The sequence below is a fragment of the Felis catus genome, chromosome F1 (assembly GCF_018350175.1).
Source record: "Felis catus isolate Fca126 chromosome F1, F.catus_Fca126_mat1.0, whole genome shotgun sequence".
NCBI lineage: Eukaryota > Metazoa > Chordata > Mammalia > Carnivora > Felidae > Felis > Felis catus.
The window spans coordinates 23,881,622-24,129,287 of NC_058384.1; the positions used below are offsets into that span (position 1 = coordinate 23,881,622).

A 247,666-nucleotide genomic window follows, 5' to 3' on the forward strand; every position below is an offset into this window, starting at 1 on the left:
CAGCTTCAAAAAACATCACTTTCCCTATCCAGATCACTACTGTCTTTAGAAATTCCAGAGCTGTCATTTTTTTTTTCTTAATTTTGGAAAGAGAGAGAGAGACAGAGCATGAATCAGGGAGACGGGTGAGGGAGAAAGAGAATCTTAAGCAGGCTCCACATTCGGCACAGAATCTGACACAGGGCTTGATCCCTCGACCCTGGGACCATGCACTGAGCTGAAATCAAGTGTTGGACGGTCAACTGACTGAGCCACCCAGGCACCCCCAGTACCATCATTTTTTTTTAACGTTTATTTATTTTTGAGACAGAGAGAGACAGAGCATGAATGGGGGAGGGTCAGAGAGAGGGAGACACAGAATCTGAAACAGGCTCCAGGCTCTGAGCTGTCAGCATATAGCCTGACGCGGGGCTCGAACTCACGGACCGCGAGATCATGACCTGAGCCGAAGTCGGCCGCTCAACCGACTGAGCCACCCAGGCGCCCCAGTACCATCATTTTTAAATCAATAAGATCAGTATCCACAAGGGTGCCATGAAAAGAGAATCTGGGGTCCCCAAGACCTCCTGCAAAATGGCAAAGAATTGGATGTCTAGGACTGCTAGAAACCTTCCCAGAGAGATCCGTGGGACTTGTGTGTGTTTCCTTCATCTGGTCTTAAAGTGGCTTTGGATCTAGTCACCTGATTAGCCAGAGAAAGAAGCAAAAGGAGCAGATTTCATCAGGGACCCCAGAAATCATTTCCATAGTAAATACCAGTAGAGGAATATTTCATCTGCTTGCAACTTCTTTTTAACCTCATTTATTTCTTTTAGACTGTGTAAGAAGGACTTGGAACATGACCCCTTCCGAAGAAATCCTTAAAGAAAGCAACCCCCGCCTCTGCTGTCCAGCAATTGTAAAATGCATAGTAACATTGCTCTTAGAAGGATATTGTTTTAGCACGTGAAATGATAGAGATATATCACAACAATTGTATCGTTTATTGAGAAAATTACCGTCTAATTTTGGGAGATAGACGAGCTAGATAATATTCTAAAATGTGTAGTCAGGGTTTAAATGGCTGAAAAATTGAAGTCTAATGAGGATTTGTTACTGGAGGAAAGGAGGAGCTTGGACAGGGCACACAGAGCTGCTAACGGCCAGTGTCAAAACAAGCATTCACAAGGGCTGATTGAGAATCCGCAGAATAAAACAAGCAGACACAGGCCTTTGTGAGTTCCTGTGATTAAACAGCTATAGGGGAGTCGGGTCTGCCTGCCTAAGAAGGCGAAAATGAGTGGCTTACAGCAGGAATTTCCAAATAAAATTCCTGCCAAATAGCCATTTTTGATTATTTTCCCAAACATGAAAAATGTTGCATGTTTTTATTTATGCCATGTGGGAAAATAAATCCCAATTCCTTTGCCTTCTACTCTGTAATGAATGATCAGTTTGCTTTTGCTTCTTTTTGGTAAAATGGACGAGTCCTAAAATGCTCTGAACTCCATTCTCATTCAAACTCTGTTCTCAAGCAAGATAAACTCGTTCCCTCTTTGTCCTCCAATAACCCGACCAGTGTTCTATTTTTACCTCTTAGCCCTAGAATGAATTCAGCTCTCAATCTGAATTTTCCTCACCTTGCCCATGTTCTAAGGAAACTCGGAGACTTACGTGTTTCGTTCACTAGACGCAGTACATTTCCCACTAACTGGTCACTGCTTTGAGCTTCACCTCGGGTTTCCATTATTCATACATCAAATTGCTTCTAGGGGTATGACACTTTGGACGTGATTGGAAGGCCAAGTGAAAAATATTTAGCAGTGTCACATGACAAGGCCACTTGGACAAAAGGACTTTGTACATGTGACTTCACACAATGGAAAATCATGAACTTTTTCTCACCCTGTGAGTGGCGTTGTGCCAGAATAAACTTAGAAGCTACCCTCTGGCATGATTCTGGAAATCTTTGCAGTTCTGATATGTGGAGTTTTTATACTAAAATATAAATTAACATTGGGAAGAACTTAATTATTTTCTATGGATTAAAACTATATAAGCTCCTAAATCTTGCTCAAGAACACTACCCTCTTATAGGCTAGAAATTTTATTCATTACTAACATTTTATTTATGTGGTATTTTTTTCACATTTGGGAATATATGTAAAAGATAAGAGCATAATATAGCAATAAGAATGGAAAAAACAAAACAGCAGATTTTATAAATTTTAATTTCTCTCTCTCTCTCTTTTTCTTCTCTCCTCTGGTTGTTTTTCTAATCAGGTTTTTTTTACTATATTCTTTTTGCACTTTTTCTGTATCTCCTTCTTTATCTTCCTCTCTCTCTTTCTGGATTAAGCCCTATAAATTCTTTGATTCTCTGCCTGGTCTTTCTAACCACCCCTATCGTTTTCCCTCTTAGTTTGGGATAAGGTTTCCTCCCCTCCCCTCTCCTTTCCAGGATTACTTTAAGGAACAAATCAAAGCACACCTGGCGGGCAGTCCAATCCACCACCACAAGTAGTGAGATAAAGCAGCCGGGACGCAACAACAGAGTGCACGCAACACCCTCCAAAAACATTTTCTGAAGTGCCAGGCCCTGGACAGTGTGTGACCCCTTTTTAATATAGTAGTGCTGGCAGGGGCAGGACACATAAGAAGATATTAAAACATGTGCAGGACAGAAAACTGGCCAAAATGAGGAGATGGAAGAATTCTCCTAAAAAGACATTCCAGGAAGAAATGACAGCCAGAGAACTGCTCAAAACAGATATAAACTATATTTCTGATCAAGAATTTAGAATAATAGTCATAAGACGAATAGGTGGGCTTGAAGAAAGCATAGAAGACAGCAGAGACTCTATTGCTGCAGAGATCAAGGAACTAAAAAGTAGTCACAATGGATTAAGAAATGCTGTAGGGACGCCTGTGAGGCTCAGTTGGTTAAGTGTCCGACTTTGGCTCAGGTCATGATCTCATGATTCGTAAGTTTGAGCCCCGCATCGGTCTCTGTGCTGACAGCTGGGAGCCTGGAGCCTACTTCAGATTCTGTGACACCCTCTCTCTCTGCCCCTCCCCTGCTCATGTTCTCTCTCTCTCTCTCTCTCTCTCTCTGTCTCTCAAAGATAAATAAACATTAAATTTTTTTAAAAAGAAATGCTGTAAATGAGGTACAAAATAAACTAGATGCAGTGACATCAAGGATGAGAGAAACAGAGGAGAAAATAGGTGAAATAGAAGATAAAATTATGGAAAATGATGAAGCTGAGAAAAGGAGAGAAAGAAAATTACCAGACCACAAGGGGAGAATCAGAGACCTAAGTGATTCAATGAAACAAAATAATATTCGTATCATAGGAGTTCCAGAAGAGGAAGAGAGGGAGAAAGGGGCAGAAGGTTTATTTGAACAAATTATAGCTGAGAACTTCCCCGGTCTGGGGAAGGAAACAGGCATCTAAGTCCAGCAGGCACAGAGAACTCCTGTCAGAATCAATAAAAACAGATCAACACCTCGACATATCATAGTGAAACTGGCAAAATACAAAGATTTTTTTTTATTTTAGTTTTTAAAAACTGTTTATTTATTTTTGAGAGAGAGTGAGCATGAGCTGGGAGGGGGCAGACAGAGATGGGGACAGAGGATCCAAAGCAGGATCTGCACCCATGCGGGGTTTGAACTCATGAACTGTGAGATCGTGACCTGAACTGAAATTGGAGGCTCAACTGACTGAGCCACCCAGGTGCCCCACGAGAGTAGATTTAAATTCACTGTTCATTTAAATGAATGTTGTCTTTTCAGAAAACAACCTTCTTCAGTTAAAGATGTATTTCTGGAGCCCCCACTGTATGCTCTGAACTGGGTTGGGTATTATGGAGAATACAGGGGATTAAAACAACCTAGATCCTACTTTCAAGATTAGTTTTGTAGAAAGAGGCATGCAATAAAATTAAGGAAAAAAACAGGAAACCTACAGTTAAATTTAGTACATGCCAGATACTTTATATACTTTGTGTTTTATCTTCACAGCAATCGTGCAAAGATATTATCCTTCTCAATTTATAAGTAAGAAACATGGTTTAGGAAAGTGAAGTAGCTTCCCTGAGGTCACTCAGCTGATAAGTTGCTAAAGCAGGATTCATATTCAGATGTTTCTAACTTCAGAGAACCAAGTGCTTTTCACTATACCCAACCACCCCTATTTCGAACATACCAGTTTGCTTCCTGGAAAGAGTCACTCTATCATTCCATGTATTAATTTCTTAGACTATAAAATGAAGAGGTTTCTTTCCTGGAGTGGAAATAGATTCTATTGTCTTTAGACTAACCCATGAAGCACCAAGAGACCAATATCAGACGGGATGTCTGGGTGGGGTCCCCAACCTCCACACTCAGGACCAGGGCCATTAGTAAAGGGAACACACAAATTCTTGGTAAGTGAATTAGTAATATCTGAGAGGCATGTAGATTCACTCAATATTCCAGGAGGGTTAATGAATTTGTCCTGAGCTACCCACTAGCCCCTGTTTCTCTTAGGAAAGCTCTTTTGCGCTTCTACCTGTGAGAGAGGGTCCTGACTGAGGGTACCATGTTGGATTGTGAATGTCATTCCTCTGAGAGGGTGGAATGACTGGCCTCATTCAGGGGCTCAGCCTGGTGCAGGCCTGATGATGGCCATGCTCTAGCCAGCTGAGCTGAAGGATATGTGTGCGAGCATAACCACTCAGTAGCATAAAGTACCACTGTTCAAGCTATCACAAGAACCATCGTCTACTAATGGTGGAGGAACTAGGTGTAAGACATTTTGTCCTTTGGGATTACTGCAATGCAAAGGAAGCCACAAACCCTCAAAAACAAAAGCAAATTAGGTTGATGAACTGTAATATAAATGAATAGTAGTTATCCAAGGCAACATTTACATACAGCTGTGAAGGAAACAGATCCAAGCCCTGCGCTCATGGAGCTTACATTATAGTGGTAAAAGACAAATAACAAGTAAACATCAACAAAAAAAGAATCTTTTTTCAAAAGATAAGGTCAGTTATCTCAGTATATTACTGACTTTGCCCAAGGTTTTATTTTTTTTTTTTTATTTTTTTTTTTAATTTTTTTTTTTTTTCAACGTTTATTTATTTTTGGGACAGAGAGAGACAGAGCATGAACGGGGGAGGGGCAGAGAGAGAGGGAGACACAGAATTGGAAACAGGCTCCAGGCTCTGAGCCATCAGCCCAGAGCCCGACGTGGGGCTCGAACTCACGGACCGCGAGATCGTGACCTGGCTGAAGTCGGACGCTTAACCGACTGCGCCACCCAGGCGCCCCATGCCCAAGGTTTTAAAAGCCTCCTCTGCCATTATCAAGTTTCCATATATATGCAGGTCTACAAATGAAATATCTATTCTGTTCCCAGTTCTATTTACCCATCTCTGCTTACACTCTTGATTACTCTCTAGCTTTGGAGTAAAATTTGATGTATGTTATAGCAAGACTCCAAAATCATTTTTCTACAAAAGTGGCTTAGCTGTCTTTATTCCATATTCCTCAATATAAATTTCAGAGTCAACTCCCTGTTGGGTTTTGATCAGAACTGCATCGCATTTATAGAGCATTTGGCAAGAAATGCTTTCTCAATGATAATGAGTCTTCTCACAGGATAATGGTGAATCTTTCTGTTGTTAGGTTTTATCTAACATCTTTCATTACGTTTTTGTTATTTTCTTCATAAGTTCTTGCACACCTTTTATTAAATTTATTCTAATTTTTATTGCTATTGTTGATGTTCTTTGTTCTAAAACTACTTTCTCTAAGTGTTTATACTGTATATGGTATTCCCACTACATAGGAATGTAATTTTTTAAAATACTGATTTTGTATGTATCAATTAAACCTGGTGAACTCAAATACTAATTCTGATACTTTTGGAGCAGATTCTCTGAGATTTTCTATGTGGATAATCATATTATCTTAGAGCAGTAGTTCATTCCTGGGGGTGATTTTGTTCACGAGGGGACAGTTGGGCATGTCTGGAGACATTTTTGGTTGTCACAACAGGGGTGTCAAAATTTTATAATCATTGACTCCATAATTATTTAGTGAAGTCCTATTGTGTGTCAGGCCCTATTTGAGGAGTTGAGTATTCAAAACAAGTATGTTCCTAGCCACAGCAAATTTAGTGTTTAGTTTATAGCTTGCAAGCAGAAAACGTAACTTTCTTCAAAGCACTCATGGAAATATAGAAAGTACAGAAAGTAATCGTATAATAGACCAAAAGAAAAACTGACAATGTTCTGAAGGGCAGAAGTTATATAAAATACATTCTTTTACCACTATTAATAATAAATGTTTAAGAAAGCAAACAACCCCTTGACAATCAGAGATCATGTGTCCTTAAACACTGTATGTATTTTTTTAAAAAGAATAAAAAGATGTAAACCTAGGATATAACTGAATAAATTAGAAAAAGAATAAGAAAGGAACCACAAACATGACAGAAAAAAATCCATTAAGATTAAAGCAGACATTAACTACTTATTAAGCAACAGAACAAAGCAAAGCAAACAAAACCAGTGGAATGAACAAATTTTAAAAGCTCCTTATTTGAAAAACACCAGACAAAGGAAGGAAATGGAGTATCTTTATGGTGGAGAAACTGGCAAACATGACCTCAGCTAGGTGACCAAGGTCAATATCAATCAAACATGTCAACATGATAAGTCATGTTGACAATATGCATCTTTGACATGATGCGATCAAGATGGTACTTTATCCTTGTGGTCCTCATCCCCCAAACCCATGATCCCAGCCTGGTCATGAGAAATCCCAACTGTGGAACATTCTAAACAATGTCTGGTCAGTATTCTTCAAATTGTCAAGGTCATCAAAACATGTGAGAAACTGTCACAGCTGTGAGGTGCCTAAGGAGACATGACTACTAATTGTGATGTGATATCTTGGATCCAAATCTAAAACAGAAAAAAGACATTTGTAAAACTAAGACAATATGAGTAAAGTATGGATTTAGTTAACAGTAACCTATCAGTATTGGCTCATTAATTGTGACAAATGTATCATACTCATGCAAGATAGTAACAATAGAGGGAACTGGGTATGGAGTAAATGGAAATTCTGTACTATCTTTGCAACTCTTCTGTCCATCTAAAACTATCTGCACCAGTTTCCCATTGCTGCGGTAACAAATTACCACAGATTTATTGGTTTAAAATAACAACTGATTCTCTTACAGTTCTGGAGGTCAGAAGTCCAAAATGAGTCTTAGGGACTAAAGTCCAGGTGCTGACAGGGCTGGTTCCTTCTGGAGGCTCCAGAGGAAATTCCATCCCTTGTGTTTTCTAGTTTCTAGAGGCTGCCCACAGGCCTTTACTTGTGGCTACATCTCTCTAATCTGTCTTTCTGGGATCATAATGCTTTGTCCTCTGTCTGACCTTCCCATGTCCCTCTTATAAGGAGCCTGGGGTCACAGAGGACCCACCTGGATAATCCAGAATAACCTCCCCAACATAAAATCCCTAATTTAATCACATCTGCAGATAATCTATTGCCATACAAGATAACATTTACCAGTTCTGGAGATTAGGACATGGACACTTTGGGGACCATTGTTCAGCTTGTTCTAAAAGAAATGGACTATTCTAAAAGAAAAAGGTTATTAAAAGAAAACATTAGACAAATGTTTAGAAAATCGAGTTGAGACAAAAGGGGGCACACAATTAAATACCAAAGACCAGGGGCGCCTGGGTGGCGCAGTCGGTTAAGCGTCCGACTTCAGCCAGGTCACGATCTCACAGTCCGTGAGTTCGAGCCCCGCGTCAGGCTCTGGGCTGATGGCTCAGAGCCTGGAGCCTGTTTCCGATTCTGTGTCTCCCTCTCTCTCTGCCCCTCCCCTGTTCACGCTCTGTCTCTCTCTGTCCCAAAAATAAATAAATGTTGAAAAAAAAATACCAAAGACCAAGGAGGATATAAAAACAAACATAGAGATTTTAAGACTATCAGAGAATAATACATATGACTGAAATAATACATTTCATCGTCTACATGAAATGCTTGCCTTCCTGGGGCAATAGGGTGTTATGGAAAAACATTAGAAAAAGACCCAGGTGTAAGTGGAAAATGTTGTCAAAGAAGGCTTGGGGACAAGACTTTTTATAGTGACCATAATTCCTATTTATTGAGTGGTACTAAGTAATGGACAGAGCTGGAATTCAAACCAGCATTTTTCTGGTTTCAAAGCCCATGTATTTTCACAGCATGATTTTGCCTCCTGTATGCATACGGATCAGTCTTTTCATTATTTCAAGGAACAGATTTTTCCTATTGTGTGTATTCTCTTTCAGAGCATGGAAAACTACCCAACTCATATTTAACTCTCCAGAACTATGCAGTACAAGCTGTAGAGACAGGCTTCTCTCTCCAGCTGTGTGATCCTAGCCTCAGTTAAGAACCTCTTTGGGCTTTAGTTCCTTATCTGTAAAATATAGATAATGCTATATCTAATTTTTAAATGTTGTAAAAATCATAACGACAAAATGCAGTGTTTGGAATGTGGTAAGCACTTGCAAAATGATCACAACTGCCATTATTATTACCAGCAGGAAAGCCTAACAAAGATAGGATAAAAAGAAATGAACTAATTTTTTAAAAATTGTATTGATATTTATTGATATTTTTTATTTTTGTTTTTTTGAAAGAGAGAGGGCAAAAGTGAGTGAGTGGCAGAAAGAGAGGGAGAGAGAGAATCCCACGAGGGGCAGAAAGAAAGAGAGAGAGAGGGAGAAGGAGAGAAGCGGGGCTCACCTGTCGCGGGGCTCAAACTCAGGAACCAACCGTGAGATCATGACCTGAGCCGAAGCAGGACACTTAACTGACTAAGCCACCCAGGCACCCCTGAACTAATATATTTTAAAATTCTAAATGATTTAACAACCAACTGAAGTATAAAAAAAATATTTGAAAAAAATAATCCACCACAACCAAATAGAAAATGTCAGTTTAGTTTAATATTAAGAAATGTATTGTTATAACATATTGATAGGTCACAAAGAAAACCCATATGATCATTAAATTTTGAAAGACATTGGTAAAGTCATTTCTGATGGAAAAAAATCTCTTTGTTACCTATAAATAGAAGAATCATTCCTTAAAACATTAAAGAATATTTTACACTGGTAGCTCATATCATTATTTATGTGAAAACAGCAATAGAGACATTTCCATTAACGTCAGGAATAAAGCAAGAATGTCTTCTGTCTTCCCTATTGTTTAATAGTAGAAAGCAGAAATAAGAAGTGTGATTACTGGAAAGGAGGAAACAAAGTTACCATTATTTGCAGATGATATGATCATATATCTAGAAAAACCCTAGAGAATCAGCTACAAAATAATTAGAAGTGAGTTCAGCAAGATGAATGAATATAAGTATCAATGGCTGTCAAACACATCAGCCACAGTCAGAAAATATAATGAGAAAAAAAAATCTCTTTCACAATAGTAGCAGAAATATAAAACACCTAGAAATATAAGCTTAATAAGAAATGTGTCAGACCTTTGTGGAAAATATCGCAGTACAACTTCAAGAAACAGAAAATAAGGCTTGAGCGAAGAAAGGCATACAGCGTGTCTGTGTGGACTGTTAGAAATGTATCAGTTTTTCTCACATTAATTTTTAGGTTTAATGCACTCCAATACACTTTCGATGGAGTTTTTCTTTGGGAGATTTGCTGGAAGAATAAACAGATGAGAACAGCAAAAGAAAATTTGGAATGGAAAGCAAATGAGGAGGGGTGAATTTGTTCTACCAGACAGTTGATACACGTGGTAAGCAGTGGTATCGTCACAAGCAGGGATCAAGAAAAGAGAATAGCCCTCAAAAAAAGAAATCACCCTGTTAGAATGATTTGAGACACTGTAGAGGTGACATTACAAAGCAAGAGCAGGGAAGGATTACTCAACAAATGGATTATGGGAAATATCTAGCTGGATCCTTACCTTGCGCCGTATGTCACACGTGGTGATCGGTTCCAGCCACGTCCCTGTAACACAGCGTATGTCACAAATAAAACAACACAAAGAGTGGAGGAAAGTAAGGATTGCTCTCAGAAGAAGGATTTTTTGAACAAGGAAAAGATGAATAGATTTGATGAAAGAAAGTTTTTAACACTGTATATCAAAACTATCACTCCTTAAACTAAAAAGAAAATGTCACAGAAAACATTAAGTGACAACCTTGGAGAAATGCTTGCCACTGATGGCAGGCAAAGAGTTGGCAACATTTTTTGCTCAGTTTTTATGAATCTGTAAGAAAAATACTAGCACTTCAGGAAAAAAAATGTAGAAGAGGGCAGAGGCAATTTATGGAGGAATTATAAATAGTTTGAAAAAAGGAGAGAAAGTTAAATGTCCCTAATACTCTCACAAATCCAAACATCACCTCTCACCGAATTGTCAAGTCAGGGATAGAGAGGGTCAGCAGGTGGATAGTGTCAGGTAACCCTGGGGCAGGGAGTGTCCCATGGTGCCATTCTCCTGGGGAGATATTCAGCAGTGTGTTTTAGGAGCCTCAAAAACCCCTGGTCCTTTGGCCCAAGGATTCTTCGACAATTCTGTCATTAGAAATGAATAAGAGGGGTGCCTGGCTGGCTTCGTCGGTAAAGTGCGCGACTCTTGATCTCTGGTTGTGAGTTGGACCCCCATGTTGGTGTCGAGTTTACATAAAAATAAAATCATTTAAAAAAAATAAATGAAAAAAGAAATGTGGACAATCCTTTTTGCAGAGGAATGTTCTTTATATTCTACTTATAATATCAAAAACTGGAAAGAAATTAAGTGAGAAATTGTATTGGCGTGGTTAGGCTATGGTCCATTGATGGTTCTGAAAAAAAAATCCGATTTTGAAGAACTTAAATGATATGATAGTGTTTGCAACATAATTTTTAAGTAAAAGTGTAGAACTCAAAATTACATCCTACAGAAGTTATCTTTAGAATTTAGGGTAGGGCATTTTTTGCTGGAGTCTTTATTTGCATTTTTAATACTGGAATGTTTCTAGAAGAAGATGCATTGCTTCCAGAATTGAAGAAATAGTGTATGTGGGTCTATGTGTACTTAAGATGCAGTGTGTATACTCAGTCAGGATGCTCTTCAAGGAATTAATTGAACTTCGAAAATTGGATGTGGATTTCATCGACATTTCAGGATGTTTTCCGTTTTATTTTGAAATATACACTCTTCTCTCTTTCCAGGCTTATTCTGCTTTCTCTAAGAAACATGGTCCTATATGCAGCCCTTTATACTTATCCCCGCACTTTTTTCTTTAAGAGAAAGGAATATATTTAAGTTTGGATTTTCTTTTACAAGTTTATTAAAAGATTTTGAGATTTCACTTTGCTAAAAATGAAAAAATGTTAGAGAAAAAAAACGCATACTTTGTTGCCTAGGTAGCGGAAATGCTAATGCCATCAAATGTAAGATTTCTAAATAAACCTATGCCTAAGTTAAAGTGATATTTCCAGATGGTTAAAGAGTTAAAAGGACATGGAGAACACTGGAGAGTAGAATCAGGTAGTGACTTGGAATGAAGAGGAAGAACTGAATCAATATCCACATGAAAGCAGTTCACTGGAGACGGCAAACACGGGGATAATCCTCACTAGAGCATCTGGGAAACGTATTCTGTTAACTTTTAGACTTTTACAAATTTCCATAATAAACGGAAAAAACTGAAAGGTACAGGAAAATACAAACATAAAAACTCATCACCAACAACCCTATCGTCTGTTTAGGTGGAGTTACTTCCGATTTCTCTTCTCTTTCTCTTTCCACATCCTCCCCCGACACATTATTTTAAAATTATTTACTTGTAACTCTGAATAAAATTTTGTTATCTGAATTGTTTTTCAGAATGAACTCTTTGGGGAGAAGTTGGGTGTAAATTCTTTAATCTCTCATCTGAGAGGCCCCGGTTTAATGGCCAGCTCTCCTCATGTCCAGCTGCCTTAACTCAATCACCCAGTCTGAAGTGAAATCTGACAGTTGACAAGCCCTACACATGCAGAGGGAGTTTTTATTGCCTCTTCCTTGCATATGAAACAAAGATTTATTGAACAAAGATTTATTAAGTACCTGCTAGGACCCAGATAGTGTTCTGGGCACACAATGGTGAAGAAAAAAGATCAAACTCCCTGTCCTCTTTCATTCTAGTGATGGAAGAGGAAAAAAAAGTAAGTGAATTATTTTGTTTTATTTTTTATTTTATTTTAGAAAGAAAGAGAGAGAGAGAGAGAGAGAGAGAGAGCATAGTGGGGAGGGGCAGAGGGAGGGGAAGAGAAAGAATTCAGAGCAGACCCCACACTCAGCCTGGAACCTGATGTGGAGTTCGATCCCATGACCCTGGGATCACGACCTGAGCTGAAATCAAGAGTCCAATGCTTAGTCGACTAAACCACCTGGACAGACCAATTATGCAGTGGTTTAGAGACTGGTGTGTGCTCTGAATAAAAATCAAGCAAGGAAGGAAGAGAGATTGAGCACTGGGCATTTCTACAACTTTATCTGGGTGGTCAAGGAAGATCTCACTCTGATGTTGGCATTTGTCACTAGAGAATCACTATAAATTAAGTAGTGAAATATATAAATTCCTACAAAAAAAGAACCTCCCTGATGACAAGAAGGCTTAGTGAATGTTTGTACACACCTAGACATAACAGCATGGAATTTGGGTTGTGGGAAAATAGCATTTCCAGACATAGGGGCAGGATTGGAAGGTGGGGGAAGGGTCAAATGGATGAGATCCAGATTGGCGGCAAATTTTTCAACAGTAACAGCGAATGATAAAAGAAAATGGATGAATATCTTTGAAGTATGAAAGAAAATGTCTTTGATTCAAAATATAATGCTCAGCCACATGATCAATCCAATAATGAAACATTCGGATATACAAGTGCTTTAAAAATCTACCTTCCCATGTAGATTTTTAGGAAGTTACCTGATGATGTGCTCCTCAACAAATTGAGGGTATAAGCTAAGAAAGAGTACTGATGGAAAAGGAAGTTTAGGTAGATTCACCAGAGGAAATAAAAGTAAGTACTGTGTTAGTCAGAGTCCTCCAGAGAAACAGACCCAATGAAATGTGTCTATATAGCTAGAGACTTATTATGTGGTATTGGTTCACCCAGTTACGGAGGAGTCCCACCATCTGACGCGTGTGAGCTGGAGAGCTGGGCCAGCTGGTGGTGTCATCTGAAGGCCTGAGAACCAGGAGATAAAGGGCAGGATAGATGTCCTATACCAAGCAGTCAGGCAGAAGGAAGGCAGTCCCAACTTCCTTTGCCTTTTTGTTCTATTATAGGCCCTCTGTGTCTTGGATTATACCACCCCAAAGGGGGAAGACTGTCTACTTTTCTCAATTCACTAGTTCAGATGCTAATCTCTTCTAGAAACACCCTCATAAATACACCCAGAAGTAATGTTTAATCAGATATCTGGATATCCCATGGCCCAGTTGACACATAAAACTAACCATCATAAGTTCATAGGGAAAAAGAGGGGTCAGAGGTAATTTTTTTTAAGTTTATTTATTTTGAAAGAGAGACAGCATGAGCTGGGGAGGGGCAGAGAGAGAGGGAGAGAGAAATCTCAAGCAGGCCCCACACCATCAGCACAGAGCCTGACATGGGGCTCGATCTCATGAACCGTGAGATCATGACCTGAGCTGAAATCAAGAGTCAGACGCTTAACTGACTGAGCCACCCAGGTGCCCCAAGGGATAAGAGGTAAATTATGGACTTGCTTCAGCAGAAAGCCAATAACTAATCTAATGCTAATGTTGATCAGCCAAGAAATAATGGAAATAAACTGAGAGATCATGGTTACTATCTCCATCTACGACGGTGATGATGTTCTGGTCAATGGAAACTGTAGAGAAATACTTCACCATCCACCTGGCAGTCAACAGTGAGGAGCTAGGTGAAGAAGGAGAACACAGCATAGGGATAAAGCAGAAATTGTGGAAGTGATACCAGGGCTAGATGGTTTGAAATTTAGTAGAGCTGAGAGTATTTCCTGAACTAAAAGGGCAAGTACTTACAAAAACCATCCATAGAGAGTGGGGGGCCTAGGCAAGGAAAGCGGGCTTGAGGGCATTTTCCCTGCCAGCCTATCATGCTGACGCAAATATAGACAAGATAAAATACACTCACACAGTTTTCTTTTGCTTGTAGTTTAAATTTACACAATACTGTGAAAGCTAATTTATCAGCATTTCACTCATTAATTCAGGGGTTTTTATGCCCACTATATATCAGGTGCTATTGAATTGACGGAACAATAAAGATAAAAAGTCTCTTCCAGCAAAGATAAAAGTAATCATGTTAGGGACTCTGGTGAGGGGAGATAGGCATGTAATGATTAAATTGTATAAAATGTTATAGATGCTGGGACAAAATATGTTCAGGGTCCAAAACAGACACTAAGATAGAAATGGTTCCATTCTGTTTGTGGGGAGAGAAGTTCACGAACTGCCTGATAGATGTGAGAATTGTGCTGCCTTGAAAAAGAGCCACCTTCATGTCTTTGCAAATATAATTATTCTTTTATGACTCTAGCCTAAGGATGTAATCTTAAATAAAGAAAAAGAATTAGGCAAAAACAAAGCCAAGCAAAACAAACAAAAACCTTTCTTGGTGAGTCAGCTTTAAAAATATCCTATAGCACTTACTCTAAGATTAATACTCACTATTAAAATTTTTTTAATGCTTATTTATTTTTGAGAGAGAGAGAAACTGGGAGAGTACCACTTGGGGGAGGAGCAGAGAGAGAGGGAGACACAGAATCCAAGGCAGGCTCCAGGTTCTGAAATGTCAGCACAGAGTCTGACGCAGGACTTGAACCCACAAACTGAGAGATCATGACCTGAGCTGAAGTTGGACACTCAACCAACTGAACCACCCAGTTGCCCCAATTAATCCCCCCTATTGAATAACATTTGAGCTAGTGCGGTTTCTTCATCAGTATATTGGAGAGAACAATGCCTATTCTAAGGATTATGGTGAAAAGTAGAAACAATATACAGATAGTTCTTAGCATATAACCGATACTCTGAAAGTTTCTGGGATGATGATGATGACAAAAATTTGTCTATAAATCTTCAGTGGTGCATAAATGTCAGGTGAACTCAGCATTCCACATAAGAACCCTTCAGGGAATCACAGAAGCTGGGAAGGCTGGAGCTGGCACGTGACTTAAAGACCAGTCAGTGTTTCTAATTGTGTGTGTGTGTGCGTGTGTGTGTGCATGTGTAGGAAACTGAGAGACACAGAAGTTTAATAGTTTGCCAGAGAAATCTTCATGGAGCCTCAGAATGTTACATTCAAGACCTTGAAAAAAGACTTCTGTGTTTTGAAGCAAGAGACGCTGGTGAATTTGAGAGCCCTTCACTTTTTCCAAATTATTCAAATAATGTGTCAGTAAAGTCCTGTTTGCAAATCACAGACACAATGTATTTCAGGAATCTTTTATTTTCCTTTGAAATCAGTTGTTGACCCATCAGTCATGTTCCAATTGTTCTAGGAGCTGAAATGAGAATACTCAAAGCTCACATCTTGGGATAGAAGCACTGCTTGGATCAAAGTGATGTTTTCCTCCTCTTTAGCATTACATCCTCGTTCTAGGCCGTTTCCTACTGTGTCTGCAACTGACTATGTCCTGCAGTTGGTAAGGGGTTAAAGGAGACATTAGTGGTATAAAAGAACTTATAGAAAGGAAAACATTATAAATTCTACTATTTTCTTTTGTCATATCTGACAAATAAGGAAGAAATTGACCTCAGTCACTATTAACCAGGGTCTATGTAACTCGTGGGCAGAGCTGTGATCTCTTCCCTGTAGTACTGTAGTCAAGGGTACAAGCATTTAATACACTTCAGCCTATCACATACATCCTTTTTGCCCTGGGTCCCCCTCAAGAGGAATTCTGCCTCTCTTATTTACACCTCCTTTCTCCAATGTGCTAAAAACACAGGAGTTCGCATTCTTTGAACTTCAGTTTCTTCAACTCTATATATGGGATATTAATATTTGCATTGGTATTTTGTTGAGATAATTTAATTAACCTGAATAGTAAAAACTATTGGATATATGTATATATGTGAGAGAGAGAGAGATAGATGGAGAGATAGATAGATAGATAGATAGGACAAATACACCTTACTTTCCTGTCCCTCCTTCTCTGCTTCTTTCCTCCCTCCTTAATCCCCTCTGCTCTCCCCCCTTTCCTCCTCCCTCTTTCGCTTTCTTTCCTCCACCTTCATGCTGCCCAAATGCATTGATTCCACTACCCAGCATCCTGCAATGATCACACCAGCCATAGTCCCCACACTTGTGGGGCTATGTCTCCCACTTTGTAAACTGGAAGAGAAGCATCTGTTTAGAGGCTTGGACCAAGACCCTTCCATCTCTAAACTTCTACAATTCTTTTTTTAAGGCACCAAGCAATCCACTGTTAATGGTGGGAACGTTACCAGGGACACTTTGGTTATGAACATTTTTGCTTTGGGATTTGGGCTTTAAACAGCTTCTGCTTAGAATCATTCATTCCATTTTTTAAAAAGAGAATTAGAAACCTGCCTAGGTGGGAAAGAGCATACATTTCCAATGGTGATTTTTCACATTGTTCTGAAGGCAAGAAACTAAGATTGATTTGTATTTTTTTCATTTTCTAAAAAGAAGGGTGGACGTTCCATGTGCTTTTTTTATCTACAGTGGATTTGGGGTTGAAACAACTCTTCAAAAAGATAATATCTTGAGAACTAACCCGGAAGTTTGGTGTAAGTGGATTGTATTTGTACTAGACTTTTCATTATTTCAAATTCCCATTAAACTATGCAACATTGCTCTGTGGTATTTAGTGTTTCACTATTCTTTTCCTCCTAAGATTTGGGGACCTGGATTTACAAAACAAAATGAACAAAAAAAGGGAGCATTTCTTGGGAATATTTTTGAAGTAGAAAGTTATTTACTTAGGTGAATACTGTGTTTCATTGCACCTATTTCAGGGAAAGAATATAGACTCAAACATATCATGACAGCAAAAGAGCTATCATGAGTATGGGAAATGAAAATGGGGTGTTAAGGAGAAAAAATTTTCCTTTACGCTCCAAGCTTGCCTAGGAATTAAATCCACATGAGACAGATTAACACAAGAAAATCAAATTTAATTATGTACATATGGGGAATTCACATAACCATGAAAGATTCCAAAGACGGGCAAAATGAAATATATATGTCACTCTGAACTAAGGAGAAGGGAGTAGGGTCCTGGGGTTTCAAAACGAAGGAAGACAATTCACACGGAAAATGGAAAGAGTAAATATTTGGTAATCAAGTGTTTGTTGGGCCATCCAGAGACAATGGGACACAGAGGAATTTTAGCAAACCGTCTTTGCTAGGTTCCTCCCTGTCTACCACACCTAATTCAGGGTATCCTATGGTTATCTGTGGTGATAGCTTCCTTCCTGGAACAGGTACTCTCTCTAAATTCTTTTAGGCAGTTAGGGGGAGAGGAAGGTCAAAAAGAAAAACTTCTCGAGTCTTCTGTTTCTTAAAAATAATCAGCCTCAAATAATGCCCATGCCAAAGAGACACATTTTGGGGCGGCAAGTTTTGTTCTCCTGCAGGGGCAAGGGAGAAGACAGAGAGGGAGGCGAGCAGGGAAATAAAAGACAGTGATGAATGAAAACAGATTCTTTCCTAACCTCACAGGCGTGGCAACCCTCAACCTTCCATATCCAAGTTTTGCCTAAGGAAGATTTTAAAATTCACAGTAGATATTATTTACCTTCTCCTCACACTGGGTGGTTGCCTGACTTAATGTCAGGATGAAAGCTTGGGTTTAAGGTTTGGGCCAGGCCCTTGCTACTTGAGTGATACAGAAGGAAAAGTGCTGGATCACAGAGAGGAAGAAGTGAGAAGGTGATGAGTACAATAAAGCTTTGTCCACCCAGCGCTAAGTTTTCCTGGGGGGTCCTCTGTTCCTCAACCTCAAACCCCGGAAGGAGCTTCTGAAGGAAGATGGTCTCAGTTATATTTTTGCCCAGGCATCTACACAATCAAAATGATCTGCCCAGATGAATATATAAGCAAAATGTGCTTTGCACATGTGACAGAACAGTATTCAGCCTTTAAAAGGAAGGAGATGATGGCACGCGCTACCACATGGATGAACCTTGAGGACATTACGCCGAGTAAGATAAACCAGTGACAGAAGGACACAGATTGTATGATTCCACTTCTATGAGGTACCCAGAGTAATCCAAATCATAGACACAGAGAATAGGATGGGGGTTGTCAGGGGCTGGGGGAGGAGGAAATGGGGAGTTATTGTTTAATGGGTACAGAGGTCTAGTTTGGGAAGATGAAAAAGTTCCCGAGACAGACGGTGGTGATGATTGCATAACAGTGTGAATATGCTTGGAACTGCTGAACTGTTCACTTAAGAGTATTACAATAGTAAATTTTATGTTTTGTGAGTTTTACCACAATGGAAACAGCAACAACAACAACACCAATAATAAATAATTACTTTTTCAGGACAGAAAAAGTAGCAATGGAGAAAAGTTCTTTACAGAAATAAGTTGCCTCCAGATGAACTAATGCAAGGAAGTGAAGAGAAAGAGAATGATTTTTACTGTAAAAGTCTCCTGCTATTTCAAATATTATGTTCATGTTATCACACTCAGCAAAAACTCTGTAGGACAAATATCATCAGGAAACCGAGGCTCAGAGGTTACTAGCCTGCCTATTCTTACAGTGTGGGGGTGGGCCACGTAAGGAATTCGATGCCAAGCCTGCCTGTGATAAAGCCCACACTTTTCTTGTGCACTGCACTTTCTTTTTTTTTTTTAATTTTTTTTTCAACGTTTATTTATTTTGGGGACAGAGAGAGACAGAGCATGAACGGGGGAGGGGCAGAGAGAGAGGGAGACACAGAATCGGAAACAGGCTCCAGGCTCTGAGCCATCAGCCCAGAGCCCGACGCGGGAGTCGAACTCACGGACCGCGAGATCGTGACCTGGCTGCAGTCGGACGCTTAACCGACTGCGCCACCCAGGCGCCCCAGCACTGCACTTTCTTTAAAGGGCTAGTTTTCGTCGAGTTTGAAATACTGAAGATCGTAACTCCATATGTAGGAACATTTAAGAAGATGCAGACATTGCTGGGATATGGAAAGCAAGGCAAGAAGAAAGAACCCCTCACAAAATGAGAGAGATGCCTAGTCTATGGCAGCATAAGAAAGTCCCTGGTAACTTCTAGAGATCGTTTTGGGTTTTTTACCTCTCTTGACTTCTTTTTCTTTATAATTTTTTTTTCTTAGCATTTTACTTTATTTTTGAGAGACAGAGTGCAAGTGGGGGAGGGGCAGAGAGAGAGGGAGACACAGAATCTGAAGCAGGCTCCAGCCTCTGAGCTGCCAGCACAGAGCCCCACACAGGGCTCGAACTCACCATGACCTGAGCTGAAGTCGGACGCTTAACCGACTGAGCCACCCAGGTGCCCCATCTTACCTCTCTTGACTTCTGAATTTGAAAGCTCCATAGCACATACGTCTACTTTTTTCCCCTAATCTGACAAAAGGTGAGCTGGCCTTTTCTGGATGTTTTAATGATAATGGGGGGTTTGGCATTAGTTTTGATTTTGAGAGAAGAGAGGACCAATTCAAACAAAAGACAGCACAGCTCAGAACTGAATTAAAAACTTAGGGATAAGGCCTTATCTTAATATCAGCTATCTTCCCACTGGTCTTCATAAAATGAGTAAATTGGTCGGTGACAGAGCGCTGGCACTGGAATCACAGAAGGATTTGTCTGTCATTAGATGCTCTCCAGTTGTGTCACTTTGAACTCTTCTCTTAACCTCTGTGAGCCCCAGTTTCCTAATACATAAAATGGGAATAATTCTGCCTGATTTGCAAGATTGTCGAAGGACTGAATCACGTGAAGGAAGATGGTGTATGTTGAAGGGCTTGGCACATTTTGATTTAATGTAAAGTGGTTGATAATTCAGCAGGCAAAAGATAATTTATTTTTCAAGCCAGTGGTCTTCTGGGTATTAGAATAAGGGTAGGCAAGCTCAGCCCTCCCTAGATCTCAGATAAAGTTACTGATGTGAAAGGGAAAGTTTATTTGTTTGTTTATTTATTTATTTATTTATTTATTTATTTCTAATGTCTACACCCCCAGTGGGGCTCAATCTCATAAACCTGAGATCAAGAGTCACATGCTCTCCTGATTGAACCAGCCAGGAGCCCCGGGGAGATGTTTACTAAAAAAAAAATTAAGCCTTTTTGTATTCTGAAGCAAAAAGGTAACCTGAAGAATATTAACACCAAATACAGATCCAACAGACAAAATTAGATGGTGTCCTGCCACCATATTGTACTTTAGGCTGGTTATCTTTTTTAAATGTTTATTTATTTTTGAGGGGGGGGGGACAGTGGAGGGGCAGAGAGAGAGGGGAACAGAGGACCTGAAGCAGGCTTTGCAGTGACAGCAGAGGGCCCCATGTGGGGCTTGAACTCACAAACCGGGAGATCATGACCTGAGCCCAGAAAGAGTCAGATGCTTAACTGGCTGAGTCACCCAGGTTGGTTATTTTAAAAAATCTCCCCATCTTTTTTTTATGTTTATTTATTTATTTTGAGAGAGAAAGAGAGAGCATGAGCAGGGGAGGGGCAGAGAGAGAGAGGAGAGAGAGAGAGAGAGAGAATCCCAAGCAGGCTCCATACTGCTAATGCAGAGCCAGGTGCAAAGCTCCATCCCAGAAACCATGAGATCATGATCTGCGCCTAAATCAAAGTCAGATGCTCAACTGACTGAGCCACCTGGGCACCCCTAAAAATCTCCCCACCTTAAATCTTTAGGAAAACTGAGGAATACTTTATAGCACAAATATTATATTTATTAGCGTTTCACATGCTAATATTCACAAAAGGAATAGTTCACTTGACTTGAGCCAACAAGTAGCTGGGCAGATTTAGAACCCATCTGTTCAAAGTGAGATTAATCATTAAAATATAAAGCCACCACTTCTTTTTAAGGTACAATCATTGGCTTCAGCAGAGTGAAAATTCTCCAAGCAACTGGGCTTTACAGTCTCTCATCAATTGCTTTGCAGTAAATGAGGGTGGTTTAAAAAACTAGTTTTGCACTCCTGGTCAGAGCTAGTTGGTCAGTGTCAATTGCCTGAAATGAGCCAGGAAATGGAAAGGTTGATGCGTTTGGTTTTTTTTTTTTTAATTTCTGTTAAAGTGTTCTGTATCTGTATTCTTAATTTGTACATGAGCATTAAGAGAGGCAGAACTGCAGACTCCATCCAGCATGACAGAGATCTTCCACATCACTAATTGCCCATCCTACTTCATGGAGGGGGAGTCACGGCCGGCTAGGAAAATCCTAACAAACCTGTAGAGAAACGAGAAAATGGACACCAGCTCCTTAAGTGCACAGCTGTTAGCATGCTTATGATCATGGAAATCATTAGCTCTTTACTGGCAATGTGTTTTGTTTTATTGCTCTCTTGGAAGACAGTAATGTTACAGAATATTGTAAGTGTGGGGCAAAGCCGGCTTGCCAGCCTTTTTAAGAAAGAAGAAGCAGGACTGTGTCCTGCTTATTCATATGAAAATTCAGCCACATTGGACTTCTGGGTTAGCCCGTTAACATTCCTAAAAGACAAAAGAGCAGAAGATTTTATTTTTTCCTCTTTCATCAATGAATATTTAGAATGGTGCCAATTATAGGGATAAATGTAGAGGTGGCAAATGTGCCTCTCTATGGAGTATGGTGAAATTGTGATTTATTTGTTTATTGATAACAGCAGTTGAGATCAACTGGAAATCTGGTAACATAGCACCAGCTATTTTTTATGAAAATATCTTCGTTATTCTCAGTTTTGACAGTCATACTTTTAGGAGTCACAGGGAGGGAAGAATGCAAGCCAAAAATCAAGATTATAGGCATCCCCCTCCCCCCCACCCATGTCAAAATGTTCCTGATAAAATCAGGTCCCTCTCTTTTTCCCTCACCCCCTCCCTGCTTCATGCCCAGAGGTGGGTGATAATAGTTCAGGACCTGAGCTGAATTTGACATCTTAATTTGATCACCCAAGTCATTTGGAATCTGCTGAGTGCCAAAATTCCAGTGATGATTTGGCATGTGTTAAAAAGTCACTAAATAAGGAAATAATTTCATCTCACTTCCTATCCTCTCTTTTTGCTCAAGCGGATACTCCACTGCTGGTTGCTCATCTGTTCCATTCTAAGACCCAAGAGCCACACCTTGAGCCCACCTCCCTGGGATCTCCTTCTCTTCTCTGGTTCACTTTACATTTAAACAGACTTCAATGATCCCCTTCTACATCTCTGAAAGAGTTTGTGTTTTTAACTAGATGCCAAATGATGGAACTTAATGGCACCAGCTTTTTTTTTCCCCCTACTGTTAACTGCTCATTCCTTATTGTAGTTTGATATTGTTATTCAACTACTGTAAATAAATGCTAATTAACAAAATGTCAATTGACTTTCAAAGCAGCTGCAGATGGCTTTTACTTTTCAAGAAACAGTTTCATCTTTATCAGCAACAGATGAAGACCCGCCATATCTGACAACGCAGTGATCCATTATGGCTCCAACATATGCATTTTAAATTAGGCTCAATACAATGTCTACTGAATGATATATTTTAATTGATTGATAATGCCTAATGCGATTTTAATAAATGGGCCTCATTGGGTGGATTCTAAATATAGTTAAAAGATATTTTTTGAAGGCGTTACCAAGAAAAGGGAGGGATAGCAATGAGCGTGAGAACAGACTTACATAGAGTTGTCTCATAGTTTCTTCATTTTGAAAAAAGGATGGACTCAAAAAGGAAAGGGCCAAGAAGTTATTGGGGCCAAGTAAATGTTTGCAGAATAAATAAGGAAACTCCACTTCTGAAAAGCAGGAAGAGCCTCACTAAATTTGAGAAATTTAGAAATTTGCAGACTAACCTAAAACTTGAAAACACAGATTAAGGAAATGTGTCTTCCCAGACACTGGACTAGAAGCTTACACCACAGGCAACATGCAACAGCCAGGTTCTCTTACTTGAAGGTCCAGACATATTCAGAAGTGTGATCTGGGTAGGCTTAGCCCTAAAGTAATGAAGCCTGAAGACCTTTAAGTAGTGTTGGAAGAAGATTCTCACGCATCTGAGCAGGGATCTAGAATGAAAATTTTTCTTGTTCCTGACAAAAGAAGAAAGAGGAGAGCAGAAAGATAAACATTTTGTGTTTCTATTTTAGGAAGCTCACCCTACTTCTCGTTATAAGGGAGTATCTCATAGGCCACGTCTCCTGTTGAAAACACCCAGGAAATCCGTATAAAATACAAAATACACATTTTTCTAAGACATCGAAGAGCAGCCAAGGTATCTAGGACTTGAAGGGTGTGAAGATCCATGAAAGGGAGAGGTGAATTAAGGTGAGTCCAACACTCCCTGTGCCACATTCAGGAAATGTGACAATTTTCGGCCTGAAAGGAAAGGCAGTGATGCTAAGAGGCAGAGAACTTAGCAGAGATTTCAGTGGTCTTGTGCAGCTAGAGGGACACAAACTGGAGTTCACAGCTGCTGAGGCCGACAGGACCTGAGGAGCCAAGGTTGTCTGACAGGAGAGGAGGAGAACCTTTCACCTGGAGGCATTTGTTAAACTCTTAAGTTGTGCAGGCACGAAGCCAAAGAGGAAAGCAGGCAGAAAGCAAAAAGGAGTTTGAGGCAGTGTCGTGAGGGTGAGGAGATAAAAATTGGAGCTCAGGAATTTGCCAAGGAGGAGGAGCTCTAGCAAATACCGCAGGCTCTCGGTTGATATGCCACAGGTATACAAAACCTTAGTAAGATTATAAGTTACTTGAATCATCTCACTTTTGGGGGTTTACTGTAGCTGTCCATCAGAGGATAAGATAAATCCCCCGGAGAAACATGACATTGTCCTGAACATCTACAGTTTTCCATAAACAGTGTTGTATATTCCATAAAATATTACTAGAAATACCAAGAAACAGAATTAAAAACAAAACTGACAATTGAAGCAGAGCCACAGTTAACCTAGGTATAGGATTAGGAGACATGGACTTAAAAAAAACTGATTAATGTGTTCAAGAGACATAGATGTCAAGAGGGAGAATTTTATCAGAAAACTGAATTCTGTAAAAGAATCAAATGGAACTTCTACAACTAAAGAATGTAATAACTGAAATTAGGATCTTAATAAAGGGTTTAACTGCATATTGGACATAACAAAAAAGAGGATGTGTTAACTGGTTGATAGGTCAGTTAGAATATTCAGACTGAAGTACACAGCAGAAAAGGATGAAGAACACAGAAAGTCACAGAAGTGATACGTGGACCTTGGAGGAAAGATCCAACATACATACAATTGGAGTCACAGAAACCCTGGGGAGAGATAATAGTTCAGAAGCAGTAGCTCAAAAAATAACAGCTGGGATCTTTTCCAAAATTAATGAAATATATCAAAGAAGTGTTACAAACTCCAAGCTGTATAAATACAAAGCAAATCACCATGATTAAGCTCATAACTGTAAAACTTCTGCAAACCAAAGTCTTAAAAGCATTCAGAGAAAATAGACACATTACCTTTAAAGGACCATTAATCAGACTGATAGCTATTTTCTCAAAAGAGAAATAAAAGCCAGAAAGCAATGTGATGATATCTTCAAAGTGCCAAAAGAAAAAACAAAAATGTCATGCTGGAATTGTTTATCCAGTAAAAATACCTTTCAAATATATTTTCAAATACATTTCTAGACAAATTCAAGCAGAGAATTCCACACCAGGAGATCTGCACTAAGAGGAATGCTAAAGGGAATTCTTTTCTGGGAAAGTTATCCCAGAAATCCAAGAAGGAATGAAGACCAGTAGAAAGACTAGATGGTAAATGTAATGTGTACTGATTGTCTTATGGGACTTAAAATATAGACAGAATTAACATTCATGAAAAGCGTAACAGAAAACTAGGACAGGGGTTTCAATTGGACTATAGTCTATTATAGGAAGCAAAAAAAAAAAAAAAAAAGAATCCTATTGAATTGGTCAAGTCCTGAGGGTCCGTGTGAAAGCATCTGGACAGAGTTCAATCACTGTGAAGTTAGTTACTAAAGCGGTTGGGGGACCTTGGGAGCGTCAAGCTAAGGGCAGCGTATGGGGCTGTTTGAGGAGCACGATTGTGCAGCCCTCTCTCTGAGCAGTGGGACTACCAGGGGAGCTAATATCCTCATGTACAGACTTTTCAATAGTTTTAGATGAAGAAATATAATTATTAGCACTTCTTTCATTGTTTTTTCCTCTACTCTCAACTTTGTTCCTGTTTGGTTATTAACCACAAGGACTCTTTGATCAAAGTAGCAGGCTGTTCTTTCTTCATTTCATTATCTAGAGCAAACTGAAACTCAAGGGAAGAATTGGAATTCCACTGCGGCAGATCAAGTGGATGTGGTCATAGATCAAAATTCCTGGACAGGACAAAGACATCAGTGTCCTAGTGGCGTGGTGAGGAATATGTAGTCAGGGGGCAGAACGTGGCATCAAAACTGGGTTAGAAATTGTCAGTTTGATGTGGAGACGGGGTGAATTTTCCTCTTTCCCTTAGCAATACAAACACCTATGACCACCAAGTTGGCCACAGATTGAAAAGTTTGTGGGACTTTAGGTTCCAAAGAAATAAATTTTCTTTTTGGGTACCTACTACCAGTGGAATATTGGCCACCTTTCCCCCCCCAAATATGGGGCTTCTAATATCTAATTATCTCCTTTGGTGTGTCTAGTCTGCTGTTAAAAACTTGTATTAAGTTTAAACTTTTGGTTATTTAATTTTCCCTTCTTATAAATTCATTGGTTCTTTAAAGAAAAATTTACACTGTCATTTTTTTATGGCTTTCTGCTATCACGCCTGTTCTTTTTTTTTTTCCCCTTTAAGAATAGTAAACACTCTTGCTCTGTAACCTGTATCTGATAACTCTACCAGCTAAATATTTGCAAATCTGTTTTAGTTGACTTCACGGTGCTTTGTTTAATTGTAACCTTACGTTTTTGACTATATGCTAAGTCCTTGTGCTTGGAAAATCATTAATAGGAGTAATTTGAGGCCCAGGATGAATTATATATACCTTCCTCCAAAAAGAATTTATTATTTGTTTCTGAAAGATGTCTGGAGGAACTACCGCCTTAAACCAAATTTCAAGGCTTGAGGGTCCTTGACCTACCTGGGGATATGAAATCCCCCTGTTTCTTTGCAGGAAGGCTGCTTCACTTCTGGCTCTTTTACCCCAGGGGTTATTTCTTTGAGGTTCAACTTTATCATAGGGGTGATTTATTGGTAGACGTGGTAGCTCATACAGTCTCTAGGCTTTGATTTCTGTCCTGATCACTCCATAAAGTCACCGAAAGTTCCATTTTGCCAGGATCAGCAGATCGTATCAAGGCAAAAGTTGCGTCTGTGCTTTCTTAATAATTTCCCTCCATTTAGGTCTGCTAGGCCCTTTATAATGTGTTAGTTTTGGGGTGCTTTTAAGTAGGTGCTTTTTGTATTGTATTTAGCATTTTTGGTTGTTTTTATTGGGATGGCTGGTCTGGATAACTCACCTGCTTATTCCCAGAAACTTAAAGCCCATGATAAAAAATAATCTGCAATATGAAGATATTATCCCACAGAATTTGCAGTTCAAGTAGTTAATATGCACTTTGTAAGCTGACAATAGCTGTTAAATTCAGTTATTATTGCTAGAAAGTGGAAGACAGGGACCCAGTTATTATGTGCTGGCGACCATGTGGGGGCGTGTCATCCCCTCGGAATGACTTTGGTTTTGCAAGCTCCCACTCACTATTTGGCCAAAGAAGAAAACTTACTATGGCTTTACTACAAAGCAGAGATCGCCAAACTATGACCGATGAGCCAAATCTGGTCTGTGGCCTGTTTTTATAAATAAAGTTTTGTTGGAACCCGGACACCCTCATCCATTTGCATGTCGGCTGTATCAGTGTTTGTGTTATAAGGACACAATTGAAGAGTCGAAGCAAAGCCTGCATGGCCCACAAAACATACAATACTTATTCTTTGGCCCTCTGCAGGAAAAGCTTGCTGGAAGTAGTAAGTTTTGCTGCGAAGCATTATTCCTCAGAAGTCTGCCTGACCAGTTTACGTGCTGGGAGCAGGTCAACACTACCCACTTATTTTCTGCATTATCTCCCTGCAATTTTAATTCCGGGAAGCTCGGACTCGATATAATAGAGCGTTCAGTCATACTGAGAAATTTAAATAGAAAAGCACAATAAGAGCAAAATATAAAGTATATATCTTCAAATAAGTAACACAGAAATGAAATCATTACTCTTTAAAAAAATTTTTTTAACGTTTTATTTATTTTAGAGAGACAGAGAGAGACAGAGCGCAAGCGGGGGAAGGGCGGAAAGCAAGGGAGACACAGAATCGGAAGCAGCCTGCAGGCCCCGAACCCGTGAGATCCTGACCTGAGCCCACGTCGGATGGTGCTTTGTTCAACTGTAACCTTCAGTTTTTAACCCACTGAGCCACCCAGGCGCCCCTGAAATCATTACTCTTAAGCAGCTCAGAAGAACTTTCTTTTCCTCGCACAGGTATTAGTTCACTTAGTTTTTTAGCATTTGTTTTTAGAAAATGCATTTCCCTCTTCATTTAGAAGTTGGATTCTTTGCTTTTTCATGGCTCTACTTCTCTGGGCTGTGTGGAATAGAGAAGGCTTAGAGGAGACGGGAATTCACAAGCAGCAAGGAAAGACAAAGGCAGGCCCCGATCGTTTGTGATGGCATGGATTTTACAGCTCTTTGTGGGGCAGGGGAGCCAGCAGGCATTTACAGCAAAGAGCAGTGTACTCTCTGAGACAGTTCCTGCCTCTCAGGAGTAACAGGAGAGACCTTAGCAGAAACATCAAAGAAAGAGAAACTGGAAGAGGAAGTTATAATCAAAGCCCAGCACTGCGTTTCTCTTTTCCTCAGCACCAGCTCCAATGAACAGATTCGCTGATCCCGTGTATGATGTCAATTAAGCTACCGCTTCGGCTCCCAATTGCGCATAGGCTTTCTATACATAGACAGTGGTGATGTCATCCGTGCTACCGATGTTAAGACGCAGAACTGTCTTTCTGCGGAATCTTGGTTTAACAGTGACTGCCACCGAGTCAAGAAGATGACCGGGTTGAGATGCATCTTTCTGAACTGAATCAGGAGTCTCGGAAAATGCACTACCCCACGGGGAAAGTGTTTGTGTTGCTAGATCAAAAATAAGGAACGTGATAATTTCGCCCAACCCAGGGGCCTGTTGGCCAGACGCCTTCCAAGACGTGGAGAAGAGTGGATCCTAGGCAGTGGATCCAGAAGTGAGGAATAAAGAAAAAAAAAAAAAAAAGAAATCATTTCTTTATAGAGAATCGGCTGCCTTACATGCTTGCCACTTTGTTTATTAATCCATCCGAAATTCCCTGGGGATTTGGAGCTGGCTCTTTGCCTGCTGATGAGTCTGTAACTCTGCGACAATTAACTGTAATGGCTTGGAGACAGACCCTTCTAAATCACCGCCTGGTCCTGGGCTGCCAAAAGCCGTCTGCACCTGGGTGGCTGGCTAACAGCACCCCCATTTTATTCCATTTTCCATGTGGAATTTACTGTCCTCCGTCTTCGCTGGAGAGCCAAGACTGCTCTAAATTCCCTTCTGTGATGTGGAGGGGCAGGAAAGGGGAGGCTGCAGCCCGAGAGGGGTGGGAGGGGGTGGCTATGTGGGAAAAGCTAAGGGGCTCTCTTCTCTAGGACCAGGACACAAAAAGCCCCTCTGTTCCCGACCACCTGGGCTCACCAGGCTCGTTATGTGGGAATCCGAGGCTGGCCCAGGCAGTCAGAGGACCCAGGAGCGTCAGAGAAGGGAGTTCCTATGCCGCCAATTCCCGGTGGTGCCGGTGCCGGGTGGGAACTGCGTGAGGCCGCTGGTAATTTTCCGGGCACTCAGCATGCCCCGCGGTGCCCCGCACAGGAGCGCGAACACAATGGCCACGTGGCCGGGAAGCCAGATGGGCCCTATTCTAGGCAAAGGCAGAGAAGGGACCGCAGGGTCTGGATTTGCTTAGCTCCTTAGCCTTGCTGCTCTCCCTCTGTCTTCCCACGCTGGGTTTACCTTTCAGTGATCCCCAAAGGGAGGGCACATCCCAGCAGGTCCCCTGGAAGCTGTAGATGTGCTGATTTGCACCCTACTTGTGCATATTTTTATGTGGGCTGGGAAAACAGATGGCTCCATCCAAGTCGCTGAAAACCCAGCTGGTTACTGCTGCACTAGAATGACCTGAGTTTGGGGATCTGAGTTTTCCCTGCCAGAGCCCTGGGCAAGCTGGGAAATGTGTCTTTCTGAATTGAGCACAGATAAGGTCTGAATCACTGTGTCCCACCCTCTCCCGTGTGCTCTGGGGAGCACAGGCACGGTGACATTAAGCACAGCACATTACACCCAGCATCCCTGCTCCCTTACATCCTTTTTTTGAATTAGGTGGGTTAAAAATTAATTTTAAAATAACAAACCAACAACAGTTATGTTCCTTTCTTTCCTATTTCTTCTTTTTTCTTTTTATTATTTTTAAAATGTTTTATTTATTTACTTTGAGAGAGAGCATGAGCGGGGGCAGGACAGAGAGACAGAGAGAGAGAGACACAGACAGAGAGGGAGAGAGAATCCCAAACAGGTTCCATGCTCCCAGCGCAGAGCCCAACACGGGGCTCGATCTCAAGAACCACAAGATCATGACCTGAGCTGAAATCGAGAGTTGACCGCTCAACCCACTAGGTCACCCAGCTGCCCCTCTTTCCCACTTTTTGAACCAAACCTGCACCCCATCCCCCTTTCTAGGTAATGACATAGACTTCCATAAGAGAAATTCAGAAATCATTTCAACCCAACATTTACTGAGCTCCTACTTTATTCCAGGAATTATGGTAGGCACTGGAAATACAAACTTGAATAATACATGGCCTCTGTAATGGGAAAGCTGCAAGTCTAGCTGGAAGAGATATGTGTGAAAAGAAGACAGCTTTTAAATAAGATATAAGTGCTCTCATAGAAATAGGTAGAGAGTGGCATGGGAACATAAAGAAGGACAGATTTTTTTTCCCCTTGGGACGAGTAGAACGAGCCCTGGACGCGTGACGGGTGAGGGAAAGTAAGACTTTGTCTGCGGCAGTCACGCCTGTGAATATGCACTCCTGCTTAGACCCTACTGGCTGTCACAGCATCGGTGCCCCAGCTCTTCCTATCTAACCTCCATGTCTTCTGGTGGTGACCTCTGTTAACATGATCCTGGGGAAGCTGACCCCATCTCTGCTTCAAGGGCAGATCCCAATAAGTCTAAGACAGTCATGGCAGCCATGTTCCCATGAAGGTTGGATTTAGAAAGGGGTACAGGACCAAACTCTGATCAATGACACATGACATCTCCTGTGGGGTATCTAGGAAAGCTTCCTCTCTCCTAAGAAAACAACATGGCCCCCCTCTCTTCCCACAGATGTTGCCTTGCTTCAGCTAAGCAAAGGGAGGGTGTTCGACAAATCAAATCAATATAGTTTGTGGGTTCAAGTGTAGCCAGAGCAGGAAGCCCCACCACGAGGTGGCTGGAAATACCTGCTGAAGGGCCTTGGATGCATCAGGGGTTCTACTTCCCAGGGGGCAATGGGGTCATCTCTGCAGCGATGGCCATGGCATAGCAACAAGGAAATGTCTTAACTCAGGCTGATCTTGTGCTGGGGTAAAAAAATGGTGCAGGCAGGTGAGATAGTGCAGCTCTAAAAACACAGGTGGCTCCTTGTTAGCAAAGATTGTGGCCAAATGACACCCTCCATGGAAATCCTGAGGCTTCACACTAGCCTTTTTTAAAACAGTGTATTTATTAATTTTGATAGAGAGAGATAGAGAATGAGCAGGGGAGCGGCAGAGAGAGAGAGAGGGAGTGAGAGAGTCCCAAGCAGGGTCCACTGCTGTCAGTGCAGAGCCCGACTCAGGGATCATGAAATCATGAGATCATGACCTGAGCCGAAATCAGGAGTCAGATACTCAACCAACTGAGCCACCTAGGTGCCCCTGCACACTAGCCTTTTCAGCCACTTTTGTTATCATCATCCACCATTAAAATAATATATGTAAGGTGCTTGGTAGAATTTCACAAACATGGCAAGCGCTCAGTACGTGTTAGCTGCCAGCGTTATCACAGATAGCAAAGGATCCTTTCTGGATGCCAAGGACAGCAGAATAATTTACAAAAATAATCCTGGGGGTTCTGTCTCCCCTTCTCTGCCAGTTGGGAAGTCGGTTTGCCTTGTTGCATTGTTGCTTCATTTACAACGTTTGTCTTCTGTGAGTTCTTCCCCCTACCGTTGGGCCAACTGGAGTGGTGTCACCGCATGCGGGGCCCCGGCTGCCGGCTGCATTTGGCCTTTATTGGTCCAAATCCACAAATTTAGGTTGCCGATCACACAAGTGCGAACCTCTTGGCTCTGTGTCTGGGCCTCTCTGCTTTCGGTTAGACAGGAAACCAGCGCTGGGCAAACCTCCAAGGTTTCAGATGGGCCTTCTGTTCAGATAAGCTTCCAAGGATGTTTCTGCTTGGGAACAGTAACAGCTCAAGTTCTTTCCTGGGTTTTGTGCCTCTGTGACATACCAACAGATTTAGAACTGACGTTATAATCGGAGTGAAAATGCCCACATGTGACTTGAATTAAACAGACCTCTGTGGATCAGAGACGCAAGGCTAACTAATCTCAGGGTGTTAAGCTAAAATTCTCTGAGAGGCACCAAGCATCTACCCTGTCAGAGATAAGTCCTTGGCCTATGTGCTTATTTTTAACTGAGTTCAGTTTCACTTTGGGATACAGAGAGCAGTTTCCTTAGTGCCTTTGAGAAGCAGGGTAGGGAAATACGTTTTGGGTCCCTCTGCCCTGAGTTCAGATCCTTGCTCCAGCCCTTATTTGGTGTGGCCAAGTTATTTAATTTCTTTGATCCTCAGTTTCTAGTACCTTTCTCATAGGATTATTATGAGGACGAAATTAACTATGTGTCAAATGCCCAGAAAATGATAGACGTTCAACGAGTGGTAGGTATTGTTTCTAGGTCCCAAAGGAGAGGAGATTGTGGTTGTACAAATTTATTTTACAGGTTCAGAAAAAAATCATGCGAATAAAAGTAATGGGATCTGGAATTGAGAACTTGCTACACGCTAGGCTTTCTTCTACACATTTACATGTTATCACTCATTGAATCCTTATAACACTCTTTATTATCCCTGTTTCATAGATGGAGAAGCTCAGGCAGTGAGAGTTATAGATTGTGCCTCTGTGATGATTATTCAAAATAGGTTATTAGTGCTTTTGATGGGCCAATTTGCTCAAGAGAACACATTTTTTTCAGACATTCTCATCATACTTGGTTCTTTCTGGGTCTTTCTTATTGGTTACCCAGTTTTAAGAATTTCCCATTGTCCCCTAGAAGCAATATATTAGGGACAAGTTCTTTCAAGCATTGCTAAAGCTAATAATAGTGATTTTCGCTCAGTTTGGAAGAATGAACATACCCACCCTTGAGGAAAGGAAGTTCCTACTCTACCTTTGCAATAGATTTGGTTTTATCCAAAGCACAAGAAAACAAACTGACATTAAAAAACAAACAGAAATCAACAAAGAGAGAATCTCTGCCAGCGTCCAACGCTTGCCCCTTTTAGAAACAGCCCTGACTAGGTGTGACCAAGTTATTTAATTTCTCTGATCCTCAGTTTCTAGTACCTTCCCCATAGGATGATTATGAGGACCAAATTAACTATGTGACAAATGCCCAGAAAATGATAGATGCTCAATAAGTGGCAGGTACCCTAGGCAGACAATGAGATCTTTTCATCCAGGTTCAGATTCACTGAAATATGTGAAGTTGCAGTATCTGTGAGGATACTGTGGATGCTCTTTTTTTTTAAATTTTTTTTAATGTTTATTTATTTTTGAGAGAGACAGAGACAGAATGCGATTGGGTTAGGGGCAGAGAGAGAGGGAGACATAGAAGCAGAAGCAGGCTCCAGGCTCTGAGCCGTCAGCACAGAGCCCAACGTGGGGCTCCAACTCATGAGCCATGAGATCATGACCTGAGCCGAAGCCAGACGCTCAGCCGACTGAGCCACCCAGGCGCCCCGCTCAGGGGATGCTCTTTGAACACCTACTATGTGCTCAGTTTGAAGGGTTCAGAGATTGTAGACAGAGAGCATGTGTCTTTGGTCAGATTTGAACTTGAAGGATTCTAAAGTGAGGCCTTTCCAGCCAAGAATCTGAAAATTGAGATTCAAGAATGCCCAATTCCAAGAAGCACCATGCAACTGGACTCCAGAACATGACCTTGAGCCATCAAGAGGGCGACTTCTCATCCATTCTTTCGCTTCTCCTCGCCCTGGTGGAGTCCTTCAATTTTGTTTTCACTTATCAATTATCTGAAAAATGGCTCTCAAAATATAATTCATGGGACTCCAGTTGGTAAGACCAGTTTCTTAAAGTGTTTATGCTTAAAATCGAACAATAACAATACACTTCTCCACATATAATTGCTTATTTTGTCCTATGCTTTCAAATCCCATGCAATTGGCTCCTTTTAGCATTATTATTCTTACCCCACCTTTTTCTTCATTACCCAATACTCTACAAGGTCCTACCTCTTCCTGTCAAAGTTCTGTATCTTATATCAAGGCCCTGATACCAGGAGCATTTCCATAAACCATAGCTGAAATAAATTAAAAAATTTTTTACCATTATAATATTATTGTATTCACCCCACCAAAGTAGTTGAGGTGCTGAAATGCTTTTGAGGGCGAGTAGTTGATTGATAGCATCCCTTCTCTGTCAAATCTGCCTGAGGATGGAAACCACTAAGAACAAGTGGTCTAATGACCTCCACCTGCCAGGACTGTCTTGGGTCACTGCCATCCAGTGCGTTTCTGTGAAATGCCACAATGGAGCTGTGATGCCATTATTGCTAAACCTGTTGCCCTAGTTGATATCTGGGAATGGCTGGCATTGTTTATGCCTCAGATGACCACATTTTAATGATCCAAGAAAATGAGCACAAGTTGCCACTTCCAGTAAATACTAATTTTAATAACTAAGTGCAAATGGAATTGTCGGTGAAAATGAACTCCTTTTGATTGCAGCCTCCCTGATTTACTTTTGCTGCAGTGGGAACTCTTGCTAAAGGCTGAAAGAACAGCTCATGTTACAGACGACAGCCACCTTTCACCTCCCATCAACTCTGGAAGGTGCGAGCGTATCCTGGTCAGGGCTCTGGACTTCCAGCCTCCCAAATGAAAGTACAGTCTGTACTAGCCAGGAAACACCAGAGATCTGCATCCTCAAAAACATGCCATTTGTTTCTATGACAACACTGGAAACATGCAAATATTATGCATTTAGCAAAATCCCACATGTTAGAGAGCAAACTCCTGGCTGTCTGAGATGTTTGACAGGATTCAGTTTTACTTGTCATATTTCTTTCAAGTCTAGCATTTCAAGCAAAAAGGATATTGGTTGCCTTAGGTCAAGCTTTGACTTCTCCAACATCCTAAAGGGAATTATGTCACAAAGTTCTCCAAGAATTTGCTACCAGGACTTTGTTCAAAAACTCTCAATGGCTTCTTTTTTCTTTTTCTTTCTTTCTTTTTTTTTTTTTTTTTTTTTTTTTACATGCAAAGTCCAAACCCTTGAGGACTGTGCAACCTGGGATGAGGAACCTTTCTACCCTTCTGTATGTTCACCATTCCTGCCCTTTTCTCAATACCTAACACTCCAACTAAATGGTGTATAACTGACTTTTCTCTAAAAAACTTTTGTACTTTTGAATCCCATGCAGTTTGCTCCTCTTAGCACTATTACTCTATTCTACACTTCCCCTAACCCCTCAATTCCCTCCCTCCCTGATTCTACCCTCTCCTGTTAAAATTCCTGCATCCTGAATCAAGGCTCTGATTCTATGAGTCCTTCCACAAGCCAAAATACATTTAAAAAATTTACCACTATTATAATAAGAACTTGGTGTTGTTATCGCCTGCTTACAGTGTATTCACTTTTGAAATCTTTTGAACTTCTTCATCCTGGAGCTGGCACATAGTATATACTCATTAAATGCTCTAATGTGTGCTGGGTTGAATTAAAATAATGGTTCTGGTTTACTATGACTATCATTATTAGCATCACCAAAGTAAGTGTTCTAACAAGTATCTTAATTCTATCCAAAATAGATGTACACATGACCCTTTTGCATGGACCAATTTTATTTTTCCTAGATGAATCCAGAGCTTGTTTCTTGGCATTTTCTACTTTTTCAATCCAGCATCCCATAACATTCCTATCAGTCACAGTGAGTAAGGCGTATCTTTCTTCTTAAGAGATATCAACAAGTTTCTTGGATGCACTGCAGTAGGCAAGGTGAGAAGCACAAAAGAAATATTATACATTGTCTCAGGAGCTCACAGTCAAGTTGGGGAAAAGATACTAAAACATATGCATTGTTTAGGGAATATCGAGCGGTCACGGTACCAGCTAATAATGTAAAAGGAAACCAGGGAAAGAAGAGTTAAGTGGGGACAGCGGTGGTGGGGTTAGACGTTCTCGAGAGATGATATTGACATGAGCCTTGACAATAGGTAGGATACGAGGCATACAGTGGAGGTGAAGGCATTGTCTGCTGACAGAGAAACCGTACAGAGCCACACAGCTGGAGGGAGTGGGGTGGGAGGGCTGTGGGTATGTTGATGGCATAGGAAAGGACACATCCCACTGAACTGGAGTGGAAAATCTTTGTTGACTGGGTGGAACAAGGAGGGTAGGAAACAGATTTAGGATAAGTAGTTGAGATGAGTCAGATAATGAATAAAATAAGGATTTTAGGGGAAAAAAGAAACACAAATAGGGAGCCATTATAGATTCTTGAACAAGTGCTAGGAAAAAGCAAGTCTTTCCCTTTATGGACATTAGTGTGGAAGCAGATTGCAGAATTGGTTGGAGGTGAGAGAGACTACCAAAGGGGAAGCAGGTGAGGAGGCCAATACTGCCTTGTAAGAGGGAGGTGAGGAGGTCAAGGCCTAGGATGGCAGGGGACCGCATGCAGAGTTGAGAAGGACCACAAGAGATTCCAGAAGAAGAAAGGACTCACTCTTGGAAGGGAAGGAGTCAAAGAGGAACCACCATTCTGGCTTGGCAGCTTTTGTAGCCAAGGGTAGTGATTTGCTTTTTTCTTTAGGGAATACTGAGAAATTCTGTCTCAAAACAATATTTTTGGATGATGGTTGCACAATTATATATTAAGTATTGATCAAAACTTATCAAGTGTCTATAACCTTCTAAGTTCTGTGAATGCAGAGGCAATTGAGCATAAATTTCTGTCCTCAAGGAGTCCAAACTTAGTGGTAGCTGTGGTCATAGGAAGGAACAGTGGATATTATCAGGATACCTATCAGAAGGCTTTCTGAAAGAGGTTCCTTGAAGAATGACCAGGATATGATGAGGCAAACAGGGTGGTTATGAATGGAGCCTCCAAGTTGAGATAGAAGCTTGAGCAAAGATGAATAGAGCTGAGAAACAGGGGTTCTACAAGGGTACCGATGATTGACATAATAGGTTTTGCAATCCGCATGCCAGCATGATGCTTTGATGGATCGGACTCTTGCCCCATCCATCATCCCGCACCTACCAGGAGAACAGCAAAGGAATGTCGAACAACAGCAGCAGCAACAAGAACACCAGCAACAACAACAACTCAGGTATAGGTGGAAGCAAAGAATCCACCTCTGAAATTTGCCATAAACAGTGAAAGAGATGGCTGTTTATCCCTGCTGCAACTGATCTTGAGCTATTTAATGATGCATCTACAGACAAGGGGAAAACATTCTGCAGTGAGAATACAAATGTGAGCCCTTTGTCTGACAGATGAGGTAGGGCAGGAAAACTGTAGTTGGAAGTGAAATTCTGTAAATCTATACTACAGCCAGTAGCCCCTATGGATATGGAAATTGATTTAGTGCTACTAACCTTCTTGGTTCTGAATACATTACCCAAATACCATCTAAGCATCTAGTGGGCTAAGTGAATGTTAAGACTGATCTGCAAACAATTTTTTTTTTTTTTGCAGACAACTCATTGAGGGCAGATGTTCCTTGGTTACGTCAGATAATCAAAGCTAATGAAAGGACATTGCATAAAAGCATGCTTATCATAGGCGTGAACAAACACATCATCTCGGCAAGAAGACGGCTTTTCAAGGAGTGTTATCTATGTTAGGGACATGGTATTATAAGCTGGAGTTTTCCTATTCCCTTGTGATTCTTCTGATGTTTTGTGCGTTTTAAGTTGATTTGCTACTGGAAGCATATAGTGGTTCATGGTATGGTCTGTAGTGTAGGGAAGTTCCTCCTGAAATCCCAGAGATCCTGATGATGTGATTCATCTCAGACAAGGTCTGGACATCAGTATTTTTTTTTTAAGCCTGAACTTCTTTTTTTAAATGTTTATTTATTTTTTAGAGACAGAGAGGGACAGAGCACTAGGCAGGGAGGGGCAGAGAGAGAGGGAGACACAGAATCTGAAGCAGGCTTCAGGCTCTGAGCTGTCAGCACAGAGCCTGATGCGGGGCTCGAACTCACGAACTGTGAGATCATGATCTGAGCCAATTCAACTGCTTCACCAACTGAGCCACCCAGGCTCAGTATTTTTTTAAAAAGTATTTTTAAAATACTGGACATCAGTACTTTTTTAAAAAGCTCCCCAGCTGACTGCAAAGTGCAGCCAGGGTGGAGAGCCGGTTCTGACCAAGAGGACCCCTGGAAGGTGGACATTTGGACCTAGGGTGTTAGCCTAGCCTACAGGTGAAATCTGCACAGCTGTTCCTGGGCTCCCACACTCCATGCAACACGACACTGTGCCCCTAAACCCGGCTGAGCCACTCCCACCCAGGCAGTGACGAATGGGAGCCGCAGGCTCGCGAGTTCCTTTTTCCAGTTATTATCTCCTACTCTTGCTCCCGATCTGTGACTCCTACAGAGAAAAGGTGCAGGATGGAGAGATGGGGGGCTGGGGGGGCGGCAGTGTGGGGGTGATGAGGGTGGGGGTTGGGTGGAACTCTGAGGCTAGTAGCCTCAGGGGTGAGTCAGTCATTGGAGCTTTTTGGAGACAGGCTGACTACAGCTGGCAGGGAGCCTCTGAGGAAGCACCATTGCTGGGAGGGGGAGCTTTTTTGGTGAGTACTTCTCCCCTTCCCATTTTGTACATGGATCTCCTGCCCTAAGGTGACTTGTGGCCAGTGCATATAGGGACAGACTGCTGACATCTCCTCAGGAGAAGATGAATTATCATTCCTATCTCACCTGATCCCAGTGGAAGAAACAAGTGTGCAGGACAGCACGGGTGGGGCGAAGGGGAAAGGGCTCCAGGTGGGAGAGTGGGCTTGTAATTTATGAAGATAGAGACCTGAAATATCATTTTAAACAGAAACTTTGGAGGTTCGCTTCATTTGCTTTTCTGAATTCTGCTCTGCTTGGGAAAAGCTTTCTAGTGCATTCCTTTTGCTTCAGCAAAATATCTTAATCTTCAGTCTCAGCCTTTTTTTCTCTTATTCTGTCTCCCTTAAGGAAGACAGAGATTCGTAACAGATAGGCGTACAATTAAAATGAATGACACAGTTACTGCCTGGCTTCCTCTCCTTCTGGATTATAAAAATACTGTGAGACCTGGGAGGACCCGAGGGCTCAGCCAGGCCTCCGTCCTCAGTTTACAGACCAGGGAACGGAGCTCCTCAGAGCTGAGGTTACTTGTCTCAAGTCGCAGAGCTAGTTGGTGCCAGACATGTCTCCTTTAACCTCCCCTCATAGGTATTCTTTTCCATCCCTTCAATCATCTTGACAACTTTCCTCTGAAAGTTGCCCTCCTCAGCTGAAGCTCCTGGAATTAGACACACGATCCCAGAGGGGCTGATTTTATCTGAGCAGAAAGAGAAGATTGCTCTGGTGTTCCTACATTCAAGTCTGCATTCCAATACCACACCAGCCCCAGCGGTTATTTCTGACAATGACCCTCTGGTCTATTTCTGACGTGCTCAAACACACTTTCCCCTCTCACGTGTCCCGGGTCTGGTTTTTCTGCCCCAAGTATAACGTTGCCCTTATTGAGTCACGTTGTGCGAGGGATGAAGCCTCAGATGTTCAAAACTGCTTTCTTTCTGGAAACACAAAGCACCTTTCCGAACTACCAGCCTCCTCGATGCTTCGGTAGGGGAGGGTAGGCTGCCAAATTCCAGCTTGGTGGACAGACAGATTGAAGCCTAAGGTTGAATTGATTTAGCCTGAATCACGCATGGAGATGGCTGAAAATTACTCTGGAAAGCAGTGAGATGTCTTAATCTCTCATCAGCACTGAGCCCACGAGTCCACACTTAGGGCGACCCTCCCCCTCCCTCCCTGCCCTCAATTCTAGCAAATGCCTCTTGCTTTATTATTACAGTGGCTCTCCTGTATTCAGTGTACACATGTTTTCCATTCCATGGCAGATATGACACAAAGCAAATCAAAGATGCTGAAGCCTCGCCCTTGCAGGAGTTTACAACTCAGGAATTTTTAAATAATTGGGGGACCTGTTAATTTTAGATCCCATCAAGCTACATTCCTATACATAGGATGGTGTGCCACCTCCACGGTGCTCCCTGAGCATTTTGTACATTATTTTCTGTCCCTGCACGTATCCCATTGTCTTGGACCTGCTTACCAGTCTCTCCCGCTGCCATCCGCACCCCCCCCCCCCGGAAAGCCTGGGAGCTACAGCCGGCAGGGTTTGCCTGCAGGGATGGTCCGTGCATGTTTGTGGAATGGGTGTATGCCCCAGAAAGGTGCCTCTGCAGGCCCTTGCCCTCATCTCTGGGTGCCACAGTTCTGCTCTCTTGGCTGTGTCCCACGATGACAGAAAAGCACTCCCCATATTGAGCTTGTGGGTTCTGCTGAGGAGTTTGGATTCTGCTTCATCCTCAAGCCCACGAACCGGTGGCTGACTTCCAGGGAGTGGCTGTCTCTGACACTTAGGGCTGATACCTGTCCCTGTTGTCTCATGTCAAAGCGTCACAGGATGGATATTAAGCAACTATGACCCGGAGTAGAGCAAGGAGTAAATGACTGCCAAGCTGACTCCATGAGTTGGATGATTTTGGTACCCAGCAAAACTGCCTTGGAGAGAAGACATATCCAATCAGTGTTCCTTGACAATTGTGATTATAATCTCCTCATTGTCTCCCTAGAAGTCTCCTGAGGAAGTCTCCTGTCTTCTGCAGTTTCTTTTGCTTCATAAAGTCTAAACCAGACCGCTGAGGACACAGCATGCTAAACACTGAGCTCTCTTGGGATGGTGCCCAGAGCAAGGTTCTGGGAACACAAAATATTTCCCTAATCCCTAGGGTGAGGCTACTGATGGCAGCAGCCGAGGTGAAATCTCAGCATGGGGCTGTGATTACCCTCTTCTGTCCTCTTTCTTCCAGCAGGGTTGTAAGTAAAGCCAGTGGCCAGCCCTCTGCAGCTCCTCCCCAGAGGGACAAGTGGCCATTACTGTTGGCCAAAGCCATGCCCCGGTGCTCAGAACTGCTGCACATGGACGTGTGAGAAGATGACGTCACTGAACTAATCCTACAACTAGCTGGCATTCATCGAGCAATTTTTTTGTTTTGTTTTTTAAGAGAGAGAGAGATTGCATGCAAGTGGGGCAGAGGGAGAGGGAGAGAGAGAATCTTAAGCAGACTCCACAGCCAGCACCCAGCCTGATGCAGGGCTCGATCCCATGACTGTAAGAAATCAAGAGAAATCAAGACTTCTGAGCCAAAATCAAGAGTTGGACGCTCAACCGACTGAGCCACCCAGGAGCCCCAAGCAGTTGTTATGAGCGGGGCTCCTCGGATGGGTTATCTGATTTAATGCAACCCTCTGAAATGGGTACTTTTTTGTCTGAGTCACAGATGAGGAGGGTACGTGGATTTCCCACTGTCACACAGTTGAATACACTGCAGAATTGGGAATTCTAGCCAGTATAGGCGAGGTGCTCACGGGCCATCCTGTTTCCATCTCATGGCACTGCTTCTCCGATGGTTGGCAAGGTAGCCTTGGGAGGATCAGGTCTAGAGAATTACCAAGGCAGCAGGATGGAAAAGGAGCAGAGTCAAGAGTTCATCTGGGGAAAACTGGAAAGGTAGCATGCATGCTTTATCCAACAGGTAAAGCTCCCACACGGTGACTCGATACTGACTAAGGTTCTTAAACAAAAAGTTCTGTCGGGGAGGCCCAGGGATGGGGTGCACGGCCTGGCAGCCTTTCTAGGAATCTCAGATGCATGAGTGTGTGCCTGTGTGTGCATAGACACACATTCAACATGAAACAGTTCACGAACATCAAAGGCACAGACAGCCTTCTGTTCCCTCCGGTTTTCTGGATTTCTGACGATCTGCGGTGTATCCAGACAGAATTCAACAGACTGAAATTGCAGATGGGAAGTCAGTGGCAAGACGCAGAGAGGAAGCTTCAGGTGACAAACTCTTTGCCTTTTATCTGGAAAGTACCTCAAGAGAAACACAGAGCCTTTTCTTTCAAGCCATGTGAACCAAACTGAGAGCCAGTGAGCCACTAGGCAACATGGAACACTGGATGTGAGAAAGGATTTGCCAGCTATAAGGAGCCACACCACAACTTACTCCCTCCATCTTAGAGCTGACCACTGCTTCCTTGGCCCCCGTTGCAGCTTATACATTCCTTTTAAGCGACTCCTATAATACTTTATTGCATCTACTTGTTAATATTCCATCTCCCCTTTTAAACTGCAAGCTACTTAAGGGGTGAGTTTTTGCCTCACCCCTTGGTGACTATGAAACATGGAAACTCAGTAGTTATTTGAGGACCTTGTATTTTGGGGTGTTGTTTTCGTTTTTGTTTTTGTTTCATCTTGGTCTTTTGTCAACCAAGCCAGACAGAACATTCTGCTTCTTCCTATACCTGAGATCTGTATTTCAGTCATCGTGAACTTGAACTGATGTGAACCGAGAAGGTCTTCTTTCAAGGTGGTCAGAAAATGAGCCCAGGCTTGGAAGTCAGACAACACTCGGTTTGGGCTTAATTCCTGGCTCTGCTACTCATTTAAAGGTTACTTGATTTTTCCACCCTTCAGCTTCTTGTTTGTAAAATGGAATTTCCAGGAACCTCAGAGAACTATTGCAAGGTGAAGTATTATTAACACAATCATAGGGATTCTTTAAAATTTTTTTTAATGTTTATTTATTTTTGAGAAAGACAGAGACAGAACGTGAGTGGGTTAGGGGGAGAGAGAGAGAGAGAGGGAGACACAGGAGCAGAATCGGGCTCCAGGCTCTGAGCTGTCAGCACAGAGCCCGACGCGGGGCTCGAACTCATGAGCTGTGAGATCATGACCTGAGCCGAAGTCGGACGCTCCATCGACTGAGCCACCCAGGCGCTCCTGGGATTCTTTAAAAATGTACATTAGACCATGCCACCTGTCTGCTCAAATCTGTGCAATGATTTATTATTTCACTCAGAGTAAACTCTTTCCATTGACCTGCAAGGCCGTGCAGGAACTGGCCCCCATTACTGTTCTCCTCTTCTCAGCCATGCTGGCCTCCATTTTCCAGCGAACACTCCAAGGACACATTTCCTTATGGCCTTGTCATCGGCTGTTCCTTCTGCATGGAGCCCTCTTCTGCAAGATACCCATGTGGCCAATATCTTCAGCTGTGTCAAGTGTCACCTTCTTCTCAGTGAGGCCTCCCACCATCATCACCTGATTTCACATTGCAACCTGACCCTCATCCCCCAATCCTGATCCGCTGTGCTCTGATCTATTATTTTTCCAAAGGACTTACCCCTTCGAACATCGTCCCCACTTCCCTATGTGGGTGCGTGTTGTCCAGTGCCACTCTCACCCCCAAATATGGTTTCACGGGGGCCAGGATTTGTGTGGGCTTTGTACATGGATATGTCCCAAGTTCCTAGAACGGTTTCCGGCACACAGTGTGGGCATTCGGTAAATGACTTTTGAATGAATAATAGTTGAGTGAAGATAGTATAGAGCCTGGCGCATAGAAAATCTCCATAACCGAAGTCGTCATTCCCACCGCCTCCGTGGTCATTGTGATCATGCTCATCCTCATCTTCATCATCACTGAAACCGCAGTGACTTTCTTAAAGGGCCCTGAAGAGAATGAAAGAGTGAGGGCGTCTGGCACCAGGCTGATATACAACAAGTACTTGGTAAATGTTACTTCCTTTCCTCTTCTCTTTTGTAGCTTGTTATGTTGCTGCTTTTTTATGGAGGACCCCCAGGACAGAGTTGTAAAGCAAAATCAACTACCCAGTCCACAAAGAAGTGTCATGTAGGGCCATTTACAGAGTAGTTGGGAACTTTTTTATCGCTATGATTAGCTGAGCATCAAAATTGACTTTATGTGACTTTGCATTCTCTTGATCATGATTCTCTATATTAAGCACACTTAATAACTGCTCCTTTTTCTAGAAGTGACAAAGAAGGAGGAGGAGGAGAAAGAGAAGGAAACACTACATTTTTGTTTTCATAATGTCTGGGATTACACATATACCGGGGGGAAATATGCCTGTAGAACAAGAAAATTAAATTATCAGTTTAAGGTTGAGCATTCTCGGGGCGCCTGGTTGGCCCAGTCAGTTGAGCATCCAACTTTGGCTCAGGTCATGATCTCGTGGTTCGTGAGTTCGAGCCCCGCATCAGGCTCTGTGCTGACAGCCCAGAGCCTGGAGCCTACTTCGGATTCTGTGTCCCCCTCTCTCTCTGCCCCACCCCTGCTTGTGCTCTGTCTCTCTCTGTCTTTCAAAAATGAATAAACATAAAAAATTTTTTTTAAATAAATAAATAAATAAATAAAGTTGAGCATTCTCTAGAAAATTCTAGAAGCATAAAAATCATACTGAGGAATACAAAATTTTCATCCAAGTAGCTAGAAATATCAGGCTACAGATGTTTCTGAGCCAGCGAGATAGTCACTTTTTGTTTTACATTGTTTGTTTTTTTTTCCTTCTCTTTCCTATGTCAGTGTGGGGGGAATTATTTCGAATGTTAAACACGTGCTGATGTGCAAATTCTGCCCATTGATAGTTAACATAAAATCCAGTAATGACATCTCCGTCTCTTGGAAGTTGCCGAGGATGCACTGAAAATGCAGAGATCTTGGGCAGGACAGGCATCAGCAAGACGACCTCCCTCCGGCTGTCAAATCCAATGTTCACTTTAGGCTGGAAATGCACCCCCACTGCCCTTCTTTCCTTAAAACTCCAGACAGTAGTGTATGGCTCGTTCATCCTTACACTTTCGTATAACTTATTTTCTTTCTTTCTTTCTTTTCTTTCTTTCTTTTTCTTTCTTTCTTCTTTCTTTCTTTCTTTCTTTCTTTCTTTCTTTCTTTCTTTCTTTCTTTCTTTCTTTCTTTCTTTCTTTCTTCTTTCTTTCTTTCCAAATCAAGCAACCTCAAATGCTGCATGGAACAGCTCCAGCAGTTGTTCACAGAATTGTCTTTGCTGTCAGCCTGGTGTTGTGCCATTTTGTTTTTCTGTAAAATGCTTTTACAAGAAGGCATGCTTATCATGTCACATTAGAAAATCAAATGGCTCTTTTATAAATTTGATACTTCTCTGGTTGAAAATCATGCCCAGATGCTGAGTCTTTTATCATGTCAGTAAATATATCTTCTGCACAACATGTGAATTATCTTAATTTCCTACCTGCCAACCTTTCTCCAGTTTAGGGGCTATCCAGATATCCAAGGTTGATATCCAAGTGATAGCCAAGTGTATTTTGTTAGGGGTGGTTTCCTGGCGACAAAGCTAGGGTGGGATTCATACCCACATTTAAGTACAAAATTCAAATGGTAAACAGATGCAAACATTAGTCCTAAAGGTCAGAGGCTGGGCTGAAGTTAGAATCCTAAAGCCAGGAGTGAGACTTATATAGAACTACAGCAAACCAAGAACAAAGGTGTGGCCTGGAGGGATAATTATCTCAGAAGCCAGAGAATGCAAAAGCTAGTAAATGAGTGGGTTAGGTTATCCTAAAGGGCAAGAAGCAAGGCAGAGGTGAAGGCAAAACCCATTGGGCAGTGTTTAAGACTGAAAATAGTTTTTAGTTTGTTTTTGTTTTTGTTTTTAAATAGAGCTTATTGAACACCATACAAAATGGATTAAAGACTTAAATGTAAGAATGAAACTCCTGGAAGAAAACATAAGGGGGAAACTTCAAGACATTGGTCTTGGCAATGATTTCTTGGATATGATGCCAAAAGCACAGACAACAAACGCAAAAACAAACAAGGGGAACTAAGTCAAACTAAAAAGTTTCTGCACAGCAAAGCAAACAATACAACAGAGTAAAAAGACAATTTATGGAATGGGAGAAAATATTTGCAAGCCATATAGCTGATAAGAGGTTAACATCCAGAATACATAAGGAACTCCTTTAATTCAAAAGCAGAAAACAAATGACATGATTTAAAAATGAGCAAAGGACTTGAACAGACGTTTTTCCAAAGAAGATATAAATGGCCAACAGGTAAGTGAAAGACATTTAACACACTAATCTTCAGGGAAATGTAAATCAATACCTCAATGAGATATCACCTGATACCTACCAGGGGGGCTAGTATCAAAAAAACAAAAGGTAACAAGTTTATGAGGATGCAGAGAAAAGGGAACCTTTGTACATTGTTGGTGGGAATATGAAACAGTGCAACCACTATGGAACACAGGTGTCCCTAAAAAAAATTAAAGTAGCAGTAGCATTATGATCCAGCAATTCCATTTCTGAGTATTTATCCATAAGAATTGAAATCAGGATGTAAAGAGATATTTGCATTCCCATATTCATTGCAGCATTATTCTCAATAGCCAAGATACGGAAACAATCTAAGTGTCCCACCAACAGATGAATGCACAAAGAAAATGTGGTGTATACACACATACAAAGGAATATTATTCAGCCTTAAAAATGAAGGCAATTCTGCTCATGGGGAACAACAAGGATGTATCTTAAGGACATTATGGTAAGTGAAATGAACCAATCACAGAAGGACAAACACTATATCTAAAATAGTCAAGCATGTAGAAACAAAGAATAGAATGCTGGTTGCCAAAGTTGCTGGGGGAGAGGTAAGAGAGGGCACTTGCTACTCATTGCATATACAGTTTCAGCCATGTAAGATTATGAAGGGATCTGTTGTACATCATGATGCCTATAGATAACAATACTGTATTGTGCCCTTACAATTTTGTCAAGAGGGTAGATCTCATGTTAAGTGTTCTTGCCACTTACAAAAAAAAAAACCGTACTGATTTTCTCAATATACCTGCATGATCTTTATAGAATATTTGCAAGACATTTTAAGCACGATAAAGAAAATACAAATCATCCTTAATCCTACCAATAATTCCAATCACCAGAAAAACCCACACATGCCATTTTAAAAATTGTATGTTTCTAGACAGCAGCATGACACTGATTATTGCCATGATTTATTGAACACTTACTATGTGGTGGACACTGATTTAATGGCTTTGCATGTAATTATTTCACTTAATTCTCAAAACGCTCCTGTGAGGTAGGAACTACTATTAACCGCACTTTGTGCATGAGGAAACACAGGCACTGAGTTTAGAAACCTTATAAGACTACCCAGCTAATAAATGGTGGAGTCCGGGATCAGAATGAGATTGATTCTACTGTACTCACATCAAAGAATTCAATTTTAGATAAACATATTTCATAAATCAAAAAAAATGTTAAAAAGTATATAGTAAAAGTATCACTCCTATCTTTGTCTCCATGTGCCCCATGTCCCCACTGTCACAGGTAACCACTTTTATCAGTTTTTGGAATAGTATTTAAAAGTTTCTTATGCACATACAACCAAATACAAATACATTGTTTATTTTGTTTATTTTTGCTTTGCTTTTTAAAAATAAACTTTATTTTATTTTATTTATTTGAACCTTATTTTATTTTATTTTATTTTAAGTTTATTTATCTATTTTGAGAGGGTTGGGGAGGGGCAGAGAGAGAGAGGGAAAGAGAGAATCCCAAGCAGGTTCTGCGCTGACAGTGTGGAGCCCAACGGGGGGGCTCGATCTCACAAACCATGATCCTGAGATTCTGGAATAGCCTTCAAGAGTCAGATGCTTAATGCACCGAGCCACCGGGTGCCCCAAAATAGACTTTATTTTTTAGAGTTTTAGGTTCACAGCAAAATTGAATGGAGAGTACAGACAGTTCCCATATACTGCCTGTTCTCTCATATGAACAGCCTCTCCCATTGTCAACAACCCCTACCACTGTGGTACATTTGTTGCAATTGATGAATCAACATTGACACATCATTATCAACCAAAGTCCATAGTTGACCTTAGGGTTCACTCTTGGTGTTGCATGTTCTATGGGTTTGGATGAATTTATAATGACATATATCCATTACAATGGTACCACACAGAATAGTTTCACTGTCCCCCAAATTCCCTGTGCCCTGCATAGTCGTTCCTCCCTTCCCCCAACCCTGATATTTTTATTGTCACCATGGATACCCCTTTTCTAGAATGTCATATAGTTAGGATCATACAGTATGCAGCTTTTTGAGATTGATTTCTTTCACTTAGTAATACGCATTCAAGTTTCTTCCATGTCTTTTCATGGCTTGACGCCTCATTTATTTTTGGTGCTGAAAAATATTCCATTGTCTAGATATACCACAGTTTACTTATCCATTCATCTACTGAAAGATATCTTGGTTGCTTCCAGGTTTTGGCAATTAAGAATAAAGTTGTTATAAACATTGTGTGCAGGTTTTTGTGTGGACATAAGTTTTCAACTTGTTTGGGTAAATGCCAAGGAGGGAAATTGCTGGATGATATATATGGTAAGAGTGTGTTTCATTTTATAAGAAACTGACAAAATTTCTTCCAATGTAGCTGTCCTGTTTTACATCCTGACCAGCAACGAACAAGAGTTCGTTTGCTCTACATCCTTATCAGCATTAGGTGTTGTCAGAGGTTTGTATTTTAGCCATTATAATGTGTAGTGGTATCTTACTATTTAATTTACCTACTTATTTTTTCAAGTAGTCAGACACTGAGGGAGGACAGCAAAGGGAAAGGATTCTCATAGGAAATACATTCACAGCATACCTCATTTTTAAAATATGGTGTTAACTACAAACTCTTGTTAAAATATTTTTGTGGAAATCTACTTCTTGTGTTTTAAGCATTCTAATTTGTTATACGACTCTGTTAATTATTGTTTTAATTTGCAATTCCCTAATGACATATGATATTGAAAATGTTTTCATATGCTTACTTGGCACTTACATATCTGTGTCAGTGATGTGTTTGTTCAGGTCTCTTGCCCATTTTTTAATTGGATTGCTCATTTTCTTATTGTTGAGTTTTTAAAGTCCTATGTATATTTTGGATAACAGTTCTCTATCAGATATGTCATTTGCAAATATTTTCTCCCAGTCTGTGACTTGTCTTCTCATTTTCTGACTGTTCTTTACTTTTTTTTTCTTTTTAATTATAAGTTCTAGCACAGGGTACACATTTTTCTGGATCTTACTTCTTCACTTAATATTATATGTTGGGGGCGCCTGGGTGGCTCAGTCAATTGAGTGTCTGACTTCAGCTCAGGTCATGATCTCACGGTTTGTGGGTTCAAGCCCCACATCGGGCTCTGTGCTGACAGTTTGGGGCCTGGAGCCTGCTTTGGATTCTGCGTCTCCCCCTCTCTGCTCCTCCCCTGCTCACCCTCTCTCTGTCTCTCAAAATAAATAAAGATTAGAAAAAAAAATTTTTAAATATTGTATGTTGGAGATTTTTTCATTTGAGAATGTAAGGAACTCATCCATTCTTTTTTCAGAGGCATTCTATTCCATCATATGGCGTTATCTTGACCAGCCTCTTACTGAGAAACACTGGGTTTTTTCTAATCTTTGGTTAAGGCAATGTTGCCATGAATAATCTTGTATGCACATCATCTGGTATGAGTGCAGGTGTGTCTGTAGGAGGCAGCTTACATTTCTTCACCGTGTTGAGCTGTGTATGCTGATGGCACTTTGGCAAATCATTTACTGCACGCCCAATATTGTGTGGTTTGCAGGTGTTTCGTAACTGAGGTTGAGCTCTCTGTGGTCATAGAAGTCTCTACTCTTCAGAGATTACCTGGGGCTCCAAAAGCACTTCACACTCTGCTCTGAAGTCACACCGACTTTCTGGTTCCTTCTCACCTCTGCACTTTCACACAGGCTGGACTGCTTGTCCACACTCTTCCCCTGCCAACTCCAGCTCGTCTCAGCCCTAAATGCCACCTTCTCAAAGAAGATTTCCTTGTCTCCCCTAAGTGATATTGCTTCCCTCTCTTGCTCATCCTCATAGTTCTCTAGATCGTCACAGCTCTCTAGATCTTGCCTTTGTATGACCTACAATAACCCTAATTCGTGTATATTTAAATGGTGATCTGTCTGCCATTGCTCCATGATGGCAGTGACCTTATTAGTGACGTTTGTCTTATTCCATCATATCACTGACATCCACCCCAGAGGTTTAAAACAGTACCTTCATAGAATGAATGAACTTCAGATCATTAAGCAACTGTCTTCTCATTCTTCAGGTCAATTCCATCTTTCAAAAAAATGTTTTTTAAAAAACGTTTTAACGTTTTATTTATTTTTGAGAGAGAGAGAGAGAGAGACAGAGTATGAGCAGGGGAGGGGCAGGGAGAGAGAGATAGACACAGAACCTGAAGCAGGCTCCGGGCTCTGACCTGTCGGCACAGAGCCTGACATGGGGCTCGGACCCACGAACCGTGAGATCATGACCTGAGCTGAGGTCGGATGCTTAACCCACTGAGCCACCCAGGCGCCCCCAAAAATGTTTTAAAATTTTAAAGTTTTGCTTGCGTTAAGTCAGGTTTGAGAAAAAGCAAACACTTCAGCTGGCTCCGGGTCGGGGGACATGACACTTTCAAAGAGACAAGCCAAGCAGTAGCCACTGAAGTCAAGAGAGCATCAGCTTATATGTTTTCCAGAGACTCTTAGATTGGCCATCAACTGAAACAGTACCTGGGAACTAGCCAGCCTTAGTTTCCAAACATCTTTTGCATACCAGTCCCTTGTACATGTCACAGCTCAGTTCTAACGACTGGCGTTGCCATCTTATATTCTGGGATTCTGATTGCTAACCTCTGGTAACTTCTGAATGGGTACGTTAAGAGAAGTGAAAACACGTGTTATGGCCATACGGACTGGTGACTAGAAAATATTAGGAGGAAAAACAAATAGAATTTTGCCTCCAAATACCTATATTCTTCTCAGGAGAGGGAAGGGAGTCACATATCCAATTCTTGGGTGAATCCTAACCTTCTAATAAACAGCTGAATGCAATGTTGTAATTGTCATGACACGCAATCCCTCATGAGCTACGTGCAACGCATAAAGGGATTCCAAGAACAGAAAGGATGACATTTGTTGTTATGAAAGTTCATGTTTCTGAATATTAGGGAAAAAAATAGGCCCCAAAAGATGCTGCCAAGTCTCCTGTGCATATTTTCTGTATAAACTTACTTATTCTGATTCTGAACCAATGGCATTTTCTTTTTCCAAACACCTTTTCTTTCACTTAGCAAAAAATGACTCATAAGCTGCTCCAGAAGAGGTCAATGATTTGGTTTAATTACTTGTCCAGGGACATGAGGAGAAGCTCAGGTAAATAAAGAGTTGGTTTTCTGTAAGAGAGTAAGCATGCATATGTTAACATGATCTTCCCTCCCACAGAGGCCCTAAACGACAGAAGAGGGAAAAAAAAAAAAAAAAAAAAACTCTGCTGATCAGCATTTGTATTTCAAAGATTAACAAGCTACTTCTTATTAGAGCTCCAGAGAGTCTGGGAACTTCAAACGAGGTAAGATTTGATATTGACAAATGGTGTGCTTCTTCCCAGGAAGATCATTTCAAAATGTACACGACTTCCTTGGCTCTGCACATTCATTCCCCATCACAAGGCTATAGAATGCATATTACAGGGCACTAAATGACGTTTTTATAACCCACTTTATATGTAACCGAAACTACTGCGGGTCCTGTATGTGTTCCGCGTCGGTGGAGGCAGTGTCTGGCTGGGTGCGACGGAGAGTGTCCATTCCGGGGGCAGGCAGGTGTGTGCCTCCTTCTAGCCTCCTAAGGTGGGACCGTGGGCCGCTTTCACCGCCTCTTGGAGATTCAGTGTTTCCATCTGTAAAACTGGATTGTTTGCATGGATTAAAGAAAACAATGCACATAAAGTGTTTACCAGCTTATCTGGCATATAGTTAGCATACAATAATCAGCACCTGTTCTTACTGTTATTATTACCAGGCACTTCTTCAGTGCCTGATATGGCCCCTTGCCCTCAACAATCCAAAAATCCAGTAGCAAGACAAGGCTGGACAAGTATGAGGATAACTAGAAGTACAAGGCCCTGCGTGATCCCTGCCACTGATTATTTGAATGAGGTAATAGCATATCTTGCCACAAAGTCTGAAATTTTTATATAATAGCAGGTGGAACAGGATCATGCTTTCATATATTTTGCTATGTTATTTCAACTATTAGAATTATTAAACATTTTGCCTCCTCTGGAAACTTGGTGGGGGAGGGGTGCATCTAGCTTCCTTCCTTCCTTTTTTTGATGTGTTGATGGCATTTTTTTTTCCCTAATGAATTTCAGTTTACTGCAATGTGATTTGACCTTACCAGGTCACTATATGCGGTAAAGTGCATCTTGTTACATGTGTTGGGTGTTATAAGAATAAGCTAAATATGTTGAAAGAGGTGTGAGAAGATAGTATATTCATAAAGAAAGGATGGGATGCTCTGTCAGTTCTAGTCTTCTGGGAAGCAAAAGCCAAGATAAAGTAACCAGTATGAGAGATATATGGGGGTTAACGGCTGTGAAAGATAAAGGCCCGAGGGGACAGGAGGAGTGGGGAGCCTTCAGTCTGTGATGCAGGTCTAACAGCTTTCAAAGGAGAGGGGAAGAGCTTCAGACTGCGGGCCATCTGAGAATGTCTCAGCCAGCCCCCTGGGTTATTGGTGGAAAGGCTCTGGGGTCCCCACCATGCTCAGTCATTGCCTGCGAGCTTCCAGTGAGTGAAGGCTCAGGGTGGATGCTGCGGTGGATTCCAGAGATCTGCACCTGTAGGCGCTCAGTCAGCCACACCACTTCTAGCAGGTTCTTCCCAGAGGGAGATTTGAAAGGTACACCTCCACAGCTGCCACCCGTGGGCTCCAAAATGGAACAATCGCAGAAGAATAAAGAGCTCCCTGGGGCTGAATGATGACTGAAACTAGACATTCAATTGAAAGATTGAAAATTAAGGTTGAGAAAACCTCTCAAAATGTAGAATAGGTCAAACAGATTGAAAATATAAAATACATAAAATTGTAAAATGAGGCATTCAAATAGTAATCCAGGAAAGCCATTTTTTTTATTAATTAAGGCTTCAGAAAAAAGGGAGGGAGATAAGAAAGAAAATTATATTACAAAGAGAAGTTCCTAGAACTGAAAACTAGGTAGAGCCTTCCCCACAATGAATTTAAAAAAGATCCACACCTGGATACATCTTCATAAAATCACCGAACACTAAAAAGAGAATATTCCTCAAAGCTTTCAGAGAGATACAACAGTTCACATGCAAGGGAAGGGGAATCAGATTGTCACCAGACTTCTAAAGAGTAAGTCTGGAAGCCTGAAAACAAAAGATACAGTACTTTAAAGATGCTAAAGAAAATTATTTATATCCCCAGACTGGCCAATAATGATTTCAGCATGAAAGCACAGAAAATGTAATTTGCAAACAATTTGTCTTAATTCCTGAGGATGTACTACTCCACATAATTGGGATAAAAAAGAAAAAGGAGAGGTGCCTCGGTTGAGCATTTGACTCTTGGTTTCAGCTCAGGTCATGATCTCATGGTTTGTGAGTTTGAAGCTTGCATCGGGCTCTGGGCTCACAGCACGGAGCTTGCCTGGGATTCTCAGTTTCCTTCTCTCTGTCTCTTTCTGCCCCTCCCATGCACGCTCACTCTGTCTCTCAAACAAATAAAACTTAAAAAAAAAAAAAAAAAAAAAGGAAGACATAGGATTTGAGAAACAGTGTATCCAACCAAGTTAAAACAATGAGAATTTTCAGGGTGACGTTTGCAGCAACTCTAGAGCTCCAGTCCCCACTGGAGCAAGACGCCAGATGGGACCAGGAGGGAAATCTCTGTGGAATAAAATATGTGATTAAAAATGGCATTAATTGAGAATATTAATAAAAGTTTGAAATGCCAACCTCTAATCAAATAAGTAAGGGCAAAGAAGACTCAGAAAAACAAAGACTATAAGAAAAGTGCTGTGCAATAAGAGGCAATCCAAAATGTGGTGTCAATTTAGGCAAATGACATAATGGAAAAAGGGAAATCTATTTGGCTTTGACGCTAGAAAGAGCTTCTTTAAAGTGGCCCAACCCTGGCACTATAAAGCCTAGAGAAAATGAAAAGTAACCCTAATACACTGCTTTGCCAAGCAGTAGACAGTAGTTACATTGTTATACTAACGCAAACACTGTTTATTCATTTTTAAATTTCAGAGTCAATCCACAAACAAAGCAGGAATATTGGTGAAATCTCAGGACAAAATGTAATTATGAATAAATATTGGATGATGTAAAATAATATAGAGCTGATAGATGGCCGTGGGGGTAGGGGAGATATGGAAAGGAAGGGTAAGGCAGTTTTCCAAGTTGGAATGACTCAGTAGAAAATCAATGGAAACAAATAGTTTAATCATATTATTTCATGTTACAAAAGTAACCAATGGAAGAATTAAAAGTCGTATGAATACTAAATATTGGGAAGAGGATGCAAAAGAGGATGTTAATGCAAGGTAAATTTTCATTTCTTATGCATTAATTGATCATAATTATAAATGATAATAAGACTACAGTGTTATAATTATAGTACCTACACTTGTGGAAATAACTAAAGAGTTGAAAAGAGAAACAATGAAAAGAGATGAAAATATATCAAGAGGTAGTTGGGGAAATACCAAGCTTTATGAATTCTTTATTATTTGATTTTTACCACACACAATCATTATTTTGATAAAAACTGAAATTAAAAACAAAACACTTAAATCTTAGATTTTTTAAATTTATTTTCAATTAATTAATTTTATTTATTTATTTTTTATTTATTTTTTTATTTATTTTATTTTTTGTTTATTTATTTTTGGGACAGAGAGAGACAGAGCATGAGCTGGGGAGGGGCAGAGAGAGAGGGAGACACAGAATCTGAAGCAGGCTCCAGGCTCCGAGTTGTCAGCACAGAGCCCGACACAGGGCTCGAACCCATGAACTGTGAGATCATGACCTGAGCCAAAGTCGGAGGCTTAACCGACTGAGCCACCCAGGCGCCCCAACACTTAAATCTTACCTTGTTTAAGGCAATAGTGGTTGCCATAGCAATATTGTATCATGTAGATTTTAAACCCTTTAGGTTTTTTGTCCCTTCAGTGGGCAGAAGATTATGTAGCTCATATGTCCACTTCTTCCCCTCCCTCTGTCTGTCCCTCTGCCCCACCTTCCCCCACCCCCAACAATATTCCAGAATGAATAAGAAATCGGCATATTTCTTAAGGAGACACAAATAGTCACCATTTTGAATTGCCTGCCGTAATTAAATTATTATATCATGTCATAAATAAAAATGTGCAGGCATTGGCATATTGCGGGCATTAAATTTGTAGTGACAAAACAATTAGAAGAATATCCTATAGCCACTGACCTGGATATCATCCAGATCTCAAGCCTGTTTCTTATTTAGTTCTCTCTTTGGGCTTTTCAGGGCTCAGGAAAAAAAATGTGTAGTTTTTAATCTCATTTTTGGGTCAGTAGTCAACTTGGTTAGGGAAATGGCTGTCATTGCTAACATCATCATCATAGCACATGAGAACAGCTTCTCTGTTATTCAGAAGGTCACCTTGCCTCCAACATCCTTCTACAGCATAAAGGGTTAGATCCCAGAACATCTAGAGTATAAGCTTCCCTCTGGGGCATTTGAGCCACTTGAAGTATGACTAGCACGACGACAGAGAGCCTTTCCTTATATGTTGGCTTTTACAACTTTGTTAAGAGCCAGAAAGAGAATCTTTTGCCACACCTGCTACCAAGATTTAATCCGTGAGAAGGACACTGGTCATTCTCTTTTAGTCGCTGTTGAGGGGCATGTCTATGTGCCTCCTGCCATGTTAGGAAATTTGCATGTATTATCATTTAATTTTCACAATGATCCTGGGAGGCAAGGACCATTATTACAGCTGTTTTTCAAACATAAAACTGAGCCTTAGGGGAATCAAATAGGTGTTAAGTAATGGGACCAGGATTTAAAGCCTTTGTGCCAGTTCCGGATTCTAGATGGTGGTCTACTGTAAGCTTATGGTTTGAGTTTCTCTTCATTAATCTAAAAGCTCTTTACCTCAGTGATACTTTAACAAATACACTATTCTTCTCTGTTTATATCATCTTGTTTTATCCCTATAGGCTCATCCTTTAATTTTTTTTTTTTTTTTTTTTTTACTGGGGCTCCTGGGTGGCTCAGTTGGTTAAGTGTCTGACCCTTGATTTTGGCTCTGGTCATGACCTCATGGTTCATGAGTTTGAGCCCCACATTAGGCTCTGTGCTGACAGTGTGGAGCCTGCTTGGGATTCTGTCTCCCCCTCTCTCTCTGCCCCTACCCCACTCATGCTGTCTCTCTCTCTCTCTCTCTCTCTCTCTCTCTTTCAAAATAAATAAATAAACTTAAAACAATATTTTAAAAATGTATGTAGTAAAATTGACCAAAATAACTTCACAGGCTTGATTGCTACTATTGTTTTGTGCACTGAGAGTATATCCCTTCTGCTTTTTTCTAGCATTTTACATCACACAACCTCAACTAGAATCTGTCTTCATTTACAATTAAAACATTTCTTTGGAAGGGAAGGACTAATTCTGAATAATCAGATCCATTAAGTAATTTAAAGCATTTTACTCCCATAGAAACCTAAAATCTGTCTGTATTGGATAAAATTCTCAGAACACTTTTAAAACATAAGTTGAAATTTTGCATCACTTCCAAAATATTGAAGTTTTAATTTTTTAAATAATTAAGCAAGAAATTAAATGGCAAATTATAAACACAACATGTTGGTTTTAACAGCACTTTCATATTCATTTATAATGTATGAATATTTAAACAGCGAAAGTTTGGATAATCTACATTTTAACATATAGTAACAGTAATATGTAGTATCCAATGAGTAGATGCAAAAACAGTGCTATTCTATTAAGAGATTAAATATCGGGACGCCTGGGTGGCTCAGTAGGTTAAGTGTCCGACTTTGGCTCAGGTCACCATCTCATGGTTTGTGAGTTTGAGCCCCGCGTCGGGCTCTGTGCTGACAGCTCAGAGCCTGGAGCCTGCTTCAGATTCTGTGTGTCCCTCTCTCTGCCCCTCCCCTGCTTGTGCTCTGTCTCTCTCTCTCCTTCAAAAATAAATAAGCATTAAAAAATTTTTTTAAAGAGATTAAATGTTGAGTGGAAGAAGATGTGTAGTTGGGTTTTTTCTTTATTTATTTTGAAAGAGAGAGAGAGCAAGTGAGCATGAGCAGTGGAGGGGGAGAGAGAGGGGGAGACAGAGAATCCCAAGCAGGCTCCACACTGTCAGCACAGAGCCCTGTGTGGGGCTCAAACTCAGCAACCATGAGATCATGACCTGAGTTGAAACCAAGAGTAGGACACTTAATGGACTGACCCTCCCAGGCGCCCCTGTAGTTGGGTATATTTTGTGTAAGTGAATTTGATTAGGCAGAAGTCTGTTATTAAGCGGGGAAAAAGGCAAACAACGTGTCATTTGTGTTTAAAATTTTCACTTGTGGGCCAGTTTATTCTTTTGCAGGAAGGAACAAAAATCAGATTTCTCTGAATAAAAATAGACTAATGGCACGAAAATAAGACAGAAAATAAATCCGGATGTTTGAAGTGTTATCTTGACTAAGTATTACCTCTAGTTTTTTAACCCAACTTTATTTAGAAATAATTTGCATACAATAAGATGTACATACTTTCAGAATACAGCATGATGATTTTTCACAAACGCTTACAGCCATCAGCCAGCCACCTTCATGGTCAATGCATAGAACATCATTCCAAAAGTTCTCTGATGGTTCCTTCTAGTCAACCTCTTCCTTCCACTCCCAGACCCAGGGAAGCACTGGTCTGTTGTCTGACACTATACATTAGATTCATCTTTTCACACATCAAACCCAGTAGTTTGACTGTGTGTCTACATGTGGTTTTCTTACCTGCTTAGTAATCAGAATCCTGCTTGGAACAGACTATGCTTCTGGGATTTGTAAGTCAGTTAATCATCAAATCTAAGAAAATGTGAACCATTACTTTTACAGAAATTTTTTATGTACCTTCTTCACTTTCTTTTCTTTCTGGCATTTCAATTACATAGATGTCAGACTGTTTTCTATTATCCTACACATCCCTGAGATCCCATTTTTAGAAATATTTTTATTTAATGTTCTTAAGTGATAATTTCTATTAATTTGTCTTCAAGTTCACTGATTAAATCTCCTGTCATCTCCATTCAGGTACGAATCCTTTCCAGTGAACTTTTCATTTAAGTTGTTGTACATTGCAGTTCTAGAATTCTTATGTTTTTTAAAAAATAGTTTTCACTCCTCTGTTGAGATTCCCTATCTGATAGCTCACTGAGACCACACTGTATTTGAAATCTTTAAAAATATTTATGGTTGCTGCATTAAATCTTTGTTTGCAAATCAAATCTTTGGACCATCTTGTAGTCAATTTTTATTTTCTACAATCTTCCTCTGTTTTTTGTTCCAGGAGGCAATTCAATTGCTTGCTGAGCACCTTAAATCTACATAAACATGGTTTATGCTTTCTTATGGTAGATATGTGGAAGGTGCTGGTGTTTTCTAAGACTCTGTAAACTGGGTAGAGTCAGCTTCCAACCTGATGGCTCTACCAATCAGAAGTCTTGTTTTTAGGTCTTGTTACTGAGTCTATTGTAGGCCTTGCTAGATCATGATCCTTAGTACTAAAGCATGGTGTTTCTGGTGTCTCGGCTGGATACCCAGGGTGTTAATGAGGTCTCTACTCTCTGGCTGGGCTGGCACACCAACATTTCCCAGCTTCATCTCTCAGATCCCTTTGTCCCACTCACATAGAAGCCACTCTCTGGTAAACTTAGAACATGCACAGCCTAGTCCTTAGCCAAGGTCAAGATTTTTGAGTCTCACTTCTGTGTAACTCCTCCCTACCTAGTGTCTTGCTTTGTCTTAAAGATCCTAACTAGTTCAGCATCTCCAAACTCTGAAGTTGTCTCCAGGCAGAGAGAGATGGCAATCATAGGGATCACCTTGTGAATTTTTCCTGGTCTCAAGGACTACAGACTTGTGCTGCCTGTTGCTCAAAGCTTGACAACAGTTGCCTTATACATTTGGTACAGTTTTAGTTGTTTGTGGAAGGAGGGCTAATCCCACACCGGCTATTCTGTCATGGCTCAAGTCTTATCTACAGTTTTAAGGAGCTACCTGATGAAATCTGAGATCCATTAATAACAACATCTGAGATTTTTATGGTGATATTGAGGTGACTGAGAAAGGAAGATATAATAACTAAATTCAAAAAAAGAAATGAGAGGGGTGCCTGGGTGGTGAAATCGGTTAAATGTTGGACTCTTGCTTTCGGCTCAGGTCATGATCTCACTATACTAAGATCAAGCCCCTCATCAGGCTCTGTACTGGGTGTGGATCCTGCTTAAGATTAGATTAAAATTTTTTTAATGTGTATTTATTTTTGAGAGAGACAGAGACAGAATATGAGTGGGTTAGGGGCAGAGAGAGAGGGAGACACAGAATCCGAAGCAGGCTCCAGGCTCTGAGCTGTCAGCACAGAGCCCGACGCGGGGCTCGAACTCACAAGCTGTGAGATCATGACCTGAGCCAAAGTTGGACGCTCAACCAGCTGAGCCACCCAGGTGCCCCCCTGCTTACGATTATCTTGCCCTCTCCCTCTGCCCCTCTTCCCCATTCTTGCTCTCTCTCTCTCTAATAAATAAATACAATCTTTAACATAAAGAAATGAGAGTCAAATTATGGACCAAATGATCACAAGACCTCCTAAAATGTACATTATGTTTCTATCTTCAGTGTATCTTCCTTGGAACAACCATCTTCTACTCGCTTCCTGGGTTATGAGTGGTTTTCAATTGTGGTGCCTACCTAACCACTCCCAGTCACAGATGTGGGCATGCTTGTCCAAGCTGAGCCTATCAAAATATTCCACTCCAAGGACTCCAGTGGCTGGTGCAGGAATGAGCACCCAAACAGTGTCAGAATATTTCCTGAGTTTAACACATGGCTATCGTAAGAGAGATGTTCTCTTTCTTTTGGGGTTGCTGCCTGGGAAGATTTGAGCTGAATCTCTTGACAGACAACCTGCCCACTAAAAGGCCAGGGTCTGTATAATAGGGGTTTGTCTGTCTTGGGCTGCTCAGCATCCAAACTTTCTTCCAATTTGAGATTTCTACTGTGTGACTCTTGGCAGGTGGCACCTTCCTGCCACGCACCCTAGTTAACCAAACATTCTCTATCCTTACCCTCTGGAAGCTGTGCTTCAGCCAATCGGATTGAGTCTCGCCAACCCAACTCTCTTACCCGAGACTGCAGACAGGAAGGTTGTGATGTGAAGATGGAGGGAGAGTGGTGACCATTTGTACAACAGTAGAGGACTGGAAAATGCAATGAGAGCAGTGCCGTGTCCCGTGATGGCCCCTCCAGACGTATTTGCAACACGCACCGGGGTGGCGCTGACAGTACATGGGCCCTTTCTGGACTTGGTTGTGCCCACAGCTGTCTGGGAACCCTTAGGTGTTTGCCTGCTTTTCTGTTCCTGGTTTTCCTGTGAGCTACCCAATAGCCTGTGAGCTACCCAATAGCCTTCTGATAATCCTGTGAGCTACCCAATAGCCTTCTGTAAATTCCTTCTTTGTTAAAGTGTGTTTGACAGACTGCTAGCTGTCCCCCAAAATGTGTGTATAAGTGGCTGGAGAAAGACAGATGGATACACACACACACACACACACACACACACACACACATCTTGAGATCTCAAGATCTCGAGGTGGAGGGGAGAAAGGGAAAGAAGGAGGAAAGTCAAGAGAGGGAGAAAGAAAGGGAAAACTTTTGCTTTTCATTTTATATTATTCTGTACTGCTTAAATGTTTCAGAATAAGAAGCATGTATTGTTCTCAACCTTTTAAAAAAAAAATCAAGTGAAGAAGATTACCTTGACCTCAATTATCCAGACTTCAGCTGCTGTCTGTCTAAATGCCCTCACTATTTCTTTACCAATGAAATTATTCCATAGACAATGTAATGCAGGGCCTTGGATGTGCCGTTCTTCCTGAACTTCACTTTGAAAAAGAGAGCAACTGCTCTCTGTGAGGTCCTTTCCTTCCAGACATTTTGGAGGCAGGAATTTATATATAGCCCTCTGTGTTTTGAGGAAGGAAAAAGAACTTCTTCTGCATTGAGTTTTCCTTGGAAGATTTTCCCATTTGCTAAAATGTACTTTCCTCTACAACTGTGTCTCTCTCCTTCACTAGAAATTTCTCCACCGCGAGGAAAACTCTTTCCCCCGAGCCAGTATTCAGCCAAGCTGGTGGTTTTTATTTGTTTAGTTTGTAATTTTTTTCATGAACATGGCATGTGAGTGACTGACACACATATAATGGTTTCTTTGCTTTCCCTACTTTTGGACCTATACCTTCATTGGAGTTATTGCAAAAATGGCATCTGGGTAACCACTGGCAAGATGAAAAGCGATCTATAAACCACATACCCTGCCACACTAACATTTTGTCCGGGATGTGATGACGACCACCTCTATGTTTACCCATAAAGTCCTGATGAAACAATAGGAAAGTTATGATTCCTTCATGGCTAAACCCTTTGGATCAGTGCTTCATCACTGTGACCCAATGAAATCCTCCCTGTTCCATATAGTTCTGTGTATATATGGTACCTCTTTATTTTTATTAGTTGTATAATATATACGTCCTATAGTGCAATTTCACACATAGGACTTCCTTTAGGCCTTGCAGCTCAAAAAAATTTCCCCATAAATTCCACTTGGGATTTGGGATTAATTTGGGCTAAACTGGCTACTTTAAAATACGAATGTCCTGGAGAAGCAGCAAGATGGCGGCTTAGGAGGACGCTGGGCTCACCGCGCGTCCTGCTGATCACTTAGATTCCACCTACACCTGCCTAAATAACCCAGAAAACCGCCAGAGGATTAGCAGAACGGAGTCGCCGGAGCCAAACGCAGACGAGAGGCCCACGGAAGAGGGGCCCCTCCTGAAGAGGATCACCTAAGGAGAAGCGATCTAAGCCTGCCCCTCCTACCCCCGTGCACCTTGCCTACCCACCCCAGCTAATACGCCAGATCCCCAGCATCACAAGCCTGGCAGTGTGCAAGTAGCCCAGACGGGCCACACCACCCCACAGTGAATCCCGCCCCTAGGAGAGGGGAAGAGAAGGCACACACCAGTCTGACTGTGGCCCCAGCGGTGGGCTGGGGGCAGACATCAGGTCTGACTGCGGCCCCGCCCACCAACTCCAGTTATACACCACAGCACAGGGGAAGTGCCCTGCAGGTCCTCACCACGCCAGGGACTATCCAAAATGACCAAGCGGAAGAATTCCCCTCAGAAGAATCTCCAGGAAATAACAACAGCTAATGAACTGATCAAAAAGGATTTAAATAATTTAACAGAAAGTGAATTTAGAATAATAGTCATAAAATTAATCGCTGGGCTTGAAAACAGTATACAGGACAGCAGAGAATCTCTTGCTACAGAGATCAAGGGACTAAGGAACAGTCACGAGGAACTGAAAAACGCTTTAAACGAAATGCATAACAAAATGGAAACCACCACAGCTCGGCTTGAAGAGGCAGAGGAGAGAATAGGTGAACTAGAGGATAAAGTTATGGAAAAAGAGGAAGCTGAGAAAAAGAGAGATAAAAAAATCCAGGAGTATGAGGGGAAAATTAGAGAACTAAGTGATACACTAAAAAGAAATAATATACGCATAATTGGTATCCCAGAGGAGGAAGAGAGAGGGAAAGGTGCTGAAGGGGTACTTGAAGAAATAATAGCTGAGAACTTCCCTGAACTGGGGAAGGAAAAAGGCATTGAAATCCAAGAGGCACAGAGAACTCCCTTCAGACGTAACTTGAATCGATCTTCTGCACGACATATCATAGTGAAACTGGCAAAATACAAGGATAAAGAGAAAATTCTGAAAGCAGCAAGGGGTAAACGTGCCCTCACATACAAAGGGAGACCTATAAGACTCGTGACTGATCTCTCTTTTGAAACTTGGCAGGCCAGAAAGAATTGGCACGAGATTTTCAGGGTGCTAGACAGAAAAAATATGCAGCCGAGAATCCTTTACCCAGCAAGTCTGTCATTTAGAATAGAAGGAGAGATAAAGGTTTTCCCAAACAAACAAAAACTGAAGGAATTTGTCACCACTAAACCAGCCCTACAAGAGATCCTAAGGGGGACCCTGTGAGACAAAGTCCCAGAGACATCACTACAAGCATAAATCATACAGACATCACAATGACTCTCAACCCGTATCTTTCTATAATAACACTGAATGTAAATGGATTAAATGCACCAACCAAAAGACATAGGGTATCAGAATGGATAAAAAAACAAGACCCATCTATTTGCTGTCTACAAGAGACTCATTTTAGACCTGAGGACACCTTTAGATTGAGAGTGAGGGGATGGAGAACTATTTATCATGCGACTGGAAGCCAAAAGAAAGCTGGAGTAGCCATACTTATATCAGACAAACTAGACTTTAAATTAAAGGCTGTAGCAAGAGATGAAGAAGGACATTATATAATAGTTACAGGGTCTATCCATCAGGAAGAGCTAACAATTATAAATGTCTATGCGCCGAATACCGGAGCCCCCAAATATATAAAACAATTACTCATAAACATAAGCAATCTTATTGATAAGAATGTGGTAATTGCAGGGGACTTTAACACCCCACTTACAGAAATGGACAGATCATCTAGACACACGATCAATAAAGAAACAAGGGCCCTGAATGAGACATTGGATCAGATGGACTTGACAGATATATTTAGAACGCTGCATCCCAAAGCAACAGAATATACTTTCTTCTCGAGTGCACATGGAACATTCTCCAAGATAGATCACATACTGGGTCACAAAACAGCCCTTCATAAGTTTACAAGAATTGAAATTATACCATGCATACTTTCAGACCACAATGCTATGAAGCTTGAAATCAACCACAGGAAAAAGTCTGGAAAACCTCCAAAGGCATGGAGGTTAAAGAACACCCTACTAACGAATGAGTGGGTCAACCAGGCAATTAGAGAAGAAATTAAAAAATATATGGAAACAAACGAAAATGAAAATACAACAATCCAAACGCTTTGGGACGCAGCGAAGGCAGTCCTGAGAGGAAAATACATTGCAATCCAGGCCTATCTCAAGAAACAAGAAAAATCCCAAATACAAAATCTAACAGCACACCTAAAGGAACTAGAAGCAGAACAGCAAAGGCAGCCTAAACCCAGCAGAAGAAGAGAAATAATAAAGATCAGAGCAGAAATAAACAATATAGAATCTAAAAAAACTGTAGAGCAGATCAACGAAACCAAGAGTTGGTTTTTTGAAAAAATAAACAAAATTGACAAACCTCTAGCCAGGCTTCTCAAAAAGAAAAGGGAGATGACCCAAATAGATAAAATCATGAATGAAAATGGAATGATTACAACCAATCCCTCAGAGATACAAACAATTATCAGGGAATACTATGAAAAATTATATGCCAACAAACTGGACAACCTGGAAGAAATGGACAAATTCCTGAACACCCACACTCTTCCAAAACTCAATCAGGAGGAAATAGAAAGCTTGAACAGACCCATAACCAGGGAAGAAATTGAATCGGTTATCAAAAATCTCCCAACAAATAAGAGTCCAGGACCAGATGGCTTCCCAGGGGAGTTCTACCAGACGTTTAAAGCAGAGATAATACCTATCCTTCTCAAGCTATTCCAAGAAATAGAAAGGGAAGGAAAACTTCCAGACTCATTCTATGAAGCCAGTATTACTTTGATTCCTAAACCTGACAGAGACCCAGTAAAAAAAGAGAACTACAGGCCAATATCCCTGATGAATATGGATGCAAAAATTCTCAATAAGATACTAGCAAATCGAATTCAACGGCATATAAAAAGAATTATTCACCATGATCAAGTGGGATTCATTCCTGGGATGCAGGGCTGGTTCAACATTCGCAAATCAATCAACGTGATACATCACATTAACAAAAAAAAAGAGAAGAACCATATGATCCTGTCAATCGATGCAGAAAAGGCCTTTGACAAAATCCAGCACCCTTTCTTAATAAAAACCCTTGAGAAAGTCGGGATAGAAGGAACATACTTAAAGATCATAAAAGCCATCTATGAAAAGCCCACAGCTAACATCATCCTCAACGGGGAAAAACTGAGAGCTTTTTCCCTGAGATCAGGAACACGACAAGGATGCCCACTCTCACCGCTGCTGTTTAACATAGTGCTGGAAGTTCTAGCATCAGCAATCAGACAACAAAAGGAAATCAAAGGCATCAAAATTGGCAAAGACGAAGTCAAGCTTTCGCTTTTTGCAGATGACATGATATTATACATGGAAAATCCGATAGACTCCACCAAAAGTCTACTAGAACTGATACAGGAATTCAGCAAAGTTGCAGGATACAAAATCAATGTACAGAAATCAGTTGCATTCTTATACACTAACAATGAAGCAACAGAAAGACAAATAAAGAAGCTGATCCCATTCACAATTGCACCAAGAAGCATAAAATACCTAGGAATAAATCTAACCAAAGATGTAAAGGATCTGTATACTGAAAACTATAGAAAGCTTATGAAGGAAATTGAAGAAGATTTAAAGAAATGGAAAGACATTCCCTGCTCATGGATTGGAAAAATAAATATTGTCAAAATGTCAATACTACCCAAAGCTATCTACACATTCAATGCAATCCCAATCAAAATTGCACCAGCATTCTTCTCGAAACTAGAACAAGCAATCCTAAAATTCATATGGAACCACAAAAGGCCCCGAATAGCCAAAGGAATTTTGAAGAAGAAGACCAAAGCAGGAGGCATCACAATCCCAGACTTTAGCCTCTACTACAAAGCTGTCATCATCAAGACAGCATGGTATTGGCACAGAAACAGACACATAGACCAATGGAATAGAATAGAAACCCCAGAACTAGACCCACAAACGTATGGCCAACTCATCTTTGACAAAGCAGGAAAGAACATCCAATGGAAAAAAGACAGCCTCTTTAACAAATGGTGCTGGGAGAACTGGACAGCAACATGCAGAAGGTTGAAACTAGACCACTTTCTCACACCATTCACAAAAATAAACTCAAAATGGATAAAGGACCTAAATGTGAGACAGGAAACCATCAAAACCTTAGAGGAGAAAGCAGGAAAAGACCTCTCTGACCTCAGCCGTAGCAATCTCTTACTCGACACATCCCCAAAGGCAAGGGAATTAAAAGCAAAAGTGAATTACTGGGACCTTATGAAGATAAAAAGCTTCTGCACAGCAAAGGAAACAACCAACAAAACTAAAAGGCAACCAACGGAATGGGAAAAGATATTCGCAAATGACATATCGGACAAAGGGCTAGTATCCAAAATCTATAAAGAGCTCACCAAACTCCACACCCGAAAAACAAATAACCCAGTGAAGAAATGGGCAGAAAACATGAATAGACACTTCTCTAAAGAAGACATCCGGATGGCCAACAGGCACATGAAAAGATGTTCAGCGTCGCTCCTTATCAGGGAAATACAAATCAAAACCACACTCAGGTATCACCTCACGCCAGTCAGAGTGGCCAAAATGAACAAATCAGGAGACTCTAGATGCTGGAGAGGATGTGGAGAAACGGGAACCCTCTTGCACTGTTGGTGGGAATGCAAATTGGTGCAGCCGCTCTGGAAAGCAGTGTGGAGGTTCCTCAGAAAATTAAAAATAGACCTACCCTATGACCCAGCAATAGCACTGCTAGGAATTTATCCAAGGGATACAGGAGTACTGATGCATAGGGCCACTTGTACCCCAATGTTCATAGCAGCACTCTCAACAATAGCCAAATTATGGAAAGAGCCTAAATGTCCATCAACTGATGAATGGATAAAGAAATTGTGGTTTATATACACAATGGAATATTACGTGGCAATGAGAAAAAATGAAATATGGCCTTTTGTAGCAACGTGGATGGAACTGGAGAGTGTGATGCTAAGTGAAATAAGCCATACAGAGAAAGACAGATACCATATGGTTTCACTCTTATGTGGACCCTGAGAATTTAACAGGAACCCATGGGGGAGGGGAAGGAAAAAAAAAAACAGGTTAGAGTGGGAGAGAGCCAAAGTATAAGAGACTCTTAAAAACTGAGAACAAACTGAGGGTTGATGGGGGGTGGGAGGGAGGAGAGGGTGGGTGATGGGTATTGAGGAGGGCACCTTTTGGGATGAGCACTGGGTGTTGTATGGAAACTAATTTGTCAATAAATTTCATATTAAAAAAAAAATAAAAATAAAAATAAAAAAAAAAAAAAAAAAAAAAAAGAAAAGAGAAAAGAAATAAAAAAAAAAAAAAAAATACGAATGTCCTGCTGGGTGGTAGATTCCACTTCTCCTCCAGTAAGAATTATTTAACTAAATAGTATGTGTGTAGAGTCTGCCCCAACAGACCAGTCCTTTACCTTTCTCCACCTGCTTTGTGTCCTGAGTTACTGATTTTTATTGGCCACATAGCCTCGCTCCCTTGCCTTCCGGATTGGGCAGGTTTAGTCCATGGACAGTTCTGGGAGGAGATCAAAGGGTGGAAGCAAAGAGAGATTAGGGTATTTATTCCCCTGGCTCCTTCCCTCCTGGGCCATGACTTGGCACTGGCTGTGTTTTTCTACCTAAGACCATAGCCCTTACCTGGCTTTGGTAACTGCTTCCTCCAATCTTTGTCCCTTTCTGCTATTATTGTACTTAGGGAGCTTTATTATCCCTTGTTGATTTCCTTTAACCTTGCCCACATCTTTGCAAATTGCCTCTTCATTAACTATTTTCCAATCATGGCTTTTGGTTTTTTTTTTAATTTTTTAATGTTTATTTATTTTTGAGAGAGAGAGAGAGAGAAAGAGGGAGAGAGAGAAAGAGACAGAGCATGAGTGGGAGAGTGGCAGAGAGAGAGGGAGAGACAGAATTGGAAGCAGGCTCCAGGCTCCTAGCTGTCAGCACAGAACCTGACGTGTGGCTCGAACACACACACTGTGAGATCATGACCTGAACATGTTTAACTGACTGAGCCACCCCGGTGCCTCCAATCATCACTTTTAAATGTGCTATTTCTTTTCTGACAGGACCCAGACTGATGCAGTGATCCCACTATGAATGGCCTCAAGAAATAGATCTCCCAAACTGTACATTGGGATTGTATCGTGTGGAAGACAGAAGGACGCCCTCCCCAAAATGTCCACATCTTAATCCCTGGGATCTGTGAACATGTTAGGTGGTAAAGGACAGTTAAGGTGGCAGATAGAATTAAGGTTGCCTATCAGTTGACCTCAAGATAGGAAGATTATCCTGGGTGGGCCCAATGTAATCACAAGGATCCCGAAAGTGGAAGAGGAAGGCAGAAAAGGAATCAGTGCCAGACTGGTGTGAGGTAAGAAAGACTGACCAGCTGTTTCTGACTTTGGACATGGAAGGGCGTCATGAGCCATGAAATGCAGCCAGTCCCTAGAAATGGAAAAGTCATGGAAAGAGATGTTTCCCTAGAGTCTTCAGCAAGAATACAGTCCTGCTGATACCTTGATTTTAGCCCAGTGAGACCCGTCTCAGAGTTTTGACCTACAGAGTTGTAAGATAATAAATATGTGTTGTTTCAAGTCAATAAGTTCATGGTAATTTATTATAGTAGCAATAGGAAACTGATACAGGTTGCTAACACATTCGATGAGAACATAGAACTTTCTTCTTTTTTTTTAAGTTTATTTATTTATTTTGAGAGAGACAGAGACAGTGCAAGTGAGGGGGGGGGGCACAGAGAAGAGAGAGAAAGAGAGAGAGAATCCCAAGCAGGTTCCATGCTGTCAGCTGTAGAACCAGATGTGGGGCTCGAACCCACAGACCATGAATTCATGACCTGAGTAGAAACCAAGAGTCTGAGACTTAACCTACTGAGCCACCCAGGTACCCCAGAACATAGAACTTTCTTGATGTAAGAAAATGGAATATGTATAATCCATAGTATATTATTAAAATTATTACTAGTAACAGAGACTAGGATGCCATGCAGGTGAAGGGCAAGGTATTAAAAAATCATTTAGCTGTGGTCCTTAGGTGCTATGATGACAATGGTAACTTTCAAGACAGTGGGGTGAGTTGGCTTTTTCTGTCAGTCCTAAATAATGTACACAGATAAAAGTACTGATTTAAAGCTTTGGAGATACAGTCAGGGTATAAGTAGAAAGTTAAAAAACCTCTCTGGCAGCTTTAAACAATGCCTAGGGGCACCTGGGTGGCTCTGTTGGCATCCGACTTTGGCTGAGTTCATGATCTCACCGTTCATGAGTTCAAGCCCTGCGTCAGGCTCTGTGCTGACAGCTCAGAGCCTGGAGCCCAATTCAAATTATGTGTCTCCCTCTCTTTTTGCCCCTCCTCTGCTCACACACTCTCTCTCTCCTTCAAAAATAAATAAAAATTAAAAAAAATAATGCCTACCTTTGAGACATGGGCTGGAAGTATTTGGGCAGATGCAGAAAAGACAAAGAACTCTGAACCCCCAAATTGTCTTAAAACTTTCTTGCATATAAGCACCCCAATCCAGTTTAGGGGTTGGAGAACAGAGAATTGGTGGTAGATGAAAGAAGCCATGCCTCTCAACTTAGTCCTCACATTAGCCTCAGAAACAGCACTGTGCAACTGTTTTATGTTAGTCATTTTTTCCCCTTTATTTCTCTGAAACCTTATATAAAAGGCACTGGTAATGGCTGACATCTGACATTTAGGTGGGATTTTGGCTGAATTCATATCTCCTACAATGAATGGTAGCTGTGGGTCCTCTGTATTGAGGATGTAAGGTTTTTTTTTTTTTTTTTTACTCAGATGAAAGGATGCTGAGGCAAAGTGTGGCTTAAGGTGAAAGTGTGTTTCCATTTTTCTCCACCCTGCTTTGTGTCCTGAGAAGCTGATCTTTATAGACAGCATCAACCAGGCTTCCTTGTCCTCTGGCTTCTGGCTAGGTTTGGCCAATTTAAGGCACTGGCAGAAGATTAGAGGATGAGCTGGGAGAGAAAGGGCAGGGGATTTACTTTCCTGCCTCCCTCCTTGCAGGGCTACAGTTGACTACATTTGCCACAGCCACTATTTTCGAAACATAGCTAGAGATCCCAGCCCATGCTGGGCAGCCTGGGTCTACAGCTTGCTGTTGTTTCTACAGTTTCCTGGGGTCCTTCACCTAACCCTTTCTGGGTCTCCTTAACCTTGCCTTTACTTTTCTAAGTAGTCCCTTTATTAATCTCTTCAAATATCCCCTTTTTCTTGCTGGAACTCTCACTGATAACCATCATCATCATTGCCATCATCATCAGAGCAACTAACATTTACTAATCACTTATTATGTTCCAGGCACTGTGCCCAAACTTCTCACACAAATTACTTATTTTACCCTTACCATAACTTTATGGTATGCATGACTATTGTTACTCTGTTTTGGAGATCAGGAAATTGGCATTTAGAAATTGGTACACAGCTTTCCCAAACTTACCTAGCTAGACAAGATTTGAATCCAGTCTGCAGCATTTGAGAAAGCGTGGTAGAATAAGTATAGAAGACAGGTTTTGAAATCAAAGAGACTTGGTGACAAATATCAAATGATGATCCGAGCCAAAACACTTAATCCCTCTGAGCTTAGGTTTCCTTATTTCTGAAATGGGAACTGCCTTGCCTCAGCTAGCTAGAGCTCTTTTTTGCAAGCAACAGAAGCAACACGAGCCAATCAAAATGACTGGATTCCAGGGAGTTGTGGAGATAGTAACAACTAATGAATGCATTCTTCAAGGCTTCCATGTTGTCAGTTCCAACCATCTTCCATCCGTGGCTGACTGCTCAAGACTCAGATTCCCAGGAGAGGGTGCCTACCTGGTCTGGCTCATGTTGCTTTCCACACCTTTAATTCAGTAGGGTAGGTCATCAAGTATTCATTCAGTGATGGAGAGTTCATCTCCCAAGGAAAACTGGTGTGATTTTACCTGAAAATGGGGTAAGGGATGCTGTAAAGGCAAAAAGGAAACAAACACTATAAAATGTGGTTTCATGAATGCTACAAAAAGTAAAGGAGATAGTTTAGGCAAAGCACTTGACATAGGAGTCAGGGCTTTCTCTTCCCTTTTGTTGAAACATTCAGAAAAGGGGCATTTAATAGTAGTATAAGAAATGATATTGAATAGAATTTATCCTCCACTGGCTGTTTCTATTGTCTACCTCCTGATAGTAGACAGGAACTATCTGATGTTAACCTCCCTCTTATTCTGCCCAGTGACTGCCAACCTTTCCCCATAATGCCTGTGTTTATATAGATTTCTCCCCATTGCTTATAGGCATCTTTCTATGGTCTGTCCATACTAATGTGCTAATCTGAATCATCTCATTGGCGAGCATCCTGTTTTTTCTCCATCGTGACATTTTTTAAAATTTCAAACATATAGAAAAATTAAAAGAATCAGACAGTGAGCACCCATAAACACACCACCTAGATTCTACCATTAATATTTTAGGTTATTTGCTTTATGGCATGTCCATCCAACTGTCTGTCCATTCATACATCCATTCAAGCCCCTGTTTGACAACATTGTATCTTAATGGCTTAATAAAGATTTTTTTTTACAATGAACCAAAATCTTTCATATCAATGTTAGCAAAGAACCAAATGACAGAGGTCCCAGCAACAACTAGGGGTTGGGCCAGTATCTGTTGGTTAATGCTTTGAATAGAAGAAGTTTTTAAAACATTTGTTTCTCACAGAATGTAACCATCTGTTCTTTCTAACAGGTTCTTGACTTCTATCATTTCTAACTGTCTCTAAAATAGATTTTTCAGAGAACTGCTTTTGGAATGATTGGGAAAGTGTTCTTGGGAAGAATTCACTGACTGAAGTGAGCCAAAATCAGAAAAGTATACGGATGGAGCATTTCCTATGTAATAATAATAATGATAAGTTTTGAAAAATGTCTGGTCACCAAAAATGTCTGTCAGGAGTCAAAGACTCTGAGAGGGATGGTCCCAATCTTGAGAATCAGATAAACAACTCAACTCCTCAGGGCTACTGGAATACCAAGATAATTTACACACCTCACATTGCATTCTATTCTTACTGACTAGGTTTCACTGTGAGACTTGCGGTTTCATTCAAGCTCCTGAATTCAAAATTCAAACATCTGGGTTTTTGTTGATTTGCATACTTGTTGAAAAGAGATGTTGAGCCAGTGCTGGTCAAATTTTAGGTGCAAAGGTAATAAAGTGGAAGAAACATAACATAGCCATTTTTGAAGTGTAAACACAGTTCACATTTAAGTCTACAATACGGAATGTCTAGTCTTGGTGCCATTTGTCTGTGTTCTGGCATGAGATTTTTATATCTTGATGGGTAAGTAGAGGTGGATGAGTGTGTTTTGGGAGTACTAAGGTGGAATTAGCAGGTGGCTGAGGAAAACTTGCTGAGAAAAAAAGGAGATGGAGGAATAATTCTGCCAGCAGGAGAGAGAAGGTCTAATCTGTACTGGAAAGAATAGTGAAATGTAAATAGAATCTCAGGACATGTCAACGAAGAAGAATAAAGATGAAAAGGGGATAACATAGAAGAGAAATGCAAACAACACCTAAATAAGTGAATATAGACTGAATGGAGAAGAGACATCTCTGAGTTTAGGTGAGAAATTCTCAAGTAACCAGGCATGCTATGATAAAGACTGGCCTGGGGTTACAGGATATAATAAAAAAGAAATGAGTACTATAGACAGGTAAAATACCAGGGAGAGGTTCTTATGTGCTTAGGCCAATCAGCACAGCCCATCAGCCTAACCCCAGTCAGCTCAGACGTGGCCACAGAGCCTTTTTAAAAATGCTTGGATAGAAAAGTACTCTCTTCTGGTTGGTGTGCTGTGTGGACCTGAAGCTTGGAACTGCTGCAGCCATGTTGACACCATGAGGGAAGACAGCCTTATGATGATGCTTCCCCTTGAAAGACAGAAAAATCAGGTCATCCAGGACAACACCGAGCCACTGATCAACCTTCTCTGAAATTCAAACCACCCCGGGATTTAACAAATTCAACCTCATCATTGAATAGCTACAAATTGATAATGGTGTCGGTGTAGCCCAGAAGGCATCACTAACATAGTTAATGGTGCCATCCTTATTGGAAAATAATCTGCTACCACATCCTCTGGCACATAGACAATGTTCAGTTAAAATATAAGTGGAGGGGGAAAAATCTAGCTAAAAGCCAAGGTTCGAAGCAAAGGTAAGATACCATGTTTGTGACAGCAAAGTGGTGTTGAGTAGGGGGTTTGTGGCCATGCCAATGTAAGGAAGAATTAGCAAAAAATTCTATTTTTCCCATTCACCATTCTGTAACAGAGATAAAGCACCTGAGGATATAGAAATAGTGATCAGAAAACAGGTTTTCTCACATTTTCTCAGCTGCTTTTTCAAATTCTTTCCATTCTTGACAGTCAGCAACTCACAAGATAGGGAGGATAGTACACTTCTCTTCTAATTTTTCAGGGCAGAGGGAACTACCTAAAAAGGAAAATAATGTTCAATAGTGTAGTATGGGAGCTCAGTTCTGATGGTGACTTTTTTAAGGAACCACTATGTCCCCAAATAGTCTCTACCATCGGTAATTGTGCCCCCTTCTCCAAAGCAGGGGTGATAAACTAATACAGTCTTTCTGAGAGGCTTGGAAAATCTGCAAATGCAAACTACTTTAGAAACAGTCAGATACTAACTGAGTAGAGAGTAGAAATTACACCCTAGAGGAAATAAAAACAGCATTTTTCTTAGTCTTTATTTCCAAGGTTTGTGTACAAGGCTAGCGTTTTTCAGTGAGTGACACTCTGGAGTCCTTTCCTAATGACCCTAAACAAATTTCAGAGATCAAGCAAAGCATCATTTTGGTTAATAAACAAGGTCATAAAGTGAATATGCCAATTTCAAAGCTACCGTTGTGTGGGGGAAGATTTTTTCGTTATGAACTAAACATATTAACTTTTATGGCAGCTCGTTGCCTTCTGAGAGCACTCATGTATCCCATTTATCAAGGCTGTGTGTAGCCTTGAGATGTGCGTGCTGTATCACTGGGAGACAGAGAGTTAATAAATATGGTGCAAATTAAAAAGAGTCTCACCTATGGGGAGAAATAAATGAGATGAACAGAGTGATTAAAGAAAGCATCTTACTCAAGCTGAGTACTGAGGCAAGGTTCTCTAAGAGCTACAAGGAAGCATGAGTATAAATAGTGGGAAGGACAGAAATTACCTATGAAGTAAATATCTGATGACTTCTAGGGCTTAGCCTGGAATAACAGAGAGGTCAAGGTTATCATTAAAGCAATGTATGCACTAAATACATAAAGAGGTAAATGAGAAAGTCTCTGTCCTCCTAAGATTTATACTCTACTTAGGAAGACAGGTTATGCACATGGAAAGGTGCTATAGCATGCCCAATATTGACACTTAAGGGTTAAAGGAATTATAGTCCTAATGGTGTGGGAGCTTAGAGGATTGCTGTGGGCTTGGGTAGCTGGGGAGAAAGAGGTGATTCTGAGCTGGGCTTCGCAGAGAGAGTAGTCCCAAATGGGTGAGTGGATGAAAATGTATGTGAAGGGAAGTCAGAAAGGAAGAGGGAAAAGACAGATGAGATGGCCCCCCTGGTGCTTCTGGGACATCTACAGACCCCATGAATTTCCTCATCTCTCCCTTTCAAGCAATAATACTGCATTGAAAGGAAGAGAATTTGAATGAATAAAAGGAGGTCTTCTACAGATCCTCCAAAAGAGCAATTCTATTGTAGTGCTAGCTTTCTATGATATTTATGTGTATATTTGCTATATCAACACAGAAGTTATGGAAAAAAGAAAAATATAGGCTCTAATCATAATCATGACGGTAACTGACTAAAACCCAACAGGTATTCTTTCCAACAATTTAAAAATAGCAACAACATCATCACCTGAGATTTGAATTCACTTCAGGCACAAAGTAAAATATTACAAAAATAATTTCCCGGACACCTACTTAAGGGGAGATTTCAGGTCAGAAATCACATTAAGGAATTAGTTACTAAGCACCAGGACAAATCCATTAACATCGCAATCTTTGTGGTCATCTGCCATATCGCCAACACAGGTCTCAACATCATCACGTGGACAGGAGGGAAAACATTTTAATATGGGAAATGATGAGCACATCTTCTGTAAGTATCAAAGATCTCGGAGATCTTTCCTGGAATTACTGAACTATTTCCATCTTTTTAGTGAGAAATACCTCTTTAGGAAGGCAGCAGTTGATGTCATCTGGACTGTCGAGTCCTATTAAAGATGAGTTCAACTCAACTACCTTGTAAATAACAATATTCTCATCACTTGAAATATTAAAGCCATGTGTACAGAGCTTACATCATGACATTATCTTTTTAATTTCTTCCCTCACCTGTAGCAATCTCTTTAGCCTCCCATCTTGGAGGATGACACCACCATCTATCCAGTGACCTAATCCAATAACCCAGATGCCCATGTTTTTTCCTCACTGCAATTCCTGCTTCTTTCATTTTCACTCCCTTAGTATTCTCCCTGTCTGTGTCCACCACCCTATCCCTACTACTGCCATTAATCAGGTTCTCACCATTGCACAACTGGAATATTACAGTCTCCTAACTGGCCTCCTTTGCTCTCCTGTAGCCTATTTTCCCTAATGAATCAAGAGTAACCAATTCTGATAAGCACGATTCTGTTAATGGTACTGGCATAGGTTAAATCTTTCACTGCTTCTAGAAGAAGGCTCAAATAATTCGGCTGGGATAGAAAAATCTTCATGATCTGACCCATCTACTTCATGAACCTTATCTCTTATCACACCCCCCATTTCTTATCTCACAGTCCAGCCAGGATGAATTGTTTTCGTGATCTCTGAATGCATCCCATTCCTTTGTTCAGGCTGCTCTCGTGTGGAATGTTCTTTTCAGTGACCATGTCTACCTGGCCAACAAAGCCCACCTTTGAAGGCTCAGCCGAAGAATTATCTAGGAAGTCCTTCCTGTCCACTCCTTTAAGTAGAATTATTCCTAATCAGTGCTCCCGTTAAACCTGCACAGTCTTCTGGTATCACACATACTCATTGTGCTTCCTGGTTTCCAGGTCTGTTTTCCTTTTTAGGCTGAAGATAAGGGATGACGATGCCATATTCATCCCCGTATTGTATTCATATTTGTGTTGCCAGTTGGTTCCCTGTTAGGCTTTGCCAAAGAGAGCACTAGAAAGAAGTTGCAAGACGGGAGGAGGAAGAAGGGACTTGCTCCTTCCTGTCTGCTACTTTCTGGCTTCTTGTCTGCTTCCTGTTCCTGTGAGCAACGCTCCAGCAACACTTCCTTGCCTTCCTGAAGTAGCAGCTGAATCCCGTTTGCAATTTTTCCAACCCTGGCAGAACAAGCCTCATTGTTTCCCTCAAAGGGACGCCAGTATGAACCAGCTGCCCCCGCTCAGAGGGCTGGGTCCCAGTCTCCAGGGAATCCTCAAAGCCTCAAAGTTTTAATAATTCCAATTTCTTTCCCTGTTCTCCCAGGTTTGGAGGTGGGAGCTGCTTCCTGCAGTTGCTACTTCAATGGAACTGTAGAATTCTCTTTTTATACTTTCAGTGATCTAGTTAACAACCACATCTGGTTAACAACTCTTTTTTTTTTATTTAAAAAAAATTTTTTTAATGTTTATTTTTGAGAGACAGCACGAATGGGGGAGGGGCAGAGAGCGAGGGAGACACAGAATCCGAAGCAGGCTCCAGGCTCTAAGCTGTCAGCACAGAGCTTGATGGGGGGCTCGAACTCATGAACCACGAGATCATGGCCTGAGCTGAAGTCGGACGCTTAACTGACTGAGTTGCCCAGGCACCCCTAAAAAAACAAAATCTTAAAAAAAAAGTTTACCTCCAAAACATGCACTGAATTAGTAATGTTTTTGCAGGGAGCTTTATTCAGTATACCTTTATTCTCTAGGTCTTAAATTTGACATCATTGTTTCAGAGAATTGACATCATCATTCAGAGAATGCGCAATGTTGGCCACTTCGCACGGGGCCTACACTAGACTGTTTGTGACCAGTCCCACTCTGGACCAAGAATGCTCTTCTCATTCCAGCCCCGTTATGACTAAGCCCACCATCTTGATCATCCGAGCAGATTCTCAACTGGTTTGTCATCTGTATATGTTTTCTGCTCTTTTCCTCCCCCAGCCTGAGAGCAAGATTATTTCACTGTTTCTGTGAATCCCCCACAGCTCAGCAAATATTATGCAAACAAACACATGAAGGAATTAGGTGAATAATCAGGCAAAGAGAAAATTCACTTGCACTGACTTACCACTGTTTATTGATTGGAAGACTTTGGGCACGATAGCGCTTGATAAAGATTGTTAATTAATCATTCACCAGTACAATGTATGATCCCCATTTCTCGTGAGTGATCCTGACTGCCTTACTATTGTTTTTGGACCTATATCTCTCAGAGGAAACATTAATTTCTATTAATAGTGACAGAGGCGGCCACAGAAGGAAGAGCATGAGGTTGGAGTCAGAAAAAACTAGGTATAGATTCTGAAATTGCCACCTGTATGACCTTGGGGGCAAGTTACTTAAGCTCTTGGAGCCTCAATATCCTTTTCTGTAAATTGGAATAATAATAATAATAATAACAAACACCTATTAATTGTTTTATACCAGATATGTTCTAAGATCCATACATTTATTAACTAATTTAATCCTTACAACAACCCTGTGAGGTATTTACTATCACTACCCCCATTTTAGAGACAATCTCAGACAGGTTGAATAGCTTGTCTAAGATAACCCTGCTAGGAATTCTTTGGGTCCAGATGTAGAGCCAAGCAGTCTGGCTCCAGAGCCCAGCTTCCTGACCATCTGCTGGCTCTTTCCTGATTACCAAGAATCTCATTCAATGAGCTAATACATGTTGAGGGCATGGCCCATATAAGTGCCGCATAAATGGTGCTATTCTGGCACCCTGGAAGGGAATTCAGAAAGAGCTTGGATTCAGTAGCATAAGTTCAGATTAGATTTACCATTGAAATGACCTGACTGGTATGAACCGTTAGTTTCGTTATGAACATTTTGGCAAAAGCGTCGGCCTCAAATAGTAGCAGAACATTTTCCTCCCATCCTTAATGGTCAACGTGGTGAAAGGTATTTAGTTCTGTAGTGTTTATTCTGTGTTCCGTTGCTAAGGAAAAGGTGATGTAGCCAGATAATGCAGCGACAGGCGACAGCTGAGCCATGTAAAGGCAGCGTCCTGAGCCCTGAGCGAGCCTTCTCTAAGCCAGCACTCACTGCCTTTACCCAGCTCTGTTTCTTTCCAGTACCTCCCACCGCCTACCATAAGGAACTCGTGTGTTGTCTGTCCTCCCACAGAAATGAAGTCCCCATAGGGTCAGAACAGGATCGGTTTGGTTCCCTGCTGCACGGCCTTTGCTTAAAACACCATCCTACCGAGAGCGGGCTCTCGCCTCGGTACCTGCTGCACAAACAGCGGGCACTGTCTTCAGTACCGGTTTTCCAGAAAATACGGGACGAGTCTGCGTGCACTGTGGCTCATCCCCATTTCTGACGGGGACTGGGGACACGATCTTAAAACATAACTACAAGCAACAGGTCAGAGACAGTGCAGAGTCAGAGCCTGTACCTCCTTCAGCGCTTGGGTGAGGCTGCGGCTCCAGACGGGACAGCCAGGTAGGAGCCCTCCGAGGCTACAGAGAGGACAGATCTGAAGGAAATATGGAGGTGGGGTTGATGCCAGCACCTCGAATCAGGTCTGCTTTGAGAAATTCCGCTCAGAATTTAGTCAGGAAAGTGTCTCTCTCAAAAAAACCATGAGGAGTAAATAGCTCTGGGATGCACTGTTTTGCTTTGGCTGCTTGGAAGCTTAGGGCCAAACTTCATGCTCAGAAATGGTAGTAATAATTGTTTAGGCCACAGTTTTAGTATCTTTTTCTCTCTCTGATATACATATATATATATACATATATAATATGTTTATTATATTTAATATAAGAATAAATATTTATCATGTATATTTATTTTGCTTGACATAATAGATTTGATATATAAGATATATGGAATCTGATATATATGCATTTTTTTTTTAATTTTTTTAGGGTTTATTTATTATTGAGAGGCAGAGAGAACATGAGCATGGAGGGGCAGAGAGAGGGGGAGACACAGAATCCGAAGCAGCTCCAGGCTCCGAGCTGTCAGCACAGAGCCCCACGCGGGGCTCGAACTCACAAACTGTGAGATCGTGATCAGCTGAAGTCAGACGCTTCACTGACTGAGCCACCCAGGCACCCAAATCTGTTTTTATTTTAATAAATTTATTACACATATCTTTCTGTTTGGAAACCATCTCAAATTTTAAAAGTAGGATATAAATGTAGATTTCTGAATAAAAAAGAAGTCAGAGAAGTCCTGAGGGTCAGGATGGTGGCCCCGGAAGAAGCCTCTCTTTCCTAGTCCCCGGCATGGCATGCATTTCTGCCCCTCACTGTGTTACCCCCCTCCCAATCTTGGCCCCAGCTCCGGACCTACAAGGAGAGTCCACTCAGCACATTTCTCTGCGTTCACCTCTTGCTCTACATCACTGGTACCAGCCACACACCCAGCAAATCTGATCCCGTGCTCTTCCATTTAACCTTCTTCAGGATTCCTCACTGCACAGCAGAGAAAACTCCGTTGAGCCGAATAAACCCTCCAGCCACGTTCCATGTCATGTCTTTCTCCAAATTTATGTTTAGTCAGTGTGATTCTGTTTATAAAAATGTATCGGATATCTACTACATGCCTGGTTCTACGTGCCCTAGAGTTACAGAACGGTGGGGCTTAGCTCTTTCTGGGAAGTCCCGCAACACCCTTGAGGTCATTACCTCTCCATATACTCTATCTTGTCTATCCCATGCATTCTTTTATTATTTAGCTCCAATCCACACTGCTGGACATGGACTTTCTATGGCTTGTGGTTTACTTCTTCTGCTTGACTCTGCATTCATGGAAAGTAGGAGACATCGTTCATCCGTCTCCATGACTTCAGAGTCTAGGGGCTAGCACACAGCGGGTTTTGATAAACATATGTGTGTATATAATCATTTTTTAATGGCGGAAATTAAAGACGTGAGAAAGAATACCCAGGACAGTACCTTTCACACAGTATTTATTCACTAAATGTTTGTTTGTGGGAAGAGAAAATGAGGGTCAGAGACACCCCGTAACTGAGAAAGGGAAAGGGAAAAGTGGCGAATGGGTTGTCTGAGAGACAAATGTCCATGGGTGAGAATCATGTGTTTTGGAAGAACAATGACTGAACTTTCAAACATGTGTATTTAGTTTGATTCAGTAAGTATCCTTTTTTTTTTTTTTAAGTTTATTTATTTGTTCATTCTGAGAGAGAGCATGTACGCGGGGAGGGACAGAGAGAGAGGAGAGGGAGACTCTCAAGCAGGCCCTGTGCTGTACTGTTAGCGCAAAGCCCTATGTGGGGGTCGAACCCATGAACTGTGAGATCATGACCTCAACCGAAATCAAGAGTTAGACACCTAACCTACTGAGCCACCCAGGTGCCCCTCAGTAAGTATTTTCTGGGGCGCTTGGGTGGCTCAGTCAGTTGAGCGTCCGACTTTAGCTCAGGTCATGATCTCACGGTTCATGGGTTCGAGCCCCAAATCAGGCTTTCTGCTGTCAGCATGGAGCCCAGAGCCTGCTTCAGATTCTCTGTGTCCCTCTCTCTCTCTCTGCCCCTCCCTCCCTCACTCTCTCTCTCTCTCAAAAATAAACATTAAAAAAGAGAATAAGTGTTCTAAAAAATTTTTTTTAGTTTATTTATTTTGAGAGAGACAAAGTGAAGTGGGAGAGGGGCAGAGAGAGAGAGGGGGGAGACAGAGAGAGAGAGAGAGAGAGAGAGAGAGAGAGAGAATCCCAAGCAGGCTGCACACTGTCAGCACAGAGCCCGACTCACAAAACCTTGAGATCTTGAGCTGAACTGAAACCAAGGGTTGGATGCTTAACTGACTGAGCCACCCAGGCACCCCAGAATAAGTATTTCTTAAACATCAACTATAAATAGGAAAGCTGACTGGGCAGCTGGGGTTTGAGCAACACATGAGCAGACGCACACTTGTGAAGTGCTATTTCATTACAAGTGTGGACTCTGCAACCGCACGAGCCCTGGTAGAGTCTTACCAACTCCTTGCTGCGTAACTTTGAGCAAGTTACATAACCTTTTCAAACCGGATTTCCTATATAAAATAAGGATAAAAATTACCTAACTCACGGGTTGTAAGTTTGAAATGAGACAATTCATGTGGTACGTAAGGGACGTAGAAAGGATGTGGCAAATATTAGCTGTCAGTACTGGTAACCAAACGAGAGATAAAAACCATGGTCCAGATTTATCTTCTTCTTCACAGAAAGAGCCACATTAACTCCTCATGTGAGTATAAAAACGTTTATCAAACACCATGATGTTTAAGCTGAACCATATGAAATGATCAACATTCAACTGGTTTTTGACTTATTAAAATGGTAAGATCCTTTTGTGGCCCAATATTTCCTGCATGGTCCAGTTGGTCACGGGCCATTTAGAGGCACATCACTTAATTTCCTCCGTCTGCTCTGACATCTTTCCTCTCAGCCAGCTTGTTCATTTATGCTTGTTCACGATGCGTGCCCTGCTTACTTCCAGAAAGGACCCGAGGAGGCTCGACCCCTGTAGCCACGAGGCTGTCCGTGTGGTTTATTTGGCAATTAATCATGTGCCGCCCTGTGACAAATCCTCTGTTGTCTTGAACTGTTATGTAAATCTTGTACTGGATTTAGCTTTTTCAGGCCAAAAGCTGTCAATAGTGAGAGAGAACAACTTGGCCACATTGGAAGCAGACTGGAGAGTGTATCGCGTGCCTTGCAGGGCCCTGGCTTCAGGGGCTGGGAACGGGAGCCTGGGGAGGAGGAAATGCAAGAATTACAGGCCAGTGAGCTGTCACCAGCACCCAGACAATGGCCCGAGGGCAGGAAAGGACTTATTCTATTCCACTTGATGACGTAAAGAAGTAGGATCCACCAGGAATCTTGACCAAGAGGGTGGAAGTTCCCTTGACATGAAAGAAACCCCTCTCATCTCTTCTAAGAAGGAAGAAGAACCTTTTTAAAAGAGTGATATTCAGGAGCATCTGGGTGGCTCAGTAGGTTGAGCCTCTGACTTTGGCTCAGGTCATGATCTTGCAGTCAGTGAGTTCGAGCCCCGCATCGGGCTCTGTGCTGACAGCTGGGAGCCTGGAGCCTGCTTTGGATTCTGTGTCTCCCTCTCTCGCTGTCCCTCCTCAACTCACACTCTGTCTCGAAAATGAATAAACGTTAACAAAAAAAGTTTTTTTAATTAAAAAAAAAAGAGTGATATTCAGGAGACAGCACTGCAGGTCAATAAAAAAAAAATGTACTTTCTAGACATGGGGCTGCCCAAGAGGATATGGCATTTGTGAAAGGTTGAAAACTACTGGGCCAGAAGATACTTTATTTCCAACTCTTGCCTTGTTTTCTAGTTTTCAGACTGTTGATCCCAGGCCGCTCTGCACATCCCTCCCTGTTCTCCAGGTGGTGGGGGCACCTCCTTCCCCTCCCCCACCCCGCCCCATCTCAAGGGCTGCAGAACAGAGGGGCTTGGGCCGAGGAAACGGCAAAGAGCTTCGCCGAGGAGCAGGTGGGCCGGGAGGGCTGCATGGAGGCAGGCAAGACGGTCTTACTGATTCAGTCACAGCGTCTGAGCCTAGAACCCACCTCTTAAACCTTGACCGAACTTCCTTTTGGCCGCTGTTTTCATGCACAGCCCGTGGCTTAAAAATGCTCACATACGCTCCTCCTGATTACTATGCGCTGTGGCGTCTCACACTTTCGGGGCTGTGTCTCTGCAGAGTGAAAGGCAGATGACAGGGAGCTTTTTGTCTTTCATATGCCACCTAGACTGTGACATGCCCCCACGGACAATCCGGGCAGCAGTGGGGCTCTCCCTTTGGTGAGAGATGTGACATGTGTCAGAAAAGGGAGCTGGCTCCCTCTTCAGAAGATTGCTTCTTGCCGGGTGTCTGGGAGAGCTCCGAGGTGGCTCACTTTGCCGGGCGAACAAAGGTGGGGCGAACAAAGGTGAGGCGAACCCCGCCCAGCGGACCCCCAGAGCAGCGCTTCTCAGCAAGGGAACCGGATATTCACGATCTGTGCCTCCTGGTCTCAGCCTGACACCCAATTTAAACCATGACCTTAAGCAAGTTACCAAACCTCCCTATGCCTCTGCTTCCCCAACTGTAAAATAACCGTCCTGAAGTCTGTCAACAGTCCCGGGGAAGAGGTAATAAAATGAATGGTGATACACGTCAAGAAGTAGTAATCGAAGCTGACTTTTACGTATGGTTTTGCATACATAAAAGTGCCCTAGGAAGAAAAGATGGTCTGATTCTTCCGAGTGATTTCCATAATGTTAGGCTGGCTCCCAGATCATGTTATGGAACTGTAATACAAAGAAGGTGATATCTGCACCTTATCTTCTTAGCTCATCCTGCTTTGTTTGTATTTACATGGCTGTCTAAGGGGATACCATCAATATCCTGTGAGGAAAAAGCTGTCTGTATGTCAGGGTCTGTCTGTCTGCAGCATTCGTGTCGTGGTAACATCCTCACAGCATGCCAACCAGGATGTCAGAGGACTGGGCTTCATCTCACTGTGGATTACAGTGAGTGGATCATTAACAGACCAGGAGCTTCCCAGTCCCATATTCTAGTAAACTTGAGGTTGAATGCAGGGTTGTTTTTGTTTTGTTTTTTTTACTGTTTATTTATTTATTTTGAGACAGAGAGAGAGAGAAGCAAAGAGAGAATCCCAAGCAGTCTCCATGCTGTCAGAACAGAGCCTGATGCAGGGTTCGATCCCATGAACAGCGAGATCCTGACCTGAGCTGAAACCAAGAATCAGACGCTCAACCGACTGAGCCACCCAGGAGCCCCCATGAATGCTGGTTTTGACAAACTAAAGCAGAGATATGCCCCTTGAGGAAAAGCACGCCCAAGAAGTTCAAAACCATTTGTCTCTTGTTTTTTCTTTCTTTCTTTCTTTCTTTCTTTCTTTCTTTCTTTCTTTCTTTCTTTCTTTCTTTCTTTCTTTCTTTTTCTTTCTTTCTTTCTCTTTCTTTCTTTCTTTTTCTTTCTTTCTCTTTCTTTCTTTCTTTCTTTCTTTCTTTCTTTCTTTCTTTCATTTCAAGGAAGACTGCTGCTAAATTTAAATTAAAGAATTTTTTCCTAGGCTGAAGTTACTCTTGCACTCAATAATCTGCTACTGAGCATGTGCTAAGTACTGTGAGACCTTCTTCTCAGCACTGGAGATGTTAAGGATGAAAAAACCACGCTACCTGAATGCAAGGAGCTTACAGTCCAGTCAGGAGGACTGACAAAGACATCCAATCCTAGCACAGGGTGCCATGTGCTGTGGAGAGAGGAAAAGTCCAGGGTGCGTCCAGTGGGAAATGGATGAGGGGCATTCAAATGCAGTGGGAGGAATGACTTCTGGTCAAAGATGACCAGTCATCTCCACATGGTTAATTTCTCTTTCTCTCCTGAGACCAGGGAGAGAGAACTGATTACAACCATCGATTGTAATGACATCAAAATTGTAAGTATAAACCCACAACGATGTAGAAAATGGGAGAGGTAACTTCAGACAAGAGTCTTTTAACAAATCAAAGGAAGAGAGAACGCGGATATAGAAGGGATACTGAGGAATTATGGAGGAAGCAGCTGCCCAGAGCACTGAAGGCGGGTGGTGAGGGAGGGGAGCGAGGGGGGAGGACACGACTGAAAGGGGATGCTCAGAAGTTAGGACCCAGGCTCCACAGACTGAGCCGGCAGGAAACAGGAGGATTCATCAGAAGTCTTTATGAGAAAGCCTCTTTATGAGACCACTTCACTCCCTCCGGCATATTCAGCAGCCGAGCGTCAATCTCTCAAATAAATTAGGGTGTCCTTCAAATCGCTGGACGGCCCCAGAGAGCAGACCTGCACCTTCTAGCATTTAGAAGTCCATCAGAGGAAAGTGGGGGTAGAAGCCTCATGCAGGGTTCTGGGCAGTGAGCATTTTGCACCCAGGGGACATTTGGCAGTGCCTGGAGAAGATAGTTTTGGTTATCTGGGAGGACAACCAATTTGGGGGAGGTAGACCCCAGAGATGCTGCTAAAAATCCTGCAATGCACAGGAGAGAGAGCCGCACAACAAAAGAATTACCTGGCCCCAAATGTCATTAGCGCCGAGTTTGAGAAACCCTGCTCTGACATAAAGCCCTCCAGCATATAAACCCCACACAGTGCTCCATTACCATTTCAGCAACGTCCCATTTCAGACATGCGGGTCAACTTTACCAAGTGTCTGGCCGGTGCTAGACGCTGTGAGAGATGCATTATGACAGATCCATGAGACTGTCATTGGGAGCAAGGGGACATGGGGTATCTCAGTGCTGCTCGGAAAACTCTGAGTGCAGCTAAATGTTTTAAAAAGAAGGAAGAGAAAGCACGAGAATCAAGAAGGAGCAAAGAAACCGCTCCCGTTGCACACTGTGCATGACACCGTGCACCCAGAGATGGCCAGCAGTGGGGCAAAGAGCAGGAGGAGGAGACTTTCTGGCCTCCAAAGGGGCAAACCTACTGAGGAGAATCAGTATCAGAAGTCAGGAGTTCAACTGGGATTACAAGCAAGAAATAGGGAAGGCCCTTGCTCCCTGACTCCAGGACAACACAGACTTCACGTGGGTGGGAGATGAGATGCGGAAGAATCGGGAACCCAGAGATGACTGACCTGGGCAGGCATGGCGCTTGGGGCGGAAGGGACCGATGCATCGCCTGGTACTGGGCTCACAACAGAGCAAGTGCCTTCGGCGGCAACTGGGTGCTGGCGGCAACTGGGTGCTGGCAGCACCCGCCTCTTCCTCTTCTTGGCCTCCTTTGCTTCTTGTAGGTCCAGTGCCCAGTGCAGCAATCAGAGGTCATCTGAGAGGAACGACCTGCAGGCCGCGAGGTGATGCCAGTGCACCTGCAACAGGTGAATTCAGTGCTGGTGGGAAAGTGGAATCCCGGCTTTGGTTGGAAGTAGGCCATTCCGTGTGCTCTTTCCTGCCGACCAGTCCCAGGATGGCTCCGCAGACCCACCACTGCGCTCCAGGGTGTTTTGACCGCACAAACCTCCTTCAGAAGTCACCCTCTAGATGCTTCTTGTTTTGTAGAAATCAAGCAAGAAAAAAGAGTGAAGATACCTCTAGGGGAGTTCTCAGGGAAGGCCTGAAGGTATTCTGGGACAGCAAGGGTGAAATTCTGATGATCCACAAACAAAAACAGGGCCCCCGTCCGATCTCCACTGTTATCATCACTGATGAGTTACTCACTCATTCTCCAAGTTTATTTCATGGGTGTCTGAAATTGAATCAAGTATGACCATCTCAGAAATCTCCCTTATTCATGGTGTACATCTGGCCAAGCGGGTGATAAGAAAAAGGCTGAATGCCCCAAAATTTGTGCTGGAGCTGGTACAACCTCTATCACGCTTTTAGGGTACAAAACACTGACTTAACCTGGACACATAATTAAACCACAATCTTATTTGCTGCTTTAAGAAACACTTTGGGCCTGGGTAGTTTATCAGAACCAGAAATAAAAACCCTCCCATACCAAAAATGTGGGAGAAAGAACTGCATGTTATTTAAGTGCTGGGCACTGTCCTAAGGACTTTGTTCTGGCATTTTAGTCCTCACAACAGCCATCTGAGTTAATATTACTAATCTACTTTATAGATAAAGAAATCAAGGTTCTAAGATATCATTATAAAAACCTAACATGTTTTTATTAATTATTAAGCCTTCTATGTCGGGACTGAGCTATCCTCTGGTGGAAATAGATAAAATGATGCAGTCTCTCCCCTCTCTCTAGGATATGGATGTATACACTGTTAACTACATACCAGAAATATTACAATGGAAGTCAGAGCTCCTGGAATCTGCCCAAAGGAGTAAGGGACAATGTCATAGTGAGGTGACACCAACTGACTCTTGAAGGAATAGGGACCTTCCAGTTCTTCTCCCTACCTGATGCTTTACTCCTGTACTATTGAAGAGTGATATCTTCAATTTCCATAGAAACTCCCTACAGGCAGGGCACCTGGGTGGCTCAGTCAGCTAAGCATCCGACTTCAGCTCAGGTCATGATCTCACAGTTTGTGAGTTTGAGCCCTACGTCGGGCTCTGTGCTGACAGCTCAGAGCCTGAAGCCTGCTTTGGATTCTGTGTCTCCCTCTCTCTCTGTCCCTCCCCCACTCGTGCCCTGTCTCTCTCTCTCTCTCTCTCTGTCTCTCAAAAAGAAATAAAACATTAAAAAAAAAAACAAACAAACCTCCCTGCAGGCTAATTAGAGACCAGCTTATAATTTAAAATAGGTAGACCTTAATATTCTCTGATGCATGCCACTTTCTACTTCCTGTTGGTAGAGTTCTATGGACCATCAGGAACCTTTTGGGGATCCTCAGGAAAGTCTGATAAAATAGTTTACTAGCTATATGTTACCACCCTTTTTTTAAATCGTAGGAAATATTTTATTACTTAAAATTTTTTTTAAGTTTATTTTTATTTGTTTTGAGAGAGAGAAATAGAGAGCAAGAAGGGGAGGGGCAGAGAGAGACGGAGACAGAATCCCCAGCAGACTCTATGCTGTCAGCACAGAGCCCCATGTGGGGCTTGAACTCACAAACTGTGAGATCATGACCTAAGCCGAAGTCAAGAGTTGGTTGCTTAACTGACTGAGCCACCCAGGCACGCCTCCTTTTTTTTTCTTTTCTTACCACTCTTTCTTTTATGCACCAGCTATATTTACCTAAAACACCACATGGGGCAACTGAACCACCACTCTCTTCCATTTGCCCTACTATTGCTACTTTGGAGGCTACAGTGCCCTCTGTCCCTTGGCTGGTGTTCTCAGACCAGCCCTGGACAGCCTGTTAATGGCCTTGCCTGAGTTTCCTCACTGGAGTCCATTTCTGGAGGACAGTCAAGGAAATGAAGCTAATGTCAGTGGAAAACTGGGTAGTTCCATGATGGCAGGACCTCTGACCCAGAAATACTCTGATTTCTCCAGTGATCAACATTCCTTTTCTAGCTTTGGTGGAAACTGAAAGGAAGAGTCAGGGCTGGATGTGAGAAAGCAGATTTTCCTCCCAGATGTTGCTTGGTGGCAATTGCTTCCATCACAGAGCCGGCTCACGATATTTATTGTCGTGACACATATCAAGGCATCCTTTTCATACCACTGGATTGCTTTGCATAAAATGTTAATTCATAGTACGTGCTTTAACTTCTTCTAAAGACTTTAAGTTGACCATTATTGGTAGAGAAGTCAGTGCATGGGCACCAACAACGTGGCTAAGGTGGCTCGTGGACTCTAGCTCTCCAGAAATAAGAAAAAGCTGAAATTCCCTTGGCTTGCCTGGAGACCTTACCGAATACTAATGTAATGGGTTCATAATAGGCAATATAGTTCATTTTAATTAGAATCCCACAATCCTAGAAATTAAGTTGAAAAAGAACTATTAGGTCATCTGGCCTATCACCTTCCCTATTCTCTCCTCAGTGCAAGATTGTTCCCTGGGGTCTCTCAGAAATGCACGGATTGGTCTACATTTAAACGACTGCAAAACTATGAGGTTTATGTCGTTCCCCTTGGGAAACTATTACACAGTCTAATGGATTTCACTGTGATTTCTTTCCCCAGAGATTCAGCCCAAATTTCTCTTTGCTTGAGTTTGTCACCTTTTATTTCTCTTTGAATACTCAGATTCAGAAACATCACAAGTAAGAATGACCAAATCTATTTTCTACTCTTCAGCAGTAAAAGGTGGGAATCTCAGCCCAGACCACTTCCTCAGTTTCACGTTTGTAGGTGAGTTGGGACATTACTAACCCTTTCTAACCACTAAGATACTCTCCTTTCCCCATGAAAGGAATCCACAGACTCACCAGGGTGGGGTCAATTTTGAATTCTGATGGTAGTGGCACATTTGACATGATTCTTGCCACCCTGCCTTGTCCAATCTGCCATATATAAATGAGGATACATTTGCCAAGATTTGAGATGCCCTCTGCATCTTGCTGAACAAAGAAAATCATTCTGGCTTTTAGGGGATAGAACTTAAGACTCTACCTTTATTAGCACCATTACCAACCAATTAAGCTACCATATTTTATTTCCTAGGATGACACCAAAAGAATCTTAGAAGTGCACGCTGGCTAGGTCAATAAACAGGTATAAATCCCCATGTCATCTATTTCACATATGTTTGTCTGCATGTACAGAGAGAAGCAGCAGCACCGGGAGAGAGACACGAAGGAGAAACAGCAGCAGAGCCACAAAAGGAAACACCCCCTGCATTTATAAAGGACAACTGAGTCACATGTATGGTGGGACTGTGATGCATTAGAACTCCTTAATTGAAGAGAAAGGCCTCCCTGGAGATTTTACTTCCTCACGTTTGCTTTTGGTTATTATTATTACTAGAATATGACAGAGACAGCAATGCCCTAATCTGAGAGAGGATCATTCTTCTGAGTAATGCACAATGCTGCAAAAACACTAATGAATTCAGAGCACAGCCAGGACTGAATTGCAAGCAATGGTCCCTAAAGGTAATCCCCCCGAATTATTATACTAGATGGCAACTCAGACTGAGTGAGATGGATGGGAGGAAAATGACTCTCGGAGTGTGATTTAATGACAAAAAAAGGCATAGTGAACATATGACCGGGCCTCCATTTCTAAGGATAGGCCCTTTCATCCATTCATTTTTTTTTTCCATCTTCATTTACTGCAAGCCCTTCTGGAGCCATGCACTGTGGCAGGCGCTAGGGGCACCTGTCCTGGGCTGTTGGAAGGAGGTGGCAGGTCATATATTAGCACTTTAATGGCAAACAGTTATGCTTCATCTTCCTTTGTGTTGGAAGTAGGAGCCAATTTAGAATTTTTAAAAATGGACTACAAAATCCTGTAAAGGGGGACAAAGTGAGAGAAAATAACATAACGAACACTTGGGTGCCCACCACCTAACTTTATCAAACCTTAACATTTTGACCTATTTACTATTTTTTTAAATAATAAAATATTACAACTATACTTGAAGTCTCCTGTGCACGCCTTCTCTAAGCCATCCTACAGGTGGCCATCATCTGAAATCTGATGTTTGTCACCCTCCTTCATGTTCTATACTACTCCTCATGTAGGTGTCTTATGTGTCTATCTTTGTTTAATTTGTTTTACTTTTTTAATTTACATCCAAATTAGTTAGCATACAGTGCAACAATGATTTCAGGAGCCCCTTACCCATTTAGCCCATTCCACCTCCTACAACCCCTCCGGTAACCCTCCGTTTGTTCTCCATATTTAAGAGTCTCTTATGTTTTGTCCCCCTCCCAGTTTTTATACTATTTTTGCTTCCCTTCCCTTATGTTCACCTGTTCTGTGTCTTCAAGTCCTCATATGAGTGAAGTCATATGATATTTGTCTTTCTCTGATCTTTGTTTTACATGCTTTCTATAAATGTTTACATATTCAATTTTGAGGGAGAGAGAGAGAGGGAGCGAGCACAGGAGGAGTGGAGAGAGAGGGAGAGAGAGAGAATCCCAAGCTGACAGTGCAGAGCTGGACAGGGGCTCCATCTCGCGAACCATGAGACCATGACCCGAACTGAAATCAAGAGTCAGACACTGAATCCATTGAGCCACCCAGGCGCCCTGTTTTATATGCTTTTAAGTTTTACACAAATGGCATCCTATCGTCTCTATTCTTCTGTCATTTGCTTTTTGTCATTCAACATTATGTTTTGGGGATTTATCCGTGTTAATACATGTAATCCTAGTCCATTCATTTAAATTTCTGTATGATGTTCCATTGTATGGCTATACCATAAATTATTTGTCCATTCCTGATGATCATTTAAGTCATTTCCCCTTTTTTACCCGAGTACTAACAGTGTTGCAATCAACATTCTTCTATAAATCTCCCATGCTGATGTGACACTTTCATTAGGTTATATGCCTAGAAGTGGAATCTGACTGAAAGTGGTCATAACTAGGTACAAAGTAGTATGGGAGGATTTGCGTCTATTATCCTTGCTTATACTTGTTTTGATCAGACTTAAAATTTTGGTCAACATGATGAGTGAGTAATGGTATCTCATGGTTGTTTTAATTGTAGTTTGTTAGTGACTGGGGACCTTGAGCATCTCTTATGTGTTTATTGGTAATTAATGACTATTGTTTTATGTTTTGCCTACTTTCTATTTTTTTCTTGCTGAGTGGTAGTGTTTTTTTAAACTCTGGATACGAGGCTTTTATCAATGGTCGGTTTCCAATATTCCCTCCCAGTGTCTCTCTTAATCTTTGTTTATGGAGACATTCTTCAAAAAAAGTCAGTTTAAAATTTAATGTTAGTGTAGTCAAATGTGCCACCATTTTCCATTATGGTTTTTCCCTTTATACATTGTCTAAGGAATCATTCCTTAGCCCTTAAATCAGAAATGCTTTCCTATATTTCCTTATAAATGTATTACATTTTTGCTTTCATGTAGAGCTTTTTAATGCACTGACAATTGATTTTTGTGTGTGATGTGTTTTTATTCTTCTCTGTCTGGATAACCAATGGTCCATCCCTCTTCTGCTCTGTCATACCAAACTTTCACTTAAGGATGGGATATTTTAGTTGTTGTCCTCCAGTCTTTGGGTCTATTTTTCTATTCCTGCACTGGTACCACCTCTCGTCACTGCTGTAACACTCTAAGAAGTCTTGATATCGGGCAAGGCTAGTTTCCTACTTTTTTTTTTTTTTCAAAACTGCCTCTCTTTATCCTTTGTCCTTTGCTCTTCTGTATAAAACTTAAGATCAGCTTGTCAAATGCTATCAGTTAATGAATAGACTAGACCCATAACTCCATTCATCTGAGCTAGTTTAATTTTGCTCTGACTGCTATTACTGCACTAAGCAATAAAGAAATGCCAGACACGACTCTAAGTGTTTTATAAACATTGAGTCATTTAAACCTCACCCAACCCTGTGAGGTAGGTACTAATTATTATTCCCTTGTTCTAGTTGAAGGGACTGGGACTGATGATATTAGGTAATGTGGCCAAGGTCCCTGGGTTATTATGGGGCACAGCCAGAGCACACCTGCTTAAACTCCTTCTAATCACACTCCAGGCCTTATCTGGACATACAAAGCTTCAGAAAATATTTTGCACTTACTGACCATGCAAGCAAATTAAAATTAGTATTCTCTTTATTTTACCAAAGAAGAAACTAAAGCAAAGACAAGGTACATGATTTGTCTGATACCCTATACAATGTCCACCACAGAATGGAACTCAAGTCCTTTGACTTTCCCTGTGTGAAAACCCACTCCTTCCACTGCTACCCCCTGGTGTCCCACCAGCTCTTGCCACTGTGTTTTCCAGGCCAGACGCCTGGAATGCACAAGTAAGAGGCTGCAGTGAAATCCCAGTCTCCACGGAATGCTACTGAGCCCTCAGTGGGCCATGGCAATGAGCAAGTGGAAGTCAACTCTAGAGGTGAAATAGCTTCGTCAGCCGACGGTTCCTGGGATGCTCAGGGACACTTTCATTTCATTCTGAAAAACTAGCAGTGAGGTGGGAGTGGAGACTGACACAACAGAGATGTCTCCTACCTCTGACAGAGCTTGCCAAATGGCAGAGCTTGCACATTTTTAAGGAAATGCATGAAGGAGGTTGTAAATGCTGGCAATAGTGAGGCCAAGTCTGTAGGAACAGATTACTCGAGAAGTAATTGAATAAGAAAACATCGGGTAGGAACTTTGAAGGTAGCCAAGAGAAAAACATGCCATACAGAGATACTCACCGACCCAGGCTGCTGGTTGGAGGACGGACCCCGTCAGCAGCAGCTTTCCCTATAAATTTGACTCGGCCACCACACGTTCAATGACATTGAGCAAGTCATTCCAGACAGCCTGGGCATCTCCATTCCCTTCTCTGTGAGAGGAGACCCATGAGGGGCTTTTACTAAGGTGAGGAAATCCGTGTAGTCTGGAAGAAAGAATGCAAGTCCATCAATGGGCTCTTGCTCTGCAAGGGATATGGGGGACACCTAACCTTTTGAAGGCTAGAAGTGAGGAGGGCAGTGAAGAGTCACAAAATAAACAAAGTGTATGTTGGGTTCATCTAAGGACAGTTTGTATGCCTGAGAGCTTGATCTCCTCCCACGTTTTTCTTTCACTGTCTTTTACTGCAAACAAGTTTCAGCAAGATGCGTATTTTCTCCACATGTCAGTCCTTCATCTCTGCTGTTAGGATTATGGTACTGCCGGTCTTCACCGGGGACAGCACATGTGAAGGCTAACATGAGGTACTATGAAGTCAACACCTACAGCGAGTAGAGGAAGGTGAGGAAGACTGGAAGTGGGATTAGAGGGCGCTCTTGGGTGGTCTCGGCTCCTCCTTCACAGCTGCAGGGGCTGGAAAAACATTGCAAGCCAGCCCCACACCTCAGAAGAATTATAACGCTGGCCAGAGGCTCCTTCTAGAGCATTCTACGCTGGCCCAGCCCTGCCCTCTGGAATGAGTCTGTTTCCTACTGGTTTTCATATTAATGAGGTAATTATTGTGTGTGTTTACACACCTGTGCCTTATTCTCAGCCTCTCTGAATTCTTCTCCAAGCAACGTGGTTCCCTTTGCCCTTCTTCTAGCAGGAAGGGACTCAAAGGAAGCGTGAAGAAAAGAAGGTTTTCCTTTCTTTAATTTTAGCTTTAATTCCTGACTTTATCTTTGGTCATAATATTTATAGTCTCAGCCACCATAATAGTAGCCACTATTTACTGTATTTTCTGAGTATCACTCAGATCTCAGATAATCAAATGAAATTTCAAACAGTTCCCACATGTACCTTGCTCTTCCAGATAATCTATGAGCAAATGAGACCACAGCCCTATGGATTCTGTAACCAGCATGACACCCAGTGGGCAAACTTGGGGCAGTAGGCATTGGGCTGGTGTTCTTTGAGTTCTGCACATAGTAGGAGCTGTGGCCACATGATAGGTTGGCAATGAAGCAACAGCCAGAGCCAAGGTCATGAATCGTGATTTACTCAGTTACTGAGCCAGGAATTATACAGCATTAGCTATAAGGAGTTTTTACAGTAAGGAGCACTGTAAAGCAAGAAATGAAGATGTACTAGACGGGATCCCTTCCCTCAAAGACTTCCCTCACTGGCGGTGGAGATCACGCCTGTTGTGTGCACACACACGCACACATGCAAAAAAGTAACCAGACTTCCAAAGTGTGATGTCTTATAAGTGACATAAACCCAGTGCTCTAGGCCTGAAGAGGGGAGAGAAGTCAGGGACAGCACCCTGTAGAAGTGAGGACCTTTAGGCCCTAAGAGATTCAGAGTTGAAAGTGAGGGACACGAATCCAAGAAAGATGGCTAGAATACAGTATTCATAAGGAGGAGCGGTAAGAATAGAAATAGACGAGGAGAGAAGGTTTGTATGCTGGGTTAAAGATTATGCATTTATCGGGTAGGTTATAAGGAGCCACTGAAAAACCTCAAGGAAGAGAAGTCTTTGTTGAGGACTTGGGGAAGAGAGGAAGCCATCCATCAGAGAAGACTGTAAAAGAAACACAAGTTTGAAAAGATATACTGAGTAAGAGTCCAGGGTGAAGAGGGAAGACAGCTGAGGAAGGACCCTTGATGTGTCTGAAGCTAAGCTGAAGTGGAAGGGCTGCTCTGGGAACCAAGTGGGGAGAAGGGAAAATGGCACCCGGGGGCAAACAGAAGGGAATTTCCTTGTAGCATAGGAGGATCCTGCGCTTCACAGGCCCAGACGGCGGATCCCAGTAGGAGAAGACAGGACTCCAAGTGAAAGGCTGTCTCTGCTGGCTCTGCAGGTTCCTGGCAGTGTGGCTTCGTCAAGTAGTATAACCTGTGGGAGGCTTTGCCTTCTCACAGCTGAGATGGCGGTCATTGCTCCCGCCTTCAAAGCGACTGAGGTAAAGAGAAGTGTGGGTATGTGTGTCTGTGAAACATTAGGGATGGGGTTTTAATTGTCTTCTTCATGTGGGCCTGGGGGGACAAGGTGCCACATGCTGACTACGTGCTGAGGGACGTCAGGGCACACAACCTTGGTTTGCGCTAGTGCTTCTATGGAGAAGGTGACCAGAAACGCTGAGTGGAGGTTGCGTGGGCAGGAACCTCTCTAACGGGAGCACTTTGGTTCCCTGTAGATAGAAAATGGGCCACGTTACTGAACAGGGAGAAAAGCTGGGAGTCAGATGATACTTGATTGTTGGGAGGGGGGTCAGCGTACTGAATGTAGTGCTTTGAGGAGCCCCTTGCCCTCACGCCTGACCCTGAGAAAAATTTACCAAAGGTCTTGGGGCTTTAAGAAACGTTAACATTAGGGAGGTTGTGGAAAATGCAAGAGAAGCCTGGGGCTGGGGCCAGGAGGGACTGCCCTAAGGATCCGGTGCCTCCAGGTGAGGTTTCCTCTTCAGACCAGGATAACCTCCAGCCTCACTGCTTCCACCCCCAAATGGCTCTTCTGAGCTCTTCCTGACCCCTGGGAAACATCCCCAACACCTGGTGGTTGCTGACCTGCTTCTGGTCCAGTATATCCTTCTCTTTAAAAAAAACAAATTTTAAGTCAGTGGAAAGCGTATCTTTTCCCTAACGGGGTGGCATCATAAGCCTACTTTCCATGAAGCAGTTAGAAGTGAGCAAAGAACACAAGCAGTGGAAACTCTCATTCCAAACGTACAGCTGTTCCAGAGCAAGAACCACGCTACACGGCCTGCCTGCCCGCAAATCCTGAGCACCTGACATGGCATTCCCAAATCCTTGAGGACTCCGGAGGGCATGTGACCTGGGAGACCCCCAGGATTCTGACAGCAGAGGAAAGCTAACCAGTGACCCAGCTTCTGCCCCAAACCAGCGTCTCCTGAAAGGGGGATGTGCCAGCTAGCACCAGGCACTCTGTTTCAGTCCCTATCCTTGAGTGTTCTGGCCATCCATGGGACATAGATACCTTCCAGGTAACAAAATGCCCTTCATGTCCAAAAGAATGACCTAGAGTTGTAACAGACAACACAGTCCAAAGTTACTGAATGATACCAAACTGCAACTCTTGGAATTTGACTTTGCAGGCTATGGACGTTTCAAACTAATACGACACATGTGTTATTTATTTATTTATTTATTTAAGAGAGAGGCTTGATCCCATGATCCTGGCATCATGATCTAAGCCAAAATCAAGAGTTGGACGCTCAACTGAGCCACACAGGCGACCCATATGCTAATTCTTAAATAAGAATAACTACCATGCCTACCACCAGATGGCTCAGAGAATGACCAGGTTAATCAAGGATTGAAAGGGGCTGGTGAATATTGACATTATGAACTGAAAATGTAAATTAGAAGCAATGCCGTGGGCCAAAGGAGGCAGAAGGTAGATATATACGGAAGTAGATAATTAATTAGGTTTTGGCTACTATTAAGAAACCAACACAGGCCAAATCTCATTATAACTGACACCATTAGACTAGAAATCTGGGTATTAGCAAGATTATTCAAAAGTCCCTGGTTGGCCCCTTTGTGTATAAGGCAACGGACAGATTGCTGGTGCCCTAGTCTGAATGATAAATTGACTCTCTCTCAGTTCTCTCCTTAACTAGCTGACAAGTCCCTGCTTACTGACTCAGTCTGTACATCTGTCAAATGGGGACAGTAACGCCTGACCTGCCTCCTACTGGAGAAAATGAGAAAACGATGCCATATCACCACAAACCTAGTAAAAACTAGCATTTGTACTCATGTAGTACTGACAAAGCATTTTCAAATAGTTCAGCCCCTTTGATCCTCATAATAAGCAGTGGTGAAGACTCTTTCAGACGCCAGACACCCTTTACATGACAAGTATTTTGCAATGTCCTCTTTACTAATACAAAGTGAAATTAACTGAAAATAAGCTTCAGTACACATATGATTTTTTAAAAGATAAGTTTTTGATAAAAGGAAAATTATTCATTAAATATGCACTCGGGAACCCAACCCGGTTCTTCTGAGGCCACTGCCATTATCTTTCCAGAATCCTCTTAAGTTATTTTTTAAATTAAAAACAACCAAAATTAATGTTGTTTAAGAATTCCCTAAGGCCATCATGTTTCTCTTCTCCAAAAATAAGACAATATTGCTTTTTCATCATAGTACCTTGTTCTAGCAATCCTGGCCTTGCTGTATTGGTCAGTTCTACTACAGTGACAAATAATCCCCCAATTCTCAGATGCTTACAGCTGACTTACTCATATTACTGAAGGTTGTGGGTCGGCTGCTGCTCTGTCAAGGGTGTGGCTCAGCTCCAACCTGTAAGCCAGCTGCTGGTCTGCACCATGTGTCCTTGTCCTACGGGGATTCAGGCTGAAGGATCACAGGGTACATTATGCCCATGGCAGAGGAAAAGAGCCAGACAGCCGGTGATAACCCACAATGCCTCTCAGAGTGTCTGTTTCAAGAATCTGCACATAGTCACATGGCAACAGTCAGAGATGTACAATCCTCTTACAGGGAAGGGGAGGTGAACAATTGCAAAGTGCAATGCAATCTGTCATAACTGATCAGATCAATTATGGGACCCCAGGCAGTCCTGCTAACAGACTTGAGCTGGCACACAGAAACGCTTGCCATCCTTCTCGAGCCCAAGGGTCACAGATTCAGTCATTAATGGGAAGGGTAGAGACTGTGGCAAAGAAAAGAAGTCTTACCTCATTTAAAAGAGCAGCTACATGGGGCCACCTGGATGACTCAGCTGGTTAAGTGTCCTACTCTTGATTTTGACTCAGGTCATATATGATCTTGTGGTTCATGAGATCGAGCCCTGCACCGGGCTCTGTGCAGAGCTTGCTTGGGATTCTCCCTCTCCCTCTCTCTGCCCCTCTTTTCTCTCTAAATAAATAAATAAACATTAAAAAAATAAAAAATAAAGGAGCAGCCCCTGTCAGCCCTTGGAAGTGGTACAATGTGCAAATGAACACCCAAGTCCTTTGATCTCTCAAGAAAAGTCAGAAAATCTGATATTTGTGTAAAACCTCCTATTTTTAAAATTTTTGGAAACTCTTTTCATTAAAAAAAACCATGACTCTGCAGACCAAACAGAGCATCCCAAATCCAAATTTGGATCACAACTTAAAAGTTTTCATACTGTGCTTTAGGGAAGTTTTAGGGATGTGACAAACTGGACAGGGGCTGCTGTCCCAGGAAGGAGGTGAACAGATTTCTTATTCATTTCAGTGACTCAGAGAGAGTCAGTACTCACCTGGCCCAGAGTCACTCAGACTCCATTAATTGACTCAGGGCTCAGGTCATGGTGTTACTCGTGGCCTTTGGTTTTCCTGTCCTGGGTTTGGCTGTCTGAGCTGTGCCACCTCCCAAGAGACACCTTTCAGGCTGATTGACTTAAAAATTAGAGCTCAGATGGCAAAAGAAGGGGGGAATAATAGGGCGAGAGATTGCACTCATTTGCCTCTTTAAATTTTAATATGGAGCGCGATTTGTTAACAAGGGGGAGGTCCCGAGGTACTGAGGGGTATCAATAATTCAGCAGAGGCTGTCAAGCTGCAAATAGCTGCATGGTGCCCAGCTGATGCTCCTGCTGGTGACACTGGCTACCCTTTCAAGCTTTAAGAGAAAGGGCCAGGTTTCCATCATCCAGCCCATTTCAGTCCTGTCTTTCCCTAGCTCCTAGTTCCTCGTGGAACTGGAGGCGACTCTACTGGAGGCTGTGACCATGTACAGACCCCGAGGATAAGAGTCCATAATGCTAAACTGATCGCAGGTTAAACATAAAAGTTCCCTAAGGACAATGGTCGATGGAGCTCCTGTTTGGTAGGATCTGTAGTGCTAAGGCCATCTCCCAATCACATGAGTTTACTGCCCAGGACTTAATAGAGCCCTATCCCCCAGCCCCAAGATGAACATCACTCCTTCCTGTGTGCCAGATCTCATTTCTCCCCCTTCTTTAAGAAACTTAACAGAAGACCATGGGGGAAGGGAAGGAAAAATAAGTTAAAAACAGAGAGGGAGGCAAACCATAAGAGACCCTTAAATACAGAGAACCAACCAACTGAGGGTTGATGGGGGTGAAGGCTTGGGGGTGGGGGGTGAAATGGGAAATGGGCCTAGAGGAGGGCACTTGTTGGGATGAGTACTGGCTGTTGTATGTCAGTGATGAATCACAGGAATCTACTCCCGAAGCCAAGACTACACTGTATACACTGTATGTTAGCTAATGGGACAATAAATTTAAAATAAAATAAAATAAAACTCAAAACTCACCTGGACCTGGTCACTGAGTTTCTTGGATGATAGCACCCCTTGGCCAGGGCAGAGGGACATAGTGGGTCCCAGCCTAAGATACTGGAGTATGTAGCTCTAGAATCACATAAATCCATACATCCCCTCCCACCAAGATATAGCCCTTTGGGCAAATTTCTAAAGTCTTTGAGCTTCAGTTTTTTTCATTTTTTTAAAACAAGGATAAAAATACCTATCTCATTTAAGGATCAAATAAGATAGCATATATAAATTTATTATTATTATTATTACAACTTTCTGAATGTGTCTCCAGTTGTCTCTTCCTCACCCTCTACATGTTGCCACTTGAGGCCAGATGTCCCACGGGTGACACAGGGCATCTTTAGACCAGAGCACCAGTGATACAGCTTCTGTTTTTGATCAGGAGGAGTTGAAATAGAATTAATGCCAGCCAAATGGTAACAGGGGCTGCTTTGGGCCTTTGTCCTAGAAAAGCGAGTGATAATCAAACACACAGTGTCAATAAACTCAGCTTTCTTTGGAAGGCCCACCAAATGTCAGTCCCAAAGGGCATTTAGCAATGTCAAGACGGCATTCATTTCCTATCATTGTTGCTGGGCAGACACAAAGCTTTGGATCCTAGACAGTCTCTTCACATAGCAGGACAGGTCAAATAATGTGGAGAGAGCAGGAAAGGGGGCAAATGCTAACCCAGTGGGTTCTGCTTAATGTTCCACATTGGCTGGGATGGATTTCATAAAACATTAGCAGCTGATGCTATTAGCCAGCAGTAGGTCTGGGAAATGCTGTTCAATATTTTTCCCATTTCTGAGTGAAAGAGAGAGCTGAGAGAATAATACTATAATAAGGAAAGCTTTGCTCCTGGCAAAGGGCATGTCCTTCTCCCCCATGTTATTTGGTCACTTGCTTGAGAACAGGAAACAAAAGCAGGGCTGGGGATGAGGGTGAAGCAGAGGGAAGCATTTGTCCCTTAGAGTAAGGTAAAAATGTTTGTCTACAGTTTTAATAATTTGCTCTTCTATATTATAATTTTCGCCAATTTAATGCTTCAGTAAAGTGTGAAGTCCCTGTATCACTTTGAGAAGTGGTGTCATGTGGAATAAAGGGGTGGAAGAACATCAGAGAGTTTTCTTTTCCCCCATTCACACCTTTGCTGGTTCGTTAGTCAAGGAGGCAGACTCTTACCTTATCCCCTGGTCCAGGATTTCCAGGTAGTGAACGTGAATGGAGTCTAGTGCAGAGTGGCAGTGAGAAATGTCAGGAAGGACGGACGATAAGCCCTCTTGTTTCCTAAAACATACATAGGAAGATACAGAACACAAAGAATACGGGGCTGGTAGGAATAAAGGGGAGGGCAGACAGGCTGATGCTGGGGTTATGCATTCATAGTCATATAAAGAAAATCCAAATATGAAGGACAAAATCCAAATATGGTCTGAATATGCCATGATTTTTTACTTTTACTTTTCCTGGAAAGTCTTCTGTGTTCAGAAACATCTCTACTGGCCTGTCACGGTGCCTATAATTCCATCAGGAAGTTGAATGTTTTAGTTTACAGGGAACTTCCACTTGGAAAAAAACACTACATATTGTCTTTGACTTACGACAAATTAGGGTGGATTTCTCAATCTGTCCAGTGTGTCCATTCCTCTGCCACTACTTTATTTTCACTTTTGCCATTGTTGCTAGGTTAGTTTGACAGCCTTTTTCCTCACTGGCCTCCCTGCCTCTGATCAATGTCCCTTTAAGCCCCTTGTCCACAGACCAGCCCAAATGGTCTCTACTAAAGGCTAGTCCATACCTCATCCACCTGCTTCAAACTTCAAAGGCTTTTTAGCGTTTTCAGAAAACAGACTGAATTGAATGATACGGATTGCAACAGTCTCTGTTGACCTCTCCAAACTCACAACTCACCCCATCATCACTCCCATTCTGTGAACTGTTTACAGCTCCTGCTCTTGTCCCCAGCCTCTGTACCTGCAGTTCTGTCTGCCCCGCGTACCCTTCCTGCTCTGCTACCTCCCCTGGACAAGCCCTATGAAAGCTTCTGGTCTGGATATGGGGCTCCTCCGATGGATTTCCATGGGATTCTGCACAAATCTCTATCACAGCACACGTTGTTCTATTATTGTTATGGTGGTCTCATTGTCTGTATCTCCATGTAGATTGCATAGTCCTCGAATGTTGACTTTACTTATGTCTCCCTGGCATCTACCCATGGCATAAGGTGGTTCACAGTCAATGATTTTTGGATGAATAAATGCATTACTATAATAAGAAAACTAATGCTCAAAGGAGTGTCACTCAAGCTGTTCTATTACATGAGTCAGACAGGCACCTATAGTTTTTCTAGTTAAGATATTAATCTTTTCTTCCTAATCAAGACACAAAATTGTCTACATGACAGAAGATCCCATAATTGTAGTTAATGAAGTTGTGAAGGATTGGGAGGAAATATTTGTGACATATATAAAAGGCAATGGATTAGGAGCCACAATATCTAAACAGCACCTCTACTTCAATAACAAAGCATACCATCAACCTTGTATAAAAATAAGGAAAGATAAATATTCCATTTGTAAATAAGGAAGAAAGCATGTAAAAAGATTCCCAGTCTCAGCAACAAATCAATAATCACTTTCACCCAACCAAATTGCTAAAAATGAAAAAGATTGATGAACTCCAGTGATGGTGATGGCATTAGGGAATGGGCTTTCTCTTACACTAGTAATAAAATTGTAAATTGAAACACTTTATAAAAAATTTTTTATTTAATTTTTTTGAAGCCATTCTTATCAATCAAAATTTAAATACATATTCCCTAGGACCTAGTATGATAGTTTTCTGTGGCTCCTATTTCAAATTACTACCAATTTAGTTGCTTAAAACAACACAAATTTATTATCTTTCAGTTCTGTAATTCAGAACAATGAAATAAGTCTCACTGACTGAAAATCAAGGTATTGGCAGTATTATACTCCTTTCTGGAGTGTGAAATTGTAAGGGGAGAATCTGTTTTGTTCCTTCTACCTTCTAGAGAGCACCCACATTCTTTGGCTGGTGGACCTCTTCCTCCATCTTCAAAGCCAGGAACTTTGGGCATACTCCTTCTTACAGCATGATCTCTCTGGTTCTGTGTTCTACTTTGTTTTTTCCTTCCTTCCTTCCTTCCTTCCTTCCTTCCTTCCTTCCTTCCTTCCTTCTTTCCTTCCTCCCTCCCTCCCTCCCACCCTTTCTTTCTTTCTTTCTTTCTTTCTTTCTTTCTTTCTTTCTTTCTCTCTTTCATAGTGTGCGGATGGGGGCAGGGGCAGGGAGGAGCAGAGAAGGGTAGAGGGAGAGAATCTTAAGCAGGTTCTATGCACAGCACAGAGCCCAAAGCAGTGCTCAATCTCAGGATGGTGAGATCATGACCTGAGCCAAAACCAAGAGTCAGACACTTAAGCAACTAAGCCATCCAGGGTCCCCTCACTTCTTCTATTTTTAAGGACACTTGTGATTACATTAGGTCCATTTCTGACTAAGAATCTTAATTCCACCTGCAATATTAGTTTCCCTTTGCTGTGCAACCTAACATATTCACAGGCCCTAGGGATTAGGAGATTAGACATTTTGGGGGGGAAGGGCATTCATTATTCTACCTACCACTCCAAGAAGTTCCACTTTTGGCAATATACCCTATAGAAATATACATATATGTATATGTATATGTGCCCAAAACTGTATGATCAAAAAATTGGTATTGAAGTAGTGTTTTTAATAGTAAAAAAATGGAAAAAGGTAAAAAGGAAAAAAAAACCTATCCATAAAAAGGAGAATAATTATATAACCCTATGTGATGGTTAATTTCATGTGTCAATTTGACTGGCCCATGGGTACTCAGATATTTGGTCAAACAGTATTTAAAGTGTCTCTGTGAGAGTGTTTTTGAATGCAATTAACATTTAAATTGGTAGACTGAGTAAAGCAAGTGGGCTTCTCTAATGTGGGTGGTCCTCATCCATCACTTGAAGGCCTGAATAGAACAAAAACGCTAGGGGGTGCCAAGTGGCCGACTCAGGTCATGATCTCGTGGTTTCATGAGTTTAAGCCCCGAGTTGGACTGTGCACTGACAGTGTGGAGCCTGCTTGGGATTCTCTCTCTCTCTCTCTCTCTCTCTCTCTCTCTCTCTCTCTCTCTATCTCTCTCTCTCTCCCCGCCTCCCCCCGTCTCTGCCCCTCCCCTGCTGGCACTGTCTCTTTCTCAAAATAAATAAATTAACTTAAAAAGAAAAGAACAAAAAGGCTAACTTTTCCCATAGTGAAAGGGAATTTCTCTTGCCTTGTGGCCTTCTAACTAGGCCATAGGTTTTTCCCTGCCTCCAGACTCACACTGAAATATCAGCTCTTCTTTGGTCTCAAGCCTGCAGGCCTTCAGACTGGAACTAAACCACTCGCTCTCCTGGGTGTCCAGCTTGCTTAAGTCACCCTGAAGATCTTGAGACTTTCTAGCCTCCACTATCATGTGCACTACTTCCTTATAGTAAATCTCCCCCGTCTCTAACTCATACATACTATTGGTTCTGTTTCTCTGGAGAATTCTGATTAATATATCCTATAGAAAAAGCACGCAACCATAAGAAATAAGAAGGCAGAGCTTTGTGGACCAACGTAGAAGGATTTTCATGGGATAGAGTTATATGAAAAAGGGAAATGTTGAGTCTGATCTAATTTGTATAAAAATCGAAAGGGACATTTATAAATATATAAACACACCCACCTCTCTATATAAATGCGTAGAAAAAGGACTGAATGCTATATATTGGATGCATAACAATGATTATCTCTGTGATTGGGAGTTGGATGGGGGCCCGGTGGTGAAAGGGGTTTCCATCTATACTTATTTCAACTGTTTGACTCTCTTACACGAAAAAGTATATATGAATTATTTGTGTGATTTAAAAAAAACTAAGACCATCAAAACTCAAAGAAAGAATCCATTTGTCCCAACTAATCGAATTTAAAAGAAATTGGCTTACAAGCTGCAATACCCATGAATTTACAAGGAGGAAGGTTTCTTTCTAGTGACTGGAATACCCCTATCTATTATCAAGAGAATATTTTTCTAATAAAAAAAATATGTAAGAAGCCAAATCAGTGAACAGAAGGGACGTGTTAAGCATGAAATCGGAGCACATAAAGTCAGATGTCCTTGAGGGATGTTTTATCTTAGCTGAGGTTTTTAACTCCAATGAATTATCCAATTGACCCTAACACTTGGGCCTGTAGGCACAGCCTCTCTTTCTGATAATAGCTGTCTCTCTCTGCTCTGAAGAGTCACTTGAGAATTACTGGCAAACTCTCACTCTCCCACTGTCATTTTGAGAATCTCCATTAGATCCACCTTTCCTATTTGTACAAAGCACTTGCACTGTGTCCACTCTCTTTCTTAACAGATTCTATCAGACCATCTTCCATCGCTTATGCTGTTTTTAGTTTCTTGGCAGTGGAGAGAAGGTCATTTGCATTCCCCCAGTAAACACAGAATAGAATGGGTAACCTCATTTTCTGCCAAACAACCATGTCCATTCATAGTGGGGCTTTTTCTCCCCACTTGTCTCCCCAACCTTGTCCCTAAGATCTGTGCTTTTAACTTACTTTGGGAAACTGAACTTCTATTGATTCAACTGAATCATCTTCCTGGCTATAAGACCTTGGGTCATGTCATTACTCTTTGCCATAATTGTTTATTTCTTTTTATCTAAGATAAGGAAGTCATGGCAGTAAAACAGGAATACTCCTCAACTTTTGCCACCTTGCAGTGCCACTGAGAGATTAAAATGAGGAAACCCTCACCGATTCAATGAATGTTTGCCGAGGTCTTTTGCTCTGCCCAGCTCCATGCTTGGTTCTGGGGATGCATAAAAGAATAAGACAGTCCCTGCCTTCATAGTGCTCACAGTCTCATGAGAAATACATCTCATGAACAACTGCAATACAGAATAGTAAATGGTAACACAGGGTGTTATATTACACCCTGGAGGGGGTAGGGTTAAGAAAGACTTGGGAAGATAACTCTTGAGCAGAATCTTGAAGAAAGAGCAGGAAATAGGACAAGGTGAGAAAGGCATTCAAGACCAAAGGGACAGCGTGTGAAAGCCATGGAAGAAGGGACAGGATGGCAAGAGTCTGATTGGACATAGGACATGGTAGATTAAAGATAGCCCTAAATTCTTTGACACACCCCTCGAGGCAGGGTTACATTTGAATGTGGGTGGGCTCTGTGACTGCTTGACCAATGGAAGTAATGCTGTGCCACTTTTCAGGCCCAGGCCTTAAGAGACCTGCATATTCCACTTCCTGTCTCTTGGAACACTGTTGGAACCCAGCTACCACACTGTACAGTGAAGAAGCCCGAATAGAGAGGAACTGAGGCTCCCTGGTCAAATGCCCTGGGTAAGCAACCTGCTGACAACCAGCGCCAGCCTGTCAGCCACGTGGGTGAGTCGTCTTGGTAATGGATCCAGTCCAGGTAGAGCAGGTTTGGTGAGTAGAGGAGGGTGGGCGTTGGAAGGGAAATAATAGGTTCAGGCTGGGACCTATTGAGTTTGAGGGGCGATGGGTTATCCTGGTACAGACAGATGGTGTAGTGGGACTTGTAGATCTGAAGCTGAAGAGAGAGACTTGCAAAGGATTGTTGACAGGAGGAGAATGCATGATCAAGGATCCAAATACTTATGGGAAATACACACGGTGAGAAGAGAAGGCTCAAGGGAGACGATCGCAGCAAAGGGGTATACAGGAAAAAACAAGTCTATGAAGAAGCCTCTGAAGAAATAGGAGAGGGAAGTGGTGCAGAAAGTCCACTCTTTCTGCTACTAAGGAGCAGCACTTTTGATCACAAAGAGGAGGCTCTGCAGAGCAACGCAGGTTCATGCTTCACACTGAGCACGAATCGACTCCAGGCAAGTCTCCACACTAGGCAAGCCTGGGCTCCCTGGGTCCTGCTTTATTACTTACAGGGGGAAATAAACTCAGGCTGAAACTGGAAGCATTACAACCCGCACGCCAATCACACGAAATCCTTCTTCCCCTCCTCTCCCTAGCTATTCGAGCTTCCCCTTACAAAGCCATCCGGGCTTCTCCCTGTCTGGCAACACATGGGGAGTGCCCTTTGAGAAAAGGACAGGAAACCAAGAAGTGCATTGGTGTTCTGCCTCTGAGCTAAGCATGCAAAGAGGCCTCTTCCATTTTTGTGAAGCTTTTCTTCTCCAAGCTGCACACCTAAACAGATGGGGGAGCAATGGTTTATTGATGCAGGGGCGCAGTAACTGTAGGAAAGAGCGGATGAATATTTCATGGGCACCAGTAACAGTTAATAAATCATGAGGTGCTACAGCCGAGTGGGCCACTCATTCCGCCCTGGACAATGGTTGCTCAGCTCTAGTCAAGTGGAACCTCCTTTTCTGGCAAGTCCAATCTGTCCTGAGTGCTGCAGGGAAGCTTGTGTGTCATTTCTGTGGGCCTTGACTTCTCAATTCAATACATACTGAGGATGGCTAGCAGTTCTATTTTTAGCGACTGCCAACTCGATGGATATGACGTAGGGAAATTCACAGAAAATTAGCTTAGGAATCAGGAGACTGGGCTTCTGGTCCCAACTCTGCTAGCTGTGTGACACTGGACAATATACTTAATCTCTCTGAATAATATTTTCCCATCTCTAAAATGAAGAAATGGATGGATTGGTAATCCTGAAGTTTCCTATCAGTTTTGTGATTGTATGAAACAGTGGGTTTCTTGAAGTTACAGTCATTGACTCATGATGTTGGTGATTGTTTCATAAATAATTACTGGTAAAAGTGTGTGTGCTGTGTGTTTTGTTCATAGGGAGCATTGACAACCTCCCTTCTGTGTCTAGAGACAAGAAGCATTTACGCTTAACATTTTGCTTTTTAATGTTTATCATTTATTTCCAACCTACTAGGATAAAAACCCACTTTATGCAGCTGATACACCTAACTTTTGAAAAAGACAGAACACAGACCTACTCAGTCATTAGCTTTGGCAACAGTACCATTTGGCCAGGCTCAGTATCTGACGTCCATTTATTTATCTATTTATGATTTAAAACTTTATATCCAAAAGTTAATTTTATCTGAGTATACCGGTAATGAAAACAGCAACGGCTGGTCACATAAACAGAAGTTTCAGCATTGTTAAAATTGCCAGTTTTAATAACAAAAATAACACTACCACCGTTGAATGTTTACTCTGTGTTTACTCTGTAACCTTTTATAGAGTATTTTACAAACATTATTCTTGTTATTTCTCATTAGTCCCCAAATAATGGCACACTGATAAGAAAATTGGGCTGAGAAAGATGAATTTCCTTGCCCAAGGTCACCCAATTAGCGAGTGGCTGAGAAGAGATTCAAACCCTAGCCTGTCTGATTCCAAATACACTATTATTGTAACAATACATAATAGCTAAAATTTACATTGGATTTACTATGAACTAGAAAGTAAGCAGCTCACCCATTGGGATAATCTCCATCTTTCATCTTCTTTGAGCTTTTCTGCAACCTTGTAAGTTGCAGAACATGGATAATAATGCAAATGATTCTTATCTATAGAAATGCAAATAAATTGATTATCGCCCTATGGGTGGGCACATCTTGCATCTATTCGTAAATTCATTTCTGAAGTCGGGTCCCCCCTATTTCTATGTGGTTCTTGGAGTTCTTTAAGCCAGCTAGAATGACTTATTGGTTCCTTCATTTATTAAATTAAACACAATATTTGACATGTCTTCATCTTACATTTGTAGGACAGCCATGATTTTACTTTCTTTTTTTAAATATTCTTTAACAATATACAGCGCACACACACTCACAGGATTCTCAGAGAGGCGGAGAGGGACGCAGTTCTGCAACGCAGCTGCTGCTGGTGGTGCATGTGAGCACAGCAGGAGATGAGAGGCCAGGACGCCTCTTCAGGCTTTTCCACCCCTCCTGTGATATGGTGGGGCCTGTTGCTAACTAAGCTGGTGGCAATCAGTGGCTTGGCCGCTCTGCCTCTGGGCGGCCTGTCTAATGATGGCTCCTCCACCTCTCATTGCTGCAGCTGCTGCCAAAGCATCACCTAGCACTGCCTCCTACCCTGCAGGTCCTTTGTAGGGTCTTTCCATGGCCTTCCAGAGCTCTGCTCTCTCCAAGGGCACTAAGGACAAGGACAGTGGACACTAAAGGGCAGAATTAACCAGCTTTCTGGGACCACCCCTTGTCTTTTCTGTAACTGCCTTTCAGATTTAAAGATTGTAAAGCCCCACATAATGAGCATAGACCTGTGGACTGTGACAATTAAGTCACCACAACAGTGTTTCTCATACTGCATGCCACGGAACACTGGTGTTCCACACATAACCTGCAGATGTGCTGTGAGTAAATGGAAAGATACTTTCAAATCTCATGATTCATAATTATTTTATCATGATAATGAAAAATAGTGAAGGAATTTCATTCATTGCCTTACCTTTCAAGATCAAATTAGGGTTTTTTTTCTCTCTTTTCCCTCCCTTCCTCCTTTCTTTCCTTCCTTCCTTCCTTCCTTCCTTCCTTCCTTCCTTCCTTCCTTCCTTCCTTCCTTCCTTCCTTCTTCACCCAAATGTTACTTTGGGGCTTTTGTTGTTGTCCTAACAAAATAAAGAGTTTTTAAAGAAACGCTTTACAACTCTACACATAAAAATCTCATCAGTGGGTGTCCTGTGATATCAAAACATTAAGAAATCTTCTGTTACAGACCAGGAGGTGATGAGGGAGCATGAGGCAGGCTGTGGGGCAAAGCACAAGCTAGCACCCCCTCCCACCCAGGTGGGATCTGTGTGATATTCCTTGGACATTCCTAGCTACCCAAGAACAAAGGAAAGGGGTTTAAGTGCTTGCCATGGTGATGTGGGAAACTGAGGCAAATGAAAAATTAAATTTCCTTACTGCCTACAGCCCATTGACAAGTCCTTGAAACCGGCAGAGTGACCTCCCTCTAGGAGCTCAGCTGCCTCCATGATGACATTTTGCTGGGGGCAAAAGAGAACCTTGGCTTAATGGTGCCCCAACCTCGAGGATCCTGTAAGTCTATTTCCTTTATCTCAACTGCCCCAAGATATGTGCTGGCAATCATACTCCAAGCTTATGGCCCCCTGACATGCATCTGAAGGGTCTCATGACTGAGGTTTTATTAAATGGTACTAAATGGTGTTTCCCTAGCAACAGCTAGCCCCTCAAGGCCCTGGAACTTTGCTTCCAAAATTCCATAGAGACTTACTCTAGCTCTGACCCCCTCCCAATCTGAGGGTAGGTAATGAGTTACCCATCAGGACCCCAGTGCAGCTCTTCCTGACCATGGGTCCTGTCCCCATGCTTTAATAAAATCACCTTTTTGCACCAAAGAAGTCTTCAAGAAGTCTTTCTTAGGGGTGCCTGGGTGGCTCAGTCGGTTAAGTGTCCGACTTCAGCTCAGGTCATGATTTCACAGCCCGTGAGTTTGAGCCCCGCATCGGGCTCTGTGCTGACAGCTCGGAGCCTGGAGCCTGCTTCCGATTCTGTGTCTCCCTCTCTCTCTGCTCCTCCCCTGTTCACACACTGTCTCTGTCTCAAGAATAAATAAACATTAAAAAAAGAATTCTTTCTTGGACGTGACCCCACGAACCCCCATTACCCCCAAACTTCATCATGGACTATATTTTTAAGGTATAAAAGTCTTAAGTGTAAGACTTCTGAGAAGAAATGGAGATCTTTTTAGCAGCACAAAGGTTGAACATAGTTCTCTCCTTTCAGTTTGGGAACCATGAAAACATTCCTGCCCCTCTCCCTCACCACAGGACAAACTAGAGTAGGAGATACATTTGCCAGTTACCAGGAGGATGTCACATTTCACTGACAATAAGTTAACAAGAGAAAAACTATGTTCCAACCAGGTCTCTAAAGTGGTTGAAAACAGTTGTTGAAGACGCTGTTCTCAAAACCAGAGCTTCAACCAACTGTAAACAGAGAGATAGAATTCTCTGCAGTTGGCATTAAAATCCTGACCTGATAATTCTCTTTCTGATGCAAACCAGCTTAGAAACAGAAGAGAAGACACAGAAGGAATTGACTTTTGAATGTTGGTGATCTTTAAGCATCTGGAGTTAGTCCTCTGTATATACTTGTTTCCTATGATTTTAAGTCACTCCTTAGACTTCAACTACCTTCTTTATGGAACTGAATTCCACTTCCCATCTCCAGCCCAGATTTTTTGCCTCAGGGGCAATGCTGCTGGACAGCTGTTTGGATGTCATACAGACATTAATTTTTTTTTTTTTTTACTTTATCTTCTTCCTTCACCTCCCAAATGAGTTCTTCCCCTTACATTCTTTGTTTTGGAGAATGACACCATCATCCACTAAAGACATTGGAATCATTCAACCCATTACTAAATCTCTTATTCTACCTCCTAATTATGTCTCCAGTATCTCCCTTTCTCTTCACCTCCATTTGCCATTATAGCCAATCAGAGCCTCATAATGTTTCTTGGTTCCTAAAAGCTCATTTTCACTGGTTTCCCTGCCTGCTGTACACTGCCTTTTAGTCACTTCTCACCAAAGGCAGATTGACCTCTCTATGGTATAGATTTAATAATGTCACTCTCCTTGTGGCTTTCCATTGCTTTTAAGATAGTACGGGGCGCCTGGGTGGCGCAGTCGGTTAAGCGTCCGACTTCAGCCAGGTCATGATCTCGCGGTCCGTGAGTTCGAGCCCCGTGTCAGGCTCTGGGCTGATGGCTTGGAGCCTGGAGCCTGTTTCCGATTCTGTGTCTCCCTCTCTCTCTGCCCCTCCCCCGTTCACGCTCTGTCTCTCTCTGTCCCAAATATAATTAAAAAACGTTGAAAAAAAATTAAAAAAAAAGATAGTATATTTCATGATCTGAACCCAGTTTTCTAGTGTAACCTCATATTTGCCAACTTTCAATTCTACGATAAATTATATTCCAGCCACACTAAATTGCTTGTGGATCCCTAAATATGACACATTCTCTATAATGCCTATGGCCCTCTATCATGCTACCCTCTCTGCCCCCTCTACTCCTCCAACCACTCAGCTAACTTCTTCCTCCAGGAAACCTCCCCTGAACCTCCCAGTCAGCTTTTAAGTGACCCTCTCATGTATGCACAATATACCTGATGTCCCCTCTATCACATCCCTTTATACTCTACTGGAATTGCTATATGGAAGGAAAGCATTTAGGAAAAAACCTATACTTCTTTCCCTCATATTCTCTGATAACCCTGCTCTTTCCCCATTTAGAGCAGAGGGGCAGTCTATACTCACTACCCTCCAGAGTTAGGCTGTTCAATAAAAAATCCAAAGAGCAAAAAATGAGTTAATAGAGCTTTTTGAGTTTCCCCAAATAGACTCAAGTTGGCAGTTCATTGTTTATGTTCATGTTTATTCATTTTTGAGACAGAGAGAGAGACAGCACATGAGCCTGGCAGGGGCAGAGAGGGAGAGAGAGGACAGAGGATTCAAAGGGGACTCTGTGCTGACAGCAATGAGCCCAATGTGAGGCTCGAACTCATGAACTGTGAGATCATGACCTGAGTTGAAGTCAACTGATTGAGCCATCCAGGCACCCTGGAAGTTCATTGTTTAAAGAAGAATATTTTTAAGGATCAAAGGCCTAGGTCCTAAATTATTATAGCACAAAGTTTCTTTTCCCTAAACTGATTTGGAAGATCCTATGGACTGCAGCCAGAGAAAAGGGAGGCTGGAGCAAGAGATAGTAAGCCGTTGATGAATGATCTGAGGGTGGGCAAGGGTGGGCGGGGAGAGGCTATGAGAGAGGGGGCCTGAGAGGGCAAGAGAACACTGAGAGTTTCACTTCTCATATCCAAGAAGGGAACTCAAGGAGCTGGGAGTAAGTTGGTGAAAGGGCCTCTCAGTGGGAAATGGGAAGGCACCGTGTGTCCTGAGTGAATTGGTGACTGGAAACCAGACATGAGCCCACACACCACAGCAGATGCCCACATGCTAAACAATGATGTTCCTTCCACTGATGTCATGGAACTAGTGGAATCTAAATGCTGCCCCATGGAGAAGGGCATGGGGGAAACCCTGAATTATCTATTACTCTGCATTGACCAAGAGTTAATTTCTCACTACAAACATAGTGAGAGATCAAGATAGAAATTAAATATGATTATAGAAAACAAGCTAACCAATTTTTACTGTCCTGAGTTTATACCCTAGGACTCCCACTCATGGCATCTATTTAAAAGCCAGCTCTCTCCACTCATCTGGAGACTCACTGAACTCAGGGACGAGTTGTATTCATCTTTGTAACCTCAGTCTGGGAGTAGAGAGTCCGTAAATGTTCATCAGTTGAAAAAAAATGAATGAATGACCTTGATGATGAAAGATGAGGATCTGAACAGAAGAAGGCAGAGTAATTTCCCTTGATCTGATGTGATGGTCCTTAATGAAACTGGAGCTGAATATCAGAAACAAATGGTATATATCTGTTCTTTTGTCTGTTAAGGTAAGTTGGTTCAAATAACTCTTTTTTTTAATGTTTATTCTTTGAGAGGGACAGAGAGAGAGAGAGAGAGAGAGAGAATGAGCAGGGGAGGGGCAGAGAGAGGGAGTCACAAAATCTGAAGCAGGCTTCAGGCTCTGAGCTGTCAGCACAGAGCCTGACATGGGGCTCGAACTCACGAACCACGAGATCATGACCTGAGCTTAACCAACTGGGCCACCCAGGCGCCCCAGTTCAAATAACTCTTAATTAGCTGTATTTATTTTTCCATATATAATGTGAATTTAATCATTCTCATTTAATCCTCTTGTTGACAATGTTATAACTAAATTGAAGATTTGTTTTATTGTCCACTTGTTTTTTTTTTAATGTTTATTTATTTATTTTTGAGAGAGAGAGGGGGCGGGGGGGGGGCAGAGAGCGAGGAGGACAGAATCCCAAGCAGGCTCCTCACTGTCAGCTCAGAGCCCAACACAGGGCTTGAACCCACGAACCTTGAGATTGTGACCTGAGCTGAAACCAAGAGTCGGATGCTTAACTGACTGAGCTACCCAGGCACCCCTGTTGTCCACTTGTTATGTTGTCTAATTTACTTTAAAATACTTCAGCATAAGTGTGTGTGTGTGTGTGTGTGTGTGTGTGTGTGTGTGTGTGTTGGTTTTATTCTATATGCTAGGAGTACCTAATTAACATTCCTAACCTGGGATAAACTGTCCAGAGGTGCTTAGTTAAAATTTTAAGAAGCCCACTCAGGAGTCTACTCCAGAGTACTAGGAGTGCTTCAACGATGTCTATCTCTGTCTGTAGTCAAGGGTTTATTCATTAGCATAATTGGAGTTAGAAATAGTTTTTCAAAGGCAATTGGAATAGTGTTCAGTATACGTAAACTGACTCGCAAGGTACAGACACCCTCACTTGTGCATGAACCTCTCTTGTGCAGCAGCCTAATATCTCTTGGTATGATGCACCAGCCTAGAAGTCCCATTCGGTCCTGTGTCCCATCTCTTACCAAAGGACTTATTGTCTGATTCTGACTGGATGGCTAGCTGATCCTCCCTAGAGAATACTGCTGTATCTGTCACTAGTGAAACTGTCATGAAAGGGGACTGGCAGAGTGACCAAGGGAGGGAGCCAATAAGAGCATATTGCATGACTCTTCGTGTCTGTTTGCTAATAAATGTTCACATTTGTGTTGCAGGATTTGGTTTGAGATTTGCTTTTCTTGTAATGTACCACTTTGTAACAAGTTTATTGGGAATGAGACCTTGACCCTTCCTCTCTCTACCTTTAGTCATTAGAGGTCACCGTTATTTGCCAAAAGAACCCAACAGTTGTGAATGAACAAATTGGTCTAGATTAGTTGACAACACAACACTTAATACAATGCACATTATCAACACTTTTTCCGGATTAATATTTTAGTTTTCTGTAGATAGAGATATAGATACACACAGATATCACAACTAAAGAACTCCCATATTGTTTATATTTTGAATATCCTGACTCTTATGTTTTCATTGCCAGGCTGACCCTGGGATAGGTCATCCACTGAAATGTTGCTGTACTCCTCATTTGAATTTCTTTCTGTCCTAGACTTTATCTTACTTATCCCTGGTTGAACACACTATAATATCTCCCTAGAATAAAGCCCTCATCATTGTTTGCTGGCCAGAATGTCATATAACAAGATAGATGAAGGACTACGGTGGTATCAGAGTCTTCCTCATTGCAAATTCTATTAGCCACTGGGATCACAGATAATCCCTACCAGAGGGAAAGAAAAAACTCAGTATTGTCATGAGGTGGTAGACCCAGGTCCAAAGTAACTGGGGGCAAAATTACAGAACAGGTACCTTGTGAACATCAGCTGAAGACGGAGAAGGAGAAGACTCCTCTGATTGTAGGCTGCCTTCCCATCACTGGGTAGACAGCAGACTAAGGGAAGTATTGTCCAGCTTTTCTGGGAGTAAGGAGAGCACCATGGAGAGAGGATGAGTATCCCAAGAGAGCATCTTTGTAACAAGTAGGTTTTTTTTTTACCTGGTAGCCATATCTGCCGATAAAATAGGAGGTTGAAGCATTACTGTTCTACTCACCGCAGATGAAGACTTGTGCAGAAAGCATGGCACCTGTCATCCCTGGACTGCTGTTGCTGAGGAGAAGCCGGGACCCAGTGCAAGCTCTGAAAGAACTAATCTGGCTGCAGAGGCTGGCACAGAGGTCCAGAAAGACAGTAGGTAAGGCACAGCTCAGTCACAGGTCACTGAATGGCCAGCACCTGGTGCAGGGTGTTGTTTTGATGGAAGCCATTTGAGTTACAAACCTAGTCAGACCGTCTTAAAGAAAGGAGGCAATTCCTGAAAAAGGTGACAATGGGAACTTCAGCCAGGCTGTAAGAGAGAACCAGGGATGGCTGTTATGATAAGCAGCTGTTCTTTCCATTTACTCACAGCCCCACAGTTGTTCATCTGAGATTGCTGGTTCCTGCCCAGGAGCTTCACTATTCACTCTTGCATTTGCTTCATCTCCCCAAAGTAACTCGGTTTTGCTTTCTGAAACACTGTGGGAGCGGCTGGACACAGACTGGCACGCAGGGGGAGAGGCTGAAAAGCAAAGGTGATGTGGAGGGGCGCCTGGGTCGCTCAGTTACTGGTTAAGAGTTCAACTCTTGGGGCGCCTGGGTGGCTCAGTCGATTGGGCGTCTGACCTCAGCTCAGGTCATGATCTCGCAGTTTGTGAGTTCAAGCCCCACATTGGGCTCTGTGCTGACGGCTCGGAGACTGGATCCTGCTTTGGGTTCTGTGTCTCCCGCTCTCTCTGCCCCTCCCCCACTTACACTCTGTCTCTCTCTCAAGAATGAATAAACATAAAAAAAAAAAAAAAGTAAAAAGCAAAGATGAACCCTTACAGTGGGAGCTCAGCTCTTGACCTAAGTCGCTCTCTGGATCATTCAAACCACCATCCCGTCCCTGATCACTGCCCCCATCCCTTTCCTGCTACCACCACTACCACCAAAGGTGCCACTGGCCAGTCATTCTAGAGCAGCATTTCCTGCATTTGCCAGGTCATCAGAATCACCTGAGGGCACTTATTAAAAAATATCCTCTGGGCGCCTGGGTGGCTCAGTCGGTTAAGCGTCCGACTTTGCTTAGGTCATAATCTCAAGGTTTGTGGGTTCGAGCCCGGTATCTGGCTCTGTGCTGACAGCTCAGAGCCTGAAGCCCACTTAGGATTCTGTGTCTCCCTCTCTCTCTGCCCCTCCCCTACTTGAGCTCTGTCTGTCTGTCTGTCTCTCTCTCTCTCTCAAAAATAAATAAGCACTAAAAAATATTTTAAAAATACACATCCTCAGGTTCCTTCCTAGAAATTGTGGGGTGGGGCCCAGGAACCTCTATTTTTATTAAATATCCCTAGGCCCTTCCATAATCAGGCAAACTTGAGGACTGCACTGGAGCAGTTCTACAATTTTATTTGGTTAGCATCAGAATAAGCTAGGTGCTTATTACAATGAAGATTCTTACCCTAGAACCTCCACGAAAGATTCTATTTCAAAAGCTGTGAGGTAGGACCCTAGGAATCTGCAATTTAATAAACACTCCTAAGATTATGATAAAGGGGTTCACTGGCTATGCTTTGAGAAGCATTATTTTAGAGAGAAACCCATCTAATTATGCAGACTTTCAGCCTACAGGCAGTATGATATGGGAGTAGCCCTTTTTCCACCTACTTCTGTGATGGAAAGACTTTGGCCTTTGGGGAAATCCAAGGCCATAGAACCCAAACCACTGGGCAGGACAGGAAACTGGCAGAATGGTCACAGAAGTAAGTCACAGCAACAAAGGTAGATCTAACTCTTACACAAAAGATACAAAAAAAGTTGCATTTAAACCAGATGTGGGTCAACCGACCTTTATGAATACTCTAATAAGAAGACAAAGAATTGCTCACTAAAATAGGGAGCTCTTACTGTATGCTAAGTGTTCGAGCTATGCTATCTCATTTAACACTTGCAACAATTTTAATTTGTATTTTTGACAGGATAATAAATTTATTCAAACGCACAGCAAGTAAGTGTCAGAGCCTGGTCTCAAATCTAGGTCCTGTTGAAGTCAAATAACATGGTTTTGCCTGCCATGATGTACTGTAGCTGGGCACATGGATTACTTCTGAAGAAATCCACAGTGTGGTGTTATTATACGCACTAGGAGAATTAGGGATTAATCAAAGGGAACCTGAATTTGATCACAAAATCCTTTTGCGGTAAAAATAATCCATCTCCATAATTTACCAATTTTGTGAGCTCGGATTTTAATAAACGGTGTTTTATTAAAATTCCACACCTGTATGGTTTAGGAGAGCCCTAGGGCTCCCCCAAAGTGAACATAATTGAAAGACGCAGAAGTTATGTAAAAGGAAACCAGCTAAGGATCTGAGAATAAATAATTTCCCATTCCTGCGGAAACGCCACCACTGAAATAGATCAGCAGTTGATGCGGCGGTGGGTCCTGCACCGCCTCAGTGGGCATCGAATTCAAGGAGCCTGCTCCGTGCGTCTTCAGCGCAGACCCTGCGCCATCCGCACTGCACACGGGTCCTCTCACCCACACGTCACCGGCCGAAGCGGCAGGGCGCAAGGCTGTGTTCCCCTAGCTCTGCCTGGTCCGATGCGGGCTTGCAATAGTCGCTAGGCCCGCTGCATCTGTCCTGGCCGCACGAGGCCTCCGGAGCCCAAGAAGAGGCAGGGGTCTGACCTCCAGTTTTCTGCAAACTCTCCGTGTGTTGAGAGCAAACAGCCATCGTCAACATCCTCCTGCTGACTTTGCTTGGGGGAGGAGCTTACAAGTGCCCAACGTACTTTTCAAAATCCTCACCTTGAAGCAGTCCTTTAAGATACAAGCCTACAAGGAAGGGGGCGTTGGGGTTGGAAGAACAAACCGGTCAGCAAGGTGTGGTGGCTAAAGGACAAAGGAGGACTGAAAAATAGTGCTGTGGCTCCAGCTCCGACCTGCCCCGACCCCCGTCCTCCCTCAGCCGTCCACAGCAGTTCCTTTGTCACAAAGAGGGCTGTGACTCTCTGGGAAAGGCCCTTCAGTTTGCTTTTGGTCCAACCGGATCATAAGCACAGACAAGAAACCAGCGCTTCCTGGAGCAGTGTGTTCCCTTGAACTCTTTCAAAATGGATGGCAAGAATGGTAACATACAAGTCATTCCCAAACCGCAGACCACCCCGAACCTCCCTGCTGTCAGGGAGCAGCCAGAATAATTGTTTCCTAAGCAGTTGACTTCTCTAGGTCTTTCATTAGTCACTTTATTATTTATGGGCCACCGACTGTAACCCCAGCACTGAAGTGAACGAGAATCAGAAATATAAGAGTTACCCTGGGGGCCTGGGTGGTTCCGCTGGTTAACCGTCCAACTCTTGATTTCCGCTCAGGTCAGGATCTCAGAGTTTGTGAGTTCCAGCCCCGGGATTCTCTCTCTCTCCCTCCCTTTCCACACACCCCCACCCCCACCCCACAAGTGCCCACACTCTCTCTAAATATAATAAATCTCTGTAAAATAAATAAATAAAAGAAGAAATATAAGAACTGGCTGTGCCTAGAAGAATCTCTCTGTTTAGAAGAGTAGGTCATATAATAATGAGGGCACAATGAACAGCAGTAGGATTTGAGTGCTACCATGAAGAGAACAAGAGATACCCGCTTGTCCTTCAGAGAAAGAAAAGATATTAAGATGGACCAGAGACATCAAGGGAGGCTTCATGGTGGTGGCAGGCCCTGAGCCTATTAGGATTTGGAGAGCAAGAGAAAAAAGTGCCAAGGGCATTCCAGTTGTGGAGAATGGGGTGAAAGGCATCTCTTCTTTCCACTTACCAGAGTTTTCAAGGCCAGCTCAGATGTGGCTTGCTCTTTAAGCCTTCCACCACGAGGAATGTGAAGATTGATGCCTCCAAATTTCTTTAAGTCTTCAGAGAAAACAAGCCTAGTGTATGTATAGTTACATAAAAGCATCAATGGGATTATATTACATCAGTGGCAACTTAAGTATCACAGACTTTTTTAAAAAGATACTAAACAGCATAGAATTTTAAAAGCTAGCCACCAAATACCTTCCCCTTTCTCTTTGTTTGGATCCATTTAAAATGTTAACTTCTAGGGGTGCCTGGGTGGCTCAGTTGGGTAAGTATCTGACTTCAGCTCAGGTCATTATCTCACTGTTCCTGAGTTTGAGCCCACGTGTTGGGCTGTGTGTGGACAGCTCAGAGCCTGGAGCCTGCTTCAGATTCTGTGTCTCCCTCTCTCTCTGCCCCTCCTCCTCCTCTCTCTCTCTCAAAAACAAATAAACATTAAAAAAATAAAATAAATAAAATGTTAACTTCCAGAGGAAATAATTAATTGAGTTGATAAGAGCAAAAGCACCTTTCTATATTTGGTGACTTATTTCCTCTGGACTGTATAAACCAAACAGCTGCATTTAGAGCAGACACATAAGATTCCATTATAATTACAGACATTCCTAACCTGCTATTTTTCTGAACATTTGAAACATCAAAAATGGAGCTGAAACGATAGTTGGCATCCTATTTGATTACAAAGAGGCAGTATTCTATGATGTTAGGTGAAAGCTATATTGAAACCTTACACCTGCCCACAAATAGAATTTTAACTGGCAATTTGGCTTCTAGGTAGTGTATTATGACTTATAAAATAATCTTTTTCTTCTTTCACAAAGAACACAAGGCCACAATTAGTGCCAAGTCTCTTCCCCAAAATTACTTGGCAGTGTTCCCAGATGTTCCACCAGCCTTATAGCAGAAGCTTTCCAACCTATTTGCTAGGTGGTGCTTTAATTTTTTTCTTCCAGTTTAATAACTTGCAATATGTCCCCTCCTTCCTGGTATCATTGGACAAGAGTATTTTCAACTCTTCCTTACTGTCTTCTTTTCTCAGACCTGAGGTCTTTCTGAGATTGACCTTGTTAATCTAGTTTGTTATTCTCTTCAAGCCCACATGGTTATATTAATCCCTTAAACAAGCAAATCAAGCTGTAGGAGATTCACATTCAGTTTAAAAGGTATTCTCTAACCTGCAAGTTTCTCAATATATTAATAAATGTTTAATGAGCTAAAGGTTCTGATGTCAAATAAACAAAATTCTGCACACCCTCTACAGTCTATCTGGGGATTTAGAATGCCCATTAGCTGAGAAAAAACTTAGAGAAATCAAGCAGGAAATAAATCTGTTTTGGTTAAGAAAAACTGATTTGACTATAGAATCCTTTCCTTCTCTTTTTCTCCCCCCCTTCTCTTTCTTTCCTTTTTTTTTCTATAAGAACATAATAATTGCAACTATAATAACAATAATAATGATGATAAAAGTTAACATTTACAGCTATTTCTATCCTATCCCTTTAATGATTATCCTAGAAATTTTAACATGCATTAACATGTTAAATAATTTTACTCTTCTTCAGAACCATATGAGTCTTCAAATGTTTCAAGCCAATCATCACCCTCCCTAAGCAATATGCTATCCTCTCTTGATATGTAGCCTCACCAATTAGACATTAATTTTGCCATTGTACATAGTCAATATTTATGCTTTCCATTTTCATACATCACAAATCTTCCTTCTGACGTGATACACCTTCATTAGAAGTTCTTTTGTGAAGATGTGTTGATAGTAAACCATTTTGGGCTTGTGTCTGAATATATCTTTATTTTGCCTTTACTTTTGAATGATTGTATCACTGAATACAGTTGACCCTTGAAAAACACAGGAGTTAGGGGTGCTGACAGTTGCAAATCTGGGTATAACTTTTGACTCTCCCAAAACTTTACTAATAGTCTACTGTTGACCAGAAGCCTTACCGATAACATAGCTGATTAACACATATTACGTATGTTATATGCATTATACATTGTATTCTTACAATAAAGGAAGCTAGAGAGAAGAAAACATTGTAAAGAAAACCATAAGGAAGAGAAAATACATTTATAGTATTGGACTGTAAAAAATCTATATGTAAGTGGACATGTGCAGTTCAAACTCATGTTTTCTGAGGATTAACTGTATAGAATTCTAGGTTGAAAGTTATTTTCTTACAGTACTCTGAAAATGTATTTTCAGTTCTTTTGGGTTCCACTGTTGTTTCTGAGAAGTCAGCTATCAGTCACTGTAGATGTCCTCCTCTCTCTCTCTCTTTTTTTTCCTTTCTGGCTGCTTCTTTTCTCTTCTCTGTGTTTTCATTGTTTTTAATTTGTCACTCATGTGTATTTCTTTTTACTTATGGTGTTTGTTACTTTGGGGAACTTCCTTGGTTTAAGGTTTGGTGTTCTTAATCCCTTCTTGAAAACACTCAGTCATTATGTCTTTTAATATTGTGTGTCCCCCATGGTTATTTCTTTTTAGAACTCAGATTATATGTAAGTTGGATCTGTTAACTCTTCTTTCCCTGTTTCTGAATCTCTTTGCCATATTTCCCTTTGCCTTGTCTCTGTCCCACATTATGTGTAATTTCTTCAGCTTTAACTTCCAAATCACTAATTGTTTCTTTAACTGTGTTTAATATAATGTTAAGTCAATCTATCCAGATCATACTTTCAGTTATTATAATTTTCATTGCTGTAGATTCTTTTCAGAATTCTTTTTTCTAATTCTATTCTTTTATATGGATTTATACATATTTATTTTTTATTATATATTTGGTATCTGATAATTATAATATCAGTTTTTGCAGGTCTGATTCTGTGGTTTGCTATTTTTGTTGAATCTCATTTATGGTTGTGTATTTTCTCTATGTACAGTAACATTTTGGTGAGTGCATGGAACATACAACCTTAACTACGGGATTTCTTTGAGGTTTGTGTTAAAATAGAAAACCACAAGCCCAGAATGGAGTCAGTTATGCTGGACAAAGTCACCAAGTGGGGCTTAATATCTAATCCAATTGCAGTTTCAACCTCCCCAAGAAATATAGCCTTAACCAGTCAGTCAGGAATTTTCTGGTCAGCAGCAATGAGGTAATCTGTCACATGGATCCTGTTTACCTACCCCCAAAAGATGAGGTAATCCATTTAATAAAACTCCCTGTCCTACCCCCTACGAGAAGGTGACCTTGCCGGAAACAATCCTTTCTTTTCTTTTGATAATTTGTTCTGCCCCATTTCTGTCTATGAAATCCTTTCATTTGGTACAGCTCCCCAGAGCTCCCCTCTGCTTGTTAGATGGGATAATGTTCAATTCATGAATTAATTAATAACCCAATTATATCTTTAAAATTTTCTCAGTTGAATTTTTGTTCCTTAACAGTTGTAAAATTTGCTTCCTCAGAGAGGATTTGTTTATTTCTGCTGGAGAGGGACAGTTGCCCTACCAAATATAATACTTATTATTAAGCTATAGTAACTAAGAATATGTGGTGTTGGCACAGGGATAGACAAATAGATCTCAGAAACAGATGTTCACATATATGGCAAGTTCATATATAATAGAGGTAGCATTACACACAGTAGGCAAAAGATGATGTATTCAATAAATGATGCATGATAATAAAGAAAAAGAGATCCAAATGGTATAAAATTATATAATTAGAATTTAGGTATAATTAGAATTTCCCTATTTATTATTCATGTTAATCATTTTTTATGGACATTATTTTTTAATTTTTTCTAACATTTATTCATTTTTGAAAGACAGAGTGTGAGTGGGGGAGGGGCAGAGAGCTAGGCCGACACAGAATTTGAAGCAGGCTCCAGCACAGAGCAGCTGTCAGCACAGAGCCTGATGTGGGGCTCAAACCCATGGAACATGAGATCATGACCTGAGCTGAAGTCAGATGCTTAACCAACTGTGCCACCCAGGTGCCCCATTTTTTCATGCATTTATTGAGCATTCTTGTGTTGTTTGTGTTTGTGTACTGATTGATCAAGAGAGTTCTCTGTATATTCTGGAGAGTTCCTTGTATATTTTGGATATAAGTCTTATGTGAGATATGTGCACTGTAAATACTGTCTTCCCTGTTTGTGGCTTGTCTTTTTTTTTTTTTTTTTCCTGTGGCTTGTCTTTTAATTTTCTTAAAAGGGTCTTTGAAAGAGCAGAAGTTTTTTTATTTTGATAAACTCTAATTTATCATTATTTCATTTAGGGTTTATCCTTTTTTTTGAACTAAGAAATCTTTGACTATCTGAAGGCCACGAAGATGTTTGCCTATATTTCCTTCTAAAAAGTTTTTTCTTATTATCTTTTTAATATCTGAAGGATGTGCAGTGATGTCTCTTGCTATTATTGATGTTAGTAATTTGTGATTTCTCTGTTTTTTTAATCTTAATAATTCTGACTAAAGGTTTATCAATTTTATTGATTAAATAAATTGCTTTTGATCTTATTGATTTTTTAAATCATTTTTATTATTTTCTATAACATTTCAATTTACTCTTCTTTATCTAGATTTTTACATTGGAAGGTTAGATAATTAATTTTAATCCTTTTCTTTCTTTCTTTCCAGAGCATGCACACAAGTTGGGGAGGGGCAGAGAGAGAGGGAGAGACAGAATCCCAAACAGACTCCCCACTGTCAGCACAAAGCTCAACTCGGGCTAGATCTCATGAACCAAGAGATCCAGAATCAGACGCTTAACCAACTGAGCCACCCAGGCGCCCCTCCTTTCGTCTTTTTAAATATAAGCTTTTAAAGCTATGAATTTCCCTTTAAGAGTGATTTACACACTAAACAGCTAAGTGTTTTAGCTATGTGTCTCTAATTTTAACATGTTGCATTTTCATTGTTATTCAGTTCTAAATGTTTTCTAAATTCTCTTGTGATGTCTTTTCTGACCCATGGGTTCTTTAGAAATGCTTATTTAATTTCCAAATATCCAGATACTTTTTTTTTATCATTTCTGATTTAATTCTTATTATAAACAGAGACCATGATTTTTTATTTATATATTTTTAAATTTATTGAGATTTATTTTATGCCCCAGAAAATGGCTTATTTTAGTGAATGTTCCAGGAACACTAGAAAAGAATGTATATTTTGCTGTTAGGTGAAGTATTCTATTGATCTTGATTAGGCCAAGTTGGTTGACAAATTTGCTCAGGACTTTGATATCTTTGTTAATTTTTTATATAGTTTCTGTGTCAATTACTGAGAGATAAAAATTGAAATCTCCAACCATATTTATGTATTTTCTTATTTCACTTTTGGTTTGGTCAACTTTTGCTTCATATATTTGGAGGTCTATTTTTGGGTGCATTTGAGCTGTTATATCTGCATGGTAAATTGACTCCATCATCATAAAATGCTCCCCATTATCCCTGGTAATATTTTTGTTCCAAAGTCTACTTCAGCTTTTTTATTAGTTTTTTCACGGCATAACTTTTCCATCATTTTACTATTTTTATAACGGCTTTATTGAGATATAATTCGCATAACATACAATTAACTCTTTTTAAAGTGTGCAATTCAATAGTTGTTAGCATATTCATAGCTGTGCAACCATCACCACAACCAATTTTAGAACATTTTCATCACCTTAAAAAGAAACTATAGGGGCGCCTGGGTGGCTCAGTCGGTTGAGCGTCCGACTTCGGCTCAGGTCATGATCTCACAGTCCGTGAGTTCAAGCCCTGCGTCGGGCTCTGTGCTGACAGTGCAGAGCCTGGAGCCTGTTTCAGATTCTGTGTCTCCCTCTCTCTCTCTGACCCTCCCCCATTCATGCTCACTCTCTGTCTCAAAAATAAATACATGTTAAAAAAAAAAAAAAAGAAACTATACATCCTTTAGCAGGCATCCCATTTTCCCTATTCACCCACACCTTGGAACCACTAATCTACTTTTGTCTCTATAGACTTTCCTCTTCTGAACATTTCATAGAAATGGAATAATACAGGGGCACCTGGGTGGCTCAATCAGTTAAGCTCTGACTCTTGATTTCAGCTCAGGTCACGATCTCATAGTTCATGAGATCGAGCCCCATGTCAGGCTCTGTGCTGATGGTGTGGGGTCTGCTTGGGATTTCTCTGTCTCCTTCTCTCTCTGTTGCTCCCCCGCTTGTTCTCTGTATCTTTCTCAAAATAAATAAAAGTAAACTTAAAAAAAGAAATGGGATAATACAATATGTAGCCTTTTGTGTCTGCCTCCTTTAGCATAATATTTTCAAGGTTCATTCATATTGCAGGTTATATCAGTATTTTTTCCATCTAATAATTAAATAATATTCTACTATATGGATTTACCACATTTTATTTATCCATTCATTTGTTCATGGATATTTGAGTTGTTTTGGCTATTGTGTATAATATTATGAATATTTATGTACAAGTTTTTATGTGGATATACATTTTTATTTCTCTTGGATATATACATAGGAATAGAATTGCTGAGTCACACAATAATTCCATGTTTAACATTTTGAGGAATTTCCAGATTGTTTTCCAAAGTGGATGCACCATTTTACATTTCCACCAGCAGTGTATAAAGGTTCTAATTTCTCCATACTTTTATCAACTTTCTATTGTCTTTTTTATTCTAGCTATGCTAATGGGTGTGAAGTGGTATCTCACTGTGGTTTTGATTTGCACTTCACTGATGGCTAATGATGTTGAGCATCTTTTCATGTGCTTATTGACCATTTGTATATCTTCTTTGGAGAAATGTCTATTCAGATCCTTTCCCATTTTAAAACTAGGTAATCTTTTTTTTATTGAGCTGTGATGCTTTATATAGCCTAAACACAAGTCCCTTATAAGAGTCCTGATTTAAAAATATTTGTCTTATGCTGAAGATTGTCTTTTCACATTTTGGATGGTGTCTTTTGAAGCAAAAAGATTTAATTTTGCTAATATCCAATTGATCTATTTTTTTGTTGTTTGTGTTAAATCTTCCATCATATTCCTTTAAGGTATCTGTGTCTTTACATGTAAAATGGGTTTCTTATAGATAGTGTATCGTTGGATCTTGCTTTTTTATTAATCTGAGAATTTGTCTTTTAATTGAAATATGTGGGTCATTTATATTTAATGTAATGTTCAATATATTTGGATTTAAACTTATAATTTTGTTCTTTTTTTCTACTCATTCTATCTGCTATCTATCTATCTATCTATCTTCTCTCTGCCTTTTTTTTTTTTGGTTTAGTTCATTATGTTGTAGCATTCATTTTATCTCTATTTTATCAATTTTAGCCTATCAATTTTATGTTTATTTACTATTTTATTACCTATACTTAAAAGAAAAACTGGTTGCTCTAGGGTTTATAACATACATATTTAATTTATCCAAACTACCTTCAATAATATTATATCAATTGACATATAAGACATTTGCATTATGTTTCCACTTCCTCCTCTTTTCTTTTATGCCATTAATGTCATTTGCTTTATTTATACATCTGTTATAAAGCAAAGAAAACATTATTATTATTATTACTGTAAAAGGTTAATTATATTTTAAAGAAATTTTAAAATGAGAAAATAATCTTTTATATTTATCTACATATTTATTATTGCTGATTACTCTTAATTCTTTTAAATAAATCCATGTTTTCATCTTGTGTCACTGTCTCCTATTTGAGCAACTTTTTTTCTAACTTTCTTGTAATGTAGTCCGCTTGATGATGAATTGTCACAGCTGTTGTCTTAAAAAAAAATGACCATATTCTGAAGAATATTTTAGTTACATATGGATTTCTAGGTTGACAATATTTTTCCTCCTTCAGTATTTTATTTTTCATTATTTATTTATTTATTTAAATAATTTTTTAATGTGTATTTTTCAGAGAGACAGAGACAAAGTATTAGTGGGGGAAGTCAGAGAGAAAGGGAGACACAGAATCTGAAGCAGGCTTCAAGCTCTGAGCTGTCAGCACAGAGCCCAGCTCAGGGCTCGAACTCACGCAAGCTTCCATGCTCAGTGTGGAGCCTGATGCGGGGCTCCATCCCATGACCCTGGGATCATGACCTGAGCTGAAATCGAGTTGGACACTCAACCAACTGAGCCACTCCGGGCACTTCCTCTTTTAGTATTTTAAAGATTTTGGTTCATTTTTCTTTCTGGTTTACATAGTTTCTGACCACAGGTATGAATAATTCTTAACTTTGTTTCTCTGTATAGACTATCATTTTTCTTTGGCAGCTGCTAAAATATTTTTCTTTATCACTGGTTTTCAGAACTTTATAATGTGCTTTATGTCACTCCAAATGTGGGTATTACTATGTGTGTGTGAAATCTTATGTGAGGTGCTTTGAACTTCTTGGATTTGTGGGTTTATAGTCTTCATCAAATTTGGAACTGTTTCAGCCATTGATTCTTCCAACATATTTGCTTTCCCTTCCTTTCTCTCTCCTTATTCTGGGATTCAGGTTACATGTATCTTGGAATTCCCGATACTGTCTCAGAGGTCACTGAACTTTTGTTCATTTTTTAAAGTTACTGTTCTCTCTGCTTCATTTTGGATAGATGCTATTGCTATATCTTTTCAAAGTCATTAGTCTTTTCTTCTGCAGTGTGAAATTTGTTGTTCACCCTATCCAGTGGATTTTTTCATTTCAAATACTTAATTTTTCTACTCCTGAAGTTCATTCTAACTTATTTTTTATATCTTCCATCTCTTTTCTCACATGTTCATGTCTTTATATACTTGAACACAATATTAATAACGGTCATCTATCATCTGTTACTTCTAGCATTTCTGTAATTTCTGGATCTGCTTCTATTGTCCTTTTTCCTGGTTAGAGATCACATTTTCCTCCTTCTTATAACTAGCAAAAGAAAAACTTATTGGGTCTGTGAATTGTACATTGCACATTGCACAATTGTACATTGTCAATCTTATATTCTTGAGTGTCTGGATTTTGTTGTTCTTTTAAAGAGGGTTGGGTTTTATATTCATAGACACTTACATTACTCTCAAATCAAAGTAATCTTCCTGAGGACTATTTTTAAGGTTTTCTAAGTAGTGCTAAAATCGTTTTCACTCCAGGAATTGTGTCCTACTTCTAAAGTGTGACCTCTCAAGAATCCCTACTGAATGTCCCAGGTGATCTCCAAAGATTCTCCACCATGGATGATCAAGTTTGAAAACCTTCATCTCTATGCAAGCTGACCCTCCCTTCCCAGTATTCTTTGAACAGTTTGTGCAATTTCACTCTTTTCATATGTAGCCAGTACTTAACAAAGATTCAAAGGAATCTTTTATTTTTTTAAGATTTTTAAAATTTAATTTATTTTTTTTTAATTTACATCCAAGTTCTTAGCATATAGTAAGATTTTGTTTTTAAGTAATCTCCACACCCAGTGGGGGGCCTGAACTCAAAACCCCAAGTTCAAGAGTCATATGCTCTACTGACTGAGCCAGCCAGGTGCCCCTCAAAGGAATCTTTATGCAGATTTCTGGAGTGCTTTTTCCTAAAGCTTCCTCATTCCTGAATATGTTTATAAAATTCAATAGATGACCATTAATTCTTAAAAGTACCCTATAACAAACAATGAATCTGGTTATCATACAAACAATAACATGCATTACTATGTTATTCACTTTGATAATTTACATATACTTAAGTCAATAAAGTAAGTGAAGAAATGAAGCATTATTTCTTTGGTATTTACTAAGTGACAAGTAATTGTATTATTATCCAAATGATAAGATACATTACCAGTTTCAGCCTTGCCATATTGCTTCATGTTGATCAATAACAATTTCTAGGTGGCAGCAGCAGCTGCCAGAAATTCTGTACTCCAAATTCTTGCTCTCCTTAAGAGCAAATATAGGTCCAGGCCATTTGAGGTAGCAAAATATGCCCATCCCAGTTTGGATTCCCCAAAATCAGAATCTGAGAAAAGAAATTTCAGCACAAGTAATTTATTTGGGAAGTGATTCTATGAAGAACATTATGGGAATAGGAAAATTAAACACAAAAGGGGTAAAGCCAATAAACTGTGAATTAATGAATTGTGGGTGACTGGGGCTTAATACTTCTGGGGATGTTATAAGAAAATGGATGTAATACATCTGAGAACTGTCCCTGTGAGTGAATGAAAAGCTGAATTCTTCATCACCTACTCCCATCCTCATTGGTTGAGGGCAGCTCCTAGAGTGTTGGCTCTCAGCATTTTTGGTCTGCTCCAGTCTTTAGAGCATAGGAGAATATGATTAAGCTTACTCTTGAAACTAGACAATGCTCTCAGCAGGAGAGTCACAGGAATCCACCAAAGTGTGTGGGAACCACTGGCAGGTGACCTTCAGAATAGACGAAGGGGATATGGGTGGGGCATCACCAGGGTTCCCCCTTTCCTTTGAAACAGGAACTCATTCAAATCTTCTTTTCTGTTTATCTTAATCAAGCACAACCACATTAAACACCAAAAAAACAAGAAGGGTAAGATAAGTCACTGATGGACACTTGACCCTGTACTATGTTGTGGAGTAAGGACAGAAACAAAACAGTGACACCACAATTGCTGAATGGGCAAAGGTTATAAAGAATATTCTGTAAGCAAACCAAACTTTTGGCCTTTTCAGCAGATTCCTTCCTTTAACCTTCTGTTCATCTGGCATGAGGTTTGTGGTGCAGCTGGGTCTCCATGGCAGTCAGACTCATGGCTATTGCATTTATATTAGCAGTGGGTATGTGTGGTGTGTTTTTTAAAGGAAGCGACATAGCCCTTAAGTCTGTTCCCAGAGGATAGTTGTGGCCATTATTCTCCCAGTTCTTCATGCTTTGCCCCAAGGTTTGTGAAGGGGAAAGACTGCCTATAGCAAACAGGTGGCACAAAGTCTAGTCAAGCCAATGGCCATTATGATCAGCTTATTTTAAGGCCTGAAAGAGCCCTGTCCAAACTAAAGCAATATAGTCATTTTTTTATCATTAATTTTAATTTTTAAATGAATTCTTAAAGAAATAGTTATCAGGATAAATCCATAAGAAGACAGAGTCAGGGACCTCATGAAGAATAATTTCATGGATACATTCACCATCATCATATCTAAGCCTTGAAGTTCTTTGATAGGATAGATACCTTTGTTTCTCCAATGAGAGATAAATCTTAATTGTCAGTAGGCCCGCAATAGGTAACAATCTGATTTAATTAATTAATTAATTCACTCAATAGTGTCAAGCATTGTTTGAGGTGCTGGGGGTTGTGAACAAAAAAACCAAAATCTCTGAGTTCATGTGGCTCATAATTAATTGGAGAGACCAATAATAAATAACTAAACATATAATAATCAAGTATCATAATTGCTAAGGCTTAAATCAAGATATAGAGTATCAGGAATACAGAAATGCTGTCTTGTTATTTGTAGTAGATGGCTTCTCTAATAAAGTGAGTTTTGAGCACAGCAAAAATTAAATAAAGTAAGAATGATGCCAGTCATGCATATATCTGGAGAAAAGTGTTCCAGACTGAAAAACAGCACATGCAAAGACCCTGAGGTAGGCATACGGCTCAATTCAAGAACAACAAAGATACCAAAAACAAATGGCCTAAAGGAAGTTATAAGTAAGAGAGAGAGGTCAGAGAGATATCTGGGTGGGGTTAAAACACTTGCAAAGCACATAGAGCCTATGAACCAGTGAAGGAATTTGGTCATTTCCCCGAGTGACACATGAAGCTATTGGAGGATTTTTAACTTATACTTTTAAAAGAGCCCTCTAGCTACTGCAGTGGGACAGAGTTGGAAAACCTGAGCAATTGGGATACTATTAGGACAATCCAGGCAAGATGATAGAGACTTGGACCAGACCAGTGCAATAGTTATGGAGATGGCAAGAAGGCACTGAATTGTAGGTGTAGTTGATAGTAGAGCCACAGAATTTGTTCAAATGAATATGGGATAAAGAGAGGAATCAGGATGATTTCAAGATTCTTGACTTAAGCAACTGGAAGGGTCGAGCTGCCATTTATGGGTGTAGGGAAGACTGGGCAAAGCAGGTTTGATAGGGAGAAATCACACCTTTGGTTTCGGTTAGTGTTTGAAATGTCACTTAGAAATCCAAGTGGGGATGTCAAGTAGATATATGTGTCAAGTAGAATATATGTGTCTGGGCTTCTGGGACAAAGTCATGACTGAACATATACATTCAGTAATCACATTTAAAGCCATGTGACTAGAAGGAATCACCAAGGGAGTGAGTATAGTTATGGAAGAGAAGAGGTCCAATAACTAAGTCCCAGGCTTAGAGTCAGGGAAAAGAGAAGAAACCAATAAAAGAGACATTGAAGTAGCTACCACTGAGGTAGAAGGAAATTTAAGAAAGAATAGTGTACCAGAAACCAAAAGAAGAAAAGATTTCCAAGGAGGAAGGGAGAGAGAGATCAATTATGTCAATTGCTGCTGATGGGACAAATAAGAGGAAGATGGAGAACTAAACATTGGATTTGACATCAGCATCATTTGGATGGCAGTGACCTTGACAAGTATGGGGTAAATGGCTAATATAGGATTTTTTCCTGAAAATGGGTTTCTTTATTTAAAAAAAAGAGTGAACTGAGCACCTGAAATGGAGTGAAGAGGAAGAAGGTAAAGAATGATGAAGGATGTTTGAAGGAAATACAACAAACTTCAATAACTACATGCAAGTTTTCTCACTACCTTTGGCCTCAGTTTTCAGAAGTGCCCAATGAGAGAGTTGGTCTCTATCCTCAGTTTTATCTTCTGAATAATGGGAATATTTTTTAAGTTTCTTTCTTTTTTTTTTTAATGTTATTTATTTTTGAGACAGAGAGAGACAGAGCATGAACAGGGGAGGAGCAGAGAGAGAGGGAGATACAGAATCTGAAACAGGCTCCAGGCTCCGAGCTGTCAGCACAGAGCCCGACGCAGGGCTCGAACCCATGGACCGTGAGATCATGATCTGAGCCGAAGTCGGACGCTTAACCGACCAAGCCACCCAGGCGCCCCTATTTATTTATTTTAAGAGAGAGAGAGACAGACAGAGAGAGAGAGAGACAGAGACAGAGAATGAATGAATGAGTGGGGACAGGGCAGAGAGAAAAGGAGAGAGAATCCCAAGCAAGCTTCATGCAGTCAGCACAGAACTTGACGTGGGGTCAGCCCCATCAGCTGTGAGATCATGACCTGAGCCAAATGAGGAGTAAGGCTCTTAACTGATGGGGCCACCTAACCACCCCTAAATAATGGGAATATTGGTTGTACCTATCTTATAGGGGTATGCTTGGGGTTCAATGAGTTAAAACATGTGAATTATTAAATACTTCCTGGACATATTAAGTTCTTAATAAATGTTTGCTATAATCATTGTATTGTCACATCATGTTTAATATTCTTATTTTCCCTTTAGCTTGGACATTTCACGACTCTATGTCATCATTATCATCTTGCTTAGAACCAGCCACCCCCGATGGCTAGTTCTAGTTTTGTACTGATATGTAGGGTGGATTTGCTTCCTGACAAAATATTAGTCACGGCTTCCTTGTTGTCTTCGCAGTAAGAGTCAATTATAGATCAGAATGAAGTAAGTAAAAAAAAAAAATGAGTTGGGATACTTTTCCCTTGGATGAGCGGTCCTTTATTGATAACCATGGATGAGTAGATACAAGAGGCTTTAATCGTAGGGTTTTAATCTTAGGTCCACTTGGCTTGAGATAAAACATTCTCTTGGAAAACTGGTTCCTGAGTGGCTTTGGAAATGGCTGCTCTCCACAGTTTATATTTTTTTGCCTGGTTGTTTTTGTAGTGTTTACACTGTCCTCTCCAGCTAAAATTGCTGGGCTGACTTTGTTTCATCTGGACTTTATATTACACCATAATGATTAATCCACTTTGTCCGTGCCAAAAGCAGCTAGCATTTAAGTACCACTTGTAATTTCCACATCCAATGAAGTAATTCATCCTAGCCTGCAGTTTTTACTTGATAAATGTCCAATCTTTGTCTGCAGTGCACCTGGGACTGCTATAGCATCATGATGGTGAGAGATTTTTAGAGTTCATTTCTTGCTCTCTTTCACCCCCTATCCATTTTTCAAATCTGAGGAAGGGTCTTTATGGACATGGGTCTGGTATTGACCAAATTCACAGAGAAAGGAAGGGCCAAGAGAAGGTGACAACCAGTTGGTGTCTCACTGAATTTGATCTGTCTTCCCTCTCTGTGGCAAGGATGGCAACAGGGAGCTGCCTCTTTGCCATGGCGCCCAGTCAGTGAGGTGCCATGGCGCCCAGTCAGTCTCCTGCTGCAGAGGAGAGGGTGGGAACCTTTGGCTTCCCCTGCCCTGGTTCCTCAGGATACTGTCCAGACTCTTTGAGGTGTGTGTGTGTGTGTGTGTGTGTGTGTGTGTGCATGTGTGCGTGATGACTTTATTTGTATTTTCCAGATGTGGAAGTGGAGATTCAGAGAGAACTGTGTGAGAAGTCACACAACCAGTACGTAGTAAAGTCAGTAAACTCAGGTCAGGCTAGTTCCAAAGTCTATGTTCTTAAACCCTGTTCAATACTGCCTCCTGACCCAATCTTATTTTTTGAAGTATACAAGTAAGTGGCTTTTAGAGAGTTGGTGCAAATCACTGCAATCAATTTTACAATGTTTTCATTACCGAGTAGAAGCTGTGTACCCTTTTTCCATCTCCCTAAACCTACCATTCTGCCAGCCCGAGGCAATCCCTCCCCTATGTTCTGTCTGCAGATTTGCTTATTCTGAACATTTCATATCAGTGGAATCATACAATATTGGTCTTCTGAGGCTGGCTTCTTAGAATTAGCATAATTTTTAAATAAAGACAATATTTTAAGAGCAATTTTAAGTCCAGAGAGTTCCCATATACTCCCAGCCTCCACAAATATATAGCCTCCCCCATTATCTCCCACTAAAGTGATACATATGTTATAACTGATAAACCTACACTGACACAGCATAATCACCCAAAGTCCATAGTTTACATCAGGGTTCACTCTCGATGTTGTACATTCTCTGGGTCTGGACAAATGTATAATGACATACATCTATCAGAACAGTATCATACAGAGTATTTTCACTGTCGCGCCTATTCATCCCTCCCTCCCTGCCCCCAAACCCCTGACAACCACTGATCTTTTCAGGTCTTTATAACTTTGCCTTTTTCAGGATGTCATATGGTTTCCATGCAGTATATAGCCTTTCCAGATTGGCTTCTTTCACTTAGTAATATCATTTAAGTTTCCTTCGTGTCTTTTCATGGCTTGATAGGTTGTTTCTTTTTGCCACTGAGTAATATCAATTGTCTAGATGTACCACAGTTTATTTACCCATTCATCTACTGAAGAACATCTTTACTGCTTCCAAATTTTGGCACTGAATAAAGATGCTGTAAACATCTGTGCACAACATTTTTGTGTGGACATAATTTTTTAACTCCTTTGAATAAATACCGATGAGCATGATTGCTGGATCATACGGTAAGAGGATGTTTAGTTTTATAAAAGACTGCCAAACTGTCTTCTAAAGTGATTGTACCATTTTGAATTCACAAGCAGTACATGAGAGTTTCGGTTGCTCTGTATCCTCATTAGCATTTGGTATTGTTAGTGTTGTGGATTTTAGCCATTTTCATAGGTATGTTGTGGTATCTCGTTGTTTTAATTTTCATTTCCCTAATAATATATGATGTGGAGCATTTTTTTCATATACTTATTTGCTATCTGCATATCGTCTTTGGTGAGGAGTCTGTTAAAGTCTCTGGCCATTTTTTTTTTTTTTCCTCTGGCCATTTTTAAATCCAGTTGCTAGTTTTCTTATTGTTGAGTTTAAAGAGTTCCTTGCACATTTCAGATAACAATCCTTTATCAGACATGTCTTTTGCAAATATTTTCTCCTAGGCTGTGGTTTGTCTTCTCATGCCCATGATATTGTCTTTCACAGAAGTCAAGTTTTTAATTTTAACGGAGTCCAGCTTACCAATTATTTCTTTCATGGATCATGCCTTGGGTGTCATATCCAAAAAGTCCTTGCAATACCCAAGGTGATCAATGTTTTCTCCTATTATTTTCTAGTTTTTTAGTTTTGTTTTTTGCATTTAGGTCTCTGGTCTATTCTGAGTTAATTTTTGTGAATAGTATAAGGTCTGTGTCTAGATTCCTTTTTTTTTTTTTTTTTTTGGCCTGTGGATATCCAGGTGGTCCAGCACCATTTATTGGAAAGACTACATTTTACTATATTGCTTTTACTCTTTTGCCAAACATCATCTAACTATATCTACTTGCATATATTCATTGACTCTCTATTCTGTTGCATTGACCTATTTGTCTATTCTTTTACCAATACCACACTGTCTTGACTGCTGTAGCTATATAGTAAATTCTAAAGTGGGCTAGTGTGAGTCTTCTGAGTTTATTCATCTCCTTCAATATTGTGTTTGCTATTCTGAGCTTTTTGCCTCTCTATAAATTTTAGAATCAATTTATCCATTTCCACAAGATAATTTGCTGGGATTTTGATTTCGATTGTATTGAATTTACACATCAAGTTGGGAAGAAGTGACATCTTGACAATACTGAATATCTCTCCATTAGTTCAGTTTATTTAATTCTTCTCTGATTTCATTCATCAGAGTTTTGTAGTTTTCCTCATAAAGATCTTGTCCAGCTTTTGTTAGATTTATACCTAAGTATTTCATTTTGGGGAGTGCTAATAAAAATGGTATTGTTTTTAATTTCAGATTCCACTTGTTAATTGCTAGTATACTGAAAAGTGATTGACTTTTTAATATTAACTGTGTATCCTAAAACCTTATGATAAGCACTTAATTAATTCTAGGGTTTTTTTTTTTTTCTTATTGATTCCTTCTGATTTTCTACATGGACAATCATGTCCTCCGCAAACAAAGACAGTTTTATTTCTTCCTTTCCAACTTATATCTGTTATTTCTTTTTCTTGTCTTATTACCTTAATTAGGAATCCCATTACAATGTTTAAAAGCAGTGGTAAGAGGGAACTTCCTTGTATCTGATATTGAAGTTTATCACCATTAAGTATGATGTTAACTGTAAGGGTTTCTGTAGATATTCTTTATCAAGTTGAGAAAGTTCCCCTCTATTTCTAGTTTACTGAGCATTTTTTATCACAAATGGGTATTGGATTTTGCCAAATGTTTTTTCTGCATTTATTGATACGATCATGTGATTTTTATTCTTTAGCCTCTTGATATGATTACATTACTTCATTTTTAAATGTTGAACCAGCCTTACATACTTGGGATAAATCCCACTTGTTCTTGGTATATAATTCTTTTTTATACATTGTTTAATTCAATTCTCTAGTATTTTGTTGAGGATTTTTCCATCTGTATTCGTGAGGAATATTACAGTTTTCTTTTCTTATAATGTCTTTGATTTTGGAATTAGGGTTACGTTGGCCAAATAGAATGAGGTAGGTAACATTCCTTCTGCTTCTATTCTCTGAAAAAGATGGTAGAGAATTGGTATAATTTCTTCCTTAAATGTTGGGTAGAATTTACCAGTGATCCATCTCGTTAGATAAGTATCCCAAAATATAGAGCAAAAAAGCAGAGAAGTGAATTATGAGAAGAATGAAAAAAATATGGAGAAGTAATAGAAAAGGGCATAAATCTAATCAGTATGATTTTTAAAAGGTCAAGAATTTATCCCAAAATATAATAGAGGAAAATTTTCCATAGCTGAAGACAAATAAGAATCTTATGAATGTCAGCAACTTGGAGGTACCCAGCACAATTAATATAAAAAATGTTCACACTTAAATACATCCTTGTGAAATGTGTTTAAGCCAAGGTTAAAGACAAAAATATTTCATGGGGCGCCTGGGTGGCTCAGTCGGTTAAGCATCCAACTTCAGCACAGGTCATGATCTCGCGGTTCATGGGTTCGAGCCCCGTGTTGGGCTCTGCGCTGACAGCTGGGAGCCTAGAGCCTGCTTCGGATTCTGTGTCTCCTTCTGTCTCTGTTCCTCTCCCGCTTGTACTCTTTCTCTCTCTCTCTCTCAAAAATAAATATTAAACAAAATTAAAAAAAAATATTTCATGCTTATGTGGTGGTGAGTGAGCAGGACAAGTTAGCCTTGCTGGAGTGAAAATCAGATTGACATCAAACTTTTCCATTGGGATAAGAGAGAAACACATTCAGAGTTCTAATGGAAATTGATTTTGAACAAATAATTTTATACCCAGTAAAAACTATCAATGAAATGGGAGAGTAAAATGGTAAAAATAATGTCCTTATATGAAATATGATGCTTCGGGAAATAATGATTTTAGAATTTATACAGAAGGATAAAGAAAAGAGAAAGGCAAGCCATACAAATAACAATTGCCCAAGCGCAACTGCTTAATACAAAGTAAAATTGGAAAAAAAAATACAAAAATACATGCAGTAAAAAACAACAACAAAAACCCAGCAAAATGATATTGAAAACTAGGTTTCACAAATTAGCAACCCAAACTACATTAGCAAATGAGGAGGCCTTGGAAAGAATAGCTTCAAGAAGAAGTAAATTTCTTCTAAATTGCTGTAAATTTTAAATTATTATTTTAGTAAGAAAGTGAAGGCATATGATAATAATGCATTATAAAAATTCAGTGCCCTGCTTCCTCTATTTCTCCCTCCTCCTCCCAATTTACATCTGTACATTTCCTCCTTCCTTCCTTCTTCCTTCCTTCCTTCCTTCCTTCCTTCCTTCCTTCCTTCCTGTAGACTCCATGCCCAACATGGGGGCTTGAACTTACAACCCTGAGACTGAGAATCACATGCTCTACTTACTGGGCCAGCCAGGTGCCCCTGGGCATTTCTTTTTCTATCGGCACAGGTTAAATGAAATAGTTTCATCACTTTTTCTCTGAGTCCACACATATACATTAAAAGGTAAGCTCTACGAAGGCAGGTTTTTTTTTTTTTTCCTCTGTTCTGTGCATTGATGTATCTTTAGCACTTAGCACAGTGCTGGTACTGTATATGCAATCAATAAATATTTTTTTTTATTTGAATGGAATGAAATTGTATAATCAATAGTATTCATCTAATTAAAATATTATAAATTCTGGCTGTTTTTAGACTTAACACATGGCCAAAACACACCAAAATTAATTATATCAGAAATAATAAATTCTATACATTTGACCATGTAAATTAACTATATGATGAACTGACTCTGTGATACTGTGACCAAGAGAGGAGGAGGGAAAGGTAGGGCTGTTAAATCTCTCATTAACTTAGAGGGAAGTATTGACATCCTGCCTAAAATTGATGGATCAAGAAATGGAAGGTTGAATACATTGTACAAAGCTATCGACGCATCTAAAGGAATAATAAAAAAATGAAATATATCTGGCAGTGGTTGTTGAAGGAAAGTGTAAATGAGCCAAGCTCCTCATCTTTCATAAGGGGGCCCATCAGCTATACTTTGAAGCTGATACATCAAAAATAAAGGGATAATAAATTATTGTTGCGGAGGTTCGCCTCAGAAGGATTAAAAATAGGAAACTCTTAAGCTGTTACTTCTGGGGAATGCCATAGAGAAAGACCTTTACTTTTTAAAAAAAAATTACTCTCTACTACCAACTGAATTTTATTGCCATGTGCCCATACTTTAAAAGTGACATTTTTAATTTAAAAATAGTTTCTAGAAAAAGAGAAGAATTTTTAGGACAGAAAAAAAATGATCCAACTGTTTGCAATTACATACCGTCTACCAGCAAGGACCATCAAACATTTTGCAAACATTATCTGATGGCGAGTGTCAGAATTTACATTTGCCAGATGGAGAAATTCAGACAAAGATGGAGGTGACTTACCCATTTTCAGTGCATCTGTGACCAGCCAGTGATAAAACCCAGGCTTCCGGGATTCTGAGTCCAAAATAGATTTGGATTCATTTCTTCTTGGACAAACCACCACATATTAGTATGATGATAGTTAAGGAAGAAATCCAAACTAATAGATGGCACACTCTGTGTTTAGGGCTTGGAAAATGCCTGTATTTTTCCATCCGATAATCTGGTGCCAAAATGCACATTTTTGCCTGTCGAGAAAAAGGTCAGAGCTTCTCTGAAGCACCTGATAGGAATATACATCAATTGTTGTGCCTACAAAGATAAAAAATGATAACCACTGTAACAACCACAATACATTTGTAAATCTCACTATATATGTATGAATAAAGATTTCCACCATTTTGTGGCTACTTAGAAAACTATATATGGTTAATTAGCTTGATGAATAATTCTGCTTATTCGGCCGTATGCCTCTATTATTAATTCAGACCACTAGCACAGGTGGAAAGGAGGAAAAATATTTGACTCATCTGGCATTATTTTACTTATTGGTTTCCCTCTTAATGTGAATTTTAAAATATTTACTTATTTACTTATTTGCCTGGCTTCCCTATTTAGTTAAAACTCTGGAAGGGAGAGAAGGGGAGCCATTAAATGATTCTAGCAGATTTCCCTTGTTTTGTCACCACAGTTTCCTCTCCCTCTTCCATCCTACCCCTAACACCACACACAAACACTTCTGCAAAGTCGTCTGTATCAGGTGATACTGGCCCAATGGCCAAGACGAGCACTGGACCAAAGCAGCTGCAGAACTTACATGAGAATTTGCAAGACAGACTTGTGGGAGCCAGACTCAGTGTGGCTGCTTTCTTGAGAAAAGAAGAGCTGTTTTAGGTCAAGAGCTGTCAGCAGCCAGATTTTCCAGGGTGTCGAAGAGAAACAGAGAAACGAAGAAGAAAGTCAATGTACAGAGTGGAGCAGAGGTGAGAGACAAATACAGTTACCATGAATTAGCCTTTTTGTAATTGTGATAGAATATGTACAATGTAGAATTTACTATTGTAATCCTTTTTGATTGTGTAATTCAGTGGCATTCAGTACATTATATTGTTGTGCAACCTTCACCACCATCCATCCCCAGAACCTTTTCATCGTCCCAAACTGAAACTCTACCCAGTGAACAATACTTCTCCAATTCCCCCATGCTCCCAGCCTTTGGTAATTACTCTTCTACATTCTTTCTCTATGAATCTGACTATTCTGGGAATTAATCATTCGTACCAGGGTATTGTTGAGAGCTGCGTCAGTTAGCAATTTATTGTCTCTCAGATCCGAATTCACCCTTCTATACAGGTTCCACAATAACAAATGGAATTCCTTTAAAGCATTTCTCCCCTACAAAGAACACCTGTTGAGGTTTCTCAGGGGAGGGTGCTAGAGGGATAATGCAGGAGGAAGGGGCCTTCCTGCTGGTTCTGGCAGCCGCATTGTCAGTTGGTGGTACTCTATCCCAGCCATAGGCTCAGAACTCATGGTCCCTGGGTGACTTTACAGCCCCAACCTGGCCAGTGATCACCTGGCCGTCTTGACATGGACATGGTATATTCCAAGCCTCCTGTCTGCAATGGCACCCCACTCTCTCTTCAAGCTCCTGTGCCAGACCACTGGCTGCAGATTTTCTATGCCCAACCTGTGCCCCAGAGAGTTGCTTCCTGCTTGCTCACGCATTGCAGACCAGCTCTGGTCTGGGCAAATCTCTCTGCCATCCAATGGTTGCAATTCCAGCCTTGGGAAGGGGGGTCCCCTTTCATATCTGTCTCTCCTTAGGTACTCTCCCTTGGCCCTAGGATACCACATAGAGTTTCCCTATATCTTATAATTTCTCTTTTATCAAAAATTTAAAACTATTTATATTAAGCTTCCCTTATTTAAGTCACTGTGTGGTTTCTGCCTGTTTACATCTGGCAGATGTAAACCAGGATAGTTCTGTGCAAACTAGGGTGTGTGTTCACCTCCTCTAGGGACAGAAGGGAAAGTCCTGACTGCATTTGAAGCTCTGGCTGTAGTTTATTTCTCTTTTATTTAATTTTTAAAATAAGTTTATTTATTTAGTTAGAGAGAGAGAGAGCAGGGGAGGGGCAGAGACAGAGGGAGAGACAGAATCCCAAGCAGGCTCTGTGCTGACAGCTCGATGTGGGGCTCAAACCCACAAACCATGAGATCATGACCTGAGCCAAAACCAAGAGCTGGACGCTTAACCAACTGAGCCACCCATGCACTCCATAGTTTATTTATGAAGTCTACTATGTATCTGCCCTTGGGTCTTGAGACAAATTTGTTTCTTCAAAACAAATTCTAGCTTTGTCTTTAAGAGAGCTTAAATGTGTTTCTGTTACTTGAAACTAAGGGAGGCATCACTAATAAAAATGTAATTTCACATTCTTTCAAATATGGCTCAGAAAAAGGGATAGAGGGATGAAGAAAGACTACCTAAAACCAGAAAAAAAGAAAGGAAGACTATGCCAAGGGTTAACATGGCAGCAAATTCTCAGTTGAGCTTGATGTTGATGTTAGGTCTTCAGGTTCCGTGACTCACCTCTCTTGTCACCAGTGGGGGAACTCATACAAAGGGAGCTAAGTGGGGCACTGGCTGACCCAAAGATTCTGAATGCAAAGAAACAAGGCTGAGGTCGAATGAAGCCTCTTACTCCCACTGCAACCAGACCTTGAGACCTGCTCAACTCAGTGTGTATCTGAGAGTTGGGTATGCAGAGTCAACCCAAGTTCATTCACCAGGCACCTGTGAGGACCAGGGCTGCCTCACACCCTCAACTACCAGGGGGTAGAGTAGGAGCCCACTATCTAGCAGCACACTTCCAGTGAAGGGAACATTCTGGACTGGTTTTGCTCAGCAGACAGAGTAAGTCCCTGCCCATTACTAAAGCATGTCCCAGGAAATGTCAGACTCTTGCCTATCACATTTGTCTTTTTTTGTCTGAGAAGGGGTGCTCAATGGGGAGGAGACAGAGAGGAGAAAACTTCCTCCCCTGCATTTCTCTTCATATGAAGAAAATACCAAAATGTTGGTGTTCATTCCCTCCTCTATGAGCCAAGATGCGAGACCACTTCTCAACACTACTATTACTATTTTCCAGGCCAAGCCACCATTGCCTCTTGCCTGGATTGCTGTGGTATCCTCCTCACTGTCTCCTTCCCCACTTCAGTCTATTCTTAACCTTACAGCCAGAGTGATTCCATGAAAATAGAAGTTAGCCTGTATCACTCTTCTCTTGGAAACCCTCCATTTGTTTCTCATCTCAGAGCAAAAGCCAAAGGACTTACTTTGGCCTGCAAGGCCCCACACCATCTAGATTCCCATGACTTCTCTGACTTTATCTCCCACTAGTTTAATGTGGCAGACTCACGACAACAACTGGTCCTAATTCTCCATCCCTCACTATACTCACACCCTTTGCAGTGTGACTTCGACAGTCTCCCCCAAAAGAAGTGGGATTTGTTCTCCATCCCTGGAAACTAAGCTGGTCTCATGAATTTCTTTGGTCAATAGAATGTGCCATTGTTTCAGTTCTGAACCCAGACCTTAAGAGGTTTTGTGTGCGCTGTGTACTCTCCCCCCTCCCCATCTCCTCTCTCTCTCTCTCTCTCTCTCTCTCTCTCTCCCCTTCTCTTGTCCTCTTTCTCTCTTTCCTCTCTTCTTACTTTCTTTTTCCTTTCTCTCCTCCTCCTCCTCCCTCCACACTCCTGCTATGACATAAGAACAGAACATCAACCTACTGGAAGATGCGAGGCACACAGACATATGGAGCAGAGCTAAGTCAATCCAGTTGTCTTATCTAAGACTGAGATGTGTGAGGGAGCCCAGACAAGATCAGCAAAACTGTGCTGACTTGTAGCTGACTGCATAGGCATTGAGTGAGCCTTGACAAACTCAGCTCATCTCAGCAGAACCACCCCAGTGATCTTTAGACTCATGAGTAAAACTAAATGATCGTGTGCCACTGAGGTTCTGAGGTTGTTTGTTACTCACCATTCTTGTGAGATAGATGACTGATACATTCCTCTGCCCATTCTTCTCCAGCCATAATTGCCCTCTGGAAAACAGCAGTCACATTCCTACCTCAGAGGCTTTGTACTTGCTGTTCCCTCTGGCTAGAGTCCTCTTCCCTGACCCACCCCACCCCCAATAGCTGCATGCCTTGATCCCCTAACCTCCTTCAGATCATCTCTCCAACGTCACCTTCTTAGTGAGATCTTGTCTGGACATATATAATATGATCTTCTAACACATCCTTTTCTCCCTTTTGAACTTAAAAACATTGTTTTAATGTTTATTTATTTTTGAGACAGAGAGAGAGAGAGTGAGCAGGGGAGGGGCAGAGAGAGAGGGAGACACAGAATCCAAAGCAGGCTCCAGGCTCTGAGCTGTCAGCACAGCCCAACGCAGGGATCAAACTCATAAGCCGTGAGTTCACGATCTGAGCTGAAGTCTGACGCTTAACCGACTAAGCCACCCAGGCGCCCCTCCCTTTTCAACTTTAACTTTCTCCTTAGCACTTGTTGCTATCAAATATATTTTACGTATTCCTTATTTTTCTTGCTTATTATCTAACTTACTCGAAAGCTCCTTGGAAGCAGGGATTTTTGCCCTTTTTTCATTCGTTACTCCATTCCCATGCCCAGAATTATGCCTGGCACATAATAACACAATACAGAAATAAGTAAATCAAATAAGTAAATGAATGAGTGTGACTTCTCCATGGAATGATAGAGATGATTGGAAAATGTTTTCTTAATTTTTAAAAGCTGGAAAAATTAAAAATCCCTGAATTAAATTTGTTTTATCTAAGTTCTCTTCCACCGCCATGATCGTAGTCACAGCCACCCTGACCTTCTGTCTGGATTGCTACAATTGCTTCCTAACTAGTTTTTCTGCACCTGTCCCTGCTCCATATAATCCATCACAGCCACAGTGGTCTTTTTAAAGAGAAAGCCGGACTGAGACAGATATCCTTAGCATTGCCTAACAGGACCTGAAAGATTTGCTCCTCCCTACCTCTCCACCCTCAACTCTTCTTGCTAGCTCATCGGTCCTAAGGTTCCCTAAAATTGCCATGACCCTTCCTGCCTCAGGACATTTCCATGAGCTGTTCCTACCCTTAGGGAATGCTCATCACCATCACCATCATCATCATCATCATCATCATCATCATCATCCCTTTGCCCAGTCAACCCCTATTCATCCTTTTGATATCGTCTCAAGGATTATTTCCTCAGGAAAGCCTTCATAATTCAATGTTTTTTTCTTTAAGGCACACAATACGACTTCTAACGGTAAGTTTGTGTGGCTTGTATGATGTCTGCTTTTCCCAACATACTGTAAACTCACTGAGGACTTAAGCTATTCACCAGGTCATTTGGATGAGTTTGGCCTCAGATTCACCTAAGCCCTTCGTAGAGACTTGCAGTGTCAAACAGGAACCCATGAAGAAAAGAGCTTTTGCATAAGGAGTTGAGTCTTCCAGGAAAGACTCAGCCCTGATGATATTTTTGTTCCTTTCTAAAGCCACAAAGGTCTATAAACCATCCCTCCCCATGACCACCGCCAGTCCATTAGCAGTAGAAGCCAGAGAGAATATTTACATTCTAAGGGGTTTGTACTGAAGAATGACACCTCTCGTCATTCTTGCAATGTCATGATTTATGCAATCAAGTCTTGCTTTAGAGGACAGCCATTAGCCACAGGAATGGGCACAGCAAGAACCGCAGAAGCAGCGGTGATTAACTCTAGCTGGGATTTTAGTCTCCTATTGCCGTGAACAAGTTGCCACAAACTAAGCAGATTAAAGCAACGCGAATTTATTATCTTACAGTTTCGTGGATCAGGATCCAAAGCACAGCTTCAAGGGATCCCAGCTCAGGGTCTCACAAGGCTGCAGTCAGGGTCAGGCTGCAGCTCTCATCTGAGCTCATTCAAGGTGTTGGCAGAATTCAGTTCCTTGTGGCTGTAGGAATGAGTTCCCCATTTTCTTGCCAGCTGTCAGCTGGGAATCATGCTCAGCTCCCAGAGGCCAGTGGCTCTCCTTGCCACATAGGCCGTTCACCACATGGATGTTTTTAATTTTTTCCAGGCCAGCTGGGATGTACTGTTCCGACTTCTCTGTGACCAGTGGAGAATGCTCTCTGCTTTCTCCCTGCACCCTGATAAGCTCCCTTTTTGCCATTTAATATAACATAACCATGGGGGTGATATTTCACTGTATTCAGAGGTCTGAACTCAGGGGGATTAGACGGGCACCACACTGGGGGATCCTGCCTACCACAGGCAGCTAGGATCGCTGATCTTAATAACAAAAAACTCCTGAGGTTATATTCTTGCCAACACTGTGCTAATTACATTTCAGCATTTAATCTTTAAAATAACCTATGAGGTAGATTCTATTACTCTCCTTGTTTTACAGGTGAAGAAACTGAGGCTCAGAGGCCAGGTGACTTTGTCTAATTTCACACAATCAGTAAGAAGCATAGCCTACATTTTGAACTTTGGTCTTTCTGACTCCAGAACTCATTCTTTTTCACTTTACCTCATCGAAGCTGGTTCTCCTGTAACCAGCAGAATGATGATTGTCAGTATTTATGGCTGTAAATACTGGTAGTCCTGCCCACACCTCAGGAAATAGGTTCTTCATAAAAATGTTCTTAATTAACCTTTAATTAGCTAAAATGTGTTATCCATATCCTACGAAGAACTCTAGTTGATAATCACTTTAAACTCTTAGTGGAGTTATTGACTCAGGTATAAACTGGTGTTAAAAGCTTTCGGCATAAGGTTACTGGGGCACCAGACATTTGTATAGTATTGCCAAAATAACACCACCCAGTTTGCCTTCCAGTCACAAGGGTGAAAGCTTAGTGCTACAATGGAAGGGTAAGATTGCCATTTGCCTTAAGTTCAAATGCTAGGATCCCTAATGGGTTGGTCAGAACATACTTATCTTACGACAAAGTACAGTATGAATTTCACATCTCCTATGATACAATCTAGATAACAAGGTTTAACCTGAATTCATTATGACTTTGCGTTTGACTTCCATTTTATGAAAAATTAAGTGGGTTAGAGAAACAAGCTCTAGAGAAACACAGAAAAGGAACTAGTCACATTGAGAAAATGGGATGTTTTATAGATAATTGCCCAAATCCATTTAACAAGCATGATATCATGTCTTTTGTCTATGGCAAAAGAGCTTAAGAAATATCCATGTAATGACAATCATGTATATTCATGCCTGAATTGGTCCCTAACTGGACAAACCAGCTAGAGAGGACATATGGGGGATGACTGAGGAAATAAAAGGTGGACCAGGTATGAGATTAGAGGTATTGACATGGAAAGTTCCAGATTATTAACCTTAGAAAGAAAGCAATTACAAAACAGTCTGTAACAATTTAAAAAATAGTATTTTTCTCATTTTGAAAAAGATATGTAGGAATACATAAAAATTCTGGAAGGGTATACAATAAGATTACCAGTGGTAATCTCTAGTTGGTGGAAATAGTGTTTTTATTTTCTTATTTGTTATTTGTTTACCAGTACATGTGATGCTTTGCAATTATAAGATACTTTAAAAAAATATATATGTTAAAGTTTATTTATTTATTTGAGAGAGAGCAAGCGAGAGCAGGGGAGGGCAGAGAGAGAGGGAGAGAGAGAATCCCAAGCATGCTCCATGCTGTCACCACAGAGCCCAACGCAGGGCTAGATCTCATGAACCATGAGATCATGACCTGAGCCAAAACCAAGAGTCAGATGCTCAACCAACTGAGGTGCCCCAGTGATAAGAGATTTTTAATTTAATAAAAAGGAAAGAAAGTCATCAGTATATAAGTTTTAGCCTAAGCCATGGGAGTAAATGAGATTGCTCAGGGAAGGGGCTATCCAGAATAAGAGGGCTAAGACCACAGCATTCAAAAACATCAAGATTTCAGAGAGAAGACCAAGGAAAGAGAGCTAGTCAGAGACTGAGGATGAGCCATGAAAGAACAGAAGAAGCAGGAAGGCCAGGGAAGGGGAGGTTTCCAGAGGAAAGGATAGTCAGGTGTATCAAATGCTAAGGATGGGCAAGCAGGATGAAGAATAAAAGGTCACTGACTTCACGGTAGGAAGTCAACAAAGACTTTTGCACGTGGAGGGATAAGGAACGAGAGGTGGTTCTTGTAAGGAGTTGGTAGTGGGGGAAGGACACAGACAGCAAGTAGAAGTCAGTCGTGGTGCCCATCTTTGCACAAGGAGGTGAGCAGCGACAAGTTGCCACTCAGGTGTGTTCCAGGTAGAGGAAACACTGGAACACTGCTCCTTTACCCAGCGAGAGTGGCGCCTCCTGCAGGATGTAAAGGGAAGGCTCTATGAAGCCGGCAGAGCAACAAAGAGTTAAGCAACGTGTCGGTAGATTGGAGAAGGCCAGTGGGAATGGAGAAATTGAAAACCTAAGACTCGAGAAGGCAGGATCATTTATAGCACAGGATGCCCAGGCCACAGAGCAGGGAACCGGGTGGAGCACAGAGGAGGCCGGTGACCCTGTGCAGGACTGAGGCTGGCTTCCTCTGAATCAGAGTGAACGTTCAGGAGCCAGGACCAAAACCAGGCGACTCTCACCTTCTGTTCAAGTCACCAAACTGGTGATGATTAACAATGATAAGTATACTTGGAAAGCAGGTTTTCTAAGGGACAGTGTGCTGGTTTTTAAGTTCTGCAAAGCCACATTAGGAGGCACTAGACCATGTGGGCCTCGCACATTATTGGAGCAGGAGGCTGCCCACATGATGGGATTTGAGGGGTGGCCCATCACCCCAGGAGTATCTCCCATGGGTTTTTCTTAGCGATAGGTGCTGTGATGAGTGAATAGACAGTGGAAGGTTTGGGGTCAGTAGATGAGTTTATGGTCTATCCTTTCTGTCACGTATACTTTTTGAACTTCAGTTTGACTTGCTTCAGTGAACATTTATCAAATACCCACAGGGCGAAAAGGGCACTGTTCTCAGTACAGCCCATGACATTTCATTTGATCCACAAACTGGGTGAAGGGGCTGGAATAATCTGGGGCTGTACCTGCAATGAGAAATAGACAACGGTTCTTGTGTGCCCGGATCAGAGAATTGCCTCCCTGAAAAAATAAGCCTGAAGAAAGAACAAAGGTGCCATGTTCAGTCTGATCATTTCCTTTCTTTCTCTGTACTCTCTTCCCATCGCCCCATCACTCAATCAGAAAGCCCCGATGTCCTCTGGCCTCTTCTGCCCCATCCAGTCCTGCCTTGGTGCTGCTGACCACACAGCAAACTGTCCCCGGGTCAGCAGGTCTCAGATGTGCCTGCAACACTCCAAACTGGGGCCTCACAGAGACCACAGACATCTTCCGGGGGACTCAGCAGCTGCTCAGGGTCGTGCAGCTCAGAGTGCATTAATCAAATGTTATTATTCCCCACCGCTCTGTTTGCTGTGTCAGTTAGATCTGGGACAAGCTGTTGGTCAGAGGGTTTGCTCCCTGGTGCCTGTTTGTAGACACTCATCTTCCCAATTTATCCTTCAAGCAATACTTTGTAGGACAAGACCGGTATCCCCCATTTTCCTCACAGCTTTAGGAACTCTGGGGCTTTGCACAAATGTGTACAAGGTGTAGAGATTCCAGCCAAGAGAAGAGAGTGGGAAGGAACACTGCAGCGGGAGGGAGGGCTGGAAGGTGCTGGGCCATTAATTACAGCTCAGTGGGGACAGAGAAGGAAACAGCAACTCGGAGTGGAGCTCCAGAGCAAAAGCAAACAGGAAGGTTTTAATGAGAAAGTCCCTGAGAGGAAATGACTCAATGGTTTGGAAAGAGTGGGCTTCAGAGAGGCTGGAGGCAACATGTGTGGAGCCCCATCCATAGGGAGGGAGTGGAGTCAGCCGGAGGCAGGCAACTGGGGAGGGGCACGCAGGACTTTCTTTTTGGCACCCAGAGATAGCAATCAGCCTGTCCACTCGGGGCTTTGCCCCACATGTCCATGGGTGGGAGTTGGAGAAGGGAGTCTCAGGGCAGGAACAGCTGTTCCATCTGCAGCAAGGTTGAGAAAACCCTCTTGATTCTCAGTATGGCGGTACGGGGTGGGGAGGGAGGCTGAGATTGCTTGGTCAAGGATCTGTTTGGAAAAGGTGCTGGAATATCCTGGGGCTGGGCTGCAATGAGGGATGCACAACAGCATTTCCAGGGTCTGGAACACAGAACTTGCTCCCTAAAAAAAATGCCGACAGACGAGCAAAGACGATCGTGTTGCAGTCTTGGTGTCTGCATCAGAGAGAGAAGCATTTTCTGATTCAAAAGTCAGGGCATGGTATCCGAGAAATTTTTTTCCCTAGTTTCTGAATTTCTGCACATGGAATGCCTTAAGATGGTATAAAATGAGATCATACTTATCATAAATGTACCAAAATGAATTTATTAAGAATTGTAAAATTGTATGAAATTGGAAGTGCCCTGGAGAATCTGGCATGAATGAACACTGTGTGTTTTGAAACAAAGCCTATCTGAGCAGAGCTCAAGGACAAAAGTCTTCACAAATCATGAATTCATTAGTTTCTTCATGAATCAGGAGTTAGGGGAGAGGGGAAGTGGGGAGAACAAGTTCCCTTCTGCGGGGTGGGGGGTGTGGGCGGAGAAGCTAAAGTCCCTCTGGTGTGTTCAATGATGTGGATGCTGGGGCCGGGGACCTAGCCTTGAGCCCTTGCTCTTGAGCGCCCTAGCTGCGTCTCGGGCAAATCTGAGCTCCCCGATTTGCAAAGTCAGGACCGCACTGAGTCCACCAGGTGGCTGTGAGAATTCCAGCCATTCCACTGGGTACCTAGACCAGTACCCGGCATGGATGGGGCATGTCTAAGATAGCAGCTCCTTTCCTCTCTCCACCCACACTGAGTGATATAGGGAAGGATGTCCCAGCTTGGAAAGGTGTCAGTCACGGAAAACACCCTGCGGTTTAGCAGACATTTGGGAACTCGGTCCGAAACACTCCTCTCAGGCAAGTGGGTGAGGAGAGAACACGGGGCAAGTCAAGCTGTCTGCTCCCCAGCACCCACCACAAACCAATAACGGGTTGGGCTTCTCACTGGCTGGAAACCAGCACAGAGAGGAAGCAGCAAACACTATGAGAGGAAACAAAGTTTCCTGTTCAATGAGAGGTGAGCAAGAACCTGGCGATTCTGGAAGAGCAAAAGAACAAGGGCAGTAAAGGGAGGAAAACATAAACAAATGAACTGTGGAGCACCCGGGGTGCATTTTATCTGACCGGAGGAGCAGCCTCTACAGAGAGGATGTGGGAACCTTGATTGTGTTACAAACCATCACCAGGAACTTCCAGCCTTAGCTGATCCAGCAGGCGGCTCTTGCAGCAACTTAAAAGGGCATATAAAAGCCACTCACCAAGGCCCTCCTGCAAGGGGACTGGGGGAGGTCTTGTCATTTCCACCCAAACCTGGCTCTCAGCGCTGTCACTTCTGCATACCCTGGCTTTTTCTAAAAAGGTCTCTGTCTTTTCAATTTCATCATTTACACCACTTGCTTCAATGATTCTCAACTTGGCCTGCTGCTCCATGATTTTGCTACTTTCTGAGTCACATGCTTTTTACCTACATTACTAGTGGGGCTTGGGGTCCAGCCTCTGAAGGAGGTTGCCAAAGCTTCCCATTCCTTTCCCAAGGCTAGCCAGTGACGCGTGTGCGTGTTGTCAGAAACACTCTCTGCCTCAAAGTCTCTTTTTCTAATTCTAGATAATCCTTGGAGAAAGATCTCAGGCTGGGCCATGACTACCTAAGAGTTCAAGACCATTCAGATGAATACGTATTTGGGCATCTACGATGTGGCCGGCACGATGGGGGAGTCCAAGGTGAAGACTTATTTTCGACTCTCCAGGGCTTTGCTGCCTAGAGGGAAACCATATATAGGGTCTATTTGTTTTAGTACTTACTAAGCACTAAAGTAAAACGGGTTAATTCTTGGTGTTTTATTGTATAAGTTAATATGAGAAAGAATGAAATCTGGCCCTTCGTAGCAACGTGGATGGAACTGGAGAGTGTTACGCTAAGTGAATTAAGTCACACAGAGAAAGACAGATACCATATGTTTTCACTCTTAGGTGGATCCTGAGAAACTTAACAGAAACCCATGGGGGAGGGGAAGGGAAAAAAAGTTAGAGAGGGAGAGAGCCAAACCATAAGAGACTCTTAAAAACTAAGAACAAACTGAGGGTTGATGGGGGGTGGGAGGGAAGGGAGGGTGGGTGATGGGCATTGAGGAGGGCACCTGTTGGGATGAGCACTGGGTGTTGTATGGAAACCAATTTGACAATAAATTTCATATTAAAGAAATAAATAAATGGCATGCTAATAACATAAATGAAGCCTAACCTAAAGCTACACTAGGTCTCTTACAGGCAGGACACGTGCCAGGTAAAAGAGCAGGCTGCTGGTGCTCTTTCCAGGCTGTGGAGGAAGGGTTGACCAGAAGTGCCCCTTTCCCAGGTGAGGGACTATGTCCACAGATTCCTGGGAACCACAAGCAGGTTCCAGGAAGCGTTATCACAGAGGAGTTTGGGAGGGCACCAAGGAGCACGTGTTACTGAGAACAGACGCTCTTTCCCCAACTTTCTCCTGCTTACCCTGCTAATCCTGGTTCACAGAGACCTTACCTCCTATTGCTCGTCTCCACGTTAGTCACTTATTGAGGAAGCAGCAGATTTGCCGTGTGTCAGCTACTGTGCTAGGCTCCGGGGACTCAGTCCTTGCCCCCAGGGAACTTGCACTGGAGAGGACCATTGCGTTTGCGCTATATTCTCAGTTTCTCATTCTTTTCCATAGATGAAGTCTTTAGAATCCTGCATGGAATTCCCACCCTCACTTTTGCAGATAAACAATCAAGCCTCCTTTTATTTGCTCAACCACATACCTCGAAGGGGACGTGCACGAGGTGCGTCATTTTCTCCAGGATTTTTCTTGGTGCCATCTGATTCTAGGCCAGGAACCTGCAAAAAGCAAGAACTTTGGAGTGAGGGAGACATGGATTGGGACAGTGCAGTGCCTCACAGCAGTGGATGAGTCTTCCCAGGGGATTTTGGGCAAGAGCGAGTGTTAGCATTAGTAGAGGTATTGTGTAACAGGACACAATGGCTAGGATGTCGGGGATTTCCTGATAAGGCAAGCAGGTCTTATTTTCTAGGGTAAGGTAAGCTAGTTAAAGCTGAGTTGGAGGACTGTGATTGGTGTTTGTTAAGTTTCCTTGACAAGTGCTTCCCATAAATGCAGGCTGACTTAGGTTCAGATTTGTGATGTGGGCAGGTCCACTGAAGTGGCCTCCATTTTGTGGGTCCCCAGATACAAATTAACATTATCATATTTTCGGTTGGGTTCCTTGGAAGCAGAGCCTGAGGCAAAGTTTTGGGGACATGTGATTTATTGATTTATTCAGGAAAAACTTGTAAGTGACAAAGGGAAGCAGAAAAGTGAAGGAAAGAGTAGAGCAAGGATGTGGTCTCAGAAAATGCCAGACGTGATCCATAGAAAACTCTGAGGCATAAGTGATATCACAGAAATCTTCTCACCACAAGGCAAGAGGGCCAGACTTCTGTGGGTTGGGAAGGTGTGTGTGTGTGTGTGTGCGTGCGCGCGTGTATGTGTGTGGGTATGTGTGGGTGTGTGTGTTGGGGAGGCTTGACCTCACAGCTGAGTCATCTCCCATTAGCTGTAAGGGAAGCTGTGAGCTGTTAGCACATGGCTGCTGTAGGATGGGTTCACCAGCACAGTAAGAGGGACGTGGGTGGGACAGCAAATGAATCCATCACACATAGGTTCCAATGCAGCATTCACCTTCACAAGTTAGAGTGACCATTATATCAGGGGATTGTGAAAAGCCCCTGGTACAGTAACTGTCCCTCCCTCTCCCTTCAGGCATTACGAGGCAGAAGATCTTGACAGACCAGCCCAATCCAAAAGCCTACCTGATTCATACGCTGGTATGGCAAGAAAGTAAATCCATCACTGAAACCTTATTCCTCTGTACCTCCATCCCCAACCACATGGAGGAATCCAGCCTGCACCTGGTCTCCTGCTCATCCAGGGCTTTGACTGTTGTCACTGCCCCCAAAGAATTAGTGTCTTTCCTGCCAAAAAGTCGGTCCTTTTGATACCTCTAGAGCAGTATTTCTCAAACTATTAAGCTCTAGTTTATTGGGGGTTAGGGAATGGCAGGTAGAATAATGTCTCTCCTAAAGATGCCCACACCTTAATTCCTGGAACCCGTGACTGTGTTGCCTTACATGGCAAATGGAACTTTGCTGATGTGACTAAGAGTACGGACCTTGAGATGGGGAGGCTATCCTGGATTATCCAAGTGGGCCCAACCTAACACATGAGCCCTTAAGTTGAAAATCTTCCTTGGCTGTGGTCCAAGAGAGATGAGACAGAAGAAGAAGGGGGAGAGATTCAAAGTTTAAGAGGGTTTTGACATAGGAGCCAAGGAATTCGGGAAGCCTCTAGCAGAAGCTGGGAATGGCCCTCAGTCAGCAAGGAAACGGAAACCTGCGGTCCTATAACCACAAGGAATTCAATTCTACCAAGAATCAGAATGACTAAGGGAATGAATCCTCTCACTGAGCCTCAAGAAAGAAACACAGGCATACTGACACCTTGATTTTATTCTGGTGAGACCCACATCAGACTTCCAATCTACATACTGTATAATAATACACTTGTGTTGTTTACGCTGTTAAATTTTTGGTAATTTGTTACAGCAGCGATAGAAAACTAATGCAGGGGTCTTGATCAAGTTAGTTTAGGAAATGATGCTATAGATTATAGAACATACTACTCACCTTGTTATGAGAGAGTCATAGTAAAAACAAAACCAGTAACAAAACATTAATTGAATCAGATAGCAGATAACTTGTTCACTACAAAGGGAGAGGCTGACGCTATCTTGATTCATAATTCTGTGTTCTGATAGCATCACATATTTTGTGCAAATAGAGGGCCGCAGACCCACAGCATCACATTCCGTTGTCATAGTTACTCTCTGAAAAGAAAGATGCCCTGACAAAGACCAGATTGGCTGCAGTAAGGGGTGGGAAGGTACCCTGAGGGTAGCCAGATGCTTCTACATTCATGTCAGAGACATTTTTCCGAAGTTTGTATGCAGTCAGCTCTGTCCCCAAAGGAAAATGGTCATTTACATTTAGAAAACAGGAAGCCCATATTAATGATGGATACTTTCTGTTGAGAATTTGTCCTTCCATCCTAACACTTAGGAAACCAAATATCAACAGCAAAAAAAAAAAAAAATGTTTTGAAATGGATTTTGCCTCAGATTAAGCACAACTACTGGCAACTTCATGTACCTCATTTCTTACCCTTCTCCAACTCAATCCAACTCAATCTAGCTACAGCTTCCTGTATGAACACACCAAGCTTATCCCTCTGCAGGGACTTTATACCTGCTCTTCCCTCAGCCCGGATTGCCCTTTCTTCAGATGCTTGCATGCTTCACTCCCTCCCTCCTTCCCTCCGTTCATTCAGGCCTCTGTTCAAATGTTCCCACTTCAGACAGGTCTTCCCTAAGCACTTTATCTGAACTAGACACTGTCTCCAATATTGTCAATGTCCTTTCCAACTTTATAGTTCCTCATGGCATTTCTGTATTTATTTGAGTATCTGGTCATTGTTTCCCTATCAGATTGTAACCTACATGAAGGCCAGGCCCTTGTCTCTTATTCACTGCTGTATCCCTGGTTTCTGGCTTGTGGTGAGTACCTCATGAGATTCAACATGTGTTGACTGAAGGCATTTCTTGGAGTCTTGGTTCTCCACTGCCATACTAGTCACCCTACCTCACCCAATTTCTTCCAAACCCATGTTCTTCCCCTAGTCCAATGCAATTGGTATGGAAGATTGTATATTTCAAAGAGAGTCACCATAATGTATATCCCAGTTCACACGTCCCTCTTACAAACTGATGCTGATACTTCTTTGAGGAGTGTGTTCGTGTTCTCTCCTCTTGAATCTAGGCTGGTCTGTGACTATTATGGGACTATAATGGGACACCATGGGACTTCCAAGTCTTGGTTATAAAGGTGAGACAGCGTTTACCTTGTTTACCTCATTCTTAGGCCTCTCCCTCCAGGAACACGGCCCCCATCCTGTGTAAAATCTCAAGCCATGTGGAAAGGCCATGTGTAGATGTCTTGACAGCTGAGCTAAGGTCCCAGATAACAGCCTGAGGTCCCAACTTCCAGACATAGGAGGAAGCCTTTGAGATGACTCCAGCCCCAACCACTGTCTGACTACAACTGTAGGAGAGACCACAGTGAGAACCACAAGCCAGTCAGACCCCTAAAATCCATGGAGGACAATAATAAAATGATCATTCTTGTTTTAAGCCGGTAAGTTTAAGGATGCTTATTCTGTAGGAATAAGTAACTGAAACAGATGGGATATGAAATGGTCTATTAGAAGATCTGATTTCTAATCTGTCTTCTGTGCCATTCACACTTGCCAGTCCCTCTTCTTTCCAAAGACTATTTCCAACATACCAAACCACAGCAAAAGTGTAGCCATCTCTTCTAACCTTCACCCTAGGGTGATTTAGTGAAATGTGCTTATCTTCAGGAATTATGCTTAGAAAAAAAATATATATATATATATATTATAAAAAAATATATATCTCATATATATATTATATACATGATATATATCTCATATATATTTTATATTATATATTATATATATATATGAGATATATATATCTCATATATATATATATCAAGATTTTCCTATTATCACAATTCACAATTTTCCTAGATTCAGCCACTCTGAAGATTAATAAGTCACCTAGGACAGCTGGATTAATGAACTTCGCCCCATTGTTCGTCTTCTCAGGCCCAGCCCCATGCCGCTTCCTGGTGGCAGTTCCTTTTCCAGCAGCCTTATCAGATGAAAGCCAGTCAAACTCACCTCTGCAGCAGGGGCAACCCCTCCTAAAAGGGTGCTCAACTGCTTCTGCCTACCAGTACTTACTCAAGGGCAGGGGCAAATCCCAGAGCCCCATCACCTCACTTGGCTGGACCCCATCTGGGAGGGGTATTTATCTGCAGTGGGGTTGGATAACAAACTTGTGGTCAGAACCCCTCAAATGCAGTTAAGCACTGAGTCTGGAAAATAAGCTGGAGATAGAAATATATGCAAAAAAGTACAGTGTCTGTCGCTGGGGGAAGAAAACAGGGAGACTGTATGGGTAGGGGACATAGAATGGGTCAGTCTGATGATAATGGGTAAAATCATGAGGTCTGGATTTAGGTGGGCCTGAGTTCTAATTCCGACGCTGCAAAAAGTCCCTCAGCCTTTCTCAGCCTCAGTTTCCGTAGCTGTAGAGTGGAAGCAGGAATAGAACCGCCTCATAGGGGTGTCATATGGACAAAATGGATGGTGTGTGTCCAAGCCAGCACTGGGAAACGCTCAGTCAATGGGAGCTCTTGTCTTTCACTGATACAGACCAATAAGGCTGTATGGGGAGTTGGTTAAGGCTGTAAGAGTCTATACAACAATGTATGGAGCCAATGTGGGGAGCTCTGAAATGGGCAAGCCTCCCATGTTGCCCCAGGGATGCTGGACAAGAGTCTTGGGCCTTTTATATTCCTTTTCCCCTGCCAGGACTTCCACCATCTCCTCTGGAGTTGCCGCTCTTGCATAACTTTTGAGCCACTAAAAAGTGTAGGCCTCTGGGACTGACACCCTGGGAAAATCCTGCCTCCATCCTCTCCCCTATCTCATCTGAAGGTTGGCTAAGGGGCCAACTCACAACACTTAACATAAACACCAGAAAACCCACTTAATGCCCTTGGTTTCCCACGAACTAGTGGTGGGACAGTGGCATTTGCACAAAACGACATGTACTAAAATAGGCAGCTTGAAATATTCCTGGCAGATGGTGCTAAATATAGACACAGTGACAGATTGGCCCCACAGCTCTTCCCCCGAGCGTTAAGAACATGCTAGAGCCAAGAAGCTCCTCTTTTCCGGATGATTGTGGCAACAGCCCCAGGCTCTCACCATGCCAGAAAGCTGCTAAGATGTAGAGACGGGAGGTAACTCTGAGAGCGAACACCAGCACCGTGATGTGCAAGGTTCCCACATACCACGAGTGCTGGAACGAAGAAAAACGTACACATGCAAAGTTCTGAGGGACTGGAACTTGTTTATTGGACCTTCTGAAGGATCAACTACTCTTCCAAGTGGTGTCTTTCATGAGCAAAAAATCGCTGAATGAAAGTAGAAGCAGTATACGATGGTTGAGAGTGGAGGTTTGGGGGCTCAGGGTGCTTGGGTTTGAACCCTGGTTCTGCTCCTTAGTAGCTATATGAGCTTGGCCAAGTTACTTAACCTTCTGGAGCCTCCTTTTTTGTTTAATCTGCACAATGGGATAATAATAATATCTATTTTGTGTGAAGATAAATAACAATGTATGTAAAGGCCATGTACAATGCCTGGTACAGAATAACTCCTGCTTGGATGGCAGCTATTTTTTTTTAAGGCTCCAGGCTCTGAGCTGTCAGCACGGAGCCCGACATGGGGCTTGAACTCACAGACTGTGAGATCATGACCTGAGCTGAAGTTGGACGCTTAACCAACTGAGTCATCCAGGCACCCCAGATGACAGCTATTTTATTTAACAGACTAGGAAGGAGAGAGAGGTACCTAAATGGCCAAAGAGTTTTAAGGCTTAGAGGTGTTAAAAAACAAAACTCAAATGAGTAAATTTTAAAGATCTTATTGGCTTTACTCAATGATTCATGAATCAGGCAGCATCCTATCTGGCAGATAAAAAGGAGCTCCAAGGGGCTGTACAAAATGAAATACTTTTACAGGCAGAAGGGAGGAGGACAAGAAAGTTATACCAGCACAAAGCAAATTGGTAGTGGTAGAGTCACCTGTCTTTTTTTTCCTTTCTGTTGCGAAAGTTAATGTGCTTCATCAAACAGCTTCTTAAGGGGAATGATTGAAACCAGTGCTCTACAAGGGCACTTCCCTAAGTTTTTCAAAATTATAAATGGCCAAATGTTCAAAAATAATAATTAGAAGTATCATCTGCAGCTTGGTTACCATTTCACCCAATTAAAAAAAAAAATTACTTTACGGTCACCTTTCGTTAGGGGATGATAGGATCTATCAAGCAGATTAACCTACTAGTGCTGACCAGGTAATTCTAGATTGACTGGTTTAAGGTTCCATGCCAAGGAAAGGCTGAAATTATAATTAAGTTAAGTAGTAATTCTTGGTTTGGTGATTTGGGGCTTAGCATAAGTGACTCCATTTTGGGCCTATTGTCTCTTTTTAACAGAGGAATACTTTGGATAAGAATGAAGGCAAAATTAAAAATAAAGTCAAGCTTCAATATTTTCTATATCCACTGAGATTGTATTCAGAATGGGCAATACCAAAAATAGCTACCTAGTGGAAAGTGATCACTCAGTGGGTAAGGTGCTGGTGTGTGAGAGGCTGGCTTCCATGGAAGGGAGGAGATGTTTACAAAGGGCTCAGTCATCATCTTAAAAGGAGGGGCAAACCTATCTCTTCATAACTGATAAGAACTAGGACTTTGAACCCTGTGAAATTTGCTATCTGACTTTCCACACAGTAAAGCATTTAAAAACCAGGAGGACTTTCTCTTAGATTTTAATGATAGCATATGCCAGTCTGTTGCGGATGAAAGTAGGGGGTCCAGAAGATGGGCCTGTGTTCTGATTCTGTCTCTGCTGCATGTCAGGCTCTGTTGTGGCTATGCTCCGGTCTCCTTCATTCCAGTTTTGTTCACGACAAGTTCTGGAGTTAGAATTTCTCAGTATTTTTTTCTCTGTGTGCTTCTAGGACTGTGTCCCAATTCAAACTGAATTGTCCTTGCGGGACTAGAACACTCCTGACAGCCCAAGTACTGCCCTTTGGAGCCAGAGGATTCTTTTCTAGAGGATTTTCTTGGTGAGAGGTTGTGGTAAAAACAACCTCTGTAGGAGAATTATGAGACTATATTTGGGCTCTGGCTCCAGAAATAGTAGGCCAGTGCATGTTCTCATGGTACAGACTTGCCTATATCCTTACATCCTGTATTAGTTAAAGTAGGTTAGCTGCAGTTACAAACAAACCCAAACGTTTCAGGGGCTTAACAAGGTGAAAGTTTCTTTCTCTCTCAAACAAAGCCCATTGGCATTGAGATGGGGAAGAGGAGAGGTGGGGAAGAGTAGAGGTTGCATTTCTCTGCCCCATATACTTATTCAAGAACCCAGGCTAACAGAGGCCCTACAATTTTCAACATGTGGCTTTCAAGGCTGCCTGGGTGTCATTATCCAGCTAACAGACAAGGTGCACAGAGAAGCACGGTGGGGTGTTTTCATGGGTCAAGCCTAGAACAGGGGTATAATTGTGTCACTTCCACTCACATGCCATTGGGTAGAACTTAGTCACAGGACCATATAGATGGCAAAGGAAGCTGGGAAGGGCAGCTCAGCTGTGTGCCCAGGAAGGAGAGAAGATCAGGAATGTTGGTGCTCGATGAGTGCTGTGTCACACTTACTGAAGCTAATTCAAGAAGCCAAGTGACCCTTTGAAGCAACATTTTGAAGAAACTATTGAACTTGTTTTTCTAATTCTGTGTGCTGTTTCCACTCAATGTTTGAATTAGATTTGTTAAATAGTTGCTTCTAATCTTTATTTCTTCCTGGTAAGTCTTGTTGTAATCAAAGAACATCTCAGTTTCCCTACAATAAAAGTGGAGCTGATCTGTGTCTCACAGAAGTCTAAGTTTCTTTATGAATGGCATGGTGACTGAGTACCTCCTTTTAAGAAGAAAACACCAACTATTCTTTAAAAGAAAGCTTATTTTAATGTAAGACTCAGAGTTTTGCACATTACATCATTGCTGGGGTTTTAGTAGAAACTGCTAATGAATATTCCTGCAATGCTGTTTGAATCTGTTGTATCAACAGGCTGCAAAAGAGCCTAGTAGACAAAGGGAAAAAAGAAAAAGAAAGAACACTTATGAGAGGCCCAGTCCCATAATGACCATTTATTAAGCTCCCCAGTGTTTAAGTAGGAACTGCCAGATGCTTTCCTCATTCCTACTAAAGTAAGTTATAAGCACGAATATCATGATATTTGTATGTTTAGAGCATTCCCTTATCTTTATGATCATTCACAAAGACATTAAAAATTGCTCCAATATTCATGAAACTAAAATCATACTTCTAAGGCTTTAAAGCCCTGACACAAAATTCCATTATAGTTGAAAATTGTAATAATATTGCTGAATGTACAGCCTACTGTTATGCTAAGATACGAATACAATAAAATTTAATATACACTTTACCCTGAACATACTTCTATTTGACACTTCTTACACTTTATTACATTGAAGTTTTTCACTTAATTTTTTTACATGGACTAATAATCCTAAAACTTGGTTGTGCTTCATAATCACACAGAGAGCTTGTGGAAACTCCTGGAACCTACCCGGGACCTGCTGATATGACGGGTGGGATTGGGGCCTATGTATTTTTAACAAGTTTGCCGGGTGGTTCTGATGCACACAAAAGCTGGAGAACCATGCCTGGCGTGTCTTAACACTTCCAGCATCTGGCATATAGTAGGCACTTAATATATCTTTGATGAATGAATGACTGAGTGGATGAAACAAATAGAATAGTACTCTTACAAATAAATTCGTTACTGAGTCTTAAGCAAGAAAATAAGAATTCATTGAGGATTTGGGGGCGCCTGGGTGGCTTAGTCGGTTAAGCATCCAACTTTGGCTCAGGTCATGATCTCATGGTTCGTGGATTCGAGACCCATGTCAGGCTCTGTGCTGACAGCTCAGAGCCTGGAGCCTGCTTTGGATTCTGTGTCTCTGTCTCCCTCTGCCCCTCCCCCACTCACATTCTGTCTGTCTGTCTCTCTCTCTCTCTCTCTCAAAAATAAATAAACATTAAAAGAAATTAAATAATTCATTGAGGATTTACTGCCACAAACATTAAACATAAAAACGAGAAATAATTTGATTCCCGGGAATGCTGCTCTAATAATTCAACTTTGTTTGTGCAATGCTTGTTTGTCGTGCTTTACTGATATCAAGTATTCAGGTTACTACTAGAATGCCAAAAGTCATAGATTGATAGGAGGGTCATCAGGAAAGGGTATGTCATACTTAGAGGGGGACCCAAGAATTGGAGTAAAATAATTTTGATGAAAACACAGCATCTGAATAACATAAAACTCTTCATCCTTCCAGTGTTTTAGGTATCTCTAGCTGAACCATTTATCTGGTGTCAAGAACAATTTCAAGACCATCCATTTAATGAGAACTTATACTTCAATGAAGGTACTTTACTAAGAGTTAGACTCCCCCAAAGCAAGGTGTGTCATGAGAATGGTAAGTTTCCAGAAAGCTGACAAACACTTTCCTGTATGTAGTATCTTCCCAGTTTTCTTCCTACCTCCCTGGATGCTCCTTCTTTTTCTTTTCAGGCTCATCATCCTCTACTCAGCCATTTTCAATTTTTAATTGAAAAGTGAAATTTCTCAAAGTTTTTCCCGAGGCACTCTCCTCTTCCCATTCTCTAGGGCATATTATCTATTATTCCAAGAGCCTTAACTATCATATATTTATTCATGGTGCCCAAATTTGTGTTTCCAGCCCAGACCTCTACTCTGAGCTCCAGTTGGTTATACAGATCCTAGAAAAACAGTTTACAAAACTTAGGCCTAACTTCAATGAGTAAAAGAAAAAAATATTAATCTTTTATTTTTCACTGATTGAGCTTATAGATATGTAAAGTATCTAATGTGCCAGATACATATAAAACATCTTAAATTATATGCCAAGCACTCAATAAATATTACATGATGTTTTTTTTCCCCTCCTGATGTTGTTTTATAATGTAGCCCTCTGAAAGCAAGATAAACATAAAAGTTCAGATCTACCTCAGGTGTACATCCGAGTAGACAGTGTCAACCATGCTAAGGTGGGATGATATCTGGCTGGGATCCTGAACACAATCTCAGACCAGCCACCTACCTCTCTCAGGTTCAGGAAGGAAAAGCATATATGTAGGAGAAAACCATTCTGTTCATTACTCGGAAGTTTAAGTCCTACCTTGCCCTCTTCACTTGGGACTAACCCCCAATGAGATACCCAAGGCCACGTGATGTCAGTGGGGTTCCTTTGCCTGGAGAAGGAAACCAAATAGCCCCGACCAAGATCAAGCACAGTAGCCCATGTCCTCAAAACCCACCTGCAGTCCTGGTTCTCAAGCATCTGCCACTTTTATGACTAGAACGTGGAAGGAGGGATAAATCCAAAAGAAAGGCATGCAGGGAAAGGGAGAGCTTCTACTTGTGGCCAAAAGCATATGCACCCCTTATGTCTCCCACCTTTTGCCTTGAATCTATCTCAGTATTCCCACTGGTGTTGACCCATTTCAGATCTCCTCCAGATGGTGGGGGTGAGGAGTTTTGTACTGATCCAAGAGAGTAGGGGATGTCATTTGTTTTGTAATGTTTTTATTCTTCTGACAACTATATTTTGAGTGACGACTATGTGTCAGTCACTGTTAAAGGTACCAGAAATACAGCAGTGATGAAAAATGACAAAAATCCCTCCCATCATGGGGATTATACATTCTAGCATATAATAAGTAAAATATAATAGGTCAGATGATGATAAGTCCTATGGAGAAAAATAAAATAGGGAGGGTGGAAAGGGAGTGCTAAGCTATCACAATAACCTCAGCAAGAGATAATGGTGTTCAAAAATGACAGTTGGGGATTTTAATACCCCACTGAATAATTGATAGAACAATTAGAAAATCAGCAAGCAGGGCACCTGGGTGGCTCAGTCGGTTGGCGTCTGACTTCAGCTCAGGTCATGATCTCACTGTTCGTGACTTCGAGTCCCACGTCAAGCTGTATGCTGACAGCTCAGAGCCTGGAGCTTGCTTTGGATTCTGTGTCTCCCTCTTTCTCTGTCCCTCCCCACCTCTCTTTCTCCCCCCCCCCACCGTCTTCTCTCTCAGTAATAAATAAACATTAAAAAAGAAAAGAAAAGAAGCCAAGCATATAGAAAATGTGAAGAACACTTTACCTCACTGGTATTTATAAAACGTTCCACCCAATGACATCAGAATAGACATTCTTTTCAAACACACATGGAACATTCTCCAGAACAGACCATATGTTAGGTCATAAAACAAGTTTCAATAAATTTAAAAGGTATGAAATCATATAAAGTGTGTTCTCTAACTACAATGCAATTAAATTAGAAATTTGAGGAATTACCGAATACTTGGAAATTAAAGAAAATACTTCTTAATAACCCACTGTCAACCAAAAACACCAGAAGGAAATGTTTTAAATATTTTCAGCTGAATGAAATTGAAGTCAACAGATAAAGATTTATGGGATGCAGCTAAAGCAGTGATTACAGGGAAATATATAGCTATAAATGTCTACATTGTAACAGAATAAAGATCCTCAATCGATTACTTAAACATACACCATAAGAAACTAGAAATAAAGGAGTTAATTAAATCCAAAGAGTTAGAAAACAATGAAGTAGAAAACTGAAAAATAATAGAGAAAATCAATGAAACAAAAAATCTGTTCTTGGAAAAGATCAACAAAGTTGATAAATCTCTAGCTAGACTGATTAAGAAATAGAAAGAGAAGACAGGAGTTCTCAAAATCAGAAAAAAAGGGGCAATTTTTACTACCATCTCTACAAAAAAAAATAAAGGATTATGAGTAAATATTATGAACTACTTTGTATCAAGTCAGACAACTTCTGTGAAGCAGACAAATTTCTAAAAAGACACAAATTACCTAAACTAACTCAAGAAGGAATAGAAAATGTAAATAGAATATTAAGTAAAAAATTGAATGAGTAATTTTAAATCTTCCCACAATGATGAAGCCAGGCCCAAATGGATTCGTTGGTGAATTCTACCAAATATTTTTAAAAAGAAATATTTTAAAAAGAAGTAATTCTTCATAGCAGCACTCTCAACAATAGCCAAATTGTGGAAAGAGCCTAAATGTCCATCAACTGATGAATGGATAAAGAAATTGTGGTTTATATACACAATGGAGTACTACGTGGCAATGAGAAAAAATGAAATATGGCCCTTTGTAGCAACGTGGATGGAACTGGAGAGTGTGATGCTAAGTGAAATAAGCCATGCAGAGAAAGACAGATACCATATGGTTTCACTCTTATGTGGATCCTGAGAAACTTAACAGGAACCCATGGGGGAGGGGAAGGAAAAAAAAAAAAAGAGGTTAGAGTGGGAGACAGCCAAAGCGTAAGAGACTGTTAAAAACTGAGAACAAACTGAGGGTTGATGGGGGGTGGGAGGGAGGGGAGGGTGGGTGATGGGTATTGAGGAGGGCACCTTTTGGGATGAGCACTGGGTGTTGTATGGAAACCAATTTGACAATAAATTTCATATATATAAAAAAATAAAATAAAAAGAAGTAATTCTAATTATTTACAAGCACTGGAAAACAGAGGATAGGAAACACTTCCAAACTTATGCTATGAGCCCAGTTTACCCTGATATAAAAGTCAGGCAAAGATATTTTAAGAAAAGAAACCCACAGACCAGTATCCCTCAGGAAAATAGACACAAAAGTCTTTAGGATTTTGACAAAGTTAAGTCCAGGAGCATATAAAAAGAATTTTTATGCCATCACCAAGTGGAATTTTTATAAGGTTGGTTTAGCATTCAAAGAGCAATTAATGCAATACACATATTAGTAGAATAAAGGACAAACATATGATCAACCCTGTAGGTGAAGAAAAAGCAATAGGTGAACATATTGATAAAAACAATACTTGTACTTCTTTTTCCACCATGGACTGTTAACTGCAGATCATCGTTCCTTCGGAAATTCTGGGAAAATATAAGGAGAACATACACACTCATGTGCCATGAAGACCCTTGGCATGAAGGCCCCCAACTCTATTGCTGAGGTCCTTGGGCCTGAAACTGGTAAGCTATCAGTTGAAACGCAGTGAGTTCTCCTTGGACAATAATATTAGTCTCTTGGGGTACCTGGGTGGCTCAGTTGGTTAAGCGTCCAACTTCCGCTCGGGTCATGATCTTGTGGTTTGTGAGTTTGGGCCCCGTGTGGGACTCTGTGCTGATGCAGAGCCTGGAGCCTGCTGTGGATTCTAGGTCTCCCTCTCTCTCTCTGACCCTCCCTGGCTCACACGTTCTCTCTCTCTCAAAAATAAATAAGGTCAGAGGATGGCTCTAATTGGAGGATATGAAGCGGTGTTTGCAGGAGGAAGACTCCAGAGTCCTCTGAAAAAGGGAGTGAGGAAAGTCACATTACTTTTTATAAACCATTACAGTCTGTCCAAGGGCATGTTGCTCACAGCCAGTCCTTAGGTAGGCTCCCAAGTCCCTGGGGCCTTACATGATTTGCCCCCCATGATATCTCCAGCCTCATCCCTTAATACTTTCCCCCTCTCTCTGCTCCAGCCACATCCTTCTCCCAGCCCACCAGACGTGCCCCGCCTCAGGGCATCTGCACTGGCTGTTTCCCCTCCTTGGAGTGTTCTTCCCCCAAATATCCATATGATAAACTCTCTCACTTGCTTCGGGATTTTACTCACAAACCACCATTTCAGGGAGACCTTCTCCACTGACCTTTTTTTAAAATTGCACCCCTTTAACCCGGCCAATCTCCCTTCCCTGCTTTCTTTTCTCTATACTATTTATTACCACCTGACATACTATGTATGCATTTTCCCTTTTTATCTTTGTAATTGTCTGTCTTTCATTGATCATCTGTCTAGAGACTGTCTTTAGAATCCGAAAGAACATATTCCTATATTCTCAACCCTTTAGAATGTAAGTTCCATGAGGGCAGATATTTTTGGTGTTTATTCACAGCTGTTCACCCAGAGTCTGTGACAGTATCTGTCATTTAGCAGGCCAGCGATAAATATCTGTTGCACGAATGAACAGCTGACACCCAGAGAACAGGAAAAGCAGTGCAGCTCAAGCCAGGACACCCAGAGCGTAGCTCTAGAGACCCCTTAACCTGAATCCCTTTCTACACCCAGGGAGCTCTGTCCCCTCACACCGCCATGCCCACCCCGTCAGCAATACCCCACGGCTTTCACACCAGTGCGGTTCAGTAAGGGACTCCGATCCTTTGGAGCCCAGACCATATTTTCACCCTATCTTAACATCTTGCTAAAGCTCAATCTTAAAACCAGTCGGTCAAGAACGCCTCCTGGGAATCACACCATTCACTCAGCTCCTGCTATTCTAAAATTGCTTTTTTTTTTTTTTTGGTCTTTAGAATTGTGCTCTGTTCTTTTGCATTTTCGACTGAAAGAAGGGACTGTCTCTCACTTGCCGTCTTGTAAGAATCCAGCCACCAAAAGCATGACCAAAATATTTTTTAAACACATGTTTTAGTGGGAGAATGGTTTTCTTGTGTCCCTATTGCACTCGGATGCTCCACCCGACTCCCGTGGATGTGGTGTTTACAGCGGCACCCGGCCTGACAGTTCGCTGTAACAGCTCCGATTTAGATCCAAGGCCTGCTGGGGGACCACCTACAATGTCAGGCTCTTTGTCTTACCCACAGACTCCCAGACTGTGTAAAAATTTTTGGAGACTGGTTTCCCATTAATTTTTTTTTTAAGGCAAGAAAAAGAAAAATAGAACAATCCTAATGCAAAACCCGACATTTCTGTCCTAGCAGCAGCATGTAGCTTTTTATCTTCTTCACTTATCGCATATGCTGCCCACTCCACCCCCCAACCCGTTCATTTTTCTGCTTGCTTGTTTGTAGTTAGTTTCCAGTCCCAAATGTTGGAGTTGGATTCTACATTTCATTTATTAGTGTCACTGCAGAAGCCGCACGTTTTCCTGAGCTCATTCATCATGCCTCCTCCTCTCTCAGCCTCACGTTAAATATGCAAGGTCTCATTACAGTCATAGCTGTCGTGGTCTGCGGGAGGAAATAAAGGAAAGATTGCAGGAATACAACATTACGACAGTCTGCCTTGGAATTAGCCATTCATTTTCCATGCAGCCAGAAAATTTGTGGTAAGTCACTAACTAATTTGTGAAGGTCACCATGGAGGTGCTTCCAAAAATGCTGAGATACAAAACTCTCTACCTTCAAGGGATTCCTCAGCAAGCGGCGGACATCAGAGAGATATGAAAGAAATAGGTAGCAGATGACAGGTACCTGAGTGAGTTGGGGCTTCAAAAGAGTGCAAGATCACTTCAGCTGGAATAGTCAGAGGAGGTCTCATGGAGACGGTGGCTTGGTGGTGGCATTTGAACTGGGACTTGAAGGATGAGTAAGGTTTTTAAAAACAGAGAAAGGAAGGCAGAGGAGAAAGAATTTTAAGGGGAGGAAGCAGTAGGAACGAAACCATGGAAGCAGAAGAACTTAGCTTGTATTTGAGGATGATAAAGTTAATTTGTATATGGGACCTACAAAATGGAAGCCACCCTGGGAATCTGCCCACGTCCCAAATCTAAACCCAGGTCAGCCTGCTCTTATGGGAAATACCTGTCAAGGAAACCTAACATACTCCAATCACCATCCTACGACTCAGCTTTAGCTAGCTTACTTTCCCCTAGAAAATCAGACCTGGTAGCCTTATCAGGGAATTCCCCAAATCCTAGTCAATCATGCCCTATTTCTGAGTTGCTTCTTCTAAAGGTCTGTAATGCTCACTCTTGCCCACAATCCCTTGGAAAGAGTCTCCACTGCTTGTGAGGCACTGCACTGCCCCAATCTGTGGACTGTCTTCTCTTGAATAAAGGACATCAAACTCATTCCTAAATTTTCTTTTGTCATTTGACAAGGACAAGACATCTTCAAGTCCCAGAGGCTCCTTCATTTGAAGCACCCAGAAAACAGAGGAACAGCATGATTTCCGAGTCTTACCCAGAAACTCTGCAGGAATGTTCTTCCCAATTCTGTCAATAGGACTAGCTCCTTCTCATCCTTCAACTCTGAGATTCTATGTCACCTCCTCAAAAATGACCTTCTCTGACCACCACATGTACAAATTGGACTCCTTCCTGACAATGTTACCTCCTTCAGTGCCCCTTCTTTTAAGTGGTAACATGTACCATAGTTTATAGTCATTATGTTGATACATTTACTTGTCTGTCTCTAACAGTTGACTCTAAAGTTTCTTTTCTTTTTTTAAAAGTTTATTTTTTAAAGAGAGAGAGTGAGCAGGGGAGGGGCAGAGAGAAAGGGAGGACAGAGGATCTGAAAGGGGGCTCGAACTCACGAACTGCAAGATCATGACCTGAGCCAAAGTCAGACACTTAACTGACTGAGCCACCCAGGTGCCCCCGGCAACTAAAGTTTCTGATGGCAGAAACCATATCTGTTTGCTCAGTGCCTGAAAAATAGTAGGAGCTTAATTAATTTTCAGTGGTTGAATGAATGAGGAGACAAGGCTGAAAATTAAGATTTTCAAGATCCCTGGGTACTTTTGCTTTCATTGGCTCCTTCTTCCATAGGATATATTTCAAATTATGTTTTATAACTATGTTGGTATACATACGAACATAATCCAAGGTGGAAAATATTTTTTGTTCTGATTTGAAATAAATTAAACATTTTATGGACCCCAAAAGCACTGTGGGCCCTAGGCATTGTGCCTCCTGTTCCTAATGGATAAGTCAACCCTGTGAATAGCAAAACGTTTTTAAAGATTATTAGGTAGCAAGGCTAGACAAATAATATGGAATAAGATTATGGAAGGTCTTGTACATCTTACTTTGAATATTATGCATTTGAACATTAGAAGGTGTGATATTGTAATTTATAATAGGAAATATATATATTTGGTCTTCCTCCGTGTTTCTGGCACAGATTTCCTGAAACCCTTGGAATTTCCTTAGTGATGGATGTGATAATGGTGCTTTTGTTATGCTAATAAGGTAACTTTTGGAAAGCCCTAGGTATCCAAAGCATAGAAGGGGTTGCCAGAGGAGCCAACCACAAGATTAGAAGGCTGAAAGTTTCAGCCCCGTTTCGACCTCCTCCAGGGAGGGGAGAGGGGCCAGAGATTGAGTTCAACTGCCAATGGCCAATGATTTAATCAGTCAGGCCTATATAATGAAGTCTCATAAAAAATGGAAAGGATGGGGTTCAGAGATAGGTTGATGAACCAGCACACTTCCAAGCGCCAGTGGCTGGTCCCAAACTCCACAAGGACAGAGACTCCTTTGTTTGGGACCTTGCGCTTTGAATCTTTTCATCTGGCTGTTGATTGGTATCCTTTTCTAACTTTTTAATTTTTTTTTACCGTTGATTCATTTCTGAGAGACAGAGACAGAACATGAGTGGGGGAGGGGCAAAGAGAGAATTCCAAGGAGGCTCCAGGCTCCAAGCTGCAGCACAGAGCTGGATGTGGGGCTCAGACTCAAGGAACATGAGATCATGACCTGAGCGGAAGTCAGACGCTTAACCAACTGAGCCACCCAGGCGCCCCGATTGGTATCATTTAATATCCTTTGTCGTTAAAGTGGTGAACTAGTGAGTAAACTGGTTTTGTGAGTTCTATAAGCTGTTCCAGCAAATTAATCAAACCAAGTTGGGAGTCATGGGGACCTCTGATGTATAGCCAGTCTGTGAGAGGTTTAGATGACAACCTGGACTTGCAACTGTCATCTGAAGTGGGGGACAGTCTTGAGGGACTGGGTCCTCAACCTGTGGAATCTGACGCTATCTCTGGATGGACAGTGTCCGAAATGAGTTGAAGTAGAGGACACCCAGCTGGTGTCAGAGAACTGGTGGTGTGAGTAAGAACTCCGCTGCCCCCAAACACATACCCACACATACCCCCCCCACACACACACACTGGAACTGAGTGCAAAGCTTTTTAGTAGGCAATAAAAATCATGAGAGATTCTGAGCTAAAGAATAATATGGTTTCAATATCCCAGCGCCACTGTAAGAAAAAGCCATAGGACGAACAAAGGAAGAAGATGTTAGTCAGGAAGGTTCCAGAATGTGGTCCAGACACCAGGAGGTGAAAAGGGATCTGGACTGTGGTACTGATAGTGATGGCAGTATTGGAAGAATAAAAGCAGAGCTGGGAGAACCTGTGACTGTCTCTCACAGGTGGGTGGAATGTACCGCCCACTAGGGAGGGTACATTCAAAGATGGCTGTGGTTCTGGGTCTAGACTGAGAGAATGGTGTCATCCAGAGAAGAGGGACTTGGTGGGGAACATGATGGATTTGGTTTGGGACACGTTTTGGGGATGGGATGCTGGCAGAGCCACCAAATGGAACTTAACAGTCAGACAGAAATGTGGGTCTGGAACTCGGGAGCTTCAAATTTTTCAACGTTTTTATTTATTTTTGGGACAGAGAGAGACAGAGCATGAACGGGGGAGGGGCAGAGAGAGAGGGAGACACAGAATCGGAAACAGGCTCCAGGCTCCGAGCCATCAGCCCAGAGCCTGACGCGGGGCTCAAACCCACGGACTGCGAGATCGTGACCTGGCTGAAGTTGGACGCTTAACCGACTGCGCCACCCAGGCGCCCCAGGGAGCTTCAAATTTTTAAACAACCTTCAGCCAACTTCAACGTTATTAAAATCATAGTATATGAATAATGAAATCAGAAGAGAGCACTTCTAACCAACCATTCAAGTATTACCTCCTCTCTGGGCTGGCTGAATTGTCCTAGTAACTAGGGACAGTTAAGGGGGTCCCTTGAGTTCCCTGCCTCTTTGTTTTTCTTAGGCAAAGACATGAAAGAAATTCCAGTGAATTCTATTATAACAGAGCAAATCCAGTGAGTTCACCCTTACTCTAAATTGACTCTCACCAAATGAGCTAACTGTCCATAGATGGTTAGCATTATACTTTTAATTAGAAGAGGCTTAAAACTCCTATTTCTATAAACCTGATAGGCAAGTATGAGGCCTGCAGCATTTCAATTAGGAGCCTGCCAAGGAAAAAGTTGGTTGGGAGAAAGGCAACTTCTTCATGAGAGGCTGGGCCCTATGAACAAAGCTGGAACTATGGGAGCTTCCTGGTCCCCAGTCTCAAAGTTTGCATCCGGTGAAACAGATTCTAGGGCAAGCAATTTCACCCAACCTCCATTCCTACCTGGCATGAGTTTTTAAAAAAATTTTTTAATGTTGATTTATTTTTGAGAGAGACAGAGTGTGAGTGGGGGAGGGGCAGAGAGAGGGAGATCAGAATCTGAAGCAGGCTCCAGGCTCTGAGTTGTCTGCACAGAGCCTGATGTAGGGCTTGAATCCACGAACCGGTGAGATCATGACCTGAGCTGAAGTTGGCCACTTAACCGACTGATCCACCCAGGTGCCCCTGGGCTGGCATGAATTTTTAATGTTAGAATCAAGCAGTAGGAGTAATGGCTCTCCCTCTGGGTGGGATTTGAGCAATCTATCCCTTTCCTGGAAAGTTCTTCTGAGATATTAACATTTTTACATCCTACCATGAAACCGGGTGCCAGTGTCTTCTCAAGTAATCTGTGCCTCTGTCATCCTATTTGTAAAGTGGAGGAAATATTGTATATCTCAGGGGACCGTGGTGAGGGTTCACGGAGTTACTTTATGTAGCACTTTATGTCTTATGGTAATTTATGTATAGAAGACTGCCTGGTTGATAGTAAGTGGTCAATAAATGCTTTTTAACTTTTAGCACACTAGCTCTCTTCTCTTCCTCTACATTTCCCCCCTAAAAATAGAAATTGTATGTATCTGCATCAAAGTTACTTAAGAGTTTGTTTGAAGGCAGAATCCTGGCTACTACCTAAGACCAAGGAAATCCTGACCCCCTAGGAATGGATCCCAGAAATCTGCCTTTGAACAAATTTTCTAAGAGATTTTAGTCTCCCTGAAGTTTGAGACCCACTAGTCTGCTGGGTTTACAAGAAGTACAGATGAAATTTCTGCCTTGGCCTCCATGTCCTGATCAGTGACGGAACATATTCCATCATCTAGAAACCCAAGACCTGAGATGTTCTGATTGCTCAAGGCATGGAGCTTGGGTCGGAACAAGGCCAACAAGACCGCTCTGAAGAATACCCGATTCCTGCTCCACCCCTCAGTCTTGTTCTAGAACTCGACCTCATGATCTAGATCTGGTACGATCCATTCCCAACCTGCGGCCACTGGAGGAAGCCTCCCATGCCCATCAGTTTTCCAAGAAGGTCTGCTTAGAGACCCTGGTGATGCTTTGAATACATCTGTCATCACATCAGTCAAGTCATATACACAACATACATGACCCCAGCTGCCTCCTGGTTGGGTATTCTCTGATTCCCTGGCATGTCAGGGTATGAGATGATTAATTTTGAATCACAAGCTCACTGGATGTGACATTCAAATTTGACCCCACCGAGCCACCTTACCCCACAGCGGCTATTGCGTGCCTCACATTTTAAATATGAGAATCTTGCCATATCATCAGAGCAATCACAATACACATTAATAAGTCCTTCTATTTCTATAGGACTTTACGGTTGGTTATCAGAGAACTTTCACAGCCATCACCTAGCATGACCTCACATTGGGAGTTAGAAAAAAATAGGAGTCCATGCTGCTTCATTGAAAGTGGAATCGCAAGGAGGCTTGAGCGACTTACCTAATTCACCTAACAGGTGAATTTGGAGGCTAACGTGGAGGTGACACCCATTCTCCGGAACCCCTGGCATGGGTTTGTCTTGTTACCGCACACCGCTTCCAGTCACTGTAGCCCCAAGGGCAGAGAGGAGGTGAAGGGCACTAGCTTTGGGGTCACACTTTGAATCCTGAGTCCATCATTCATTAGCTGTGTGACTTTGAGAAAATCTACCTCGCGGAGGTGAGATGAGGGCAAAATGTAAAGCACCGTGCTTGGCACACAGTGAACGCTCCATAGCTGTTTTGTGTCATTATTATTAACAGTAGGTATCACTGACAGTCAGTGATGGTGGTTCTGATCAAAAAGGCTATGATTTTGTCTTCTCCTATGCACCCTTTTTGGGTAAGAGGACAAAATAGTTATTATATTCCATTTTTGTCTTTTTGTTTTGTTTTCTTTTAATAAAATAGAGAAACCTTTTGGGACTTATTCTCCAGTTTTCAAAAACTCTAGACTGAATCATTATTATGTGGTGTTATGTTTGACTCAGGGAATAGAACTTTTTCCCCAGAGGACAGAGTGCTATATTCTATCCCAAATCAAATGAGTTCAGCTACTCTGTTTTGTTCCGTTAACTTTTTGACTAATGTTAAAAGCAAATGCTTAAGAGATACACTGGATCAAATGAGTGGGTGAGCCATGATCAGGCAAGAAAAAGACGTTTGTTGTCTGAATTTCCCTGATAATGTGCTCGATTTGGTTTAGTTGGTCCCTGACCAATTTCTAAACAACATCTAGAAATTCTGAATGAAATATTAAAGAAAGAAATTAAAAGGTTGATACTCAGGGAACCATCTGCCTTAGATGATAGAATTATCACTTTGAGTGAATTACATTCAGAGAGATTTTAGGTCTCTTCTCACAATCACTTCCTGCTAACAAGTCAAGTCATTGCCATACCTTGCATTTTATTCCACATACAGCGTTCCCCAGGAACTTAACAGTCCCTTGGGGGAGACTGCAAAGTGAGAGAGGTGAATGAACTAGCCATCAGGCTAACGGCCATGGAGGTTCTGAGTGTAGAGCAAACTCCCAACACAGGTGCCATCCTAGAGGATAAAACACATTAAGGCAAGAGCTGGTACTCTCCGTCTTTCTAATGAGGATGACCCTCTTCCTGCCTGCCCCTGCCCCTCCCGTGCAACTCCCTGAGGTGGCTGGTACCCAGGGAATTTGCTCACATCCAGACAAATAAAGCATGAGAAAACAAGACCGTGAGCATCAGAGCAGCCATCTGACATGCAGAGAAGTGACCCATGAGGGAATGTAACCCAAGAAAATAACTCAGAAGAAAACAAAAAGATTCCCAGCAGCACTATTTTTAAGGATGGTGGTGGGGGGGATCTACACAGAACTAAAAACCACACCAGTGTGTGGAAGGGCCCAAAATGTCCTGATGGAAAGCGTGATGGAACACTATACAGCCATTACGCATAACAAGTTTATGGACTACAAACATGTAGAAATGTTTACGTAGAATAGTACAGAGTGGAAAGCCACAACTAACAATGTCAAAATTAATTTATGTGACTGCATCTAAGTGCTGAATACTGCTATAAAAGAAATCTCCCAACCAAGAGATTAGAATCTTTATGAGTTTATCTTATCTCAAGTTAAATGGATCACACAACTATATTACCACATTTCTCTAGTGAGTTCATTTTCCCAGTCTTGTAACTGCTCTGTCCTTTCTCCACTAGGGCTCAAACTTCGCAGCTCTCTGACAACAGAATCCTAGGAGGCATCTGCTACCCTTGCTCTGCCTGCACGAATTTGGCGACACGATCCTTCTTTCCTGGGTTCCAGCCACATGGGCCTCTCGGTCTTTGAATTTACCAAATGCTCTGCTTTCTCAAGGGCTTCCCCCATACTCTTTCTGCTACCTTGAAGTCCCTTGTCTCAAGTCAGTCAACTCAACTGAGTCTCATATTTAGGTACCTCCACTATTAGCCTCGCTCATGGCCTTACGCACTTTTTCTTCACAGCACCTAGCGCGCTTTGTAATTTTAAATGCATTTGCATAATTATTGGTTTACAGTGTCCCCCTCTCCTAAATAGACTGTAAGCTCCATGAGGAATAGTAATCTGAGCTGTTCATGATCTGATATCTACCTAGTATACACCACAGCACTGGGCCTAGATTCCTTGTCTCATAAAACTGTGCTGAATGAATGAAGAGGTGGATGAATGGATGAATGAATGAAGTGATATGAATATAATGTAATATTCAGGAGGCTTTATTTTTTTCCACAAAAATATACCATGTGGTGTAGACTACTAAATAATACCTTGCTCTCATTTGAGTAGTGCTTTCTATTTTTCAAAGCATTTTCCCATACAATAATAAGTTTTCTGATTCACATAAGCCTATGAGGTAGACATTATTCCAGTTCCACATTTGAGAACATAGAGGTTCTGAGAAATTAAGTAACTGCCCCAAGCTGAACTGTGTGGTACAAAGAGGTCTGGGATCCAGACCTGCTAGATTCAGGCCAAGGGTTTGGACCCTCTGCCTCTATGGCTCTGACTATGTCACTGTGTCTACTGGGAGGTACACTGGGAGCACTGAAGGTGCAGAGGCATTATCTTGATAGGTCCCTGCTGCTCGGGAATGATGGGAGGAGGTGACGGCCCTACGGTCTGGGCAGAGGATCCTGGCTTCACCAGGTGGGGCTGGAGCGGTGAGGCGATGGGCAGCGAGCCTCAGACATGGCTCTCAGCCACTCTTTCACAACGGCCTGCAGTTGTTCAGTGCCTCGTTGTTCACGTTACTCAGGCAGCGTATCCAACTACTGATTAGTGATAATTGCACCGGTGGCTCCAAAGTCATTAAGCTCGGACGCCACACAACAGAATGGATTGAGCGTGGGCTAGTTCCTGGGTTGAACACCAAATGACCCGGAGAAGTCAGAGAGAGCCACCACGTATATTTCCACACCGACTGTCACTCTGGCAAAGGCATGACCCTGTTTGTCGTACTGTTTGCCTTGTCTGAATATTTACAAAACTATAAGCTCACAGGGCACAGATGTGGTGCCTAATCCTGAAGGCAGAAAATCCTTCCCTGTGCCATATGCTTTTAGCGCACACTTCATCATTTCAACATTCACATCCTGTTAAAGCCCTCACTTCCGTTCAGCCTCTGTCTACAGCAGCTTTCCACAAGGAACTTGATGACAGCTGTGCCTGTCGGGAAAACCAAAGCCTCATTTTTCTGTCTTCAGAAGCATCTGAGGACTGTGATACTTGCCACCACTTAACAAGGTGGGTTGTAAGGGCGGCCGTATCGAGGCTGGTTATTTCTTCCCTTACAGAGAATTCCAGAATTTCATAATTCTTGCGCTGCCTCTAGGCAAATGGCAGGTGGTACTTGTTGTTGACTGCACAGGACCAAGGCTGAGAGTCACCCCAAACAACAACTAAAACAAATTAGGAGTTGAATGCTCATTGCCTCTCTTAACGCTTTTTGTATTATTAAATTACTAAATTTTTTGCATTATGCTTTTGTATTGCTAAAAGAATGACATAGTTCTTATTAATAACATAATTACTTGAGAGGACCCTGTAAGATTAAAGCAACTCCAGTAATGAAAATAGCTACCATTTTTAACACCTTGTCTCTGTTACATTTTTCATTTCTCGCAATAACCCTTTGCAGTAATCAGGAAAATGCTGAGATGCTAAGATAGATGCTAAGATAGACTTACCCAGTAAGTAGTGGAGTTGGAAGTCAGGAGACTGAGTCTGTTCTCAAATGTGTTATTAAGTAGCTGTGTGGCCTTAGGTAAGTCAGTTTACCTCTCTGGGCTTCTGCTGTCTTCCTAGAGAAAGGAAGAGCGAGTTAGACTTACAGATGGTGCAGGTCCCTTCTTGCTCTGAGTGTTTCATGCTGAATTTTATTGCTCTCTTTCATCAATGATTGATCTAGTTCTTATCTGGAGTCTTTGTTTTTGTTTTTCTTAAGCCGCATAACTTTCTCATTGTCCAACTCTCGACTTGTCACGCAGAGATGGTTTCCCTGACCAATCCTGCTGAAATAGCCTGTCCATTCTCCTCCCCTCATTATTACAAACTCTAAACACCTTAGCATGGTACATACAGTTGCCACAAATTGGCCCCCATTTTCTCCTCCAGAACCCAGAAAATGATCAATAAATCTTTGTTGATTGAACTAATGAATGAATATATCCAATATGTTACAAGTTCTTTTGATTCTGCCACAGAAAACTCTAGTTTTGTGCTGTTCAGTGTGACTGTTCACATGTGGCTATTTACATTTAAATTAACTAAAATTAAAAGTTCAGTTCCTGACTCTCACTAGCCACACTTCAAGTATTCAAGAGCCACATGTGGTTAGTGGCTGGTGTTATGGACAGTGCCGAACAGCAATTCCATCACTGTAGAAAGTTCTATTGGACAGTGCTGGTCTAAATACTGGCCCGTCCTCTCTAACCCTACTGTGATAGTTCACCTGGATTCTTATGTCTCAGCCTCTCAGTTGGGCTGATCGTAGTCTCCTTCCTCGCTAGTCCATTCTCCACTCCGCCTGATTCATTGAGTTCATTTAACGAAGTAGCAGATACTTAGGAAGGACCTTCTACATGCCAAGTCTTCACAGGAGACCGAGTTGCTCACGAGTCAGACCTAGTCCTGACTCAATGAACTTCCAGCCTAGAGATCCAGTGTGTGTGTGTCATTCCCATGCTTAAAAACCATTGTTGGGTCCTCTCTACCAAAGCACCTTAGAGCATTCCCAGAGTGCTGGGCTCTGGAGGGCACAACTGAGAGACTCAACTGTATTCTCAGGAGGGGGCTAACCGAAACAACAGTTCCTGTGTGTGTGTGGAGGGTGTGAGTGTGTGTGTGTGTGTGTGTGTGTGTGTGTGTGTGTGTGTGGCGGGAGGGCCTGGGCCCCGTGGGGTGCACTGGTACCTTCCGGCCCCTGAGGTGGAGGGCTTCCCCCACACCAGGGCTCCTGTTTCAGCTCGCCCTGGTCACCTCTCCCACACCTTCTGGAGGCGGGCCTCACCCCTACCCTTACTGCTGTCCCCTCTTCTCAGCGAGCCCAGTCACACCCCAGGGCTTTCACACAGACCCTTCCCTCAGTGGGGTTTCCTCCTCGTTCTTTTCTCCTGACCAATTCCCATTCGTCCTCCCAGGCCCACTTCTAACATCCCTTTCTGTGAAGCCTTTCCCAGCCACCCAAGAGGAGTCAGGGGTTCTCCTTCCTGTGCGCCCACAGTGACCTGCTGTTAGGTCTAGTGCAGCACTTACTGTGTTTACCCTACTAGCTGTTTATATACGCCTCCCTCCAGCTGAGCCGCAGTCCTCCAGATGAAGAACTTCTTGTTCATCATGGTGGCTCTGCTGCCTGAAATAGAGGAGGCCCCTCGTTAATGACTGGGGACAGATGATTAATGAACGATGCCTGGAAGAATAAATGAGTGAATACATGTATGAAAATTGTGAAAGTGCCCGGCCTGTCTGCAGTTCCCCAGTGAGACTGCACTGGTTCTAGAACTTCTAAATGGAATAAAAAGACCATAACTGTCTACTTACTCTTATCAAAGAGAAGATGTTAATTTTCTTAACATTTTTATTTTCAACCTACTCTAAATGTCTCTTTGCCCTTTTTTTCCCCATAGGCTAGATTTTTTAAAAAATTTTCTGTCCCCTTGTCTCCTCAAGGATCAAATGCTTCCTTTCTAAAGGCATGTGTCCCAGCATGTCCTTTCTTCTTTTTAATTATTATTTTTTAATTTTCTTAATGCTTATTTATTCTTGAGAGATAGAGACAGAGCAGGGGAGGGGCAAAGAGAGGGGGAGACACAGAATCTGAAGCAGGCTCCGGGCTCTGAGCTGTCAGCACAGAGCCTGACGTGGGACTCGAACTCAAAAACCATGAGGTGGTGACCTGAGCAGAAGTCGGACGCCCAACCGACTGAGCCACCCAGGAGCCCCCGCATGTTCTTTTCTTCCGATTCCGTGCTGTGCTACTTACGGGCTCCTCCTCACCCACAGGGTCAGGACTCCTGTCAAAACTGCTATACACACAATATACAATTTCTTCAATAAACATTGTTACACCACTAGGTGAGTGTTTCAGAAACTAATCAGAAACAGGCCTAACATTTCTTAATTTTTCCAAACCCTTAAAAACATAATCAAGGGGGTGCCTGGGTGGCTCAGTCGGTTAAGTGAATGACTCTTGGTTTGGGCTCAGATCATGATCTCACCGTTCGTGAGCTCAAGCCCTGCATCTGGCTCCACAGCTGGCAGCACGGAGCCTGCTTAGGATTCTCTCTCTCTCCCTCTCTCTCTGCCTCTCCCCTACTCATGCTGTCTCCATCTCTCTCAAAATGAATAAATAAACTTAAAAAAAAAACCATTGGGGCACCTGGGTGACTCAGTCGATTAAGCGTCGGACTTTGGCTCAGGTCATGATCTTGAGGTTTGTGAGCTTGAGCCCCACCCCAGGCTCTGTGCTGACCGCTCAGAGCCTGGAGCCTGCTTTAGATTCTGTGTGTCTCTCTCTGCCCCTCCCCTGCTCTCTCTTTTTCTCTTTCTCAAAAAGGAATAAACATTAAAAAAAAACAAGCATACAAACAAACAAAACTCCACAATCAAACCCAAGAGAGTTCCACAGAGGTTCCCTTCCAGGTGCCCTGGGTGTGACCCTTGATTCACCCAACCGATTTGTTATTTCTTCAGAGGAAGGGAAAAGGCGTCCCCTAAAGCCCCTCAGCAAGCCAGTTCATCAAATGAAATATTGATTAACCCATTCAACTACCTCATAGACTTTCTGAGATTCAAATAGCTTTTCCTGCTATTTCAGGATATTTTAAGTAAGCGGATTAACCTCCCTCACATCTGCTTCTCCAGATGATTCTGCAGACACATCATCCTAAGAAGGGAACTTGTCTTTACCAAAAGTATACAGACCTGGCTTTCTTGCTTTCCCCAGAGGTTTGAGCTCCATGCCTTTTATTATAGACTGGGGAAGAAAAATTAGGTTGGGATGCATCTCTAATCACCATTCCTCAGCGTTTCTTCTGTTAAATTTGCTACTGTCAATTACACAGGAAAAAAATTTCATCATTAGAAAATCCTAGTTGCTAAATTCTTTTTTAGTAACTTAATCAGCAATACTCAGAGGCTAAGCTGCATCTAGCCCTTGCTGTACCCAAGATTTTGTTACGATTCCTAGACTTGTTAGATTATTTTCTGGTAAGCTCCTGTTCTGATTTTAGAAATGATTCAGTAATGTGCATAGCTGTGACCAAGTCCACATAAAAGGTGTCAGATATGCGTGCGTGCATGTGTGCATGTGTGTGTGTGATATCCTCGGGGTTTCAGTAGATATTAAACCACAACCAGGTAAGGGAGCTTTTGTAAAAAATAAAAGCTTGCCAGAGACTCAGGACTTCCCAACTTTTGAGGTCTCTTCTTTTATGACTCCATAGTAACTGTTTGTGTGGCTCATGTGACAGCAAGCGTGAAATGATTAAATATAATCCATCCCTGGGCTGTTGCACTTTAGGTGAGTATTGAATGGCTGTGGTTCTCTTAGTCTGTTGGAATTGCTCTAACAGCATACCATAGACTGGATGGCTTATAAACAACAGAAATGTATTTTTTCACTGTTCCAGAGGCTGGGAGTCTGAGACCAGGGTGCAGGCATGGTCAGGTCCTGCTCTGGGTTGCAGATTTCTCCTCATGGTGGAAAAAGCAGAGAGAGGAAGCAAGCTCTCTCATGATTTTCAAGGGTTCCGTCCTTTTCAAGGGATCCTATCTCATTCTCATTGCCTCCAAAAGGCCTCATCTCCTAACACCATCACATTGAAGGGTAGGGTTTCAACATATGAATTTGTCTGTGACAGTGGTTGGCTACCCAAGAGCCTTTCCCCTCCTTCTTTACACACAAAGTCCACTTCCAGTAAAGAGACCAGTGACTCTCCCAGTTGCATTACAGGCAGCATACGCAGTGACCCTATCCTGACCCATAGTATTAAAGGGAAACTTGCTAGAGGTGGGGTATATATCCTGGAAAAGATTTCCCTCCATTTTATTTTTTTTTGAAAAGAGAGAACTCTAATGAGATGAGCTTTCTCCCTGTCTTTCTTTGGATTTGTAGTATGAAGACAAAGAATGACAGATAAGTCAATCTGGAATCCTGACAACCTTGTTACTGTATTAATTATGCCTAGAAACAGCTCCCTGTTTAAGCCAGTAGTTAGTTAGATATTCTGTTTACCATATCAGATGATTCGATGGATTGTGGTGTTACAAAGACAGTTGTATGTCTATGTCTTTGTAACATTGCAGGAAATCCATATTCAGTTGTAGTTTACTCTTCCCTTCACAAGCAAAGAGGTATTTATTCTTTTTTTTGTCATTACACGGAAGGCCAAAGAAAGAATATAAGAAGCAGGGCACCAAGACATAAAGAACATCAAGTGCTGAGTCTGGAAAATCACAGGACCATCAGCAAATAGGCTGGCAACTCAACAAAGTGAATAGCCAGTATTCTGCCATGCATTAGAACAAATCAAGTTCTCTTTCATGACTTAGAAAGGTTGTGTATAAAAGGAAGATCGGATAAGAGCATAAACAAAGACCAAAGACCCTGAAGATGGTAAGAGTCCAGAAGCAAGAAAGCAATTGCCCAGGGGAGAGAGACCACAGTGGGACGCTAAGTGTAGGCGAAGAAGGGGATCAATGGAATCCAGAAAAAGAGAAACTTGAAGTCTACATCAGACCACTGCCTTCTCTCAACTAAGCTCAGTAATTACTGGGTTTCGGTAATTCTCAACTAAATTTTTACTTTTCTTGTAAAGACCCAAGGTAAAGTGCTCCTCAGCATATTGCTGTAAATAGATACCGGATATGTGTGGGTCTGCTTTGATTGTTGAAATAAAGATTCTGGTGCTCTTTCGTCAGATTTTTCTATCAAGGTGAACACCTTTCTGGGGGTATTGCAATTTAGATGTTTATTAAGCACTTGTGTTAGCTGGTGGTACAATAGCTACCTCCAGAGATGATTAAACAGGCACAGCCAGGGAAGGGAAGATGGCTCCATCTGTCCACTAACGATGCCGGCAGCCCTGAGAGAGCTCCAGGCATAAGGCAATATGCCACATCCCAGTTATGAGTATCCCGTGGTGGTTTTAACAGGAACCAAGGTGCTATACTAGTCAGCTGGCCTCTAAGAATGGGACTCCTTGACCTGAGGCAACTAGAATTAAACCACTTCTCCAGAAAAGAAGAAGTGGATTCTTCGATATGGCCTACCCCCTTTCCTCACATTCATATGCCAGTTTTTTTTTTTTTTGAAGAGAACCTCGAGTTCCTAAATGGAAATGGATCCAATGCTTTGTAAAAATTCATGTGAAAACAAAACAAAACAAAACAAAACAAAACAGACGGAAAAAAAAAAAAACCCTCAGAGCTGTGAATGAATGCGTACAAATGTCCTCATAAACTGAAGCCCATGTGAAATATGGCTGATCCAACCCATCGGGGAATAGTGAGTCTTCCCACAAGGCCCAGCTTGCTTTCGAGCTAAAGATGGAACTAGAAACTCCAATTTAAATCATCTGATTCTGATCAAGGGCAGAGTCTTTTGGCCATTCTCTCAGCATTCAAAGACTGTGGTATTATTCCCCCGATAGCACACAAATGCTCCATGAGTCGCAGAGTCCCAGTGGGGATGTAAGCCTCTGGTGAAAATGGGAATTTCCATGGAAAATGTGACACAAACACTACCTTTTGGATCTCGAATGAATCAGGTTTTACACCAGAAAGACTTTTCCCATTAAAACTGTACTTTGGGGAAGTGGCTTTCAAAGGGCTTCTGGGCTTCCCTGGGGCCCCATGAGCTGTTCTTTTCTGTTCTGTTCTGTTCAAGTTTAAAAAGGGGAGCAATGCAGAACAGTGGGAAGAGTGTGGGCTGCGGAGTCCGATCTGGGTTGAAATTGGAGGCTGCTGCTTCCTCATTGTATGATATTGGACAAATTAACCAGTTTCTCTGAGCACCTACCATATACAGTTGATATGAGACAATATACGTAATGTATCTAAGGCAACACAAAGGATCAGAGTGTTAAAGCAGACTCTTAAAAATAGAGACCTTGACCAGCATCAAGCTTTACTAATAATTTCAATGAAGTAAACAATCACAAAGCCCAGGTAAAGCAGCCAGGGGTCCAGGACTCATGCAAATCTTCAGGCCTTTCAAGCCACATCAAGACACTCTCTTACCCAGATCAACAGAAAACCTTTAAGCCATGTACGTGGCCACATCACCTACACAGAAAAGAGCCATCATCAAGTATCTTCACATTATATTCAGATAGTTGCATAACTCACGTTACCTTTTCCCAGGACCCATGCTCGCTACATCCATAGATTCCAGGTTTGCCACAGATGAGCAACCCAGGCAGGACAGGTACCTCCTTCCAAAAGCATTTCATAGATAAGAACCTGCGCTAGCCATACATCATTAGTGTGTTTACATGAAGATTTGACTGTTACCTTCCTTCTTCCTTTCCCATAGGCCTCCCCCCGCTAAAGAGAGAGGAAGGATCGCAGGCTTATTGCTAAACATTTCCTGCCCAGCACCTAACCCCAGACTGGGACGTGAAAGGTAGTAGCTTTTATCATATTATTTAAAATAATAACTATAATATGGTTATGTCTCTACTTCCATTTCTGCCTGACTTTCCAGGTCCTGCATAATTCAGCCTATTTCCTGCTACCACGCATCTTAGGCTTCCCTTCCCCAGCTGGTGCAATTCTCATCTCAGGCTTTTTTCCTCTTGTTCTATTCCACTGTCCTCCCCATTTCTCAAGGACAGTCATGGGCCCCTCCCTCCTGGAAAACCTCCATGCCCACTTCTGTCCTCTGGTTTTGCCCTTTCTACCATCTATAATCCATGTTCTAACACTGAACCTGCAGCATCTTATATCACACTGTTCCTTACTTTTGCATGTGTGACAGTGTTCCTTCTCCAAATAGATTATAAATCCCATTAGGGCTGAGAACTCTGACTAACTTCATCTGAGTCACTTATCCCAGGAAGCATTCCTTGATCTACCTTCCCAGCAGACATGGTCTCCCTGGCACTGACCTCATCAGCACCCCACTTACCATATTATGATGTTATCATAACTTCTTATAATTTCTGATTTCATTGTTGCCTCTCTTTATGAGCAACAAGCTCCAGGAAGACAGGGTCATGCCTCTCCTGCTCACACTTATATCCCTAGTGCTTTATGTAATACCTGCCAAGGAGTAGATAATTAGTAAATATTTTTTAGAGAAACAGATTTTCCAGTAGTACAACTAATAGAGCAAGGAGCCTGTTAATTTAGACACTGAACATATTGAACATCTATGTTGGGTACTCGGAATGCACAGGTGAACATGATTTCCATCACCTGATCTCTGGACTGAGCAAGTTTGAGTGAACTTCTTTACTACCACTATCTGGGGTGTCCACATATGTACAAAATAGCTATGCAGATAGAATCAAAACCAGATCCCACCAGTTAAGCCTGATGAGTGAGTGGGATGAAAGGAAGAAACCAAAGACATGTATTTCTGAAGGGGTACAGGTGCTTTCCTGAAGTCTTCCTGCTCCTGCTGGCCCTTCTTCCTCCCCAAATGGCCTTTAAATAAGATTCACCATTGACCCCAGTCCATTTGAAAATCCCATAGCAATCCTTAAATTCAGCTTTAATTAGTAGCTAGTAGATCTCTCTCTTGCCCCTCACTTCCCTGTTCCTTATGAGCGGTACTACATTTGTGTAGGCATATGCTAGGGCTCCTTTCTGGAAACTTATTTTTGACACAATCTGAGCAGCATTCCAACTTGTTTATAACAGATTTTGGCCACGAGCATAACAAATTCAAAGCTACATGCTAATTTACTACAATGTTCAAACCACATCATAATATATATTTAATTTTATCCATCTTTATATCACCCTATGTAATAAAAGATATCATACTGTCATTGCTTTTTTTAAAAAATTTTTTAACGTTTATTCATCTTTGAGAGACAGAGCATGAGTGGGGAAGGGGCAGAGAGAGAGGGAGACACAGAATCCAAAGGAGCCTCCAGGCTCTGAGCTGTCAGCACAGAGCCTGACGCGGGGCTCGAACTCATGAACTGTGAGATCATGACCTGAGCCTAAGTCGGACGTTCAACCGACTGAGCCACCCAGGTGCCCCGTTGCTTTTCTTAAGATAGTGCACTTCTCATGGGTTTGAGGCAAGGTGAGCCCATTCCCCAATCTTCTGAGAAACCAGGCAAACAATGAATTTGGTGTTTATTAGTTGTATCTTATAAGTTTCTCTTAAAGAGAAACTCTGGTGGGCCAATCTCTCAACTCTTTCTGGGAAGGGGGGGTTGGAATTATGGAATGGAGGCAGACAGATTCATATATGATTTTTTACCAAGCATATAAGGTGATTTCCTTTCCTCCCTCCCTCCCTTCTTCCCTCCCTCCTTTCCATCCTTCTTCCCTTCCTTCCTTCCTTCCTTCCACCCTTCCACCCTTCCTTCCTTCCTTCCTTCCTTCCTTCCTTCCTTCCTTCCACCCTTCCATCCTTCCTTCCTTCCTTCCTTCCTTCCTTCCTTCCTTCCTTCCACCCTTCCTTCTTTCCACCCTTCCTTCCTTTGCTAAATTACTATTTAGTGCAGCTCAAGATGAGAAAGATTGTTCCATTCAGGCTTTCACCTACTGAGGCTACCTTCCTGGTGTTCAAACTAAACTTGTCTGCAATATACACTGACATCACCAGCTGCCTTCATCCATACATCAGAATGACTGATTCTCTCGAAAACAACCTGCATATTGCTTCTTTGTCCTCATTTCATCTTTCTTCCCACTAATGCTCCTCTCTTTTTCTTCCCTCATGGAAGGTCACTGCCAAATCCTTTGGTACTCTCTTCAAAGACTTTCTCCATGCTCTGTCCTCCTCTGTGGTCATGTGTTAGGAATGAATTCTCTGCTCTCCCATTAAACAGGAGCTCTTTGAAGGCAAGATCTGTGTCTCATTTCCCTTAGCATCCCCACTGCCTTTAAAAGGGCCTGGAACCTGGTGAGTGTTGAGTAAATGTTTGGGTTTAATGAATATGTTGAATCAACATTGAATCAAAGAATACTTAGTGTCTGGGAGATACAAAAAGAAGTGAGTTTAATGAACCATATTTTAGCACTTCATTCATCTGCAAGAGAGGAATAAATGGCAAGAAATCCTATAGGCCACAACATCATACCCTGTGAAGCCAGGTTGATGGAGAGGCAGTAACAGCAAAGGACAATAGAAGTTTCAACTGTGCCTTATGTCGTCTCTGAGGACAATTGGACAACATTGATTTAAAGAAAAACTTAAGGGGAAAAAAACAGACAAAAGAATCCTTTCAACTGCTTTCAATTAAGCCAAGGCAACCCCCTTCCCATTTATGAGAAGTCACATTTTTTTCCTTCTTTCTACACCATTTAGAACTCTGACCAATGAGCCCAGATGGTTCTGTTTTCCCAAATAGATTTATGGATTTTAGTACCATATCCAACGCATGAATTTGGATTGAAAATACAAACAAAAAGAACTGTAGTTGCTTGAGAGGCCTCTTCTTCCCCCTCCCCCACCTGCTCACAGGAGGTCCGTAGCCCAGAAGTCCACGTGGAGGGGCCAACAGAGGTGTCCTGAGGAATGTAAACAACATTAAGAAACCAGAACCTCAGAGTTTTAGTGAAAGAATAGAGTTTTGGGAGGTCCCTCACCCTGATGTGCCCATGAGTCACAGCTAGCTGTACTTCTAAAAGGCCATTATTAGTTAAGGCCTGCTTGAAGTAAAACCTGTCTTATACTGTAAACTCAATGCTGCAATTCCTAAAACAGACCAGCCTGGCCTGCTTCCAGACTGCACAGCCTAAACTACAGAGAGAGTGAAGAAACACAATTATTTTATTAGCGCCCCTCTGCGCACGGTCCTGGCCTCAGGCACCGGGCCATTCAGACATTCCCTTAGCTCATCCTCAGGACACAGACGTTTGCCTGATGTATAAGTTGTTGGCATGAGCACGTAAAATTCCTCAGAGGAAAGATGCAGGCATATTATTTGACACAAATCATTATGCCTTATACGCAGAAATAGGATTGGAAAACTTCAGTGAGTGTGGTTTGCCTTCTTTCTGATGTCCTCAATTTCTCATCAGGAGCTTAAAGGGGATTTTCAAACTGTTTGGTATCAGCATTTCCAGATTCTCTTTCTCTTCTAGAAAGGTATTCTTATTGGATGCAATAAGTAATGACAACAGCTGCACTTAATGAATCCCCAGCTTGTGTCAGGCTCTGTAGCAAAGCCCTTTAGATGAGTTACCTCCATATTAGTCTGTTAGGGTTTCCATAACAAAAGCCACAGCCTGGGTGGCTTAAGCAACAGAAATCAATTTTCTGACAGTTTTGGCAGCTAGAAGTCTAAGACCAAGGTGCCAGAAAATCTGGTTTGTTTTGAGGCCTCTCTTCCTGGTTTGCAGACGGCCACCTTCTCACTGGGTCCCCACAGGGCTTTTCCTCTGTGCACCCAAGGAGACAGAAAGAGATCTCTAGAGTTTCTTCCTCTTTTTATAAAGACACAGGTCCTATTGGGTTAAGGCCTAACCCTACAACCTCATTTTAACTTGATTACCTCCTTATAGGCCCTGACTTCAAATAGTCAAAAATGGGGTTAGAGTTTCACCATACGAATTTGCTGGGGGGGTGGGGGGGGCACAATTCTGTTCATAACAACCCCAGTGAGTCCACACTATGAGCTCAGGAAGTCAGGGCCATTCTCTCCTTTTTATTGTCTAGTAAACTGAAGGTTAAGTAATTTGTCCAAGGTCTCACTGCCAATAAATAAGTTGTTGGTGGTGGTGTTGCTTTTTTCACGGAAGGCGAAATGGTGATATGGAAAGTTCATTGGTATGAATGTAGGGTTGCTTATAGAAACATCTGAAAGGAACAAGCAGGTGAAACGAGAGCAGGGAAGTGAATTCGTGGCAGGTCTGCTCAGTGAGGTAAGTCACTGTGCTGAGCTCTGGGGACACAGACAAGAAGACACGGTCACTGTCTTTCCGGAGCTCACTGTCACAGCAGCAGTGAAGGGAGTCTTCCTTCCCAGGCCCTGACCTGGGTAAAACTGGGGAACAAGAAAATGTCCCTTTGGGCCCCTTCCTTGTCTGAGAGACCCTTCTGGTCCCCCTTTGGTCCCACTGTCCTTAGAGGCTCCCCTTTGTGTCCATCTGTGACCTGGTAGCTAGCACCACAGATTACGTAAGGTCTTCAATGGTGGTGACTCGTTTCTTAATGTTCTTCCTTTACTCCCACCCCTATCCAGAACTTTTTTTTTTTAATATTTCTTCCATTAAAACCTCTTTGCTCCAAGTCCCATTCTCTAGAGGCAGGTCTCTTAGCTAGGAAAGGAAAGGTCATAGCTCATTTGTTAATTCTCCTGGGTAGTGTACCGACTATTTATTGGTGACCTCTAGAGAACTAGGAACTTGTGACACAAATTTCAGGCACCATGGCAGGCAGCATAGTGGGAATTTTTGTGAGGGTAGGTAGGTCTGTCTGTGGATATCAAACTCACAGTGAGTGAGACATCATCCACCCTGGGCTTTTCACAAATAAAGCTATTCCTGCTACTGCACAGAACTGTGCTAAAGGGTGTGTCACAGACCCTGTCAATGCTTCACTCACATCGCTTAGACCTCACATTTCAGAATGAGCAAGGCCACGCTGTTTCTGGTTGCCTGCCAAGGACATCCCTGGGAGTCGCCCTCAATCAAGGACTCTCCAGAGATGGAGTATAAATACCTCAGTTCTCTCATCCCCTGGGTGGGATCATTCTGAGACATGTGTTTTACTCTGTGACTCACATTTCCCTGTGGAGTTTCAGTCGCTCACTGTGAGAAATAGCATAATAACATACCTACTACTGGCTGCCTTCCCTTCTCTGGATCACTTCTCCACTGCCGAATGGCAAATGATACTTCCTGTGTTTCACAAATCAGCTGTTAGCACTAAAGTCCTTTTCTTATTGTCAGCTTCTGGAGAGACCCAAGTTGACATAGAAGCGCAGCTGGCCAGCGTGTGCAGGGCTGGCTCTCTCATGACGCCGTGTGGTTGGCAGCTCTCTACTCCTCCCTCCTCTGTATGGCTGTGGAAAGGGGGCGGAGATCCCACAAGAGCGCTGGTCTGCCCGTGGAGGTGTCTGGAGAGGGCAGGCCCGGTTTATGGTGTTTCCTTAACCATAGACCCTAATTCTCTGAGTGGGATCTTAACTAGGGTTGGCTCTGTGGGGGCATGTACAGGGCCCTGGGAATTGATCTGTTTCAATAGAATGCCTGGAGTTTGGAGTCAGAAAGGCCTTGTTTGGATTCCAGCTCTACCACATATGAGCCATGCAGCTAAACTTCTCTGTATCTTAGTTTCCTCATCTATAAAATGGGATAATAATTACTCTCTCAAAGGATTGTTCCAAGGATGACAGTAATAGCTAATCAGGCTCCAAGGGGCTTACATGAAGTTAATGTAACTCAAAATAATCTTAGGAGGGTATATCACAGTTCTCTTATCCAAAACCCTTGGAACCAGATGAGTTTTGGAATTCAGAATTCAAATTTCATAAAGATAACAGGATGCACGTAACATATATGGCAGAAGCCCCATCAGGGTCTAAGGGAGTCCTCTAGACTCAGTCACAATTTTTCTGCACCAAAAATAGGAAGATCTATACTGTGTGGTAATGCACATGAAAGTATCATTTTTGAATTGCAGATAAAGGATTATGTCCCAGAGAAGTTAAGCCACTTGCTCAAGATCACACACTAGGATTCGAGCCCCAAAGACTAGTGCCAGAGTCCCTGCTCTAACCACTATACGGCACTGCCTCCAGTAATGAAACCCTCTCATCAGAATGAAGGGAATAAGAGACTTGTATCTGATTCATAAGGTAGGCGAGAGCTGCTTTTTATTAATATCATAAATAAATTTATATAGATTATTTCTCCCAGAAACAAAATTAAAGATATGGTCTCATTTGAAACATTAATGCTATAAAATATCAGGCTACAAAACATAATAGCTACCATTTCTTGAAAATCTACTGAATAATTTACATATATCCATCTCATTTAACCCCCATAAGAACTCTAGAGATAGGTTTCATTAGGATCACCAATTTTATAGATGGGGTTGACTAGCTTACCCAAGGTCCCACTGAAATAAGTGGCCAGGCAAGAGATCCAGTCTGGGACTGTTGATGCCTGTGCCCCTTCCACACATTGCCCCAGTGGGCAGGTATGTGCTGCTGACCATCATTGTGTGGTTTGCCTAAGGTCACAGGAGAGCCAGCATCCAGAGCATTGACCACTCTGGACTTCCTACCTTGGAAGGTCTTGGAGTGATTGACTTCTGGGGTGGAAAGTGCCACAGCTCAATATAATTTCTTTTTGCTGCCCACTCTTGCCACTCGGAGAAAAGAACAGTACCTACTGTTCACTAGAAAATGCAAGGGAATTGATTGGAAAGAATTTTATCTTATTCCAATCCTGTCCATAGTGTTGTACCGTTCTATATTTAGATAAATGCCTTGCAGAGCCAAAGAGACAATGAAAACAAGCTAACAAGGTACTAGACTCATGCCGGGAAACAATAAGAAGCTGCAAATTCCCTTTGCCCAGAGAATGACTATTAGAAAACAAGAGACAATAAAAACAAGCAATCTGTGTGCTTTAAAGTCTGGGGCATCTCATACTCTTAGGGCGGTTGAAAAAGGATGAGGCAAACAGAGTCCTCTTCTGCCTTTACGGAAATGAGACTTGAAGAGGGGGAACCTTTTCAAGTTTTAGTCCAAATGACTTGTAAAGTCAGGAAAGAACATCAGTGGAGAAGTCATGGGCTTGCCGGAGGCATCGCCTCAATGCTACTACCCCACAGACCAAATCTGAACCCTCACATTTCAAAAAGATGAAAATGAGCTTGAAAGATAACTGAGGTTCATTCATTCATGGGTCTGAAGGTTTGATATCTTACCAAGGTCCAAGCTCCTCATTCCCCATGAGAACCCTACTCTGGGCTCTTCCAGAAGGTTGTAATTCTTCCATTATTTAAAGCAGCATGTTGTGATAATTAACTGTCTCCCACCACAGTTATTTGCACATGTCTTTTTTAAAAATTTTTTAGTAAATTATAAACTCTTTGAGGGTAGAGAACAATCCCTAGTTATTTTATAACCTTTCTGGAGGCTAACATGGCATCTACTAAACTGCGATTTTTAAGTGGACCTCTGTTGCTCAAAGCCTTTTTCAGGCATATCTTTGACTAGTTGGGGTCAATAAGTATTTTCTTTTCCAGTCCCAGAAAAGCATCACATTTTTGGACTGTATCTAATCTCTTTTCATTTCATTCCCAAACACACCAAATCTTGCCTGAGCATATCTATCTCACTAAGCACAGTAAGTGACAACCAGGATCTGGAGACAAAAAGCTGGTCTGGCACCTGGCCTACCTTATAAATTATCACCAGCAACAGATTTACCAAATTCTTTGCCCTCTCTTCCATGGGTCTCCATCTTCCCAGCCTTCCATATCAGTGTCTGAGCCACCCACCATCCAACTACAGTCAACACAATGTATTTTAGGTTTCTCTGCCATTAACCCCTCACCTCAAAGTACCAATTTCTAAATTCACTGGAGTAATTAACACTAGCTTGATATAATAAATAAACCCTAGGATGTCAGGGACCTAACATAAAATAACCTTGTTCCTTGCAAAGTAGGTGTTGCTGGTGACAGAGATGGTGGAGAAGGTACATACCCTCTCCTAAAATTCTCACTCCAGGAGTGACACACAGCAGTCATATTCTATTGTTTCCATGTCACATGTCCACACCTATATGCAAGAACAGCCTTATAGGTGTTATTGCCACCAGAGTCTAATAATCATCATAGCTAGAATATATTACGCATCTTCATTTTACAAATTATATACTTTAATTATCTCATCTAATATGTACAACAATGCTAAAAAGTAGAAATTATCATCATTATTTTAGAGATAAAAAATACATAAATATATCACTAAGCCTTAGTGCCTATACACACACACACACACACACACACACACACACACACACACACACACATAATACTGGGGCTCAAAGGGGATAAATAACTTGTTCAAAGTCACATAGCAAGTGGCAGGTCAAGATGTGAACCCAGACTTGTATGACACTCAAGCCCTTTTCCCTTCTTTTGTATCATGTAGCAAGAAATACATAGATCTGCTTTGAGACTGGTCACTGGAAAGGATTAGGGACAATGGCTCAAGCTGGACCTTGAAAAGTAAGCATTTGGCCAGCCAGAGAGTATGGCAGACTGGTGGAAGCCATAATATGTGCAAAGGTACTGAGGCCTGAATGAGCATGGTAGGTCTATGGAAGACTTATCTTAGAAATAATTATGATGTTTAGATGGTATTTACCCAAGTTCCTAGGAATACCCAAATCATGTCCTCAACCTTAGCTACCCCTCTTCAAAATTCCACTGAGGGAGTTATCTACCTATAGAACAACTGTAAAGAAAAGCAAAGTAAGTCCTGTTTGCAGCTGAAGTTGGGCTCCTACACCATTTATCCACACACCTATTGATGCAGAGCCTTTGTAGGTTGGGCCAGGGCAAGCACCTGAGTAAGCCTGAATGCTCAGAGCAGAAACACCTTTTCTCCCCATAAGCCCAAACCCAACTTCAGGATTTCACATCTCATCTGCCATCAATGGAGATAGAAAACCAAACAGGTAAAAATGCTTGATGATGCAAGGTGAGACCCACAGGTTAGCTGGACATGTCCCAAGCAGAAAGGCCCTGGCTTTCTCCCCATTTATGCCATTTGGAAGCAGAAAGGAGAGCTAGATCTAATAACTGCTTCTTTAGCACAGATGAGAAAGGTACCGGAGAGCAGCAGAGAGAGCTATACCTTTGTACACGACCTTTTTGTTTAAATCAACTGTACTGAGGTATAATTCACATAGAACAATATATACTTACTTTAAGTGTAAGTTTGAGGAGTTTTGAAACATATAACCACACATGTAACCTCCACGATCAAGATACAGATAATTTCTATCACCCAACCCCACCAAAAATTCCTTCATGCTTTTTTTTTATTCCATGGCCCCCACCCCAAGCCCCAAGCAATCATAGATATATTTTCTGTTACCATAGATTAGATTTGCCTGGGTTTAAGGGTTTCATATAAATTGAGTCACATAGGGGGTGCCTGGATGGCTCAGTCGATTAATTAACCCTCGATTTTGGTTCAAATCACGATCTCATGGTTGTGAAATTGAGCCAGGCATTGGGCTCCATGCCCTCTCTCCCTCTCTTTCTGCCCCTCCCCCACTCTCCTCTCTAAATAAATAAGTAAACAAACAAACAAAAACAAACATTAAAAAATGTTTTTAATTGAATCATATAGTACGAACTCTTTGGGCTCTGACTTCTGTTCAACAGAATGTTTCATGAGTCATTCATCTTGTTGTGTGTATCATAATTTTTGTTCCTTCTTATTCCTGAGTAGTATTCCATTGTATGGATACACTACAGTTCATCTATCCATTCACCTACTGATAGACATTCAAGTTATTTCCAGGTTTTGGCTATTATGAATAAAACTGCTATGAGCACTTGTGTATAAGTCTTTGTGTGGACATTGTGCACGAACTTTTAATGAACAGCCCATGATCTTTTAATGGACTTACTGGGAAACATGGTCCAGTGTCCTAGAATGTCACTGATCTATAGCAACTCTGCCCATAGGTAGGAAAGAAGGAGGAGGGATAAGAAGCATGATGAAAGAGCATCCCCTCTCTTCTACAAACTTAAAGCACATAGCTCGATAACATCCATGGGTAATGCATAGCACATCCATTTTATCTTACATATTTCTCTCCCATTTTCCCTCACTTGTTTTCTTCTTGTGCTTTCATTTCATTCTTCCTTCAATTTTTAAAAATAAATGTTTAGTTTTGAGCCCTGGAAAATGTAACATTTTCTCATCACAAGACCTACTACCCTCATAAATGACTTTGATGTTCATTTTGTTATTAAAAATGGATCTACTTTAAATAATCTTCAGTTTATTAGAAGAGTCATCACCAAAACATGGCCAACTGCGTCTTTAGCTACTCCTCTCCTACCCCAGTTGTGAGGCCTGAATCTGCCAGGGGAATATGTCATTTTCCATACAGTCTGCTGTTTTAGGTCCTAAAAGAGTGAAGGGTCTTAGCACCTCACGTAGCTCTGTCCACCTTCCAAATACAAAATAAATCAACAAATAGGGTCTGACCCATTATAGAAGGGGAATAAAAACAAATGAGCAAGCAAAGCAAACAGAAACAACCCATATGAACAATGGTGGTTACAGTAGGAAACATAAGTAGAAAAATACAAACAAGCATGATATATAATGGCATAAATAGATTGATGTCAAAAACTGGTGGATTGTGGGCCAATTAGAGCCCACAGACATATTTTGCTTGGTTTGCAATGCTTAAATACAATTCATTCAATATTTAAAAGTCTGAAAAGTTCACAAAAAAAATCTGCATGCACAAAAAATCAAAATATCTGGCAACTAGGCTCCTGCTGCCGCTTCACGAAAATCTCCGGGAGCTGAGCCTCAGCTGCTCCCGTTGGCCGAGCACACTGTGCGCCCTCTGCATTCACTTCACTCCTACAGGTGCCCCGCTTGGCCCTTGTAGGCATTTCAGTCTGCAACCCCTGAGTTAAGGCACCATCTCTAGTCACGAAGAGGAAGAGGTTACGAGTCACACTTCACTCACAGGACAGGTACTATCAGAGGTGGAGACAACATATGAGGTAAACGACCACATTCCAGGACAGGAATTCTTAACTTCTGATGCCTTATCAGACACTTTCGCTTCCTCCATTCCTCCTCAATGACACAACACAATGTTTAGGCCCAGGGGCTCCTGCCTCCCTCTGAGATGACCACTCGGCGTGGCTCCCATAGCATCTCTCCTGCTCCCAAGCAACCATGTCACTGGGCTAGGAAAGCAGGACCCCCAGCCTGGTGCCCACTGCTCAGAGGCCTATACGTGAGGCGGCTCTGCTTCTTCCTCTCAGCTAAGTCTGCCTCCACAACAAGAAACTGAGAGCCTGGAACTTCCCAAACTGCTCTGTAATTTCATAGTAATTTTACATAGAAGGTTCTAATAAGTTCTGTAATGATTCTACTTGAAGCTGAGTTTTGTTTTCTTTTTTTTTCTGCTAAGCTCCAGATTTATCCATCCAGTTGTCTGTGAGATATCTCTACCTCTCGCCTGCACAATTATTTCAACCAAAACTTTTCCAAATCTACGTTTGTAATCTTCCTTTGCCACCTTCCCAGGACAAAATATGTTGTGTCCTGTGTTTCCTTTTTATATCCTGTCAACCACTCAAACCTTGGAATCATTCTAGGCTTCTCTCTCCTCTGACCACCTACTTCCCTCCATCCAAGAAATCACTGAACCAATTAGAAACCACCTCCTTGCTATCTATATCTTTTCTTCCTCATCTTCATTGTAACCAGCCTCATCCAAACTCTCACACAGAATATTCCAGTAGTTAGTCTCTTTTAAAAATTTTTTGTAATGTTTATTTATTTTTGAGACAGAGAGAGACAGAGCATGAGCGGAGGAGGGGTAGAGACAGAGGGAGACACAGAATCCGAAGCAGGCTCCAGGCTCTGAGCTGTCAGCACAGAGCCTGACATGGGGCTCAAACTCATGAGCCGTGAGATCATGACCTGATACGAGGTCGGACGCCCAACCTACTGAGCCACCCAGGCGCCCCAGAATATTCTAATAGTCTCTTAGGCCAGTCATGCCTACTCTATCCCACCAGGTCCTAAACATAGGCAGTCAGAGTGATTTCTAAAACAGAAGGAAGTCTGATCATATTACTCTTCAGCTTAAGTCCTTTATTGGGCCCGCTATTTGCATGATGGATTCTGCCCAAAGTACTTTCTCAGTGACTGGTTTCTGGACTAGCTCTCAAGACTTAAATTGTCCAATATGGTGACCATTAACCACATGTTGCTATTGAGCACTTGAAACAGTGCTAATCCAAATTGAGGGGGGGCTATAAGTATAAAATATAAAATACATATCAGATTTCAAAGGGCTAGTAAGACAAAAAAGAATGTAAAATATCTTATTAATAACTTTTATATCGAGTACATGTAAAAGAATATTTTGCATATACTGGGCTAGCAACATATTATTAAAATTAATTGTATCTGTTTCTTTTGATATCTTCCAATGTGGCTACTAGAAAACTTAAAATTACATTGTGGTTCACATTATCTTCTAGATGTTTTCCTCACCACGTCTTTCTACCCTTCATCTTTTCCACCTGGTACTCTGCTAACATCAGGCATGCCAAATGACTAACAAAGCAGACCACCATGTTCTATAATCTTATACAGTTCATTTTAAATGAAAATTAGAATGCCCTTGAACTATCACAGCCCATTCCACCTGTGGTGGTTTAAAAATATATGCACAGTCTCCTTTCAAAAGGTAAACTCTAATTTTTCTCCCCTGCATTTTGGACTGTACTTAGTGACATGCTTCTATGAATGAATAGAATAAAGCCAAAGTGTCACATGTGTTATAAAAGGCAATCTCTTTCCTCCAGTCCCTCTCTCTCACATCATTCACCCTGAGTGCAGCCAGCTGCCACATCTCTTTCTAGAGAATCACACAGGCCTATGGAGAGTTCCACATGACGAAGTACTGAGGCATCCTGCCAAGCATCTTGGATCCCCTGGCCAGCCCTAGTCAAGCCTTCAGAGGACGACAGTTCCAGCCAATGTCTTCATGACAATTTCATGAGAGATCCTGAGCCAAAGCCACCCAGTTAAGCAGGTCCCAAATTTCTAAATCACAGAAACTGTAAGGTAATTAATGTTAGCTGTCTTCAGCAGATGAGTTTTGGAATAATTTGTTACACAGCAAGAAATAACTAATACACTACTCGCACCCCACATACCCTCCCCACTCCCACATTAGGAAAGGAAAATAAGAAAGGAAGTTGTTAAGAGCTCACACTTAGGTTTCACTTACTTAGATATCAAGATTTGGTTCAAAATCATCCCCTCTGTGAAGACTTTCCTAACAAACCCCAGCCAATTCTCATATGTCTATACTAATATTTTTAATTTAGAAAATTTTGTGTACATTTTGAAATCAGAGTTTTAACTAAAGACATATGTCCTGTTTTTAATTTAAAAATAAAATTTTTTCAGGGGCCCCTGGGTGGCTCAGTTGGTTAATCGTCCGACCTTGGCTCAGATCATGATCTTGCTGTTCCCGAATTCAAGCCTGGTGTCGGGCTCTGTGCTGACAGCTCAGAACCTGGAGCCTGTTTCAGATTCTGTGTCTCCTTCTCTCTCTCCGCCGCTCATGATCTGTCTCTCTCTCTCAAAAATAAATAAACATTAAAAAACATTTTTTTAAAAATAAAAAATAAAAATAAATAAATACATATATTTTTCCCTCGGGTGCCTGGGTGGCTCAGTCAGTTGAGTGACTGACTCTTGATTTTGGCTCAGGTCATGATCCCAGGGTCATGGGATCAATCCCTGGTCAGGCTCTGCACTGAGCACGGAGACTGCTTGGGATTCTTCTCTCTCTCTCTCTCTCTCTCTCTCTCTCTCTCTCTCTCCCCCCCCCCCCCGCATCTCTGCCCTGCTCATGCTCTCTCTTTCTAAAAAAAAAAAAAAAAAATTATTTATTTTGAGAGAGAAAGAGAGTGAGGGGGAGGGGCAGAGAGAGAGAGTAAATAGAGAATCCTAAGCAGGCTCTAGTTAGCACCCGATGTGGGGCATGATCTCACAAACCATGAGATCATGACCTGAGCCAAAATCAAGAGTTGGACAACCAACTGAGCCACACAAGCATCCCCAAAATAAATTTTCTTTCTGAATACAAAAGTGATAAATACACATGGTAGAAATTTTGCAATAGTCTAAAAAGAAGAGAATTTAAATTACCTAAAATGTGATCTCACTGAGGAAAACACTATTAATATTTTTAATATCCATTTTTGCATATATTTTTTACATAAATAGGGTTATTTTGCACATGCAGCTTTTCATCCTCTTTTTCTCATGCAGTGACCTCATTTCTCAGTTCCATGACCTCCTCACTTTAGTTACTGACTCCAGGGTCAAGCTGTAGTTTGAACACTTGCTACTGAAAGTGTGGTTCGTGGACCAGCTACACCGGCAACAACTGAGAGCTTATTAGAAATGCAAAATCCATCATGATCTCACTTCAGGACATTTGCACTTGCTCTCCCTTTGTCTATAAGGCTAATCTCCCAGTTACTCGCTGGGCTCATTCCTTCACTGCATTCTGGTCTCCGCTCCAATGCTGTCTGCAGAGAAAAGCCATTCCTGATATCCCACCTGAGGTTGCATTCTGGTTGCACTCTGTTCTCTTACTCTGCTTTACTTTCTTCAAGTATTACCATCACTTGACGTTATTTTAGATGTATTCATTTTTTTATTTCCTGCCACAAATATTTTTGGAACCCCCACTATGTGTCAGGCACTGTCCTTCCTACAAGCTTTGGGAACACAGAAGGGAGCAAAATACACCCTACATCCTGCACTCTAATGTAAGCATGCTATATAGATATGTTGTTAGCTATTATTTCATGTTTCTTTACTTATTCATCCCTTCAGAAGAGGCCCAATCCTCACCATCAACAGAAGGCTCCATGCCAGGTCCCATGACTTAAACCCACCCTGAACAGTCCAGCTTCTCTTTAGAGGGAATTTTTCAATGTGCTTTTGTGCTGTGTTGAGCTAAGTTTAACTTGGTTGTTTGAAACTCCATGAATTGTCCCGATACAATTTCCCTGCAGTGGAAATTTCCCTTACTTGTTGTAAGCTTCCAGCTACATAGAGAGTCTTATTCCTGTGCAATTTATCTAAGTTCAAAGGGGTTCCCAAAATGGGACCAAAAAATTTTATCATCATCATCATAATTGTCGTTGTCATCACCATCAGCAGCAGCAGCAGCTACAGCAGCAGCAGGGTTAGGGCTGATAAAAATTTCCAAAGACAGAGTTTATCTTTACTGTCTTCTTACTTTATCTGGTACCTCCTTCTTACCCTCCTGCACATCTAGGTTCCATTTCTTGGAACCTGGCTCTCAACTGGTTATCATGTATTCCCTCCTAAGGTGGCAAGGTGCACCTCAATGGGAAGGCTTGGAGACCGCAAAGGGGGGTGGGTGAGGAACACTAATAGCTTATTATGCATCAGGCTCCCCTTATCCCCACACAATCCTCTCAGTGTGTGAGGAAAACACAACCTAGAAGGACATACTTTGTCCATCATTTTCCAGATGAGAAAACTGAGGCTCAAGGAGATTACGTAACCCTCCCACATCACCATCTCCCACTGGATGGTCTGAAGTCAGCTCTGCCTTCCAGTCCTCCTGAGCCTCAAAAATTCAAAGGAGCACATTTCTGATGATGGATTATCTAAAACCCAGAATGGAGGGCGTTTTTTAAAAAACGGGCAGAGGTGGGAGCAAATGATGTAGGTATTGATGACACAGGGTCCATGCAGCCAGACTTCTCAATTACAGGTGCACCAAAATGCAGAGACAGACCGTATCTCAGGTAGTGCCTGCACTGATGCCTTCATCTGGCAGAAGTGCGATGGCAAGGCCCAAAGTGGAGGAATTATACTCATTTAAGCCTGAAGGATTAAGATTACAACGTACAGTCCAGGAAAAGCACACCTACGTGATTATATTTACAGGAAGCAGATTTTCTAATAGGGGATGAGAGAAGAGGTAACCAGTTTTCGCCCCTTTATAAAATCACAGGGGCGCCTGGGTGGCTTAGTCCGTTAAGCATCTGACTTCAGCTCAGGTCATGATCTCACAGTTTGTGGGTTCGAGCCCCTCATTGGGCTCTGTGCTGACAGCTCGGAGCCTGGAGCCTGCTTCAGATTCTGTGTCTTCCTCTCTCTCTGCCCCTCCCCTGCTCATGCCCTGTCTCTCTCTCTCAAAAATGAATGTTAAAAAAAAGCATTTAAAACTGCAGTATCCCCCTCTAAAATCATCAACAGAAGTATCATCACCATAATTTTATAGTTGAGTAGGAAATTACCATTTCTAAGAGGGATTTCTAAATTCAGCAGTGTTCGCATGTCTTCATTCCCCTCCAGAATGGTTAAATGAAAATGAACAGCTTTAGCATAGAACAGAATGTGTAATAAAATATTAAGTAAGCTTTTCAGGCAGATATATTTTGTTTAGAAATCCCCGTCTTGATCCCTAAAATTAACTAAGGCAAGGGATCAAAATATAACGGATCTCATAGCATAAGCATGTTTACATGAGCATATAGCATGCGATGAGATCTCTGATGGCCCAAGGAACTTAGGGCTCCTCTTTCTACATGGGGTTCACAGGGCAGAGAGGCTTCCAATACGTGTCCTGTCATTAGAATGGGCGGGAATAGGACTGGATGATGAGCAGTCCCTCTCTGAACATTTGAACGTCATCAAACAAAACATTTATTGAGCTCCTACTCTGTGCCAAGTACTGCACTACTGACAGGTAGGATGTGGTTTGATGGGTAAAATAAGATGTACACTCAGAAAGTTAAATAGTTCTTGTGAGTATAAATACGTGTGTTAATGATAATGAACACCTTCTGTTTGTGAATGTCACAGGATAATATTTTGATATATTAAATGATATGTTTTCCCTTCTCAGTAATTCTTGTTACCTGTGAACCTTTTCCCACACAGGATTTCTTGGCACACTGCCTCAGGGATGGGATTAGACTACAGAACAAAGGAGGCAAATTCTTGCCTTTTGAATTTCAAAACCTGAAATCTTGGTAAAACAGTATGTTTGGAAGAAAAATAGATCTGGAAATGGTTATAGTTTTTTTTTTCTAATCCTAAGATAAGATAAAACTGGGGGGTGGGGGTGGGGAATGGCAGGGAGAGTAAAAGCAGAAAAGGTAGACACTTGAACGGGTCACTAAGCAGAGGCTTATGTTTGTCTCCTCTGCCCTGACCTCATTGGACTGAGTTCCTGGTGTAGAGGAGACACAATAGATAGTCCAGGAAACTGGGCAAATCCCTCATTTTGTGAGGGCAATCTGTGGCCAGCACCCAGCCTCTCATTTCTGGCTGCTGCCTCCAGGCTCAGGGAAAGCCTCACAGACCCCAGGCCCTTAGGGTCACTTACCCCGCATTTTGGGGACACGGCAGAGACTGCCTGCAAATTACCCCCATATGCCCATGGAGTTCAGGGACAGAACAAAATATTTTCCAAGTGCCCAAGAGGAATAGATGGGACAGACTCAGAACTGAAAGATCTGTGGCCCGGGGCTGGGAGGACACAGTGGTAACTTGTGTGGGACACAGTCACTGTAGTGTGATGTGAGCAGCACAGCAGATGGCAGCATGGACTGAGAAGAAACCCTGAGGACTGGTTATCTACCCCCCAACTTTCTCTCCCCATCCCATGCTAATGCACTCTGACAGCTCCCTAGATCTGTACAAATACATCAGGTTCATGATTCCTCCTGATAATTATCCATCCCAGAAAAGAAGCCCCCTTGGGTTCTCTGTCACAAACCCAGCCCCATCTATACATCCACGCTTAACCAGCTTCCTTCAGAAAAATTCTCACAGGCTTCAACTATACTCCTGACATGGTAGGCACATTTTTTTTTTCATTCTTAAGACATAAAGAGAAGACCAGGCAACATATCCTGTGTAACAGCCCATGAGACATCGCAAGAGAAGAGTAGGTCTACAGTGATCCTAGGTTCCTGATACCTACAATATCTCCCTTCTTAGCTCAGATTCTAAATCTAGAACCTGAGCAGAATGGTGGGGAAAGTGTCTTCCAAGCTCTCCTCTCCTTGTCAGCCTTCTAAGTTGCCCCTTTTCCCACTTTTGTGATGCCTGGTGTCCAGTGCTTCTTGCAATGTCCCCGTCTTCCCACTGCAACCTGAAACTCATTCACATTCAGGTCAAGGAACTTAGAACAGCATGAGGTTAACCCCTCCTCCTCCCCTGTTTCCACAGCCAATCAGTTGTTAAACCTACCTTGTCGCTATCTCTCCTCCCCTTTCCGTTACATGGAAATGCTGTTCTCTGTCTCAGTCCAGGAACATGGCAGAATTGCACTTCCTCTCCTCCTTGAGGCTGATCTTGGCCAGCCATGTGACCCTTTGGCCAATGAAAGCTGGGAAGAGGTGACATGTTGCTTTTGGTGGAAGTGGTTAATTGCAATATGTGAGACTACAACACTTTTTTCCGGCCGCTGGAACCGACAACATTTCAGATGGCAGAGGCTCTGCTGACCTGATTCTCAGAGTAAGGACTCCAAGTCTGTGTCCAATGGGTGTGTAATGAGACCAAAAAATAAACACTTTTTAACTAATTCACTGGTTATTACTGCATGTCATCAAGAGGGCATGACCACTGGTTGACCCAAGAGCTGGACCAGGTAATCAGAGGCTCCTCACCCTCTCCCCTATCCTTGGCATGAACACTCTGCCCACCATTCCCACCAGGGAAGCCATTTTCAAGGATGCAGGTTTGACAGAGCAATGTGTTGTTGAAACCATCCGAACGATACATGTGACTGAAGCCAGTTACGATTTTCGCAGAGTGGGAGAGATCTACTTATCTTGCAGCCACCCAAGATAAGCCTTGGATTTACGGCTTATTAAGATTACCTTGCTTATTAAAACTGTCATCTACCAATCTGGAGTGCTCTGCCTCTCTCTGTTCTCTCCCTGCCCAGTGTGTATGGGGGCCAGTTTTGCATTTCACCCCGGGAAATCCTTCGGCCGTGAACCAACAGCATCATAATCTAGCTCATCCTGACTCATACACTTGGGTTCCTGTTGAGCTTCAGGCTCTCATCACTCACCTGAGCTCGAACACACGCTACTCAAAGTGTGGTGTGCACACTTATGGTATCCATAAAATATGGCCGGTTTGCAATGAAGTGAGTACAGATACTAAGAATAAACATTTAGAAATTCTTATAGCAATTTATCTGATTAATTTTATCTGTTCAATCTAATAATAAGATATTTGGGCTTACAGTCTCTCAAAATCTTAGCATTGTGCCTCACCCATGGGGTACTATAAAAATGTTTGTCAAGTTGGATCAAAGCTTCATGATTAAGAAGTAGAATTACAATAGGCGTTCAAGCAACAGCAAGCAGATCTGGGGGATATTTAAGGTGCAAGACCCTTTCTCACTGAGTGTGAAACGATCATTTAAAAGTTGCTAGAGTCTACTCTGTACCAACACAAAAGTTAGCTCCAAGAAGCAGGGAACATTCCTGAGCTCTTTCTCACTTAACACTAAATACTGTTTTAAGTTTGCCTGCAAAACAGTGTGGGCATGAATGTATTTATTCTCTGGAATAAAACTTTGTAAATATATTGCCTCTGAATATGGTTTTCCAAATTATCCACAAATAGCTTGACATTTGACACTCTTGTTCAAGAGTACAAGAAGTTAATATAAGTAATCCCTAAATCTCTTCCCAACTCCCTCCAGGACTTACTAGAGTTGTTTTTCTTCCCCAGAGTTTTTTTTGACATTAATACATGTCTCTGCACCACACAAGAAACAGGCAGCATGGCATCCTGAAAAGAACAGTGAGCTGGGTGTTGGGACACCTGGTTCTCGCCCTCACTGCCCACTCACTTGCTACTACTACACGAAGCCATTGCTTAGCTACTGGGTGCACTAATTTCTCCTCCTAGTAAATGAGGATACTAAGTTAATAACAACAAGTACGTAACATCAGCTCTGCTGGGAGAATCAAAATAAAGAGTACAGAAGCCTTTGGTCGTAAATAAAGTGCTACGCAATTGAAACTTAGCCTTTATATAGAATACTGCCTTGGAATGCTTTCAGATTATCTTATACACATGGATTTTCTCCTCTCTGGCCAGATAGTAAGTCCTTAGAGGTGCACTGTGTAAGATCTCTTTGTATGCTACCTTTGGGACGTTCTGTCCTTTGGGACAAATAATATACATACAATGATTGTTTGAAAACTGTTCAATTTACCAAAAGTTGTTGAACCCCTTCACCATCAAGTCAAATGCGGGGCGCCTGGGTGGCTCAATCGGTTAAGCGTCTGACTTCAGCCAGGTCACGATCTCACGATCCGGGAGTTCGAGCCCCGCGTCGGGCTCTGGGCTGATGGCTCAGAGCCTGGAGCCTGCTTCCGATTCTGTGTCTCCCTCTCTCTCTGCCCCTCCCCCGTTCATGCTCTGTCTCTCTCTGTCTCAAAAATAAATAAACGTTAAAAAAAATTTAAAAAAAAGTCAAATGCATAAACTTCATACACTGCATGACAGATATTCCTCCCTTACTGACATCCTTTCAGAATTTTGGTTAAGGAGAGTTGTAATTGGTTATCTGAGTTCCTTGAGGGAACAGGTCATATGTCATTAACCTTTGTATCCCACATTTACCTTAGTGTTGCAGACACACAGAAGGAGCCCAGCTAATGTCTGAAGATAAATTAATAAATGCATGGAGTGACTTTAAGGAAATACTTCCTAATATTACCTCCATTCAGTCACCCCGAAACCTAAAAAGCCAACTTTTGTTTGATTTTGGTTAAACTGGCTTTCAATTTCGCAGAATCCACCAAAACATTTTAAAAGTCCACCTGCCCAGTAAGTCACATGATTTTTCCATCCTCTGTCCTTAGCGAGCACAAGCAGTTCTTATTCAAAGATCATTAAAAGGATTAGGTTGCAAGAGTGAGAGTGGTAAGGAATGGAACAGCTATCAGTCTGGAAAGAAAGGAAAATTGTACTAACTGTTCAGATACAACACCATTCTGCACAGTAAACAGAGTGCGGTGGAGGAATAAAGGGCTTCTATATAGAGGAGCTATAAGCTCTGGCAAGACCCACTGTGCTGCACTAGTGAAAAGCTTCCTGCTGGGGCTGCAATGGAAAACGTGACCTCACAGAGGAGTTCAGAACAGAAATGCTCAGAAAAAGATGACACATCAGAAGTTTTTGGTTAAGTCATTTGGTTCCAGGCATATAAAAGTTTCAGTTAAAAAATAATGCAGGTCACATGAACTTGGTAAGAGATTGCTATTCTCATCAGAGCTTAGAATTCCAAAGTGCCTCTGCCCTCATGTTCTTCACCTTTAGGAACACATTCATCTAGAGAGGCCCACGCCCTGGAAAGCAAAATAGGTTAGTCTGGAGTCACTGGATCTAGATTCGCCAATGTTCCACTGATCCATCCCAGCACAGAGGGCTCACTGACTGGGGACTCCAAAGAACAAAGGCCACGACAGCACTGGAGAGAAGTCAGCAATGCCCTTTCCCCGTTCCTGCTCCCACATAGAGAGGACCCTCTTACAGGGAAAGTCTGTGTTTATTAGGGCAGCAATTTATGTCTTTTACCAACATTATTAGCCAGTTCAGTGAGTGTTTCAGAGCTGGGGTCTCTTGCTATGTGATGGGACCTTGAAGTTTACTTAATAAATTAGGCTTTTGCAAGGAAAAAATGAAATGTGTCACTTCATATGGTTATGAATAAAACCATAATCTAGGAAAAACACCCACCTCCCCACCCTTACCCCAAACAAGCTTTTATTTTTCAATATAGATCTACATTTTGCACAAAGCATGAATCAAGTCACATATTTAATGTCAGTAGAGTATAATTTTACAGGCAGACCAGAAAGGAAAAGGGGGGATGTAAGCACGTAAAACTTATTTATATTTTTTATTTATGTCTACTCCCCACAGATTGAAAAGAAATTTTCAAGAGCACCACTTCTGAAGCTAACCTACTCCCAGTGCCTGAAAATTTGGTGCTTATTGAGCACTGCCCTCTGGTGTCCAAATGGATCCCTTTAGTTTGCTTTGAGGCAAAAAAGTAAGCCTCTTTATAATTAAACTAGTCTACAATCTGCATTCATTTTTCACTAAATATTTACGGAGAGCCTAGTGTGGAAGGAGATGAGATACACAGATGTAAAAGAAAAACAGACACGGTTCCTTGCTGTGTTCTTACGGGGCCCAAAATCTAACAAGAGAAAGCGGCTGCAATCACACAGTTAATTTGATCATACAGAAGAAAACCCTTTACCTAGTTTCTCAGTCAAATGAGACTGACACATCTGGGTTGTCTCCCTTTCCAAACTGTTCTCAACCATTATTCATGTTAGCACGTATCTGGCAGGCTTTGGATAGAAGAGACTTTGAAGTACAACCTTTGTACCCCTTTGGTGAAGGGGACATTCTGAAATAGAGAAGCCATCCTCTATTATAATGATCAAGGCCTAGTTTGAAAGGTTTCTGTGGGAATGCTCCTTTGAGTTAACCCCAGAAGATACTTCTGGTCTTGTGGACACCTAAGAGCTCACTGGTTACCAGATCTGACATACAAATCTAACATTCATTAAGCCTCACATTTCTTTCTGAAAATGCAGACTGTTTTTGTAGCACTGTGATGAGAAGGCTCAAACGGAATCAAGTGGTAGAGACCCTAAGAATAGATCATAAACGGTCTTAGGATCCTTAGGTCTACAAATTGCCAACTAGAGTCACAGAAACACACATTGTTTTGAACGGGTGCATTTTCAGACCTTCTGGGAAAGCAGAGGGAGTCTGAAGGAGTTGTCAAGACTTTCCATCAAGAATAAAAGTGAAATTCAAATATCATCAAAGGAAAGTAGTCAGGAATGACTACAGACCAAGAATGATGCTTTACACTATTTTATAACGTTCCTCCTTTTTGCCACTTTTGCATTCTTGCTCCTGTTGTCTTTTAGTGTAGTTAGCTGTGACTTGCTTCTCACCATCAGAACATGCCCAACGTGACAGGATTTATTGTAACATTACACTGATTACATGGTAAAATTATGAGATCCATCTTGCTGAGACTTTCTCCCTTGCTGGCTTTGAGGAAAACAACCAGCTGTGCTGGCAAGGCCCATGTGGCAAAGAGCTGAGGGTGGCCTCTTGCCAGCAGCCCACTAGGGACTGAGACCATCAGTCCAACAGCCCACAGGGAATCGAAACCTGCTAACAACCACACGAGGAAGGCAAGGAAGCCTTGCCCAGTCAAGCCTCAGATGAGACTGGCCTGAATGCAGCCTTACAAAGAACCCAACTTTGAGATATTAAATGTATGTTATTGTAGGTTGCTAAGTTTGTGGTACTATTATTATGCAATGATAGATGACTAATATTGATCTCAAGATATTTTATTTTAAAACATTGTTATTATAAAAGTGATACAAGAAAAACAGAAGACAAAGTCATCCATTTATTGCTCTGTCACCCTACTGTAAGTGCAGTTAGTAATTTGTCACCCTTTCTTTATATGCTTGGTGTGTTATTTACATCCATGGTCCTACCCATTCATACACTTCCATATCTTGTTTCATTAATTATATATTTTCTCATGTTTTTCATTATATTCACTACTAATGTTTAATGAGTACATAACGTACCATTCATTGGATACACTGGCTATCTGTATCTGTTTAATGACTATTTCCCTATACCAGAGGTTGGCAAACTATGGCTCTACATTTGTAAATAAAGTTTTATTGGAACACAGCCATGCCCACTTACTTACATACTGTCTATGGTTATTTTCATACTACAAAGAGCACATTTGAGAAGTTTTAAGAGAGACTATATGGTCTGCAAAGCCTAAAATATTTCCCTTCTGGCCATTTACAGTAAAAGTTTGCTGACTGCTGCCTTAAACTTTTAAGTGGTTTACAATTTGGGTTATTACAACTAATATCACTTAGAATATCTTTGTGCATATAATTTTGTATACTCTAGGCAACATAATTGGGAGGTATTAAACAAAAGTGGAATAACTGGGTCTACTTAACAAAGATGTTTCTACAGTTGGCACTGTCCCTCACCATCTCTCTAACATTCTAGCCAGGATACAATAATGGCAGTGGTAATAAGAATGGAAAGCAAGGCCCTGTACTTTCATAGGTAGCACTTCTCTGGTCCCTATTAATCCACCTGTGCATGTACTTTTACGGTTGGAATGAGCATATTTTTACTTTTGGTGTAAAGTCAACAGTAATTGCCACATAAAAACCAACTGGAAGAAAACTTGGGGATTTAAAAGTAAACTGAGCAAACTCTCCAGATGTCAAGGTGTCCATGAAATGCCATTCCAGGCTAGCTGAAGTGGCCAAAAGGCACTAAGTGTGTTGAATAAGAAAAAGGTGACAGTCTCAACAACGTGTAAGCAGTGGCGGCAACGAACAGTGAGGCAGCTATGAGTGGGGGAGACAGAAGAAACACGTGTGTTCTACCCCTCTGAACACATCCTAAGCATAAATCTGTATGTAACTATAATTAAACTGTCTCCAGATAAGAAAGTTCTAGAGCAACTATCCTATACCTAGGAACAACAACAAAAAATTCTTCTATCTGGGAAAGTTTTATTCCTCAAAAAGAAAAACTTATGGAATGGGACCAGCTAAGTCAACCCTAACTATCTCTGAGATAAAGGATGAATCAGGTTGACGGATCTCAAATCCAATCCCAAAGTAAGCATCAGGAAGAATAGGTGTCATCTTCTAAGGGAAATATTCTGCAATTAAAAAAAAAAAAAAAAAAAGATCAGGATGGACCTTTTCCCCAGTATGGAAGGTAACTTAAAAGCAAAATCAGATAGATATTTAATGTAATTATCCCAATTATACCAACAAAATATATAAAGAAACCATATACAACATATTTACTTTATTAAAATATTCCTATCAAAATGCCAACCCATTTAACATTTTATAAAGATGTATTCTTTTGGCTGAAACTTTTATAAGCCTTTATATTCCACGTTAGTTAATTATCAAATAATATCATGACTTTATAAAGTACTCTAGGAAATGATGAAATTCTCCAAAGAATAAGTAAATCTAATTATTTTTGTGAAACCTAGGAACATATTACTTTAAACAAAACAGCCAGTTTTCTGAGGTGTGAAAATCAGGTCATTTTTTCCTTGAATTTTCATATTGCAAAGGAAGTTGAATGGCTTGATTCACACTTCAAAACATGTCATAATTTTCTTTTTTTTTTTTTCCACTGTTTACTGATAGTTGCCTCAAAACTGACCTGAGGGTCTGGCAGCATAAATCCATCAGTAAGTTTATAATAGACTATTGTGGAATCGGACTCCACTATGGCCAAAGTAAAAGACATTGGCAAATCTGGATCACCTTGCAATTTTCGAGATGCCTTCAAGATCTCCCTTATCCTGAAAATAAAGCCACAATACATTTAGGATTCATAGTCACTCAATTAATAATAAGATCAAACACTGTAAAATCTTGGGGAAGAGGGAGTCAATAACATTATACCCACAGTGCTGACTCAGGAAATGTCTGAAAGCTCAAATATAAACATCTAAAGTTGCCATCTCATACAGAAAATCCTGCAACTAAGAGCCATTTACTGAAAGCCATCTTTCAGTCCCTTTTGTATTTACCCGTCTCTCCTGATCATCGTACATGAGAGAATTACTGCATTCTGGAACCTACAGAATAGGGTACTAACAGTGTTCAGTGAGTCTACATTGTCTAGGGATCCTGGGCATTCATTGTCCAATTTTCCAACTTGGTATCATATGGCAGAACAATGTGGTATTCAGGTTTGCTTTTACAAAAAAAAAGGTTATAACAAACATTTCCAAGTTTCTACATGGTATTAATCATTTCTACCTTTAAATGGCTATGTAGTATCTATTGACTCAAAATTTACCCAATCATCCCCCTATTTCTATAAAGTTCTTTGAGGCCTTTTAGGGGGAGGAGGGTACTAACAAAGATGTGGTTATGAGGTTAGTTGTTTCTGTTGGGTCTTTCCAAGGATTGGAATTATTATATATGAATATAAATATTTTTATGGTTCTCAATATGTATTCTGATACTTAACAGAAGCTAAGAGAAAAATATACAGAGGAATAAAACTTTTTTCTTATAAGGTTATATATCAAGCATCAATTTTATAAAGGATTTCAGTTTGCCTGCTATGGAAAATAATGTACCAAATCGAATATCTAGGTCTTCAAAGTTCTATTAGCTTTTGTTTACCACAAACTAAAAATCCTTATTACCTACTCAATAAAGCCTATGTTCAATAATTCAGTAAAATGTATCCTCCAGAGGAGCTTTCTTAAAAAGGCAAATAAAAAATGATCAGTTGTTTTTTTCATTAAGCTAACCAATTCTCCAGAAATTGGAAAAAGATTTACTGGCATATTAACATGCTACAAGTGAATACATAAATAACTCAATACTCTTGTGTTCTTTAGCACAAGTGTAATTTATCCCCTTAAGTTCTACTTCCCATCCCTAAGTAAAAATTCTTATGGTCACTCTTCACTCATCTTATTAGCTATTAAATCTATAAACAATCTAAAAAGAAAAGTCTCTGCTTTGAAGCATTCTTACTACAATAATTATAATTAAAAAAAACATTATAGAGACTGGAGAATTTAGTGATTTAAAAACAGCAATAAACTTTTAGAAAGCTGGAACAAAATTATTCTTGCTAAAATATCACTTAATCACTTTATGTCACCCAGTGATAAGTGGTTTGTGAAAACAGTTGCTAAAGGCTGCTTACCTACTACCTCTCATTTAAGTGTTCACAGGCATGTAATGATATAAGGAGGGAATGTGTTTCTAACTTTTTTTCCTCAGAGTCAAGCCATTTCTAAAACGACCTTGAGTGAGTCAAGTCAACAATATGGTAATACTTGAGTTGTTAAGCATAACTGTCAGGCAACATTTATTGGATATATAAAATCTGTCTACCTGGCAAAATCTTAATTCCTTTTCAGGAATTAGCAAAACATCATCTTCTCTCTTAAGTCTTCCCTGTCACCTTTCCCCAACATCTAGGCAAAGTCATGTATCTTACCCTACTGACGCACCTTGTGCAAACCTATACTACTGTAATTGCTACCTTGTATTTATATCTCTCAGTGTCTGTTTTCCATTGGACTGTACCCATTTTCAGTGCTGAAGATAAACACATTAGCCAATGCCCAATATTGTAGTAGAATATCTGGGCAAAATGAATGAATGAAGCTTTGAACAAAGATTTCATATGGCTAAATATATTTCTGACAAATACTTTTCTAAAGTTTACTATGCAATTCTATTGTACTAAATAAAAGTTAACCTGGTTTTGAAAGATCACGATCATTTTTGGTACTTACTACTGTAGATACCATGGTAGATGGTGTATCAAAGAACTCCCTAGAATTTCTTGAAAGTATCTGCTATTTGCTTGCTTTTTATTCATCAAAACATTCTAATTATTTTATCACTTGTCTCCATACCAGAACTTGGCCAACCATAGTCATCTGTTTCTTCATGGCCAATGAGCTAGGAATGACCTCTGTCTTTAAATGGTACATTTTAAATGGTCATATAAGTATCTACACAATAGCCACGATTTTGCTACTTTGTCCACAAAGCCTAAATATTTCCTACTTGGCCCTTTCAGAAAAGATTTGCTGACCCCTACTGTATACTATGAAAAAGGTTAAAAATACGAATTGTAAGAAATGACCATCAGGGCAGTGTACTTTTTTTCAAAACTATTTATTCAAAAGGAAGAGCAGAAGGAGGTTCTACTTCTAATTAGAATGTAGAAGACCTCAAAAACGGCCATTCCTACCATAACAAAGAAAAAACACCTGAATTTTTTTAAAATATCACATTTTTCTTTAAAGGCATAAAAGAAATGTGAACACAGAGTTTAGAGGAAATACACTTTAATGAGAACTGAGTCCTTCTCAGGTAAGTAGAGAACATGAGATAAGCCACTTCCATCCCTGAGGGCAATTACAAAGTGTGGGCACAGTGGCTAGACAAGGAAGCCAGTCACAGGCGAGCAACTTCACTTTGACAAGAGAAGCCATCAATACCTGTAAGAGCCACACATGACCTAGCATGGTGGACTGAAGTCTGTAGGGACACCAGTCCCTCCAATTCACCAACTCTCCTTTATAGGACTAATGCTGCATTTAGGGGACAGCATGAGATAGTTAGGGAAGGGACTGGAAAATAGCAAGCAAGCTCTAATCACAAAGTCCTCAGGAAGAGAGAGGTCTGATTCCATTCTCAAGACAGCGGAAACTAGAAGAGAATGGAGATAACTAAAGTTGTAACTCAGCCATGACTAATCTTGACTTCCGACTACATTGACTAAATCAGGCCCTGACTCTACTTGCCAGATAGACGAAAGGATGAGCTCCTTGGGGGCATGGAGTAGACAACATGGGTCTCTTATTTATACACAATGTCCAGACACAGTGAACAATTCTAAGCTATGTGAAGAAGCAAGAAAATGTATCTAATAGGGGTGCCTGGGTGGCTCAGTCAGTTAAGTGTCCGACTTCAGCGCAGGCCATGATCTTATGATCTGTGAGTTTGAGCTCCACATCAGGCTCTGTGCTGACAGCTCAGAGCCTGGAGCCTGCTTCTGATTCTGTGTCCCTCTCTTTGCCCTTCCCGTGCTTGCACTCTGTCTCTGTCTCTGTCTCTCTCTCTCTCCCAAAAATAAATAAACATTAAAAAAATTTTTAATTAAAAAAAAAACAATGTATCTAATAATCAAGCGCAAAAAGTCAATATAAGAAGACCTTCAGAAAACTAAGGTTGTTGAAAAACTCAGATGTTGGTTGGAATGAATAGCTAAAGACTCTTAAAATAACCATTATAAAAATGTTACAGTATTGAGGGAAAAACACTGACAAAATGGGTAAGATAAAAAAATTTAAGTAGAAAAATGAAAATTCTGAAGAAAATAGACATTCTAAAATTATAAATATAATTTATAAACATATAAATATATATGTTTTTTCAAAGTATCAACTAGGCTTAGTGGTAGACTACATACGGCTAACTAAAGGAGTTAGTAAAGCTGAAAACAGGTCACAAGAAACTGAATTAAAGTACAAAGAGAAATAAGAATTAAAAAAATACATGAGAGGACTTTGGTACAGTATCAGTCTAACATATGTGTAAATAGAATTACAGAAGGAAAGAGAATGGCATATGCCTTAATCTGTTCAAGCTGCTATAACAAAGTATCAACATTAGGTAGCTTATAAACAACAGAAATTTATTTCTCATAGTTCTGGAGGCTAGAAAGCCCAAGATCAAGGTACCAGCATGGTCTTGTCCTGGAACAAGGGGCAAAGGATCTTCACCAATTTTGGAAACGTTTCAGCTACTTCTTCTATACTGCTAGATTCTAAATGTGTCCCCCAAATTTCCTATGCTGAAATCCTAACCCCAATGATGATGATGATATTAGGAGGTGGGACCTTTGGGAGGCCAAGTCACGAGGGTAGAGCCCTCATAAAGGAATTAGTGCCTTGTAAAAGAGACCCCATGAAGATCCCTTGCCCCTCACCATGTGAGGACACAGTGAGAAGATGCTGGCTTTGAAACAGGAAGAGGACCTCCACCAGAACAAGACCATGTGGGTACCTTGAAACAACACAAGAAACAACAGGTATTGGCAAGGATGTGGAGAAAAAAGAACACTCTTGCACTGTTGTTGGGAATGCTAACTGGCGCAGCCACTGAAGAATATAGTATGGAGGATCTTCAAAGAGTTAAAAATAGAACTATCTTATGAACCAGCAATCATACAACTGGGTGTTTACCCAAAGAATACAAAGACACTAACTTAAAAGGATACATGCACCACTATGTTTATCATAGCATTATTTATAATAGCCAAGATATGAAGCAGCTGACATGTCCACTGACTGATGAATAGATGATTTGGTGTATATATATATATATATATATATATGTATATATATATATATATACAGTGTATATATATACACAGTGTATATATATACAGTGTGTATATATATACACAGTGTATATATATACAGTGTATATATATATATATATATATATATATATATATATATATAGTGAAATAATATTCAGCCATAAAAAAGAATGAAATCTTGCCACTTGCAATACATGGATGGAGCTAGAGAGTATAATACTAAGCAAAATAAGTCAGAGAAGGCAAATACCATATGATACCACTCACTTGGGGAATTTAAGAAACAAAACAAACAAGCAAAGGAAAAAAAAAAGAGAGAGAGAGAGAGAGAAAAAACCAACCAAGAAACAGACTCTTAACTATAGAGAACAAACTGGTGGTTACAAGAGGGAAGGAGAGCAGGGGGATGGGTTAAATAGGTGGCGGGGAGTAAGGAGTGCACTTGTGATGAGCACTGGGAGATATATGGAAGTGTTAAATCACTATATTTATACCTGAAACTAATATATGTTAACTAACTGGAATTAAAATACAAACCAAAAAAATTAATTTTCTTTAAATATCCCTAATTGGCAGAGTATGACAAGGATGGGACACAGATGGAAGGGGGAAAAAAAACAACCTATTAAGGCAATTTTTACATAGTTTCCATTTCTTAAGATATGGTATCGTTTGAATCAGAAACATATACGTGTGTGCATGTACATGTGCACGTGCATGTATGTGTGTGGCTTTTTCCTAAGGCAAACTGTTTGCGAATTCTAGCCCATATACTAAACTTTAGGATAGAAATTTCCATCTCATTCATATTTGTTTCCAGAGTTCTTTAATATAAACAGCAAAACATTTTCAAATTTACTCCAAACACCTATGTGGGAAACCTAACATGTGAAAATTAGCTCAGAGTTGTAAAAGGGGTTTTGTCTTCAGAGTTGAGGGAAATCACTGTCAAAAATGAAATGGAAGTTCCCATCTCAGAGCTCTGTTTATCCTACTTGTTTGTGTGTTGGGGGAAAACTACCAGTGAGTTTTCTCAGTAGTAACAGAATAAAACTAAAAGCATTGAAGGGAAGTCTTACAAAGCTTCTTGTTCAGGATCTCTTCTGGTCTGTTTTTAGCAAATGTTTAAAGCAACGCCATCAAAGCAACGCTATCATTTTTCCCTACTGGAGATCTTCATTGTTTGTCTCCTTTATGGGACCCTGATAAACTCCTAAAAAAGTTACTTTGCCTTTAAGTCAACAGACTGCACTCTCTCAATCTAACAGCAACAATATAACAAAAGGTTCCAAAGTTCTACTTTAAAAATCACACACAGTTGTAAAGACGCTGAGAACAATGAAGCTGCACTAAAATACTATAATCTCACTTGACTTCTAACAAGTTTGCAGCCTGAAATCTTAACTCAGAAAGCTCAGAACAAAGTTTCCTATATGTGAAAAATTTTAAAGCTCAGTTCTTTGGAAATATATTGGGGAGATGTGTCATCACACAAATCTAAAATAATTTAGATAAGAAAATTATTTATAGGGGCGCCTGGGTGGCGCAGTCGGTTGAGCGTCCGACTTCAGCCAGGTCACAATCTCGCGGTCCGTGAGTTTGAGCCCCGCGTCAGGCTCTGGGCTGATGGCTCAGAGCCTGGAGCCTGTTTTCGATTCTGTGTCTCCCTCTCTCTCTGCCCCTCCCCCGTTCATGCTCTGTCTCTCTCTGTCCCAAAAATAAATAAACGTTGAAAAAAAAAATTAAAAAAAAAAAAAGAAAATTATTTATAGTTCTTATTTCATAGAAATCCACATATGAAAAACATAACCTATGCATTCATAATAAGAAGTTCCCGGTCTCAAGTTCACTGTATTTCAAAGGAAAAACCTAAAGAAAGAAATAAGTAATAATGACAGTTGTTGATCAGCAGTAACAGAAGCTGAGGTTTATGACAGGTTTTCCTTCTCATCACTTCAGAGAAGAGCTAAACATACTGGACACAGAGTAATTCTGCGGTTTCATAAGGGCTCACTTGAAAAAGTCTGAGGCAAACACATAGGTAACGTTATCTGGCTACTGCCCTTCCTCCAAGGTATGTAAATGCCTTCTGTAAATCTTAGCATTCATTTTTCTGTGACGATTCCCTAACAGAGACTGATTATCTCTGAAGATCTATACGTAGGACAAACAAGTTGAAAACGTTTTTTTAGCTCAAATGTTGTAAAATAGAATGTATAACAGGTTAAAATTATTATTAATTTCAATCCACAGAAAGCAGTGTGTCCTGTCCTCTTCAAGGTGGCCAAACTGGTACATACTATAACTGTATCAAGCCATACTCCTTGATCTGCCTCGTTATTGGAACAACACATCATAATACAACTCTGAAACACAATACAAAATTAAATTGGTGCCCAAGGGTACCAAAGAAGCCTTATTCATTCACAGGCTCGACCTTGATGAAAAGTTTCAAGGATAACAGACCACTTCCTTGGGAATGATGCCAATGTCTTCTCAGTTTAAAAAAAAAAAATCAAGGCAGCTTAAGTCCCAAGGTTGGATTATTGAATAATTAAGTTCCTGTGTGGCCATTCACCCCAGTGGGAAGCCATTCTGCTAAAATAAACTTCAAGCGCTTTTTTTTTTTTTTCGAGGCTAAGAGAAAAAATGCTGTGTCAGTTGAAAGACACTGCTGGAATTGGGGGTTTCCAGCAACAGATTTCCAGCAGAGGCAGTATGAGGACACACATTTTGATATGCAGGGAACCAAATGACAGAAATTGTTTTATCAGTTATTAGACTTCAGGCCTCAAATAAAATAATGGTCATTAAATGCATTTGTAATAAAGTATATACTTTGGAGAGAAGAAATATTTTTTGATTACAGGGAAATAATGGAGTATCCTTCAGTGACATATGTAGCACTTTAGGATTAAATCTTATAACTAAGAACATCTTTTCAAACATCCTAAAAAAGGAGCTCAGTTATTTTTAGTAACCTTTTACTCCACCATTAATGTAACTCCTTTCCTCAAGACACTAAGGAAAAAGAAGGGTTGAAAGGTGGTTGGTGCGCAATGAGGATATAAACGAAAAAGAATTTAACTAAGAAGTAAGGAAGCTATTCATAGCACTGGCTGAGTGCCTCTTCAGACCTGTGAGTGTTCTCTATTTGCAGATGCATATTATAGTTACAGTAAAAAGTGTGGGAAACAGTGATAAACCTTGCAAATGGATGGATTTTTCAGACATTCTAATTTTCTTTGGAAACTCTTGGAAGGTTGCTTGTAGCGTATCTTTATGTTCTTTATAATGTTACTTAGCAAGTCTCTGCTGCAGGAACTGAGTAGTCTGAGAGTTCATTCATTCATTCATTCATTCACGCATTCAACAAACACTTAATTAAGACCAAGTACTACCTAGACACTGGGGCAATAGCAACAAAAAGAGCAAAGTTCCTGCTTTCATGGATGTTATTTTCTAGTGGAGGAAGGAAGATAGGAAACAATCAAAGACTACCAAATATATAATACATTGAGTAGCAATAAATGTGGTAAGTGTTCTAAAGGAGGACTACTTTATCGGCTGCAATTGTAGAGCGGGTGATAGATTACACCAGAGTAAGGACAGTGTAGCACAAGTGGGGAGAAATGACAGATTTGGAATATACTTTTAAGACAGAACTGCCAGAATTTGTTGATGTATTAATTTGGGGTATGAGAATTAGGTGGACTAAAACTAGTAAGAGATTATAGCAAGGTTACAGGATACAAAGTTAATATAGAAAAGTCAAGTAAGTGCTTTCTTATATACCAGCAATGAACAACTATAATCTGAAATAAAAAGGACAACATCATTTATACTTGCATAAAATAGGCATAAACCTAACAAAAATATGTACAGGATCTATATAAGGAAAACTATAAAACTCTGATGAAAGAAATCAAAGGAAATCTAAATAAATAGACAGTCTATGTTCCTGGATAGGAAGGCTCAATATTGTTAACATGACAATTCTTCCGAAAGAGAGCTACAGATCTCAAGCCCAAACAAAGCTTTAACAAATTATTTTGTGGATATGGACAAACTGTTTCTAAAGTTTATATGGAAAGGCAAAAGACCTAGAATAACATAAGACTGAAGAAGATCAAAGTGAGAGGACTGACTTACCCAACTTCAAGACTTATAAAGCTATAGTAAATTAAGACCATGTTGTATAGGTGAAGGAATAAACAAATAGGTTAATGGACTAGAATAAAGAGCCCAGAACTGACCCACAAAAATCCAGTCAACTGATCTTTGACAAAAGAGCAAAAAGCAAGTCAATAGAGAAAGAACGGTCTTTTCAACAAATGGTGCTGGAACAATTGACTATCAACATAGAAAGAAAATGAATCTAGATACGCTCCCTACACTTTTCACCAAAATTAACTCAAAGATGATCATAGATCTAAATGTAGAACACTAAATCATAAAACTTGTAGAAGACAATATAAGAGGGAATCTAAGTGACCTTGGAATTTGCAATGAGTTTTTTAAAATTTTATTTTAAATTTTATTTTTATTTATTTTGAGAGAGAGAGATAGAGAACAAGAAGGGGAGGGGCAGAGAGAGAGGGAAACAGAATCCCAAGCAGGCTCTGCACTATTAGTGGGGCTTGAACTCACGAACCATGAGATCATGACCTGAGCCAAAATTAAGAGTCGGACACTCAACCAACTGAACCACCCATACCAACTGAGCCCCTGGTGATGAGTTTTTAGATACAACACCAAAAGTGTGACCCACAAAAGAAAAAATTACTTAGTTGGGCTCTGTTAAAATTTAAAACTTCTGTTATGCAAAAGACACTATTAAAAAAATGAAAAAACAAGCCACACGGTGGGAGAAAATATTGGCAAAACACGTGTTTGACAAAAGGACTCGTATCCAAAATACATAAACCCTTAAAACTCAACAAAAAGAAAAACAACCAGACCAAATAAAAAAAAAAAAGGTGGGCAAAAGATCTAAACAGGCATTTCACCAAAAAAGATACACAGGTGGCACATAAACATATGAAAGATGCTCAATATCATATGTCATTGGGAAACTGCAAATTTAAAAACACAAGATACTACTTATGCACCTATGAGCATAGCTAAAACTCAAAACACAAAAAATGCCATGGTGGCAAGGATGCATATTGCTAAGTGAAAGAAGCCAATAGGAAAAGGCTACATACTGTGTAATTTCACCTATACAGCATCCTGGGAAAGGCAAAACTATAGAGAAATTAAAAGTTCAGGGGCTGCCAGGGGTTCAGGGTAGGGTAAGGGATGAATACATGGAACATAGGGGATTTTTAGGGTGGTGAAACTACTCTGTATGTAATGGTGGACACATGGCATTATGAATGTGTCAAAATCAAAAGAAATGTTCAATAAAGAGTAAACCCTAATGTAAACCATGGGATTTAGTTAAAATAATGTATCAATATGGGTTCATTAATTATAACAAATGCACCACACTAATGCAAGATGTTAAAAATAACACTAATAAACACTGCATTGGGCTGGGGCTTATATGGGAAACCTCTGTACTATCTGTTCAATTGTTCTGTAAATCTAAAATTATTCTCAAAACTAAAGTCTATCTATACAGAGAACAGCTCCAAGGGTTTTGGCCTGAGCTTCAGAATGAATAGAGTTGCCACTGACAGACTTGGGGAAAACTGCAGAAGGACCAGTCCAGGTGACAAATTGAGTTCTTTCTGGACATGTTATTTGAGGTACCTTTTAGATCTCAGTGGTGATATCAAAAAGGCAGTCAAACATGGAGAGTTTGAATTGGAGACATAAATTTGGGGGTCCTCAGTATATCAATGATATTTAAAACTGGAACCAGATGAGGTTTTCTAGGGAGTGAGTATGAGGAAGAGAAAAGCTCAGAGATCTAAGCCTTAGAGCATTTTAACATGTAGAGGCCAGAAACCTGAAAAAGTTCAGCACAGGAGGCAAAGAAATGGCAAGTGATGGAGAGTTATTAACCTCTTCAAATCCCCAAGTTATATTCTGCACTAATAGCCTATCATTTCCTATCTCTTCAGATGTGTGTATTTTAATTGGAGTCTTTAGAGAGAATGGAAACAAACATTACAATTCCTAATATTCTCATTCAAATAATTTCCCACCTTTGTGTCAGGATATACCTGTGTCTCTCAAAGGCCTCAAAGAGGCAAAACCCCTGCTCTAACTTTCTCTTGTCTTTGGATTCCATTCTGCCTCTCTTGATCTACTACTGCTTACCTGGAGGGTGGTTACTTTTCTCATATTCTGTCTGTCTCTCCTTCCCCCCCACTTCTTCCTCATTCTTCCAACCCTCATATCTCTCACATCACACACATACACAAATACACACGCACGCACGCCCTTGTTCTAGGGCTTTCCCACCAGTTGCAGACAGGTACTCCTTCTGCCGTTACTAATACTCTGTCATAATAAACCATTTGCAATTTTCAGGCTCTCGGTCTTCAATACCTGGCTCATGATGTTACTTCTGCCAGGAACTTGCCTTCCTATCCCCATTCCATATGACACGCCTACACATATTTCAAACAACTGGTCTTGCAAGAACGTTCTCAGACTCCCCCACCTCCCACACCCTCAGCCGAGGCTGGATCTTCTCCCTCTGCAGTCTTCCTCAGTGCCGTGTACACACCTCTCATTACATCTCTCACACTGGATATAAACGCCTGTCCGTCTCAGCTCTAGACTGTGAGCATCATGAGGGCAAGGTCTGTGATATTTTGTACCCCTTACGTCCAGTACATAACAGGCACCCGGTAAATGAATAGAAAACCTAGAAAATACTGCCTTTTTAAGTACCTCTAAAGGCAAAACCTGCTTCTACTTTGCTCTAGTCTATAATTACATTTATGTTCATTATACTTAATGTTAAATAAAACTATAATTATATACATTTTTAACATTTTTACTAAAATGTACATTATTTTGGTATAAGAACAATAAATAAAATATTAATTTTTCCCTACACATCTCAGTGTTTTAAAATATGGGTTCTTTTTCTTCTCCCAATAAAAACACTGACATAACATATTTAAAGATAAATGTTTGGTCCATTTTTATTATCTGGGTTACTGCTGTGAAAACACATAAACAGCTAATATTTCTAAAGTAATCATGTTCTTTAAAAAGGGAAAATTACTATCAATAGTTTTTAAACAGAATTATTTAAAAGCTGTATTAATTCTAACAGAGAAAAAAGAACTGCAGCTTTTTTGATTCAATGTTGGAAGAAAGGTGAGTGCATTCTTTTGAAAACAATGTAGGGGCCCCTGGGTGGCTCAGCCGGTTGAGGGTCCGACTTTGGCTCAGGTCATGATCTCATGGCTCATGAGTTCGAGCCCCGCATTGGGCTCTGTGCTCACAGCTCAAGCCTGGCGCCTGCTTCAGATTCTGTGTCTCCCTCTCTCTCTCTGCCCTCTCCCTCTCACAATCTCTCTCTCTCTCTTTCTCTCTCTCTCAAAAATAAAGATTTTTTAAAAAATATTTTTAAAAAGAAAATAATGTTGTACTAAACAGGTTGATAGGGCTTAATAAGCTGAGCATCAAATTTAAAAAAATCACAGACTACAAATCCTAATTTTGGCTCTGACACTCATTTCTATGTGTAATGAATTGTTTTCACCTCTCTTACCACATAAATTCCCTTAACTGTACCAGGATCAAGGATCTTGACGGAAGAGTGTTGATGAAACCAAATGACTACAGTTCTTAGACTGTTAGCCTTACAGCTGCTGAACTAGCAGATGCCCAATTTGGTATACGGAATGCTGAACCTTTTTCTAAGTTTCTAGAGTAATATTCAGATTGGAAGGTACTAAGAAAGAGAACATTCAGAAACATTTTCTCTCAGATAAAATGGCTGACGGTACCCATTTTAGAGAGGTTATCAATCACCATAAATCAAAATAAATGCCACTAATTTGTGGGAGTGGAGGGATGAAATGGCCGCTGGAAAATCTATCCTCACACGAGCTATCCACTATCCTCTGGACCAAGAGGAGAGGACCGTTTATAATTTAGTCAGGTTTCAAAAGGATGAATGATTAATTCATATTACTAAGCAAGGAATTACAATTCTTTGTAATATAAGAAATCTACAGATCGTTTCAAAAAACAGTATCTTAACTATCCTTGGTTTTCATAATTGCACAAAATACTTCACTCAGCTTTTTTTTAAACTTATAATATCCATAAACACAGATAAGCATAAAATATGGCAACTGTGGTTTCAGTTTTCAGCACATCTCTCATATTTTACTGAAGAAACTAAATTGACATTGAAATTGGGAGATGACACAGGCTCTCTCAGAAAAGAAAACTCATAGTTCAAAAACAAAAAAACAGGCACCTGGCTGGCTCAGTCAGTAGAGCATGTGGGGTTGTGAGTTCAAGCCCCACACTGGATATGGAGCTTACTTTAAAAAAAAAAAAAAAAAAAAACTTGAAAAAAAACTTTTCCTCATAATTTGCTATGTGTCCTGGTGTAAATTAATCAAGATACTTTCACACTGGGGCACCTGGGTGGTTTAGTCGGTTAAGTGTCTGACTTTGGCTCAGGTCATGATCCCAGAGTTCATGGGTTCGAGCCCTGCGCCGGGCTCTGTGCTGACAGCTCAGAGCCTGGAGCCAGTTTTGGATTCTGTGTCTCCCTCTCTCTCTGCCCCTCCTCTGCTCGTGCTCTGTCTCTCTTGCTCAAAAATAAATAAACATTTAAAAAAGAAAAGCTAGTTTCACATTTACAGCTACCTATAATACTACTACAGAAACCTGTCACACCATTGTCCTAACTTTGTTATAATATACTTCTCCCATTTAGGAACATTCAACAAATATCAGTGGCCAAAGAGAAGCTAATCAAACTATTCGACTTCATTTGCTACCGTAGCACTGAAAAAGGTCTCTGGCTTTCATTAGGATTCCTCTGGTTACCTCATCTTTAAATTCATCAGATCTCTTTGACCTCAGTGAATTCATTAATATGATTTTATACCATTGCTGAGTCTGTGGAAACTCTACTCAGAACATTTGCTGTCATTTACCAATCTTGCTACATGGATTCCTAGATTCACTTTAGTAAGAAATAACGTGGAGTACTTCCCATCTGCATATACCATCCAAATATATAACTTAATATAGTATTTTAAAATGTAAGCTAAAAACCATTCTACAGTAGCTTTAAGAGGTATTTTTAGATGAGAGAAAAAGGAGATGTATCCTTTCCTGAAAGAGACACAAACAACCTCCTACTCCATCAGCATAATTTTCCCACTACGTAGTCGGATGCGGGCACTTTACCAATTCTACTTCCCCACTGGAGATCAGCAATTAGTATTGAATCAATATTTTCACAAGGGACTATTATACACAAGACCTTCTGAGACTTGAAATATACATCAAAGTGTTTTAACTATAGACATATATCATACATAACTGCTTTACAGAAATTACAGGTCGCAAAGTGTACTTTTGCTCAAAGTAATGCATTTACCCACTTCCACTCAAATACACATTCACTCTTGCAAGAAACTGTGTAAATTAAATCATGTCCAAAGCCTGGGAAAACAATTAGGAAATGGATAAAAAAAAACTGTTCAGGCATTCTTATAAATTCACACAGATAAAACATTAGATATTGACTAGAGCTGTTAACTTTTAAGGTGTCAGTAAATATATATATACACCAAAAATAAATAATGGAAAGAATAAGCTATGCAAATACCCATGCTACTCTGCACTCAGTGGTTAGGGAGCAAAGTACCTACTGAAGTGATTTTAAGAGATACAGTGAGATTGTTCATTATCATCACTGGGGAAAGGCTTTATAACTAAGTTGTCGTTACCTATGTAAATGATAGACTTTGGGCCAGTTTTACAAACAACAGACTCCAAAATTTAGGATGTAAATAAAGGAGACAGCTTATCATGCCTTCTACGCTATATGTCATTTGTAGACAGCATGGGCTTACACCTCCAGCAAATTACTAACTCCTCTGGCTCTCATGCTTTGTATACTACCCAGATTCCCTACTAATAAAAATGTGATTTAATGTTTTTGAGGGATACAGAGCATACACACATACACACACATGCATGCATACCATCAATCAAGCAGCTAAGCAGCATAGTTTAGGATAGTGATTTACAATTGGGTGTGCTCAGGTTGATTGTGCAATGTGTGACAAGTAATTTGTTTCTAACAATAAAGTACCAAAGTTGGCAGGTTATGATTCAATATAAAATTAAATAATCATCATTCTCATCCATTTACATTCCACCATGCTTTCCTAAGTGAGAGTCAAAGAGAGAAGTCAGCATCAAGAAGTCCTGGGAACAATACAGGACCAAAGCCTATAATACTCATACTATGTGTCTATGCAGCAATCCAACAAAAGTGAACTGGAATAGTGAGTCGAAACAACTATAATAACAAAGGTTAAAACCACCAGCAAAAGCTAAGCACTAAGTATCGATAGTTACTAAGATCACACAGAGACGTAACCAGACATTATATGCCTACCAATGAAAGAACAGACCACCAGCTATAGTCTTACTAATGTGATCAAATTAAATCTATAAACCCTCTGGTTGCAGCTGCCACTCTGCAGCAAACACAGAGGACAGGGAAACATGTTGCAATGCACCATGAGTGAGCAATTAGCAAACCCAGACTATTCTTTAACAGGAAAATTGCTAAGAAAAGAAAGGGATAGAGGCAGAACCAATACATCAGGGCTAGTAAGCTACTGGTCTGTGAGCCAAATCTGAACTTCTGTTTTTGTAAATAAAGTTATATAAGAACACGGCCACACCCACTTGTTTATGTATTTTTTTAAATTTTTTTTTCAACGTTTATTTATTTTTAGGACAGAGAGAGACAGAGCATGAACGGGGGAGGGGCAGAGAGAGAGGGGGACACAGAATCGGAAACAGGTTCCAGGCTCCGAGCCATCAGCCCAGAGCCTGACGCGGGGCTCGAACTCACGGACCGCGAGATCGTGACCTGGCTGAAGTCGGACGCTTAACCGACTGCGCCACCCAGGCGCCCCCAACTTGTTTATGTATTGTCCGTGGCTGCTTTCACACTAACATGGCAGAGCTGATGAGTTGTGACAGAGACAAAAGAGCCTGTGAAACTAACAGCCTTTGCCATCCAGAGCTTTATGGAAAAAGTGTGCCAATCTCTGCTGCAGATTAATGGAGATTTATAAGATACAAAAAAAATTTAATGGGCAAAATTCATGAGACACAAAGAACTCTACAAATTTATTTGCAGAGATAAAGTTGATTTTAAATTTTATATGGAAAATAAAAGGACTAGTATAGCAAAAAAAAAAAAAACTTTGAAAAAGAACAAAGTTGAAAGACTTACACTACGTGATTTCAAGTCTTTCTATAAAGCTACAGTAATCAAGACAGTGTGACACTGACATAAGGACAGACACACAGAGCATAGCACAGACTAGAGAGTCCAGAAAGAGAAGCACACACACGGTCAACTGAGTTTCAACACAGGTGTCACAGTAATTAAATCACACTGAACAACAGGACATGCATTTGCAAAAACAAAAAAAGAAAAAAAGAATCTTGACTCTTAGCTCACACCACATATAAAATTCAACTCAAAATTAACCACGGACCTAAAAGTAAAAACTAAAACTGTAAAATTTCAAAAGAAAACATAATTGAAAATTTTATGACTGTGGGTTAATAAGCACACACTTCTTACACAGAACCCAAAAATGACAAACTGTAAAAGAAAATAAAAAGATTAAATTGAACATCAATCAAAATTAAAACCTCTGTTCCTGTAAAGAAATTAGTAAAAGTCATAGACTAAAAGAAAATATTTTCAAAACAAATATTTGATAAAAGAATTGCATCTAGAACACATAAAGAACTCTTACAATTTATGAAGAACACAATACAACCTTTAAAATTTAAGCAATAGATTTAAGCTGATACTTGACAAAGAAGAGGTATGGGTGGCAAATATGTACATGAAAAGATGCTCAGCATCATTAGTCATTAGGGAAATACAAATTTAAAGCCACAATGAGATATCACTACTTAATTGAATGGCTAAAGTTAAATAAACTGATCATCCAAATGGTTAAAACTAAATAAACTGATCATCCAAAATGATCACCCAACTGGAACTTTTATACTTTGCTGGTGAGTATAGAAAGTAACACAGTCACTTTGGAAAATAGTTTGGCAGTTTCTCATAAAATTAAAAATATATTTACCATATGAACTAGTTAGTAATTCAATGCCTAAATGTTTACTCCAGAAAACTGAAAGCATATGTCTACACAAAGACCTATATGAGAATATGTACAGTGTTTTCATCCATAAAAGCCCCAAACTAGAAACAATCCAAATGCCCAACAACTGGCACCTGGATAAACAAATGGTGGTGCATCCACAGAATGGAACACTACTCAGCAATAAAAAGGGGCACACTACTTTAGACAACAGCATGGAAGAATCTCCAAAGCATTATGCTAAGGGACGGAAGCATGACACAAAGGTTATGATTCCATTGATATGACATTCTGGAAAAGACAAAACCGTAGGGATTGATGACAGAGGAACATGAGGGAAGTTTGGGGAGAATTGTGTATTGGTTACATGACTATACATTCATTAAAAACTCACAGGTCTATTTCCCTAAAATGAGTGATTTTTACAATATATAAATTTTACCTCAGTAAGATTGACTTTAAAAAAGGCACAACTATACTACAGGGAAACACAAGGAAATTATTACTATAAAACTATGAATAACAGCTACTTTTGTGGGAAGGAGAGGGTTATGCTTGGAACAAAGCACATGGAAGGGGTTTGGGGATAGCTGAAAAGAGTTCTATTTCTTTGCTTGATGGTAGTTACAAGGATTCAAGATGTTTGCTATATAACTCAATCTATACATTTTTATTGTGCAGTTTTCTGTATCTGGTTTTATTTTACAACAAAGATTTAAGACAAGAAACAATGTGTTGGCAGGGATATGGAGGAAAGGGAACACTTGTGCACTGTTGGTGGGAATGTAAACTGGTGCAAACAGTATGGAAGACAGTATGGAGGTTCCTCAAAAAATTAAAAATAAATACCATATGACCCAGTAATTCCACTACTGGGTATTTACCCAAAGAAAATGAAAATACTAATTCAAAAAGATATATGCACCCCTAGGTTTACTGCAGCATTATTTACAATAGCCAAGATATGGGGTAACCCAAGTGTCCATCAATAGCTGAATGGGTAAAGATGTGTGTGTGTGTGTGTGTGTGTGTGTGTGTGTGTATACATACATCATATATATGTAATATAAATGATGGAACATTACTCAGCCATAAAAAAAGAATGAAATATTGGCATTCACAACAACATGGATGAACCCAGAAGATATTATGCTAAATGAAGCAAGTCAGAAAAAGATAAAAACCACATGAATTCACTTAAATGTAGAATCTAAAAAACAAAACAACAAACAGACATAAACCCCGAAATAGACTCATAAGTAGAGAACAAACCGGTGGTTGCCAGAGAGAAATGGGTGGAGGGTAGGCAAAATAGGTGAAAGGGATTGCAAACTTCCAGTAATAAAATAAATAAGCCATGAGGATGAAAAGTATAACATCAAGAATACAGTCAATAATTATATAACTTTGTATGGTGACACATGGTAACTACATTTACCGTGGTGAACATCTTATAATGTATATAACTGTCAAATCACTACGTTATACTAACATAATACTATATGTACTATACTTCAATAAAAAAAAACACCAATAAAATAGAAAGAACTCTAATAGCTATGAGACTTCGCTGCCTACTATGAAACCTTGGTTCAACTCACTTAATCCTTCATTATCTTTTGGAAACAGCAGAGTATAAATAAAGATACGTTTTTAACCTCAGCTTTTTATATGTGAAATTGGGATAAAATACGTTCTCTATATACTATTTAGAATTTTAATACTGATGAAATGAGAGTATACTTAGGAATATACTTTGAAATATTGTAATGTCTACAATGCAAAATACTCTAACAACCACAAGTTATAATCTACAGTATCACTCCCCCTGCTTAAAGCCCTTCAGTGACACCATCCATCTGGCAGCAAGTTTTACAGTGTTCTTTGTGGAACCTAGGACTCAACAGACATGCTTCAGGGTCAGGGACTCATGTACATTGCACAAATTGTGCCTTGCACAAGAATGCCTGATGCAACCAGGTCTGAAATCCGGCTTATGCTGCTTGCCAAGCCTTAAGTCCTGGTGAAGAGACTTTTGTCAGTCCAGGAGGAGTATCTCTAATTCAAAGGCACTCTCTGAGCTAGGTGTAGCCCTATTCAAAGACTCCCCCATAAGTTAATACCTTCTTTTTTGTCAAACAGTAACAATGTGCACTGTCTGAAAAGCTTCTGCATAGTTAAGACAAACCTCCAATGAGCACATCTTAGGTTTCTCTTTCCCTGGCTACAAATGGAGTTGAGCCATTTGAGTTCCTTTTCTGTGACTTATCTGTTTCTGTCCATGTTTTTTGTTGGGTTGTTTTTCCTGGAGTCACATAAGTTATTCATATACTATGAATTTGTCAGTTATGTGTCAGTAAATGTCTTCTCCTACTCATGAAAACTTACATATTATGAGACTATAAACCAATAGCCTTTTTTTGTAGTTTTGAACTTTATTTTTTTTTAATATTATTTATTGTCAAGTTGGCTAACATACAGCGTATGCAGGAGCAATTTACTAACAACCAGTAAAAGGGAAGGTGTAAATGCTAGAAGTCCCAGCCATTCTACCTCTAGACTTTCACCAGAGAAACTCTCATACACGACAACAAAGATATACTTATGAGGCTCTTTATTACAGTACAACCTTTGATAGCAAAAAATTGAAATCAGTGATGGCTTTCATAATCTAGGTAACCTTTTCCGCCTCATTTCCCATACTTCCCTATTTTCTCATGAGTTCTATTTACTCATTTCTTCATCAGCTACCTTATCCAACATTATTAAGCATCTACTCTGAACCAGACACCACGCATACAGCCAGGCAATCATGCTTAATTACTTGCAGTTGTCCTGCTAAAACATGGCCTCTTACCACCTTCAAGAGGTTTTTCCTGTCCTTCCTCTGGATCCTGCTACAACCTTCTATAAAGTACTCTTCCGTACTCGTACTCCATTATCCTTGTTATTCAATTACGTAACAATAAAGTAAGTTGAAACAGTCCCAAATTACACATTTAATGAAATCTCAGAACAAAGGAGAATTGTTTTTATTAGATTCCATCAAACAATTACCAAAAAATGAAATAAAACTTATTTTCCACGCCAACATTTAGCGCTAGAACACTATTTTTAAGGAGATGTCTTAAGTACCATCTGATCTCATTTACATGTGGAATCTTAAAAAAAAAAAAAAAAAGTCCCTAGATACAGAGAACAGATTGGTGGTTGTCAGAGGCAGGGGGTAGGCAGTAGACAAAATGGGTTGAGGGAGTCAAAAGGTACAGGGTTCCGATAAAATAAATAAATTATGGGGATATAATGTATAGCACGGCAACCACAGTTTATACTACTATGTTGCATATTTGAAAATGGCTAAGAGAGTAGATCACAAAAGTTCTCATTACAAGAAAACAAATTCTGTAAACTACATAGGGTGACAGATCTTGACTAGGCTTATTGTGATCATTTCACAATATATACAAATACCAAATCATTATATTGTACTTCTGAAAGCTAATATGATGTTGTATGTCACTTATACCAAAAAAGGGAGTTGTCTTGATTAACATGGTATCCCCAGTAATTAGATCACTGCCTGACACATAACACTCAATAAATATTTGGTAAGTAAAGACTAAAAAGCCTCAGCAATATTATATGACAAATAATGATGTTTAAAAATAAACACAGTGATTTATTATTGAGAAAAGTAAGAGCTGTTAGCTCTCTTATATATATTTTTATGGTGAGCTACCCTCACAAGGCCCTACCCAAATACTTTTTGGACATATCTCAATGAATTTCTTACCTATGCGAGGCTGCCAAAGATTTAAAGCCAACAATTTTCTCCTCTATGTTACTAATGAAGGAAAATTCCTACATTAACCACAAATGTCGGAAATTACAGCATTACTGTTAGATACATAACATTTTATATATAAAGCATTCATGGAAGTAAAAACAGATAAAAGTATGCCTACTACCTAAAATATCATTCCTGCTAAAGACCGAGGAACCATACCAAACACACATTCTCTCATTCACACACACAAATCTTTATTTGTTAAAAAGTTATTTGCATACTTTGAGTTGAGAAAATTTTATGCCATAAAAGGCATAATAAATCTAATAGGTGCTGAGCCTCATTTATGCTGTTTTCTATATTATTATTCTACTGCATAATATAACTATGAATATTTATATAAAAACCAATATACAAAGACTTAAGCCCTCTGGGTTATTAAATGCAAGAGTGTAAGAATGGCTTACTAAGTTATCCTTTCAACTAATTCTATTTAAGAAGAAAACAAGCTTTATGCAATAAAGCTGGAAAATCAATAATCATCAGTTGGCAAGAACTAGAAATTAATAGGACTCAAATTTGTACCTCTAGACTTATGAAATCATTTTGATTCAAATAGACTACTGATTTTATTTTTTAGGATTAAGTTCAGGTTAATTAAAAATGGTAGTTCCTTGTCCAAACAAATAATATAACAATAATACTAGATAACATAGTATTTGTTGCAATAACTAAAAGACACAGAGGGGGAGTTTTAAGGAATGAATTATTAAGTCTTTTAGATATAGAAAGGTTTGGAAATCATGCTAGTGAAAAATACCAAGTATCAGTGATCAAATTTGATGTCAACTCTATCAACTATTTGTGATCCAAACACACACAAAAATCTCACAATAAAGGGCCTCTAAGAGAAAGGTGTGAATAGCCTGATATATCAAAACACAATTCTCATAATGAATTATACAAAGCCATACAAAAATACTAATAGAAATCTAAAAATTAGTGTAGTACAGTTTCATGGAATATAACAATAAAAATAACCAATTATAATAGCTTTGATTTAGAAGGGATCTTACATATTATCTATGGATAATCTAGACCCCTCAATAAAGGACAAAGAAACTGAAACCCAGAGAAATTAGGTATGTCACCAACCATCAAACAAAATATTAAGTGTCAGTGCCAAGACAGAACCCAGGTCTTAAGGTTTTAGTCCAGTGCTCTTTTTACCTCGATCATAGTGAACTAGAAAAAACAGGTATTTATCAAAGTCCTTCATGTTGGAATTTAAGGTGCTATGCCATCTTCCACGCTTAATACACCTACCCAAATATAGCTATGTTTTTATTTGTCCTTTCTTCCTGACTCACAAGCTCAGAAGCTAGGACCCTCCTCCTTTAGTTCAATATTGATCTCAACTATTTCCTTGAATCCATCCCTTCCCATCTGTCAAGAATCTTGCTCCATGATGGGTGCCTGGGTGGCTCAGTCGCTTAAGTGTCCGACTTAAGGTCATGATCTCACAGTTCATGGATTCCATCCCCGCAATGGGCTCTATGCTAACAGCTCAGAGGCTGAAGTCTGTTTTGAATTTGTGTCTCCCTCTCTCGGCCCCTCCCCATTTCACACTCTGTCTCTCTCTCTCAAAAATAAACATTAAAAAAAAATTTTTTTTAAAGAATTTTACTCTATCAATAATTTTTTTACTCTTCTATTTTCAGCCTTTCTGAATGACAGTTCACAGGACAGCTGGCTTCCCTCAGAACAGGAAAGAGAGACAGAGTGCCCAAGATAGAAGCCATGGTCATTTGTAATGTCATCTTAGAAGTAACATCCCGTTGTTTCTGTCTCATTTTATTTGTTACAAGCAAGTCAATAAGCACAGACCACACTCAAGGACAGGGAATTACACAAGGGTGTGACTACCGGAGTACAGGAAGCCAGGTTAGAAGGTGCCTGCTACAGCTTCTAAAGGAAAAAAGCAGGAAGGGGAAACTTGATAACCAGATACCAGGACTTCTGAAGCAGAAATTACGAAAATGTGGCACTGGCACAAGCATAGGTATATTGACAAATGGAATATAAAGAGAGCCCAGAAACAAGCCAATGTACAGATGGAGCTTTGGAAAATGACAGAGGTGATATGTCAGGTAATGCGGAAAGAAGGGACTATTCAGCAAATGGAAGTAGAAAAAAATGATTATCCACATGAAAATAAAGTTCCTCCAGTAACCCTCTGTTTGTTCTCCATATTTAAGAGTCTCTTATGTTTTGTCCCCCTCCCTGTTTTTATATTATTTTTGTTTCCCTTCCCCCTTATGTTCATCTGTTTTGTCTCTTAAATTCCTCATATGAGTGAAGTCATATGATATTTGTCTAGAAAGGAAATATTTCTTAACCCAGACACAAAGACATTGATTATTAAAAATATATAATATGATTATATTCAAATTAAGAACTGTTATTCATCAAAAAAATACCTGAAAACAGATTTAAAAACCGGGAAACAACCAAAATGATTATTATCAAGAATATATAAAGAACTCCTACAAGTCAATGAGAAAACTACAAATAATCCAATAGGCAAAGGATATGAACAGGAATTTCTCAAGAAAGGAAAAAATAAATATATAAATAAATGTTCATTATCAGAGATCAGAAAAATGCAAATGAACACTACCATGAGATAACTCATTCAACTGGCAAAAATCTTAAAATCTGACAATATTAAATGTCAGAGACAATACTACTCCAAAATATCTTGTTTACATTGCAGGCAGAAAGTGAAGTGAGGCAGCCACTTTGGAAAACAGTTTGAAATTATCCCTTAAAGTTGAACATTACAACACTCCATCATCAGGAGGGTGGATGTGAAAACTATGGTACCATCACACGATGGAATATAATACACATACAGAACAATGGGTGAATTTCAGCAGTATAATATAGAGTGCATAAAGTCAGCCTCAAAAGATTACATGCCCTTTATATAAGGCATATATATATGCCTTTTTCTGGGAAACAGAGAAGGAGGAGACCCACAAAGTTAGCTCTAAGTTACTGCCAAGAATCTAGTTTTGTTTTGGGAGGTTGATTTGGAGAATGTGTCATGAAATAAAGATATGTTTTCCAACTATGTGTAACTAAGATTTTTTAAAAAGGTTCCAGAAATGCATGACACTTTCTTTGATTTCAACTTGCAGGTTAATCACACTCTTCCCCAACATCTAAAGCAAATATTACCCATACCAATTATTATGGTATATCTTAAAATATCTGTGTTTCAACTGTAAGGTCTTGCCTCCTTATAAGAATGAAGACATTTTGGCCACTCTGACTTTTGTAGCAACGTGGATGGAACTGGAGAGTGTGATGCTAAGTGAAATAAGCCATACAGAGAAAGACAGATACCATATGGTTTCACTCTTATGTGGATCCTGAGAAACTTAACAGGAACCCATGGGGGAGGGGAAGGAAAAAAAAAAAAAAAAGAGGTTAGAGTGGGAGAGAACCAAAGCATAAGAGACTGTTAAAAACTGAGAACAAACTGAGGGTTGATGGGGGGTGGGAGGGAGGAGAGGGTGGGTGATGAGTATTGAGGAGGGCACCTTTTGGGATGAGCACTGGATGTTGTATGGAAACCAATTTGTCAATAAATTTCATATATACAAAAAAATAAATAAATAAAAATAAATGCTAAAGACATTTAAAAAAAAAAAGAATGAAGACATTTTCTGTTTCCTTAAGGACAGTATTTCTAACATATATATTCCTTCTCTGAAAAAGTACTGACCATACAATAAGTGCTAAATACTTGTTAAATGTTCATATTTAACTCAGTCCTCAAATAGCCCAGAGTAAAGCTATGATCCCTGTACCCTATATTCCTTTAAAAATATTTACTATTGTGAATTTAATGATTCCTGGTGGAAAGGAAACAACCTGATAAAGACCAAAATCACCCGCCTACCTGTTATGGCTGAGGGAAGCACTGATGGGTGTAGGCACCACAGTCTGTAATCCTTCTCCTTCTATCTCAGTACCGACAAGGCAGATGAGCTGTAGATCTGGTAAGCCCACACAATTTACTTCATGCCAACTTTTACCTGAAAGTACATCATTGAATGGACAATAATGTTAATCAAAAATAAAAGATAAAATTCTAAACTTCCACCTAATACTCTGCTGAGCAAACATCACCCATAATATTATCTTCTCTTCACTTTCTAGTATTTTCTGTTACCCAGTAATTCCCAAAGTATATGAATGAAGAAATGCCATAGCCCAACCCAACCCTCCAGCCCCCCCACCACAGGCCCAACAACAAAACAATAAAACAAATAACTTACTCTCCATGAGGTCCAGGTAAACCAAGAATGCTATGTAAACTTGGCTGGCATCTCCTATATCTAATTCCATCATTTCTAAATACTGGAAATGAAAATGTATTTGTCAGAGAGGCGAGAATGTCTTAATATTTTCTTTCACTTGATCAATTACTCATTACACATATACAAAAAAGTAGAAGACTTTCTTCTAGGTATAGTGCAAGTTAGAAGGCAATTAATACCTGATCCCCATCTCTAAAAAAAAAAAAACCCTGAAATTGTTAAGGCAAACACATGCACACTTGCAACTGTTAGGCAAATAAGAACTCATGACAGTAAGTGATGAAAAACCAGTGTGTAGAATAAAAAAGAAACCATGACACAAGTCAGAGCTCTACTCAGGTGGATCAGTTCATGAATGTTCATGGCAGAGATGGATACAAGTTGGGCCCTGAAAGGCAGATATGATTTGAGGAAATAGAGAAGTCAGGGTAACAGTGTGAATAATCACACACAGGTGGGAATAAGCCACACATACTCAAGCGCCTCTAAAGAAACCTATCTGCCAAGAATAGAGACTTTAAAAAAAATCATTAAATGTTTATTTTGAGAAAAAGAGAGAGAGAGAGAGAGGTAGAGTGAGTGTGAGTGAAGGAGGGGCAGAGAGAGAGGGAGACAGAATCCCAAGCAGGGTCCACTCTGTTAGAGCAGAGCCTGATGTGGAGCTTGAACTCATGAACCATGGGAGTCAAAATCAAGAGTCAGACACTGAACCGACTGAGCCACGCAGGCGCCCCAAAACATTTTTTAAATAGGATTTCTGTTGCAGCATGTTTGTGGAAGCCACTATTTCCATGGTCTCTGTTTGCCTGTGAAGAAAGTCTGCTAAAATACCACTCCCACTCCGTTCAGACTTGCTGGTCAACGCTGGGGGAGCATTCTTCAGTGGGCTATGCCTGCAAGGGAAGCCTGAGGTTTTCCAACTATCCCAGTGACTCAGTGGGTGAGCAGGCCTAAAGTAGAGGTGAGGCATCGGCAGACCCACATGGGTATAAACTTTCAGTCCTTTCTCCGACTAGCTTTGTCCTAAGTGTGTACAGGTCCGGGAGAACAGGGGTTTTATTAGTTGTCCCCCTCATACCTCAGATGTGTTTGAAAATGACAATGAAAAGGTGACTGGAGACCAGGTTGCAAGGGTCTTGAGAGTCAAACCAAAAGTTTGAATTTTACCCATAAAGAAACACTGAGGATTTCTAAGCATGAGACCAATATAATGAAATTGATGTTGCATACTATATATATTTTATATATACTATATAGTACTTACTAAATGTTCAGTGCTTTACATTAACTGATTTAATCCGGTAATGACCCTCTAAAGTAAGTACTATTACTATCCCCATTTTACAGATGAGGAAACTGAGGAACAATGAGATTTGAAAACTTTCCCCTGGCCCCCCTCAAAAAATCACAAAGCTGGTGACATAACAGGTTTTCAGAGTCCGGCAGCTACTCAAAGTCTCAGGCAGAGAACTACTGGGTTCATGCTTCTTAAGGGTGTTATGATTATTCTTTTTTTTTTAATATAATTTATTGTCAAAATGGCTAACATACAAGGTATACAGTGTGCTCTTGGTTTTGGGGGTAGATTCCCGTGATTCATCACTTACATACAACACCCGGTGCTTAGTCCAACAAGTGCCCTCTCAATGCCCATCACCCATTTTCCCCTATCGTCCACCTTTCCAACCCTCGGTTTGTTCTCTGTATTTAAGAGTTTCTTATGGTTTGCCTCCCTCCCTCTCTGTATATATTTCTTCTCCTTCCCTTCCCCCACAGTCTTCTGTTCTCAAGATCCACATATGAGTGGATCAAGATCCACTCAAGTTTCTCAAGATCCACATATGAGTGAAAACATATGATATCTGTCTCTTTTTAGGGCACTGAGTAACATCTCCATGTTTGTTTTTCTCACCTTGACCAGGAATAAGGGGACAGAGGAGGAGGATAAAATCAAGAAAGAGAACATGAAAAGGGGTGAACTCTTTTCAGACTTCTATCTTCAAAAATGTTTCTTCCCTTGACTGTTTTTAGATAATTATCTATGACATACTGCTCCCCAGCAGAAGACTGCAATGGTACTAAAGTTACTAGACCCCTCTCTGAGATTCCTACAAAACCCCCATCTCCATTCACTGTCCGTTCATTGTTTGGGACATTACTGGTCCAAGGCAGCAATTTGCCAAACAGAAGCAAGCAAGGTGCTCTATCTTCTTTGCTGCTTTACCAAAAAATACACCCTTATTGTTAAGCAGTTTTGCTTTGGGGAAGTATTCAAATTTTAAAAGATATCAGAAAAATTAGGAATTCGCACTTCAGCAAAATCAACAACGGCACAGTCTGGGCTCAATGCTAAGTGCAAACGTAGCTGTGCCTAAGCTTTTATCTTCTTATGCATCCAAGGCTCGCAGACTGTTTTTGCTGTGGTTGTTGGGTTACTGCAAGGATTAAATGAGACGGTTCTCAGGAGGAGCCCTACGTTATTACTGGGCTCTGCCTTGAGAGGCGCTGGATTTAATGTCTTGCCCTGGAAAGGCTGGGGGGTGTGTGTGTGTGTGTCGGGGGTGGGGTGTCCGAGCAATAGTTCAACTCTGGCTGGGTGTGTGTGTGTGTGTGTGTGTGTGTGTGTCTCGGTGTGGGGTGTCAGAGCAATAGTTCAACTCACTGAAACCAACAAAAACAACAACTGGCTGCAACAGGCAGTGTGCACACGGGTCCCCCTCCGCGAGGTTCGCGCGCAAACTCGGCGCCAGGGCCCCCAAGGCCGTCGAGGGCCGAAGGGGCGGCGCGGCCTTCCACCTGGGGTAGGGGCCCGGACCGGCGCCCTGCTCCTCTCGCGCCTTCTGACCTTAGGGTGGGTGCCCATCCAGGCGTCCTCCGGGGCCCATGAGTGGGCGCCGCCGCCGCGAACGCCGCCTGGGCCCAAGCCGCTGCAGCCCGGCGTGGGCTCGGCACCGCCGCGCTCCTCCATGCCGGGCTGGGCGGCGAGCCGGTGGTGCACCGCGCCCCGCGCCCGGCCGGAAGCAGTGGCGCGCGCGGCTGGGTTCCGCTTCCCCGGCGCGCGCTGCCTCCTGGCGGAGGGGCGCAGATCCTCAGAGGAGGAAAGTTCCATCAGCCCCTCCCTCAGGCCAACAGAGCTAGCGCCTGATCAAATGCGCTCTATAGTTTCCCTCTGCGCTCACTCAAATCTGGGCAGATGCTTGGGGGAAGAAAGTTCAAGAATACCCTTAGCCCAGAAGCTCTTAATTCTCTTTACAGCAGAGCTATTTGCAGCCCCGTTGAGAAAGTGGGGAATACTTCAGGCCTCTTTGCCTTCAGCATTGGCTCCAGGGCTCCTTCTCCTGAGAAAAGAAGCCTCATTCATTGCCCTGTCATGTAAGTTTAAAGTGTGAAAGTCCATGAGATCTCTGTAGAAGAAAGTGGAAAGAAGAAAGACCAGACTGCCAAGGGCCATGTTTTTAGGCTGGATCCACCTTTCAGGATTAGAGGAGCAGAGCCTGAAGCATAGACTTGTTGAATGAGCCGTCAGAAAAGTAAGATGCAAAGCTTAGTGAGTATGTGACGTGGAAGCCAAGGATGAGGAGTTTCAGATAGGCAGAGTAGGACATTTTGAGCATTTATGGCTTTACTGTGAGTGAAATGGGGAGACACTGGAAGTTCCTGTTACGTTTGAACAGGATTCCTGTGACTGGGGTGTTGAGAATAGATCTTAGGGCGCAAGAGTAGAAAGAGGGACCTGTTAGGAGGCTGTGGGATTAATCAAGGTGACAGGTGACTCTGTAAGATTCAAAGTCCCAGGAGGGGATAAAATTCTGTTTTCAAACGCGACAAAGACCCTACTAGACCATCGCCCAGCAGAAAACATTTGTAAAACTTGTACATAGTGCTAAAAGCAACTACCTGGATATACTAAAATGTGAACAGAAGCTTGCTAACTCTGGTAGGAAGGGCAAGTTTGCTTGGAGAAGGGCAGATGAGGAACTATACAAGGAAGTTCCCCTTTCCTTGGCATTGAGCTTGAAGCTAAGTGCATTCCAGGAGTCAGGCTCAGCAGCATCAGGGGTACATGCAGAAAACGTCTCAGTTTTGTTTTGTTTTGTTTTGTCTGGTGAACCAGAAGGACGAAGCCAGGAAACAGTGATGAAAAGACTAGAAAAATCCTGGAACGGAATGAGCCAGAGAGGGGGGAATCCTCTAATTCTGCTCACATCTCTGACAGGTCCTTAACCACCAGAAACAGAATCACAGCAGTTCAGTTACACACGAAATGTCTGAACTGAGACCAGAGCTGCTCCCAAGAGACAGAGTTTACAGTTCAAATCCATGCAAGAAAATTACCTACAAAGAAAGTAACATTCATCATAGAAAAATAATAGAATCCAGACCCTCTACATTCTATCCTTCATCAAAGGGTGATTCAAAATTACTGACATACCAAAGTCAAAATGGATCCCATTTTTTAGTCTGACTCTGGGATGAATCACATGTTGAAACTGACAGATAAGGATTTTAAAGTAACTATTATTACTCTCCTCAATAAAGTAAAACAAAACATGTTTTCAGTAAATAAAATCTCGGGGGACAAAAATCTCATGAGAGAGACAGAAAGAGAGAAAAGAACCAAATGGGAATTCTAAAAATCAAAATTTCACAAATAAAAAACTTCACTGGGTAGGTTTAACAGCCAAATAGAAATCACAGAGGAAAAACTAAGGGAACTTGAAGGTAATCATCTAAGAAATCATTCAAGGTGAACAACAAGCAAAAGTCATTTAAAAAAATTTAACAGAGCCTCGGAGACCCGCTATATGACATCAAACAGTCCAGCATACATGTAAATGGACATACCAGAAGGAGAAAAGAAAGAGAATAAAGCAGTGAAACAATTAAAGAAAAAAAAAATTGCCCCAAATTTGATGAAAGAGAAATTTGCACATACAAGATGCTACGTGAATAACAAGTAAAATAAACCTGGCAAAGCCCATACTGAAATCAAACTGTTAAAAGCCACATGAGAAGCGTGACTGCATTAGAGAGAGAGATAGGGAGGGAAGGAGTGGAAAGGAAGTGAGGGAGGGAAACTGAGAGAAAGAAGAAAAGAAAACGATAAAAGAAAGCAATGCTTTCCATACAGGAAAAAGAAGAGCATCTATTCCTGATGTGAGGGAAAACCACACATCAGATTCATAAATTGCCCCGCAATGTATTGCATTTGAATGAGGCCATTAACCTTTATTTCCACAAAGCAGCTGCTAAGCCCCAAAGAAGCAAATGACACTGAAATTAGTAGGCTCCCTGAAGCACTGAACAGAGACACTAATTCAAGTAATTAGAAGTAAATCTCTCTGACTCCTAAAGATCCCAATCAGTTCCAATGATGGTATTTATAGAAGCATTAACAACATTTTGTTCCTAATAAGAGTAGAGGGGAAATTTTGTAAATCAGTAAGGAGATCCAGTGGAATTAGGTACCATGTGGACAAGGCTCAAACATCTTCAGGGGAAGATTTTCAGCTTAAGCTTAAGAAAAAAGGGAGTTAGGGAATCCATAAGGATGCAGAAAGAGCCATAGACAAAAAGCAACAGGCTAATGCTATCCTTTGGCAAAAAGAAGTTCTATACCTTAGAAAAAAACATGACATTTAAGCATGAATATTAAATGCTTTTAATTTTTTTTTTTTTTTTGAGAGAGAGAGAGAGCTCTCAAGCCAGGTAGAGGAGCAGAGTGAAAAAGAAAGAGAGAGAGAGAGAGAGAGAGAGAGAGAGAGAGAGAGAGAGAGAGAGAGAATCTTAAGCAGGCTCCACACGTGTGTGGAGCCCAACATAGGGCTTGATCCCATGATCCTGGGATCATGATCTGAGCAGAAATCAAGAGTTGGACACTCAACCAACTGAGCCACCCTGGTGCCCCTAAATGCTCTAATTTTTAATGTCATTGTCCAGTACAAAGAGTTGAAAACTGAAAATGGACTGTATCTTGGCCTCCATATTAAACAATAAAAACATACGTAATTCTTGGTAATTGGGAATGACTAAGACAGAAAACAAAGAATTTACGTCTGTAAACTTACTGTTTAAAGCACACAAAATGACTATGGTGGCCATCTAGAGTGAAATCCACCAGAGAACTGGTTAGAGTTTCAGCTTCTCATGGACTAAAGAATACCTCCTTTTACAAATGCTTCAATAGCTTACTATATTAGAGAACCAAAGTGGTTAGGAAAAAAGCTAGGTAAGTAACAACAAATAAAATTCTCTTTGAGTATTCTGAATGTAATCAAATTCCATGTAATCTGGCACTTGCTCTCCTGATTTTCCATTTTGATATCTGAGCCAGACCATTTTTATTCCTACCAAAAAAAAAAAAATGCAATGTCTGGACAGAGATATATTAATTCAGTTAGAGCCTCAAGGGAAAAAAAGTGAACTTTGAGTTGTGATGTGAATTTTTAGCATTAAAAACAAAGCTTCTTACACAGTATTAGGTAAGATAATGATCTCAAGCTGAAAAATGAAGGCTAGCATTCTGGATTAGCTTTTAATACATTGGTTGTAAGAATGCTCATATATATCTTGTTGCTGCTTTTGTGCATGAAACAATTTCCCATTCTCTGTGTTTCAAGGAAAGTAGGTGAGATGTTTATAGTTTTAGTAAAATATTTAGAATGTTATGATTTTTTTAGTTTTTTTTCAACGTTTATTTATTTTTGGGACAGAGAGAGACAGAGCATGAACGGGGGAGGGGCAGAGAGAGAGGGAGACACAGAATCGGAAACAGGCTCCAGGCTCTGAGCCATCAGCCCAGAGCCCGATGCGGGGCTCGAACTCACAGACGGCGAGATCGTGACCTGGCTGAAGTCGGACGCTTAACCGACTGCGCCACCCAGGCGCCCCAGAATGTTATGATATTTAACCATGCATATGAATGAGCATATATGAGGACCTCTATTATATAGAAGAGCAACACTTTTCAGATTATGTTATTGAAGCTCATTAGAAAAGACCTAAATAAATGGACAGACCTATTATGCTTCTAGAGAGAAAGATTCAGTATTGCAAAGGTGGTAATTTTCCCCAGATTGATCTATCAATTCTAGCAACTCTAATTAGAACCCCAACAGGGATTTTCCTAATATCTGATAAGCTGATTCTGAAATGTGGACATAAAAGGGCCAATAATAACCAAGACCCTCCAGATGAACAAGCAGAGGGAAGTTACTATAAAGGTCTGTAATTAAGAGTATGTGCTATTGGTACAGGTATGTGACAGATAAACAAACCAATGGAACCAAGTACAGTGTCATACAAATATGGACAGAAATGATGTTGTAGATGTGAGGAGGAGTCAAAGCAATTATATATACAAATATATACACATATGTATATTTGCATAAAAGAAATTGGATTCCTAATTGCACTATAAATAAAATCAATTCCAGATAGATTAAAGGCTTAAAGTGAAATCCAAATACATAAAGATTTTATGACCCTCCAAGACAGAAAAGGATTTCCTAAGCAAAACGCAAAAAGTACCAACCGTATGAAAAAAGTTTGGTAAATTTCACTATATTTCAATTAAGAATTTCTGAGACAAACACAGTGTGAGGGAAAAAGCCATACACTTGCAGAAGGCATCTGTAACACATAATTGAAAGAAAAGATTCACATCCAGAATATATACAGAACTTCTAAAAATCAATTAAGAAATGAAACTGGGGTGCCTGGGTGGCTTAGTCGACTGAACATCTGACTCTTAATTTCAGCTCAGGTCATGATCTCATGGTTCATGAGATCAAGCCCCACATCAGGCTTTGCACTGAAAGTGTGAGGCCAACTTGCGATTCTCTCTCTCTCCCTCTCTCTCTCTCCCCTTCCCCCACTTGTACTCTCTCTGTCCCTCTTAAAATAAAAATAAATAAACATTTGAAATATGGAAAAAAAAAAGAAACAAAACATTCTGTAGAAAAAAATAGGAGTAAATGGGAAAAAGAGACATAAATGACTAGCAAATGTGAACTGGTACTCAACTACATTGGTAGAGTGAGGAAATGTAATTGAGAGAAGATATCATAAAATACCTATGAGATTGGTAACAAAAGTCAAGAGTTGGCTGAAAAGTAGAGCACAGGAAAGATGCATAAATCCTATGATTCAGCGACCCTACTCTCTCATATGTAGCCCAGTGTGGTATTTTTCAAATGGAGGGCTAGAATCTTTAGAGTTTGTGAAATAAATTGAATGACTTGTAAAGTTTAAAACTTCAGTTTTTAAAATTGAATTATTTAAAATAGAAAATAAAGTATCAGTGTGCATTGCATGTGGTTAGAGTAACTGTTCCTAAGTATTGCTTTATGAACATTTTGTTTCAGTTATATATTTGTCCTATAGCATGATATCAAGTAGATTTCTCACTGAAGGTTATGGTAAAAAAAAAATTACCCTCTGTGGACCAGGAGACATGTACACGAATATTTATGGAAGTATGGGTTGGAACAGAATAAACTACAACAACCCAAATATCTATCAACAGTAGAATGGATATGCTATTATCATATAATCCTATAAGCTATTACTATGCAAAAATAATGAACTGTAGCTTCAATCAACAACTTGAATGAATCTCAAAAATTCTAGTGTACAGTCAAAATATTAGTCACCGAATAATATATAAAATGTTATTTGTTTACATAAAATTCAAATACAACTTGTACATGGATGTGTAGAGTCAAAAATATTAGTCACAGAATAATACATAAAATATGATTTGATTGACATAAAGTTCAAATACAACTTGTATTTGTGATAGATGTTCACAGTAGTGTTATTCACAATAGTCAAAAGTAGAAACAACTCAAGTGTCCATTATTTGATGAATGTATAAGTAAAATGTAGTTTGTTCATACAATGGAATATCATTCAGCAACAAAAAGGAATGAAGTACTGATATACATGTTACAACATGGACAGACTTGAAAACATTACACTAAGGGATAGAAGTCACAACGGACCACATATTGTATAATTCCATTCATATGAAATTCTAGAATAGGCGAATCTTTAGGGACAGAATAGATGAGCTGTTCCCTAGAGCTAGAGTTAGCTGTTCCTAGGGCTAGGAAATGGGGATTTACCACTAATGAATATGAGATTTCTTTTTGGGGTGATGAAAATATTCTAAAATTGATTGTGGTGATGTTGCACAACTCTGTAAATACATTAAAAGCCATTGGATTACATACTTTAAGTAGGCAGATTGTAGGATATGTGGCAAAAAATTCTCTCTCTCTCACACACACACACACACACACACACACACACACACCTTATTGGTTCTGTTTCTCTGGATAACTCTAATACACCTCCTAAATGTGTGTGTGTGTGTGTGTGTGTGTGTGTGTGTGTGTGTGTGTGTGTGAGAGAGAGAGAGAGAGAGAGAGAGAGAGAGAGAGAGAGAGAGAGATTGATATTAAGGGACTGTTTCATGCATTTGTAGGGGCTCACAATTCCAAAATTTCCAGGGCAGCCTGGCAGGTTTGAAAGGATAATCTGTTTTACTCAAAATTTACTGATTTAATTGTTAATTGCATGGGGGGAAAAAAAGCCTCACAGCAACATCTAGATTGGTTTGACTTAACTACTGGGTACCTTAACCTAGCCAAGTTGACACATAAAACTATCCATCACTGGAAGTAAAGTTCTAAATAAAATTAAGAGACTGATTAATACAAAATTTAGTCTGGTACTTGTCTCTGGGGAGTAGAGCAAAGTATTGCAACAGGAAGGGACACCCACAGGATGTCAAAGTTGATGGTTCATGTTCTATTTCTCAAGGTGGATGCTGGGTATATGGACTTTCATTTTATTTGTAGTATTTAAATATATAACATATTAAATATATACTGTATATATTCCATGTTTATTAAATATTTTACATTAAGCTTTTTCCAAGAATTAGAGTAAAAGGGATAGGTTGGTAATTTCTGTATATAAAATATATAAACAGCTCCATATATGCAGTCTTAAGTAATACTTGGCTTTGTAAATGTGAGAAGGCATCAAATGCAATTTACAGTCCAAAACACATGTCATCTGTTGTTTCTAGATATATAGTCACATTTGCTATCAACATGAGTGTCGAATTTCATTGGGAGGGATGAGTACAAACCCACAATGAAAACACCAAATTGAAAATGCCATATTAAAATTATCCCAAAATGTTTAATGGAGGTTGTGATGGGGTAGTAGATTTGTAGTAGTTTTTCTTTCTTTTTCCATTTTCAACATATTTTTTATCCTGTAGTAAAATAGACTTGAATAAATCTGTATTTGGAGCCATTAGCAGAGAAGGACTAAATCCACCCTACACATTCATGTCACAGTATATCTGACAACATACTTAGCTTCTTTTAAATGTCCCTTCCTTCTTTCCTTCCATCCTCCCTCTATTCATGCCTCCTTCTCTCTCTCTCTTCCTTTCCTTCCTCCCTTCTTCCTCTCTTCATCCATGTTGTCACACATGAAAGGATTTCCTTTCTTTTTTGTGGCTTTTTTATAGCTATGATATATATCATAGATATACCCTATCTATGGTATATCTATAGACCATATATATACCATATATATATGTATATACCATAGATAAGCTGCAATGAACATGTGGGTGCAGATATGTCTTTCAGATAGTCATTTCATTTCCTTCACGTCTAAAACCGGAAGTAGAATCGCTGGATCACATGAGTTTTCTGAGAAACCTCCGTACTGCTTTCTTTTCATAGTGGCTGTCTCAGCTTACATTCTCACCAACAGTGTACTAATTGTTCCCTTTTCTCCACATCCTTGACAGCATTCGTTATCTATTGCCTTTTCAATAATAGTCCTTCTAACAGGTGTGAGGTGGTATGTTATTGTGATTTTGATTTGCATTTCCCTGATGATTAGTGATGCTGAGCATCTTTTCACGTACTTGCAGGCCAGTTTTATATCTTTTTTGGGCAAATGTCTATTCAGGCCTTTTGTCCATTTTAAAAATAGGATTATTTGTGTGCTATTGAGTTGCAGGAGTTCCTTATACATTTTGGATATTAACCCCTTATCAGACACGTGGTTTGGAAACATTTTCCTCCATTCCGTAAACCTACAGAAGCATTTTCGTTTGCTGTGGTCCCTCTTGTTTATTTTTCCTTTTGTTGCCTGTGCTTTGGTGTCATATTGAAAAAAATCATTGCCAAGACCAATGTCAAGGAGCTTTTTCCTATGCTTTCTTGTGGGAATTTTACAGTGTGGGATCTTACATTTAAGTCTTTAACCCTGTTTCGAGTTAATTTTTCAAGTGGTGTAAGGGTCCAGTTTCATTCTTTTGTATGCAAATATCTAGTTTTCCCAATACCATTTATTGAAGAGGCTATCTTTTCCCCACTGAGCATTCATGGTTCCCTTGTTAAATATTCACTGAGCATATATGCATGGATTTATTTCTGACCTCTCAATTCTGTCCTATTGGTCTATGTGTTTGTTTTTGTGCCAGTATCTTACTGTTTTCACTATTATAGCTTTGTAATATAGTTTGAAATTAGGAAGTGTGATGTTTCTGGCTTTGTTCTTTCTCAAGATTACTTTGGTTATTCAGGGTCTTTTGTTGTTCCATTTGAATTTTAGGATTTTTTTTTCTATTTCTCTAAAGTTGCCACTGCAAGCTTGATAGGAATTGCATGGAATCTATAGATGGCTTTGAGTAGTATGGATATTTTGACAATATTAAAGTCTTCCAATCCATGAAAATGGGATATATTTCCACTTATTTTTGTCATCTCCAATTTCTTTCATCAATGATCTTTCACTTCTTTGGTTAAATTTATTCCTAAATATTTGATTGTTGTTGATGCCACTGTAAATTGGATTATCATATTTCTTTTTAAGGTAATTTGTTGTTATTGTATATAAAGGCAACTTATTTTTGCATATTGATTTTGTATCTTGTAACTTTACTGAATTCATTTATTGGTTACCCCAATGGGTAATAGGGTTTGCAAAGTTTATGTAATCTATTGTGAAATCTACTTCTGCACCAAGCTTTGTCTGCAGACCAAATAAATCTGCACTACATTTAACATGTATAAACTACTGTTTTCATGTTTTATATATGTTGTTATGATTAATAAAATACACATTCTGTTAATGTATATTTTACGAATATGCCATGATCAGGGAAAATCCCATTTTCTTTGCCAGGCCATAACTGATTAGCACGTTCTTTTTTTTTTTTTTTAATTTTTTTTTCAACGTTTATTTATTTTGGGGACAGAGAGAGACAGAGCATGAACGGGGGAGGGGCAGAGAGAGAGGGAGACACAGAATCGGAAACAGGCTCCAGGCTCTGAGCCATCAGCCCAGAGCCTGACGCGGGGCTCGAACTCACGGACCGTGAGATCGTGACCTGGCTGAAGTCGGACGCTTAACCGACTGCGCCACCCAGGCGCCCCAAGCACGTTCTTTATGTAATCAGCAAGAACATTAAGAAAACTAAATACACCCTGCAATTCTAGGCTCCAGGGATACCAGCAACTGCCCATCTATCCCCCCTCACCCCAGGGAAAGGACAACGTCTAACGGTCCCTGTGGCCTACACACAGAATCGCAATGGCAGTTTCTGATGGAGAATGGAGGAGAAGGAAATGTGCGTAAGCCACTAGATATAAAAGTATAAATGTTAGAGAAGAGGTTAGAGCAGGAGACATAGCACATTGTGAAAGGGAATGCAGTGAAAAGGCTCAAACATAAGTACAAAGAGGTCCAGGAAGGTGAGAACTGTAAAGAGGTCACTGAATCTTCCAGTACTGAGGTCATCTGTGGCTTTGCCAGAACAGCCTCTGTAAGGAAGCGGGAAACCACACAGCACTCGGGTAGGAGAGGTGGAGGTGAAGAAGTGGAAATGCAAGTGTAGACCCCCGTTGCAAGAAGCTTGACCAAGAGAGGGGGTATTGCAAGAAGGAGACACAGGAGTAAAAACAATTTTTTTCAAGGAGAGGAAAGGACTAAGTTTCTACTTGAGGGGGAGGAGCTGATAATGAAGGACCAGTTGAAGATTTGGTAGAGAGTGAATATACATGATGGAGCAAAGCAAAGTCATGGATGAGAAGGGAGTGAGTGCGGTCAAAGGCTCTGTCAGGAACAGGCGCCTCAAGTAAGGAGGGTACTGGTAGGGATATTAGAGACAGGGCTGTCGAGGGAGTTCTGTAAAGGAAGTAATACTTTTCTGAGGAGGTGAGGGGGTGGGAGGAGAGTGATGAAAACTTCTAATAGTTGCAGGGAAGAAGGGACACAAGTAAAAATCGGGGGGGGGGGACAGGGCTGAGGGTGAACTGGAGTTGGAGGTCATGCATGTGCAGCGAGTGGTACCAACCCATCCCACGTGGATAGAGCAAAGTCTCCACAATCCCACAAGGAAGGAACTCCAGATTTCATTACTAGCTTTCCTATGTTATGTTCAAGAGTAAATATCCTTTGGCAGTGTATCCTAGCCATTTCATTTTATGTACTAATTGTGTTCTTCCTTCAGCCCTCTTCTTTTTCTTCTCTCTTTGTCTCTGTCTCTGTCTCTCTCCTCTACTCCAACACGTATGGATGGATTTTCCTTGTCTTTGTTACGCTTTGTCCGTTTGGGTCATTAAGGAAAAAGAAAACCATTTAAAGCGAAACTTCTTTTACGCCATCCTGTCTGAAAACTCAGGACCCTGGGAGGGAAAGAGAGAGGAACGGGGCTTCACAACGGTGGCCCACCAGGGGATTGATTCCCTTTAATCTCAAGGGTTCAATCTGACTCTAAACTTCTCCAAGACTTCAAATTTGGTGTAATCGAGGGTCTACTCAGTCGAGGATGAACTTCAAGAGAAATTGAGTGTATAGGGAAATGCAAACACTCTG

General features: G+C 41.1%; 1 protein-coding gene across 4 annotated transcripts; it reads right to left on the bottom strand.

Annotated features, from left to right (window-relative positions):
• Positions 1 to 50,861: 50,861 nt before the first annotated feature.
• TSEN15 (tRNA splicing endonuclease subunit 15) lies at positions 50,862 to 236,764 on the bottom strand. Of its 4 annotated transcripts, XR_006591897.1 has the most exons (16): positions 236,595 to 236,764; positions 233,708 to 233,789; positions 233,329 to 233,464; positions 177,538 to 177,634; positions 175,971 to 176,084; positions 151,459 to 151,534; positions 142,524 to 142,587; positions 139,293 to 139,377; positions 138,497 to 138,787; positions 128,398 to 128,574; positions 118,615 to 118,723; positions 114,838 to 115,131; positions 100,382 to 100,486; positions 73,149 to 73,257; positions 70,600 to 70,730; positions 50,862 to 51,450 (listed from the first exon to the last, which is right to left on the bottom strand). XR_006591897.1 is itself a non-coding variant. In XM_023247552.2 (5 exons), exons 1-5 carry the CDS (start codon positions 236,715 to 236,717, stop codon positions 208,000 to 208,002), a joined length of 504 nt encoding a protein of 167 aa, XP_023103320.1. In that variant the 5' UTR covers positions 236,718 to 236,753; the 3' UTR covers positions 206,638 to 207,999. The 4 variants fall into 4 exon arrangements, 1 of the variants encoding a protein (XP_023103320.1); XR_006591898.1 differs by lacking the exon at positions 73,149 to 73,257; XR_002739135.2 differs by lacking the exons at positions 50,862 to 51,450; positions 70,600 to 70,730; positions 73,149 to 73,257; positions 100,382 to 100,486; positions 114,838 to 115,131 and adding an exon at positions 117,033 to 117,639.
• Positions 236,765 to 247,666: the final 10,902 nt, after the last annotated feature.

What these genes read in the sequence shown, in the direction of transcription:
- TSEN15 (XM_023247552.2), bottom strand. Translation starts at nt 236,717, where the DNA reads ATGGAGGAGCGCGGCGGTGCCGAGCCCACGCCGGGCTGCAGCGGCTTG. An exon ending in GGATGGGCACCCACCCTAAG is followed by an intron (nt 233,790 to 236,594) that starts GTCAGAAGGCGC and finishes TTTCATTTCCAG; the next exon opens with TATTTAGAAATGATGGAATT. An exon ending in TTATGCTGCCAGACCCTCAG is followed by an intron (nt 208,021 to 208,544) that starts GTCAGTTTTGAG and finishes TTTTAATTGCAG; the next exon opens with AATATTTCCCTTAGAAGATG.